Below are 288,358 nucleotides of genomic sequence, written 5' to 3' on the forward strand. Positions count from 1 at the left end.
ACTTGTCTTTGTACTTACCAACCCGCCAGGGCAGCACAAAAACCAGGTAACGATTGGCAACTTTTGGCCCAGGGGGCAAGTATACAACCCAGAGGGACATGATGCAGCGACTTGGCCTCCCCCTCACCTGTTCTCTCTCTTCCTTGGACCTCTCCCAGTACTCTCTGCTCACCGGGTGTGTTGGGCTTGACAGCGCTTGCTGCACCGACTCTGGGTTCCTGAACTGGCAGCCAAGGGGGTCCAGGGTGGCCTGGTCTTGGATGACTGGAGGAGGAGAACCTCCGGTGGTGCACATAGCGGGTCTTTGCTCGGACACCATCCATGCCAGGAGGGAGGCCTGCGCTCTGTCCTCATCCCACACTCGGTAGGACACCAGCAGGGAATTTTTACTTCTCTTCACCTGGAAGCCTTTAGGTGTGTCTGCAGTGGAGGCTGTGCAGCCTTTTTATAGGGCATGAGAGGGGGGAGGGGGGGGGGGGAATGGGGCAAAACACCCTGGCACAACCCAGCACTAGCCCTCACTTCTTTCTGGCTCTAGAGCAGTCACGGCACAGACCTACAGTATTGCAGTGGCCCTTAACCCTTTCATGCCTAAGCCCATTTCTGACATTTGTTGTTTACAAGTTAAAATCCGTATTTATTGCTAGGAAATTACTTAGACCCCCCAAAATTATATATTTTTAGCAGGGACCCTAGAGAATAAAACGCCGAGCGTTGCAATATTTCATGTCACTCGGAATTTGCGCAGCGGTCTTTCAAACGCATTTTTTGGGGACAAAAAAAAAAAAAAAAAAACACACTTTCACGAATTAAAAAAAAACAAAACAAAAAACAGTAAAGTTAGCCCAATTTTTTTTGGATAATGTGAAAGATGATGTTAAGCCGAGTAAATAGATACCCAACATGTTATGCTTTGAAATTGCGCACACTCGTGGAATGGTGAGAAACTACGGTACTTAAAAATCTCCATAGGCGACGCTTTCAATTTTTTTTTTAAACAGTTACCAGGTTAGAGGGTCTTTTGCTAGAATTATTGCTCTCACTCTGACGATACCACATATGTGTGATTTGAACACTTTAAATTTGCGAGCGCAACTTACGTATGTGTTTTCTTTGCTGCGCGAGCACACGGGGTACTTTAAAAAAATAAATAAATAAATATATATAATATAAAATTTTTTTTTTTTTTATATATATTTTTTTTTAACACTGTCCCTTTAAAAAATATATATATAATTGGTGCGCTATTCCTGTGCAGGGTACAGGTATGATACAAAAGTAAATGTTATAAAGTAACTTTGTACATACACAACAATGGTACTGAATACAAAGTGTTGTGCCTCAATATAATGAGCCAGTGTATACACAACAATGATTAGGTGCTTATAAGAAAAACATCAAATTAATATGTGTACACATCCAATAAATCTTTCAAAACTTGAATAGGTGTCTGTGTGACTATTGATACAAAAACACAAAGTTCGTGCCCATGAATGTGATACAATGGAATCTGTTCAGACAATCTCCTGTCCTGATATATAATCGTTGAATGTTGTAAGGTGTCTAATACATTCCATTTCGGAATAGTCTTCTGTGTTTTGAGATATGAAGTTCCATATAATAAAATTGGCCTCTTACCGAATATGGTGGATCCCTATGACAGAGATCAGACTCGCTGTGTGAACATAATCACTGGTGTAGATATTACTCTCTCATATCCATATACTTAAAAAAAAGACGTGGATTCAAAGACCGCAGTGTGTCTCTCCTGAAGTATATGGATACGAGAGAGAGTAACATCTACACCAGTGATTATGTTCACACAGCGAGTCTGATCTCTGTCATAGGGATCCACCATATTCGGTAAGAGGCCAATTTCATTATATGGAACTTCATATCCTCAAACTCAGAAGACTATTCTGAAGTGGAATGTATTAGACACCTTACAACATTCAGCGATATATATCAGCACAGGAGATTGTCTGAACAGATTCCATTGTATACATTGTATCACATTCATGGGCACGAACTTCGCGTTTTTGTATCAATAGTCACACAGACACCTATTCAAGTTTTGAAAGATTTATTGGACGTGTACACACATTAATTTGATATTTTTCTTATAAGCACCTTAATCATCATCATTGTTATGTATGCACTGGTCACTTTATTACAAAATCACTGGTTCACTATAAAGGAGGCACAACACTTTGTATTCAGTACCATTGTTGTGTATGTATTAAGTCACGTTATAACATTTACTTTTGTATCGTATCAAGTCACATTGCTTTGCACAGGAATAGAGCACCATTTATATGAACTCTTTATGGAGGGATCGGGGGTCTAAAAGACCTCAAATGTCACCTTTGCACTTAAAAGTATTTGGATCGCCAAAATCTGCGTTTCTGAATACAGAGTGCAGAGTTGAGGCATGCACTATGTACAGAGTCCAGGAGGATTTTTGGGGGGTTGGCACACAAGGGTGGGCGTGTCCCAGGAGGATTTTCTTGGTGGTTGGCACACAAGGGGTGGGTGTGTCCCAAGAGGATTTTTTTGGAGGTTGGCACATAAGGGTGTTTCCCAGGAGGATTTTTTGGTGGTTGGCACACAAGGGTGGGCGTGTCCCAGGAGGGTTTTTTTGGAGGTTGGCACACAAGGATGGGTGTGTCCCAGGAGGATTTTTCGGTGGTTGGCACACAAGGGTGGGCGTGTCCCAGGAGGATTTGATTTGGTGGTTGGCACACAAGGGTGGGCATGTCCCAGTAGAATATTTTTGGTGGTTGGCACACAAGGGTGGGCATTTCCCAGGAGGATTTTTTGATGGTTGGCACACAAGGATGGGCGTGTCCCAGGAGGATTTTTCGGTGGTTGGCACACAAGGGTGGGCGTGTCCAGGAGGATTTGATTTGGTGGTTGGCACACAAGGGTGGGCATGTCCCCAGTAGAATATTTTGGTGGTTGGCACACAAGGGTGGGCATTTCCCAGGAGGATTTTTTGATGGTTGGCACACAAGGGTGGGCGTGTCCAGTAGAATATTTTTGGGGGGTTGGCACACAAGGGTGGGCGTGTCCCAGTAGAATATTTCTGGTGGCTGGCACACAAGGGTGGGCATTTCCCAGGAGGATTTTTTGATGGTTGGCACACAAGGGTGGGCATTTCCCAGGATTTTTTTTTGTGGTTGGCACACAAGGGTGGGCGTGTCCCAGTAGAATATTTTTGAGGGGTTGGCACACAAGGGTGGGCGTGTCCCAGGAGGATTTTTTTTCACATTTACTTGGTGGACTTTCATATTGATTTGTGGAATTCTAGATTTATATATTTTTATGGCACATATTACACATTTTGGTGGACTTTTGTCTACTATGGATTGTTCATTTAAGAGAACCTGTCACTTTGCCCCATTAGAGTCTCTTCACCCTGAGTGCTAATTTTGGCTGGTGGTGAAAATAAAAAAGGCGGCTCAAATTATAATTATTTTACTGTAAAAGTAAACATTTCATTATGAAAATTTATACAGCGTCAAAACATAAAAAGAAATATGAAACTGTAGACATGATATGAAGGGGAGGGGGGGGGGGGTCAAACCAGAAAAATTGATTGAACTGTCAAGGACAGCGAACTTCGTCTGAGTCGCTCGTTAGGACCGAAAATATTCCAACTCCATATTGTAAACATAACAAAGGTGTCAGGCTTTCCGCTTTAAGGCTCTCTTCCCAGTAATATGACTCCAAAGCTGTGCAATTTCAAGTGCGACTTTGATGTGACTTTACCACTCTCTGGCACTCGAGTCGCATCAAAGTAGAGCAGGAACCTTTTGAAAGCCGCTGCAACTTTGTTGCATAGATTGGAACAGGTGCCATTAAAATGAATATGCTGCAACTTGTCATGCGACTTTGTGTGTCCAAAAATCGCATGACAAGTCACACTAGCGTGAACGGAGCCTAAAGGGTTAGTCCACCTTTACAGAAAAAATGTGAAGGTGAATACCGGACATCACCCTCTCCCTGCCGTACCTTTGTGGTTGCTGAGCTGTCAGCTTCCCTGCAGCGGTCCGGGCATTTGAAATCCCGGCTCTTCTTCCAGGACGGACCAGATGGATTCTGATTGGTCAGCTCTGTCACAGAGATGGCACTGACCAGCCTGAACCCATCTGGTCCATCCTGGAAGAGGAGCCGGGATTTCAAATCCACAGACCGCCGCAGGGAAGCCGACAGCTCAGCAACCCTGGAGGTAAGTACAGCAGGGAGCAGGAGGGGGAGGGGGGAGTCCGGTGTTCATCTTCACATTTTTTCTGTAAAGAAAACACACACTTTAAGGAAAAAAAAAAAAAAAAGTTAATTGAACCCAAATGTATCTTTGCTCGGCATATATGGAAATATATAAACATATATGATAAAAAAAATACTTCAACATTTAACCCCTTCATCACCAACACCCAGAAAATTAATGTGGGAGGTGCTTCCATCTTTCAGGGGCTAAATGCATCTTTAGAGGAAAAAAAAAAAAAAAGGAGCGGCAATGGGGTCTTCCTTTACCCCTACACAGCAAAGTCAGACAAAGTACATCACAGGGGAAAAAAAAATAAAAAAAATGGATGACTGAACTGCGCAGGAGGCGGAGAACAAATTGTGCCCCATAACAAACAGCACTAACCATTACTGAAAACATATAAAATAGTGCCAAAAAAAAAAAAGTATTAAAAGCTTCTAAAGAAAAACATTTCCACCGTAGAAGGAAACAGAACTCTCTGGGCTGAGGGTGGCGGTAACACTCGGAGGTGTGCGATCGGGTAAACGTTGGCATGTGGGCCGCTTTGGCAAGTAGAATTTCGCCTGTAATACTGGGGAGGCGGACAGAAGTGATTGTTCCTTATTATAAAGTCTTTTGTGATAATCCTTCGTAATTTGTGACTCCAGCTGCGCGGGTCAAAGTCCCATGGAAGCGGATCAGTCGTCGATGGTCGGGAGCCAGAAGGCCTTACAAATGGAAGAAAAATACTGTAATCAATATTTATCAAAAAGAAGAATAAAGAAGTAACAAAGTTAAATAAACAAACAGGAAATTGCAACAAAGTATCAAAGCTGGCCCAAATAACTGATTTCTATGCAAGAACCGCATGGCTGCTGAGGCTGCAGTAACAGACCGTAGTTGCATTGGCTGCATACAGTAGGTGGCGCGGTGCTCCGCTGGGAGCTATAAGGAGAGTCAGCCTTTCAGGAGAAGCCCTGCATTTTTACAAATAAAAGCCTTCCTTTGATTGGTCAAGGCCGAGAGAGATGGGCAGGTGATGTCATGATCTCCACCCTTGGCCAATCAGAAGAAGCCTTGTAACTTTGGGAGCGTATGCTTACCATGTTCGAACAAGCGCTTGCAAAGGTCATGAACTTGGGGTTGAACTGCAGACAGGTGATTGGTCGGTGTGTTTACCGTCTAGAACGGCCACTTTCATGCCGCCCTCTGCATTCCACACGTGGATCTTTCCGTCCTCCGAACCTGAGAGGATAGACGCAAGACGTGAGAACAATCCACACCAGAAACTAAAGTATTCAGGACCTGACTCTTTCTCCCCCCCCAGGGAAAATTTCCCCCCCAGGTCCCCTCTTCTAGGGCACCCCCCCCCCCCCCAGTCCCATTTCCCAGTACAGGTTGCCCCAGGTCCCCTTTCCCAGGACAAATCCCCCCCTCCCCCAGGTCCCCTTTCCCAGGAAAAAATCCCCCCCCCAGGTCCCCTTTCCCAGGACAAATCCCCCCCCTCCCCCCAGGTCCCCTTTCCGAGCACAAATCCCCCCCCCCCCCCCCAGGTCCCCTTTCCGAGGACAAATCCCCACCTCCAGGTCCCCTTTCCGAGGACAAATCCCCCCCCTCCAGGTCCCCTTTCCGAGGACAAATGCCCCCCCCCCTCCAGGTCCCCTTTTCCGAGGACAAATGCCCCCCCCTCCAGGTCCCCTTTTCCGAGGACAAATCCCCCCCCTCCTCCAGGTCCCCTTTTCCGAGGACAAATCCCCCCCCCTCCTCCAGGTCCCCTTTTCCGAGGACAATCCCCCCCCCCCCCCAGGTCCCCTTTCCGAGGACAAATCCCCCCCCCCCCCCCCCAGGTCCCCTTTCCGAGGACAAATCCCCCCCCCCTCCAGGTCCCCTTTCCGAGGACAAATCCCCCCCCCTCCAGGTCCCCTTTTCCGAGGACAAATCCCCCCCCTCCTCCAGGTCCCCTTTTCCGAGGACAAATCCCCCCCCTCCTCCAGGTCCCCTTTTCCGAGGACAAATCCCCCCCCTCCTCCAGGTCCCCTTTTCCGAGGACAAATCCCCCCCCCCCCCAGGTCCCCTTTCCCGAGGACAAATCCCCCCCCCCCCCCCAGGTCCCCTTTCCGAGGACAAATCCCCCCCCCCTCCAGGTCCCCTTTCCGAGGACAAATCCCCCCCCCTCCAGGTCCCCTTTCGGGGACAAATCCCCCCCCCCAGGTCCCCCTTTCCGGGACAAATCCCCCCCCCCTCCAGGTCCCCTTTCCCGGGACAAATCCCCCCCCCCCCAGGTCCCCTCTCCGGGACAAATCCCCCCCCAGGTCCCCTCTCCCGGGACAAACTCTCCCCCCAGGTCCCCTCTCCCGGGACAAACTCTCCCCCCAGGTCCCCTCTCCCGGGACAAACTCTCCCCCCAGGTCCCCTCTCCCGGGGACAAACTCTCCCCCCAGGTCCCCTCTCCCGGGACAAACTCTCCCCCCCAGGTCCCCTCTCCCGGGACAAACTCTCCCCCCAGGTCCCCTCTCCCGGGACAAACTCTCCCCCCAGGTCCCCTCTCCCGGGACAAATTCCCCCGTCATTTGCATCTGGGTGGTTCACCCTGCAACTATATAGTCTTTTGATTCCGGTGTCTACTTTGGTTATGCTTGTATCTGTTGCCCCCATATACAATATGGTATAAAAGTAACCAAAGTTCTTGGTGAAGAGACATGAAACAAACAAAAAAAATAATACACTTTATTTTTACCGATCATAATGAACTGAGAATCTGGTGTGAATGAGGCCTCCAGCGTGACGGCTTTGGTGTTGTTATATCCCTGCCGGAGAAAAACAACAAAGTTATCCGAATATGTATTCAGTTCACTTTTTAAAAATTTTTTTTAATCCACTTATAACAAAAGCAGCCAGAACTCACCACGAACGTGTGCAGGACCGCCCCTTTAAACGCGTCGATCAGTCGCAGGAAGCCGCCATTGGTGCAGATGAGAATTAATTTGCCGTCGTTGCTGAATTTGAGGGACGTCCACTCACAGGTGCGATCGTAGCTCATTTTGAAGGTGGCAAAAGGGCCCTGCGATACAGATCACAGCATGAAGCATCAACGGAATGTAGAGTTTTGTAAATAATAATAATAAAAAAAAAAAAAAAAAAAAAATCAGAAAATACATTTTTTTTTTTAATAAAAAGTGGTTTTAGCCAGAAAGTAGAATTTTTACAGAAGTGGAGCTGAACAGGCAGGAAGTGAGAGATGAAACAGAAGACAATCAAGCCAGACTCAGAGGGTTTTACCCCCCCCCCCTTTGTGACCAGGTCATTTTTTGTGATCCGGCACTGCGGTACTTTAAGTGACAATTGCGCGGTCGTGCGACTTGTACCAAAATAAAAGTTTGTCCTTTTTTCCCCACAAATAGAGCTTTCTTTGGTGGTATTTGATCACCTCTGCGGTTTTTATTTTTTGTGATATAAAACAAAAAAAAAAAAAAAAAAAAAAAAAAAAAAAAAAAAAAAAAAAAAAAAAAAAAAAAAAAAAAAAAAAAAAAAGAGGCCTACAATTTTGAAAAAAAAAAAACACAAACACAATTTTTTTACTTTCTGCTATAAAAAATTTCCAATAATTTTTTTTTTTTTTTTTTTTAAATCTAATTTTAGACCAATATGTATTCTGCTACGTTTTTGGTAAAAAAAAAAAAAAATCCCAATAAGCGTATATTGATTGGTTTGCACAAATGTTATAGCGTCTAAAAACGATGGGATATTTTTATAGAATTTGTTTATTTTTTACTAGGAATGGCGGCGATCAGCGACTTATAGCGGGACTGCGACATTGCGGTGGACAAATCGGACACTTAAGCCCCATACACTCTATCAGATTTTCTGCTGATTTTGTCTTCAGATTCACCAAAACCATGTAGTGCAAGGGTTCGGCCTGATTGCATACAAATTGAAACTCCTAAGGTTTGACCTCATATTATATGGTTTTGGTAAATCTGAAGAAAAATCAGCAGAAAATGTGATACCAATACAGTGATCAGTGCTAAAAAATATGCACTGTCACTGTACTAATGACACTGGCAAAGGAAGGGGATAAAATCAGGGGCGATCAAAGGGTTAAATGTGTCCCTAGGGAGTGCTTTCTTACTGCGGGGGGGGGGGGGGGGAGGTGCTTGTACTGCAAGATGACAGAGATCCGTGTTCCTGCTTAACAGAAACACAAGACGTCTGTCTTCTCCTGTCAGAACGGAGATCTGCCTTGTTTACATAGGCAGACCGCCATTCTGTCTGCCTTCGGGAATAATCGGCGGGGCCTTGTGGACCAGCTGATTGGACACAGGGGAAGCCAATCACAGAGGGAGCAGGATGCCAGTGGCGTATGGGCGTGCCCCAGAAAAAAAAAGAATCACATACAGGTAAGAGATTTTGCGCTAAAGGGTGGCCCCCGCTGCAGTATATGTACGTGGAGCGGTAGCAGCACAAGAAGCCAATCAGTTGTACTCAAAGTTCATATGCCAACAAGGAGCTCACTGACCAGAGGAGAGCGCATAGACAGATGAGCTCCTTCTATTACAGTCCAATCAGGGGGTGTTGGTGGTGGTGGTGGGGGGGTGACAAGATCTGTATGCGTTACTTAATTTCAGCAGAGTTATTTAATATAATAATAATAATATTATTATACAGGATTTATTTAACGCCAACAGTTTACGCAGCGCTTTACAACTTGAGGGTAGAGTAGACCAGTGTTTCTCAACTCCAGTCCTCAAGGCGCCCCAACAGGTCATGTCTTCAGGATTTCCCTTAGATGAAACAGCTGTGGTAATTACTAAGGTAGTGAAATTGATCAAATCACCTGTGCAAAATAATGGAAAGCCTGAAAACATGACCCGTTGGGGCGCCTTGAGGACTGGAGTTGAGAAACACTGGAGTAGACAGTACAATTACAATACAGGAGGAATCAGATGGTCCTGCTCGTTAGAACTTACAATCTAAGAGGGAAGGTCAAGAGATACAAGAGAACTGTGGGGGGATGTGCTGATGGAAAAAATAAATGTACAGTTGTTAGGTGGGGGCCAGATAGGCTCCTCTGAAGAGAAGGGTTTTCAGGGATCATCTGAAAGTGGACAAAGTAGGAGAAAGTCTGACGGATTGGGGTAGAGCATTCCAGAGGATGGGAGAGGCTCTGGAGAAGTCCTGGAGGTGGATATGGGAGGAGGTGATGAAGGATCTAGAGAGCAGGAGGTCTTGGAGGAGCGAAGAGGACGATTTGGTTGGTATTTTGAGACTAGGCTAGTAATGTAAGCTGGGGGCCAGGTGTGGACGGCTTTGTAAGTTATAGTTAGTATCTTGAATTTAAGTGGTTGGTTGAGTGTCTGCCAATGGAGGGATTGGCAGAGGGATACAGCAGACGCTGAGTGTATTCTGAGGTGGATGAGCTGGAAGCAGCGTTCATGATGGACTGAAGTGGGGATAGTCTATTTAGAGGTAATCCAGTGAGGAAGGAGTTGCAGAAGTCGAGGCGGGAGATGACCAGGGAGTGGATTTGAAGATTTGTGGTTTGGTCTTGGAGATGTTGCAGAGGTTTGAGGCAGCAAGCTTTGGACAGCGATTGGATGTGGGGCTGAAATAATAGTTCAGAGTCCAGGATTACACCTAGGAACTTGGCATGGGGGGGGGGGGGGATGATAGTTGAGCTGATTTTGACAGAGAAATCGGGGGAAGGGGCACCTGAGGGAGGAAATATCATGACCTCGGTTTTGGATAGGTTGAGTTTGAGGAAGTGATGTGACATCCAGGCTGATATGTCCGTTAGTAAATTGGTGATGCGTGAGGGGACAGATGGTGTGAGCTGGGGGGTGGAGAGATAGATTTGGGTGTTGTCCACGTAGAGATGATATTGAAAGCCATGTGAGGCAATCAACTGACCCAGGGAGGAGGTGTAGATTGAGAAAGGAGAGGTCCAAGAACAGAACCTTGGGGGACCCCGATGGAGAAAGGAAGAAGAGAGGAAGAAGTAGAGTTGTGACACTGAAGGAGCGGTGGGATAGGTAGGATGAGAACCAGCGAAGAGTACAGTCATGGAGACCAAAGCAGTGGAGTTTATTGAGGAGGAGGGGGTGGTCCACTGTGTATCAAAGGCAGCAGAGAGGTCCAGGAGAAGTAGTACAGATTAGTGTCCACTGGTTTTAGCCATTAGTAGGTCGTTGGTGAGTTTAAGGAGAGCAGTTTCCGTGGGGTGTTGAAGGCGAAATCCGGGCTGAAGGGGATCAAGAAGTTGGTTCATGGTCAGATGGTCGCTCAGTCGGTTGTAGACCATTTTTTCAAGGAGTTTGGAGGAGAAGGAGCGTAAGGAGTTGGGGCGTAGGTTAAGATTCGTCGGGTCCAGTGAGGGCTTTTTTTTAAGGATAGGGGTGACTAGCGCATGTTTTAGAGAGTTTGGGAAGATCCCAGTAGAGAGGGAGAGATTGAAAATGCGAGTTAGAGGGTGTAGCATAGAGTCAGAGGGTGAGCGGAGCATTTTGCGAAGGAGAAGGATCCAGGGGAGCAGGTGGTCAGATGGGTGTTAGAAAAAAGTTTAGCAACCTCGGTAATACTAGCTGGGTTGAATGAGGGAAGCAATGATCGTATCTGTGGACATAAGATGTTGAGTGGGGGAGGTTTCTGCACATTGGAGATCTCCTCACGAATTGTATCAATCTTATTTTTAAAGTGACTGGCGATCTCCTGGGAAGAGGAGTGGAGTTAGAGGATAGAGAACAGAGTAGAGTGTTAAAACGTAGAGAAGAGCTGACGTGGACTGGATGATAATGTAATGTTAATGAGTGATAAAATAGGTCTGTTTGGCAGTGTGGAGGCAAGAAGAGTATTTTAGGAGGGCAGATTTATATTGAAGTCTTCCTGGGACTTAGTCTTCCTCAACAGACGCTCAAGAGCGCGGCCACGTTTTCTGGAGACTTCTGGTGTTGTCTGTTTGCCAGGGTTGTAGCGGTAGCAGAGAATCCCATCTCTTATCTCCTGTCCTGCCAGACAGGCCTGTGCTGTGCAAATCTCAAGACAGGATGGACTGAATTACAAAATTAACCACTTGCAGCCCGCGTTATAGCTGAAAGATGGCTAAAGCGCGCTTCCTTTTGCCGGGACGTCATACATGGACATCCTCACATCCTCGCGCTGCCTATGATTGCCGAGTCCTTGGGACTCGACAGATCCGGGGTAAAAGGCCAATCACAGTGTGCCCTTTGTTACATGATCAGCTGTCAGCCAATGACAGCTGATCACAGAAGTAAACAGAAGCCGGTAATTGGCTTCTTTTTTTATCCCTCAAGCTGTCAGCATGAAGAAAAGAAGAAAGCCATTCACCGGCTTCTGTTAGGGACATCGATCCCACCAGTGCCGCCAATCAGTGCCACATACCAGTGCATCCTCATCAGTGCCACATACCAGTGCATCCTCATCAGTGCATCCTCATCAGTGCCACATACCAGTGCATCCTCATTAATGCATCCTCACCAGTGCCACATACCAGTGCATCCTCACCAGTGCCACATACCAGTGCATCCTCACCAGTGCCACATACCAGTGCATCCTCACCAGTGCCACATACCAGTGCATCCTCATCAGTGCCACATACCAGCGATTCCTCATCAGTGCCACATACCAGTGCATCCTCATTAGTGCACCCTCATCAGTGCCACATACCAGTGCATCCTCATTAGTGCATCCTCTTCAGTGCCACATACCAGTGCATCCTCTTCAGTGCCACATACCAGTGCATCCTCATTAGTGCATCCTCATCAGTGCCACATACCAGTGCATCCTCTTCAGTGCACATACCAGTGCATCCTCTTCAGTGCCACATACCAGTGCATCCTCATTAGTGCATCCTCATCAGTGCCACATACCAGTGCATCCTCATTAGTGCATCCTCATCAGTGCCACATACCAGTGCATCCTCATCAGTGCATCCTCATTGGCGCCACATACCAGTGCATCCTCATTAATGCATCCTCATCAGTGCCACATACCAGTGCATCCTCATTAGTGCATCCTCATCAGTTGCACATACCAGTGCATCCTCAGTGCGTCCTCATCAGTGCCACATACCAGTGCATCCTCATCAGTGCCACATACCAGTGCATCCTCACCAGTGCCCACTAGTGACACCCATTAGTGCCGCCTCATCAGTGAAGGAAAAAAAAATTACCTGTCTGCAAAATTTTATAAACAAAAGATGAAAAATGTTTTGTTCAAAATTTTCGGTCTTTGTTTAGCAAAAAATAAAAAACCCCAGTAGTGAGTAAATACCACTCAAAAGAAAGCTCTATTTGTGTGAAAAAAAAAACAAAAAAAGATAAATGTCATTTGGTTACAGTATTACATGACCGTAAAATTGTCAAAGTGTGACAGCGCTGAAAGCTGAAAATTGGCCCGGGCAGGAAGGGGGTAAAAGTGCCCGGTATTGAAGTGGTTAAGATAGAAGGTATTATTATTATTATTTTGCTTCTACAGACATTACCTTATCGAAGGATCGGAGATCGTACAATTTCACCATCTCTGAATTCACTCCGGCCGCAAAGATGAGACCCTCGGGGTCAAAGGAGCAGACGGGTTTCCCCTGGAGGTGCATCAGACCCTGTGCGGGGAAAAGACGAAAAATCGATAAATATCCCCACCCAGACATCAGGAGGGAAATCAAGACATGGGGGGGGGGGGGTTTCACCTACCTGGCAGTTAGGAGAACGAAGGTCCCATAATCGGATTGTCTTGTCCAGTGAGCCGGAGATAAAAGCATCGTCCACCGGGGACATGGACAACGCCACCACCCTGCAAATCCAACAACAAGACAATCAGGAATACAAAGAAAAGAAAAACCAGGAAACTTTTAGCCACTGGATTTCTTTTAGAAGCAGCAGGAAGGGGCCCCTCCCATCACTCGCCGCCGTTTCTCGGACTTACCGTTCTTACCGGCGAGCCTGGGAGGAGACGATCTGATGGTTTGCGGGGCTGGCCATAGAGGTGAACAGAGGCCAGACCGTCTCTATGATCTAGGACGACCAGAGCGACGTCATGATGTCACTTCCTGTCTAGGGCGTTATAGCCGGTTGTCTTTGTACAGATCGTTGTGGTCCCTGGGACCTGCTGAGCCTGGATATGCCCAATAGGCTCTTTGTTGTATGTTATACCATTGTAAAATCAGTAAAAAGAATTTTCCAAAAAAAAATAAGTATTGGGACGCCTGTCTTTACACGCACATGAACTTTAATGACATCCCAGTCTTAGTCCGGAGGGTTCAATCTTGAGTTGGCTCCGCCCTTTGCAGCTATAACAGCTTCAACTCTTCTGGGAAGGCCGTCCACAAGGTTTAGGAGGGTGTCTATGGGAATGTTTGACCATTCTTCCAGAAGAGCATTTGTGAGGTCAGGCACTGATGTTGGACGAGAAGGCCTGCCTCGCAGTCTCCACTCTAATTCATCCCAAAGGTGTTCTATCAGGTTGAGGTCAGGATTTTGTGCAGGTCAGTCAAGTCCCTCCACCCCAAACTCGCTCATCCATGTCTTTATGGACCTTGCTGTGTGCACTGGTCCAAATCATTTGGGGGGGGGGGGGGGGGGGGGTTGGTTTCGATTATGGTGGGGGCAGCAGCCCCCCAGAGCCCCCCCTTTTTCTTACCTGAACCTGGTCTTTCCAGCGACGGGGACCAGCACACCAGCCGGTGCCTCAGGTCCTGATTGGATAGATTGATAGCAGCGCAGCCATTGGCTCCCGCTGCTTTCACTCAAATCCGGGGCCGAGTCCTGCTGTCTGTGTCAATAGACGTAGCAGCAGGACATGGGAGCGCGCCTGCACAAGTCCCCCGAGGGAAAGCGGCTCTCCAACGGGGCACTTAAGAAGAGGAGGAGCCAGGATCGGGTCTCAGATATGGTAACCCAAAAGCGGCATCACTTGTAGTTTACTCGGGAACCAACGGCGCCAGTTTAAAAAAAAAAAAAAAAAATGCAGATCTCGGAGTTTTGAATACTTCAACCACTTCCGGACCGACGCCCGCACATATACCGCGGCAGAGCGGCCCGGCTGCAGGAAACGACATACCTGTACGTCGTTTTGTGCATGAAATACTGTGGGTGCGTGTCTGCCACTGGGGGGAGCATGCACGCGGGGATCCGGCGGACTCGATGTCCGCCAGCAACACACGATCACTCCACAGGAGGGGCAGAACAGGGATCTATGTAAACAAGGCAGATTCCCATTCTGACAGGGAAGTCCATCCCGCAGGGGTCTCAAACTGGCCGCCCTCCAGCTGTTACAGAACTACAAGTCCCATCATGCCTCTGCCCGTGGGAGTCATGCTTATAACTGTCAGCCTTGCAATGCCTTATGGGACTTGTAGCTTTGCAACAGCTGGAGGGCCACCAGTTTGAGACTCCTGCCCCACACAGTTAGAAAACACCAGCAGGGAACATATCTGACCCTTTCATCGCCCCCCCTAACCCCTTCCCTGCCAGTGTCATTTATACATTGATCAGTGCATTATTGAAAAAAAAAAAAAAATTATTATTATTATTATTATTAATTGCAGATTGCCGCCATTACCAGTTAAAACAATAAATAAAATTAAAAAAAAAAAAAAAAAAACACACAAAAAAAAAAAAAAAAAAAAAAAACTTCCCTAAATCTTTCCCCTATTTTGTGGACGTGATAACTTTTGGCCAAACCAATCAATATACACTTATTGGAATTTTTTTTTCACCAAAAATATGTAGAAGAATATATATTGGCCTAAACTGATGAAGACATTTGTTCTTTTACATTTTTTTCTTTGGATATTTATTATAGCAGAAAGTAAAACATTTTTTTTTTTCAAAATTGTTGCTTTGTTTATAGCGCAAAAAAAAAAAAAAAAAAAAAAAAAAAAAAAAAAAAACAACAAAACAAAAAAAAAAAAAAAACAAAAAACCGCAGAGGTGAACAAATACCACCAAAAGAAAAGAAAGCTCCATTTGTGGGGAAAAAAAGGACATAAATTTTGATTGGGTACAGCGCCGCAGGGCCGCGCAATTGTCAGTAAAAGCGACGCAGTGCCGTATCGCAAAAAATGCTCTGATCATTAAGGGGGGGTAAATCCTTCCGGTCCTTAAGTGGTTAAGCAGTTACCAGGCCATGCCGGTGTCAGAGTGGATGGAACATTATAATACACAAGTGATAAAAGTCTGTAATCTTTTTTTTTTTTCTCCCCTTTACTCACCTCTTGCTGTGACCCGGAAAATAACGGATATATTTATTATCGTGTAGAGAGAGATACCGGATTGTATCTGGAGGGAGATAATCAGATATCAGGAACACAGAATTATTACACATGGAACATATTAAAGGGGTTGTAAAGGCAGAAGGTCCATTCTATGCATTAAGATAAAAATTCCTTCTTTGTATAGCCCCCCCCCCCCTAATACTTACCTGAGCCCCCTCTCTGTCCTGCAATGTCCACGAGTGTCTCAGCCATTCCGAGACTCTCCCTTCTGATTGGTTGAGACAACATTGGCTGTCAATGTCAGTCAGCCGGGCCAATCAGGAAAGAGAGGGGGTGGGACCACAGCTCCGTGTCTGAATGAACACAGGGAGCTGTGACTCAGCTCGGGAGCTCCCATAGGGGCGGGGGGGCGTCACTACCAAAAGGGGAGGGGCCACTGAAGAGGGACCCGAGAAGAGGAGGATCCAGGCTGCTCTGTGCAAATCCACTACAAAAGAGGAGGGAAGTATAACAAGTTTATTAGAAAAAAAAAAAAAAAAAAAACACTTTACAATCAATTTAAAGCTCATCACAGAAAGGTCACAAGAGAAAAACGGATGTGGATTCCACCCCTGTATTTATACTCAAAAATTATATTCAAAACACTTTCTAGTATATACCAACAAACAAAGATGTCCTAATGAAGCGGCCGGTCACCTGACGAAACCCGTCAGGCTTGTTTTCAGTACACCGCTCACCCGCTCCCATTATTCGTGGCCTTACCCAGCATGGGTGAATCTGCATGACTTTTAACCACTTTAACCGGCCCCTGGATGGGGACCACAGATGATCGCCGGAGTCTCTACGATCTTTCGGAGGCCGGGCGCGATGTTATGACGTCACGCCCGGCCTCTGCATTCAAACAAATGGCGCCGCCTTGGCTGGAAAGCTGGAGATATTTATTTATTTTTTATTTCAGGCTTCCCAGCCTAGAGGTGAGATGTTGGGTCTTACTGACTGTAAAGAGGACCTGTCACGCCATATTCCTATGACAAGGGATGTTTACATTCTTTGTAATATAGGAATAAAAGTGATCACATTTTTTTTTTCCCAAAAAAAGTGTTAAACTAAAAAAAAAAAACAAAACAAAAAACAAATTTAAAGCACTCCTGTCCCTGTGTGCTCGCACGCAGCAGCGAACGCATACGTAAGTCCCGCCCACGTATGAAAACGGTGTTACAAACCACACATGTGAGGTATCGCCGCAAAACGTTATGCCACGTACACACGGTCGGAATTTCGGCCCGCAAAAGACCGATGAGTTTTTCGTCGGAAAATGCGACCGTGTGTACGCTCCATAGGTCTTTTGCTGGCGGAATTCCAACCAGCAAAAGATTGGGAGCAGGTTCTTAATCTTTCAGTTCAGAAAAGTTCCTATTCGAAAATGCAAACGTCTGTATGCAATTCCGACACGCAAAATCCCTACGCATGCTCGGAAGCATTGAACGCCATTTTCTCGGCTCGTCGTAGTGTTGTACATCACCGCGTTCTTGACGGTCGTAATTTCAGCAAACTTTTGCACGACTGTGTGTATGCAAGCCAAGCTTGAGCGGAATTTCGTTGGAAAAGCCGTCATATCTTTTTCCGTCGATCAACAAAAAAAAACGATCGTGGGTACGCGGTATAAGAGCGAGAGCAATAATTCTAGCTCTAGGCCTCCGCTGCAACTCAAAACATGTAACCAGTAAAAAAAAAAAAAATTTAAAGCGTCGCCTATGGAGATTTTTTAAGTACCGCCGTTTGGCGCCATTCCACGAGCGTATGCAATTTTTGAGGCGTGACATGTTAGGTATCTATGTACTCATGTAACTTCATCTTTCACATTATGCAAAAAAAAAAAAAAAAATTGGGCTAACTTTACTGGTTTTGATTTTTTTTTTTTAAAAGCACAAAAAAACTTCTTTTTTTTTTTTTTTCCCTGCGTTTGAAAAATTGCTGCGCGAATACCGTGCGAGATAAAAAGTTGCAACGACCGCCATTGTATTCTCTCAGGTCTTTGCTTAAAAAAACAAAACAAAAAAAAAAAACAAAAAAAAAAAAAACACCACATATAATGTTTGGGGGTTTTGTGTAATTTTCTAGCAAAAAAAAAAAAAATATATATATATGATGATTTTTACACGTAGGAGAGAAATATCAGAATTGGCCTGGGTGGCAAGGGGTTAAAAGGCTCTGATAAGTATTTCTTGTCACGTCTAAAAAAGGACTTTTGTTGTTTGGAAACACATGAGACGTACGCTGTGCTGCCACCATTCACTTGGTTGTTATGAGATCGACATTGAAGACGATCCACATATTGATTCCATCGGGTGCATGAGGCCTCACATGAGGGGATAAGCTGAGCTTCTAGTACTCATTTATACAAAGCAGTGTTTATATAAAAGGACAATAATACACTTCCACAGGACCTACAGTGCCTTGAAAAAGTATTCACACCCCTTGACATTTTCCACATTTTGTCATCTTACAACCAAAAACATAAATGTATTTTATTGGGATTTTATGTGATAGACCAACACAAAGTGTCACATAATTGTAAAGTGGAAGGAAAATGATAAATGATACAAAATAAAAGTGAAAAGTGTGGGAGGTACATTTGTATGGCGCCCCCCGGAGTCAATACTTTGTAGAACCTCCTTTCTCTACAAGTCTTTTTGGGGATGTCTCTACCAGCTTTGCACATCTAGAGAGGGACATTTCTGCCCATTATTCTTCTTTGTAAAATATCTCAAGCTCTGTCAGATGGAGAGCGTCTGTGAACAGCAATTTCCAAGTCTTGCCACAGATTCTCAATGTGATTTAGGTCTGGACTGTGACTGGTCCATTCTAACACATGAATATGCTTTGATCTAAACCATTCCATTGTAGCTCTGGCTGGATGTTTCAGGTCGTTGTCCTGCTGGAAGGTGAACCTCCGCCCCAGTCTCAAGTCTTTTGCAGACTGCTAAGCCTCGTACACATAATCAGATTTTCGGCAGGGGATTGTGTGATGAGACTTTTTGCCTAAAATCCAACCGTTAGTACAATCCATCAGACAATTGTTGTCCAACTTTCAGCAAACAAATGTTGGATGGCAGGATAGTACATTTTCGGCAAACAATGGTCTTTTGTCAGATTTTCGTATCGTCTGTAAACAAGTCCGTCACAAAAGTCCAGAGTACAAACACGCATGCTCGGAATCAATGCTCACCAAACACGACATTAGCAGAAGGTGCCCAAAGGGTGACGCTCAAGAGCTGAAATTCCACATAGTACGTCACTACGTTCGTGTTTGTTGGCCGACAATTGTGTACCATTTGTATGCAAGACAAGTTCCTGGCACATGCCCTTCGGACAAAAGTCTGACACTCCGTTGGCCAACAATCAGATCATGTGTATGAAGTTCAACAGGTTTTCTTCTAAGATTGTCCTGTATTTGTCTCCATCCATCTTCCCATCAACTCTGACCAGCTTCCCTGTCCCCGCTGAAGAAAATCATCCCCACCACATGATGCTGCCACCACCATGTTTCACGGTGGGGATGGTGTGTTCAGGGTGATGTGCAGTGTTAGTTTTCCCCACACATAGCATTTTGCTTTTAGGCCAAAGAGTTCAATTTTGATCTCATGTGACCAGAGCACCTTCTTCCACATGTTTGCTGTGTCCTCCACATGGCTTCTCACAAACTACAAACAGGACTTCTTATGACTTTCTTTCACCAATGTCTTTCTTCTTGTCACTCTTCCATAAAGGGCAGATTTGTGGAGAACACGACTAATAGTTGTCCTGTGGACAGATTCTCCCACCTGAGCTGTGGATCTCTGCAGCTCCTCCAGAGTTACCATGGACCTCTTGGCTCTTCTCTGATGAATGTTCTCCTTGCCCGGCCGGTCAGTTTAGGTGGACGGCCATGTCTTGGTAGGTTTGCAGTTGTGCCATACTCTTTCCATTTTCCGATGATGGATTGAACAGAGCTCCGTGAGATGTTCAAAGCTTGGGAGATTTTTTTATAACCTAACCCTGCTTTATACTTCTCCACAACTTTATCCCTGACCTGTCTGGTGTGTTCCTTGGCCTTCATGATGCTGTTTGTTCACTAAGGTTCTTTAACAAACCTCTGAGGGCTTCACAGAACAGCTGTATTTATACTGAGATGAAATTACACACACAGGTGGACTCTATTTACTAATTAGGTGACTTCTGAAGGCAATTGGCTCTACTAGATTTTAGTTAGCAGAATAAATGGGGCTCAATACAAAATACCCCCCACACTTTTCACATATTTATTTGTATCATTTTCCTTCCACTTCACAATTATGCGCCACTTTGTGACAAAGTTATTGGTCCTTGTCACCAAACAACAAGTTTAATCCTCGGAGTACAGCACACGGTGAATTGCATCCTTGAGCAAATTAACCCCATGGATGTCCCAATAGACTTTATTTAACAACCTCTTCCTGAGACTGAGGAAATGCTTCCTCCTCCTTCCACAAACTTACAATGTACAGTCTGATCACTGGGGGAGGGGAGACTGAGGAAATGACTCCTCCTCCTTCTACAAAGTTACAATGTACAGTCTGATCACTGGGGAGAGGGGACACAGTTGAACACACAGATGTCTGGATACATTACCGACCCCAGTGTGGAGGGGGATGGGAGCAGTCGCCGATCGCTGTCAGTGCCGTGTCCTAGGCAAGGCAGTGATCTGTACAGTTATCTCCAGCTGCGGGCGATGTCACGGACCCTCAAACTGTACAAACAACTACCTCAGCCCAGATCCAGGCCTTCCGTCCGGACCCCTCTTCCAGGATAACCCCCGAGGACCGCCAGCGGGTGATATCACTTCAAACAAAAATCACCGAATGAAGATCAGAGCGAGACGCACCGGGGTCACCGGCTCACCCCGACTTACCATCTATTTTGTTGGAGCTGTACACCACCGTGTTGGCCGCATGCGTGTATCTGATGAGGTCCACTCCGTACTTCTTACTGTACAACGTCCTCTTCGGTCTGCCGGGAGAGTAGAGAATGGGAGGAGTCAGAAAATTCTACTCCTCCTACTGACATCAATGACGGGGCACTATTCCTCCCACTGACACCAATGACAGGGCACTATTCCTCCCACTGACACCAATGACAGGGCACTATTCCTCCCACTGACACCAATGACAGGGCACTATTCCTCCCACTGACACCAATGACAGGGCACTATTCCTCCCACTGACACCAATGACGGGACACTATTCCTCCCACTGACACCAATGACGGGACACTATTCCTCCCACTGACACCAATGACGGGACACTATTCCTCCCACTGACACCAATGACGGGACACTATTCCTCCCACTGACACCAATGACGGGACACTATTCCTCCCACTGACACCAATGACGGGACACTATTCCTCCCACTGACACCAATGACGGGGCACTATTCCTCCCACTGACACCAATGATGGGACACTATTCCTCCCACTGACACCAATGATGGGACACTATTCCTCCCACTGACACCAATGACGGGGCACTATTCCTCCCACTGACACCAATGATGGGACACTATTCCTCTCACTGACACCAATGATGGGACACTATTCCTCTCACTGACACCAATGATGGAACACTATTCCTCCCACTGACACCAATGATGGGACACTATACCTCCCACTGACACCAATGATGGGACACTATTCCTCCCACTGACACCAATGATGGGACACTATTCCTCCCACTGACACCAATGATGGGACACTATTCCTCCCACTGACACCAATGATGGGGCACTATTCCTCCCACTGACACCAATGATGGGACACTATTCCTCCCACTGACACCAATGATGGGACACTATTCCTCCCACTGACACCAATGATGGGACACTATTCCTCCCACTGACACCAATGATGGGACACTATTCCTCCCACTGACACCAATGATGGGACACTATTCCTCCCACTGACACCAATGATGGGACACTATTCCTCCCACTGACACCAATGATGGGACACTATTCCTCTCACTGACACCAATGATGGGACACTATTCCTCTCACTGACACCAATGATGGAACACTATTCCTCCCACTGACACCAATGATGGGACACTATACCTCCCACTGACACCAATGATGGGACACTATTCCTCCCACTGACACCAATGATGGGACACTATTCCTCCCACTGACACCAATGATGGGACACTATTCCTCCCACTGACACCAATGATGGGGCACTATTCCTCCCACTGACACCAATGATGGGACACTATTCCTCCCACTGACACCAATGATGGGACACTATTCCTCCCACTGACACCAATGATGGGACACTATTCCTCCCACTGACACCAATGATGGGACACTATTCCTCCCACTGACACCAATGATGGGACACTGTTCCTCTCACTTCCACTGACACGACTTTACACTCTCTGGACCAAAGTCGCATCAAAAGTCATGTCAGTAGTGGAGGAACCTTTTCTGAAGTCGCAGTGACTCCTGTAGTGCCAGGAGGAACGGCTCCGATACAAATACATTGAATTTCACATGCCCTGCGACTTGGGGGGTCTCACAATCCAGATCCCAAGTCGCACAAGTATGAAAAAGGAGCCTATTCACACTAGTGTGACTCCAAAGTCGTGCGAATTTGAGCGTGACTTTTATGCAACTTTATACACTCTGGCATTCAAGTCGCAAGAAAGTAGTGCAGGAACCTTTTCTAAGTCGCATAACTTGGAACGGGAGGCATTGACATCAAAGGGCTAATGACTGAGTGTCCAAAGTCACATGGGAAGTCGCACTAATGTGAACAGAGCCTTGGAGTATCTTCAACAATGTGGCGCGCGCACACACAGGCCCTGAAAGTGCGTGTTGCAGCGCTTTTCCTGACTTGTTCATTCCCCGACTTAGTTGGGGTAGGCGGAACACTTTGGCGGGGGTGGGTCAGCCATGGCTTTTGACCTCTGGGGACCCGCCTGCTGACCTTTGGAGGAGATCCCTATTCAATCCCTGAGTCCTAACCTTGTTCTTTAAGGGGGAACCCTAACCCCAACTGACCTTTGACCTATGAACTTTATCCCTAACTCTGCAACACCCCCTCCCCCCGGTGATACTTACTTGCCCTCCTGACAATCGTAGAGTACGATGGAGTCGTCGTCGCTGCTGGAGATCACCGTCTCCCCGCTGGGACTGAAGTCGAAGCAGTTGATCTTGTCGGAGTTTTCCCGGAAGACCTTTGCCACGCGAAAACTGCGCAGCACATTATCGGTGAGCTTCATGGCGGCCGTGGTGGAAGAGGGGGTGCAGGCCTGAGAGGGGGGAGGGAAGGAAGAGAGTCATTGAGGGGGTGGGGTCTGATATCCAGGTAAATGAAAACAGAGGTGGCCGTTTATACTAGCTGCATAGTGTGGGCTGCCTGGACAGGTGAAGGAAGCGAGCGCTCATATAACGGAGTCAGTATTTGGGGCACATTCACAATTATAAAAACCAACACAACGTTTTCAGTAGTTTTGTAGAAGAGGGCATTAGAATTGGTCAAGAAACTTTCCCTTCACTTCCTGTTTTGTTGACACCGCAGGAAATGAGAATCAGCTGTCCCCAAAACAAGTGTGTGGGGGAGGGGGGTGAGAAGGTTGTCAGTGAGGAAGGTGCTCAGATGGTTGTAGATGAGGCTTTCTAAGGCTATAGGGGATTAAGGAGATGGGTCTTGGGTTGGGAGCACTGGTGGAGTCCAGCGAGTGATTTTAGGGGGTGATCATAATATGTTTTAGCGAAGAGGGGAAGATGTTGGAGGAGAAGGAAAGATTGGAGATGTGAGTTAGAGAATGTAGAATGGAGCTGGAGGATGAGAGGAATAGAAGTGAGGGAACCCTGGGTGGAGGTGAAGAGTTGGACAGCATAAGGGGCAGGAGATTCTGTGAGTGTGAAGTAAAGCATTGAAGGTGAAGGAGTTGGTGAGGATTGGATGATAGAGGGGTGATGGAGTAGTGTTGATGGTGGAGAAGAGTTGGATTGGATGAAAGGTGGGGTGATGAGAGTGATGGAGTAGAGTGTTGATGGTGAAGAGTTGGATTGGATGACCGGAGGGCGATGAGAGTGATGGAGTAGAGTGTTGATGGTGGAGAAGAGTTGGTGAGGATTGGATGATGAGAGTGATGGAGTAGAGTGTTGATTGTGGAGAAGAGTTGGTGAGGATTGGATGAGAGGCGGGATGATGAGAGTGATGGAGTAGGGTGTTGATGGTGGAGAAGAGTTGGTGAGGATTGGATGAAAGGAGGGTGATAAGAATGATTGAGTAGAGTGTTGATGGTGGAGAAGAGTTGGATTGGATTAGAGAGGGGTGATGAGAGTGATGGAGTAGAGTGTTGATTGGGGAAAGAAGGGATGGTGATGACTGGATGAGAGACGGGGTGATAAGAATGATGGAGTAAAGTGGTGTTGATGGTGGAGAAGAGTTGGACTGGATGAAAGGCAGGGTGATGAGCGTGATGGAGTAGAGGGTTGATGGTGGAGAAGGGTTGGTGAGGATTGGATGAGAGGCGGGGTGATGAGGATGATGGAGTAGAGTGTTGATGGTGGAGAAGAGTTTGATTGGATGAAAGGCAGGGTGACGAGAGTGATGGAGTAGAGTGTTGATGGTGGAGAAGAGTTGGACTGGATGAGAGGTGGGGTGATGAGAGTGATGGAGTAGAGTGTTGATGGTGGAGAAGAGTTGGATTGGATGAAAGGAAAGGTGATGAGAGTGATGGAGTAGAGTGTTGATGGTGAAGAGAATAGGACTGGATAAAAGGCGGGGTGATGAGAGTGATGGAATAGAGTGTTGATGGTGGAGGAGAGTTGGATTGGATGAGAGGAGGGTGATGAGAGCGATGGAGTAGGGTGTTGATGGTGGAGAAGAGTTGGATTGGATGAAAGGCGGGGTGATGAGAGTGATGGAGTAGGGTGTTGATGGTGGAGAAGAGTTGGATTGGATGAAAGGCGGGGTGATGAGAGTGATGGAGTAGAGTGTTGATGATGGAGAAGAGTTGGATTGGATGAAAGGTGGGGTGATGAGAGTGATGTAGTAGAGTGTGTTTGGAAGGTGGATTTACACCGGGTGAAGTCTTGCCAGGATTTAGTTTGATGCCACAACTGATTAGGAGTGCAGCTTTGCCCTTGGAGACTTCTGCTGTTCTCAGCTTGACCCGGTTATAGCGGCTGGGACAAAATCCAGTCAATAAAGAAGGGAACGAGCGGCGCGTGGTTGCGGTACAGTCACATTTACTTTAATGGGCAAGTTGGAAAGGAAGCGCCTTGGCAATCTGAACTCAACTCTTTGGCCGCTATGTAAATTTGAAGGTGGGTAGTCAGTAAAAACACAGATCCACCGCCTGGTTTATACCACTCCTCTGCCACCAGTATGAAGTAAGCCTGAGGGTAACTAGCACGGAATGTTTCATGGTCATCCTGTACCAAGCATGTTTATGGTCGGTGACCCAGAACTCTCCTGCTTCCTGAATGACCACAATGGAATGTTGTAGACAGATGAGGTTGGGGCACATTCTGTCACACGGGAGGTCAGATGTAGAGAAGGGTGGAGGAGGTCAGAAGTGGGATGGAGAAGGGTGGAGGAGGTCAGAAGTGGGATGGAGAAGGGTGAAGGAGGTCAGTAGTGGGATGGAGAAGGGTGAAGGAGGTTAGAAGTGGGATGGAGAAGGGTGAAGGAGGTTAGAAGTGGGATGGAGAAGGGTGGAGGAGGTCAGAAGTGGGACGGAGAAGGGTGGAGGAGGTCAGAAGTGGGATGGAGAAGGGTGGAGGAGGTCAGTAGTGGATGGAGAAGGGAAGGGTGAAGGAGGTCAGTAGTGGGATGGAGAAGGGAAGGGTGAAGGAGGTCAGTAGTGGGATGGAGAAGGGAAGGGTGAAGGAGGTCAATAGTGGGATGGAGAAGGGTGAAGGAGGTCAATAGTGGGATGGAGAAGGGAAGGGTGGAGGAGGTCCGTAGTGGATGGAGAAGGGAAGGGTGAAGGAGGTCAGTAGTGGGTTGGAGAAGGGAAGGGTGAAGGAGGTCAGTAGTGGGGTGGAGAAGGGTGAAGGAGGTCAGTAGTGGGATGGAGAGGGGAAGGGTGGAGGAGGTCAGCGTTGGGATGGAGAAGGGAAGGGTGGAGGAGGTCAGCAATGGGATGGAGAAGGGAAGGGTGGAGGAGGTCAGCAATGGGATGGAGAAGGGAAGGGTGGAGGAGGTCAGCAGTGGGATGGAGAAGGGTGAAGGAGGTCAGTAGTGGGATGGAGAAGGGTGAAGGAGGTCAGTAGTGGGATGGAGAAGGGTGAAGGAGGTCAGTAGTGGGATGGAGAAGGGTGAAGGAGGTCAGTAGTGGGATGGAGAAGGGTGAAGGAGGTCAGCAGTGGGATGGAGAAGTGTGAAGGAGGTCAGCAGTGGGATGGAGAAGGGTGAAGGAGGTCAGTAGTGGGATGGAGAAGGGTGAAGGAGGTCAGTAGTGGGATGGAGAAGGGTGAAGGAGGTCAGTAGTGGGATGGTGAAGGAGGTCAGTAGTGGGATGGAGAAGGGTGAAGGAGGTCAGGAGTGGGATGGAGAAGGGTGAAGGAGGTCAGTAGTGGGATGGAGAAGGGTGAAGGAGGTCAGTAGTGGGATGGAGAAGGGTGAAGGAGGTCAGTAGTGGGATGGTGAAGGAGGTCAGTAGTAGGATGGAGAAGGGAAGGGTGGAGGAGGTCAGTAGTGAGATGGAGAAGGGAAGGGTGGAGGAGGTCAGTAGTGGGATGGAGAAGGGAAGGGTGAAGGAGGTCAGTAGTGGGATGGAGAAGGGAAGGGTGAAGGAGGTCAGTAGTGGGATGGAGAAGGGAAGGGTGAAGGAGGTCAGTAGTGGGATGGAGAAGGGTGAAGGAGGTCAGTAGTGGGATGGAGAGGGGAAGGGTGGAGGAGGTCAGTAGTGGGATGGAGAGGGGAAGGGTGGAGGAGGTCAGCGTTGGGATGGAGAAGGGAAGGGTGGAGGAGGTCAGCGGTGGGATGGAGAAGGGAAGGGTGGAGGAGGTCAGCGGTGGGATGGAGAAGGGAAGGGTGGAGGAGGTCAGCAGTGGGATGGAGAAGGGTGAAGGAGGTCAGCAGTGGGATGGAGAAGGGTGAAGGAGGTCAGCAGTGGGATGGAGAAGGGTGAAGGAGGTCAGTAGTAGGATGGAGAAGGGAAGGGTGGAGGAGGTCAGTAGTGAGATGGAGAAGGGAAGGGTGAAGGAGGTCAGTAGTGGGATGGAGAAGGGAAGGGTGGAGGAGGTCAGTAGTGGGATGGAGAAGGGAAGGGTGAAGGAGGTCAGTAGTGGGATGGAGAAGGGAAGGGTGAAGGAGGTCAATAGTGGGATGGAGAAGGGTGAAGGAGGTCAATAGTGGGATGGAGAAGGGAAGGGTGGAGGAGGTCAGTAGTGGATGGAGAAGGGAAGGGTGAAGGAGGTCAGTAGTGGGATGGAGAAGGGTGAAGGAGGTCAGTAGTGGGATGGAGAAGGGAAGGGTGGAGGAGGTCAGCGTTGGGATGGAGAAGGGAAGGGTGGAGGAGGTCAGCGTTGGGATGGAGAAGGGAAGGGTGGAGGAGGTCAGCGGTGGGATGGAGAAGGGAAGGGTGGAGGAAGTCAGCGGTGGGATGGAGAAGGGTGAAGGAGGTCAGCAGTGGGATGGAGAAGGGTGAAGGAGGTCAGCAGTGGGATGGAGAAGGGTGAAGGAGGTCAGTAGTAGGATGGAGAAGGGAAGGGTGGAGGAGGTCAGTAGTGAGATGGAGAAGGGAAGGGTGAAGGAGGTCAGTAGTGGGATGGAGAAGGGAAGGGTGGAGGAGGTCAGTAGTGGGATGGAGAAGGGAAGGGTGAAGGAGGTCAGTAGTGGGATGGAGAAGGGAAGGGTGAAGGAGGTCAATAGTGGGATGGAGAAGGGTGAAGGAGGTCAATAGTGGGATGGAGAAGGGAAGGGTGGAGGAGGTCAGTAGTGGATGGAGAAGGGAAGGGTGAAGGAGGTCAGTAGTGGGATGGAGAAGGGTGAAGGAGGTCAGTAGTGGGATGGAGAAGGGAAGGGTGGAGGAGGTCAGCGTTGGGATGGAGAAGGGAAGGGTGGAGGAGGTCAGCGTTGGGATGGAGAAGGGAAGGGTGGAGGAGGTCAGCGGTGGGATGGAGAAGGGAAGGGTGGAGGAGGTCAGCGGTGGGATGGAGAAGGGAAGGGTGGAGGAGGTCAGCAGTGGGATGGAGAAGGGAAGGGTGGAGGAGGTCAGCAGTGGGATGGAGAAGGGAAGGGTGGAGGAGGTCAGCAGTGGGATGGAGAAGGGAAGGGTGGAGGAGGTCAGCAGTGGGATGGAGAAGGGAAGGGTGGAGGAGGTCAGCAGTGGGATGGAGAAGGGAAGGGTGGAGGAGGTCAGCAGTGGGATGGAGAAGGGAAGGGTGGAGGAGGTCAGCAGTGGGATGGAGAAGGGAAGGGTGGAGGAGGTCAGCAGTGGGATGGAGAAGGGAAGGGTGGAGGAGGTCAGCAGTGGGATGGAGAAGGGAAGGGTGGAGGAGGTCAGCAGTGGGATGGAGAAGGGAAGGGTGGAGGAGGTCAGCAGTGGGATGGAGAAGGGAAGGGTGGAGGAGGTCAGCAGTGGGATGGAGAAGGGAAGGGTGGAGGAGGTCAGCAGTGGGATGGAGAAGGGAAGGGTGGAGGAGGTCAGCAGTGGGATGGAGAAGGGAAGGGTGGAGGAGGTCAGCAGTGGGATGGAGAAGGGAAGGGTGGAGGAGGTCAGTAGTGGGATGGAGAAGGGTGAAGGAGGTCAGTAGTGGGATGGAGAAGGGTGAAGGAGGTCAGTAGTGGGATGGAGAAGGGTGAAGGAGGTCAGTAGTGGGATGGAGAAGGGTGAAGGAGGTCAGTAGTGGGATGGAGAAGGGTGAAGGAGGTCAGTAGTGGGATGGAGAAGGGAAGGGTGGAGGAGGTCAGTAGTGGGATGGAGAAGGGAAGGGTGAAGGAGGTCAGTAGTGGGATGGAGAAGGGAAGGGTGAAGGAGGTCAGTAGTGGGATGGAGAAGGGTGAAGGAGGTCAGTAGTGGGATAGAGAGGGGAAGGGTGGAGGAGGTCAGTGGTGGGATGGAGAAGGGAAGGGTGAAGGAGGTCAGTAGTGGGACGGAGAAGGGAAGGGTGAAGGAGGTCAGCGGTGGGATGGAGAGGGGAAGGGTGGAGGAGGTCAGCGGTGGGAGGAGAAGGGAAGGGTGGAGGAGGTCGGCGGTGGGACGGAGAAGGGAAGGGTGGAGGAGGTCGGCGGTGGGACGGAGAAGGGAAGGGTGGAGGAGGTCGGCGGTGGGACGGAGAAGGGAAGGGTGGAGGAGGTCGGCGGTGGGACGGAGAAGGGAAGGGTGGAGGAGGTCGGCGGTGGGACGGAGAAGGGAAGGGTGGAGGAGGTCGGCGGTGGGACGGAGAAGGGAAGGGTGGAGGAGGTCGGCGGTGGGACGGAGAAGGGAAGGGTGGAGGAGGTCGGCGGTGGGACGGAGAAGGGAAGGGTGGAGGAGGTCGGCGGTGGGACGGAGAAGGGAAGGGTGGAGGAGGTCGGCGGTGGGACGGAGAAGGGAAGGGTGGAGGAGGTCGGCGGTGGGACGGAGAAGGGAAGGGTGGAGGAGGTCGGCGGTGGGACGGAGAAGGGAAGGGTGGAGGAGGTCGGCGGTGGGACGGAGAAGGGAAGGGTGGAGGAGGTCGGCGGTGGGACGGAGAAGGGAAGGGTGGAGGAGGTCGGCGGTGGGACGGAGAAGGGAAGGGTGGAGGAGGTCGGCGGTGGGACGGAGAAGGGAAGGGTGGAGGAGGTCGGCGGTGGGACGGAGAAGGGAAGGGTGGAGGAGGTCGGCGGTGGGACGGAGAAGGGAAGGGTGGAGGAGGTCGGCGGTGGGACGGAGAAGGGAAGGGTGGAGGAGGTCGGCGGTGGGACGGAGAAGGGAAGGGTGGAGGAGGTCGGCGGTGGGACGGAGAAGGGAAGGGTGGAGGAGGTCGGCGGTGGGACGGAGAAGGGAAGGGTGGAGGAGGTCGGCGGTGGGACGGAGAAGGGAAGGGTGGAGGAGGTCGGCGGTGGGACGGAGAAGGGAAGGGTGGAGGAGGTCGGCGGTGGGACGGAGAAGGGAAGGGTGGAGGAGGTCGGCGGTGGGACGGAGAAGGGAAGGGTGGAGGAGGTCGGGGGTGGGACGGAGAAGGGAAGGGTGGAGGAGGTCGGTGGTGGGACGGAGAAGGGAAGGGTGGAGGAGGTCGGTGGTGGGATGGAGAAGATCGGTGGTGGGATGGAGAAGGGAAGGGTGGAGGAGGTCGGTGGTGGGATGGAGAAGGGAAGGGTGGAGGAGGTCGGTGGTGGGATGGAGAAGGGAAGGGTGGAGGAGGTCGGTGGTGGGATGGAGAAGGGAAGGGTGGAGGAGGTCGGTGGTGGGATGGAGAAGGGTGGAGGAGGTCGGTGGTGGGACGGAGAAGGGAAGGGTGGAGGAGGTCGGTGGTGGAGGTCGGTGGTGGGACAGGGAAGGGTGGAGGAGGTCGGTGGTGGGACGGAGAAGGGAAGGGTGGAGGAGGTCGGTGGTGGGACGGAGAAGGGAAGGGTGGAGGAGGTCGGTGGTGGGACGGAGAAGGGAAGGGTGGAGGAGGTCGGTGGTGGGACGGAGAAGGGAAGGGTGGAGGAGGTCGGTGGTGGGACGGAGAAGGGAAGGGTGGAGGAGGTCGGTGGTGGGACGGAGAAGGGAAGGGTGGAGGAGGTCGGTGGTGGGACGGAGAAGGGAAGGGTGGAGGAGGTCGGTGGTGGGACGGAGAAGGGAAGGGTGGAGGAGGTCGGTGGTGGGACGGAGAAGGGAAGGGTGGAGGAGGTCGGTGGTGGGACGGAGAAGGGAAGGGTGGAGGAGGTCGGTGGTGGGACGGAGAAGGGAAGGGTGGAGGAGGTCGGTGGTGGGACGGAGAAGGGAAGGGTGGAGGAGGTCGGTGGTGGGACGGAGAAGGGAAGGGTGGAGGAGGTCGGTGGTGGGACGGAGAAGGGAAGGGTGGAGGAGGTCGGTGGTGGGACGGAGAAGGGAAGGGTGGAGGAGGTCGGTGGTGGGACGGAGAAGGGAAGGGTGGAGGAGGTCGGTGGTGGGACGGAGAAGGGAAGGGTGGAGGAGGTCGGTGGTGGGACGGAGAAGGGAAGGGTGGAGGAGGTCGGTGGTGGGACGGAGAAGGGAAGGGTGGAGGAGGTCGGTGGTGGAGGTCGGTGGTGGGACAGGGAAGGGTGGAGGAGGTCGGTGGTGGGACGGAGAAGGGAAGGGTGGAGGAGGTCGGTGGTGGGACGGAGAAGGGAAGGGTGGAGGAGGTCGGTGGTGGGACGGAGAAGGGAAGGGTGGAGGAGGTCGGTGGTGGGACGGAGAAGGGAAGGGTGGAGGAGGTCGGTGGTGGGACGGAGAAGGGAAGGGTGGAGGAGGTCGGTGGTGGGACGGAGAAGGGAAGGGTGGAGGAGGTCGGTGGTGGGACGGAGAAGGGAAGGGTGGAGGAGGTCGGTGGTGGGACGGAGAAGGGAAGGGTGGAGGAGGTCGGTGGTGGGACGGAGAAGGGAAGGGTGGAGGAGGTCGGTGGTGGGACGGAGAAGGGAAGGGTGGAGGAGGTCGGTGGTGGGACGGAGAAGGGAAGGGTGGAGGAGGTCGGTGGTGGGACGGAGAAGGGAAGGGTGGAGGAGGTCGGTGGTGGGACGGAGAAGGGAAGGGTGGAGGAGGTCGGTGGTGGGACGGAGAAGGGAAGGGTGGAGGAGGTCGGTGGTGGAGGTCGGTGGTGGGACAGGGAAGGGTGGAGGAGGTCGGTGGTGGGACGGAGAAGGGAAGGGTGGAGGAGGTCGGTGGTGGGACGGAGAAGGGAAGGGTGGAGGAGGTCGGTGGTGGGACGGAGAAGGGAAGGGTGGAGGAGGTCGGTGGTGGGACGGAGAAGGGAAGGGTGGAGGAGGTCGGTGGTGGGACGGAGAAGGGAAGGGTGGAGGAGGTCGGTGGTGGGACGGAGAAGGGAAGGGTGGAGGAGGTCGGTGGTGGGACGGAGAAGGGAAGGGTGGAGGAGGTCGGTGGTGGAGGTCGGTGGTGGGACAGGGAAGGGTGGAGGAGGTCGGTGGTGGGACGGAGAAGGGAAGGGTGGAGGAGGTCGGTGGTGGGACGGAGAAGGGAAGGGTGGAGGAGGTCGGTGGTGGGACGGAGAAGGGAAGGGTGGAGGAGGTCGGTGGTGGGACGGAGAAGGGAAGGGTGGAGGAGGTCGGTGGTGGGACGGAGAAGGGAAGGGTGGAGGAGGTCGGTGGTGGGACGGAGAAGGGAAGGGTGGAGGAGGTCGGTGGTGGGACGGAGAAGGGAAGGGTGGAGGAGGTCGGTGGTGGGACGGAGAAGGGAAGGGTGGAGGAGGTCGGTGGTGGGACGGAGAAGGGAAGGGTGGAGGAGGTCGGTGGTGGGACGGAGAAGGGAAGGGTGGAGGAGGTCGGTGGTGGGACGGAGAAGGGAAGGGTGGAGGAGGTCGGTGGTGGGACGGAGAAGGGAAGGGTGGAGGAGGTCGGTGGTGGGACGGAGAAGGGAAGGGTGGAGGAGGTCGGTGGTGGGACGGAGAAGGGAAGGGTGGAGGAGGTCGGTGGTGGGATGGAGAAGGGAAGGGTGGAGGAGGTCGGTGGTGGGACGGAGAAGGGAAGGGTGGAGGAGGTCGGTGGTGGGACGGAGAAGGGAAGGGTGGAGGAGGTCGGTGGTGGAGGTCGGTGGTGGGACAGGGAAGGGTGGAGGAGGTCGGTGGTGGGACGGAGAAGGGAAGGGTGGAGGAGGTCGGTGGTGGGACGGAGAAGGGAAGGGTGGAGGAGGTCGGTGGTGGGACGGAGAAGGGAAGGGTGGAGGAGGTCGGTGGTGGGACGGAGAAGGGAAGGGTGGAGGAGGTCGGTGGTGGGACGGAGAAGGGAAGGGTGGAGGAGGTCGGTGGTGGGACGGAGAAGGGAAGGGTGGAGGAGGTCGGTGGTGGGACGGAGAAGGGAAGGGTGGAGGAGGTCGGTGGTGGGACGGAGAAGGGAAGGGTGGAGGAGGTCGGTGGTGGGACGGAGAAGGGAAGGGTGGAGGAGGTCGGTGGTGGGACGGAGAAGGGAAGGGTGGAGGAGGTCGGTGGTGGACGGAGAAGGGAAGGGTGGAGGAGGTCGGTGGTGGACGGAGAAGGGAAGGGTGTATTATGGGGTCTCAGGGTGGTTGCCAGGTAACAGTGACCTGAGTATTAGGAGGAGGGATCTCTGGGGGGTTTAAGAGGTATGATGGGGGTCAGATTATAAGGGTAACCATGACAGTAGTGGGGGGGGGGGGGTATTTAAGGAATAATCACTATGGGGGGGCAATTAATATGGGGTGGCCAGGTGACAGCAGTGGGGGGGGGGGGGGAAGTAATTTTTTGGGGGGAGTATTATGGGGGAGGGGTCTCCTGGGGTTATGTAGGGGGGTGGTCAGGTGACAGCAGTGGGGGGGGGGGGGGGAAGTAATTTTTTGGGGGGAGTATTATGGGGGAGGGGTCTCCTGGGGTTATGTAGGGGGGTGGTCAGGTGACAGCAGTGGGGGGGGGGGGGGAAGTAATTTTTTGGGGGGAGTATTATGGGGGAGGGGTCTCCTGGGGTTATGTAGGGGGGTGGTCAGGTGACAGTAGTGGGGGAGGGGTCTCTATTAGAATTGTCTGGATGGGGGGGCTGTTCTGTGAGGGATGGGGGCAGATATGGGGGGAGGGGTGGTTTTGTGGGGGTTCACTATAGGTGGGGTGTTACCTGGGGCCTGCGGGTAATACTAGGACGGGGTGCGGTAGGTATCCCGGTGGGTGGGCCCGGTCGGCTCTCTCCTGCGGTCGGGGCGGCTCAGGCTCGGCGCAGTATTGGCGCTCTCATTGTGTCCGCCATGTTGCCGGAGGGGGGAGGAGCCATCAGACAGTAGGAGGAAGACCTTTGCGTCTATTGGCCGCCCACCCCGTGACGTCAGGAGCTCTGCGCCATGTTGCGAATGGCGCGCCGTGGACTCGGGGAGGGGCTACGGCCGCCGATAAGACTGAAGGCCCAGGGGAGGAGTTCCTGCAGGCGCCATGCTATGACTGTACTGTAGGGGGCGGAGCCATTCTATGACTGTACTATAGGGGGCGGAGCCATGCTATGACTGGAGGGGGCGGAGTCACATCGGATACTCGGGGCGCTGGGAGGAGTTACAGTTGGCGCCATGCTGTGAATGGCACAACAGGGGGCGGAGCAGTAGCCATGTTCTGATTGGTACGCCGGATACTCAGGGCTCTCCACTCAGTTACTTCAGGCGCAAGTCGTGATTGGTTACTCGAGGCGCCATGTTGTGAATGGCACACGGCTGAAACTCGTACAACGGGGAGGAGCCACAGCTGCAGCCATGTTATGATTGGCACGGTTGTCAGCTTACACCGGAAGTACTATTATCTACAGAAAGGTGAGGGGGATTTCAGCCTCTGGTGTCACTGTGATGGAGGATTTCCCCCTCTAGGTGACGCCAATGTGTCTTTTTATTCTGTATTTTACATTTTTGGGGGCTTTTTTTTTTTTTTTTATTCCTCCTTTAATTCTGTTGTCATCTTATCTGCAGGTCGGGTTATGGGGGCTTCTGAAGTTCTTCTTGGGGGGGGGGGGACATTAAAGCGGAAGGACGCTGCAAGGTGACAGATGGGGGAGGGGCGATACATTGCGTTGGGTCCCTACAGATTGAAGGCAGAGATGACTCCACCCACAATTCTAATATCACCTCTAGGTGGAGTCACCCTTTAATCCACGTCTACCGGGGACATTTTTTTAAAAATTTTTTATTTTGTTTTTGTGTTTGTTTTTAAATGAGCAATTTTTGCTAGAAATTACTTTAAATCCCCCCCCCCCCAAAATACATATAGTCTGAAAGCAGAGACCCCTGGAGAATAAAATAGTGGGTGTTGCAATTTTTTTATGTTGCGCGGTATTTGCGCAGTTATTTATCAAATGCAAATTTTCCAGGAAAAAAATACACTAAAATGCATTTTAGTGAAAATAAAGGCAATAAAAATATTTTTTGGGTAAAATATAAAAGTTGATGTTACGCCGAGCAATTAGATACCAAACATGTCACGCTTTAAAAATTGTGCGCGCTCGTGAAATTGTGATAGACTGCAGTACCTAAAACGCTCCACGGGTGGCGCTTTAACATCTTCCCTACCCGGCCAATTCTGACATCTCCCTCCTACAAGTAAAAATCTGGTTTTTTTTGCTAGAAAATTACTTAGAACACCCAAAAATGATATATATAGATGTGTGTGTGTGTATATATACATTTTTTTTTTGGGGGGGGGGGGGTTAGCAGAGACCCTAAAAAAAATTGGGGTATATTTTGTGTTTTGTTTTTTTTTGTTTTTAATTCATTAAAATGTATTTTTTACAAAAAAAAAAAAAAAAAAAAAATACTTTTGGAAAATGGTGGGTGTTGCAATTTTTTATGTCACATGATATTTGCGCAACGGTTTTCCAACCGCATTTTTTTTTTGGTAAAAAATACATTTTAATGAATTAAAAAAAAAAAAAAAAACACAAAATATACCCAATTTTTTTTTTTTTTTTGTACCATAAAAAGGTGATGTTAAGCCGAGTAAATAAACACCAAACATGCCACGCTTTAAAATTGCACCCGCTAGTGGAATGGCGCCAAAAGATGGTTCTTAAAAATCTCCATAAAAATTCCAACAGGTTACCAGTTTAGAGTTTATCAGAGGAGGTCTAGCGCTAGAATTATGATGTTACGCCAAGTAAATAGATACCAAACATGTCACACTTTAAAATTGCGCACGCTCGTGAAATGGCAACAGACCGCAGTACCTAAAAGTCTCCACAGGTGGCGTGTTAAACCTTCCCTACCCGGCCAATTATGACATCTCTCTCCAAAATTACTTAGAACCTCCAAACATTATTTATATATATATATATATATATATATATATATATATATATATATATATATATATATAATATAATATAATAATAATAATTGCAGATTGCCGCCATTACCAGTAAAAACAATAAATAAAATTAAAAAAAAAATTCCCTAAATCTTTCCCCTATTTTGTAGACGTGATAACTATATATATATAATTTTTTTTTTTTATTGCAGAGACCCTAGAAAATAAATTGGTGGGTGTTCTAGTTTTTTCATGTCACATGATATTTGCACAGCGGTTTTCCAAACGCAAATTTTTTTGGGGGAAAAAATACACTTTATTGAATTAAAAAAAAAAAAAAAGCAAAACACTATATATACCCCAATTTTTTTGTAAAATGAAAAAGATGATGTTATGCCGAGTAGATAGATACCTAACATGTCACTCTTTAAAATTGCGCTTACTCGTGGAATGGCGCCAAATTTAAAAATCTTAATAGGCAACGTTTTTATTTATTTATTTTATTTATTTATTTTTTACAGGTTATTTGTTTAGAGTTACAGAGGAGGTCTAGTGCTAGAATTATTGCTCTCGCTCACATGTGTGGTGTAATCGTTGTTTGCGCAGGCGCGTCAGCGACTTGCGTATGCGTTTTCCTTTGCGCGGGAGCACAGAGGGGAGGGTATGCTTTAGTTTTATTATTTTTTTAATCTTATTTATTTTATTTTTTGCAGCGTCTTTTACATTTTTTTTTTGTCGGTTTTGGTTTTATTCTATTACAAGCAACATTTTTAAAACTCTATTATTTATTTTATTTAACTGTATTTATTTTTACACTGTCCTTTTTCTATTTCTTTCTTTTTTTTTTTGTCAACTTTATTGCTATCACAGGGAATGAACAACATCCCTTGTGATAGCACGGGGAAGTGACAGGTCCTCTTTATGGAGACATTAGGGGCAGGCGAGGGGTTAAATTGTTGTTGTTGAAGTTCCAGAACCTTCTAATGATTAACAGCGACGCTTTCTGACCAGCGGGAGAGCGACCGCCGCCGTGGACTTTAACCGCCTCTAAATATACCGAGAGACCCATCCCCCGCTATTCTCCGAAAGGGACCCATGCCGGACCCCCCAGCAGCACCCCGGGACCTGTGACAGGTATGGAAGACGTTGCTGATTCATTTACAGAGGATCTGTCATTGACTTTGCAATGAGAGTCGTCATCCCAGGACTACAGAACACCCCCCCAATGTTATTGAGATGAGATGGGGGGGGGGGGGAGGTGCTCTGCATTTCAGTCCTGGGCTGACAACACAGCTTCCAATACAGTGCAGAACAAACAAAAAATAGTTTTTTTTCGATTCGTTATTTATATATCTTCATTTAATTTGTTTTTGGAATTTGTTTCATTTATTCAAATTTGAATCAATTCTAATTTTCCGAATTCAGTCTAATTAAATTCAATTTGAACTAATTCAGAAAACTTGTATCGATTCAAATTCCATTCAGAATCAATTTTTTTCTATTCAAAATTCAGATTTTATTTATATTCCATTCTGTTTTATTGTTTTTTTCTATTCTATTCGAATATATTTTATTTGAAATTAGAATTTGTAAGATGGTTATATTCTATTCTATTGTTTTTTAATCGTGTTCTTTTATTTTCTATTCTGTTCAAATTCTAATTTATTCTATTGGAAATTCAAATTTTATTATTTCTAATCCATTTTATTTTATTGGTTTTTTTTTTCAATTTTTTCTATTCTTTTTAAATGTTATTTTATTTGAAATTTGAATTTTGTAAGATGGTTATATTTCTTCTATTTTATTCTAGTCTATTGTGTTTTTTTTTATTCTATTCAAATTTTCAGAAATGATTATATTCTTTCTATTCGATTCTATTGTTTTTTAATTTTATTCTTTTATTCACTATTCTATTCAAATTCGAATTTACTCTAGTGGAAATTCAAATTTTATTCTTTCTAATCCATTTTATTTTATTGGTTTTTTTTCTATTTTTTTTTCTATTCTATTCAAATTTATTTTATTTGAAATTTGAATTTGTAAGATGGTTATATTCTTTCTATTTTATTCTATTCTAATCTATTGTTTTTTTTTTATTCTTTTCCAATTTTCTATTCAAATTTATTTTATTTGAAATTTGAATTTGTAAGTTGATTATATTCATTCTATTTTATTCTATTCTAGTCTTTAGTTTTTTTTATTTAAAAAAAATGGGAAATGGTTCTATTCTTTCTATTCTATTCTATTTTTTTCTATTCTTTTATTTTCTATTCTATTCAAATTCATTTTTTTTCTATTGGAAATTCTAATTTTGTAAGAAGGTTATATTGTTTCTTTTTTATTCTATTCTAGTCTTTTTTTTTTTTTTTTTTTATTAAAATTTTGGGAAATGGTTTTATTCTTTCTATTCTATAGTATTTTTAATTCTATTCTTTTGTTTTCTATTCTATTCAAATTGAAATTTTTTCTATTGGAAATTCACATTTCGTAAGAAGGTTATATTGTTTCTATTTTATTCTATTCTATTTCTTTTCTTTTTTTTTCCATTGTATTCTTTTTGAAATTCGAATTTCAGACGATGGTTATATTCTTTCTCTTTTTTCTATTCCATAATTTTTTTTTTATTATTATTATTATTCTATTTTATTCATTTATTTTCTATTTTGTTCTGTTCTTTTATTTTCTATTCTATTTTGTTCTGTTCTTTTCTGATCTTTTCCTTTAATTTCTATTCTTTTCTCTGTGGAAATTTGATTCGAAAAGTATTCAAATTTAGTTTTCATTATTTCGGATTCGTTTAAATTCATTACTATTGTAATTCGGAAATTCTGATACATCCGAATTCCCAAATAGTGGAAAATTTGTCCGAGTTTCGATTTCAACATGTCTACAGTACAGTGAATGACCACCCCAGGACAGGAAGTGTGTTGGTACTACAGAACACCTCCACCTGTGTTATGAAGTTGAGGAAAGGGGGAGGGCTACTGTAGTCCTGTCCTAGGGTGACAACACTGCTTTAGATGCAATGCAGTCAGTACGTTTTGTCACCCCAGGACAGGTGGTGTGTTGGTACTACAGAACACCTCCCCCCGTGTTACGAAGTTGAGGAATGGGGTGGTGTTTTCCGTAGCCCTGTCCTAGGGTGATCACACTGCTCCTCTATGGGGAAATCTGTCGTTTGTGTTCTTGGGGGGGAGGGAATAATATTTTTGTTGCTGTCTCTGCAGGGGTGCGCCGGCTCCTCATGGGGCGGATCCTACGTCTCCTGACCACGCCCCGCCTCCTCTGCCGATACTACAGAACGGTGGGGAAGATGGCCACCCTGCAGGACGACGCACACACGATATTCCGGAGCGCGGTGTCAGCCGTCCTCCCCCCGCGCATGCTGCAGAGGGTGCTGGCAGTGAAGGAAGGGGCGGGCTCGGCCACCCTTGAGTGCGGGGGGAGGGAGTTCCGGCTGGACGGTAACCTGTACCTGGTGGGGTCCGGGAAAGCGGTCCTGGGAATGGCGGCAGCGGCAGAGCGGATAGTCGGGAGGTACCTGGTGAGGGGAGTGATCAGCATTCCGCTGGGGATGGAGGAGAGTCTGAGGAGAGCCGGGAAGAGGTGAGAATACATCCCCCTGGGGGTGGGCCGGGGGAGGGGCAGAGAAGGTGGGTGCCTCATTGGGAGGGGGGGGATAAAAGGCCTGCAAGATATCAGGGTGCCATGTTTGGGAGGGGGGCCATGATACCCTACACTCACAGCCTTGCTATAGGCGGGGGCAGGGCCATGACACCCTACACTCTTAGCCTTGCTATAGGCGGGGGCAGGGTCATGACACCCTACACTCACAGCCTTGCTATAGGCGGGGGCAGGGTCATGACACCCTGCACTCACAGCCTTGCTATAGGTGGGGGCAGGGTCATGATACCCTACACTCACAGCCTTGTTATAGGCGGGGGCAGGGTCATAACACCCTACACTCACAGCCTTGCTATAGGCGGGGGCAGGGCCATGACACCCTACACTCTTAGCCTTGCTATAGGCGGGGGCAGGGTCATGACACCCTGCACTCACAGCCTTGCTATAGGCGGGGGCAGGGTCATGACACCCTACACTCACAGCCTTGCTATAGGCGGGGGCAGGGCAATGACACCCTTCACTCACAGCCTTGTTATAGGCGTGGGCAGGGCAATGACACCCTACACTCACAGCCTTGCTACAGGCGGGGGCAGGGCAATGACACCCTACACTCACAGCCTTGCTACAGGCGTGGGCAGGGCAATGACACCCTACACTCACAGCCTTGCTATAGGCGGGGGGCAGGGCAATGACACCCTACACTCACAGCCTTGCTATAGGCGGGGGGCAGGGCAATGACACCCTACACTCACAGCCTTGCTATGGGGGGGCAGGGCAATGACACCCTACACTCACAGCCTTGCTATAGGCGGGGGCAGGGCAATGACACCCTACACTCACAGCCTTGCTATAGGCGGGGGCAGGGCAATGACACCCTACACTCACAGCTTTGTTATAGGCGTGGGCAGGGCAATGACACCCTACACTCACAGCCTTGCTATAGGCGGGGGCAGGGCAATGACACCCTACACTCACAGCCTTGCTATAGGGGGGGGCAGGGCAATGACACCCTACACTCACATCCTTGCTATAGGCGGGGGCAGGGCAATGACACCCTACACTCACAGCCTTGCTATAGGCGGGGGCAGGGCAATGACACCCTACACTCACAGCCTTGCTCTAGGCGGGGGCAGGGCAATGACACCCTACACTCACAGCCTTGCTATAGGCGGGGGCAGGGTCATGACACCCTACACTCACAGCCTTGCTATAGGCAGGGGCAGGGTCATGACACCCTGCACTCACAGCCTTGCTATAGGTGGGGGCAGGGTCATGACACCCTACACTCACAGCCTTGTTATAGGCGGGGGCAGGGTCATAACACCCTACACTCACAGCCTTGCTATAGGCGGGGGGCAGGGCAATGACACCCTACACTCACAGCCTTGCTATAGGCGGGGGGGCAGGGCAATGACACGCTACACTCACAGCCTTGTTATAGACGGGGCAGGCAATGACACCCTACACTCACAGCCTTGTTATAAGCGGGGGCAGGGCAATGACACCCTACACTCACAGCCTTGCTATAGGCAGGGGCAGGGCAATGACACCCTACACTCACAGCTTTGTTATAGGCGTGGGCAGGGCAATGACACCCTACACTCACAGCCTTACTATAGGCGTGGGCAGGGCAATGACACCCTACACTTACAGCCTTACTATAGGCGGGGGCAGGGCAATGACACCCTACACTCACAGCCTTGCTATAGGCGGGGGCAGGGCAATGGCACCCTACACTCACAGCCTTACTATAGGCGGGGGCAGGGCAATGACATCCTACACTCACAGCTTTGTTATAGGCGGGGGCAGGGCAATGACACCCTACACTCACAGCCTTGCTATAGGTGGGGGCAGGGCAATGACACCCTACACTCACAGCCTTGCTATAGGCGGGGGCAGGGAAATTACACCCTACACTCACAGCCTTACTATAGGCAGGGGCAGGGCAATGACACCCTACACTCACAGCTTTGTTATAGGCGGTGGGCAGGGCAATGACACCCTACACTCACAGCCTTACTATAGGCGGGGGCAGAGCAATGACACCCTACACTCACAGCCTTGTTATAGACGGGGCAGGGTCATGACACCCCTACACTCACAGCCTTGTTATAAGCCGGGGCAGGGCAATGACACCCTACACTCACAGCCTTGCTATAGGCGGGGGGCAGGGCAATGACACCCTACACTCACAGCCTTGTTATAGACGGGCAGGGTCATGACACCCTACACTCACAGCCTTGTTATAAGCGGGGGCAGGGCAATGACACCCTACACTCACAGCCTTGCTATAGGCGGGGGGGCAGGGCAATTACACCCTACACTCACAGCCTTACTATAGGCAGGGGCAGGGCAATGACACCCTACACTCACATCCTTGCTATAGGCGGGGGCAGGGCAATTACACCCTACACTCACAGCCTTGTTATAGACGGGGCAGGGCAATGACACCCTACACTCGCAGCCTTGCTATAGGCGGGGGCAGGGCAATGACACCCTACACTCACAGCCTTGTTATAGACGGGCAGGGTCATGACACCCTACACTCACAGCCTTGTTATAAGCGGGGGCAGGGCAATGACACCCTACACTCACAGCCTTGCTATAGGCAGGGGCAGGGCAATGACACCCTACACTCACAGCTTTGTTATAGGCGTGGGCAGGGCAATGACACCCTACACTCACAGCCTTACTATAGGCGGGGGCAGGGCAATGACACGCTACACTCACAGCCTTGTTATAGACGGGGGCAGGGCAATGACACCCTACACTCACAGCTTTGTTATAGGCGGGGGCAGGGCAATGACACCCTACACTCACAGCCTTGTTATAGGCGGGGGCAGGGCAATGACACCCTACACTCACAGCCTTGCTATAGGCGGGGGCAGGGCAATGACACCCTACACTCACAGCCTTGCTATAGGCGGGGCAGGGTCATGACACCCTACACTCACAGCCTTGTTATAGACGGGGGCAGGGCAATGACACCCTACACTCACAGCCTTGCTATAGGCGGGGGGCAGGGAAATTACACCCTACACTCACAGCCTTACTATAGACGGGGGCAGGGCAATGACACGCTACACTCACAGCCTTGTTATAGACGGGGCAGGGCAATGACACCCTACACTCACAGGCCTTGCTATAGGCGGGGGCAGGGCAATGACACCCTACACTCACAGCCTTGCTATAGGCGGGGGGCAGGGCAATGACACCCTACACTCACAGCCTTGTTATAGACGGGGCAGGGCAATGACACCCTACACTCACAGCCTTGTTATAGACGGGGGGCAGGGTCATGACACCCTACACTCACAGCCTTGCTATAGGCGGGGGCAGGGCAATGACACCCTACACTCACAGCCTTGTTATAGACGGGGCAGGGTCATGACACCCTACACTCACAGCCTTGCTATAGGCGGGGGCAGGGAAATTACACCCTACACTCACAGCCTTACTATAGGCAGGGGCAGGGCAATGACACCCTACACTCACAGCCTTGTTATAGACGGGGCAGGGCAATGACACCCTACACTCACAGCCTTGCTATAGGCGGGGGCAGGGCAATGACACCCTACACTCACAGCCTTGTTATAGACGGGCAGGGTCATGACACCCTACACTCACAGCCTTGTTATAAGCGGGGGCAGGGCAATGACACCCCTACACTCACAGCCTTGCTATAGGCAGGGGCAGGGCAATGACACCCTACACTCACAGCCTTGGTATAGACAGGGCAGGGTCATGACACCCTACACTCACAGCCTTACTATAGGCGGGGGCAGGGCAATGACACGCTACACTCACAGCCTTGTTAGACGGGGGCAGGGCAATGACACCCTACACTCACAGCCTAGCTATAGGCGGGGGCAGGGTCTAGAGTTTCTAGCAGAGATCCAGAGGTTTGCGGGGAGCCCACAGATTTTAGGGGGGGCCCAGGGGGCATTTTTAAAACAAAATTCATCCTGGAGTTGGACTTTACAACCTGTTTGTCTGCTCTGTGCAGGGACATGCTTCTGCCTCCGGGGGGCCGGGTGTTGGTCATGGAGGGAGCCGCAAACAACATGGTGGACGAGGCGGCAGTGAGAGCCGCCGGGAAGATCCGGGAATTGGCAGAGAAGCTGCAAGAGAGCGACATCCTTCTGGTGCTGATCTCCGGTATGAGGAGGGAGATCCTATCTACAGTATATAGAACCATCAGTCTGCTGCAGGCAAGAGAAGGCATTTCCTCAGTCTCCCCTCCCCCAGTGATCATACTGTACATTGTAACTTTGTAGAAGGAGGAGGAGGCATTTCCTCAGTCTCCCCTCCCCCAGTGATCAGACTGTACATTGTAACTTTGTAGAAGGAGGAGGAGGCATTTCCTCAGTCTCCCCTCCCCAGTGATCAGACTGTACATTGTAACTTTGTAGAAGGAGGAGGAGGCATTTCCTCAGTCTCCCTCCCCCAGTGATCAGACTGTACATTGTAACTTTGTAGAAGGAGGAGGAGGCATTTCCTCAGTCTCCCCTCTGCTACAGACAGATGAGGGTTTTGTCTTCTTTCCTCAGGTGGAGGCTCAGCACTGCTGCCGGCTCCGGTCCCTCCACTCACCCTGCAGGACAAGCAGAACATCACCCAGCAGATGGCGCTGAGAGGGGCGACCATCCAGGAACTAGAACACCATCCGCAGAGCCCTGTCCCAGCTGAAGGGAGGAGGACTGGCGAGGGCGGCGTATCCGGCACAGGTCAGTGGAGGGGTGACCAGGATATGGGAGGGGGAGGGGGGGGGGGGCACCAACCATTAGGTCATACATAGACCTTTAATGGATTTGGGGTTTTGGACAAGGGACCCCCCCCCAAGCTAAAATAATCGCAGGGACTAATTGTGTTGCCTAAATCGCAATTGGATGACATTTATCTTGCTGTGTGTATCATAAGCCATTTTATGTTTTTAATTATATATTTTCTTTAATATTATTATTATCTTATTTTATGTTTTATTTTTTTTATTAATATTATTTTTTATTTATTTATATTTATTTATTTTACTAATGAGGCGGCACTGATGAGTACTAATGAGGCTGCACTGATGAGGCTGCACCGATGGGTACTAATGAGGCGGCACTGATGGGTACTAATGAGGCTGCACTAATGAGGCGGCACTGATGGGTACTAATGAGGCGGCACTGATGGGTACTAATGAGGCTGCACTGATGACACTGCACTAATAATCTGTGTAAACAATGTACTCCCTGTGCCCTGTCAGCCTTGCCGGTTATCGTCTTTCCTTTCCTCCCTCAGAGACAACATGGGAGGTCAGGAATGCTGATAATCGGGAAGTCTCTTTACATGTGATCAGCTGTGATTGGCACGTTATTGCGATCTGTGATTGGCTGTGTCCAAAGGACGCCCGGTCGGCGTGCACGTGGCAGGACGTCCTCCCAGAATCGGAGAGCTGTGCTGTATCCATCTTTCGGTTATAGCACAGGCAGGAACTGGTTAAAGTTGGATAACGCCCCTTGATATAGGTTTGGGTCAGCTCCTCGAAGCCTGGCCGGAGAACTCCCAGAGATGGCATCATCCAGCCCCTGCCTTCCTGATAGGAGGTTGCTAAGATACTCCCAGCCATTACTGCTTACCACCCCACTTTCACAGGAGAGAGCAATCAAACCCACCCACATGTGTGGTCCAGCTGTTATTGATCACTTCCACCATTGCGGGAGCGATCCCTCAATCTCCATCGGTTCTGTCGTAGTAGTTCTGAGCTCAGCATCGATGTGACAGAGGAGATAGTGAACTGCTCATGTGCAGGGGTGTGATGGTGTGATGGTGGGTATGAGCGGTAACAGCTGGAAGTGTCCTAGCAACATCCTAGCAACAAGGCAGGATGGAGGGGATGCCATCCCTGGGAGTTTTTCAGCCAGGCTTTGGGGGGGGGGGGGACATACTGTAGATGGCCTACACCTATAGCAAGGACGTTATTCAACTTTTATCCACCTGGTGAAGGTGAATCAACCCTTTAAAGCTATGTACAGTACGTCTTATTTTGGTTCCAGCCAGTGGCGTTGCCAGGGGATGGCTTTTGGGGCTATAGCCCCGAGTCTCTACAGGGGTCCCCAAGGGGAGGGGAGGCTCTCTGGAGACCCTGATGTAAGTGGAGGGATCTCTGGGGACCCTGGTGCAAGAGGGAGGCTCTCTGGGGACCCTGATTTTAAGGGGGAGGCTCTCAGGGGACCCTAATGTAAGATGGGCTCTCTGGGGTCCCTGATGTAAGTGGGGGGCTCTCTGGGGACCCTGTTGCAAGGGGGAGGCTCTCAGGGGACCCTGATGTAAGGGGGGGCTCTCAGGGGACCCTGATGTAAGGGGGGGCTCTCAGGGGACCCTGATGTAAGGGGGGGCTCTCTGGGGACCCTGATGTAAGGAGGAGGCCCTCTGGGGACCCTGATGTAAGGGGGGGCTCTCTGGGGACCCTGATGTAAGGGGGGGCTCTCTGGGGACCCTGATGTGAGGAGGCTCTCTGGGGACCCTGATGTAAGGGGGGAGGCTCTCTGGGGACCCTGATTTAAGTGGAGGGCTCTCTGGGGACCCTGATGTAAGGGGGGGCTCTCTGGAGACCCTGATGTGAGGAGGCTCTCTGGGGACCCTGATGTAAGGAGGGCTCTCTGGGGACCCTGATTTAAGTGGAGGGCTCTCTGGGGACCCTGATGTAAGGGGGGGGGGCCTCTGGAGACCCTGATCTGAGGAGGCTCTCTGGGGACCCTGATGCAAGAGGGAGGCTCTCTGGGGACCCTGATTTTAAGGGGGAGGCTCTCAGGGGACCCTAATGTAAGGTGGGCTCTCTGGAAACCCTGATGTAAGTGGGGGGCTCTCTGGAGACCCTGTTGCAAGGGGGGGCTCTCTGGGGACCCTGATGTAAGGAGGAGGCTCTCTGGGGACCCTGGTGTAAGGAGGAGGCCCTCTGGGGACCCTGATGTAAGGGGGGCTCTCTGGGGACCCTGATGTGAGGAGGCTCTCTGGGGACCCTGATGTAAGGGGGGGGCTCTCTGGGGACCCTGATGTAAGGGGGGGGGCTCTCTGGGTACCCTGATGTAAGGGGGGGGCTCTCTGGGGACCCTGATGTAAGGGGGGGCTCTTTGGGGACCCTGATGTAAGGAGGAGGCCCTCTGGGGACCCTGATGTAAGGGGGGCTCTCTGGGGACCCTGATGTAAGGGGGGCTCTCTGGGGACCCTGATGTAAGGGGGGGCTCTCTGGGGACCCTGATGTAAGGGGGGGCTCTCTGGGGACCCTGATGTAAGGGGGGGCTCTCTGGGGACCCTGATGTAATTGGGGGCTCTCTGGGGACCCTGATGTAATTGGGGGGGCTCTCTGGGGACCCTGATGTAAGGGGGGGCTCTCTGGGGACCCTGATGTAATTGGGGCTCTCTGGGGACCCTGATGTAATTGGGGGCTCTCTGGGGACCCTGATGTAATTGGGGGGGCTCTCTGGGGACCCTGATGTAAGGGGGGGCTCTCTGGGGACCCTGATGTAAGGGGGGGGCTCTCTGGGGACCCTGATGTAATTGGGGGCTCTCTGGGGACCCTGATGTAATTGGGGGCTCTCTGGGGACCCTGATGTAAGGGGGGGGCTCTCTGGGGACCCTGATGTAAGGGGGGGCTCTCTGGGGACCCTGATGTAATTGGGGGCTCTCTGGGGACCCTGATGTAATTGGGGGCTCTCTGGGGACCCTGATGTAAGGGGGGGGGCTCTCTGGGGACCCTGATGTAAGGAGGAGGCCCTCTGGGGACCCTGATGTAAGGGGGGGCTCTCTGGGGACCCTGATGTGAGGAGGCTCTCTGGGGACCCTGATGTAAGGGGGGACTTTCTGGAGATATATATACACACACGTATATTACTGTATATACATGTGTGCCCACCCAAGCATATGACTTTCTTTACTACGCTGCTATGGGCTCTAGCCCCAGTTCTTTTGTAGACCTAGCAATGCCCCTGGTTCCAGCACTCCACCGATACATCTGTCCTTTCCCTTTTCAGGTTGTCAGTCTGATCCTGTCTGATGTCATCGGGGACGACCTTGAGGTCATCGCCAGCGGTCCGACGGTTCCCAGCACTCACAGCGCAGAGGATTGCCTGCGGATCCTTGAGAGATACGACCTGAGGGGCGCGGTGCCGGAGGCTGTGGAGGACGCCATAACCTCCAGACCAGGAGAGGAGGGAGCAGAAGACTTCCCGCACGTCCACAACATCCTCATTGGCTCCAACCTGATTGCCCTGCGTGAGGCCGAGCGGGAGTCTCAGACGTTGGGTTACCTCCCTCTCCTGCTCTCTGCCGCCATCAGCGGAGACGTGGCGCCCGTCTCGCGGTTCTTCGCCCTCCTGGCTCGGGTCATCTGCTCTATCCTGACCTCCAGCCCCGAGCAGGCGCAGCTGGAACGAGAGATCCTCCACCTGGCCGCCACTATGGCCGTCCCCGGCCTCCATCTTGCAAAACGGCTGCAGGAGGTGAAGGAGAACGCCGGGAACGCGGACGCCGTCTGCGCCCTTTTCGGGGGGGAGATCACAGTGCAGGTTCGGGGGAAGGGCAAGGGTGGGCGGAACCAGGAGCTGGCGCTACGAGTGGCTGCGGAGTGGCATCGGTCTTCGGCGGCCATGGCGGGATGCGAGGTGCTGTTCCTGAGCGGGGGCACCGATGGGCAGGACGGCCCTACCGATGCCGCCGGGGCTTCCTCCTATCCGGGGCTCGTAGCGCAGGCAGTGGAGAGCGGGCTGGACGTGGAGAGATCCCTTAATGCCAGCGATTCCAACGGCTTCTTCAGGCAGTTCCAAAATGGCCGACATCTCCTGGTGACGGGACTGACGGGGACCAACGTCATGGATGTTCAGGTGCTTCTCGTACGGAGACACGCAGAGAGGCCCTGACCACCGTCCTGGCTGTCCAATAATAAACAGAATCATCCATAGGGGGCGCTCTAATACAGGAGAGTCCAGGCTATATCTTTGTTCAAAAATAAAACACATTTTATTAATAAATGATTTATTGGTGATGCCTGTCTGTATGATCTGTGTGTGGTGTGATGTGTGTGATCTGTGTAATGTATGGGTTGATCTGTGTGTGTGTGATCTGTGAGGTGTGTGTGTGATCTGTGTGTGTGTGTGTGATCTGTGTGTGAGAGATCTGTGTGTGTGTGTGTGTGTGATCTGTGTAATATATGGGTTGATGTGTGTGTGATCTGTGTGTGTGTGTGTGAGAGATCTGTGTGTGTGATCTGTGTGTGATGTGTGTGATCTGTGTGTGATCTGTGTGTGTGTGTGATCTGTGTGTGTGTGATATCTGTGTGTGTGTGATCTGTGTGTGTGTGTGTGATCTGTGTGTGGTGTGATGTGTTGTGATCTGTGTAATGTATGGGTTGAATCTGTGTGTGTGTGTGATCTGTGTAATGTATGGGTTGATCTGTGTGTGGAGAGATCTGTGTGTGTGTGTGTGTGTGTGTGATCTGTGTAATATATGGGTTGATGTGTGTGTGTGTGTGAGATGTGTGTGAGAGATCTGTGTGTGTGTGTGTGTGTGTGGTGTGTGTGTGTGTGTGTGTGTGTGTGTGATCTGTGTAATATATGGGTTATGTGTGTGTGAATCTGTGTGTGTGTGTGTGACTGTGTGTGTGTGTGTGTGATCTGTGTGTGTGTGTGTGAACTGTGTGTGTGTGAACTGTGTGTGATGTGTGTGTGAGAGATCTGTTGTGTGTGAACTGTCTGTCTGTGTGAGATGTGTGTGTGTGTGATATCTGTGTGTGTGTGATCTGTGTGTGTGTGTGTGTGAACTGTGTGTGTGTGAACTGTGTGTGATGTGTGTGTGAGAGATCTGTGTGTGTGAACTGTCTGTCTGTGTGAGATGTGTGTGTGTGATCTGTGTAATATATGGGTTGATGTGTGTGTGATCTGTGTGTGTGTGTGTGAACTGTGTGTGTGTGTGTGTGTGTGTGTGTGTGTGTGTGTGTGTGATATCTGTGTGTGTGTGATCTGTGTGTGTGTGATCTGTGTGTGTGTGTGTGTGAACTGTGTGTGATCTGTGTGTGAGAGATCTGTGTGTGTGAACTGTCTGTCTGTGTGAGATGTGTGTGTGTGATCTGTGAGATGTGTGTGTGATCTGTCTGTCTGTGTGTGTGAGATGTCTGTGTGTGTGAATGGATTAGGGCGTCTGCACAGTGGAGTGTAATAGCCGTGGTTCCCCTCCTGTGGCCCTCTGTGTGCAGCCCGGGGCTTATTGTGTAAGGTCCCGGCCTGGGGAGCGGGGGAAAGCGGCTCGACACTGCTAATGATAGGTAAGTAGATCACCAATGGAGGGGATGGTGGTTAAATGTCATTGCCATGACCACCAAAACAGCAAAAAGAGGGGAGGGTCAAAGCTCACTGACATGGCCACCAATGCAGGAAAGGGGGGGGGGGGGAGTTAAATTTTACTAGCAGTAACCACCAATGTGAGGGGGTAGGATAAGAGGTTAGTTTTCCCCACCACTGACCACCAATGCAGATGGAGGGTTAGGATTCACTGCCTGTGACACTGCTGAGAGTTATTGTTGCTACATTGACATCAATACTGGGGGTTATTATTTCATCCACTGACACCAAAGCTGGGGGTTTATTCTTGCACTTACTGACACCAAATGCGGGGGGGGGGGGGGGTATTACTGCATTCAATGACACCAGTGCTGGGGGTTATTATTGCATTCACTGACACCAATGCTGGGGGTTATTATTGCATCACTGACACCAATGTTGGGGGTTATTATTGCATTCACTGACACCAAAGCTGGGGGTTATTCTTGCACTTACTGACACCAAATGCGGGGGGGGGGGGGTATTACTGCATTCAATGACACCAGTGTTGGGGGTTATTATTGCATTCACTGACACCAATGTTGGGGGTTATTATTGCATTCACTGACACCAATGTTGGGGGTTATTATACTCCAGCTTCTCTAGTGCAGTGTTTTTCAACCTTTTTTCAATCAAGGCATCCTTTAAAATTATGGACAGTCTTGAGGCACCCCATTCTAAAATTTAAAAAAATCTATTCTATTAGTTTTACATAATGCATCAACATCCACATGTAGGACACTCAGTGTTAGAGGTGATTTATTATTCCAAAGCAAAGCAAACTTTTGCACACTGGTACTTTCTAGTATTCCGATGTTTCTCCTCTCCCTCAATTTCTATCCATCAGTCAGTTGATGTGACCCCAGTGGTGAGTGAGAGGGGCACAGGAGGGTCAAACAAGGATGCCGTGGAGGCAGCAGACATTCTTATTAACTGATGAGATCATTGGTTGTTAGGATGCCAGCGTCCAGAAAGTCATAATGGTGCATAATGAAAACCCGTGGCTTTGTGTAACTAAAAGGCAGGCTTCCTCCACCTGCTGGCTTGTATACAATTTCTGAACAATTTTTAGGCATTTTGCCAAGGCACCCCTGAAGAAACCTCGTGGCGCCCCAGGGTGTCTGGGCACCCTGGTTGAAAAAGGCTGCGCTAGTGTACGATTCCCTGCAAAAAGAGGCAGCAAGGCCGTCATTTTGGGGTGTTGCGGTGAATGTTGCTATGATGTGACCCTCTGGATAAGTTGGGGGGACACTTTAGTCCCTCCATCATTTTGACCATCACCGCCCCCTAGTGTGAGCGCCCACAAGAAACTCCATATAATTCATATATAATCATATAGACTCTTCTACTACATGACTGACCATTAATCCCAAACAGATTCTACATTTTGGATTGCAATGTGTGTAACCATCATAAATGTATCAATAATAATCAATACCCCCCCCCCCCCCCCCCCAAATAAAAATCTTCGATATAAATGGTATTATATAACAATAAGGTCCCCTTCACATCAGCTGCCCCTGTCTTCTCTCTAATAGCCGCTAGATGGCAGCAGAGAAGCAGTAATTGCCCATGCTGGAATGCTCTGCACCGCACTGGCCATTAGGGGGCGCTATACACACTGCGCGGCCGTGATTGCGGGGGCGTGTCCGACTCTTCCCCATGGCAACATTCAGCGTCCTGTTGCCTGGCAACGTTGAAGTCAGCGGCGTGAGGCAGGTAATGTGATTTGTATCTGTGCGAAGAGAAAATGTATCAAATCTTCATCATTGTATCCGAGCAGAAGATACATTGTATACTGTGTGTGGGGGGGAGGGGCGTGCTGGGACTTCTGGTTCCTCCAGGGGCCACAGCCTGTATTAGGAGGTCATGCTGGGCTCTATAGTTCTCCCAGGGCCACAGGCTGCATTAGGAGGTCATGCTGGGCTCTATAGTTCCTCCATTCCACAGGCTGCATTCGGAGGTCATGCTGGGCTCTATAGTTCCCCCAGGGGCCACAGCCTGCATTCGGAGGTCATGCTGGGCTCTATAGTTCTCCCAGGGGCCACAGGCTGTTTTAGGAGGTCATGCTGGGCCCTATAGTTCCTCCAGGGGCCACAGGCTGTATTAGGAGGTCATGCTGGGCTCTATAGTTCTCCCAGGGGCCACAGGCTGCATTCGGAGGTCATGCTGGGCCCTATCGTTCTCCCAAGGGCCACAGGCTGTTTTAGGAGGTCATGCTGGGCCCTATAGTTCCTCCAGGGGCCACAGGCTGTATTAGGAGGTCATGCTGGGCTCTATAGTTCTCCCAGGGGCCACAGGCTGCATTCGGAGGTCATGCTGGGCCCTATCGTTCTCCCAAGGGCCACAGGCTGTTTTAGGAGGTCATGCTGGGCCCTATAGTTCCTCCAGGGGCCACAGGCTGTATTAGGAGGTCATGCTGGGCCCTATAGTTCTCCCAGGGGCCACAGGCTGCATTCGGAGGTCATGCTGGGCTCTATAATTCTCCCAGGGCCACAGGCTGTATTAGGAGGTCATGCTGGGCCCTATGTTTCCTCCAGGGGCCACAGGCTGTATTAGGAGGTCATGCTGGGCTCTATAGTTCCTCCAGGGGCCACAGGCTGTATTAGGAGGTCATGCTGGGCTCTATAGTTCCTCCAGGGGCCACATGCTGTATTAGGAGGTAATGCTTGGCTCTATAGTTCCTCCAGGGGCCACAGGCTGTATTAGGAGGTCATGCTGGGCCCTATAGTTCTCCCAGGAGCCACAGGCTGCATTCGGAGGTCATGCTGGGATCTATAGTTCCTCCAGGGGCCACAGGCTGCATTAGGATGTCATGCTGGGCCCTATGTTTCCTCCAGGGGCCACAGGCTGCATTAGGAGGTCATGCTGGGCCCTATGTTTCCTCCAGGGGCCACAGGCTGCATTAGGAGGTCATGCTGGGCCCTATGTTTCCTCCAGGGGCCACAGGCTGCATTAGGAGGTCATGCTGGGCCCTATGTTTCCTCCAGGGGCCACAGGCTGCATTAGGAGGTCATGCTGGGCCCTATGTTTCCTCCAGGGGCCACAGGCTGCATTAGGAGGTCATGCTGGGCTCTATGTTTCCTCCAGGGGCCACAGGCTGCATTAGGAGGTCATGCTGGGCCCTATAGTTCTCCCAGGGGCCACAGGCTGCATTCAGAGATCATGCTGGGCTCTATAGTTCCCCCAGGGGCCACAGCCTGCATTAGGAGGTCATGCTGGGCCCTATCGTTCTCCCAAGGGCCACAGGCTGTTTTAGGAGATCATACTGGGCCCTATAGTTTTCCCAGGGGCCACAGGCTACATTAGGAGGTCATGCTGGGCTCCTACAGTTCCTCCAGGGGCCACAGCCTGCATTAGGAGGTCATGCTGGGCCCTATACTTCCTCCAGGGGCCACAGGCTATATTAGGAGGTCATGCTGGGCTCTATAGTTCCCCCAGGGGCCACAGCCTGCATTAGGAGGTCATGCTGGGCCCTATCGTTCTCCCAAGGGCCACAGGCTGTTTTAGGAGGTCATACTGGGCCCTATAGTTTTCCCAGGGGCCACAGGCTGTATTAGGAGGTCATGCTGGGCTCCTACAGTTCCTTCAGGGGACATTGGAGGAGTCTCCGATGTCCTTACACTGGAGCTGGGTGACAGCAACTTTGGATGACCTCTGACCCTCCAACTGCACCGGATAAAGCAAAGAGGAAAAATAATGATTTAGATTGTAAGCTCCATGGGCGAGGCCCTCCTATTCCTTCTGTATTGTAATTGTACTGTCCCCCTTTATATTGTAAAGCGCTGTGCGATTTGTTGGCGCCATATAAATCCCGTATAATAGTAATAATAATGAAATGGAATGAATAAATTACATGAACATGTTAAAGCTTCTATGAGATTTTAGTGATTGGGTTTACATAACCACATGACCGCCGGAAGATTTACCCCCCTTCATGACCAGGACATTTTTACGATACGGCACTGCGTTAATTAAACTGATAATTGTGCGGTCATGCGACTCTTTACCCAAATAAAATTTATGTCCTTTTTTTCCTACAAATAGTGGTATCTGATCGACTTTTTATTTTTTTTTTTTTGCGCTATAAACATAGGATGTTCTGGAGATGCTGGGAACATAGGATGTTCTGGAGATACTGGGAACCTAGGATGCTCTGGAGATACTGGGAACATAGGATGTTCTGGAGATACTGGGAACATAAGATGTTCTGGAGATACTGGGAACATAGGATGTTCTGGAGATACTGGGAACATAAGATGTTCTGGAGATACTGGGAACATAGGATGTTCTGGAGATACTGGGAACATAGGATGCTCTGGAGATCCTGGGAACATAGGATGCTCTGGAGATGCTGGGAACATAGGATGCTCTGGAGATACTGGGAACATAGGATGCTCTGGAGATACTGGGAACATAGAATGTTTTGGAGATACTGAAAACGTAGGATGCTCTGGAGATGCTGAGAACGTAGGATGCTCTGGAGATACTGGGAACATAGGATGCTCTGGAGATGCTGGAAACATAGGATGTTCTGGAGATGCTGAGAAAATAGGATGCTCTGGAGATCCTTGGAACATAGAATGTTCTGGAGATCCTGGGAACCTAGGATGCTTAGGGGTTACTGGGAACATAGGATGTTCTGGATATACTGGGAACATAGGATGCTCTGGAGATACTGGGAACATAGGATGTTCTGGAGATACTGGGAACATAGGATGCTCTGGAGATGCTGGGAACATAGGATGCTCTGGAGATGCTGGGAACATAGGATGCTCTGGAGATGCTAGGAACATAGGATGCTCTGGAGATGCTGGGAACATAGGATGTTCTGGAGATACTGGGAACATAGAATGTTCTGGAGATACTGGGAACATGGGATGCTCTGGAGATGCTGAGAACATAGGATGTTCTGGAGATCCTGGGAACATAGGATGTTCTGGAGATCCTGGGAACCTAGGATGCTTAGGGGTCACTGGGAACATAGGATGTTCTGGAGATACTGGGAACATAGAATGTTCTGGGGATACTGGGAACATAGGATGCTCTGGAGATCCTGGGAACATAGGATGCTCTGGAGATGCTGGGAACATAGGATGCTCTGGAGATACTGGGAACATAGGATGCTCTGGAGATACTGGGAACATAGAATGTTCTGGAGATACTGGAAACATAGGATGCTCTGGAGATGCTGAGAACGTAGGATGCTCTGGAGATACTGGGAACATAGGATGTTCTGGAGATACTGGGAACATAAGATGTTCTGGAGATACTGGGAACATAGGATGTTCTGGAAATACTGGGAACATAAGATGTTCTGGAGATACTGGGAACATAGGATGTTCTGGAGATACTGGGAACATAGGATGCTCTGGAGATCCTGGGAACATAGGATGCTCTGGAGATGCTGGGAACATAGGATGCTCTGGAGATACTGGGAACATAGGATGCTCTGGAGATACTGGGAACATAGAATGTTTTGGAGATACTGAAAACGTAGGATGCTCTGGAGATGCTGAGAACGTAGGATGCTCTGGAGATACTGGGAACATAGGATGCTCTGGAGATGCTGGAAACATAGGATGTTCTGGAGATGCTGAGAAAATAGGATGCTCTGGAGATCCTGGGAACATAGAATGTTCTGGAGATCCTGGGAACCTAGGATGCTTAGGGGTTACTGGGAACATAGGATGTTCTGGATATACTGGGAACATAGGATGCTCTGGAGATACTGGGAACATAGGATGTTCTGGAGATACTGGGAACATAGGATGCTCTGGAGATGCTGGGAACATAGGATGCTCTGGAGATGCTGGGAACATAGGATGCTCTGGAGATGCTAGGAACATAGGATGCTCTGGAGATGCTGGGAACATAGGATGTTCTGGAGATACTGGGAACATAGAATGTTCTGGAGATACTGGGAACATGGGATGCTCTGGAGATGCTGAGAACATAGGATGTTCTGGAGATCCTGGGAACATAGGATGTTCTGGAGATCCTGGGAACCTAGGATGCTTAGGGGTCACTGGGAACATAGGATGTTCTGGAGATACTGGGAACATAGAATGTTCTGGGGATACTGGGAACATAGGATGCTCTGGAGATCCTGGGAACATAGGATGCTCTGGAGATGCTGGGAACATAGGATGCTCTGGAGATACTGGGAACATAGGATGCTCTGGAGATACTGGGAACATAGAATGTTCTGGAGATACTGGAAACATAGGATGCTCTGGAGATGCTGAGAACGTAGGATGCTCTGGAGATACTGGGAACATAGGATGCTCTGGAGATGCTGGGAACATAGGATGTTCTGGAGATGCTGAGAAAATAGGATGCTCTGGAGATCCTGGGAACATAGAATGTTCTGGAGATCCTGGGAACCTAGGATGCTTAGGGGTCACTGGGAACATAGGATGTTCTGGAGATACTGGGAACATAGGATGCTCTGGAGATACTGGGAACATAGGATGCTCTGGAGATGCTGGGAACATAGGATGCTCTGGTGATGCTGGGAACATAGGATGCTCTGGAGATGCTAGGAACATAGGATGCTCTGGAGATGCTGGGAACATAGGATGTTCTGGAGATACTGGGAACATAGAATGTTCTGGAGATACTGGGAACATAGGATGCTCTGGAGATGCTGAGAACATAGGATGTTCTGGAGATCCTGGGAACCTAGGATGCTTAGGGGTCACTGGGAACATAGGATGCTCTGGAGATACTGGGAACCTAGGATGCTCTGGAGATGCTGGGAACATAGGATGCTCTTGAGATACTGGGAACATAGGATGCTCTGGAGATACTGGGAACATAGGATGCTCTGGAGATCCTGGGAACCTAGGATGCTCTGGAGATGCTGGGAACATAGGATGCTCTTGAGATACTGGTAATATAGGATCCTTGGGGTCATAGGAACATAGGATGCCCCCTTATTGGCAGTCTTGCCAGTATTTTCATTACATTAACATTTTCAGAAGAGGGTTGGTAATGGCAGCCTATTATTTCTCGCACACATGGTGATGTGTATGGTGAGCTAAGGGAGGAGTGTTCAGAGATTATACAATCAGATTATAACTTGTATGGATCCACTATAATCTGTTGGAAAGGGTCTGCCTGTTCCTGATCCCCATTGTACCCAATGTGTTCAATCTCTCCCTCCAGGCTCTGTTTGAGGTGGGAAATACTGCATGTCTGACATTCCATAAAGGTCATGAAGGCGCCCTTATAAGTAAGTGCTGAATGCCTGGCCTGAACGCCTGTGTGTACCTGGCCTCATACTATCCAGATTTCAATCATTGTCTCCCTTCTCCTCTCCTCTCTATAGAATGATGATGGAACACAGTAAGAGAGAAATCTTAACTCATCCTGGACGATCCCCCAACCGCACACCTCCCAGAGTGTCACCCCGTCTACCGTCACTTGTTCTGGATGGAAGGGATACAAGAAGAATGGGGTCTCCCTCCGGAAAATACCCCGTTATGAAACAGAGGGGCTTCTATTCCGATATCCTGACCTACAGCGCTTCAACGCTGGTCAAAGTGAGTCCCTGTTGTATTTTGTGTCTGTAGCCATCACACCAACATTGAACCATCCTCATGTATATAGAGAGTGATGTTCGCTTCAGTGTTCTCCAAGACAAGAGACCAATCAGAAGGGGCATCCCCTTTCTTTTTCTTTCAGGATATTAATGCTGGACCCAACATCCAACCTAACCTCCTAAGACTGGCTGATCAGGACCCTAACACCCCAAAAGGTAAAGGCACCCCCCCCCCCACCATGCAGGCAGGTTTGATGTATCTGGCTCAGTGTTCTCTTACAGCGCTGTGGTATATGTCAGAGCTACAGTATATGAATGTATAATAATAATAGTGTGTTACTATGAGGGGACATTAGAGTGTAAGCTCCTCTGGTACAGAGACTGATGTGACTGGATCAGTGTTCTGTGTACAGCACTGCGGTATATGTTAGAGCTACAGTGCCTTGAAAAAGTATTCATACCCCTTGAAATTTCCCACATTTTGTCATGTTACAACCAAAAATGTAAATGTATTATATTGGGATTTTATGTGATAGACCAACACAAAGTGGCACATAATTGTGAAGTGGAAGGAAAATGATAGTTTTCATTTTTCTTTACAAATAAATATGTGAAAAGTGTGGGGGGTACATTTGTATGGCGCCCCCCGGAGTCAATACTTTGTAGAACCCCCTTTCTCTACAAGTCTTTTTGGGGATGTCTCTACCAGCTTTGCACATCTAGAGAGGGATATTTCTGCCCATTCATCTTCTTTGTAAAATATCTCAAGCTCTGTCAGATTGGATGGAGAGCGTCTGTGAACAGCAATTTTCAAGTCTTGCCACAGATTCTCAATGTGATTTAGGTCTGGACTATGACTGGGCCATTCTAACACATGAATATGTTTTGATCTAAACCATTCCATTGTAGCTCTGGCTGGATGTTTCGGGTCGTTGTCCTGCTGGAAGGTGAACCTCCGCCCCAGTCTCAAGTCTTTTGTAGACTCTAACAGGTTTCCTTCTAAGATTGTCCTGTATTTGGCTCCATCCATCTTCCCATCAACTCTGACCAGCTTCCCTGTCGAAGAAAATCATCCCCACCACATGATGCTGCCACCACCATGTTTCACAGTGGGGATGGTGTGTTCAGGGTGATGTGTAGTGTTAGTTTTCCGCCACACATATCATTTTTACTTTTAGACCAAAAAGTTGAATTTTGGTCTCCTCTGACCAGAGCACCTTCTTCCACATGTTTGCTGTGTCCTCCACATGGCTTCTCACAAACTACAAACAGGACTTCTTATGACTTTCTTTCACCAATGTCTTTCTTCTTGTCACTCTTCCATAAAGGGCAGATTTGTGGAGAACACGACTAATAGTTGTCCTGTGGACAGATTCTCCCACCTGAGCTGTGGATCTCTGCAGCTCCTCCAGAGTTACCATGGACCTCTTGGCTCTTCTCTGATTAATGTTCTCCTTGCCCGGCCGGTCAGTTTAGGTGGACGGCCATGTCTTGGTAGGTTTGCAGTTGTGCCATACTCTTTCCATTTTCCGATGATGGATTGAACAGAGCTCCGTGAGATGTTCAAAGCTTGGGAGATTTTTTTATAACCTAACCCTGCTTTATACTTCTCCACAACTTTATCCCTGACCTGTCTGGTGTGTTCCTTGGCCTTCATGATGCTGTTTGTTCACTTAGGTTCTCTAACAAACCTCTGAGGGCTTCACAGAACAGCTGTATTTATACTGAGATTACATTATACACAGGTGGACTCTATTTACTAATTAGGTGACTTCAGAAGGCAATTGGTTCCACTAGATTTTAGTTAGGGGTATCAGAGTAAAGGGGGCTGAATACAAATGCCCCCCCCCCCACACTTTTCACATCTTTATTTCTAAAAAAATGTTGAAAACCATTTATAATTTTCCTTCCACTTCACAATTATGTGCCACTTTGTGTTGGTCTATCACATAAAATCCCAATAAAGTAAATTGACATTTTTGGTTGTAACATGAAAAAATGTGGAAAATTTCAAGGGGTATGAATACTTTTTCAAGGCACTGTATATAAATGTATACTAATAATAGTGTGTGGCTGTGGGGGAGCCTGATGAAAGGGTCCTGCGTGGCTCCGAAACGTCGCTTCTATTTATTTTTTTGATGCTGTGTGATTAAAATTTTGGACCCAATTTTGGAGATCCTGGTGTGCAGGTGACACTCCCTTCTCATGACTGTGGGGGAGGGGACATTAGAGTGTAAGCTCCTCTGGTACAGAGACTGATATGACTGGCTCGGGGTTCTCTGTACAGCACTGCGGTATATGTCAGAGCTATATAAATGTATAATAATAGTGTGTGACTGTGGGGGGATATTAGAGTGTAAGCTCCTCTGGTACAGAGACTGATGTGACTGGCTCAGTGTTCTCTGTACAGCACTGCGGTATATGTCAGAGCTATATAACCATATAGTAACCTGTATCTCTTTCAGTGAACAGTTTTGAGACTCCAGCAAACCTCCAGTCCCTCCTCGATAAGCAGGTCTGCGGTCCCACCACAGAAGTGCTGATAAAATCTGACTTCTCAAAGAGGGGTTATGAGCCCAAAGTGCAGGTCCCGTACGAGGTGCCCCCCGGGCTGTGCCCCCGCAAGATTGAACTGGAGAGGTGAGACCTTTTGGCTGCGTTCAGCGAATGGCGCACAGAAAAAAAAGTGAAGTAACGCAGAGCAACCAATCTGTACTGAGGCCAGAAATGTGCAGGGTGGACTTTGATTGGTCGCTGTGTGTTCGGTTCTTTACACTTGGGGGTTGATTTATAAAGAGTTTGCATAGCCATTCACCCAGTGAAAGTGCATGTACATTCATTCTGTGTGAATGGGGTACAAGAAAACAAATTAAATAGGATATATCCTGTGCTGAGTGTAAAAATCGTTGATTTAAAATGGAAAATAGTGCATTTGGCCACTAGATTGAGCATTAAAGGGATTTCCTGTGATACTTGGCTCCATCCAATGGCCAAATCATTGATTTTCACATTCAAACCCCACAGGATAAAGCCTATTTACATTTGTTTTTTTTGCCCCATTCGCACTTTTACTGGGAGAATGGCTATGCAAAGTTTTTATAACTCCACCCCTTAGGGCTGTACTTCACTTGCTGCTTTTTTTGAGATTCTTTAATCAGTGTTTGCCCTTAAAGGAACACGACAGCGACTTGAAAGTTTTAGATGAAGTTCGGCTTTACAGCTAAATGCATTGAAGGTGTGTCAAAACAAAAGGGGTGCAAAGCCTTATGTCCTGTACAGACGGTCGGACATTGATCGGACATTCCGACAACAACTTCCAACAACGACTTTTTCTGACGGATGTTGGCTCAAACTTGTCTTGCATACACACGGTCACACAAAGTTGTCGTAAAATCCAATCGTTCTGAACGCGGTGACGTAAAACACGTACGTCGCGACTATAAACGGGGCAGTAGCCAATAGCTTTCATCTCTTTATTTATTCTGAGCATGCGTGGCACTTTGTGCGTTGGATTTGTGTACACACGATCGGAATTTCCGACAACGGATTTTGTTGTTGGAAAATTTTATAGCAAGCTCTCAAACTTTGTGTGTCGGAAAATCCGATGGAAAATGTGTGATGGAGCCCACACACGGTCGGAATTTCTGACAACAAAGTCCTATCACACATTTTCCATCGGAAAAACCGACCGTGTGTACGGGCATTAGAAAGAAGCCACAGCCTGAGTAGAAAAGCCTGTCTCCAGTCAGCATTCCGCATAGATGGACGCTGACTGTGTTGAAGCAGTGGTCTGTCTGCAGTAGTCCAATGCTCCCCCTGCTGGACCTATACTGTAGCTTTCCAGTTCCTGCTGATTGGAGTGCTCTAGCTCTGACACAGCAGGGAGCATGTAATGCCCCATACACACGGTCGGATTTTCCGATGGAAAATGTCCGATCGGAACGTGTTGTCAGAAATTCCGCCATGTGTGGGCTCCATCGCACATTTTCCATCGGATTTTCCGACACACAAAGTTGGAGAGCAGGAGATAAAATTTTCCGACAACAAAATCCGTTGTCGGAAATTCCGATCGTGTGTACACAAATCCGACGGACAAAGTGCCACGCATGCTCAGAATAAATAAAGAGATGAAAACTATTGGCCACTGCCCCGTTTATAGTCCCGACGTACGTGTTTTACGTCACCGCGTTCAGAATGATCGGATTTTCCGACAACTTTGTGTGACCGTGTGTATGCAAGACAAGTTTGAGCCAACATCCGTCGGAAAAAATCCTAGGATTTTGTTGTCGGAATGTCCGAACAAAGTCCGACCGTGTGTACGGGGCATTAGACCTCTGCAGGGAGACCCCTGCTTCCATACACAGACAGAGGATCCTTTGTCCCTTGATCCTCTGCAGCATGCTGGCAGGAACAGACTTTTCTGCTCAGGCTGTGGCTGCTTTACCAAGCAAATGAACTGTAATGCCCCGTACACACAGTCGGATTTTCCGACGGAAAATGTGTGATAGGACCCTGTTGTCGGAAATTCGGACCGTGTGTGAGCTCCATCACACATTTTCCATCGGATTTTCCGACACACAAAGTTTGAGAGCAGGCTATAAAATTTTCCGACAACAAAATCCGTTGTCGGAAATTCCGATCGTGTGTACACAAATCCGACGGACAAAGTGCCACGCATGCTCAGAATAAATAAAGAGATGAAAGCTATTGGCCACTGCCCCGTTTATAGTCCCGACGTACGTGTTTTACGTCATCGCGTTTAGAACGATCGGATTTTCCGACAACTTTGTGTGACCGTGTGTATGCAAGACAAGTTTGAGCCAATATCCTTCGAAAAAAATCCTAGGATTTTGTTGTCGGAATGTCCGAACAATGTCCGACCGTGTGTACGGGGCATTAGACTTTGCACACTTGTTGTTTATATGCACCTGGAATGTACATACCTGATTTAAAGTTCGGTTGGACTTTAAAGGCCGGAAATGATTCTGTAGAAATTCTGCAGTTTAATTAATAAGCAATAAAGGTGAACTTACAAAAAAAAGTGGAATCTCTCTACTAAAGTAAGAATTTTCTCCCCACCAGGAGGAGACGGGAATTCCTGAAGCTGGATATAACACAGCTGCTCACTGATGAGGGAATTGACTCCAATCTGCTAATGCCAAGACACACAGACCCCGGATACCAACCCTCCTTGGGACAGAACTCCGGACATCTTCTTCCCTCTTACCTACCCCTGGAGGTAACAATGAGCAGAGCTTTCGCAGAATCCAGGTGTTATTGTAGTAGAAAAGCAGCATGCATTATGAGGGGCTCCCATTACCCCTTAAGTTCTCAGCTATGCTTACTTGCTGGAGCCATTGAGGGGTTCTCACCATCCCTGTGCTGAGTTCCCAGGTCTGTACACCCGCTGTGCCCATTATGAGGGGTTCCCACCATCCCTGTGCTGAGTTCCCAGGTCTGAACACCTCCTGTGCCCATTATGAGGGGTTCCCACCATCCCTGTGCTGAGTTCCCAGGTCTGAACACCTGCTGTGCCCATTATGAGGGGTTCCCACCATCCCTGTGCTGAGTTCCCGGGTCTGTACACCCGCTGTGCCCATTATGAGGGGTTCCCACCATCCCTGTGCTGAGTTCCCGGGTCTGTACACCCGCTGTGCCCATTATGAGAGGTTCTCCCCATCCCTGTGCTGAGTTCCCGGGTCTGTACACCCGCTGTGCCCATTATGAGGGGTTAATTTTGTTTATTGAAAAATCTTACAAACAACAATTTATATACAATAAAACCATAATAAATAAATAAAACATATTTACAAAATAATTGAATATGATTATACAAAACAAGAACATTATAAATGGTACAAACCAAATTGCGCACAACACAATCCCTACGGGAGAGCCAGACTGAGGAACATCACCGTCACCATGCATGGAGCCTTTTATCAAAAATAGATTTCATCTTGAAAATCTAGGGGAGTGAATCAAGAATACAAAGAAAAGCCACACACCCCGAGATCAACAGGCAGCAGCTACAGAGTCCTGATATTCTTCCACGTCCTTATCCAGGCCTCCTGCTGCCACCTGCCTTTCTCAAGACACCGAATCTTCCCAACCTCACCCAGAATGTCCATTATGAGGGGTTCCCACCATCCCTGTGCTAAGGTCTCAGATCTGTACATCTGCTGTGCCCTTTATGGATTCCCATCATCCCTGAGATCTCACTATTGGAGCATCCAACACATGTAAGGCTCCAGGGCTGACACACCAGGTTCCACCTATATAAAATTATATTTTTGGGCGGACTGGCCAATAAAATAATAATAATAATTTGAAAGTTGGTTTAAAAATGTCCCCCAGTTCTCCATTTCTGCTGAAATGATGTTTCTTCTGAAAGGTCTTTGATGATGAAGAGTTTGACATTCGGATGTGCTCTGATTGGCTAAGCCTGGGATATGAGGACGGATCTGGTGTACGTAAACCTGTTGCGGGCTGGGCGCTGCTTCCTACAGATGACATTCTGGGACACGGTGAGCCGATCTGAGTCCGCCGTGTGCGGTCCGCTCCTCATGCTCTCAGTTTGGGTTTTGTTGTTCCTCGCTGAAAAAGTGATTTCTCTACATTGTACCAACCTTTCTTTCTCCTTAGAGGACCCGAGGAGCCCCCAGCTGGTGTACAAATGGTGCAACATTGGAGTTTTGGACTACGATGAAGAGAAGAAACTCTTCCTGGTTCAGAAGTCCAGAGACACCCAACTCCAGACACCAAACAAGATGACCGGTCCCTCCTGCCAGTACTGGGTACCAAGGCTCCGGCTGCTGTTCTGTGCGGAGAACCCAAGGGTGTTTGCGCAGAGGATTGTTGCCGCTAATCGGCTGCGGAAGAAGACGGAGGCCCTGCTCTTATATAACCTCTATATAGACTGCATGCCGGGAAATGGACAGAAGATCACTGCAGAGAGCCTGGGCAGGATGAAGCAAAGACTGCTAAGCACTGCACGCCTGAAACAAGAGGATGGGTATGACACCCAACTGTGTTTGTTTCTCCATGTTTGGTGTCCTATATGAAGGAAGTCAAAATAATTGTGTTGTCCTTCATTTGCACAGCCTTTAGGTGGGGAGCATTTGTACTAATTAAGCCATTCCTGCCTGGCCCTGGCTGGTCCTCTAGACTCCCTGATGTGCAATGGGAAAAGGTTCCTCATCTGGGTGCCATAATTGTGGTTCAGACTGGCCTAACCAGCACCACCAGTAGTCTATTCCATATCTTCCGCAGGCTGGGAGGACCCCAGCCTGGTCTAACCAGCACCACCTGTAGTCTATCCTATACCTTCCTTGGGTTGGGAGACCCCCAGCCTGGCCTGACCTGCACCACCACTAGTAAATCCCATACCTTTCACATGATAGGAGGCGCCCAGCCTGGCCTAACCAGCACCACCAGTAGTCTATCATATACCTTCCTCTGAATGGGAGGCCCCCAGCCTGGCTTACCTAGCACCACAAGTAGTCTATCCTATACCTTCCTCTGAATGGGAGGCACCCAGCCTGGCTTAACTAGCACCACAAGTAGTCAATCGTATACCTTATTGAAAATGGGAGGCCCCCAGCTTAGTCTAACCAGCACCACCAGTAGTCTATCCCATACCTTCCTTAGGATGGGAGGCCCACAGTCTGGCCTAACCAGCACCACCTGTTGTCTATCACATACCTTCCTTAGGATGGGAGGGCCCCCAGCCTGGCCTAATAAGCACCACCATTAGTCTGTTCTATACCATTATTAGGATGGGAGGCCCCCAGCCTGACCTAACCAGCACCACCGCTAGTCTATCCCATACCTTCCTCAGGATGGGAGGCCCCCAGCCTAGACTAACCAGCACCACCAGTAGTCTATCCCATACCTTCCTCAGGATGGGAGGCCCCCAGCCTGGCCTAACCAGCACCACCTGTTATCTATCTCATACTTTCCTTAGGATGGGAGGCCCCCAGCCTGGCCTAATCAGCACCACCATTAGTCTGTCCTATACCTTCCTTAGGATGGGAGGCGCCCCAGCCTAGCCTAACCAGCACCACCTGTAGTCTATCCCATACCTTTCTCAGGCCTTCCAGCAGCCCTTCCAGCACAGGTTTGGTTTCTAGAAGATGTTCCCTTTAGAGGTTAGGAAAAAGAAGGGTCCAAACAACAAAATTTTACTGGAACACGGCTGATCACATATTTACATGCTTCAGTCGTCCCGAATGGCGATGGGACAATCCTTCAGTACATACTGATATAGAATAGAGATTAGGAGCCCATACCTCATAGGGGTTTGTCAGAGTCCTACATCTCAAATGAGTCCTACATCCCATACCCAATAGATGTCAGTAGCTCCAGAGCTCTGCATTCTCTGAGGACCTAAATTCTAGAACTTCCCCTTGGGCCGGAAGCAAGGAAAGAGGTGCAGGACTATGGGACTCATAGTCCTGCACTTCCCCCACCCCCAGATACAACTTTTATTAAAGTAAGAGTTGAGGGGACAATCCAAAGAGTATCCAACATGTTTCAGGGGACGGAGAATGCAGCTTTTGCCAGGGCTTGAGATTAACAACAATGTATATGAACTAGAAGTTAATTGAACCTTTAATGGTGTTTCTTTCTTTCTTGTCAGCAGCTGGTTTGGCAGCCAATGACCAAGAGACCAATGGTAGTCTACCGCTAGGCTATTTATACAGAGCCCTCTACCCAAGATACCTCACACTGGCAGGACTGACACTTCATTTCAATCTATGGTACACTCACCACTTTGGGGACATCTAGTGGCTACTTAGGCATTTACACTGCCTACTTTTACTATATGGTTCCCAAATCTAACTAAGGAGACATATTTAGGGAACTACACCAAACTGCCTACATTGACTACATGGATCCTAACCCTAACTATGAAGACATCTATGGTCCAACTTAGGGAACTACACCAAACTGCCTACTTTGACTAAATGGTTCCTAACCCTAACTATGGATACATCAAGTGTCCAATTTAGGGAACTAAACCAAACGGCCTACTTTGACTACATGGATCCCAATCATAACTATGGATACATCTAGTGACAATTTAGGGAACTACACCAAAACTGCTTACTTTGTCTACATGTTTCCTAACCCTAACTATGAAGACATCTAATGTCCAATTTAGAGAACTACACCAAACTGTCCACTTTGTCTACATGATTCCTAAGTATGGAGACATCTAGTGTCCAAATTAGGGAACTACACTAAACTGCCTACTTTGTCTACATGGTTCCTAACCCTAACCATGACGACATCTAGTGATCAATTTGGGGAACTACACCAGGAACCTCCCTGCCCATATTTATCACCCTTAACTTGTACTGCTGAGGTGAAATTGCTGGTTGCCTGCCTGTCTTTGGCTTCAGTACTTTCTAGTAGCTGACCCAGAACAATCATGTAACCAAAGTCACAACCCCGATATCTTTACCTGTAGCAAGTCAAGTACTCTAGGCAGATATATAAATAGTATCCTTAAACTGGCATGTCATTAGGAGCAGATACAGTTGGGAGCAGTCTCTGGCCTCTCCTATGAAGTTGTCTGTTTGTGAGATCTCCCAGCCAGTGTCCTTCCCCAACATGGCGTCCATGACATCCATATGAAACCTAAATATCAGGTTTGGATGGTCCTGTAATAGGGAGCAGTGTACAAAAAATAATAGCTGGTAGGAAACCAATCTATCTTCTCCTCTCACTGAAAAGAAAGATGTAGCCACACACCACCATGAATCCAATGCCAATTTATCGCATACATAAACAGAGACTGCCACCAGGACACAGCCAGGAGGTGACGCGTTTCACACTTAACTCGTGCTTCTTCTTCTTCTAGTTTTAAAGAAGCACGAGTTAAGTGTGAAACGCGTCACCTCCTGGCTGTGTCCTGATGGCAGTCTCTGTTCATGTATGCAATAAATTGGCATTGGATTGGTGGTGTGCGGCTACATCTTTCTTTTCTCTGCATCTATGGTGGCAAGCCGGAGCTAGAACCCAGCCCAATCAATCCAACTTTATTTTTATCACCTTGAGCAGCGTTACTCTTCTTGGATTTTTTCCTCTCACTGTTTTAAGTTTGTTGTTTTGTTTGATTAGAGTTCGGCATCAGCTGAAACTCCTGGAAGCGGAGGTCGGATTGGACTACGAACGCACAATGAACAAACTCATCTTCGACCGACTCGTCTCTTCAAAGCCTCAGAAATTTTCCTATGTTAGCGTCCCGGAGAAGGTGGAGGAGAAGGTTCCTGAGAAAGGTACAGGTGTCAGATCTTCCCTCTTCTGTTAGTGAGTGGAATCTATCTGCATGGAGTGTGTATGCTGTCCCTGAGTTTGTGTTGGGTTCCCCCAGTAGGTTTGATTTTCTTCCGCAAAATTAGGCATGTGCACTGCTGAAATATTTGTTCGTTTTTCGTTTCATTTGTTTGTTTTTTTTCCCTTTTTTCGGGTCATTGGTTATGATCGAAATTTGTAAATTCGTAAATTAGAAAATTCATAAATTAGAAAGTTCGTAAATTAGAAAATTCGTAAATTCGAAAATCCGTAAATTTGTAAATTTGAAAATTCATAAATTTGAAAATCCGAAATTCGGAAATTCAAAATTTCGAGAAATTCCAAAATCCAGAAATTCGAAAATTTGAAAATGTGAAAATCCGAAAATTCGGAAATTTGAAAATCCGAAATACGGAAATTCGAAATATTAACTAACTAACTAATAATAACTAACTATTAAATTATAGGTATTTCCTTTCAAATTTGTCTGATAGTAAACGTAACGAATACAAATTTATCGAAGTTCCGAATTATCCGAAATAACGAATGTAAACAAATGGAATGGAACAAATTAATAAATAATAATGATACATTATTATTTATTCATTACGTTCCATTCATTTAGATGCGGCATTCGTTTTTTCAGAAAATTCGTAACTTTGGATAAATTCGTATTTGTTACATTCACTAACAGCCAAATTTGAAAGGAAATTCCAATACCTATAATTTAATAGTTAGTAATAATTAAGTTATTATTAGTTAGTTATTAGTTCAGATTTTCGGATTTTCATTCTTCTTTTGAATTTTCGTTTATTTTCGGAATTTTCGAATTTCCAAATTTTCGAATTTTTGAATTCTCGAATTTCGAATTTCCGGATTTTCGAATTTTCCAATTTTGAATTTCCGGATTTTCGAATTTTCAAATTTTGGAGATTCGGAAATTGGAAGATTCGAAATCCAGAAATTCGAAAATTCACAAATTCTTAAATTCTGAATTTTCGAATTTACGAATACTCGGAAAAATTCATAAAATGGGTTTTAGTTAATTTGGATATTTCCGAATTTTTATGAATTTTTCGAAATTAGTTAAAAAACGAATTCGGAACAAAACAAATTGCACATGTCTACCAAAAACATTCCATTTCAGCAGCACAACCCTGCGTGGCTTTTGTAATTTTGTTCATCTAGTTCTTTGATCCCAACACCCCTGCCAGACAGCACAGCTAAGCCAGTGGCTGCACTTTCCTAGCTCCTTCATTGGTAGAGATGCCAGGGGTTTGAACTTCAGAATATTTTATCGCTATTATCAATGTCCGTAAAAGAGATCTGAACTCTGACTTCTTTGGCACTTCTCTCCTCTCCTCATCTCTGCAGGTCTCATCTACGTCCCAGATTACGCTTACACCAAGAACCGCAAAGCTTTCACCTTCACCACCCTCCTGACCAGGTCTGAGGTCATCACTTCTCTCTGCAAAGTTCGGGGCGAATGTAACAGAGTCTCCACCTTGTCCCTCTTCCACTTCACCCTGACCAAGTGCGTGCGGCTGGAGGAGTTCGAGCAGACGCAGTCACAGACCTTCTCCCAGGTAAGTTCTGGAATCTTTGAAGGCAAACTAGGCAGCTGACCGGGGCAAAATGTTACATCTGTATTTTTTTTTTAATAGTTTATGTCATTATTTTCTTTTTACAATCTAAAACAATAATACGTGGGAGGAATTGCACATCCTTGTGTACGTTTTTTCCTGCTGAGAAAGTGGAAACTTATGTTGGAATCTGGTCTAAATACCTTTAGAGATCTGCTTATAAAAAAATGTCCCGTGTGAATGCTCAGCGTTTGCAAATAATCGCCATTATTCGACTAATTATGTGTATTTTCTATAAATGTCAGCTCCATCTAATGGCCATAATGCTGCATTTTCTTGCAATACCTGAATCTGGAAAATACTGGATTATGGCCACTAGATGGAGCTGATAATTAAAGGAAATAGGCATATTAGATACATTATGGGAATTATTTGCCACAGCTGTGTGAATGCTCAGGCATTTACACAGCAATTTTTTAAATACCAGTAAATATCTGTCTGTCTTTTATATATATGCTGTTTTACCATCTCTACACCAACAATTTGACAATTCACTCCTTCAGCCATATGATTCGAATGATTAACACCTGTGCAGACTGTCACTGGGGATGGGATGATGTAACTAGAACATGGCAGTTCCACAACTTTTGCACCTCCCATCCTGTTCTTGAACAATCAGCATCTGCCTTGACACATTCCCTGGTGTTTGGATTAGGGTGTCAGTGCTGCTTGTGTGAATATAAATACTGGGGGATCTTACTGACACCCATTAAAACTCAACAAGCAGCTTGGAGAAGGTTTAAATCATCTTCACAATTACAGAATAAGTCCAGTGACCGATTACTTCTATACCATATCTACCATACCATGACCTGGAGAAATGAGAAGCTTCACAGGTTGTAGGGCACACGTTTTCTGGAGTTTCCAGAGTTCTCTGGAGTCTGGTAAGTTCTCCAGGGTCTCCAAGGTTCTCCAGGGTCTCCAAGGTTCTCCAGGGTGTCCAAATTTCTCCAGGGTCTCAAAGGTTCTTCAGGGTCTGCAAGGTTCTCCAGGGTCTGCAAGGTTCTCCAGGGTCTCCAAAGTTCTTCAGGGTCTCCAAAGTTCTCCATAGTTTCCAAAGTTCTCCATAGTTTCCAAAGTTCTCCAGGGTTCTCAAAATTCTCCAGAGTCTCTCTTGTCCTCCCAACAATTTCTTGTCTGTCTTTTGCCCTACAGGTCCAGTTGTTCCTGAAGGACAGCTGGATCAGCACACTGAAGAATGCGGTGCGTGGCAGCCTTCGGGAGGTGGGGAAAGGCTGGTATGACCTTACTGAACGCAACTGGGAAGTCTACTGCATGTCCAAACTGAGACAACTGATGGAGCTCATCAAGTTCAACCTGCAGGACTCCCTTCGCTTCCTAGTACAGGACTCCCTGGTCAGCTTTACCCAGTTTATCCTAGATGCCTGCTACAGTGTTCTGACCTGCACCGAGGGCATGGACTGGGGGGGAGACCTCGTCAACAGTCCCTACAAGTGAGATACCTACGTGTCTATAGTTATTGTGCCATTGAGGTACATAGAATTCATATTATGGTTTATTGGTGAATTTATCCCAACTTCCCCTTTCACAGGCCACGCAGAAACCCAATTTTTCTTCTGGATCTGGTCCTAGATGCCTCTGGGGTACATTTCAGCACCCCACTGGGGAACTTTGAGGTTACTCTGATGACATTGTTTGATAAAGGGATTCTGGCAACTCACAGCGTGCCACAACTGGAGAAGGTGAGAATCAGACCTTCTTCTCTGTAGCTTCCCCTTCTACAAGATCCAACATTTCAATGTTAGTATCTATGGGAGCGAAGCTTTCATTTCCGTTCTGTATGTACCTGTGCAGTTTGTCCTGGAGAACCTGTTCATTAGCGGAACCCCACTGCTGGAGTCTGTGGGCCTCCACGAGTCTCCGGTGGAAGAACTGCGCAGCAACATCCGCAACGCCATTTGCAAAGCTCTGATACCGTTGATGGCGTATGCAAAGCAGTACGAGAAATTTCTGGAGCTCAACAACACCGACATCGACATGTACATGAGGTGAGTCCGTATCTTGGGAGCTGCTGTAACACCAATAAAGTACCAAAAAAAATATCCACAGACATTGGATGATGTCGCTCAATCTTGTTGATCTCAGACCCGGCTGACTAATCCTATGCAAATGTAATATGACACTGAGCCTCTATGATTGAAATAACTGAGATCCAATGAATGAAAGGGGTAGGGTGGTCAGGCTGAGGATGAAAGTCATGCAATGTCAATAAATGTTTATAATCACATCCTGGTATTTCCTGCAGGGTGTTCCGGGAGAAGAACCCCTCAGCATCAGAGGTAAAGCTAGCAGTTGAGGAACATCTTCTGGAGAAGGAGCGTCTGGACAATGCTCTGCCTAACTCCATCATAGTTGGCCCCTTCCAGATCAGCATCGAAGGAGTCAAACAAAACTTGTCTCGTAAACGCAAAGCTCTTTCCAGTGCCCTGCTGGAGCTGCTCGCTAAGAGCGTTCACAAAGAGGTGGATGGGGTAAGTCAAACATGGACAGTTTTTTGGTCCTTGTAGTAGAATCCAGTACCTGGTTCCATCCTCTGATTTACTCTCGTTGGTTGGACCCCTTCTCTCCAGATTTCAGACCAGTTCCGAACCATCAGTCGCAGCTTGTATGAAAAGCCGAACAGCGTGGAGGAGCTGACGGAGCTCAGAGAATGGATGAAAGGAGTTCCAGAACAGATAAAAACTCTGGAGGTAAAACCTAAGACCCTCGCTTGTACATCTTGCACGTGATTAATGTCCTCCCCCGAGGTTCTATCTTTCTTACTAATAGTTAAAAACAAAAAATGCTCCCAATTGTATCACCGATAACAGCAGCCTTGGATTACAGAGTGCTTGAAGCACCAACCTATGGTATGCATGACAGATCCATTTACAAAGGAAAACCTACAACTCTGTCTCCACCAGAGGTGCATGTGACAGGGCGGCAATACTCAAGCACAGCTGTTACCTGGTAAAAGAAGAGCCTGAACCTTCATGGCGGGATCACCTTTTATTTATTTTACATATTTATATAGCAATGCCAATTTTTGCAGTGCTGTACATATCGTACATCTGTCCCTACCCTCATGGAGCTTCTAAGGAAAATCTAAGGTACCTACCTCACGCACAAAACTCAGCCTCTCCTCCTTGTCCAGTTAGGGAATGGTACCCATGTTGAGTGGCCAATCTCATGTGTTCAGAAGTGCAGTTGCTCAGCCTGGGACCCGGAAGCAAGTGGAGATCACTGTAAGTATTGGTGTAGCAGCAATGTAGCAGTGCTGTCTACTTCGGTGATTTCCACCTTCCAGGCGCATCAGTCAGATATGGTATATACATAGTTGCATTGGTCCAAGCTGATGTCCAATTAAGCTAACCCTTAATTGTGTAAATATTTGGCCAGTAATATTTTGGAATATATTAAGTTATATTGGTCCATAAAATATCCATACCTAGAATTATTTTTTAGCCACCACCCGCCCACCGTATTGACAAATGAAGAGCAGGCAGCGGCACTCTCCGGAACTGCACGGGGGCTTGCAGTGCGGCGATCGGTGATGCGCTCTATCTCTTGGACATGGCGCATCACCGGTCTTGGTAAAGAGCCGATGACGAGGCTCTTTACCCATGTGTCCAATCACAGCTGATCACATGTAAACAAGGAAATGCCAGTTATCGGCATTCCTTTCCTCACACTGACAGCGTGTGAGGAGAAGAGAGTCGATCAGCGGCACTTCCTCACAGTGGAGATCTGCACAGATTATCAATGCAGCCCCATCAGCGATGCCAGTCGGTGCCCATCAGTAAGGCCAGTCAGTGCTGCATTTAGTGCTCATCAGTGGCTGCTCATCCGTGCCACCAATCAGTCCCCATCAGTGCCGCCCATAAGTCCCCATCAGTGCTGCCCATCAGTGCCCATCAGTGCAGCCTGTCCGTACTGCCCATCAGTGCCCATCAGTGCTGCATATCAGTGCTTCCTCATCAGTGCCCATCAGTGTAGCCACATCAGTGCCTCCTTATCAGTGCCCATCAGTGCAGCCAGATCAGTGCCGCCTCATCAGTGCCTATCAGTGCAGCCCCATCAGCGCACATCAGTGAAGGAGAAAAATTACTTATATACAAAATTTTATAACAGAAACTAAGAAAAGCTTTTTTTTATCTTCAAAATTTTCAGTCTTTTTTCATTTTTTTTTATCAAAAAAAAAAAAAACCCAGTGGTGAATAAATACCACCAAATAAAGCTCTATCTGTCTCAATAAAATTGTAAAAATGTTGTTTGGGTACAGTGTTCTATGACCACGCCATTGTCATTCAAAATGCTACAGCTCTAAAAGCTGAAAATTGGCCTGGGCAGGAAGGGCGTAAAAGTGCCCGGTACGCAAGTATTTAAAGTACGTAACATCTTGGCCTACAGAAAGGGGACAGCGATTGCAGCCTCCCTTTGTTTCAATAAACGTTTCCAATCGTAGTGCTAGCCCCTAGAGGGCCACTGGATTTTTGGGTTCCTCTATTCCTGCACAGCCAGGCAACATTTTACAACGTTCACTTGTACACAGTAAACAGTACATGGGCTTGTTTTTGTTGTTTTATTGGGGGAAAAATAGCCTTCTGCTGTCCAGGCCCTCCAATGCGAGCCAATGTGTCCCTTAAAAGAGACTGAAGGGTTGTGGAGATTCCCTCTGTCCTTCCTCCTCTCTTCTTTAGCTCCAACCTAGAGGCAGAGCCCCCTCAGTCCTGGGGGTCCTCTACTAGGCTCCACAATGCAGCCTCAGCACTCCATCTTTCATCTGACAACAATCACCCCTACTGGCAAGGTTTCACCATATTTGGGGCTGACCCAACCACCCTGTCAGGCTTCCTGCCTGGGGATTGGCCAGATTTCCATGAATATGCAGATCCCAGCCCCTTCGTCTCCACCCACTAGCTTCCAGAAACTTCTAGCAGCTTCTAGAACCAGGGGGAGGTAGCAGAGGCTTGACCTGTAGAGCCCTCCAGCCTGACCTACATTAACCACCAACCAGTTCCCAGACTCACACACCTAGTGTGAGTCAAAATACATTTTCCTCACACTAGACTGTACACTAGGGGGTGCTACACAATGTAGTGAGTTTCCTTTGTTTCCTTTCTGCGAGTCTGGGCCTGAATTTACATTCTTAGATGGATTTTGTTACCACGACCAATAGAAATGTTGTGATATGAAGTAAGGTTGTTAATGGGGAATCTGTTCTATTCTCAACAGGAGCAAATTGGGAAAGTCATAGCTGATTATGAGGTTATCGATGAATTCCTGTTTAGCCTGTCCCAGGAAGATTTCAGCACAAAGTGAGTTTATAGATGAAGAAACATCAGCAGCTCTAACCACAATGAAACTACAAGTTCCAGCAAGCAGTAAAAGGCACATGTGGCTCCACCATGGTTGTGGCTCAGTCATTCAGGGTGTACAGATATATAATACGACCCAATGGTTGTAGACATCTGACAATCCAACCTATCTATATGGCCAAAAGTCTGACGCTTCCAAAAAATGACATTATTCAGGGGGTTTCCAGTGAAGGGTCCTGTTAATACTACAGGATACAAAGACATTGTGGACAATTGTGCTCCTCCAACCTTGCGGTAACAGTTTAGTGAAGACCCTTTTTTGTTCAACCATGACTGTGCTCCTGTGTACAAAGCCACCTCCATGAAGACATGGTTTGACCAGTTTTGTGTGTAGTAACTCAAGTGTCCTGTACAGAGCCTTGACCTCAACCCTACTGACCATCTTTGGGATGAATTGGGAATGCTAATTGCAAGCTCTTATCAAAAGAGTGGAGGCTGTTATAGCTGCAAAGGGGGGCAATCAATTTTTAATGACCATGGGAGGGGAGCAACTGCATATTAATAGTCAAGGTTTTGTAATGGGATGATGTATAGGCTTATAAAGGTCAGGTGCACAAAGCCACCTCCATAAAGACATGGTTTGACCAGTTTGGTGTGGAGGAACTTGAGTGTCCTGCACAGAGCCCTGACCTCAACCCTACTGAAAACCTTTGAGATGAATTGAAATGCTAATTGCGAGCCAGGTCTTTTTTTTTTTTTTTGATGCCCAACGTGAGGCCTGATGTGTGAGCCAGGTCTTTTTTTGTTGCCCAATGTGAGATCTGATGTGTGAGCCAGGACTTTTTTTTTGTTGCCCAAAGTGAGATCTGATGTGTGAGCCAGGACTTTTTTTTTTTGGTGCCCAATGTGAGGCATGATGTGTAAGCCAGATCTTTTTTTTGGTGCCCAATGTGAGGTCTGATGTGTGAGCCAGGTCTTTTTTTGATGTCCAATGTGAGGTCTGATGTGTGAGCCAGGTCTTTTTTTTTGGTGCCCGATGTGAGGCCTGATGTGCGAGCCAGGTCTTCTTATTCAACATCAGTACCTGACCTGACAAATAGGCACAATTTCCCACAGACACCCTCCAAAATCTTGTGGAAATCCTTCCAAAAGAGTGGAGTATGTTATAGCAGCAAAGGGTGAAAAACTCCATACTAATTGCCATGGTTTTGGAATGGGATGTCCAACAAGCTTATATAGGAGTGATGGTCAGGTGTCTACATTCTTATGGCCATATAATGTATTTATCAGTCATTTCTGACACACTGGGACTTCTCTGAGTCTTTTGCCATGTTCCATTGTTAGGTGGGCCATCATTGCTTGGCCACACAAGATTATGACCACCATGGAAACCGTCCGAGAGCAGCACTTGGAGGATGAGGAGCGCTTCCGAAAAATCCAGGTCATGGACCAGAACAATTTCTTGGAGCGTCAGGACTCCCTACAGGTCGGTTACAGATCTGCTACCAATCTGTTGGTGATATAATCCAAATGTCCCATCTATCCGCTTCCCCTGACAGTGCCAGCTCTCCTTATTTCTAGATGGTAGTGGCCGGATTCTCCACTCACACCGATATAACTCGCGCTCATGAGATCGCCAATGAAGTTCGACGAGTCCACAAGCAACTGAAGGATTCCCAGCAGTTGGCGCAAATGTACAACAACCGAGAGAGACTGTTTGGCCAGCCTGTGACCAATGTGAGTATGCCCCGTATAATACAAATGACTGCCTATAACATTCCCAGATATGTATCTGAAGGCTCCAAAATCAGAAATTAGAACTCCAGTTACATATAATGTTTTGATATAACCTCTCTTCTTTATGATTATTGTCACCTAATGCACTTTTTTCACCAATCCTTGCTGTTTACTAACCAGTATGACAAGCTTCTGAAACTGGTGAAAGACTTCCAGCCCTTCCGGGATCTCTGGACCACCGTGTCGGACTGGATACGTTGGTACGATAGCTGGATGAATGACCCTCTCACCGCCATTGATGCCGAACAGCTGGAGAAGAACGTGATGGAGTCTTATAAAAACATGCACAAATGCGTCAAACACTTCCGTGATATACCAGGTAAGTTCACGGCGTGTGAGAAAAATGGCTGCCACTCCCCAGCCTTGTGAACAAATATGTGGATGTGACTGGGGATGAGCAAAATTTAAGGAAAACTTTGGTGGTGTTTGGTGGTTTGTAAGGGTGCAATTAGCTTTAAATTGCTGCTGAGAGTTAAGGAAGCTCCTTCAAACTATCCTGGACCTGTTTCTTTTGCCAAAAAACATTAACCCTAAAGGTAATTCTAATCCTAGCCTTAACCCTAAAATAACCTTTGCGTAATCTGTCAGTCTCTAAAATTATCCTACTTGAAGATCAATGCAAGGAAGGAGCCATTATACTCACCTTTTCAAATGCCATACCTGATACCATCCTTGCATTCCAGCACTGCAGTCCAGAAGACATTTTTTTATTTGGCAGTGTTGGGTGCCTTCGTCCCCTGCCTGTGGTTCACTCCACTGACCCCTACCATACTACAGGACACAGCAGTGATGTAGAAGATGGAAGATGGAACCACATTGCATGGGGGGCACATGCATCTGACAATTTCGGATGTGTTGAATGAAAAGGAGAGTAGGAGACACAGGCCGCCAAATAGAAGACTATAATGGCTTTTCCCTTGCAGGGAACTTCAAGTCGTTTTTTTTTTTTCTTTTCTGGAGGCCAACAGGGTCTCTTTAACTGAAATTACCCGACCCATCTCTAGATATGAGAACACAGTTTTCTAAACTTCTATCTTAGCGATTCATCTGCCTGTTGTTTCTTTACCCCCAGCCTGTCAGGAAGTAGCACAGGACATCAAAGGCCGCATCGAAGAGTTTAGACCATACATCCCATTAATCCAAGGCTTGCGCAACCCCGGCATGAGGAACCGTCACTGGGAGATGCTGTCAGAGCAGATACAGATTAATGTCAAACCCAAAGCCAACCTGACCTTCACCCGCTGCCTGGAGATGAAGCTTCAAGACCATATTGAGGCCATCGCTAAAGTGGCAGAAATTGCCGGGAAGGAATTCTCTATTGAGCAGGTAAAGTACCTTATCTACCAGCTTTGTTAACTTACTTAGGCTTCGTTCCTCCTGGTCAATTTGGTACATTGGGCAGTAAGTGCTTTCCATTAAATTCTGTTAGACAATTTTGCCTCGTCCTATGGGACCAGGATGGCTTTCAGATCCATTTTAAAGGTTGTCAGCGGTCTGCCTTGTTTCTGCTTTCTTCTAACAGGTGGCACCTAGCACATTTTAATTTTGGGTATGCAGTGGTTGGGTAGACACAGGATAGGTCAGCCAACCATCGTCCCCGACTGGTGACAATACATTCTAGCTTCTGCAAACCAATGCATTTGTAGATTTCTTCATTTTTGGTAGGCTTGTCTGGCTGCATGAGTTCAGTCTTTGAGACATTTTTTTTTGTAATCTTCCAAGTTTGGCTGGCATATATGGCAGTGGAAATAACAATCATAAGGTATAGGTGCACCTTCACAGTTGTAGTGAGAGAAGGTGTAGACTAAATTCAGTGTAAACGCTGGAACATTACTGAAACAAGCTGCCTTGCCAGTACCGCACTGGACATCTTTCTTCTTCTCGATCAAGCACTAGCTTTGTTAAAGAACACCTGTATGCCTAAGCACACTGGTGGCAGTTATCATCAAGACATATAGTACAATCTACTTACTCATATCTTGTTCCTGGTGAACCGGTGACATCAGTATGATGAGGTTTGCCAACAGTGAGGAGATTGTTCAAGCTGGTCTTGTATCCATGACAATATGGGTCGTCAAAATCATCACATTTCCAGGTTATCTAATGCTATATAAAACTGTGGACCTGCTAGAGTAGATAGTAGAAGACTTCAGATGTTTTATAGGTTTCTGTGATGATCAAGGACATGCCATTGACTTTAGGCTGCTGGGGCCCAAGGGTCATACAATAGGCACCAAACGGTCAAAGTTTGGACATTGGGGATGTAATGGGACATAGATCTTTCCAGGGACGTGTCATTGACTACTGGCTGCTGGAGCTCAAGGACCATACAATAGGCATCAAGGGTTACATGTTAGGTATTAGGAATGCAATGTGGCTTAGATCTTCCCAACATAGCTTCCTAAGAAATCAACTACAGCAAGTTTTCCAGCATGGTTGCCTCTGCTATCTATAGATGACAGGTACACTTTTTGGAATGATCCACTCATCGGTTTCTTTTTCCTGTCCCACAGGCTCTGGATAAGATGGAGGGCGAGTGGGCCTCGGTATTGTTCACTGTCTTACCATATAAAGAGACGGGAACCTTCATACTGAAGAGCCCTGAGGAGGCCAGCCAGCTCCTGGATGACCATATTGTGATGACACAGAGCATGTCCTTCTCACCATACAAAAAGCCTTTTGAGGAACGGATCAGCACATGGGAGAGCAAACTTCGTTTGACACAGGTACTGAAAGAAGAATCCTAGTAAATGCTAATTGCAGTTGAGTCCATAGCATAACATAATCTTAACAATTTAGTAATTCCACAAAAACAAAAGCTGTTTCTGTAAAAGTTGGGTCATTTTGGCTTTAACAATGCTCACAGGCATATGGAAGAATTCAAACAAAAGCTTTATTATTTATGTAATTTTTAGACCAAACACAGACCCATATGTCCAGTGCTTGACTAAAGGAATGTACAGGAATAAATATCTTGATCCAAATTCCTCTATTTTTCTATCACCAGGACGTACTGGAAGAGTGGCTGACCTGCCAGCGCTCCTGGCTCTACCTGGAACCCATATTCAGCTCCGAGGACATCAACCGTCAACTGCCGGTGGAGAGCAAACGTTACCAGACCATGGAGAGGACCTGGAGGAAGATCATGCGGAACGCCGAGGAGAACAAACAGGTCAGATGATACTTAGTAACTTGGCTGCCCACCCTTGTGGCAATTGTGCCCTTCCTTATGTATAAACTGTGAGTGTTTAAAGGGAAACTATAATGTATTTGCAGTAACTTTCCATTTTGAGTAACTTTTACCTGTTTGTGTTTATGCTGACTCCATTGAACTAGCAGGGGCCCTTGACTAAAAGCAACCCAGGGCCCAAGGTACAATTAATCCACCACACCTTAAGCCTCTAACCCTAGCCCCTAACCCTTTCTTTATTCCTAATCTCCAACCCCAAGCCTTCAGAAATGCTTAAAGAACCCATGTCAGAAATAAAAAATTGTTTTGGGTATATGCTGACTCTTACACATAATTCCATTCAGCTGGCAGGGGCCCTTGACTGAAAGCAACCCGAGGCCAAGGTACAATTAATCCAGAACATCCTAACCCATCTAACCTTAACCTCCAACCCTAACCCTTCAGAAATGCTTCAAGAACCCATATCAGAAGTAAAATTTAGATACAAATATATGCTGGCTCTTATGCATGATCCCTTTGAACTGTCAGGGGCCCTTGACTGAAAGAAACCTGGGGCCCAAGGTGCAACTAATGCACGGCACCCTAACCATCTAACCCAAACCCCTAACCCGTTCTCTAACTTCAACTCCCAACCCTAACCCTTAAGAAGTGCTTTAAGAACTAATTTCAGAAGTAAAACATTGCTGTGTGTGTATGGTGACTCCTACGAATTATTCTATTAAACTGGTGGGGGCCCTTGACTGAAAGCAACTTAGGGCCCAAGGTTCAATTAATTCACCGCACCCTAACCCTGTAATCCTTTCTTTATCCTTAACCCTTAACCCCCAAACCTAACTCTTCAGAAATGCTTCAAGAACCCACATTAGAAAGAAACCCTTGACTGAAAAGCAACTCAGGGCCCATGGTACAATTAACCAACACACCCTAACTCTTCTAACCATAACCCCCAAACCTAACCCTTCACAAATTCTTCAGAAACCCATATCAGAAGTAAAACATAGATGCAAATGTGTGCCAAGTCTTATGCATGATTCCACTCAACTGCCAAAGGACCTTTGACTAAGAGCAACCTGAAGCCAAAGAACAATTGATACACCACCCTGTTCAGAAATTCTTTAAGAACCCATATCAGAAGTAAAACATAGATGTGTGTGTATTCTGACTATTAAGTAGGGGTTGGCAAACTGTGGCCCTCCAGCAGTTGCAGAATTTCAAGTCTCATCATGCTTCTGGGAGTCATGCTTGTGGCTGTCAGTCTTGCAATGCCTCATGGGACATGTAGTTCCACAACAGCTGGAGTGTTCAAATTTGCCCACCCCTTTGTTAAGCATGATTCCATTAAACCAGCAGGGGCTCTTGACTGAAAATGAATCTATTGCCATTCTGCTGATATTATGGGCGGTGTGTGATGGGTGTCTATGCTTAGTTTGTGATCTGGCAAAAAAGCTTTGGCTGAGTTTCTGAGTAGTAATCTAAGTTTTGTTGTGCAGGTGATCTCCCTCTGCCCAGACCCACGTCTCCTGGAGAGCCTGCGGGAATGTAACAAGCTGCTAGAACTGGTACAGAAAGGGCTCAGCGAATATCTGGAAACCAAGCGAGGTGCCTTCCCCAGGTACCCACCACCGAGCGGCACATACCACAAACTTCCATTTTTTACTAATCTATCTAAAGATAACAGTGATACCTTCACCCTTACAGGTTTTATTTCCTGTCTGATGATGAACTTCTGGAAATACTCTCACAGACAAAGGACCCCACCGCTGTGCAGCCGCACTTACGCAAGTGTTTTGAAAACGTAGCGCGGGTGAGACTTTGGCATCAATTTAAGATAGTATATGTGGTGTAATAAAGTGCAAAGCACCCACAGCTACCATTTAGAAAATGCCATTATTTTTTCTGATTCCTCTAAAACGATGAATGGTGAAATCTTATTGGCCACTATTGATTGCTGTACTTCACACATAAACCACTTTCCCCCATTGGGGTCATTTGTTACCAGACGTAATTATGGTGGTCACAATCTTGTGTGGCCAAGCAATGATGGCCCACCTTACAATGGAAGATGGCAAAAGACTCAGCGAGATATTAGTGTTTCAGATGGGACTGATAAATATACTATATGGAGTTGGCCCCACTTTGTGGCTTTAACATCCTCCACTATTTTAGGAAGATTTCCATAAGATTTTGGAGCATGTTTGTGGGAATTTGTGCCCATTTGTGAGGTCAGGTACTGATGTTGGATGAGAACTGGTTTAGAATCGGCGTTCCAATTAATCCCAAAGATGTTTAGTAGAGTTGGGGTTAGGACTCTGTGCAGGACACTCAAGTTCCTCCACACCAAAATAATGTCTTTTTGGAGCTGACTCTGTTCACTTGACCATCCCAGCTCTACGAGCTTGTACGTAAACCCATTCCAAAACTATGGCCATTAATATGGAGTTGCTCCCCCCCTCCCATATGGTCATTAACAATGGAGCTGCCCTTTGCAGCTATACCATCCTGGAAAAAACATACAATCAGCACTCCAATTCATCCCAAAGGTGTTAAGTAGGGTTGAGGTCAGGGCTCTGTGCAGGACACTGATGTTACTCCACACCAAATTTGTCAAAGCATGTCTTTATGGAGCTGGCTTTGTACACAGGGGCATGATCATAGGAACCTTCCCTAAACTGTTACCACAAAGTTGGAAGCGAACAGTGGTCTTCATGGTACTCTTAACTGGAAACACCTGAACCCCATGATTCGAAGGGGATTCCACATACATTTGGCCATATAGTGTAGAAAAGCACACTCTAGATCAGGGGTCTCCAAACTTTCTAAACTAAGGGCCAGTTTACTGTTCTACAGATTTTAGGGGGCCCAATTGTGGCCAGTGGCTGTAGAAAATGTCCTGGTATCAGTGGTAAGTAAACAATGTCTCAAGGTTGGTAGTCAGTGGGAGTAAAACAATTACATAGCTCTTGCGGTCAAAAGGAGGAATATTGCCCCATTTTTGCTTGTAGTTGGAGGAATACTTGGTATCAATGGGGTGGATAGTGCCGCATTATTACCGCAGTTTAAATAGCAGGAATTTTGGCCCACTGTTAGTGCCTAGTCAAAAGAATTGTGCCTTGTAATAGTGGGAGGAATAGTGCCTCAAGGGCCAGAAAAATGCAAGCATCCGGTCCTGTTATAAACACAATATGTTTTCTTGTCCTTCCAGCTTCAATTCCAGCCAGATCTTCAGATCACCCACATGTACTCTGCGGAGGGTGAGGAGGTCCAGATGTCAACTCCCATTTATCCCACCGGAAATGTGGAGGACTGGTTACTGGAGGTGGAGAAGGTCATGAAGGGCAGTGTGCGGGAACACATTCAAAGAGCCATAAAGGCCTATCCAGAGGTAAGTTGGCGTTACCTTCCCCTGACACCTAATTGTTGTCACTTCTTCATCAGTTTATTCTCATCCTTTTCTTCTCAGACGCTGCGAACAGAATGGGTGAAGAACTGGCCAGGCCAGGTTGTCATAGCTGGATGTCAAACATTTTGGACAAAAGATGTGTCTGAGGCTCTGGAGGCTGGAGACCTAAGCACCCGCCTCTTCCCGCAGCTAGAGGCTCAGGTAGGTGACTTCCCACAGGATAGAGGGGGGCAGTTAGAACATCTGACAGTTTTTATTGCATGTGGAAAGATTCCCTTTAAGATCCTGTGAATGCATCAGGACACGAAGGGAGGACAAACCTTCCCAACAGACACAATGAGGCTTCAGCCCTTCTCCACTCCATACAATGGAGATCTTCTCCAATATAAAACTTTTAAAAAAAGTGAAGGGACCCCTAAATTCACCTACTGTAACTTTATGACTTCCTCTTAGTTTTGCATATTTTGACACACTTTAATATTGGACATCTTCTGTACGTATTTCTCAACCCGTAGCTCAGTGACCTGGTCGCTTTGGTGCGTGGAAAGTTATCTCGCATGCAGCGCAACATTCTTTCTGCTCTGATCGTAATTGAAGTCCATGCTAAAGATGTCTCTGCCCGTCTGATTGAAGAGAACGTCAGCGGTGTTAACGATTTTGAGTGGATATCTCAGCTAAGGTATATAGCTGTTACTAACATGGTCACCACTCACCAGAAGACAATTGCTATCTGTCCAGTTCCTCTGATCTTAAATAAATAAAATGAACCATATATTTCTCAGGTATTACTGGAACCGAGAAGATCTATATGTGAGAGCTGTCAATGCCGAATTCTTGTACGGCTACGAATACCTGGGGAACACGGGCCGATTGGTCATAACGCCTCTGACGGACAGGTGGGCACATGGTCTACTGTAAAATGAATACTAAGGTCATTAGTATGGTCTGAAATTATGGTGATGGAGCGCTGAGCTCCAAGCTTGGTGGAGTTTCTAAAAAAATCAAACGTTTGATGTAGTGTGGCAGCTCTTTATGACCTGGTGGAGCCCCAATGGGGTCCCTGGGAGAATCATCTTGTAGAGATTAAAAAGATATAAGCAACAAGCTGTAGTGATTGGTCCATATATACATTTTTATTTGTCTTAACAAAAAAAAAAAAAGAGTCCACCAAGGCATCCCAGACAATTGAGCAAGCTCCTAATCAAAGCTTATGAAGGTTTAACATCCAAGATTACTTACCCATCTGCTCACGCAATGAATCTAAGCCCTGATAAAAGGGGAGTCTTTGCATAACCATCCCCAACGAAACATGTCAACTTTTGATAGACCCTTTTATTGTGACAAAGCAAAATCCATATCTGGAACGATTCATATGGCTTAATATGCTCATTTTTTCACTCCATACCAATGGTCTCCAATCTGTGGCCTGCGGGCCAGGTGCGGCCATTAACTTGCCTTTATCTGGCTCTTGGCACTATTTCTCACACTGAAACGAGGCACTGTTCCTCCTTCTGACACCAACAATGCTGTACTATTCCTCCCACTGACACCAATGATGGAGCATACATTTTTCCTATGACACCATTGGTGGGGCACTATTCTATCCACTAACACCAACGATGGGGCACTCCCACTGACACCAATGGTGGGCGAACTATTCAACTAATACCAATGATGGGGCACTATTCCCTCTACTCCTAACCACAGGGGTGCTGTGTAATTGTTTCACTCCCACTCACCACCAAGCCTGAGGCATTATTTACTCCCACTGGCCACAGACCAGCCCAACTAAAGTCTGAAGGACATAAAACTGGCCCTTTGTTTGGAAAGTTTGGAGACCCCTGCTCTATACAATCTGTATAATGTAAATTTGTTCTATTCTTTGTACTGGGAACTTAGGTGTTACCTTACCCTGACGGGGGCTCTACATCTAAAGTTTGGAGGTGCCCCTGCTGGGCCTGCTGGCACAGGGAAAACGGAGACCACAAAGGACCTGGGTAAAGCTCTGGCAATTCAGACTGTTGTCTTCAACTGCTCTGACCAGCTAGACTTCATGGCTATGGGCAAATTCTTCAAAGGTCTGGCCAGGTGAGTGAACAATGTCTGCATTTTATAGACGTTTTCTAGATGGACCGTATTTGAGTGGTCAATTTGTTTTTCTGATGGCTCTGTACAGCTCTGGCGCCTGGGCATGCTTTGATGAATTTAACCGTATTGACATCGAGGTCTTGTCTGTGGTGGCCCAACAAATCACCACCATCCAGAAGGCTCAGCAGCAGAGAGTGAGTTACTGGGCCTTCATTTCCAGCCTTTCTTCGTTTTTCTGTTTTCCTTCTTCTGATTCCTCCTGGTTTCTATTCATTATATTTTCATCCTTCACAAACTTTTAACAATTGTCTTACTGCTTTAATTTTTGCTCTTTCACTCCACGCATCGCCTTCTCCAATACTCATTAAGGACAGAGGCTGGAGACCCTCAAATCATCCTTTATTTTCCAGAAGTCAACTTGCTACCAACTGTCCACCCAGAGCCATTGGTTTGTAATCAAGACAAAACCTAAATATAGAGCCATTTATCTAATTGTCCATCCAGAGCCTCTGGTTTATAGACTGGATACATCCTAAATATAGAGCCATTTATCCAACTGTCCATCCAGAGCCTCTGGTTTATAGACCGGATACATCCTAAATATAGAGCCATTTATCTAACTGTCCATCCAGAACCTCTGGTTTATAGACCAGATACTTCCTAAATATAAAACCATTTATCCAACTGTCCATCGAGAGCCTTTGTTTTTTTTAGAATGGATACATCCAAAATATAGAGCCATTTATCCAACTGCCCATCCAGAGCCCCTGGTTTATGGACCAGATACTTCCTAAATATAGAACCATTTATCCAACTGCCCATCCAGAGCATCTAGTTTATAGACCAGATATATCCTAAATATAGAGCCATTTATCCAACTGTCCATCCAGAGCAGGGTTGTTTTTAACACAGGGCAAAAGGGGCAGCTGCCCCAGGCCCGGTCATTATTGTGGGGCCCAAAGCAGCTGCACCTTGCGCCTGCACTGCCTCAAATAGTTGATAAGTGGATTCAGGAGGGCCCAAGAAAATGTTTGCCCAGGGTCCAATTAATATTAAAGACGGTCCTGATCCAGAGCCTCTGGTTTATAGACCAGATACATCCTAAATATAGGACCATTTATCCAACTGTCCATCCAGAGCCTCTGGTTTATAGACAAGATACATCCTAAAAATAGAGCCATGTTTTCAACTGTCCATCCAGAGCCTCTGGTTTATAGACAAGATACATCCTAAACCATGTATCCAACTGTCCATCCAGAACAAGGCTGTTTGTAACATAGGGCAAAAGGGGCAGCTGTCCCAGGCCCGGTCATTATTGCGGGGCCCAAAGCTGCTGCACCTTGAGCACGCACTGCCTCAAATAGTTGATAAGTATATTCAAGAGGGCCCAAGAAAATGTTTGCCCAGGGGCCAATCAATATTAAAGACGGTCCTGATCCAGAGCCTCTGGTTTATAGACCATTTAGCCAACTGTCCAGCTACATTTCTTTCATTTCCCATATCATATACACTCCTCTCTATTCCCCTACATTGTCTTCCTCCTTATACTTCTTGGTCTCTATTGTCACATTAGGTTGATCGTTTCATGTTTGAAGGAACCGAGATCCCGTTGGTGTCTACTTGTGCCGTTTTTATCACCATGAACCCTGGTTATGCGGGCCGTACAGAACTACCTGATAACCTTAAGGTGAGGTTGGTTTACAGCCAATGGTTCTGGTCTGGGACCCAATAAGAGGGGAAATCTTCCAATGGTGACACCTGTTATGGTGACAATTAAGAGAGGAACTCCCCCTCACTTTGAAGAGACTTGAGATGAAAAAGCCAACATGTTTTGGGGGCACAAAGCTCCCCTTTATCAGGGCTAAAAAAACGTGATGAAGAGTAAGTTTTAGACCCTTGAAATGCATTGGCTATTTCTTCTTTCTGACCTTTCCTCTTTAAAGGACTCAGTCTAGATTTGTAGCGCTCTCATCCCTTGCATAGTCATTATACTACTCTATGGACCCTCAGAGAGACCCCGGTTGACAGAGCGTTTTCTCTAATGCCGCGTACACACGGTCGGACTTTTCGTCTACAAAAGTCCAACGGACGCCGACGGACTAAAGCTGGCTGGTAATCCGATCATGTGTGGGCTTCTCCGGACTTTCAGCAGACTTTTTCAGCCTCAAATCTGACGGACTTTAGATTTGAAACATGCTTCAAATCTTTACGTCGTAACTACGACGGACCCCGAAATCCGCTCGTCTGTGTGCTAGTCCGACGGACAAAAACCCATGCTAGGGCAGCTATTGGCTACTGGCTATGAACTTCCTTATTTTAGTCCGGTGTACGTCATCACGTACGAATCCGTCGGACTTTTGTGTGGTCATGTGTAGGCAAGTCCGTTCGTTAGAAAGTCTGCTGCAAGTCCGTCGAAAGTCCGCCGGAAGTCTGTCGGACAGGCTGTCGGACTTTTGTAGACGAAAAGTCCGACCGTGTGTACGCGGCATAAGAGTTGAATTTCTCCTATTCTTGGGTCCACCAACACGTCTTTTGTTGAATCATAATCTGATGAAATTTTTTTGCTCTTCTGCTCAGGACCAGCTTGCATCTCACAATCTCCTCCCCTCTTTAGGCTCTCTTCCGTCCCGTTGCAATGATGGTGCCGGATTACGCCATGATCGCGGAGATCTCTCTTTATTCCTTCGGCTTCGATAATGCCAAAATTCTGGCCAAAAAAATCACCACGACTTTTAAACTGTCCTCTGAACAACTCAGTTCCCAGGTAAGACACAGCTCTGCCATTACCATTTCATGATCACTGGGGGGAGGGGAGACTGAGGAAATGCTTTCTCCTCCTTGTTACAATGTACAGTCTGATCACTGGGGGGAGGGGAGACAGAGGAAACGCCTCCTCCCCCTTCTACAAAGATACAATCTATAGTCTGATCACTGGGAGAGGGGAGACTAAGGAAATGCTTCCTCCTGCCTGATACAAAGTTACAATGTACAGCCTGATCACTGGGGGGGGGGGGGGGAGACTGAGGAAATTCTTCCTCCTTCCTGATACAAAGTTACAATGTACAGTCTGATCACTGGGGGAGGGGAGACTGGGGAAATGCTTCCTCCTGCCTGCAGCAGACTGATGGCATCATCTCAGCCTAGGTAATGTCATTGACTGGAGCTCAAGGATAGTTTTTAATGATAAAAGGTGGAGCTTTTGTGAATAATGATACTGTTGCTATATATTGCCATGTGTCAGGGATTTATTCATGCAGATTTAAAAGGTTACTGAGAGGTCCACTTTAATTTGCCCAGCCCGGCTCATGCCTCTATTTTGTCTCCTAGGATCACTATGATTTCGGAATGAGAGCCGTTAAGACCGTCATATCTGCTGCTGGAAACCTAAAGAGAGAAAACCCATCTATGAATGAGGTGAGCAATTAAAAACTTCCTTGGTAGCTGAGGCTTCAAGTGTTGGGGTACCCAAGTCCTTCTCAGTCAACCAAGACTGACCTCTCGCTCCCATGCCACATGTTTTTGAGAGGCACAAAGCCGGTTCTCCATGTAGTTGCCTCTACACAGAGAATACAGTGCAATGTGTCCTGAAGACTTTGAAGACTGGAAATCTTCAGTCTCATCATGCCTTGCCAGCTGCTGTGCAACAATAAGGGGTCTATGTATTAAACAATTTAATTGGAGACTGTCAAAAGCATTTAATGCCTGGACATAACAAATTCTGGCTGTATTTTGCTTAATACAATGGTTTCCTATGTTCATGAGCTCCATCTAGTGGCCATAATATACATATTTTCCTGAAATTTCTCAATCAGGCAAATAACGCATTATGGCCACTAGATGGAGCAGCTGCTCATAAGGTAATCAACATATTAAGCAAAATTCAAAATGCATCCAGTCTAGGCAAATGCTTGTGACATTTGTACAATTATTTTTTTATACATGGACCGCCAAGAGTTTCTTCTTTTACCTTCCCACAGGAGCTGATCTGTCTCAGAGCGATCCGAGATGTTAATGTCCCCAAATTCCTTCAGGATGACCTGAAGCTCTTCAGCGGGATCGTGTCAGACCTTTTCCCCCGGATTGAAGAGGTACCCATTGATTATGGAAGCCTGGAAGAGGCGATTCGTAAAACGTGCGTCCAGGAAAACCTTAAGGATGTGGATGGTGAGGAGACTCATTAACAAACCGTTATTGTTCAACACTGAAAGTGAAACTTCTGAATCAGGGACGTCATCGATGAAAGATTGATTTTTTACTGATGGGTTTTGTTACAAATAATTCAATGAGGGACCACATTGCAAATTTGTTTTTCTTGGTGTTTTAGGCTTTGTGACAAAGTGTATCCAGCTGTATGAGACCACCATAGTACGACACGGACTGATGCTCGTAGGGCCAACCGGTTCTGGGAAGTCACAGGTATCCCACCATTTATATTTCTGTAAAGTCCAGTTCAAGTCACAGGAATAAATTTGCAGTCAAATAGACTTTGTAATAATAGGCTCCATTTTTATAGTCTTACATCCCTTTTACAGCAGTTATAAATATGGCTGTGCATTCCAGACCCAATACATGCAGCAGAGTTAGACCCAATGCATGCAGCAGTAACATAACTGGTCAGACATACCCCCTGTCCAGCTAAAAACCTCTCTTTCTGGTCAGACATGCTCTCTCCTCTTTTCTTCATTATAAGATTGTGTGAAAACACTTGTGATTAGGGGTGTGACTGTTACTAAGATCTGCTAGTACAGAGCACTGGGGTGGAAGAGTTGTGATAGTTGTGATGAGGGATGTGACTGTTACGAAGCTTTGCTAGCATAGAGCAGTGGAGTGGAAGAGCTCTGATGAGGGGTGTGACTGTTACGAAGCTTTGCTAGCATAGAGCAGTGGAGTGGAAGAGCTGTGATGAGGGGTGTGACTGTTACTAAGCTCTGCCAGCATAGAGCACTGAGGGGCTGTGATAAAGGATGTGGCCGTTATTACTAAGCTCTGCCAGCACAGAGCACTGGAGTGGAAGGGCTGTGATAAGGGATGTGGCTATTACTAAGCTCTGCCAGCATAGAGCACTGGAGTAGAAGAGCTGTGGTAAGGGATGTGACTATTACTAAGCTCTGCCAGCATAGAGCACTGGAGTAGAAGGGCTGTGGTAAGGGATGTGACTATTACTAAGCTCTACTAGCACAGAGCACTGGAGTGAACGGGCTGTGATAAGGGATGTGGCTGTTACTAAGCTCTGCCAGCATAGAGCATGGGAGTGGAAGGGCTGTGATAAGGGATGTGTCTATTATTTAGCTCTGCCAGCACAGAGCACTGGAGTGGAAGGGCTATGATAAGGTATATGGCTGTTACTATGCTTTGCCAGCATAGAGCTGTGGAGTGGAAGGGCTGGGATAAGGGATGTGGCTACTATTAAGCTCTGTTAGCACAGAGCACTGGAGTGGAAGAGCCGTGATAAGGGATGTGGCTATTATTATGCTCTGCCAGCACAGAGCACTGGAGTGGAAGGGCAGGAAGCAGAGAAGAAAAGGTATTTTAAGGCCCGCCCATGCAAAAATCAATCACAAATCATACCATGGGTGTTCCGGAGTATTAAGAGATAGAAAGGACTGCAAATTCAGTTAATTTAGACTCCTTGTTGCTATAAGTCTCAGCCAGCCTCTGTCTGGGGGGACGTGGAAGGAGTCATAGTTCCTCAACAGCTAAAAACTTAAAGGACATGTCTGCTATATTGGTTCGGGGAATGGATACAATTGGTGTTTTCTTCCTATAGAATTTTGCTCTTCCTTTGCACTGTAGTGATTTTTCATGAATCTGTTCTGTATTATTCATGGGGTTTTTTTTGTTCTGTTCCTTTTAGTGCTATAAGGTCCTTGCTGCAGCCATGTCATCTCTCAAGGGTCTCCCATCGGTCAGCGGTGGGACTTATGAGACCGTTCACTACTACGTCTTGAACCCCAAGTCCATCACAATGGGTCAGCTTTATGGGGAGTTCGATCTGCTGACACATGAATGGTGAGAGATGCATCTTTCCCAGAATTGCAATCTTTCTATGTGGCGTGTGTGTGTGTGTGGAAGTGTTGGGACTAATAAAAGTGAGATATTGGTGCTTTTGGGTTTGCCCCAGAGAGAGTCCTCCTTCACAAAGGCAAACAGTGGAGACCTTGTTCCGGTCCTGGGCCTCTGCTTCTCTAAAAGAGGATTTATGGTAGAGATCAAACCATTGGGGTGGGCGTTGAGGAACATCCAATATAAAAGTTCATGAGACTTAAAGAGTTTCAGTCCAAATTATTTATTTGACTAAGAATATCAAGAGAAGCCAACGGCTTTTCGGGATAAAAGCCCCCCCACTCCTTAATCAGGACTAGTGTATAGAAAAATAAAACATGATATAAATAACTGTCAGGAACATCAAAGCTATTTGTAGCATGTACCTCAAGTGGGACACAAAAAGTGATAAAAATAATAATAAAAATCTTGGTGCCTTGGTAGGTTTAAGGATTGACCACCAGATACACCATCATTACTATTATTATTTTTATTACTTTTTGTGCTACAAAATATCTTTGATGTTCCTGACAGTTATTTATATCATGTTTTATCCTTCTATACAATAGCCCTGATGGAGGGGGAGGCATTTTCCCCGAAACGCTTTAGTTTATGCTAATCCTCTTTGTTAAACAAATATTTAGGACCGAAACAATTTTTTATATTGGGTGCTCCTCAACACTCCTTGAGGCTGCATTCACACCTGAGCATATCGTCTTTGAGCGTTTTTCCGGACAGTTTTCGCTCCTTTTTTTTTTTTTGCTCGATTTTGGCACGTTTTTATGCGTGACTTTTTTTGAGCTTTGTAATTTTTTTATTGGCCAATAGAGAAAACTATCATCTGTTGCATCATTTGTTGCTAGGTTTTTTTTAGCTTTTCCCTTAGCTTTTATTTTTTTTAAATTATTATTATTCATTTATTATTATTTTTTCGTTAGGGTGAGGGGTTAGGGTTAAGGTTAGGTTAGGGTTAGGATTAGGCGTTAGGGTTAGGATTAGGAGTTGGGATTAGGGTTAGAACTAGGAGTTGGGGTTAAGATTAGGAGTTGAGGTTAGGGTAAGGATTAGGAGGTGGGGTTAGGGTTAGGATTATTGGGTTGGGGTTAGGATTAGGAGTTGGGGTTAGAGTTAAGGTTAGGTTAGGGTTAGAAGTAGGAGTTAGGGTATGGATTAGGAGTGGAGGTTAGGGTTAGAATTAGGAGTTGGGGTTAGGATTAAGATTTGGGGTTAGGGTTAGGATTAGGAGTTGGGGTTAGGGTTAGGATTAGGAGGTGGGGGTAGGATTAAGCATTGTGGTTAGGGTTAAAATTAGGAGGTGGGGTTAGGATTAGGAGTTGGGGTTAGGATTAGGAGTTAGGGTTAGGATTAGGAGTTGGGATTAGGGTTAGAATTAGGAGTTGGGGTTAGGATTAGGAGGAGGGGGTAGGATTAGGCGTTGGGGTTACGGTTAAAATTAGGAGTTGGGGTTAGGATTAGGAGTTGGGGTTAGGGTTAGGATTAGGAGTTGGGGTTTGGATTAGGAGGTGGGGTTAGGATTAGGAGTTGGGATTAGGGTTAGGATTAGGAGTTGGGGTTAGGATTAGGAGGTGGGGTTAGGATTAGGAGGTGGGGTTAGGATTAAGAGTTGGGGTTAGGATTAGGAGTTGGGATTAGGGTTAGGATTAGGAGTTGGGGTTCGGATTAGGAGTTGGGATTAGGGTTAGGATTAGGAGTTGGGGTTCGGATTAGGAGTTGGGATTAGGGTTAGGATTAGGAGTTGGGGGTTAGAGCTAGAATTAGGGGTTAGGGTGTCATGTACCTTGGTTGGAGGCCGAGTTGACGAGAAGGCTTCCCTTGCAGCTCTGCTCCGAGCACCCCTGAATGTGGTGACAGAGGTACAAAGATCAAAGAAGCACGGGTGCCAGTAGCTTCATAGCAAGTGACTGCCACAGTCAGGGACGAGGTTAAGGTGAGGCGGGGTCATACACGGTAAGACACCAGGGTGGGGTGGTCAGGAGGCGCCTATGTGTCTGTGCACTTTGGATATTAGCCTGAGCTCATCTGTGGGATGGTACACGTGCACATTTATTAGGTGTATGGGAATGAGCAGCAACTGCATTAGCTGCAAAAGAGTTTGCATTAGCTGTATGAGAATTAGTATTAGCTGAACTAGCTTCCTGACATAGGGTTATTTATTTATTTATTTTTTGTTAGGGTGTTAATACTACTACTACTACTACTAATAATAATAATAATATTAAATGAATAAATAAATGTAATATAAATACACAAATAAATAAAAACAATCATAAATAAATTCAATAAATGAATATTAATATTTAATACATAATTTAATATTAATTAGTATTCATTTATTGAATTTATTTATTATTTATAAATAATTTTATTTATGTGTGTATTTATTTTACATTTATTTATTCATTTATTATTATTAGTAGTAGTAGTAGTAGAAATAGTAATTAACCCCCTAACCTTAAAAAATAAAATATTAATAAATAACTAAACACCCTAACACAAAATAAATACATAAATTACTATTATTATTATTATTATTATTATTATTAATATCAAATTTTTTTTGTTTGGGTGTTTATTATTATTATTATCAATAATAATAATTTATTTAATTTTTTATGGTTAGGGGTTAATTATCATTTATTTATGTATTATTACATATTCCTAATTTATTTTATTTATTTATGTTGATTTTTTTGTTATTTGTGAATTTAGTTTACATTCATTTATTCATATATTATTGCTAGTTTATGCTTTACAATTTTTAATTTCAGCAGACAATTGCGCTCAAACGTGCGACAAAACGAGCGAGCAAAAACTCGAAGATGGTGCATTTCCATTTCTATTTTTCTATTTCTATTTTCTATGGGAATAAAAATGCCCTAAAAACGCTCAAATCTGCCGGATTCAAGTTCCAAAAAAAGCTCCAGAACTTTTTTGAGCTTCAGGCATTTGGCTTCAGGCGACTTGTAGTGGAGAGGTGAACCATCCTCATAAAGAATAATTTAATTTTTTTTTTCTCCTCCAGTGTTTTGGAGCTTCAAGCTAGAAAATGCTGAGGTGTGATTGGGGCTTCCCTGTGTAGATGTTCACAGCTGAGATGGTTGTGACCAACTCATTAGATTGTCTTAAAGTCCTGGATTCTTCCCTAAATGCACAAAATATATCTGGATACTAAAATGTATAGGTAAAGTTGATCCGAGGAATATCCGATTGTCTCTCGGAGGATCAGGAAGACATTTTTTCCCCTGCTGGAGCAAATTCCTCTGAATCCACTTTTGGGCATTCCACTTGTTTAATAAATTAATGTTTTGCAAAATCTCTTTAATTTTGCAACAGTTTTAAAAATAATATACTGTATGTCTTTATGAAAGCCGGGTGTGCCAAGAACTCCCTATGTGGCCACCTCACTGTCTACCCATTGACATGAGTATTCTGGTGTACCAGCACCCGCCAGCGGCGGCCCGTCCATTAGGGGCGCACGGGCACCACCCCCCCATCCAGGCATCCGGCCCCCTGATCTACATACAGGGTGCCGGACACATGTATTCCAATGGCGGGGGAGTGTCTTTTTGAAGCACGTGATTTAGAGCCAGAGGCTCCAATAGGCTTCAAAAAAAGGGTGGGCTTGGGGCGCAGTAAATTAATGTTGTGTGACAATAGCGAACGAATATTCGCTATCACCACACTGATCCTCCTCCCAGCCAATCAGGAAGTGGGTCTTGAGAACCGTCACCTGATTCGCTGAAAGGACAGGCGATCCTATTGGACACCTAGGAGAAGGAGGAGGGAGGAGCCACATGGCAGAAACTACCGAAGCCGAGGAGGAGAGGACACAGGAGTTGCCGCCCGCTTTCCGACGCTGGGGAGGAGAGGACACAGGAGCCGCTGCCCGAAGCCGAGGAGGAGAGAGGACACAGGAGCCGCTGCCTGATGCCGAAGCCGAGGAGGAGAGGACACAGGAGCCGCCACTCGCTATCCACCACTGAGGAGGAGAGGACAAGGGAGCCGCCGCCCGCTGCCTGCTGCAGAGGAGGAGAGGACACAGGAGCCGCCACTCGCTATCCGCCACTGAGGAGGAGAGGACACAGGAGCCGCCGCCCGCTGCCTGCCGCAGAGGAGGAGAGGACACAGGAGCCGCCACCTCCCGCTCCACGCCGCAGAGGAGGAGAGGACACAGGAGCTGCTGCCCGTCGCCGAAGCCGAGGAAGAGAGGACACAGGAGCCGCTGCCCGTCGCAGAAGCCGAGGAGGAGAGGACACAGGAGCCGCTGCCCGTCGCAGAAGCCGAGGAGGAGAGGACACAGGAGCCGCTGCCCATCGCCGAAGCCAAGGAGGAGAGGACACAGGAGTTGCTGCCCATCGTAGAGGAGGAGGGGACACAGGAGCTGCTGCCCGCTGCCAAAGCCAAGAAAGAGAGGACACAGGAGCCGCCGCCCGCTGCCCACGAGGAGAGGACACAGGAGCTGCTGCCTGCAACCTGCCTTCTGCCCGCAGCCGAAGATGAGGAGGAGAAGACACAGGAGCCGCTGTCCGCCGCCGAGGAGGAGAGGACACAGGAGCTGCCTCCGGCAACCTGCCTGCTGCCCGCCGCCGAAGCCAAGGAGGTGAGGACACAGGAGCTGCTGCCCGCAACCCGCCCAATGCCCGCCACCCTTAGGAGCCCGCAACCTGGCCGCCGCCTAGATGGGGTAGATGCCGGGGAGGGGGGGTGTCGCCGACTGACCGACCAACAGGGGGGGAGGGGTGGTTGTTTGCCACTCCCCCCCCCCCCAAAAAAACCCACCATCCGCCACTGGTACCCGCTAAGTGTTCTTTATAGATGATTCCAAACTATTCCAATTGGTGTTATTCAGAACTGGTTACAGAGATGTCTTTCACTGATGAGACCTTTTTATTCTCAACCTCTCAGTATTTTTCTTTTTTTGCTATACTTACATTCCCTAAATAATCCAAATTTGATTTGTATCCTCCATATAATTTGTTATCGTCCTGATATGATTTGAATTTTTGATAACCCTCAAAACTGTTATGATGAGTGCAATATAACAAGCAAAGCACCCTTCAGGAACACCCCATGGGATACAGGAACCGCTGACTGAGAGTCCTAGATCTCACCTTACTTTGGAACGATTGTCTAACACTTTTCTCTGTTGGTTCCCAATACAGGACGGACGGGATTTTGTCCTCTCTGATCAGAGGAGGTGCCTCTTCCACAGACCCCGATAAGAAGTGGTACATGTTCGATGGGCCGGTAGATGCCGTGTGGATTGAGAACATGAACACAGTACTGGATGATAACAAGAAGCTTTGTCTGAGCTCCGGGGAGATAATCAAACTGACCGAGGTGACCCTCAGACCTGCCATCACCCCTTTCATGTTCTGTTCCTCAGCTAATGTCATAGTAGATATGATTATCACCTCCAATGTGGCTACTATGGGGCCTAGAGGACACTGGAGATACATCCATCCCCGAGACCTGAAAATTATTGTAGGGTTTCCTCTGGGGTAATTGGGTTAAGAAAGGCTGATTTAGAGAATATTTATAAATATGTACAGAAAGTCTTCCACTGGGGTGCCCGTCTATAGATGTATTATGTAGAACAAGAGGGTAACAATCTGATTTTTTACTGCTGCATATTCTAACCTTTTTGTCTTCACCCCTCAGGCCATGACCATGATGTTTGAGGTTCAGGATTTGGCTGTTGCTTCTCCAGCCACGGTCTCGCGTTGCGGGATGGTGTATTTGGAGCCCAGTATTCTGGGGCTGACACCCTTCACCGAATGTTGGCTGCGCCGTATTCCCGCCGTCATGGAGCCACACAAAGAGCAGCTGGAGTCTCTGTTCTCCCGATTCCTGCAGGTAAAGGTTTGGCTTCATAGGAGTAATAATGTGCAATAAATCGCAATACATCGCAACATTCTACTTCATTAGAATGAGCAGAACCCTACAGGATTGAGCCTCGGAGGTATCAGCATTCATAGATAGTTGGCACTTCTGGACGTGTCCTTGTATGTTGGTTTCTTCCTTCAGTCTTTATGTCACTGATGAGTCCTGTTCATATTAATAAATCGTAGTTCAGGGGCGGCCCATCCATTAAGGGCGCATGGGCGCCGCCCCCCCCCATCCATTGCCGCCTCTCCGTATCCATGCGTCCGACCCCTTTCAGGACACCGGATGCATGAATTTCATCGAGGAGGGGGGTGTTTTTTTTGAAGCACCTTATTAGAGCCAAAAGCTCTAATAGGCTTCAAAATAGGGTGGGCTCTGGGCGCAGAGAATGCGAACAGAGCTCATCCAGGTGTGTTACAACAGCAAATGAATACTTGCTATTGTAACACTGATCCTCCTCCCGGTCAATCAGGAAGCAGGCTTTGAGACCCATCACCCGATTGGCTGAAAGGACAGGCAATCCTATTGGATGCCTAGGAGGAGGGGAGGAGCCGCACGCTGGAAGCTGCCGATGGAGGCGAGGACACGGAGCCGCTGCACACTGCCCACTACCCGCCAAGATGGGCACTGTCGCATAGCTCCGAACTGTCCCTGATTTGGAGCAATGTCCCTCTGTCCCTCATTCCTCCTCATTTGGCCCTCATTTTGGTCTGATCCATATAGTTGTATATAAAATTCACTTTTTATCTATCAAAAAGTGTTTCCCAGAGCTAAACCTTTCATCTGATTTCTAAATCGCTGCATTTGTAAATCCCAAAAGCCAATATAAAGGAATTTTAGTGGTAAAAAAAAGCACTTGTGGGTTTAACCAATCTTGTTTTTTTGTACAATTCTCCTTTAAGGGGGCGTGACAGGGGGTGTGTCCTATGCCTGCATACTTTTGCTGATAGGTGTCCCTCATTCCCATCTCAAAAAGTTGTGAGCTATGACTGTCGTAATTCATACAATAATCTTTTCGTTTTCAGGATTCCATCCAGTTTGTGCGCCAGTCAGTGCGGGAGGTGATTGCTTCCACCGATAGTAACCTGGTGATAAGTCTTCTTAAACTTCTTGAGTGTTTCTTCCAGCCCTTCCTACCCCAAGAGGTAATACACTTCGTACTTAATGAAAGGAACTTAGCAATGTGTAACCTAAATAAATAGTGTGAGAAGGTTTACATTCTCTGTAGACCTCCAACTTTATAATAGCAACTTTATCTTCATGGAGTTTTTTTTTTCATTAGAAGACCAACATGGCTTATGATTTCCACACACAGGGTCCTAATACCTTAGTACCGCATGGAATGTAATATATTTATCACTAACTTGAAACAAATTAGGAACATAAGTAAGAATGCAGATGTTTAGTATTGGACCAAAGGTTTGTGAACAGCTGGCTATCACACCTATATGAGCTTCTTCAACATCCCATTCCAAAAACCATGGTCATTAATATGGACTTGTCCCCTTTGTGGCTATAGTTACATAGTAGGTGAGGTTGAAAAAAGACTACAAGTCCATCAAGTCCAACCTATGTGTGTGATTATATGTCAGTTTTACATTGTATATCCCTGTATGTTGTCGTTCGGGTGCTTACAAGTGCGCTTGTAAGACAGCTGCGCAAACGACCGTCATTTTATTCTCTAGGGTGTTATAAAAAATATATATATAATGTTTGGGGGTTCTAAGTAATTTTCTATTAAAAAAAAATGATTTTAACTTGTAAACAACAAGTTTGTTTACAAGTTCTTTTTTCCCAAGATTTTATCCCAATTATTTCTTCTACCAAGGATCATAGTTTAGGGAAGTTGGCTCTTTTGAAACTCAGTGTCTTTGTATTCCCCTTATGCTTCCTGTTTATGTGATTTATACTAAAACTAATTGACCATTCATCGCTGTTTCCTAAATTGTTCGTATTGCCACATCCGTGATCAGGTCTGTATTATTGGTAATCAGTAGGTCTAGTAACGTTTTGTTTCTAGTTGGTGCATTTACCAACTGACTCATGAAATTGTCCTGGAAGACATTTAGGAACTGGCGAGCCTTAGATGAATGCGTGGTTCCTTCCACCCAGTCTATGTCTGGATAATTAAAATCCCCCATTATAATGACACTTCCCATTCTAGCCACTAATCCAAATTGTGATAGGAGGTCCGCCTCCGCCTCCTCCCTCTGGTTAGGGGGCCTATAGCATACTCCCAGTTTTCTCCCTTTGTAGCTCTACCCATAAGGATTCCACCTCCTCCCTAGCTCCCTTAGTGATGTCATCTCTCATATTCACTTGTACATCATTTTTGATATATAGGCATACCCCTCCCCCTTTTTTACCCTCTCTATCCCTGCGATATAGGGAATACCCTTGAATGGTTGCCAGTCAATCATGAGAGCTGTCGAACCAAGTTTCTGTAATTCCCACAAAATCTAAATCCTCCTCGTACAACAGTATCTCTAGTTCACCCATCTTGTCCGCCAGGCTCCTGGCATTGGTGAACATGCCGCGTAGTTTAGACCGGTCGCATACTATCTCCTTATTGGGTGCTCTGGGGTTGCAAATAGGACTTGTTACTATACTTACCTCGGGTTTAGGTGCTTTAGTCAACCTATCACAATGCCCCCAATACTACCCTCTGGAATATGTTCCGCGCTGACTATCTATACTCTATACCTCTGGACCCCCCCCCCCCCCCCGTCGCCTAGTTTAAAAGCCCCTCTAACCTTTCGGCCATCTTCACTCCCAGCAGATCTGCACCTTCCCCATTTAGGTGCAGTCCATCCCTTCTATAGAGCTGGTAACCGGCTGAGAATTCACCACAGTTCTTCAGGAACCCAAACCACTCCTTTCTACACCAGCTCCTCAGCCACTTGTTTACTTCCCTAATCTTCTTCTGCCTTTCTGGTGTGGTTCGAGGTTCCGGTAGTATTTCTGAGAATACTACCTTGGAGGTCCTTTTCCTCAATTTAGCTCCACAGTCCCTAAAATCATTTTTTAGGACACTCCATCTTTTTCTGACTTCGTCATTGGTGCCAATGTGCACCATGACAGCCGGGGTCTTCTCCAACCCCTCCCAGTAATCTGTCCACCAGATCGGTGAACCCGAGCACCCCGTAAACAACATACAGTTCAGCGCTTCAGGTCTTTGTGACAGATTGCCCTCTCCGTCCTTCTAAGAATTGAGTCCCCTTAAGAATGCTATAGCATCCTTTATTATTCTGGGTAGGCTGTCCATAAGACTTTGGAGGGTGTCTGCTTGAATTTGTGCCCATTTGTGGGGTCAGGTACTGATGTTGGATGAGAAGACCTGGCTCACACATCAGGCCTCACCAAAAAAAAGACCTGGCTCACCATCGGCATTACAACTAATCTCAAAGGTGTTCAATAAAGTTCAGGTCAGGGCTCTGTACAGGAAACTCAAGTTCCTTTACACCAAACTGGTCACACCATGTCTTTATGGAGCTGACTTTGTACACAGGGGACAATCATGGTGGAACAGAAAAGGGTTTTCATCAAACTGTTACCACAAGGTTGGAAGAGCACAATTGTCTACAGTGTCTTTGTATGATGTAATCTTACCAGGACCCTTCATTGGAACTACTGAACTTAAACATTTGGAGTGGTTCTCATACTCTTGGCCATACAGTAGGTGTGATTGTGAGGTGTTTACAAACTTTTGGCAATATAGTGTAGGTAAACATTACAGCTCTGTATATCAGACCTAACAGATATCTAACAAGAAAAAAACTGGAGGTGGAGGGGGGGGGGGGTGGATATGGAAAATGTTTGTCAGCTTCACATCTATACATTTTATGAATTCATTCCTTGTTTGCTTCTCAGGGACAGAAGACGATCCCACAGGAGAAGTTGAACCGTGTTGGAGAGCTGATGGAATCCTGGTTCTTCTTCTCACTGGTATGGAGCGTTGGGATCACCGGAGACTCTGACGGCCGAGAACTGTTTAGTAAATTCCTGAGAGACAAAATGGTGTCTGAAAAGGTAAGATTAGATAAAGTAAATAAATGGAGAAACACAAGTGATGTTCATTGAGTCTCTGTCATAGAAAACGGAGATCCATTATATTGTCCATAGCAGTTAAGCAGAATCCTTAATTGAATGCTCCATACTACATTGAATATATGAAGGAAGAAGTTATCTACAAATACTCCTTTCTCTTCCAACCAGCACTCAGAGGGACATAGGAGAAACAATATACCACATAGCAAAAAAACATTTTAAAACCATTTATTAATGGTTAAAAATACATTCACAAGAAAAGAAAAACAATTACGCAATGAAAAAAGGCTCCCAGTTGGCATGTATAGCATTTTTACCGTCATTTCCGGTTTACGTGGTGACGTCAGCACGTCGCTCTGTCCGACGTGATACGTCACAAATGACTTTTTCCGGGGCCATAGAGGATATAAAGATTCATTATATTGTCCATAGCAGTGAAGCTGAATCCATCCTTTAATCTTTCAAGTTCAGTGGTTGAAGTTGTCTACAAATACTCCTTTTCTCTTTATTCACGAGTTCCAGTGTCAGAGCGGGTTGAAATCCCTCTACGGATCCTCCACCTAATAATAAAAGACATATGGTTTGTTGGCAGGTGGCATTGTTGTTTCCAGAAGAAGGCTTGGTCTATGACTATGTGTTGGACGATGCTGGAATAAGCAGCAATGCTGAGGATGAGGATGATGATACCCAACGGAAGGTGAGACATGGCGGTCCCCAATCAATCATCTTTAATATCATACTTGTGTTCTGCTGTGTATAAATCTGCTTCTTCCCCACTTAAGGTGCGCTGGGTGAACTGGATGGAATCTTCCGCCCCCTTCTCCATTGACCCTGAAACCAGCTACTCCGATATCATTGTACCCACATTGGACACCGTGAGAATGTCCCACCTCCTGGGGATGCTACTGACCAACAAGAAGCCGGTAGGTTTTATTATTATTATTAGGTTTTATTAGGTTTTCGTTGTTTCTACAAGTGTCTGAGAACAGCAAGAGGCAGGATTGAGTTTTGTGGTGCCGAGTATCCAAATGTTCGGTCTACTCCCGAAAAGTCTGCAGGTTCCACATATCACAGCCACATTAGAGCAATTCCTTCCATTAGGGTCCCCATCAGAGACCTTCTTACATCAGAGTCCCCCCTGACCTCAGCTTCCTCATCAGAGCCCACCTTACATCAGGATCCCCATCAGAGTCCTCCCTTACACCAAGGTCTCCATCAGAGTCCCACTTTCCATCAGGGTCCCCATCAGAGCCGACCCTTACATTAGTATTCTCATCAGAGTTCTCCCTTACATCAAAGTTCCTCTTAGATCAGAGTTCCCATCAGAATCCCCTCATACATCAGGGTCCCCATCAGAGTTTCCCCTTACATTGGTGTCCCCATCATAGTCCTCCTTACCTCTGTAATTAGGTTACAGAGTGTTGCAGCAGCAGGATGGGAGCTAAGAGGCGGGGCAAGTCCACACAGAGGAAGTTCCATTCTTCTGTGAATGGTGGGGCAAGCACATTATTGGTTGCTAGGATGCTATCAGTCCTAGCAACCAATGAAACAGGACAGCAAGGAAGAGCCTGGAGACTGCACAGGGGGTGCTGTTGGGGAAGAGGGAAGTTGAAACTGTGCCCATCAGTTGCAAGCCAGATAAAGACTTATAACGGGCCGCATATGGCATGCCAGATGGTCAGTTAGCATGAAATATCAGCTTCTGCGTCTAGAAAGGCTTACCATGAGATATCATTGGAGAAAAGATGGAGTTAATTTGTGTAATATTTTTTTATTTCCATTGGTCCTATATTTAGTTTATGTTTTCTGGCTGATCACAGGTTCTTTGCATTGGTCCCACCGGCACGGGGAAGACTCTGACTGTCTCAGACAAACTTCTGAAGAACATGCCGCTGGAATATATCAGTAACTTCCTCATGTTCTCAGCACGGACATCAGCCAATCAGACGCAAGATCTCATAGACAGCAAACTGGACAAAAGGCAAGAGGCCCGACTCTGCTGAGTCATGGTGAAGCTTGGGGGAGGGTCCTCACTAACACTGCGTCTTTGACCATTTTACAGCCCTTTTTTTGAGGCTTGAGTGTTTTTCTAATTATTTTTAGTCAAAGGAAAGCTAGTTACACCCATTGAAGTATACTGGGGCCAAAAACCTTTGAAACATGAAACTTGTAGCTCAAAAGAAGCTCATGTACTTTTTTAAGCTACAAGCTTCAAGTTACAGTATAGGGGTCTATTTGTAAAACATTCTGTTGCGTACCCCTTAAAGAGCTGGTGAATTTAGTCCTATTTCCCCTTTTAGAGTACACACAGCCAGGCACACAACATTTCCTCCATTCTTCCACTGGCTCAAAAAACAGTCTAGGGGTTCTTTTTTAGGGTTATTATTGGGAACAATGAATTTGGATAGGGGTAGGGAGAATGGGATACTCCAAGGAACTGCAAATTAAACTTGAGGACCCCAAAATTCCTGGCTGCACTGTACAAATCCACTGGCTGCACTGCATAACTTAATGTCCCACAGGACCCCTAATGCTGCAGATGACCTGTACTCCCTCCCGAGTTAAAAGCTTCACACTGTCACTTTCCTTCAGGATTTGGGGTCATCTGCTCACATAGCCACAGAATCATTGGTTGCCTCCTGCCGATATCCACCAGGTTTTTCCTAGTAAGGGAGATGTAGACTCACACCACCATAGGACAGCTGGACTCTCTCTCCAGTCAGCTTCCTCCAGACCTAACTTGATCCTTGGACATGGATCTGCGAATAGGCCCCCCCAGCTAACCCTTGCTGGGACCTTGGTGGCTTCCTCTAGGATCTTGCACCAGGGGGCAAAGCCCTTGCACAGGGGTCTCCAGAAATGAACCCAGGAATACTGCACTGACTGCCCAGGCCTTAGACTATTTATGGGCTATCTCTCCACCTTCTCTGCACACCTTCCCAGGGATTGGCTGGAGTTCATAAATATTCAGGCTTCCTGTTCTGCCCACCCTCCCGCTATACTTTTGGAATCCTGTAGGAGACAGGGGGAAGCAACAGAATAGCAGCCTGTGAAACACTGAGCAGCCGCAGGTAATTGACCCCTGCTCCATTGATTGCAGAGGAGCTAAACAAAATTTGCCTAGCAGCCTACTCTATATTAGATTCTATGGACGAATGATCATAGCTCATGTTCGCAATCCTCTATGATTAAGTCCAGTCAGGGTGAACCGTATCAGAGGGGTGTGCCCGGTGGGTGGGGACTGTAGTTGAAGCCCATACTTTCACTTAGTGATGTGGTTGACCCATACAGTGTGAGGCCCGAGATTAGTTTGTCTGTTGATGAATGAAGCGAGACGAGCTCCTTGAGCTCGGACCGGCACCTAGAGCGCAGTGAGAGCCGACGAGATAACACGCAGGAGTCTTCTTCACACACATTAATGCATGCTCAACAAATTTTGGCTGTAATTTCTCTAATAGAGTAATCCCTATGATCATGGATGAAGCTTCTGCTCACCTTGGGCCGGTTTGCATGGTGACACCTGTTCCTGATCTCTTATTCCGAGACCTTGTTCACACCTGAGTGCTTTGAAGCTTGAAGCTCTAAAATGCTCAACATCCTAAATCCCATGGCTTTCAATTCTACACACCTGAGCATAGAGGCCCTATCTATAAAACATTTGTTGGACGAATGTTACACACACGGATGCATGAGCAACTAATTTTGGCTGTAATTTCTCTAATAGATGGATTTGTATATCGTCAGGTCTATCTAGTGGCCAAAATGTGGTATATTTTTATAGTGAGATATTTCAGAAAACCATACATGAATGTGTGTGACATTTATCCAACACATTATAATACAGAGCCACTCATAGAATTAAAAGACAGTGAGGATCTCATCATGCCATTGAGCATCTCTCAGATCAGAGCAATCTACTGAAAAGATGCCAGGGACCAATCTGATCTCTCATCTGGTGCCAAGAAAGTTTCCAAAGTGAAAGATGGCACCTAAAAGGCAATTTTAGAGTAAATCAATACAGATTATGAATCAACAGATTTTTTAATTCAGTCTTCTTCTGCAATTGTTAAGCTCATATTCTGTTTCAATGATTTTATTGGGAATTTCAAGTATAGAAATCATAAAAGCTGTTAAGCCCACGCAGGGGCAATGAAATCGAATGTCAACTACCTATAAGCAAGGAAATCAGAACAACAAATTAGTGAAAATCATCAAGAGGTAAGCAGGTCAGATCAACACCAAAGGTTGTAAGCAGACAGCATGACCCTTGAGAGGGTTGAATAGTCAGAATTGGTTAGGGTGGGAAGGTATATGGGAGATAGATGGGAGGGTAGAAAAGGGGTAAAAAGGTAGGTTGAGGGCATAGGGCGGGAGGTCCCCACGAACTTGGGACCCAATCCAGATATAAGGTTAAAGAAATGCTAGGCTTGACGGGTTCAAAGAAGGAAGGGCATAATTAGGCCACGGTTCCCAAGTCTGTTAGAATTTAGGTTGGGAGTCCTTAAGGATACTAGAAGATTTCTTGCTGAGTAGCATTTGAGTCATACAGTTCTTGTCTTCCTATAAAGAAGATGAAGGATTATTCGATACCTTAGCTATTGTTTGTGTGGGCGATAGGAAAAGGTACATGGCCTGTCTTTGTTGGCGTACAAAGAGGCCTGGGATTAGGTAAAGAAGCAGAGCATACTTAGCATCTCTGGGGAAAATTAGATGAAGCAAGGTTTGAAGGAGTACAAAAATCCTGGACCAAAAGGCATGGGTTTTGGGCATGACCACCAGGTATGCAGTACATTGCCCCGTTGACCACAACCTTAAAACAATGTGAGTAGTTGGGAACAGCTAAGGCGATGCGAGCTGGGACCCAGTACCACCGAATGAGAACTTTATAAGCCGATTCCAGGGTTTTCATATTGAATAAAACACTTTGCCACGCTGTGACGTTCCTATTCAAGCAGTCTATTTGGTTCTTTTTTGCCTTTCAGAAATACATTTTGTTATTTACAAAGACAGATGTACTGTTGATTAGCTTAGAATCTGTTTTTGATGTAAGACACTCAATGCTAATGGTCTAAACATATTATATATGTATTTTAATATTTCGCAGCCCTTGATTAAGGAAGGTCTTTTTCAACCCCCAAAATGCATTGGCATTTACAGTTTTACACACTTTGAGTTTGGGCTGTTACATTGGCTTGGTACTCTTCTATTTCATACAGTATATTTGACGGGCAGCTCATACATATCTATCATTTCAGGAGGAAAGGGGTGTTTGGTCCACCCCTCGGACGTTATTTCATCTTCTTTATTGATGATATGAACATGCCAGCCCTGGAGACCTACGGTGCCCAGCCACCCATCGAGCTGCTGAGACAGTGGATGGACCATGGCGGGTGGTACGACCGCAAGCAGATAGGTATAGAGTATACATTTACATAATTATCATTTATTGATTTTAATAGCCACAGTATCTTCTCCAAAATTCTACAAATGAAGGGCATACATTAGAAAATAGAAATGAGAGATCAGAACAATACAGCTTATAATAGAAGGAATAGATACAGGACAGATAGTAGTCATATTGTAGATAACGGAGTGATGATTAGGGATGAGCTTCAAGTCACCCGTCACCCGTTACGTAACCCTGCCCCCTCTGACGTCACAGGGAATGCCACAGGGAAGTCCCCGTCAGGGCCCTGGCGGGATCACCGCCCTTCGTTATTTAAGAACCGTCAGAAGAGGAGAAGCGTCACACCGCGGGAGCCTCTCATCATGGTGGATGTGGAGCGGCCTGAAAAGAAGAAGGGAAGAAGACGCTGGAGGGAGGGAGAACCAGAAGAACCAGAATAAGAAGAAGATGGGGGAAGAAACCGAAGGAAGATAGAAGATAGAAGAAAGAAGAAGCATTTAAAAAAAGGAATTGTCAAAAACTGTCTCTTGCCATTTTTAACATTTTTGACACTTTTTTTGTGAAATGGTAGGGGTACTTTTTTACCCCCTTACCATTTTCAAGGGGGGAGGGCTGGGATCTGGGGGTCCCCTTGTTAAAGCCCCCCGCCCGCAGACCCCCACAACCACCGGGCAAGGGTTGTGGGGATGAGGCCCTTGTCCCCATCAACATGGGGACAAGGTGTTTTGGGGGGCTACCCCAAAGCACCCTCCCAATGTTGAGGGCATGTGGCCGCTCTCTCGTCCCCCCCTCTTTTCCTGCGGCCTGCCAGGTTGCATGCTCGAATAAGAGTCTGGTATGGATTTTTGGGGGGACCCGGGATAGCCGGGCGTTCCTGGTCCAGTGATTTGGAGATTTCAAGCGTCCATCTACCTTTGTTGTCCATACAACACAAGCCCGTTTGACTCATAGAACGTATGTTCTCTTGGGTTCAAATGCTTTGGTAAGCCTTCTGTTTATCGGTGGTGGTTCCCCTCACTTTAGCCATATATCCACGCTCACCGTTTGGATACCAACATGAAGTTTTTGAACTTTTTTTGAACAGTGTTATTTTGTCTTTAAACCCTTTATGGACATTTAATCACTTATATGCACGGATCATCACATAGGCTTATGTTATTTTATTCACATTTTAATATTGAGAGCATTTGGGCTTACTGCCCACATTCACTTGTATCACGTTAAGTTCATTCTTTTCACAGAGAGCTACACTGTTTGTTTTCCAGGTGTATACGCAAGGACTAAAGGTGTATACGCAAGGACCAGAATAAACATTATCATTTAAATATGTATTATTTTTTAACACAAGTTTATTTTTTTACGTTTATTTTAAACAGCCTTTAAAACATAATTTGTTATTTTATGAAAACATTTTTCCATATTTCCAAAATTAAAAAAAAACATCTTTTTTATTGCTTTGTATATACTGTATAAATCTTGCCCCGGGTGTTATTTTTATGTTCCAGGTGCAGTTGTATTTGGTTTGATTGGAGGCCTCTGCATTGCTGCTATGTGGCCTTTTTCACTTGAAATACTGAGACCCAATTCTGTCTCCTTTCCTTCTGCCAGGGGTCTTTAAGAAGTTGGTAGACATTAATTTCCTTTGTGCAATGGGGCCTCCGGGTGGAGGCAGGAATCCCGTTTCCCCCCGACTCACTCGTCACTTCAACTACTTGTCCTTCACCGAGATGGCTGACAGCAGCAAGAGCCGAATCTTCTCCAGTATCCTGGGCAGCTGGATGGGTGAGTGTTACTATGGGGCTCCAGTAGAAACCACTAACCAAGGCTTGCCAAAGGGGAGGTGAGATTGGACCAGTAGCTATAGCTGTAGAGAAGCTGACATAAAGAGTACACGGGCAGGTCACCCTAGTGGATGACGCAGGCTCACCCAAGGCATGGGGTCTAAGCACTAACCAGTTTTCATCAGAGGTCCTGTTGGTGGAGATGGGTTTTTGCTGCGTATTGGTACCAGGTCATTGTCCTCTGAAATGCCCAACAAGGAGGCAAGTAAGCTGGAGTCCAGTAGCAGATATAGCAGATTGAGATCCCACAGAAGCATAGTTAATAAACATGAGTTATGACTAAGGCCTTATAGGCTGAATCGCTACAACTGACTTAATCTGTGTTTGTTCACTGTGGCCATTCAATAAAATGAAGACATTTTAAGTCAACAACTGGATCATTTTTTCTACATTAGTCAGTAAACAGGCCAAAGGTCGCTAAAAAGTTGTTGCAGGTTGAGATCAAGCAGAAGTGTAGTCGAGGAACAAGCCAAAGGTCAGTAAAACATGGTAGTGAAGATATGGACAGCAGAAGGAGAGACAAGAGCAAGATATTAGTTGGAGAAGAGCACAATAATCTGGCAAACAGGAAGTGCAAAGGCATGGCTTTAATAGGAAGTTCATGGGAGGAGCAAAGGGTTCAAGAGAAGCAAGACCGAAGGCAAGATTGTCTAAGGAATCTGGCAGGGAGCTGTCAGCATCTCAGGTGGCTCAGCAAGAATAGACATTGCCAGACACAGGAGAGGTCGCAGGTTCAGACCCAGGTCCTGACAATCTATGACCAGCTTTACTGAATAAGACAAAAGACAGAACTCGTAACGCACAGCGACCATTTGGAATTAATCCTTTTCTGATATAGGCTGTATACTAAATGCTTAATAACTGCCATGGGTTACTGCACTTTGCTTTCTTTGAATTTACTAAATAAACCCAATCTCAGTCTTTGACACATCTCTTATGGACCTGCAAGGTATGTTCTCAGCCCAGAGTGACAATATTTTTGGTTGGCTGTATTGTTGTCACTCTCAGTAAAAATGGAGAAACGGGGGAGAAAGGTGGAACAGATAGTGTTGTTTCTTTGTTTTTTCACAAGTAGGAAAAGATAGTGGAATTATATTAAGTACATTTGGGTGGGTTGCAGTAAATCATCAAAACAGTACCCAACCTGTCATCAAGCATATGGAGATAACTTCATCTATACTCAGATCTTTCTTTTTGGCGGAAGGTCACACTCAATGGGAGAATCTTAGTCCCTCAGGGTGGACTGTGTCAGCAGTGGTTGGTAGGATTAGAGATGTGCTATTTTTGATTGGCTGTATGTTTTTAACCATTGGTTGCTTTTCTAGTCGTCCATTGTCTTCATTTCCTTTTAGCTGGCGCACCGACCATCCAACACCTTACCAAGCAGTTGGTTGATGCAACCATAAAAGTCTACAATACGATCACATCACAGCTACTCCCCACCCCAGCAAAATCCCACTACACCTTCAATCTGAGAGATCTGTCCAAGGTGTTCCAGGGTATGCTGATGGCAGATGCAGCCAAAATGGAGGTGAGAGCTTGGTGAAGAGAACTGTGTTCCGTCTTCTGTCATATACTGGATACATAGAGGTCTATTTATACAATGTTGCATTGGATATTTCCACAATTTTTAATCCATTAACCCAGTGGTCTTCAAACTGCAGGCCAGGGGCTGTATGTGGCCCTTTGGTTGTCTTTATAATGCCCTTGGAACACAATTTCTCCCACTGATGCAAGGCACTATTTCTTCTACACCAACAATAGGCCATTATTCCTGTCACTGATACCAACAAATAGGGTACTATTCCTCCCACTGACACCAATGATGGGGCAATATTTATTCCCCTAATGGCAACAATAGGGCATTATTCCTTACAATCTAGCTTACAATCTAAGGTCCCTAATTCACATTCATACATACATACGTGTGCCGATCCTTTCAAAATGGAGGTGAGACAGCTTTGTAGGTAGATTTTTCCAATGTATGAAGACTTTGGCCAAAAATATCGCTGAAAACTTTCACCTGCCTTAACCCTAGCTTACTGAATTATTCTCATTGGTGAAAACTGGGAGGTCCCCATTTCCGCCACTATGAAGTTTCATTTTTGAACCTAAAATGGTGACTAACCCAGAATTGGGTTTATCAACCAAGTAAACCTATCACAGACTTCCTGATCCCCTTATATAGATCTTTGGAGTTGATAGACAGCTTCATTGACCAATAGGAAGAACCAAGAGGACATGTGGGGCAGGACTAGCTCTACATTTGCAGAACAATTAGAGATTCACATATAATTTGTGCTAATTATATATCTAGATGTTATGATTGTTATGACATGCGGTTTACACTGAATGCCGATGTGGTTGTGGTTGCATATAGAAGTGAACTAGGATATTTTTTATACATAATGTAGATTCTTTTACATAGTCGGATGAATGGGGTGTTTGTCCATCTCAGCACTAGCAGTAATAACTTTATTGTATGACCGTTATCTTCGCTTTGCGGTTCCTTTTGTGTTTTGTAGGACAAGTTCAGCCTCTTGAAGTTGTGGTACCACGAATCCTGCCGGGTCTTCCAGGATCGCCTGGTGAACGAAGAAGACCGCAGCTGGTTTGATGAACTGATGAAGGGCCGGATGGAGGAGTTTGGGGCCACTTTCCAGGAAGTGGTGCCACAACAGCCGGTGCTTTATGGAGATTTTATGACTTCTGGATCAGATTCTAAAGCCTACCAGCTCATTGAGGATCGAGCAAAGGTAAGGAGGAAATATCAGGCCATGACTGTGATGTGGTTATAGTTCTTTCAAGTAGAACATCAGATTTGTTGAGATAAAAATAATCTTTACAATGGATGACATGTATACTGGGTGAACTTTCAGTAATTCTTACCTTTTTTTTCTTTTCTAATGAATTTCTGAAACATGAGAGCCAAAGGGGAAGTCCTGCACCAAGAATGTGGACATCAATTGGAAATAATACTAAACATCCCATCAGCCTTTATTCCTTTATTAGGCTGTTGGGGACAGGTCGCTGAGTACATGATAATGCTGCATGATGGGGAGTTTAGTATTATGCTATGTGGACTTCTTTAGTAAATAGAAAGGAATTTATAGTACCTTCTCTTTATTCTTATCTTATTGATCTTACTCATCTCCCTGCCCTTAAAACATGCTGTGCAGTGCTTATCAGTTAGGATAATTAAGCACCCACATTGCTCTTTCAATTACTGAGAACCCATATGCCTATAACAGAAATGATGATTTAAAGCCTAAATTTAACCTAAAAATCAAGCATAATAACCAGCACAAGGGACATAACTTACATTTAGTATGATGTGTCCCTTGAGCTGATTCTTCTTAGTTTAGGGAAGTTTTCATCTTTTCTAACCCCCCCTCATCCCTTTGTGGCCATATTCTTCTGGTGGTTAATACAACTAAGGGGCTGTCAAAAGCTCTCATCAAGAGAGTCTGACTATGCCCGCCCTCTCCTGCCTGATCCGCCATACACAGAAGCCATACTTCAGCTTTTTTGAATGACAGGGGATCTCTAAAAGGAAGGGGCAGAGTTATGAATCGTCCACCCATCTCCTATTTAGAGATCCTGTGTTATTCAAAGAAGATTATTCCTAAACTGAGAAGAATTACACCATAGGATATGTCCCTTGTGCTAATTTTTAAGTTTCTAATTTAGGCTACACTTAGACTTTAAAAGTAGAACAGGAACTGTTACAAACCTGGGTAGGGAGCCTGAGATGATGAGGGTGGCCTCTCTTACTAGTCTGATCCATATACCAATGGATAGAGAGACAGGGAGTGTAGGGATAATGGACTGGCATGAGTGGTGGTTGGTGATGTTGGTGTCAAAAGAACAATGATAGCATGATCATCAATGTGTCTAAGTTGATGAGAAGATGTAGTATATTGGTGAGCTGAGGGGTGGTAACTGGACCGTTTGGTGCCACTGTGAGATGGGCTTGACTGTGCACAATTCTATGTACAGAACCATGTGCAGGTGCTTGAGCTTGATTTCAGATATACATTGTAAAGAAGGTATAACAATTTGTATGGGGGTTTCTTGACCTCACAAGTGTTACCCTAAGTAGGTTGTTTTTTAACCACATGGTGGAAACCAAACTTAAGTGTTGTCATTTGTGTCTTTCTCAGCTTATTCGAGTGATGGAAGAATACATGGAGGATTTTAATCAAATAAACACCGCCAAGATGAGGCTGGTCCTCTTCCTTGATGCCATCCAACACATTTGTCGCATCAGTCGCGTCCTGCGCCAACCGCTGGGGAACGCTTTGCTCCTGGGCGTGGGAGGAAGCGGGAGACAGAGTCTCACAAGACTGGCGAGTTACATGTAAGAACAAGAAAGAACCTGGAAGCTAGTGGAGATCGCTGTAGTAGCGGTGTAGTAGCAGTACTGACAGCAGCAGAGATGGCCAGATCTGCGTGGCTACACTCAGAAAACTGAGACAGACTATATATGCTTTAAGTGAGATATATCTACAGAGAAACAAAAACTTGGTGGCAGAATACCTAAAAACTAACAAACAGAAGCCTAACAACTAACTATATATAATATATACAAAATGGGGAACACCAAAAAGCAGGTGAAAACTGGAGGTGCAGGAAGCAGATGGTAAGGGGAAACAAAAGCTGGGATCAGGAACAAGGGAGAAGAGATACAAGGCAGCAGAAGACAAGGTACAGCATACAGGGCAGAAGCAGGAACAGGATAATGGCTATCAGTATCTGGCAGCAAGCAAACACTGGAGCGAGAGGCATTTAGTAGGGGAGGACCTTAATACCTTCTCAGCAACCAGCATCAGGTGGAACTGATTACTGGGGTCTGCTGGCTGCTGGAAGACACCCGCTGGTGGACACTGTAATTACAACCCTCCGCCCAGGGAACCACAGTGCCAAGAGCAAGTGATCCAGGTCCTAACAGGTACCTACTGCAGTGATTTCCAAATTCCTTGGGATTTCCACAGGTGTGGTATATACATACTTACACTGGTCCAAGCTGGACTACCATAACTATGTACAAATTGACATACCTTGAATTCATCTTTAATCATTGCAGTCCATGAAAGAGATTGTTTCTTGTTGTATCAGCCATGAACCATCTGTTATCTGTTACATTTCCAGGGCAGAGTATGAGTGCTTCCAGATTGAGCTGTCTAAAAACTATGGGATGGCGGAGTGGAGAGAGGATATCAAAGGAATCTTGCTTAAAGCTGGACTGCAGAATACGCCTATCACTTTCCTCTTCACAGACACCCAGGTAAAGCCCAGACGATTCACCCAGCAAGACCCGCATGGCAAACAATGGTAGAATCTGATTTTACGAGTTCTTTATTCTATGAGTAGTCAGAATTTGGAATTTCGTGCCAAAACAAGCTGTTGCTGGCCAACTGTATGCACTGAATATTAAAGTTGATTGGATGGCAAAATGAATGGAGTCGTCAGCAGAAGAACTGATCCAAGATATTTATCATCCTAATGATCAATACCGATGGGGTCAAGAAGGAAATGTTTGGTCGACCCTCTGGGTGAGATTTACTAAAACTGGGGCACTCAGAATCTGGTGCAGCTGTGCATGGTAGCCAATCAGCTTCTAACTTCAGCTTGTTCAGTTAAGCTTTGACAATAAAACCTGGAAGTTGATTGGTTTCTGTGCAGAGCTACACCAGATTTTGCATGTACCAGTTTAAGTAAATCCTCCCCCTCTGTGTCACCGGGTGTGACGGTTGACTAACAGGCAGGATAGATGCTTGAGCAGTTTAAATCCTCAGACAGATGGTCAGAGCAGACAGTAACAGTCAGGAGATTAATGTTCAGACCAGATTCAAGCAAACCAATTCTAAACAGACTGGTACAAACAGGTAGGAAAACGTAGCAATAACAGGCAGTAGCAGAGGTAAGAGGTTGATAATCAGGATAAGCGCAGACAAGCTGCGTACAAACACGGTCCACAATTTTCACAGGAATAATCTCGATCAGGGGTCTCCAAACTTTTTAAACAAGGGGCCAGTTTACCATCATTGGTATCATTGGGAGAAATAGTGCCCCATTGTTGGTGTCAGTGGGAAAAATGGTACCCCATTGTTGCTATCAGTTGTTGAATAGTGTCAGTGGGAGAAATAGTGCCTGAAGGGCCAGATACAGGCAAGCAAAGGGCCACATCTGGCCCTTGGCCGCAGTTTGGAGACCACTGATCTAGAGCATAAACAGACATAAGTCAAACAGACTTGAATTCGGGACATCAGCATAAAGTTTAACCTGTTGATCAAGCACAAGCTGAATGTCCACCAGTCTCCTTAAGCACACATGATTTGGACAGGTGTACACTACAACATGACTTGAGCTGCAATGGCAAACAGGTGTTGCAGGCTCAATGCTGATTGTTAGAATGTGCTTACAGCATATATGTCATGGTCAAGGGACAGAGACCAGTAGCTATATCAATAGAGAGGCTCTCATTGACCAGCTGGATAAGTACACAAGAAAGTCACCCTGGTGGATTACACAGGCTCTGGTATTTACCAGAGCTCCTGATGGTGGAGATGGGTTTTGTTGCGTGTTAGTACCAGGTCACAGTCCTCAGGATAACCCCACAAGAGGTGAGCAAGGTGGGGTCTAGTAGCAGATATAGCCAGTTGGGATCAAATAAAAGCAAAGTCAGTAAACAAGCCAAAGGTCAGTAGCAAGTGGTTGCAGTTTGGGATCAACCGGAAACGTAGTCGAGGAACAAGCCAAAGGTTGGTAACGAGTGGTAGTGGAGATAAGGACAGCTGCAGGTATGCAAAGATGCGCGTTATCGGCTGGAGAGAGTGCAATAATCTGGCAAACAGGAAGTGCAGGGACATGGCTTAATTAGGAAGTTTATGGGAGCAGCAAAGAGTTCAGGGTTCACCAGAAACAAGAGACAAGGCAAGATTGTTCTAAGAAATCAGACAGGGAGCTGTCCAGCATCTCAAGTGACTCATCAAGAAAAGCTACTGCCGGACAATATAAGAGTTTACTATAGCCTAACCCATGTTGGACATAAGAGAACAGATGATGATTTCAACTATTTTTTTGAGTCGGCACAGAGTTTAAACCCATCCAAAAATGTTGTTGCTTGATTTTTACCCAAAGGGCCTGTGAAAAAGCCCTCTGTAACCTTCACTTACTTACATACCAGCTTATCAAATAGTTGTCTACTTTTTATATGTCCCAAATTGGTCAAGCTCTAGAAAATTTTTACTATTCACTGCTTTGGGATGATACATAAATGCTTTATTGGGCTTTTGGTTTGCCTTCTGGATCACCAGTGTTAGAAGAGATTCAGAATTACAGCAGACTGAACTGGATGTAGAGGTGTTCTGGGAGATCTGATGTTTTCCGGGACTTAACCAGGCCTTTTCCATGCTGGAAGTTCTGATCAGGGCTCCAGCTGAACCCCCCTCCCATGGGACATCCACAGAAGATGCCAAAACCACCAGCATCTCATAAATCTATGTTCAAAGTCTGTTCAGTAATAGCCATGGATCCTTGCACCATTTTCTTTCATAGTTGCTATACATTTCTATCTTATAGATTAAGAATGAATCATTCCTTGAGGACATCAACAATATCCTGAACTCCGGAGATGTTCCCAACCTGTACGGACCAGAGGAGCAAGATCAGATTGTCACTGTTATGAAGCCAGTTGTACAAGACATGGGGCAACAGCCAACAAAGGCCAACCTGATGGCGGCCTATACCCGCCGAGTCCAGGGAAACATCCATACCGTGCTGTGCATGAGGTACCATCCATAACGAATGACGAGTCTCCTTTCTGTATGACTATAAAAACCTTTAATCCAATTTTCTATAATACATCTTATATTTGTTTATACCATTTACATTTTATATTTTGGCCAATTGGGAAAAAACCTCTAATTTGTCCTCATACACTGTCCTAAGTGCTTTCTAAAACTATTGCAACATCAGGTCCCACGATGCATTGCTTTGGCAATAGTTAGAAGCTTTCATTAGTGACACTTTAAGACGGGATATATGTGAGTCTGAAGATCAAAGTGGCACACTAAGGTTTTAAGGGTCCAAAAGAAGTTTTTATTCCAAACATAAAATAGGTGCTACAGCCAAAGCGTTTCAAGGACCACACGTTTCCCTTCACCAGGGCTTTAAAATGTATGAAATCCGCTGGTAGGGGCTCAAAACTGTTAAATAGACTCTACTGTACAATGGGAGAACTCAGTAATGTTCAGCAACTGGTATAAACAATAATCCCTGAAACGTGCTGGCTGTAGCACCTATCATACGTTTGAAATAAAACCTTATTTTGGACTGCCGCATACACACGACCGGTTTTGCCGTTGGAATAAACTCTGAAGGTTTCTCCGACGGAACTCCGACGAAATTCTGCTCCAGTGGTCTTACATACACACGGTCACACCAAAGTCCGAGCGTCCAGAACGAGGTGATGTACAACACATAGGACGGGACTAGAAAAAGGAAGTTCAATAGCCAGTAGCCAATAGCTTCCGTCTTGTACTTGCTTCAGACCATGCATTGTTTTTGGTCCATCGGAACAGCATACAGATGAGCGGGTTTCCAGATAGGAATTGGTTCCTTTGGAAATATTTAGAACATGTTCCATTTCTAGGTCCGTCAGAATTTTCAAAAAAAAAAGTCCAATGAGGCCTACACACGATGAAAAGCTTCCGTCTGACTTTTTCTGTCGGACATTCCGCTCGTGTGTACGCGGCTTTAGACTTTAAATGCGGTGCTTCAATTTTCCAAATCCAGGGCTTTTTTTCAGCGGGAACGCAGGGGAACGCAGTTCCGGCACCTCCAGCACTGAATGTATGTAATAGCATGGGGTGTGCTGGAGGGTCTATTGATATTGGCTGCTGGGGGATCTATTGTCACTGGTGGGGATCTGATTTTGTATGAGGGTCTATTGTGGCTGATTGGGAATCTATTGTTGCTGGGAGGGGCCTTATGTTCCTGGAAGGGATCTACTGTTGAGGGAGAGGTCTATTTTTACTGGCTGCTGGAGGATCTATTGATGCTGGCTGCTGGGAGATCTGTTGTTGCTGCTGGGGGGATCTAATGTTGCTTGGGTGGATATTTTGTTACTGGCTGTGATATTTTGTTGTGGGTGGTTCCCTGTTGCTGCAAGGAATCTATTGTTGTTGGGATGGAGTCCATTGTTGCTGGGGGAGTCTATTGTTGTGTGGGGATCTATTGCTGGGATTTTATTCCTGGTTGCAGGGGATCTATTTTACTGCTTTTCTTTTTATCATTAACATGTTCCATACAAATGATTTAGCACCACAAAACGATACTTGGTTCTGCATCCTCTAAAAGGGGCATTACTGGTAGGTGGGTAGAGGGTGGAATCAAGGGACGGTGGTCAGAGGTGGGTAGGGGCAGAGACAAGGGGTGACTCAGATGGGGGAGTTCCTGCACCTATTCTCCAAGAAAAAAAGCCCTGTCCAAAACAAATTTTGGGGTTGCTGTGGCCATTTCGAGGTTCACAGGAGCTGCCCACACATCACAGAGTCTGTCAGGAATCGGCAGCAGGGGTGGCCAAATCTATGAAGCTACACTAAAAAACTGAGACCACACTATATATGCTTTAAGCAAGTTTATTAACAGTGAAACAAAACACATCCAACCAGAAAAAAGAAAACACAGCAAAAGTGAATATACAAGTGAAGCATAACCAACTGACAAAATACCTAAAAAACATCCTAAGTAACAGAAAGCCTAACAACTAACTATATACAATGTATACAAAATGGGGAACACAAAAAAAACAGAGCAATACCAGAGATGCAAGAAAGAGGGGAACCAGGATTGCAATCAGGAACAAGGGGAGCAGGTACAAGGCAGCAGGGTACAGGATATAGGTACAAGGCAGCAGGGTACAGGATATAGGTACAAGGCAGCAGGGTACAAGAAATTGGTACAAGGCAGGATCAGGAAATAAGGCTCAGGATGAATTGGCAATCAATACTCTGGCTAGCAGGCAAAACATTAACATGAGAGGCACAGGTAGAGGATGGACTAAATACCCTCCCAGCAGCCAGCATCAGGAGGCTGACTATTGGGATCTGCTGGCTGCTGGGAGACATCTGCTGGTGGATACTGGAACTACAATCCTTACCCAGGGGACCACAGTGCCACCAGCAGGTGATCCAGGTCCTGACATAGACACTCTAATAGGATACCACCAGTACAGTTTTGCCAAACACGCCAATAGCACAAAGTTATCATCTACCTAAGGTTTCCGCGCTATGAATCTACCATTGGAAACGTTAAGACAAGATGGCAATCTATTTCAAGGGAAAGAATTATTGTAACAAAGTTTAAAAACAACTGAAAAAAAATTGACAAAAATTGTTACGAAATTTAGGCAAAGCCCCAGCTGATGATGAGAAAACTTTTGCAGACAGAAGAAAAACTCTAAACCGTAAACCATATTTTGATGATCGTATATTATTTTTATGCTTCAACTGGGCATTGTTTCCTGAAATCTTACCCAAAGGTTACATTGCAGTTTAAGATTCTCTGCCCATTGAACCTCCAATTCTCATCCAATTTCGGGTTTGTAGTCCTATAGGTGAGGTGTTTCGGGCTCGTCTCCGGCAGTTCCCCTCCTTGGTGACCTGCTGTACCATTGATTGGTTTGATGAATGGCCAGCGGAAGCTTTACAATCTGTAGCGTCATCGTTCCTGATGGAGATCCCGGAGCTGGAGTCCAGAGATTCTGTTATCCAGGGCATGGTATGTTCTTTATTGGTTCTGGACGGCGGTCATGGCGTACTGATCCCAGTGTAAAGGAGGAGCTGTATGAGCTTGATCAGGGCTGGGAAAAGGGGTGGGCAGGTGGGGCGGCTGCCCTGAGTGCAATGGTTTATTGGAGGGATGGAGGTGCCCTGACCCTAACCTTATAGGAAGGGGGGGTGCAGTTTGGCATCTTTGCCCTGGGCGCTGGACACTGTGAGCTTCTCACAATGACAACTTACAAAGAAATGAAGGGTCCATAATTTTTTATCATAGGTCTATTTTATATGATAGAGACAGAATATCAACCAAAAATCCGGAAAAACACACAATACAAATGTTATAAATTGGATGGGTCTTCCAGCATGACAATGACCCAAAACATACCGCCAAGGCAACAAAGGAGTGGCTCAAGAAGAAGCACATTAAGGTCATGGAGTGGCTCCAGACCTTAATCCTGAAGATGGGTCATTGATGGGTCTTCCAGCATGACAATGACCCAAAACATACCGCCAAGACAACAAAGGAGTGGCTCAAGAAGAAGCACATTAAGGTCATGGAATGGCCTAGCCAGTCTCCAGATCTTTTTCCTGTAGAAAAATCATGGAAGGAGCTGAAACTTTGAGTTGCCAAGTGACAGCCAAGAAACCTTAAAGATTTGGAGAAGATCTATAAAGAAGAGTGGACCAAAATCCCTCATGAGATATGTGAAAACCTGGTCACCAACTACAAGAAACGTCTGACCTCTGTGATCACCAACAAGGGTTTCTCCACCAACTACTAAGTCATGTTTTGCTTGGGAATCAAATACTTATTTTACTCACTGAACTGCAACTCCATTTATAACATTTGTATCGTGTGTTTTTTCTGGATTTTTGGTTGATATTCTGTCTCTATCATATAAAATACACCTATGATAAAAATTATAGACCCTTCATTTCTTTGTAAGTGGGCAAACATACACAGGAGATGAAAATCAAATTGCCTTGATGGACAAGGATGTGCCATGTAGCAGAGCTGTGTAAATCACAGAACTGGATGGACAGCGATACAAAGCATGCTCTCCTATATGTATTTCATCATTTTATCGATTTGCCTGGAATTGAGTTTGAGAACGCTTGCTTGCCCCATTACAGATACAGATGTGTGTGGAGATGCACCAGTCAGTCGCTGTGAAGTCCAAACAATATTTAGCAGAACTTTCCCGACACAATTATATCACCCCGAAGAGTTACCTGGAGCTGCTGGGGATCTACTCCTCTCTGATCGGAAAAAAACTGATGGAGATCAAAACCGCCAAAGATCGGATGAAGAGCGGCCTGGACAAGGTGAGGGGACATTAGAGTGTAAGCTCCTCTGGTACAGAGACTAATGTGACTGGCTCAGTGTTCTCTGTACAGCGCTGCGGTATATGTCAGAGCCATATAAATGTATAATATTAATAATACTGTGTGACTGTGGGGGGGGGGACATTAGAGTGTAAGCTCCTCTGGTACAGAGACTGATGTGATTGGCTCAGTGTTCTCTGTACAGCGCTGCGGTATATGTCAGAGCCATATAAATGTATAATATTAATAATATTGTGTGACTGGGGGGGGGGGGGGCATTAGAGTGTAAGCTCCTCTGGTACAGAGACTGTTCTGACTGGCTCAGTGTTCTCTGTACAGCACTGTGGTATATGTCAGCGATTTACACAAATTTAATAAAATATACTGTGATAACATTTCATATTTGCTGTATTTTCTTTTAGCTGCTTCACACGACTGAGGATGTGGCTAAGATGCAGGAAGAATTGGAGATAATGCGCCCCCAACTGGAGGATGCAGCACAGGAGACTGTGATAACAATGCAAAAAATCGAGGTATCTGATGTCCACATTATATTTTACTTTGTTTCCGAGAATTTTTGTGTCTTCATTCCTAAAGTAATTTCTCTCTCCACCCTTCACTACTATGTGTCTGAAACGATTCGCCTTATCTCCACTAGAAAGATACGGTGGTGGCGGAGGCCACTCGAGCCTCAGTGCAGGCAGAGGAGGCCAAAGCCACGGAGAAGGCACGAAAAGCTCAGGAAATTGCAGATGATGCCCAAAAGGACCTGGATGAAGCCCTTCCTGCTCTGGACGCTGCTCTCGCTAGCCTGAAATCTCTTAATAAGAATGATGTCACAGAGGTGAGCAAATTAGGGAATTAGAAGGTGGACCATGAGTGGGGTTAGCAGGAGGAGGAGAACATTGAGAAAAATATATTTGCTTTGTTTGACTCAATATATTAGAAACCCAACCAGAATTATCTAGACACCAATCAGTCCAACTTTTGGCTAACAATGTCTGTTCTTATCAGTTTGCGGGATGAAGACGGCTGGTCCTCTTTGACCAGGAGGAGCCGGTTAGCATTCCTCTTGATGTAGTTAGCTGGGAATGGTGGGAGTGGTTGGAGGGTCTTTTCCTCCCGGGTTGATTCTGGCCTGTTGCACCAGGCTGCCCACCGGTAGAAAGGAAGGCTCTCCCTAATCTTCCTAAGTTCTAATTCCTTCCTGGTAGGAATGATGCTGCACTGGTTTGGCCAGGGTTTGGGCTGAGAGAAGCCCACTGTCTATGTGCCCCTGGAGTGACAGTCACGGGGTGCCAGAAATTTCACTCGGGGAAGCTCTTTATTATATTGGCTCCACAGTCACTGCACCATTGCGTGTGCTTTTCTCACCTGGCTTCAGGGACAGGCTTTTTGGCTAGGACTGGAGGATTTTTTTCATTCTGGACGAAAGGCCCACCATTGTCTAGCAATTTACACTTTTGAAGCATTTATCCACTTCCCCCTTCCTTTTCTCATTTGTTGTGTATCACTTGCACTTTTTTGTACAACACTTTGCTCACACCTGATTAGTAAGGTGTAGATCCTCGGAGTTGCCCTGAACGTCGGGGGGGGGGGGGGGCACCTGGCCTTTTGGTCAGGTTCTCCCCCTCCCATGGGGTTTCCCTTCCGGGGAGCCCCATCTAGTATTTGGGTTGGCTTCGGCAGGCCTCTCAAAGAAGGTGGTCCGCCTGATTTCGGCCGGGTGGACAACGAGTACCCCAGTCCCTGTTAGGAGCCTTGCACCCAGGGGACATCAGGGCCAGAGTCCTTTCTCTTCTGAGGAGGACCATGTTTACACCCTGGGTACTTTTTTTTGTGTGCTGAACCCAGTGTTAAGTTTTTTGTGAGTGAGATTCACTGCACCGCAGAGGTTCAAAAACCAGTCCAACATGCCATCCAGAACTCAAGTATATTACTATGTGCCAGATTCTTTCTTGATACCAAGGCCACTGTTAAGGCAGTATAGGCGGTCCTCCTGTACCAGGCCCGGGCCTGGGTCCCATCAGTTCAAAAGAGGAGGAGCTGGAGGGCTGGGTGTACTGTCTTATTGCTGACGCCAACCCTCTTGTGCCTCCCTGTGCAGCGCTGCCGGCTTCTACTCTTTCTTCCTCCGACAGCACTGCAGGGGGATCTGCTCTAGTATTTTAGACGCCCCCTGCTGTCTGGACCCCCCACCCCCCTGTGTGCCCCCTCCCTCCAAAGCGCTTCCAGCTTCCCTCCTCTCCAACCGGCAGCTACTGCAGGCACACAAGGAGATGTTTCAGGATAGAGTGGGGGAAGGGGCTGATAAATATGTACTTTACCGGCCCCTTCCTTTTCTGACTGAACACGGTGAGCGATTGGTTCCCATCACTTTTGTGTCCATTCATCACAGAAGCATAGTAAACTGTGTTTACTATGCTACAGTTTGTGAATAAACAGGAAGCCTCAGAGTGCTTCCTGTTCATTCATCTGCGCAGCTGAGGCTGCAGAGAAAGGGACTAATGAATCTGTGTTCTCAGTCCTTTTCTCGGTCACAAATGCAGTGGCAGCTTGTGCTGTATATTTGGGGGGGGGGGGCATTAAACAAGACACCTGCCACCACCCCCCGGTCGTTCGGTTGCCATACATTGTGGTACACTGAATTATGTGTGATGGAGCTGTGTTACCTTAATGTGTTGGGGAGCTTTTCAAACAGAATTATGTTAATGCACCTAAAAGTCATGGATGGGCCCTAAAGCCATGATTAAGGCCTGATGGCCGAAACGCGTTGACTTTCTTTTTGACTGTTGTTTACATGCAATAATAAAACAATGTTTTAGCTGACTTCCATGGCACCAGCCTTTCTCCTTTTTTGAATTGATGGCCCCTAAGTTTGTTTTTCCTCCATACATATCAGTATGAATGTAAGTAAATCACATGATAAAAGTATCTTGAATGCATTTCAGACACGTAGAATAACCCTTCCAATGAAAATCTTTCTTGCCCCATGTATATCTGTATATCTTCCATCATTAGGTGAGAGCCCTGCAGCGCCCCCCGTTGGGTGTGAAGCTTGTCATTGAAGCCGTCTGTATAATGAAAGGAATCAAACCGAAGAAAGTGGCCGGGGAGAAGCCGGGAACTAGAATTGATGACTATTGGGAGCCGGGGAGAGGACTTCTGCAGGACCCGGGCAAGTTTCTGGAGGGACTTTTCAAGTTTGATAAGGTGCGTGATGTTCTGTTTTAACCACTTTAAGACCAGGCCTATTTCTGACATTTGTTGCTTAGAAAATTAAAGTCAGTAATCTTTGCTAGAAAATTACTTAGAACCCCCAAACGTTTTATATATATATATATATTTATTTTAGCAGAGGCCCTAGAGAATAAACTGGCAATCGTTGCAATATTTTATGTCACACAGTGTTTGCGCAGTGGTCTTTCCAACTACTCGTGGAATGGCGACTAACTACGGTACTGAAAAATCTCCATAGGCGACAGCTTAAAAAAATTGAACGGTTACCAGTTTAGAGTTACAGATCTAGTGCTAGAATTATTGCTCTCGCTCTAAGGATCGCGGTGATACCTCACATGTGTGGTTTGAACACTGTTTACTATTGCGGGCGTGACTTACGTATGCGTTTGCTTTGGCGCGCAAGCACAGAGGGATATTTCTTATTTATTTTTTTACACTGCCCTTTTAAAAAAAAAAATCTGATCTCTTTTATTGCTGTCACAAGGGATGTAAACGTCCCTTGTGACAGTAATAGGCAGTGACAGGTCCTCTTTATGGAGGGATCAGGGGTCTAAAAGACCCCAAATCTCTCCATTGCACTTGAAAGTATTCAAAACGCCAAGATTTTTTTACACTACTTTGGATTTACAATACTTTGTACTTTTTAAAACTGGCGCCATTGGTTGCCGGAAGTGACGTAGTGATGTTGCTCCCGGGTCACTACATCGGAGACCCGATCAAAGGCGATTCCAGCTTTGTTCGGGTCTCCGGCCAGCCAGTGGACAATAGTCAGCTTACTTACAATAGTAAGCTGATGCAGTTCAATACAATGTGCAATCAGTGGCGTCACTATGGGGGTGTATGTGCGGGGTACCATAAAGTAGGAAGTGATATCTGACCACCATGGTGTCACTCCTATCCATGACAGGCACAGAGATCATCACGCCGACACCAACCACTTAATTTACCAGAGCCGGTTTGGGGTGCGCACCGTGACTGTGCGCTGTCGGCCCCTGCAGGGCACTGTGGCTGGCTAGACAGGAGAAAGTTTGCAAGGGGGGGTGGGGTGTAACACCATGTTTTACCGCAACAGGTGACACCAACCCTAGTGATGCCACTGCAGGCAATGGAGGAACCATGATCTTAATTGTTCAGCATGTGTCAGACAGGAAGTGAGAATTGTCAATGGATGGCATGATCTTCTCTCTCTGCTGTCAGGACAATATTCCCGATGCCGTAATCAAAGCCATCCAGCCGCACATCGACAACGAGGAGTTCCAGCCGGCCGCCATCGCCCGCGTCTCCAAGGCGTGCACTTCCATCTGCCAGTGGGTGCGGGCCATGCACAAATACCACTTTGTGGCACGAGGCGTGGAACCGAAACGAGTAAGTACTGAAGATACAACATGATGGCATATTATTATTGATTCCACCCTTGGGGGCTTATTCATAAAGGTTGGTGAGATAAAAACCGTGACTCCCACTTTACCCCACCCCAGCACCCTTAAGTGTCCACCTTCCCCCACCTCAGCACCCTTAACATTCCACCTTGCCCCAACCCGCAGTACCCTTAAGACCCCAGCTTACTCCAACCCAGCACCCTTAAGACCCCACTATACTCCACCCCAGCACACTTAAAACCCCACCTTGCCCCACCCCAGTACCCTTAAGACCACCAATAAACCTTACCCATTGACCCAATGCATTTTGCTGAAAGGTCTAATTTCACAGATTCCCCAAAGAAGGGGGCTCAGATGTTCCCGATTTCACCCTTGGGGCTTATTCATAAAGGTTGGTGAGATAAAAACAGTGACCCCCACCTTACCCCACCCCATTACCCTTAAGACCTCACCTTAATCCAACCTCATTACCCTGAAGACCCCACCTTACCCCACTCTAGTACCCTTAAGACCCCACTTTATCCCACCTTACCCCACCCCAGCACCCTTAAGACCCCACCTTACCCCAATCTCAGTACCCTTAAGACCCCACCCTTCCCCACCCAAGTACCCTTAAGACCCCACCTTACCCCACCCCAGTACCCTTAAGACCTCACCTTACCCCACCCCAATACCCTTAAGACCTCACCTTACCCCACCCCAGAACCCTAAAGACCCCATCCTACCTCACCCTAGCACCCTTAAGACACCATCATACCCCAACCCAGCACCCTGAAGACCCCATCATTCCCCTCCCCAGCACCCTTAAGACCCCATCCTACCCAACCCCAGCACCCTTAAGACCACTAGTAAACCTTCCCCATTCACCCAATGCATTTTGCCAAATTATCTAATTTCACAGATTTCCCAAAGAAGGGGGCACAGATGTTCCTGATTTCACCAAAATGTTACTAAAGAGCTCCTTAGATGACTTCTCCTTGGTCAATGGACTGGTTGATGGTCTTCCTGGTATCAGAACATTGCATTATATGGCTGCCTCAGCAGATTTTGTTGTATTTTCTGCAGCAAGCACTACAAGAAGCTCAGGAGGATTTGGCGGAGACGCAGAAGATTCTGGACGAGGCAAAAGCCCGTCTGAGCGAAGTAGAAGAGGGAATCGCAACCCTGCAAGCCAAATACCGTGACTGCGTGTCCAAGAAAGAAGAGCTGGAGCAGAAGTGTGATCAGTGCGAACAAAGGCTGAGCCGCGCCGACAAGGTGAACAGAGACAAATCTCAAACCTTCACCCCATCCTTGGTTTCCATATTCACTTGATTATCCACATCTTTTGTTGTATAACCCCCATTCCATCTATTACCACCTCCCCCCCAACCAACATACTTATCACTCACTATTACTCTGTGCCCCAGCTGATCACCGGACTCTCTGACGAGAAGCAGCGCTGGCAGGACACAGTGCTGAACCTGGAGAACCTCCTAGTTAACGTCACTGGAGACCTCCTGCTCTGTGCTGGCTTCTTGGCCTATCTTGGCCCTTTCACGGTAAGGGAGTGTTACAAATACATTGTATTCGATTGCTTTAGTGGAGCAGATATTGATTATATGGCTCCTGGTTCTTTATAGGGCCAATATCGAACGGCTCTGTTTGAACAGTGGACTAAGAAGCTGAGGGAACTGAAGGTACCTTGCACCCAGGAGCCTTCCCTATTAGGGACTCTGGGAGACCCTGTGAAGATCCGTTCCTGGCAGGTAAGTTATTGGAGAGATTAAATGATGATATTGAGCAGATATTATTCATATTATTTGTAGCCATGCCCCTGTAGGAGTTGCTGAAAGTAGTGGTTCACCTGTCACCCTGCCCAGCCAGACATCCATTCCTCAGTCACTCAGAGACATAGACCAGTCCATTGCTTTGTTTTTTTTTTTTTATTTTGAGGGTATTTAACTTGGATATGAATTTGGGAATTATGGGATGCCCAGAAAATTCAGTGCAAATTTGCTTAGGACTTCTGTATACACTTTAGTATATACACCCTGCTCTTCTCTCCAGCACAACACTTGCTGCACACCGTTGCTCCTCCAGCATTTCACTTGCGGTAGACTGTCACTGCTCCAGATTAGCTAGCACTGCATGGGTAGGTCTGACTTTGTGGGCAGGGACCTCGGGCCCCTGTGGTGTAGAAATAGTTCAGGTGCTAGCTATCCTCTATTCAACTACCACTCCCAGATAGCTCTCTGCAGGCCCTGCCAGCCAGCCTGGCTGCATGGTCCCCTTTCCACTGCCCTTCTCACAGTCCTCTCCTCCGGTTCTGCACCCATCTCTCAAACTGCAATCTCCCAGTTCTCTCAAGCGTGCCTCCCCAGCCCTCCCGGCTGTGAACAGATGTCCTCCCTGGAGACTCTTAGAAGTGTCCTCTCCGGCTGCTCTCTACTTGCTCTCTCATGTGCCTCTCCTTCCAGGACCTCGTCACTCCTCCTGGATGCACCCGAGCCCCGGCCCAGGATCACCCCCCCCCCCCCCCCAGACTGGGGAGCTCCCCATGGGCCCCGACAGCCTCCACGCCTCTCTCAGCTCTTGGACCCGACAACTCCCCTCCCCCTGTGCTGACCCCGTGTATTTTAAGGAGGCCTGCCCCCTGCCAATCCAAGTTGGGGATTGGTCACGGCTCCTCAAGATACCCCAGGCAGTCCCACCTCTCCTCCTCTCTTGCAAGAAAGGTCTAGAAGGAAGAAGGAGGTGACAGTGAAATGACGCTGCCTGTGAGTCACCAGTTGCTACTCTGAGTCACTCCCAGCCCAGAATGAAAACAAACAGGCCTAGCAACCAGCTAGACCTGCCTAAATGTTCCTACTCTGCCAGAAAATCCTCACTCTAGCACCTACCTAACTGCTATATATTTATTAACCAGTTCTGCAGTTCACAGCACTGTCTGTGTGTGTGGTGAATAGGTCTTCTGAGGAGCTCCAGCCAATCTAGGCCTTCCTTACTGAGCACTTCAGCATTGTATCTGCATAAAAAGTTACACAGCAACATAGTCATTCAGTTTGACACAAAAGACCTAAAAGTCCCTTGAGTTCAACCAAAAAACAAAAATAAATAAAATAAAAACACCTTGCTCCTTTCATAATCCATAGATGAATTGAATTCCTCCAACTAACACCAATGATGGGGCACTATTCCTCCCACTGACAAACCTCCTCCCAATGACACCTACGATAGGGCTTAATTCCTCCCAATGACACTATTCAAGGGGCACAACTCCTCCCTGTGACACCAAACATGGGGTGCAAGTCCTCCTAATGATACCAATGATGGGGTACAAGTCCTGCCACTGACACCAACAAAGGGGTACAATTCTACCCAATGACACTAACAAAAGGATACACCTTCTCCCAATGACACAAATGATGGGGTTAATTCCTTCCAATGACATCAATGAAGGGGCACAACTCCCCCCAGTGACACCAACAATGGGGTGCAATTCCCCTAATGCTACCAATGATGGGGTGCAAGTCCTCCCACTGACACCAACAAAGGGGTACAATTCCTCACAATGACACTAACAAAGGGACACTCCTTCCCCCAATGACACCAATGATGGAGCACGATTTCTCCGAACGACACCAACGAAGGGGCTTTTTTTACTCCCACTAACACCAGGACACTTTCTACTCCCACTGGCCACAGTCCAACCCCCAAAAGTCTGAAGAACAGTAAACTGGCTCTTTGTTTAAAAAGTATTGAGACCCCTGATGTAATTCATCAGTCATGATTTTAACCTAATTTTGCAACTCAACGTGTTTGAAATTTGAGCTTGACTCCCTTCCGGATCTTACTGTTGTCAAATAGAAATGCATCAGCGGTCAAATTATTTTTATGATATCTGAAGGTGTGTATGACCAGTAATAAATTCAGGCAATGTACCATTTGTAGGAAAATGATGTGTGAACTCTATGTATAACAATAAAGATGGTTCTGTGGTGTTGAGAGGATAAGATAGTTCCACCTTGTGTCTTTACACATCATACTAATCCTGTTCTTTCTTAGATCGCAGGTCTTCCGAATGACACACTGTCAGTGGAGAACGGTGTGATATCCCAGTATTCACAGCGCTGGTCTCATTTCATCGACCCTCAAGGACAGGCCAACCGCTGGATCAAAAACCTGGTGAGCAGATGAAAACATCTGATGTTCAGAGCAATGTGAAGGCAGTTCATGAGCCACCAAAGGACTGAAACTTTGCCATCTGGTTCTCCATTTTGATTCTACATTTCTGTTTTATTTACACTGTTGAAGTGTAAACCACAAAACTGGCTAGACAAAATTACAAATTCTTTGGCGGGTATAACGACTCACAACTGTTCCAAGTTGTTTTACTAATAATGTCTGTATGTCCAGAGGAACAGAGAGTGTGGTCTCCTCTGGTGTGATCTCCTCTGGTCCTTTTGGGAGAACCTCAGATGTTGGGTCATAGAGATCCTCACATCCAATGTTGTAGCGTTTGAGTGTTGTGAGAGAGAGATGAGGAAAATGAACAATTTTTGCTGATAAATCTGGTCAGTTCAGTGAAATTTGACCATTTTGGATAAATGCACTGGTGTCATGGTGGATGGGGATAATAAAGCGTTTTTGGTGGTTTTCAAATGTACAGTGGATTTTCAATAGATCCTCAGAGTTAGGGAAGCTTCTTTCAACTTTTCTTTTCTTTTCTTTTTTTTTTACATTTTTAACAATTTTTAATTTTTTTTTACCTGGTACTATCATATCTAAGAAACGTATTTTATTCTAGAAGTACATCAAATCTACCTAGAAAGAAATTCAGTGGCAGCTATCACTGGTTTGACTTTATTTATCAATGAAACCATGTAATCTCCATGTTAGTGCTAGTATGGAAACCACAGGTCAGAAAACAAGTCAAAGTGAGCAAAACAAATATCAGCACATGATGAAATTTGAGGCAAATTTTGACAAAATTTCAGAAAATTGGTTGCAAATCAATGTAAGAGACATCACTCTGCTTAGTTCTAGTTTTGAATGCGCGGTATATACATGTGGTTATGCCGTTCTGATAAAGTTTATATGGTATAGCTTTAACACTTTGCCATCTTTGTCTCTTCCAGGAGAAAGATAACGGCCTGGATGTGGTAAAGCTCAGTGACCGCGACTTCTTGCGCAGTTTAGAAAACGCAATTCGTTTTGGAAAGCCATTTATGCTGGAAAATGTTGGGGAAGAGCTGGACCCAGCACTGGAGCCCATATTGCTCAAACAGGTATGAGAAAAACGTGTTCTGTTCAGGGTGGTGCATTCTCCAGAACTTCTCTCTCTTCCACTGATTCTTGCGTGTCTCCTTACCATGCTACAGACTTACAAGCAGCAGGGGAGCACCGTCCTACGTCTGGGTGATGCCGTCATTCCGTATCACGATGACTTCAGGATGTATATCACCACCAAACTGCCGAATCCCCATTATCCACCCGAGATCTGCACCAAAGTTACCCTCATCAACTTCACACTATCCCCCAGGTAAGAGAGTATTAACTGATCACAGCAAACATTTCCTCTCCTACTAATGTTGTCAGCTCAGCCTGAGTTCTCCTGTGCTGGACTAAGTGTTTGCTGAGGCCCCCAGTCCAAAATGTAAAAAAAGGTTAATGTTACTTATCAATGGGAAATCTGAGTCAGGGACAATACACGCAACCACCTGGATGAAATTAACTTCACATCTGACGTTGCCCTATCAAATCAGGGCATGCCCTTCACATGGCCACCATCACATCAGAGGTTCTTCCATCACATTGGAGATCCAACATCATATCAGAGCTCCCCCCAATATATCAGAGTTATCCCTTCACATCAGAGGCCCCCAATCACATTATAGCCCCCCATCACATCAGATTTAACCCTCCCTTATACATCAATGGCCCCCTATACCTGGGCCACCCCAGTCATGAAGGGCCCCTATCATAGAGCCCCCAAATCATGCACTCCCATTTTCACATCAGCAACCCTACTTTTGGCTCCAGCAGCATTGTAGAGGTCGGGAGGTGGACTTTCATCTTATCCCAGCCACCATTACCATAGCAACAAATGACAGTGTGCAATCTGGCCCTACAGCATCATTGGTTGTTATAGTGTTGGAGGCCGGCCAGCAACTCATGATATTGATCTAGAGCAAACTATGATGACAGCACACTGGGGAAACCCAGACAGCACCTCAGTGTGCCATGGCACCCTAGTTTAAAAACACTGGGCTATAGAATTCCTCCTATATCCCCTCCCCCATTTCTGTTCCTCTCCACATTGAATACATTAATTGTCTTTACCAGAAAAACAGTCCTGCTGCCTTGACTTCCAAGATCCTGTCCAGACACTGTGCATAGGGATTGGGAGATGTTTAATGGGGAAGGAAAGTGCTATGGGTTCCACTGAGAAACTTTCTTTTACATAAGCATTATTGACAGCCACACTAATGTACAGCTTTGACATTCAATGAGAGTGATTTTAATAGTCACATATGGAGTAGATCCATAGAAAATACAAATGTATATAAAACATTATCTGGTTTTATGAATGCAAAGGAGACATCGAGAAAGTTTTCATGTTTTAGGCTGAGTGAATTTCTGACTTGCCATGGGTAATCACATACAGATTAGCAGTCATCCTGTATGTCTGACATCTCTTGATCCCCTCCTGTTATTTCTCCTCAAGTGGTCTGGAGGATCAGCTCCTTGGACAGGTAGTGGCGGAGGAGCGACCTGACTTAGAAGAAGCGAAGAACCAGCTAATCTTGTCCAACGCAAAAATGCGCCAAGAGCTGAAGGAGATTGAGGATCAGATCCTGACCCGTCTCAGCTCCTCTCAAGGTAATCCTGTGGATGATGTGGACCTTATCAAAGTATTGGAGGCCTCCAAGGTGAAAGCGGCTGAGATCAAGGTGAGCTGTAGACTGACAATTCTTTACTTTGGCTTCTGACCTGTTCTGGGGCCAGCTGTGACCTAACGTTCCCTTTCTACAGGCAAAAGTGCAAGTGGCTGAGCAGACAGAGAAGGACATAGACAGCACACGGCACCAGTATGTCCCAGTGGCCGTCAGGACTCAGATCTTGTTCTTTTGTGTCTCGGATTTGTCCAACGTGGATCCGATGTACCAGTATTCACTGGAGTGGTTCCTTGGCATCTTTACTGCCGCAATCGCCAATTCCGAGAGAGCAGGTAGAGCAAAAGTTTTACAACATGCCTAATTATGTCACACCTGACCATCCAATTCATTCTGGCTCTGCAAATTTCTATGTGGTAATCTCTCCAGTTTCTATTATACAATCCACATGAATTTTCTTTATCTGTTGAAAACCCCTGATGAAATGGCCTCCTATTGACAATACATGGGGGAACCCTCATGAACCTTCTTTCCTTTGCAACTGGTCCTGGGTCAGCAAGCAGTGAAAAAGCACAGTTATACTCAATAATTAGGGCCAGACTCCAGGTAGACTCAATCCTCCGGTTCACACCACTTGCTCCACTTTCTTTCTTTTTTCGCCAGAAAAACAGTAGTTTAAATCCCAAAACACGCAGGTCATAGAGAAAGCAGAACTCTCATAGTGTAGTAAACAGCAAGTCCAACCTATGTGTGTGAATTATTGTCAGTATTACATTCTATATCCCTGTATGTTGTGGTCGGTCAGGTGCTTATCTAATAGTTTTTTGAAACTATCAATGCCGACCACTGCCTATGGAAGGGAAATCCACATCCTTGCCGCTCTTACAGTAAAGAACCCTCTACGTAGTTTAAGGTTAAAAAAAACACAGGGAACCTAGCATATTAATACATTGTTGTTTCAAACTAACAAGATGGCTGCAGTCCGTTCTGGTACGTAATGACGTCACACAGCGTGGCTCCACCCAATGCATTTCATCATCATAAGACGTCATCAGGGGCGTCTTCTACATTTTTACTGCCTGTGAAGGTCCTCAGGTCATAGTATAGATAGTTGTAGTACTTAGCCACATTTACCGGGACTTGTTCTGTAGTATCGAAGACGTTTCATAGCTTCTCCAAGCAGCTTCTTCAACAGGATATGTGTTGGTGGAGCGCTGGACCTCAGGACAGGTAAATCTTTGTATAAAGATCCAACTTTTAGAGGAAACTGTGTGAGATTGGAGGGCAGAATGTAGGACAGGAGGCTGGAGGCTCTGCAACAAGCTAGGGGGCACTGTGGGTGACTGGAGGGCACAATGTGGGACAGGAGGCTGGAGGCTCTACAACAAGCTAGGGGGTACTGTGGGAGTTTGGAGGGCACAATGTAAGACATGAGGCTGGAGGCTCTGCAACAAGCTAGGGGGCACTGTGGGAGGCTGGAGGGCACAATGTGGGACAGGAGGCTGGAGGCTCTACAACAAGCTAGGGGATACTGTGGGAGACTGATGGACACTGTAAGGACTGAGAGATTTTAGGGGGCCTGGGGGCACTGTGAGAGGTTGAGGGCCACTGAGGGCCACTATGGGAGCAGGGTGGCAATGTGAGAGGTTAGGTGATCTGCAGCTGGCTGGAGGCCTGGGAGGAGGGAGGCTGAGAGCTACTGTTCTAAGCAATATAGTAAAAACGTGAACCTGCACAGCCCTGAATTGCCTTTTTCTAATGCTGGGAACCTCTGCAATTACTTGAAGAGTGCTAAGCTCTCATTATTGTATATCATAAAACGGGGATTGTATGAAAGGATGTGCGGTGCTCTAACCTTGTCCTGTGATTGGCTGTTTCAGAAACGGTGGAGAAGCGTATCGAGAACATAAACACGTATTTCACCTTCAGCCTGTACAGCAATGTGTGTCGCAGTCTGTTTGAGAAGCACAAACTCATGTTCTCTTTCCTGCTGTGTGTGCGAATCCTCATGGACAAGGGGCTCATTCACATGGTGAGATGCCATATTCCTGTTCCACCTTTATCCACTGTCTATTTACATTAGGAGCAGATCGAAGGAAACTTCCAATTTGTATGGTATTGGTTCTCCTTAGAAAACTCCACTCCCTTGGTCTTTGAAACTTATTTTTTTTTTATTGTTTTCCTTCTGTCTCAGTGCTCCTTCATTATCACCTACAACTCTCTTTTCTACTCTCTTCTTCATCTTTCTCCTATTCTCTATCTGCACCTCCTCCCTTGGTCAGTTGATAAGTTCTCATGGCTTCCAATACCATCTCTGTGTTGATGACACCAACATCTGTCTCTTCACTCCTCTCACCTCACCACTTCAGTACCAAAGCCACACCACGTCATATAACTAAATGTTTCTAAAAACAAGCTTATAAAACACCTCTTCCATTGTCTCTGATGTCTCTCTCCATCAAGATCTATAATGTTCTATTAGTTCCTCCAGTCACACCAGGGTGTAATCCTGCACTTTGACCTCTGCTTTCGACACTGAATCCAATCGCTGTCCAAATCTTTCCGCCTTCACCTCCAGAGCATTTTCAAAATATGACCCTTCTTAACCGAGGTCACAACCAAGCTAGTAATTCATTGCCTTCTTGCCTTGACTACCACCCGTCTCTGCCAATCCTTCCATTGGCCTCCGCTCAGAGTCCTCCACCCCTCTCTGCCAATCCTTCCATTGGCCTCCGCTCAGAGTCCTCCACCCCTCTCTGCCAATCCTTCTATTGGCCTCTGGTTAGTGTCCACGACCCATCTCTGCCAGTCCTTCCATTGGCATTTGCTTAGTGTGCACCACCTCTTTCTGCCAATCCCTCCATTGGCACCCAGTATCACCTCTCCACTCCTCCCAAGACCTCCTGCTCCTTACCTCACTCATTACCTCTACGCCATCTCTCTCTGCCAATCCCTCCACTGGCCTTCGTTCAGTGTCCTCCACCCCTCTCCAACAATCCCTCCGTTGGCCTATGCTCAGTGTCCCCCCCGACCTCTGCCCAGTGTGCTCAACCCCTTTATACCACTCCTTCTACTGGCCTCCACTCAATGTCCACTATGCCTCTCTGCCAATCCCTCCACTCCGCTTTCAATCCGCTAACAAAAAAATACAAAGCCACCTACAACTCTTCTCTAAGCTATAGTATATCACCAGTCTCATCTCAAAGTATCACCCAAACTGTCCTCTCCACTCCTCCTAAGACATCCTGCTCTCTAATCAACTCCGCCCACGCTTGTATCCGGGACTTTTCCAGAGCCTCTCCCATCCTATGGAATTCCCTACCTCAATCTGTCCAGCTATCTCCTACTCTGTCCACCTTTAGGCGATCCCTAAAAACCCTTCTTCTCTTCGGAGAAGCCTATCCCTCCTCCACCCAACAACTGAACTTGTATCTCATCCATCAACTCATCCTCCACAGTTTTTACCTTTCGTGTATCACTTACCCCTTCCTTTTAGATAGTAAGCTCTTATGATCAGGACCCTACTAACTCTCTTGTATTAAATTGAATTGCATTGTAATCTGTACTGTCTCCTTTTGTAATGTAACTTGCTTAATTCTTTACTTCACTGACCCCGTTATGCTCTGCAGGATGAATGGCGTTTCTTGCTCTCGGGGGGTACAGCGCCCACTCTGGCTAACAATCCATGTTCGGAGTGGCTGACCGAGCGAGCCTGGAGGGACATCCAAGCCCTGAATTCACTAAGCAACTTCTGCAAGATCAAAGAGCAAATCACCCAATACAGTGAGGCGTACAGGAAGATCATCGACAGCCCTGAGCCACACCGGTGAGTCCTAGGAGGGGGAGGAGTTATACAAATATCAAAATACCTCGATGGGAGGATGTCAGGCTGAAGGAGTGGAAGTTCTTATGGAAAGAGTAGGAGGTTCCCAGGCTTTACTATTCTGCTTAGCATCAGTAAGGACATATTTCACCTTCAACCTGTACAGCAATGGAGATGAGAAGGCAACATGATGCTGGATGTCCTCAGGCCAGGAAATGAGGCGGGGCTCCATCTGACTTGCTGCAGCTTCTAATGCACTTTGTGAAAAGTTCTCGGTGTGCAACGAAATGTGAGGAAGCTGCTACAACTGTGCAAGACTGAAGGGAAGGCCGGAGAGAGGATTTACTGTAAATGGTGCCATTTACAGCAAGAAAGAGACTAAGGCCTCAGTCACACCTAAGCGTTTTGGAGTTGGAATCAATTATTCTTTATGGAGATGGTTCACATCTCCACTGCACGTCGCACAAAGCTAAACACCTGAAGCTCAAAAAAGTTCTCAAGCTGTTTTTTTTCTGCTCAAATGCAAAAATTGAGTAAAAAAAAATAACATTCATAAATTACATAAATAAAAACACATACAGTATCTCACAAAAGTGAGTACACCCCTCAGTCACATTTTCGTAAATATTTTCTTCTATCTTTTCATGTGACAACACTGAAGAAATGACACTTTGCTACAATGTAAAGTAGTGAGTGTACAGCTTGTATAACAGTGTAAATTTGCTGTCCCCTCAAAATAACTCAACACACAGCCATTAATGTCTAAACCACTGCCAACAAAAGTGAGTACACCCCTAAGTGAAAATGTCCAAATTGGGCCCAAAGCGTCAATATTTTGTGTGGCCACCATTATTTTCCAGCCCTGCCTCTTGGGAATGGAGTTGACCAGAGCTTCACAGGTTGCCACTGGAGTCCTCTATATATATGTATATATATATATATATATATATATACATATATATACATACATATACATACAGCTGTGCTCATAAAATTACATACACTGGCAGAATTTATGATTTCTTGGCCATTTTTCAGAGAATATGAATGATAACACAAAAACTTTTCTTTCACTCATGGTTAGTGTTTGGCTGAAGCCATTTATTATCAATCAACTGTGTTTACTCTTTTTAAATCATAATCACAACAGAAACTATCCAAATGACCCTGATCAAAAGTTTACATACCCCAGTTCTTAATAACATGTATTGCTCCCTTTAACATCAATGACAGCTTGAAGTCTTTTGTGGTATTTGTGGATGATGCTCTTTATCTTTTCAGATGGTAAAGCTGCCCATTCCTCTTGGCAAAAAGCCTCCAGTTCCTGTAAATTCTTGGGCTGTCTTGCATGAACGGCACGTTTGAGATCTCCCCAGAGCGGCTCAATGATATTGAGGTCAGGAGACTGAGATGGCCACTCCAGAACCTTCACTTTATTCTGCTTTAGCCAATGGCAGGTCAACTTGGCCTTGTGTTTTGGATCATTGTCATGTAGGAATGTCCAAGTACGTCCCATGTGCAGCTTCCTGGCTGATGAATGCAAATGTTCCTCCAGTATTTTTTGATAACATACTGCATTCATCTTGCCATCAGTTTTGACCAAGTTTCCTGTGCCTTTGTAGCTCACACATCCCCAAAACACCAGCGATCCACCTCCGTGTTTCACAGTAGGAATGGTGGACCTTTCATCATAGGCCTTGTTGACTCCTCTCCAAATGTAGCGTTTATAGTTGCGGCCAAAAAGCTAAATTTTGGTCTCATAACTCCAAATGACTTTGTGCCAGAAGGTTTGAGGCTTGTCTCTATGCTGTTTGGCGTATTGTAAGCGGGATACTTTGTGGCATTTGCGTAGTAATGGCTTTCTTCTCGACCATGCAGCCCATCTTTCTTCAAGTGCCTCCTTATTGTACATCTTGAAACAGCCACACCACATGTTTTCAGAGAGTCCTGTATTTCACTTGAAGTTATTTGTGGGTTTTTCTTTGCATCCCGAACAATTTTCCTGGCAGTTGTGGCTGAAATTTTAGTTGGTCTACCTGACCGTGGTTTGGTTTAAACAGAACCCCTCATTTTCCACTTTTTGATTAGAGTTTGAACATCGCTGATTGGCATTCTTAATTCTTTGGATATCTTTTTATATCCCTTTCCTGTTTTATACAGTTCAACTACCTTTTCCCGCAGATCCTTTGACAAATCTTTTACTTTCCCCATGACTCAGAATCCAGAAAAGATGCAAGGGTCTGTCAGGAGTCCAGAAACTCATTGACCTTTTATACACACACACTAATTACAAGCCAACAGATCACAGGTGAGGATGGTTACCTTTAATAGCCATTCAAACCCTTTTGTGTCAACTTGTGTATATGTTATCAGGCCAAAATCACCAGGGTATGTAAACTTTTGATCGGGGTCATTTGGGTAGTTTGTGTTGTCATTATGATTTAAAAAGAGTAAACACAGTTGATTGATAATAAATGGCTTCAGTCAATCACTAACCATGAGTGAAAGAAAAGGTTTTGTGTTATCATTCATATTCTCTGAAAAAAGACCAAGAAATCATAAATTATGCCAGGGTATGTAAACTTATGAGCACAACTGTGTGTGTATGTGTGTGTGTATATATATATACAAATAATAAATTAATTAAAAACCCCTAACATTAACCTCTATCCTTAATCCTAACACCCTAACATTAACCCCTATTAACCCCTAACCTAACAAAATAAATACACACAATTAAGTAAATAAAATAGATAAATGAACCCCTAACCATAACCTTTAACCCCTAACCCTTAAAAAATGTAAAAAAGAAAAAAATTATAATAGAAAAATAAAACAAAAGCAGATGAAAAAGTTGAAAAACATAGCAATAAATGATTATATTGTTCTCTATTAGCTAATAAAAAACCACCAAAGCTCAAAAATGTTTTAAAAATGCTGTACAAAAATGCTCGAAAAAGGCAATGCTCAGGTGTGAATGCAGCCTTAATCCCAGATTTGTGTATTATACCCGGTCACTTTCCCATCAAATAAAATCAGTCAGTGGATCAATTCATAAAGAGTTTAGACTCTCTATAACTTGTGCCATTTGAGATATTGCACACAGTCCACATTTATACCCAGCATGGTAAGAAATACTGAAATTAGCCATTTCTTTATTAACAAAAAGCTGATAATTACACACAACCAATCTATGATCGAACAACAACTGTGTAATGAGGGCTTACCTGACTGCTGTACATTGATCGTTACCCCTGATTAAACCAATTTACCAGTGGTCTATGGGAAATATGCCCCTTACATTGGTGATCAGTGGGAAGAATGTTCCTTACATTGGTGATCAGTGGGAAGAATGTTCCTTACATTGGTGATCAGTGAGAAGAATGTTCCTTACATTGGTGATCAGTGGGAAGAATGTCCCTTACATTGGTGATCAGTGAGAAGAATGTTCCTTACATTGGTGATCAGTGAGAAGAATGTTCCTTACATTGGTGATCAGTGAGAAGAATGTTCCTTACATTGGTGATCAGTGAGAAGAATGTTCCTTACATTGGTGATCAGTGGGAAGAATGTTCCTTATATTGGTGGTCAATGGGAAGAATGCCCCCATTACAGATAGCTAATAAGATCATTGGTGTTGTGGTCCTGTAGCTATGCAGGCACCATCAAATTGGATGTGATTCAGCTACAGCCCAAAGAGCCCCTAGCAAACTCTGGAGGAACCCTTGAGTTCCACAGAACCCAGTTGAGAATGGCTGGTCTGGAGAGCCTCTTACTCTTCACATTTGTTGGTGAATCTACAGGAAGATTGTGCATATGTTGTACCATCAGCCTGTAGTGTATGTAGCCAGCTTTAGACTCCAGATATAGATTGGACCAACCATTCATCCAAGGTGTGTGTTGGGTCGTATAACGTGTTGTGTTGCTTTTTTCCAGAGAGGGCCTCCCGGGTGGTTTGGAGCAGTCTCTGGACGCCTTCCAGAAGATTCTGATTTTGCGCTGTCTGCGAGGAGACAAAGTGACCAATGCCATGCAGGACTACGTGTGTCATCAGCTAGGACAGAGGTTCATAGAGCCGCAGGTACTGGAGACTGATCACCTTCCAGAGGTCAGATATTGATTGTTGTGCAGAGGTGGAATATTTAGGTTCACGTTCATCCTTCTTCTCAATTAGACGGCAGACCTGAGCGCTGTATTCCGTGAATCCTCTCCTGTCACTCCACTCATCTTCATCCTTTCTCCTGGTACCGACCCGGCTGCTGATCTCTACAAGTTTGCAGAAGAAATGAGGTTCTCCAAGAAACTTAGTGCCATATCTCTGGGCCAAGGACAGGTATGTGCCTCTTTCACTGCTCAGCGAGCTTCACCCAGTGAACTGTTTAATATCGCCCCCAGATCATTCATATAGTCATCTATCTCCAGACATATTGTACTTTTTGAAGTAAAAGAGTCTCCAGGATTGTCTTCCTTCCTGCAGGGTCCTCGGGCAGAGGCCATGATGAGGAACGCTATGGAGAGAGGGAAGTGGGTATTCTTCCAGAACTGCCACCTCGCCCCCAGCTGGATGCCCTCCCTAGAGAGGCTGATAGAGAATATTGACCCCGATAAAGTAAGTTCCTGTTTCTGCATCCCAATTTTACTTCAACCATTGTGCAGGCTCATGAGTGATAATACAAGCTTCTCTATTCTGTAGGTCCATCGGGATTTCCGAGTCTGGCTGACCAGTATGCCCAGTAACCAGTTCCCAGTGTCCATATTACAGAACGGCTCTAAGCTGACCATTGAGCCTCCACGTGGGGTGAAAGCCAATCTCCTACGCACTTACCTAAGCTTGACTGATGCAGAACTAAATGACTGCAAGAAGGTAAGTGCTTGGCATGCTACAAGGTCATCAGCCCGATCGTTCCAGCGACGGGGACGAGCATAGCAGCTCCAGCTGCTGTCTCGGGTCCTCATTGGATAGATTGATAGCAGCAAGAGCCATTGGCTCCCACTGCTGTCAATCAAATCCAGTGACACGGAAGCCAGGGGGCGGAGTCTGTGTCAATGGACGCAGCAGCAGGACTTGGGAGCGTGCCCGGACAAGTGCCCCCATGGAAAGCGGCTCGAGAACTCGAGAAGAGGAGGAGCCAGGAGCGCCGCGGGGGGATCCCAGAAAAGGAGGATCGGGGCCATTTTGTGCAAAACCCTTGGAGGTAAGTATAACATGTTTGTTATTTTAAAAATAACAAAAAAACAAAGCTTTACAAATCACTTTAACAACAGATGACTCCTCAGCTGTCAGCGGATTTCACTGCTCCCCGCTGACAGCTGAATGTAAACAGAATTGGCGGCAAATTAAAATGCTGAAAAAAGAATGAAGTGGGGTCCTCCCAAAATCCATAGCAGACCCGGCAGGCCAGTAAGGGGGGGGACGGACGAGCAAGCCTGGTATTGTTTGAGGGGGCACTCGCTCCCCCCCCCCTTTCCTGTGTACTCGAAAAAAGGTTCTGGTATAGATTTTTGGGGGGGGACCACACCCTTTTTTTTTTTACTTTTTGGCATGGGGTTTCACTTAAAATTTATACCAGATGCACATGGGGGGGCCGGGATCTGGGGGCCTCCTTGTTAAAGTCACGGTTGTGGGGATGAGGCCTTTGTCCCCATCAACATGGGTACAAGGTGCTTTGGTACCCCAAAGCACCCCCCTACCCATTTTGCCTGGTATGGTTCAGGAGGGATGGGGGGGCACTCGCTCAGAATGCTCGGATAAGGATCTGGTATGGATTTCGGGGGGTAACCACCCCCCCGCAGTGACAGCAGATGAGTCATCGGTTGTTAAGGACCCGGACGCTCTCATTAGCAACCAGTTATTCTTCAAAAAGAATTCGGACTGTCAATCAATTTTCGACCGATTCAAATTGTTCTTAAAATGTAGATTTTGTTTGAAAATGGACATATGAAAGAAAGCTAAACAAATTTCAACAAAATTCATTACTATTTCATTTGGAGAATCGGATACATCCGAATCTCCGAATAACCAAAAACTAGTCCGGACCGAAACGAATTGCACATGTCTACTCACCAATAGATTCACTGAGAGATAGAAGAAGCTGTTGAGTGTGTGAGGAGCCTAACATTCCAGCACCGCCACACCCTAAAGTCGGAGTATTGGGTGGTGTGGCCCCTTAAGGTTAGCTTCCCTAGAATCAAGAACAACTCAAAACACAATCAAGATCTTCCCCTGGTAGATCCATAGCAAATTATATAAAAGTCTAAATCCCGAGAACTTTCTTAATCTAAATTTCCAAGTCTTATAACGTCTGTAATATTTTAATTCTGTACTACAATCACCAACCTCCTTGTGTATCACCCCCTGCCGTGTCCTGACCATGCTCCTACTCCCTACAGGCTCTGGAGCACAAGGCCTTGCTGCTATCTCTTTGTCTGTTCCACGGCAGCACTATAGAAAGACGGAAGTTTGGTCCGCTGGGATTCAATATCCCTTACGAATTCACGGATGGAGATCTGAGGATCTGCATCTCCCAGCTGCGGATGTTTCTGGAGGAATACACCGACATCCCATACAAGGTGAGGAGGAAAGGGATGGCCTTTCTATGTGGCATCATCATGCCTGTCCAGACATCTCAGATCAGTCTTGTGCAGCAATGTGAGGAGGTAATTGTATTTTGTGCGGCAGGTTCTGCGTTACACAGCTGGTGAGATTAATTATGGAGGTCGCGTTACCGACGACTGGGACAGAAGATGCCTCCTTAGTATCCTGCAGGACTTTTACCAGCCGCCGGTGTTAGAAGATAATTACAAGTTCTCGGAGTCAGGAGTTTACCATCAGATCAACCCGACCTACGACCTGAATGTGAGCAAGAATTTCTTGTACCTTATCCTCTATACATGGATTATATTAGTGGTGTTCACCTTTGTGTCATGTTAATCAGATAACCAAACAGGTTATGGTTAGAAGGGAATAAAGGGTTTAAAAATACCTCCAACCAAATCAGTGCATAACAGTAAACTCTTCTTACAACAGAAGGTATTTACGTCTCATTCTATCACATATACCAAAAACAAGAGGATTATTCCTCATTTTGAAATAGTGATCAGAGTCATGCAAGTCATTCCTTCATGCCCCAGCAGCCAACACTGTGGACTCTAATGTAAAGGAGAACTCTGATGTAAGGGAGAATGCTGCAGACTCTGGTGTAAGGGGAAACTCTGACATAAGGGGGTCTCTGGTCACCAGAGCCTCCCCCCACCCATACACAAAAGTCCACAGAGATCCTCTTTACATCTCAGTGCACAAAGTTCTTCCCTACATCAGAGTCCACAAAGTTCTCCCTTACATCAGAGTCCACAGAGTTCTCCTTTACATCAGAGTCCACAGAGTTCTCCCTTACATCAGAGTCCACAGAGTTCTCCCTTACATCAGAGTCCACAGAGTTCTCCCTTACATCAGAGTCCACAGAGTTCCCCTTTACATCAGAGTCCACAGAGTTCTCCCTTACATCAGAGTCCACAGAGTTCTCCCTTACATCAGAGTCCACAGAGTTCTCCCTTACATCAGAGTCCACAGAGTTCTCCCTTACATCAGAGTCCACAGAGTTCCCCTTTACATAAAAGTCCACAAAGTTCTCCCTTACATCAGAGTCCACAGAAATCCCCTTTATATCAAAGTCCACAGGGTTACCCCTTACCATGTAGGGGATACTCTGCAGGTAAAGGGGAATGCTATAGAGCAGTCATGGCGAACCCTGGCACCCCTGATATTTTGGAACTACATTTCCCATGATACTCATGCACTCTGCAGTGTAGTTGAGCATCGTGGGAAATGTAGTTCCAAAACATCTGGAGTGCCAAGGTTCACCATCACTGATATAGACAGTACACTGGGAGCTCCAGGGCCACTATAGACCGTATACAGGTGGCTCCAGGGCCCCTATAGACAGTACACAGGTGGCTCTGGTACCCCTATAGACAGTACACTGGGATACTGTACAAAGAAAGGCTGCGCTGCTGTTGATTAAGTGAGTGTGATCATGGACCATTTATATGACCATAACATGTGCACCCATGTGTGATAAAAAACAATTCACGATATTAAAAAGGGAATAATAATTGCTGGGACAAACATTAAACTTAATTACCACCAATTTGGAACAAATATGATTAATCTATATCAATGAACAGTCAGCTATCCAGTATGTTATGCAGATTGTGATGATAGGGAAATTCCTCCACCAAAAAAACGATCTGCCCCTTACCAGAATTTTTGATCTCTTGTTAAGGAGATCGTAAGGGGCAGATCGTTTTTTTGGTGGAGGAATTTCCCTATCATCACAATCTGCAGGGTGACAACATTGCATGCTTCACATCATCAGAAGAGTGGTGTTTCATTTTATAATCTTTCTTTTTTACTGGTGAAAGACATTTACAGCAAAGGAACGTTTATGTATGGACGTTGCATAACATACTGGATATCTGACTGTTCATTGATATAGATTAATCATATTTGTTCCAAATTGGTGGTAATTAAGTTTAATGTTTGTCCCAGCAATTATTATTCCCTCTTTAATATCGTGAATTGTTTTTTATCACACATGGGTGCACATGTTATGGTCATATAAATGGTCCATGATCACACTCACTTAATCAACAGCAGCGCAGCCTTTCTTTGTACAGTATTTTGAAGTGGAGGTTGTCTCACATTTATGGTTGCAGCAGCATTAATTATTTCTTGTCTTCACAGACACAGGTTTTTTTTTTTTTCTTTTGCTTATTGAATACTTTATAGGATAGCGCAGTATATACCTTTTTGGTTTTGAAATTAGTACACTGGGATCTCTAGGGCTCCTTTAGACAGTACACAGGGATCTCCGTGGCCCCTATAGGCGGTTCACGGGGATCTGCGGGACCCATATAGACAGTACACGGGGATCTCCAGGACCCCATAGACAGTACACAGGTATCTCTGGAGCCTCTATAGACAGTACACAGGGACCTCTGGGGCTCCTATAGACAGTATACAGAGAGATGCCAGGCCCCGGACCCCATATAGCTGGCACACAGGTTGGGGGAGATCGGTAGGTGGTTGAGGGGAGATCAGGCCAGCTATAAACAAGGGGAAGTCTCAGTGATATCCTCCAGATGCATCTCTCCAGGGCCACTCTCCCTCCTCCACACATGGTCAACCAGAGGCAGCGTTGCCAGGACAGATAAATGGACCACGAGTAGCGGGTCCCGGATCTCAGTCACTTACTGAGCGTCCGGCTCTGATGTCAAGGTCGTATGCAGAATTGTTCCTCCTATGTTGGTCCATTGGTTTGTTGAGTGGTTAGTGCTTAGCTCCCCCAATTTAACAACTCTACCTCAAGGATTTGACAACAATTCACATCTTCAGCCATGTAAGTTGAATGAATAACACCTATGTAGACCTTCTGACAGCAAAGATAGGATTATGTAATTAGAACAGGGGGAGTTCAACAACTTTCACACTTCCCATCTTGTTATTGGGTAATCAACATCTGTCTTAACACATGCCATGGTGATTGGATGAATGTGTCTGTGTTATCTGTGTGAATATAAATGTTGGGGGACGCTCCTGACACTCATTAGAACTTAAGAAGTGGAAGTGGAGAAGCTACAAAACTTTTTCACCTTTAAAGAACAAATCCAGTTCAATGTGACTACTACTAGATATACCTCCATCTGGATGAACGAGAACCTTCACAGGCATATCAAATTAAAAATTTTGACATACACAACTGGCATAAACATCTCCCAGCATACTTAAATTTCCAGCATAAAATCTAAAGTTACAGTGCCTGGAAAAAGTATTCATACCCCTGGACATTTTCCAAATTTTGTCATGTTACAACCAAAAACTTAAATGTATTATATTGGGATTTTATGTGATAGACCAACACAAAGTGGCACATAATTGTGAAGTGGAAGGAAAATGATATATGATACAAATAAATATATGAAAAGTGTGGGGGGTACATTTGTATGGCGCCCCCCGGAGTCAATACTTTGTAGAACCCCCTTTCTCTACAATTACAGCTGCAAGTCTTTTTGGGGATGTCTCTACCAGCTTTGCACATCTAGAGAGGGACATTTCTGCCCATTCTTCTTCTCAGCAAAATATCTCAAGCTCTGTCAGATTGGATGGAGAGCGTCTGTGATCAGCAATTTTCAAGTTTTGCCACAGATTCTCAATGTGATTTAGGTCTTGACTGTGACTGGGCCATTCTAACACATGAATATGCTTTGATCTAAACCATTCCATTGTAGCTCTGGCTGGATGTTTAGGGTCGTTGTCCTGCTGGAAGGTGAACCTCCCCCCCAGTCTCAAGTCTTTTGGAGACTCTAACAGGTTTTCTTCTAAGATTGTCCTGTATTTGGCTCCATCCATCTTCCCATCAACTCTGACCAGCTTCCCTGTCCCTGCTGAAGAAAAGCATCCCCATCACATGATGCTGCCACCACCATGTTTCACGGTGGGGATGGTGTGTTCAGGGTGATATGTAGGGTTAGCGTTCCGCCACACAAAGTGCTTTGCTTTTAGGCTGAAAAGCTCAATTTTGATCTCATCTAACCAGAGCACCTTCTTCCACATGTTTGCTGTGTCCCCCACATGGCTTCTCGCAAACTGCAAACAGGACTTCTTATGACTTTCTTTCACCAATGTCTTTGTTCTTTTCACTCTTCCATAAACACCAGATTTGTGGAGAACACGTCTAATAATTCTCCCACCTGAGCTGTGGATCTCTGCAGCTCCTCCAGAGTTACCATGGACCTCTTGGCTCTTCTCTGATGAATGCTCTCCTTGCCCGTCCGGTCAGTTTAGGTGGACGGCCATGTCTTGGTAGGTTTGCAGTTGTGCCATACTCTTCCACTTTCCGACGATGGATTGAACAGAGCTCCGTGAGATGTTCAAAGCTTGGGAGATTTTTTTTATAACCTAACCCTGCTTTATACTTCTCCACAACTTTATCCCTGACCTGTCTGGGATAAATGGATGAGCAAGTTTAGGGTGGAGGAACTTGATTGGCCTGCACAGTCCTGACCTCAACCCCTGACCTAAAACATCTCTGGGATGAATTAGAGTGGAGAATGCGGGCCAGGCCTTCTCATCCAACATCCGTGCCTGACCTGACAAATGCGCTTCTGGAAGAATGGTCAAACATTCCCATAGACACACTCCTAACTCCTGTGGACAGCCTTCCCAGAAGAGTTGAAGCTGTTATAGCTGCAAAGGGTAGGCCAACTCAATATTGAACCCTACGGACGAAGACTGGGATGCCATTAAAGTTCATGTGTGTGTAAAGGCAGGCGTCCCAATACTTTTGGTAATATAGCGTATATCTCAAGATTCAGGAATTATATTATATTTTTTATTTTAAAAGGGGATTTCTCTTTTGGAAGGTTATCCTCTCTCTTCTGTTGTGTCCCTGGTACAGGAGGTGAAGGAAAATCTCAGTGGGACACAGTAAAGAGAAAGTTTTAGGTTTACATACATTTTCTTAAGCGGGGTTTCTCAACCAGGGCTCCTCCAAAGGTTGCTTGGGGCTTCTTGAGCAATTTCTGCCACTCAGATAAGTTCCCACTGAAACCAATGATCTTTTTAGCTATCTGTAAGGGGGAATTCCTCACAAAGACTACCAATATAAGGAGCATTCTACCCACTGACCACCAATGTAAGGAACATTCTTCTCACTGATCACCAATATAAGGAGCATTCTACCCACTAATTAAAGAAAATACAGTCAGTGCAAAAATACAACTGTCACAAAGTAAACAAGCTGCTGAAAACTAAAGGCAAACATATAAAACCTCAAAAGACATATGGAAAACAAAGCAGTGCAGCGCTATACTTAAAAGTCCAAATAAAGTCCTAAAAATTAGAAATCACATGTAGATGGAAAAAGGATTCTCCTCTGGAATGATGGAGGTGCTCAAGAAAATTCCATGCAGTGCTACAAATCCTTGAACCCACCACCGGCCAGCCAAACCGCTCACCTTAGCATATGGACCCCTGAACTAACAGATGGGTCATAACAGCTTTTACCACACTCAGTGGATAAGGATGAAGACTTGTCTAAATAGATGGTCCCACGGTAATGAAAATGGCACTCGAAATTGCAGATCATATCACATGAAATAAAAATGGAAAAACATAGTGCACACTGCGTGGCTAAAACACAATAACATTTATTAAAATTCGGTACTCACAAACACGGCACTATGCCCTAGTGCTGGGATACAGGTAAAAATATCATCAAAAGAGTATCGTGAGTTGAATGATGGCTGCAGTGATGTCCAAAAGCTCCCGCACGCGTATCGTCCTCAGGACTTCCTCAGCGGTAATGGAGATAAAAGACATCACATCTTTATATATAGAGCCCAAATATCTACTTCCTATAGGGTAACCCATCCCCCCGGGGGTGCCGTCCAATCGGCTGCAGCCACCAAGGGGTCAAAGGTATTACTTCCTACCCTAACAAATACGTCCCCATAGTAACTAAGAATTATGCATCATGACACCCGGTCATGTGACACAGTACCCAGGAAGCAGGAAACTCATATTAGTAAAATAAATTTTAAAAGTCGTCATGACAGCAAATGACGCTGGGAAGGTCGATCAAGTGACCCTACGTTATTAGAGGAGCTAGATCACACCCAGAAGACCAGGGGTGGCGCTCTTCTTCTGGGTGTGATCTAGCTCCTCTAATAACGTAGGGTCACTTGATCGACCTTCCCAGCGTCATTTGCTGTCATGACGACTTTTAAAATTTATTTTACTAATATGAGTTTCCTGCTTCCTGGGTATTGTGTCACATGACCGGGTGTCATGATGCATAATTCTTAGTTACTATGGGGACGTATTTGTTAGGGTAGGAAGTAATACCTTTGACCCCTTGGTGGCTGCAGCCGATTGGACGGCACCCCCGGGGGGATGGGTTACCCTATAGGAAGTAGATATTTGGGCTCTATATATATATAGATGTGATGTCTTTTATCTCCATTACCGCTGAGGAAGTCCAGAGGACGATACGCGTGCGGGAGCTTTTGGACATCACTGCAGCCATCATTCAACTCACGATACTCTTTTGATTATATTTTTACCTGTATCCCAGCACTAGGGCATAGTGCCGTGTTTGTGAGTACCGAATTTTAATAAATGTTATCGTGTTTTAGCCACGCAGTGTGCACTATGTTTTTCCATTTTTATTTCATGTGATATGATCTGCAATTTCGAGTGCCATTTTCATTACCGTGGGACCATCTATTTAGACAAGTCTTCATCCTTATCCACTGAGTGTGGTAAAAGCTGTTATGACCTGTTAGTTCAGGGGTCCATATGCTAAGGTGAGCGGTTTGGCTGGCCGGTGGTGGGTTCACGGATTTGTAGCACTGCATGGAATTTTCTTGAGCACCTCCATCATTCCAGAGGAGAATCCTTTTTCCATCTACATGTGATTTCTAATTTTTAGGACTTTATTTGGACTTTTAAGTATAGCGCTGCACTGCTTTGTTTTCCGCATTCTACCCACTGACCACCAATGTAAGGAACATTCTTCTCACTGACCACCAATGTAAGAAACATTCTTCTCACTGACCACCAATGTAAGGAACATTCTTCTCACTGATCACCAATGTAAGGAACATTCTTCTCACTGATCACCAATGTAAGGAACATTCTTCTCACTGATCACCAATGTAAGGAACATTCTTCCCACTGATCACCAATGTAAGGGACATTCTTCTCACTGACCACCAATGTAAGGGACATTCATCTCACTGACCACCAATGTAAGGAACATTCTTCTCACTGATCACCAATGTAAGGAACATTCTTCTCACTGATCACCAATGTAAGGAACATTCTTCTCACTGATCACCAATGTAAGGAACATTCTTCTCACTGATCACCAATGTAAGGAACATTCTTCTCACTGATCACCAATGTAAGGGACATTCTTCTCACTGATCACCAATGTAAGGAACATTCTTCTCACTGACCACCAATGTAAGGAACATTCTTCTCACTGATCACCAATGTAAGGGACATTCTTCCCATCAATGTAAGGAACATTCTTCTCACTGATCACCAATGTAAGGAACATTCTTCTCACTGATCACCAATGTAAGGAACATTCTTCTCACTGATCACCAATGTAAGGGACATTCTTCTCACTGATCACCAATGTAAGGAACATTCTTCTCACTGATCACCAATGTAAGGAACATTCTTCTCACTGATCACCAATGTAAGGAACATTCTTCTCACTGATCACCAATGTAAGGAACATTCTTCTCACTGATCACCAATGTAAGGAACATTCTTCCCACTGATCACCAATGTAAGGGACACTCTTCCCACTGATCACCAATGTAAGGAACATTCTTCTCACTGATCACCAATATAAGGAACATTCTTCTCACTGATCACCAATGTAAGGGACATTCTTCTCACTGATCACCAATGTAAGGGACACTCTTCCCACTGATCACCAATGTAAGGAACATTCTTCTCACTGATCACCAATGTAAGGGACATTCTTCTCACTGATCACCAATGTAAGGGACACTCTTCCCACTGATCACCAATGTAAGGAACATTCTTCTCACTGATCACCAATATAAGGAACATTCTTCTCACTGATCACCAATATAAGGAACATTCTTCCCACTGAGCATCACACTAATGTATCATGAGTTTGGTATATTAATTTTTTACACTTTAGCACATCTATCAGGTTCTGGTACAGAGAGTATATATAGTAATTTTTAAGAAAAAGTCGGGCGAATGGCGCTACCCTAAGATCGAGAGGGCTAGGGCACTCTCTTTACCAGAACCTGATAGATATGCTAAAGTGTAAAAAATTAATATACCAAAAAAGTAGGAAAGTGCAATACCACACACACACCATACCTCTACTAGAGACCTCAAATGCAAAAATAAATCCACAGTGTGTGAAAAAATTCCTATCTGTGACAGACACTATATAGTGTGTAATTAAACAGCTCCTGTAGTGATAAATATCCAACTTATAATATATAAAACGTATACGATAAGTATAAACACAATAATCCAATTATCCCAAAAAAACAAGAAAAATATGTGCATCAAAGAAGGAAATCTTAATAAATTATAGTCCCACACAGAAATGTGCTAAGTATCTGTCATGCCACGTACACAACAGCGGACTTTACAGCATACTTGGTTCGGTGGACCGGAGTCCGTCGGACAATTCGATCGTGTTTGGGCTCCAGCGGACCGATGGACCTAGAAATGAAACATGTTTCAAATCTTTCTGACGGACTCGAGTCCGGTCAAAAAGTCCGCTCGTCTGTATGCTAGTCCGACAGACAAAAACCGACGCTAGGGCAGCTATTGGCTACTGGCTATCAACTTCCTTGTTTTAGTCCGGTCGTACGTCATCACGTACAAATCCGTCGGACTTTGGTGTGATCATGTGTAGGCAAGTCCGTTCATTTGGAAAGCCCGTCGAAAAGTCCGCAGGACAAAGTCTGCCGTAAAGTCCGGTCGTGTGTACGTGGCATTAGAGTTGCTAGAAGTTTCCAGGTGACAAAAGTGCTCAGCAGGTCAGGTGACTTTTGTGCTCCCCCCTCACCGACTCCTATTACCCCTACAGGGGTAGATGGCATATACAGTAACCAGAGGTAAGGTGTCCCTTGATGGATCCTCCAGGAGATTCGCAGGGGGTCTGGCGTATTATCCCTTTAAGACCCCCCGCAAATCACCTGGAGGATCCCATCAAGGGATCCTCCAGGTAGCCCCCTCGATCTTAGGGTAGCGCCATTCACCCCACTTTTTCTTTCTAACTATAATTAGCCCCCTAGGGGAGCCTAATAAGGAAGGCTGCACACCCTTCATTGATCCTAAGCGCGGAGTTTTTTATATTTTTATAGTAAATTTTAACAGGGGTCCCCGGACGTTGGAAAGTTATTTCAAGGGTTCCTCTGTATTGAGACGGCTGCTTTTAAGCTATAATTTCGGGTGTTTGGCCTGTGATAGGTGGATCATCTCCAGCTCACGTAGGACAAACTGTATAAAAATGTTCACCTTGCATCTGTTTTAGGGCTACCTGCAGTACATCCGTTCTCTTCCGCTCAACGATCTGACAGAATTGTTCGGACTCCATGAAAACGCTAACATCACATTCGCACAGAACGAAAGCTTCGCCCTTCTAGGGTCTCTTGTTACGCTGCAGCCACGGACAAAGAGCGCAGGAGGGAGCCGCGATGAGGTGAGTGTATTATCTGTATCCAGATGCAGCTGTCTTGTTTGAACTGTCACTGATAAGCCATTTGCTTCAGATGGTGGAAGAAATCGCTGAGGGGATCCTGAAGAAGGTTCCATCGCTCATCCCTGTGCAGGAAGTGATGGCAAAATACCCCGTGATGTACCAGGAGTCCATGAACACTGTGCTGCTGCAGGAGGTCATACGGTACGGAGCATGGGAGATGTGTTGAGGCGCACAAGTTATAACCATAAGTTATGGTGTAGCATGTTGGCCCTATAGCAGTGGTCCCAAAACTGACACGGGGCCGGATGTGGCCCATTGCTTACTTTTATCTGGCCCTTAGGGCATCATTCCCCCCACTATCAGCAACAGTGGGGCATAGTTCCTGCCACTGACACCAACGATGGGGCACTATTCCTCCCACTGACACCAACGATGGTGTCAGTGGGAGGAATAGTGCCCCATCATTGGTGTCAGTGGGAGGAATAGTGCCCCAATGATGGGAAGATATTTCTCCCATTGACACCAACGATGGGACAATATTTCTCCCACTAATACCATCGATGGGGCACTATTCCTGCCACTGACACCAATAATGGGACAATATTTCTCCCACTGACACCAATGATGGGACAATATTTCTCCCACTGACACCAACGATGGGGCACTATTTCTCCCACTGACACCAACGATGGGGCACTATTCCTCCCACTAATGATGGGGCACTATTTCTCCCACTGATACCAACGATGGGACACTATTCCTCCCACTGACACCAACGATGGGGCACTATTTCTCCCACTGACACCAACGATGGGGCACTATTTCTCCCACTGACACCAACGATGGGACAATATTTCTCCCACTAATACCAACAATGGGGCACTATTCCTGCCAGTGACATCAACGATGGGACACTATTCTTCCCACTGACACCAACGATGGGACACTATTCTTCCCACTGACACCAACGATGGGGACACTATTCCTCCCACTAACACCAATGACAGGGCACTTTTACCCCTCCTAGTACAAATAATGGGACATTGTTTACTCCCACTGGCCATAGTTCGCACCCCTAAAGTTTGATGGATGGTAAAGTGGCCCTTTGTTTAGAAAGATTAGAGACCCCACCCTATAGCACTGGTGTCCTGGGTTCAACCCCTTCAATTAAACCAGAACGCTATATGCAGGGGTGTTTTTGTGTGGGATTTCTATTTTTCCTACTGATCGCGGTGGAGTCGGACATTAGAGTGTAAGCTCCTCTGGTGCAGAGACTCAGTGTTCTCTGTACAGCACTGTGGTAGGTTAGAGCTGAATAAAGGAAATAAATATACTAATATATATTATTCCTCCAGGTATAACCGTCTCCTTGGTGTCCTCTCCCAGACTTTGAGCGACCTGCTGAAGGCCATGAAAGGTCAGGTCGTCATGTCATCCCAGCTGGAGCTCATGGCCAACAGTCTTTATAACAATTCAGTGCCAGAACTCTGGCGGGCAAAGGTCAGAATCCAGACATGGTTCCATCACCCTCCTACAGCATTCTGTCATCCTCTGTTGCTCGATCGTTTGATCATGTGTTGCTTTCATCCAGGCATATCCATCACTGAAGCCGTTGTCCTCCTGGGTGATTGACCTTCTCGAGAGAATCAAGTTCCTTCAGAAATGGATCTCAGATGGAATCCCGGCTGTCTTCTGGATCAGTGGCTTTTTCTTCCCTCAGGCTTTCCTGACCGGAACCTTACAGAATTTTGCCAGGAAACACGTCATCTCCATCGATACCATTTCCTTCGATTTTAAGGTAATTCATTTACATCAGAACTGTGGTCTGCACAAAAAGTCAACTCCTGCCAAAATCTTTTTGAAGGTGATGGAACTCACTTAGGTATTAATGGGTTGAAATAAATTGCCTCTCACATCCTCTGTGGTCAATGGAACAGGAAGTGAGGGTTAATCTCTATAAAGAGGGGGTAAAAGCAGCAATAAAAACCTCTCGGAGCTCCTAATTCTTCCCACCTCTGTTCAGAAATAAAGCTAAACTTCGGGCAGCTACATCCAGACTAAAATACATATATATGAGATGTCTTACCTATCCAAGAGTATTTGTGTCCACCCAGTGCTGAGATTTACACATCTTTGCATGACAGGATAGCTTGGTGACCTGACATTTCTCTACTGATGACCAGTAATAGTTAGATCACCTCCCTACCCCGTGATAGCAAAGAAGTCTTGCATAGCGCACCCCTCAACTCTGCACTCTGTAAACAGCACACCCCTGACCCCTACACTCGGAAGTAAACCCTGCACTTTGTACATACTGCACCCCTAACCCCTGCACTTTATATGTAGCACACCTCTAAACCCTGCACTCTATACACAGTGCACCCCTGAACTCTGCACTCAGCGCACTCCTGACCTCTTCACGCGGCGCACTCTGTACGTAGATCGCTCCTGAACTCTGCACTCTGTACACAGCACACTCCTGAACTCTGCACTCTGTACGTACAGCGCACCTGAACTCTGCACTTTGTACGTACAGCGCTCCTGAACTCTGCACTTTGTACTTAGAGCACTTCTGAACTTTGTATGTAGCGCACCCCTGAACCCTGCACTCTATACGTAGCGCACCCTCCCCTCTGTACGTAGCGCACCCCTGAACCCTGCCCTCTGTACATAGCAAACCCCTGAACCCTGCCCTCTGTACGTAGCAAACCCTTGAACCCTGCATTCTGTGCGTAGCGCACCCTCGAACACTGCACTCTGTACGGAGAGCACTCCTGAACTCTGCCCTCTGTACATGGGGCACCCCTGAACCCTGTACGGAGAGAACCCCTAAACCCTGCACTCTGTACGGAGAGCACTCCTGAACCCTGCCCTCTGTACATAGCGCACCCCTGAACCCTGTACGGAGAGAACCCCCGTACCTTGCCCTCTGTACATAGCGCATCCCTGAACCCTGTTCTGTGCGTAGCACATCCCTGGACTCTGCACACAGCGCACTCTTGAACTCTACATTTAAGGCACTCCTGAACCCCGCACTCTGTACATAACACAAACCAAATACAACCGTCCGTCTGAGGGTAACCATACTGCTGATGCAGCCTGTGATGAAATTGAGTTTGACACCCATCCTAATGTCTGCCCATGTTTTAAACCATATATAAACACCATTGTGCAGATTCATTGCTGTTATCCGTTTGCCTGTTGCAGGTTCTGCAGGAGACAGTGTCAGAGCTGCAGCAGCGCCCCCCAGAGGGGTGTTACATACATGGCCTGTTCCTGGAAGGAGCGTGTTGGGACAAGACGACAATGCAGCTGGCAGAATCAAGGCCTAAAGAACTTTACACAGAGATGGCGGTCATCTGGCTAGTACCAGTGGCTGAACGCAAACCTTCCACCTCCGGGACCTACCTGTGTCCCATCTACAAGACCCTGACCCGAGCAGGTAAAGTGGGACTTAGAATAGGAGGGTTCAGTAATAGCAGATGACCAATCTCCCATTCACTACAGAACAGGGATATTCAGGCAGACAGATCAGATTTTGTGCAGGTGGATGGACCACGTACTTTACAATCTGATCACAAGATATCTCATTTTGATCAACATTTCAATCAGTTATTGGTGGGTGGTGGAGTTTTCCATTGGTTACAACATGTATTCTTAATTTCATTAAACACAATATTATTTTTTACCGCTGGCAGAGACAGGACAGAAAAGTGAGGAACCCCGATGAGGATAAAGCCGGCCATAGATGGATTGAAATTTGGCCAGCTCAACTGGAGACCACCAAATTTCAATCCAAACTATGAGCAGCCTGTTAGCCTTAGCTGGTGGCACTAAGCACTGTATTCTGACAGCAGAGAAACCTCCCACTGTCAGTATACAATAGCACACTGGGAGGGATTCCCCCCTCAATACCGACTGTGTTGATTGGGAATCGAGCGTTTTTCTTCAGAATAATGCATAACATATGATCAGGCTAAGTTTCCCCTATGAGGATAGACAGAAGGTTCCAGTAAAGGTAAAGGCCAGCTGGTCGAAGTAGGAAGGATCCAAGTCTCTACTCGCCTGACCCCATATGGGTCAAGAAACCAAAACCCCATACCGAAAGAGATTGTGAAAACCGGCAATCACCATGCCAAGGCAAGCTTCATCAAGGAGAATGCTGGAATAATATAAAACCACAACCTGTGAAACAGAAAAGAAAGCCGCACACCAAGCAGCCCTGTGCATCAAAGAGTTGTTAGCAGCTTCATTCTATCTCCGTCCTGGCCACACCCTATGACCTGTTTCACCCCACCCACGAGGATTAGTCATGGAGGCCTTGATGTAAGTGGGACACAGATGTGACTGCTGGTGCGGGGGTCTCTGATGGGGATAAAAATATGGGGGGGGTCTCTGATGCGGAAACAAATATGCCAGGCTTTCTGATGGGGATAGTCATATACGGGGGGGGGAGAGGTCTTTGATGGGGATACAAATATGGGAGGTCTCTGAAGGGGGCACAAATATATACAGGGGGGATCTCTGATTAGGACACATATGTGGGGGGTTGTTGATGGGGACACAAATATGGGGGGGTCTCAGTCTCTGGTGGGGACAAAAATATGGGGGGGTCTCTGATGGGCACACAAATATGTGGGGGGGGGGTCTCTGATGGGGACACAAATATGGGGGGGGGGGGGAAGAGGGTCTCACAAATATGGGGGGGTCTCTGATGGTGATACAAATATGCAGGGGGTCTCTGATGGGGACACAAATATGGGGGGGGTCTCTGATGGACAAGCAAATATGGGGGGGGCTCTTATATGGACAAAAATATGCAGGGGGTCCCTGATGGACACACAACTATTGGGGGGGTGTCTGATGGGGACACAAATATGCGGGGGGGGGGGGGGTGTCTCTGCTGGGCACACAAATATGCGGGGGGTGTCTCTGATGGGCACACAAATATGGGGGGGTCTGATGGGCACACAAATATGCAGGCGGTTTCTGATGGGCACACAAATATTGGGGGGGTCTCTGATGAGGACACAAATATGAGGGGGGTCTCTGATGGGGACACAAATATGAGGGGGGGGGGTCTCTGATGGGGACACAAATATGAGGGGGGGTCTCTGATGGGGACACAAATATGAGGGGGGGTCTCTGATGGGGACACAAATATGAGGGGGGGTCTCTGATGGGGACACAAATATGAGGGGGGGTCTCTGATGGGGACACAAATATGAGGGGGGGTCTCTGATGGGGACACAAATATGAGGGGGGGGTCACTGGTGGGCACACAAATATGGGTGGCTCTGATGGGGATACAAATATGCAGGGGGTCTCTGATGGAGACACAAATATGCGGGGGGGTCTCTGATGGAGACACAAATATGGGGGGGGTCTCTGATGGGGACACAAATATGCAGGGGGTCTCTGATGGACAAGCAAATATGGGGGGCGCTGATGGGGACAAAAATATGCAGGGGGTCGCTGATGGACACACAACTATTGGGGGGGTGTCTGATGGGGACACAAATATGAGGGGGGTCTCTGATGGGGACACAAATATGAGGGGGGTCTCTGATGGGGACACAAATATGAGGGGGTCTCTCTGATGGGGACACAAATATGAGGGGGGTCTCTGATGGGGACACAAATATGAGGGGGGTCTCTGATGGGGACACAAATATGAGGGGGTCTCTCTGATGGGGACACAAATATGAGGGGGGGTCTCTGATGGGGACACAAATATGAGGGGGGGTCTCTGATGGGGACACAAATGTGGGGGGGGGGTCTCTGATGGGGACACAAATATGAGGGGGGGTCTCTGATGGGGACACAAATATGAGGGGGGGGGGTCTCTGATGGGGACACAAATATGAGGGGGGGTCTCTGATGGGGACACAAATATGAGGGGGGGGGGTCTCTGATGGGGACACAAATATGAGGGGGGGTCACTGGTGGGCACACAAATATGGGTGGCTCTGATGGGGATACAAATATGCGGGGGGTCTCTGATGGGGACACAAATATGCGGGGGGTCTCTGATGGGGACACAAATATGAGGGGGTCTCTCTGATGGGGACACAAATATGAGGGGGGGGGTCTCTGATGGGGACACAAATATGAGGGGGGGGTCTCTGATGGGGACACAAATATGAGGGGGGGGGGTCTCTGATGGGGACACAAATATGAGGGGGGGTCTCTGATGGGGACACAAATATGAGGGGGGGTCTCTGATGGGGACACAAATATGAGGGGGGGTCTCTGATGGGGACACAAATATGAGGGGGGGTCTCTGATGGGGACACAAATATGAGGGGGGGTCACTGGTGGGCACACAAATATGGGTGGCTCTGATGGGGATACAAATATGAGGGGGGGGGGTCTCTGATGGGGACACAAATATGCGGGGAGTCTCTGATGGGGACACAAATATGAGGGGGGGGGGTCTCTGATGGGGACACAAATATGAGGGGGGTCTCTGATGGGGACACAAATATGGGGGGGTCTCTGATGGGGACACAAATATGGGGGGGTCTCTGATGGGGACACAAATATGAGGGGGGTCTCTGATGGGGACACAAATATGGGGGGGTCTCTGATGGGGACACAAATATGCAGGGGGTCTCTGATGGGGACACAAATATGCAGGGGGGTCTCTGATGGACAAGCAAATATGGGGGGGCTCTGATGGGGACAAAAATATGCAGGGGGTCTCTGATGGACACACAACTATTGGGGGGGTGTCTGATGGGGACACAAATATGAGGGGGGGTCTCTGATGGGCACACAAATATGCGGGGGGTCTCTGATGGGGACACAAATATGGGGGGTCTCTGGTGGGGACACATATGTGGGGGGGGGTCTCTGATGGGGACACAAATATGCGGAGGGGGTCTCTGCTGGGAACACAAATATGAGGGGGGTCTCTGATGGGGACACAAATATGCGGGGGGGTCTCTGATGGGCACACAAATATGGGGGGGGTCTGATGGGCACACAAATATGCAGGCGGTTTCTGATGGGCACACAAATATTGGGGGGGTCTCTGATGGGCACATAAATATGCAGGGGGTCTCTGATGGGCACACAAATATGAGGGGGGGGGGTCTCTGATGGGGACACAAATATGCGGGGGGGCTCTGATGGGCACACAAATATGAGGGAGGTCTCTGATGGGGACACAAATATGAGGGGGGGTCTCTGATGGGGACACAAATATGCGGGGGGGCTCTGATGGGGACACAAATATGCGGGGGGGTCTCTGATGGGCACACAAATATGGGGGGGGTCTCTGATGGGGACACAAATATGCAGGGGGTCTCTGATGGGCACACAAATATGCGGGGGGGGGGGTCTCTGATGGGGACACAAATATGAGGGGGGGGTCACTGGTGGGCACACAAATATGGGTGGCTCTGATGGGGATACAAATATGCAGGGGGTCTCTGATGGGCACACAAATATGGGGGGGGGGTCTCTGATGGGCACACAAATATGCAGGCGGTTTCTGATGGGCACACAAATATGGGGGGGTCTCTGATGGGCACACAAATATGGGGGGGGGTCTCTGATGGGCACACAAATATGCAGGCGGTTTCTGATGGGCACACAAATATGGGGGGGGGGGTGTCTCTGATGGGCACACAAATATGCAGGGGATCTCTGATGGGCACACAAATTGGGGGGGTCTCTGATGGGTACACAAATATGCAGGCGGTTTCTGATGGGCACACAAATATGGGGGGGGGGTCTCTGATGGGCACACAAATATGCAGGGGGTCTCTGATGGGCACACAAATATGGGGGGGGGTCTCTGATGGGCACACAAATATGGGGGGGGGGTCTCTGATGGGCACACAAATATGCAGGGGGTCTCTGATGGGCACACGAATATGGGGGGGGGTCTCTGATGGGCACACAAATATGCGGGGGCTTACAGATGTAAAGCCCTGTGCACACTGGAAGTTTAGCCCCAGTGCTATTAAAGGTGCAGAAATGGCTCCTAAGCGTACCTAGAAGCCAGGATTCAAGCCCACAAGTCCACATGACTGAAAGGCCAAGGTGAACGAGAACACTCAACAGGGGTAGGCAGGAATGAAGGTTAGGAACCTAAGCAAAAACTGTCGAGATTGGTTACAACCTTTGCAAATAATAAGGCAGCTCCCGGCTCTCAGTCTACTCTCAGAGAGTCCTCGGAGACGGGGCAAAAGTTGTGGCAATGCTGACGGCTCTGTGGCCAACTTGTTACCAGAACGGGTCTAGAAATCACCCAAAGTGGAGCACAGTTCCCGAAGGTTACATCCAGGCAAGCTCTGCAATGTCCAACCCTGTAGGGTTTGGGTATGACACTCCAAAGCTAGGCTGAGAAAAAGGCGAACTCGATGGCTGCCATATACAGACCAGCGATGTAAGGAAGAATCTCGATTTAAAAAGAAACCCCGAAGAAGGAAAAAAAAAAAAAAAGCTTAGCAAAAACCTTTAGACTTTTCTTAGCAGAGCTGAAGAAGAGATGACCATCCGCTCCTAGGACATGAACAAGAACCCCGAGACATGCTGGATAGAGAAGGGTTTCTCCTGGACTTACACACTTTTTTGTTTGCCAGTGTCCAGTAATCCTCCTGTAGGCAGCAGTATAACCTGGCAGTGTATGACTTCCTGTGTCCCTCAATGGATAAGAAAGTTTTTTTTTTCCCCTAACAGGTAGAAGAACCCCTTTAGCCTGTCACCATCACCCCTATAGATACACCTTCCAGCCTCTGTATAACATATCATTGATTGACCAGAATTCTTTTCTCCCCCCCAGGAACGCTCTCCACCACGGGACATTCCACCAATTACGTCATCGCAGTGGAGCTCCGCAGCAACCAACCGCAAACCCACTGGATAAAAAGGGGCGTGGCCCTGATCTGCGCTCTGGACTATTGATTGGACGCTGTGCCAAATAACTTTCTGTAAACTTCAGGGATATTTTCAGAAAATTTATATTTAAAAAGTAGTATCAGTTTCAATGATCTCAGCCATTTGTAAAGCCATGTTGTTTATTTTCTTCACTGTTTTCCTATATTTCAAACTAAAATAGCACAAATTAACAAATTCCATTTATACTGTATTTTTTGCAGATAATTTTGTCCAATCTAAATCTACCAAAAGGAAGACAAGATGGGGTCACTTTTTGTGCTAGAGTTTCATTATTTTTTTAATTACATTTTGTCAGAAAACCCCCAAAAACTTTAGATATATTAGAGGGTAGAAATATTGCAATACAAACAGCAATTCTGCCCCTGTGAGTACCTGTCACCTACCATTCAACTTCCATTATCACTGCAGTGGGAGGCACTTTGTACCTTCACCTGGTGACAGAGAGGCGGCAACCTCTGTACTGATCGGCCATGAAAATATCGGCACATTGTAGTGGTGGCCATGCCACCCCCTAAGAGGTTTCCCTATAAGCCAAACAAAACTCTGCCCCCCTCCAGTGCTCGGCTCACTCTGCTATTCTGCAGTGCAATGAATGGCTGACACTGTCCTCTTCTAATGCAGTGATTGGCCGACTCTGAATTCCCCCGACTCTGCCCGCCCCCCTGTGCAGGGCTTGGCCCGACTCTGCCCGCCCCCCTGTGCAGGGCTTGGCCCGACTCTGCCCGCCCCCCTGTGCAGGGCTTGGCCCGACTCTGCCCGCCCCCCTGTGCAGGGCTTGGCCCGACTCTGCCCGCCCCCCTGTGCAGGGCTTGGCCCGACTCTGCCCGCCCCCCTGTGCAGGGCTTGGCCCGACTCTGCCCGCCCCCCTGTGCAGGGCTTGGCTCGACTCTGCCCGCCCCCTGTGCAGGGGTTGGCCCGACTCTGCCCGCCTCCTGTGCAGGGGTTGGCCTGACTCCAGTGCAGCAATTGGTTGAATGATTAATATTTCAACTGTACAGTTATTAGCCCACTTTAACAGCAATTAAAGGCCATTTAATAAAAGCATTGTTGTACTCCAGGCCCTCTGTCAGGTTTTAGCTATACAGTTAAACAGAATGTAAAATGTTTTTGCACTTAATGATTATTCTTTGTATATATATATATATATATATATATATATATATATATTTTTTTTTTTTTTAATCAGATAAATATAAAGTATAATATCTGATTACTACATATTTATCAGGTGCAGCCTGGCAGATTTCTAGAGCTCTTTACTTCAATGCTGTAAATAGGAATGTAATTGGATCTCCTGCTGTGCAGTTCTATGTATAACATACCATCTAAAGCAGGGGGCGTCCTACCTTTTGACCCTCCTGGGCCACATTGGAAGAAGAGAAATTACACTAAAAATACAAACATACAATATGCACATTAGATACACTAACAATAAGGATAGCCGATGATCAGTTTTTCCTGCGGCTCTCGGAGGGTAGGTGTGGCCACTCTAGACGCCGCCGGCTGCACCTGTTCACGGCTCTCTACACAGCCAGAGATTACCTGCGGTGAGGACTGCTGGATGCAAAGGGCGTTCAACGGTGATCACTGTAGGTAATCGCTTGCTGTGTAGAGAGCGTGAATAGGTGTGGCTGCCGGCAAACTGTCATAGTGAACGGGGGCGGCAGCCACACCTACCTGCTGGGAGCCACAGGAGGAACTGCCGCTACAATTTGCAAGGGGGGCGGGGGGGTGTTGTGGGCGGTGGACCTGCAATCAATTGAAATATGGGGGGGCACAGCCTAGCCCAGTACCCCTCTAGATTAGACCATGCAGCATTTACTTACCCCTGCTACCGGTGTTATTGCAAACATGGCAGCCCCGGCATTCCTCCACCTGTTCATTTGCCTGGCTTGTCTGTATTGGCAGCCCTGGTTGCTGTGCTTGCACGGCATCCCCGGGGTCCCTCTAGCACTACTACAACCAACACTTCTGGGGTCACACAAACCTGAAGAGCCGCTGCATCAGAAATTAGCCGGCATTACCTAAAACACCGCAGCAGGGGCCATGCTTTTACGATTTATAACATAGAAGCCAATACCACCAGGCAAGTATCTGTATATCACACAATCTATTCCAAACATGCCGTGGATTATCTCAAAAATCATCACATCCTGATAAATTGGATAACATTTATTATTCCACAATAAGTACTGTGATCGGAAGAAGAGTTGTGACATGATCGTGAGGAGGTTATGGATCCAGCCAGTGGGGTGATTGTACAGTTTGTAAAAATGGGTCCGGCCCGCAGCGTGACAACAGTGATTGTAATATGGAGCTAGTGACACAGAGGAACCATCTTCTGACAACTGTCATGGAGGGATCCCAGCCTGGAAAATCCCTGATAAGGATTATGAGGTGACTACACTGGGAGGGGGGAGAGTAAGGTGTAGGCAGATCACATGATGCGGGTATGAAAAGATCATTGAGCACGTGCCATACATTACCTGTGAGGGGGGGGGACGAGTATATATGGGGAATTATAAAAACGGTTTATATACATCATATACAGGAGTGTCAGGACAGTCTGTCTGGGTGATACCTCTAAAAAGGGGTTTTGGGGGGTTACTGGCGCTTAGCTTTGTACGGGCGCGAGCGTTTGCGGCGGTCGGGCTTCCTCTGTTTGTGCAGACGGCCGATGCTGACCCCTTGCCGCCTCCTGACCGAAATGTTCTGCTCCACCAGACTCGCCAGCATGCCTGAAGAGACGGAATGGAGAAGGTTAATAAGGTGAACCCCTTTAGATGCAAAAGCGAGACCCCCCCATCCCACTGTGAACCCTGAAATCAGTCCCGGCAAGGTGAGAGATACAAAATCTAAGCCCCCCCCCCCCCCCCAAAACACCCCACCCCGCCCCAAAACACCCCACCCCCCTTGAGCATGTGGCCTAGTATGGATCAGGAGGGAGCGGAGGGGAGGTCGGTCGTCTCCCCCCCCCCTCCCCTTTCCTGACCTGCTGGGCTGCATGCTCGGATAAGAGTCTGGTATGGATATTAGGGGGGACCCTATGTCTTTTTTTTTTTGGCATGGGGTTCCCCCGTAAGATCAATACCAGACACAGAGGGACTGTTAAGGATTTGGGGGGGGGGGAGGCAGTGAGGATCAGGTACACTGACTGCTCACAGTACAGGGGGGTGGGGGGGAAATCAAAATTTTTTTTATTACTTTTTTTTAAAAATGTTTTATCTTATTTTAACACACTGTGGTCAGAGCATTATACTGTTACCATAGTAACACTGTACTACTCTAGAGAAGTGATTTTTTTTTTATTTATTTCTTTTTTTTTACACTTGAAAATGAATTTTCATTGCTATATGCAAGCATTTTACTGGATTAAATCGATTCATTAAGTTTGTTTTGTTGTGATTGGCCACAGCTAATCACCTGGTACAGGTGGGGCTGTAATGGGCCCTGTCTGTACCATGTGATCACTGTGACCAATCACAGCTAGCAACACAATTGTACACAATGGATAGCATGAAAAGAAGCTATCAATTGTTTACAATTGTTATGTGATCTGCTGTGATTGGTCACAGAGATCACATGGTACCGGTAGCGGGCCGGTACACTGATCAGTCAGTGGCTGTGTCCGATGGGCACAGCCGGTGACAGATCGTGACGCAGTGAGGTGTGATCCAGGAGGACGTCATATGACGCCCGGCTTATAGCAAAATGATTGGTTAAAGAGAACCTGTCTCCAAAAAATCATCACATTGGGGACTTCTTGTCCCCTGGGATGAAAAATAAAGTAAAAAAAGAAAAACGGGTGAAGGGCACAGCAAAATGCACCTTCACCCGTGTAGACAAAAATCCTTGCACCGGCTCTGCCCCCATCCACCCCCTGCACCGACGGTCATAGCAGTAAGTGTTGATACCCAATTCCAACAGATTCCCTTTAAGACACAAAGTGAACCCTCAGAGGCCTGAACTCACCTTCCTGGGCCAGCATGGAGATGAAGGCGCAGATGAACTCGTCATAGTTGTGGGTTCTTCTCTGATCATCGATCTGAAGACAAAACAAGAAGGTCTGGTCACATCTCAGTCCAGAGATTGCACAGAGAAGAGCAGAGCGACTACAGGACACCGAGCGCCCTACCTTGAATTTTTTGCGTTTCTCCAGCTCCTCCCTCAGGGAGGCCTCCGAGGCGGCTATTTCAGCTTCTACACATTTTAACAAAGCCAAGAGCTCCTAGAAAAAAAAAAAAAGAAAAAAAAAAGAGGCAAGTTAACTAAAAGGACTTAAAAAGTGGACCTGTCAGTAATTTCAGACTGACAAATCCCAATGTACAGCAACAGCATTTTTCTTCCTCCAAACACGGCGAGTCCCCCTCCTCGAGAAGGGACATGTACAGTCAAGCCAATGAACATCTAAATGATTCAGAGAAGGATTGGGGGAAAGTGCTGTGGTCAGATGAGACCAAAATTGAGCTCTTCGGCATTAACTCAATTTGCCGCGTTTGGAAGAAGAAAAATGCTGACTATGACCCTAAGAACACCGTCCCTACAGGAGGTGGAAACATTATGCTTTGGGGCTGTTTCTCTGCTAAAGGTCCAGGCAGACTTTGCTGCATTGAGGGTCCAATGGACGGGGGCCATGTATTGTAAAATCTTGGATGAGAACCTTCTTCCCTCAGCCAGAACACTGAAGATGGGTCATGGATGGGTCTTCCAGCATGACAATGACCCAAAACATATCGCCAAGGCAACAAAGGAGTGGCTCAAGAAGAAGGACATTAAGGTCATGGAGTGGCCTAGCCAGTCTCCAGACCTTCATCCTATAGAAGATGTATGGAGGGAGCTGAAACTTTGAGTTGCCAAGAGACAGCCGAGAAACCTTAAGGATTTAGAGAAGATCTGTAAAGAAGAGTGGACCAAAATCCCTCCTGAGATGTGTGGAAACCTGATCACCAACTACAAGAAACGTCTGACCTCTGTGATCGCCAACAAGGGTTTCTCTACCAACTACTAAGTCATGTTTTACTTGGGGATCAAATACTTATTTTACTCACTGAACTGCAACTCCATTTATAACATTTGTATTGTGGTTTTTCTGGATTTTTGGTTGATATTCTGTTTCTATCATATAAAATACTGCTATGATAAAAAATTATAGACCCTTCATTTCTTTGTAAGTGGGCAAACTTACACAATCTGCAGGGGATCAAATCATTATCCCCCCCCCCCTGTATATAAAGGATATGAACATGAATAAGGCACTCTGGGTAATATTAGATGTTTGCCCCCCCTGTGTGCCTCTCCTTACCTTCGGTGAGAACCGCTCCCCCCTTGGGGGATCAGAACTCTCGCTGCCATCCTCAGCTTTGATTTTTGGGGAAACCTTCCCGGAATCTGATTGATATGAACAGAGATGATTAACAATCCCCCCCCCATTGGAGAACACATTCCTCCTCACACAATGTATACACAATCCTCCCCTTCCCCCCCCCTTACCAGTCCGGCTCAGTGTGTAGAGCTGTCCATCCCGGGTGAGGTGAAGAACTCCAGTGCCGACCAGGGGCCCGAGTTCCCGCACTGCGCGGTTATACCGTACGCTATCCAACCGCGAGAGAGGCTCATCCTCCCCGAACAGAACCTTGGAGAGGTGCAAGGTGACGGGGCTGGAGGGCCTGGTGGGGTTGGCGGACCTCAGAGGCGAACGCAGCGGGGAGTTGAAGGCGCTCCCAATCTCAGAGGCGGTGTCTGTGCTCTCGTTGCTGGGGGTGGGAGACGGCTGGGAATGGGGGGCCGTGGGGGCTCCTGTCTTTATAGAGAGCGGGGAGCACATTTCTCGCTGAGTTTCTTTTAATTTTTCTACCAGAACGCTGGCGGGAAGCTCCGGCCCGGGAGGTGGGGGAAGAGCCCCCGAACTTCTCCTCTTGAACCTGCTGGAGACATTAAACATTAACCATGTCAATTCTGAGCCAATTCTGGCACTTCCCTCATACAAGAAAATATCTGCATTTTTTTTTTGCTAGAAAATTACTTAGAACCCCTAAACATTATATATGCACAGCATCTCACAAAAGTAAGTACACCCCTCACATTTGTGTAAATATTTTCTTCTATCTTTTCATGTGACAACACTGAAGAAATGACACTTGTCTACAATGTAAAGTAGTGAGTGTACAGCTTGTATAACAGTGTAAATTTGCTGTCCCCTCAAAATAACTAAACACACAGCCATTAATGTCTAAACCGCTGGCAACAAAAGTCAGTACACCCCTAAGTGAAAATGTCCAAATTGGGCCCAATTAGCCATTTTCCCTCCCCGGTGTCATGTGACTCGTTAGTGTTTACAAGGTCTCAGGTGTGAATGGGGAACAGGTGTGTTAAATTTGGTGTTATCGCTCTCACTCTCTCATACTGGTCACTGGAAGTTCAACATGGCACCTCATGGCAAAGAAGTGTATTTTTTTTTTGAAGAGCCTGCAGAGCATTGCACCCGTGTTCAGCAGATTACAGGTGTAATGTCAGGCTCCTGCAGGCACTGACGACAGCTTTCTGCCCCTACCTGTGAACTACAAGCTCTCTGCGGTGGTGGCAGACAGGACCTGTAGTTCATTCATTCACAGATTACGGTGAATAAATGATGTGGCTGTGTGGGTGGAGTCTCGCACAGCTGTGTCATTTTTAAACTGTGACAGCGGGTGCGGGGAGAGGAACCCCAACATGCTGTCATGGGGAGGGGGGGGGGGGACGGACATGACAGCATGTTACCAAGGGTGAATGTATTCAGCCTTTAAAGGTACAATCCTCAGTGATATAGGAGTAAGGGAGGCCCCGCCCTCACCTAGGAAGAGTTGCCGGTCTGGTGGAGGTCTCTGCCTCCTCTTCTTCATCTTCATCGGAGTCCGGAGAGGGAGGTGGGAGTCCTCGAGATCGGCCGACGCCTGCAGCCAAATCTTCTTCCTCCTGAGACAATATTCATATAAAATATACGGGAATAGTAAACAACACAACCATTTGTAATAAAGGTCTTTATCCTTCTAGTAAAGCTTTGTGAATTCTGCCCATAGACTAGTGAGGAGATGAACATTCCTGGGCTGTTTGCATTGTGTTCTGGAATAAAGAAAGCTGCATTCATCTACTGCCAATATACTGTATACAGATCATGTTTTCTTTTAGGAAACTGATATTCATTTATCCTCCGAGAGGATATTAACAACTTCAGCACCGGGAAGGTTTTACCCCCCTTCATGACCAGGCAATTTTTTGCAATATGGCACTGCGTTACTTTAAGGGCTCATTTACAATTGCTTCGGCTTCAACATACATGAACGGCTAGTTTACACTTTGCTTCAAAACAAGGCTTTGGACAGGCTTTGTTAAAGCTCTCTGAATGCCAGTCTAAGCCCCTGTCAGAAAATAAAATGGTTAGCTTACAGTCCTGTTTACGCCTTGCCTTTGCTTGATGCTTCAGTGGGGCTTCGGTGGGGCGTCGATGAGGCTTCGGTGGGGCGTCGATGAGGCTTCGGTGGGGCGTCGATGAGGCTTCGGTGGGGCGTCGATGAGGCTTCGGTGGGGCGTCGATGAGGCTTCGGTGGGGCGTCGATGGGGCTTCGGTGGGGCGTCGATGAGGCTTCGGTGGGGCGTCGATGAGGCTTCGGTGGGGCGTCGATGGGGCTTCGGTGGGGCGTCGATGGGGCTTCGGTGGGGCTTCGATGGGGCTTCGGTGGGGCGTCGATGGGGCTTCGGTGGGGCGTCGGTGGGGCTTCGGTGAGGCTTCGGTGGGGCGTCGATGAGGCTTCGGTGGGGCGTCGATGAGGCTTCGGTGGGGCGTCGATGAGGCTTCGGTGGGGCGTCGATGAGGCTTCGGTGGGGCGTCGGTGAGGCTTCGGTGGGGCGTCGGTGAGGCTTCGGTGGGGCGTCGATGGGGCTTCGGTGGGGCGTCGATGGGGCTTCGGTGGGGCTTCGATGGGGCTTCGGTGGGGCGTCGATGGGGCTTCGGTGGGGCGTCGGTGGGGCTTCGGTGAGGCTTCGGTGGGGCGTCGATGAGGCTTCGGTGGGGCGTCGATGAGGCTTCGGTGGGGCGTCGATGAGGCTTCGGTGGGGCGTCGATGAGGCTTCGGTGGGGCGTCGGTGAGGCTTCGGTGGGGCGTCGGTGAGGCTTCGGTGGGGCGTCGGTGAGGCTTCGGTGGGGCGTCGGTGAGGCTTCGGTGGGGCGTCGATGAGGCTTCGGTGGGGCGTCGATGAGGCTTCGGTGGGGCGTCGATGAGGCTTCGGTGGGGCGTCGATGAGGCTTCGGTGGGGCGTCGATGAGGCTTCGGTGGGGCGTCGATGAGGCTTCGGTGGGGCGTCGATGAGGCTTCGGTGGGGCGTCGGTGGGGCTTCGATGAGGCTTCGGTGGGGCGTCGATGAGGCTTCGGTGGGGCGTCGATGAGGCTTCGGTGGGGCGTCGGTGGGGCGTCGATGAGGCTTCGGTGGGGCGTCGGTGGGGCGTCGGTGAGGCTTCGGTGGGGCGTCGATGAGGCTTCGGTGGGGCGTCGATGAGGCTTCGGTGGGGCGTCGATGAGGCTTCGGTGGGGCGTCGATGAGGCGTCGGTGGGGCGTCGATGAGGCGTCGGTGGGGCGTCGATGAGGCTTCGGTGGGGCGTCGATGAGGCTTCGGTGCGGCGTCGATGAGGCTTCGGTGCGGCGTCGATGAGGCTTCGGTGCGGCGTCGATGAGGCTTCGGTGCGGCGTCGATGAGGCTTCGGTGCGGCGTCGATGAGGCTTCGGTGCGGCGTCGATGAGGCTTCGGTGGGGCTTCGGTGCGGCGTCAATGAAGCTTCGGTGGGGCTTCAATGAAGCGTCGGTGGGGCTTCGAAGAGGCTTCGGTGGGGCTTCAAGCGAGCTTTACCATAGACTTCTATGGAGGCTTAGAAGATGCTTTGAAGCCCCACAAAGGGCTAGTTTACACTTGCTTCAAAACAAGGCTTCAGACAGGCTTTGTTAAAGCTCTCTGAACGCCGGTCAAAGCTCCTGTCACTAAATAAAATGGTTAGCTTACAGTTCTGTTTACACTTTACTTTTGCTTCGCTTCAAAATTTATACCCCATGTAGCTTCAGTGGTGCTTCAAAGCGTCTTCAAAGCCTCCATAGAAGTCTATGGCTAAGCTCACTTGAAGCCCCATCGAAGCCTCATCGAAGCACCAAGCAAAAGCAATGTGTAAACAGAACTGTAAGCTAACCATTTTATTTAGTGACAGGAGCTTTGACCGGCGTTCAGAGAGCTTTAACAAAGCCTGTCCGAAGCCTTGTTTTGAAGCAAAGTGTAAAACTAGTTGTTAATGTATGTTGAAGCCGAAGCAAGTGTAAATATGCCCTTAGTGGGGCTTCAAAGCGTCTTCAAAGGCTCTATAGAAGTCTATGGCTAAGCTCGCTTGAAGCCCCACCAAAGCCTCATCGAAGCCCCACCAAAGCCTCATCGAAGCACCAAGCAAAAGCAAGGTGTAAACAGGACTGTAAGCTAACCATTTTATTTAGTGACAGGAACTTTGACTGGCGTTCAGAGAGCTTTAACAAAGCCCGTCCGAAGCCTTGTTTTGAAGCAAGTGTAAACTATCCCTAACTGACAATTGCATGGACCCAAATAAAATTGATGTCCTCCCCCCCCCCCCACACACATATAGAGCTTTCTTTTGGTGGTATTTGATCACCTCTGCGGTTTTTATTTATTGCGCCATAAACAAAAAAAGAGCGACAATTTTGAAAAAAAAAATATATATATATTTTCTACTTTCTGCTATAAAACACATCCAACAGAAAAAAAATGTAAAAAAAATAAATAAAATAGAATTTCTTCATCGATTTAGGCCAATATGTATTCTTCTACATATTTTTGGTACAAAAAATCCCAGTAAGTGTATATTGATTGGTTTGCGCATAAGTTCTCACGTCTACAAACTATGGGATATATTTATGGGCTTTTTTTTGTTTTTACTAGTAATGGCGGTAATCAGCGATTTTTAGCGGGCCTGCGACATTGTGGCCGACAAATCTGACACCAAGACCCCTTTCACACTGGAGCGCGGGCCGAGTTAGCGGTAAAGCTTCGCTAGTTTTAGCGGTGCTTTACCGGCGCTGCGCGGGCAGGAACAGGGAGCTTTTAGCCCCAAAGAAGGGGTTAACAAGGGGCTAAAAGCTCCCAAAAATCAGCGCTTCGGCGGCGCTGCCCATTGATTTCAATGGCAGAGGAGGTTTAGGAGTGCTGTATACACCGCTCCGGCACCGCCCCAAAGACGCTGCTTGCAGGACTTTTTTTTTCCGTCCTGCAAAACGCACCGCCCCCAGTGTGAAACCACTCGGGCCTTTCACACTGGAGAGGCTTGAGAGGCGCTTTACAGGCGCTATTTTTAGCGCTAAAATGCCTGAAAAGCGCCTTCAGTGTGAAAGAGGTCTAAGTGACACTTTTTGGGGACCAGTAGCACCAATACAGTGATCAGCGCTAAAAAAAAAAAAAAAAAAAGCACTGTCACTGTATAAATGACACTGGCAGGGAAGGGGGTAAAACCAGGGGAGATCAAAGGGTTAAATGTGCTACTAGGGAATGCTTTCTAACTGTGCGGGGGATGGACTGACTGGAGGAAGAGAGAGATCTGTGTTCCTGATTAGCAGGAACATAAGATCTCTCTCTTCCTTTCTGACAGAACGACGCTCTGCCTTGTTTATATAGGAAGACCGCAGTTCTGTCTCTCCTGTCAATGATCGCGGGGTGACTCGCTGGTTGGCGCCCTCTGTGTACGTGATTTTGCGCTTAAGGGCTGCCCTGCCGCAGTATATGTACGTGGGGCGGTCCTAAAGTGGTTAAAGCCCAAGTCCAGGTTTTTATTTCACTTTAATAACTAATAAGTTAACCATTTCCTTTACTAAAACGGTAATGATCGGCCTTTTTGATAAGATCACGTGAAGTATTGTTTTGCTTGTACCTTTTAGGTTACTTTGCGGTAAAACAAGGAAGCAGGAACCCATGTTGTATATTAACTGGTTGCCGACCGATGCACGCCGATATACGTCAGCACAATGGCAGCGGTGGGCAAATGGGCGTACCTGTATGTCCCCTATAAGAGCTGGGGATAGCAGGCACGCGCCCGCCGCTTACAGCGTGACAGTTCCCACAGGACTGGCAGACTCCATGTCCGCCGGTCGTGTTATGGAGCCTCAGAACGGGGAAGTACCTATGTGAACAAGGCACTTCCCCGTTCTGGCTTGTGTCATGACAGAGATCACTGCTCTCTGTCATAGAGAGCAGCGATCACTGTCATGTGACTAGTAGCCCCTCCCCCCCACAGTTAGAATCACTCCCTAGGACACACTTAACCCCTTCATCGCCCCCTAGTGTTTAACCCCTTCCCTGCCAGTGTCATTTACACAGTTATCAGTGCATTTTTATAGCACTGATCACTGTATAAATGTCAATGGTCCCAAAATAGTGTAAAAAATGTCCGATGTGTCCGCCATAATGTTGCAGTCACGATAAAAATCGCAGATCGCTGCCATTACTAATTAAAAAAAAATTAATAATAAAAATGTCATAAAACTATCCCCTATTTTGTAGACGCTATACGTTTTGCGCAAACCAATCAATATACGCTTATTGCGAATTTTTTTTTTTTTTTACCAAAAGTATGTAGAAGAATACATATCGGCCTAAACTGAGGGAAAAAAAGGTTTTTTTATATATATTTTTGGGGGATATTTATTATAGCAAAAAAGTAAAAAATAATGTGTTTTTTTTTTTTTAAATCGTCGATCTTTTTGTTTATAACGCAAAAAATAAAAAAAACGCAGAGGTGATCAAATACCACCAAAAGAAAGCTCTATTTGTGGGGGGGAAAAAAGGACGTCAATTTTGTTTGGGCGCCGCGTCCCACAACCGCACAATTGTCAGTTAAAGCGACGCAGTGCCAAATCGCAAAAAGTGCTCTGGTCAGGAAGGGGGTAAAATCTTCCGGGGCTGAAGCGGTTAAATGTGCTTTTGCTAAACAAGAATGCTGCACATACAAAACTACTTACAATTTTAGGAAAACGATACAAGACTTGTATGGATAGGACAAATAATTCAGCAAAATCCACAGGAAACGGATCTGTTTCAATTGAACTGAATCATAAATCCTGGACGAGCCCCTAAAAGTAGCTTGGGTTATAGTTTGCGATTTCAACAACAAATAGGGCTCCAAATCAAGCAGAACTAAGGAAGGCGGACTCCAAAAAACCAACATGGGGGGTCTGTGCCAGGGGAAACTTTACAAGATCAAAGAAGAGACTTAAAGTGGAGTTCCACCCACTTTTACAACTCTTCAGCATCCCTCACTAAACTGTGCACTGTAAACAAATTGGATATTTTTTTTCTCAGCACCTACTGTATATCTGCTGTATTCATTTTTCACTTCCTCCTCGCTGGCCGTGGCCCATCGCATCATTTCCTGTTTGCAATGCCTTCTGGGAAGGGGCGGCAACTTCCTCTGAAACTGCCGTTGCTATGGAAACCTGACCTGAAACCTATTACACTGCTTGTGCTGCACTGAGCATGTGCGAGATCTGCAAGGATGAGATCCAGGAAGAAATACAGTCTGGCTTCAGATGCCCACACTTAAGATGGCCACGGCCTGCTGTAAGTTTATATAATAACAAACTACTGCTATAAACTAACAAAACAGACCTTAGTTTACAGACTAAACTTACTAGAATATTATAAAACAGTTGACCTGATTGGGCCCCACAGTTACCATAACCATGTCTCCATCCCTGTATGAACATAAAAAAGCAAAAGAGAAGGGCAGTGGGACTTTAAATGAGGCATGGGTATGTCTTTTACGCTGGCATCCGTTTTGTTATTTCCCCTTCATTTGGTCCATTCAGTAACCTACTTGTTTTTTGGATCACTGGTTATTTCATTTTAGTCTCTACCCTCTGTTAGTTCAGAGATACAGTCCATTCTTTATCTCTTCCCTTTGTTTGTTTCCATTGCCTGTTTGGTACGCCCCACCCACAGGGTGGGTGGTCCGCTTTGATTGATCTCTCTTCCCCCGGGGTTGCGATGCGCCCAGCTCCTTCTCCCTCACCCATCCCCATTAGCGATGGAGGCGGGGCTGGATCTTGGCGCATCGGCGTCATGCCCAGCATGCCGCAGGTGCGGTGTCCTTCCGACGCCGACCTGCGTGACTATGCTCCCTCCATTCTCACCTAGGCTTGATGGGCGGGGATGAACCACCGCTGAGATCTCTGTGCCTCAGTTGGTTGTCTGCCCCGTCTATTTCATTGGCCAAATGTGATAGCATGACGCTGGCTGGGACACGCCCTCAGGCTGAGGATACAAAGGTCGGGATGAGCCGGCAGTTCATTCCACACATGTTCTCAGGAGGAGAGGATATATGGGTCTTCATCCACACCTCAGGTAATCAGGCTGTTTCTCTCTCCATTATTACCATCACACACCTATCTACATCACGCTTGATTTCTCTCTATACAGGTGTGCATTATTTATTTTATTTATATTTGTTTACGCCTTTCATTCAAATACCAATACATTGGCAACATGCTAGTATATATTATTTATATATATTTTTTGTTTGTTGGTTTTCACCACCCAGCTAGCTTTGGGGAAGGCGTCAGACATACACTCTAGTGCCAGTTTGGTTTTATACTCTACCTCCCTTCATCTATAACATTTGTTTATTTTTCCTTTTCTGACACATTCATCCCCACCTCTTTGTCATATATTTTTTTCATTATCTTTATTTTATTTTATTTTTATTTATTATTATTTTTTCCTTTTTTTTTTATTTATTACAGAACTTTATTTGTGGCCCATACCTGTATGCCTCCTACCTTGGAAGTGTGTTTTAGCTGTCTGGCTCTCTCCTTGGCTGCTGTTCCTCTCCACCCCCTCTTCGATTCTCCAGCTCCCATGGAGTTCTTCGTTTTGGGGGTCAGCCTTGTGTGTCCTTGGCCTCAACCCCGGGGGAGACAGCTCTCTCAGGGCCACCTTCACTATTCCATAATTGGACTGTTGGGTTATGTATTGGGCTGTTGCCAAAAGGTAATGTGCATTTATATATATTCTAAAATACCTGCTTTGCCCTTTGAAAGCATGATTTAAATCTAGACTCCAATGATCTATTTATCTTTTTATTCATTTTTCTAGTCATCTCTTGATGCATCCCACTCCTGATGATTGGCTTTAAACGCCATGAAACGCGTAGAGTCTACACTCAGGGTTGCCATTTCAAGTTTGTTTCATCTATGAATTCTATCGCATACCATTTTTACTAACATTGTTATCCGGAATACCTTGTTCACCTTTTGTATATCCATTCTATTGTCTGTATCAATTATGTCAATATCTTATAAACAGCGTTTATAAACAACGTTTCTATCAACATGACTACTATTATTATTACTATTTTTATTATGCCTTAATGTGCATGATTTATGTATTGTATATTATGATGCATTATATTATTATTATTACTCATGAACTGATGTCTATGCATTTTCTTGATCAGCAATTCTTTATGGCTATACAGCTAAAAAGCCCCTTATGGGGTGGTGATAGTTAATATAATATAAGGTATCCTAGACCATCTCAAAGACATACCCATGCCTCATTTAAAGTCCCACTGCCCTTCTCTTTTGCTTTTTTATAAACTTACTAGAATACATTAAGCTTGTGTATTATAGGGATATTTTTTTTTAAAAAGTATAATTTCGGCCGGAACACCACTTTAACCTGGCGGATGAGTTCTGCACAATGATTGAACCTGGTTTTCTTCTACAAGCGATTGAGTAGCGTTTGTTACAAAAGTCACAGACTTTACCCCAAGCTAATTAACAGTTTAGTGCATCCCTGTCCTATAAGAGACCATTGTCAATGCTCATTGGCTAGGAAGGTTGTATAGAAAGAACGCCAAAAGAAACCAGAGCTACCTGTAAGATGGAATGCTGTGTAGACACCGGAGCTTCTTGTAAGACACTGGCCTAGAGAAAAAACGGAGACAGGAAAACCACTGACCTGCATCGGGGACTTGGCGTAGTTGTGGTTGTCCAAGAAAGCCGGCAGCCGGGGAGGTTGGCTAGTGGTTGTGCTCCCGTTATGAGGGACGGCATTTAGCTTGCTGTACGTATTAGGGAGGGGTCCTTTCTGGGTGGATCCTGCCGTGTCACCACTCACATCTATAGGAGGAGAGACCAGAACAGGTAGGTAGGTATAGGTGACCATTGCACAACTGAAGACCAAATAAATGATTCAAGCCAATACCTGAGGCATTACTCTGAGAACTACGACGGGACATCTCCTGGTTAGAGGCAGACTTGGCGTTCGGCTTCGTGTCCTCGTTGTTCTGACCGTCGGTCGCCTTCTGGGGCTGAATCAGCTCTGGTTGGGTCACCCGGATCAACTGCAATAAGAGAAAAAGGTAAAACCTGAAGAGTCTTATGTATGCAACGAAGTTAACAAAAAAACTGGGGACTTTATATACACTCACCGGCCACTTCATTAGACACACCTGTTCAGTTGCTTGGTAACACAAATTGCTAAATCAGCCAATCACATGGCAGCAACTCCATGCGTTTAGGCATCTAGACGTGGTGAAGAGGACTTGCTGAAGTTCAAACCGAGCATCGGAATGCGGGGAAGAAAGGGGATTTAAAGTGTTACTAAACCCAGGAGCCTGAAGTCACTATAGCTGGTCTCCCACAGTACACGGAAAAATGCAATCATTTAATAAATATAAACTGCTAAATACCTTTTCTCATCAGCGGTATATAGCAGTCTTGTGACTTCTATCAGTGTCTGGGTTAAAGCTTGTAGGAGGAGTTTTCACTGGCTGTCCTATCAGGATGCAGGACCCCTGACCCTCTGTCGCTGATTGGCCCTGTACTGATCACATGCACCCTCCCAAGAAAAAAAGAAAAGAAAAAAAGAAAAAGAAAAAAAGAAAACTCTCTAGCAAAACACACCAAACTGAGCATGTGCAGAGTGACTCCAGTGACTCTGTCTTATCCGGACATGTTATGGGGACAATGCAAGGAGAGTAGGATCTCGGCATAGAAGATCAAACTGCCTTTTCACATAATGCGGAGGATTAACCCCTTACGTTCCACAGGGAGTATAACAAGCATGCTTTACTGTATATACTGATTTTACCATTGTGGGTTTAGTAACACTTTAAAGTGACTGTAAGGGTTTTTTTTTTTTTTTTAAATAACAAACATATCATACTTACCTCCACTATGCAGCTCGTTTTGCCCAGAGTGGCCCCGAACATCTTCTGGGGTCCCCCGGCGGCTCTTGTGGCTCCTCCCCACATCGGATAACCCCCTAGGAGAAGCGCTCTCTCCCGGGGGGTTACCTCCAGAGTCCAGCATTTGCATCCACAGACACGAAACCCAGACTCGGCCCCGCCCGCCAAGTAATTGGATTTGATTGACAGCAGCGGGAGCCAATGGCTGCACTGCTATCAATCTATCCAATCAAGAGCCGAGAACCCTTTGGAGAGAGGGAGAGCGTGTCTCCGCCGATAGAAATACGGGGCTCAGGTAAGTTAAACGGGGGGGGGCTGAGGGGGGGCGGTCACTACCAGGTGTTGTTTTTTTCAAGCGGGGTTCCGGCCAGTTAAAAAATATTTTTAAAGTCAGCAGCTGCAAACACTGTAGCTGCTGATTTTAAATAAGTAAACTTACCTGTCCTGGGTGCCCGAGGACGACCCGTCCCTCAGCTCTTGGGTCCCGGCACCGCCGTCCTAAGTAAGGCAAACAGGATTTTTGGTGACTTTTTTCCCAGGGTGGCCCTCCACCTTAATGCATAGGAAGCACAAAGGGTTTACAACCCCTTTAAGTGACTTTGAACGTGGCATGGTTGTTGGTGGCAGACGGGCCGGTCTGAGTATTTCTGGGATTTTCACACACAACCATCTCTCGGGATTACAGGGAATGGTGGGAAAAAGAGAAAATATCCAGTGAGCGGCAGTTGTGTGGAGGAAAATGCCTTGTTGATGTCAGAGGTCAGAGGAGAATGGGTTCCAGATGATAGAAAGGCAACAGTAACTCAAATAACCACTCGTTACATCCAAGGTATGCAGAATACCATCTCTGAACCCACAACACATCCAACCTTGATGCAGATGGGCTACAGCAGCAGAAGACCACACCGGGTGCCACTTCTGCCAGCTAAGAACAGGAAACTGAGGCTACAATTGGCACAGGATCACCAACATTGGACAATAGAAGATTGGAAAAACGTTGCCTGGTCTGATGAGTCTGGATTTCAGCTGCAACATTCAGATGGTGGGGTCAGAATTTGGCGCATGGATCCATCCTGCCTTGTATCACCGGTTCAGGCTGGTGGTGGGGGTGTAATGGTGTGGGGGGGGGGGGGTATCACCGGTTCAGGCTGGTGGTGGGGGTGTAATGGTGTGGGGGGATATTTTCTTGGCACACTTTAGGCCCTTTAGAACCAATTGATCATCGATTAATCACCACGACCTACCTGAGTATTGTTGCTGACCATGTCCATCCCTTTATGACTACAGTGTCCCCATCTTCTGATGGCTCCTTCCAGCAGGATAATGCTCCATGTCACAAAGCTCCAAATCATATCACCACTGGACAATGAGGTCCCTGTACTCCAATGGCCTCCACACTCACCACATCTCATCCAATAGAGCACCTTTGGGATGTGGTAGAACGTGACAGTAACTGCGTGATGCTATCATGTCACTATGGAGCAAAATCTCTGAGGAACGTTTCCAACACCTTGTTGTATCTATGCCACCAAGAATGAAGGCCAAAGGGGGTCCAAGCCGGCTACAAGCAAGGTGTACCTAATAAAGTGGCCAGGGAGTGTGTACCTCCAACAGTAAATACACACTAGTTAAAGTATCACCAATTTTTATTGTATACAAAAAAAAGTCATAAAATCAATTTGTTACCTATGTATCATAAAAAAACCATTTCATTTAATGTATATGAGGTCAAAAGATAAAACCAACACCACATCTCAAGAACATCCCATTTGGAATGTCAACAGAGTTGGCTGAAATTTGATCGACGCGTTTCGCTCGACATCCAGCTTCCTCAGGACCTCTCAGAACTTTCTATATCCACATACGACAAAACGATTGGCTGCTTAATGAAGATACATTTTCCAGTGTGTCCCTCTGACAGATGTCAAACAAATAAACCTTCGTGGAAGCCTTGCGGCTTCACAGCCGGCTTCCCACTGCACATGCAATGCTGTGTGAATGGTCCCACTATCTCCTAGGACCTGTGATGCGTCCCAGAAGGCTGCGGGGGAGGAGGAGGGGGCTGAACTTCTCGACCGTGGGAAGTGGGGGCAGGTACCTGTCAAAACCAGGTGCTCGCTCCCCCCCCCCAAAAAATGCCAAATGTGGCAGTGGAGGAGGGGGCGCAAAAGAGGCGGAACTTCCATGCACTACTTTTAAAAACGCACCGCTCCGGGTTACCATGCGATCTGGTGCAGGCAAACACTTCGCGTTTGGGGTGTCGTTAGGATTATACAGACACCCGTCTCAGATCGCACACCAGGTGCTTTTGGATGGGGGTGTGGGAAATGCGCAAAGAATGCAGGTTTCCCGCACCATTTTCTGGTGTGAACCAGCCCTCAGCACAAAATAGTGATGCATATGCGACAGTATAGAATAAAGCCTACCTCCGTATATGAACCTCTCGTCTATAGGAGGGTCATTTACAAGAGATATTAATTTCTCTTACACCTTATCAGCTCGTCAGATGAACCCAACCCCCTTCACTGCTCACAGTCCAGCCTGTGTCCTCCTCAATTCCCTGCACTCGGTGCCTAGTCCCTGGAGTCCACTCTCTCACCACTGCTGTCCACCGTTCAAATAACGGGCCGCACACTGTAGACATTCAACTCCAGTCAAGGTTTACCGCAATGACAGGACACCGCCCACTCCCACCCAAAGCCACGCCCCCCCAACATGTTTCACCAAAAGCAGGGCTTAATCAGGGGGCTCACCTTATCAACATGACCATGCCCCATGCTCTCAAATATTTCACTGCAGAACAAGGAGACTGTGTCCCCCCCCTCGTCCCCACCCCCACATTGCACAATAAAATAATACATAAAAATTCCCAAAAATATGGAGCAACAAATTCTTCCAAAAGCACCTTTCTGCCAACTCATTCCAGAAAGCCAACTTCTCCTTAGATAAGGAACCTAACGTTGGCACATAAGGCACTTTCACCCCCTTCCTGCCCAGGCCAATTTTCAGCGCTGTCACACTTTGAATGACAATTGCGCGGTCATGCAACACTGTACCCATATGAAATTTTTATCATTTTTTTCACACAAATAGAGCTTTCTTTTGGGGGTATTTAATAACTACTGGGGTTTGTTTTTTTTGTTAAATAAAACGAAAAAAAAAAAGACTGAAAATTTTGAACAAACAAAAAAACTTTCATAGTTTGTAATAAACCTTTGGAAACAGGTAATTTTTCTCCTTCACTGATAGGTGACACAGATTGGCAGCACTGGTGGGCACAGACGGGCAGCACTGGCGGGCACAGACGGGCAGCACTGGCGGGCACAGACGGGCAGCACTGGTGGGCACAGACGGGCAGCACTGGTGGGCACAGACGGGCAGCACTGGTGGGCACAGACGGGCAGCACTGGTGGGCACAGACTGGCAGCACTGATGGGCACAGACTGGCAGCACTGGTGGGCACAGACGGGCAGCACTGGTGGGCACAGACGGGCAGCACTGGTGGGCACAGACGGGCAGCACTGGTGGGCACAGACGGGCAGCACTGGTGGGCACAGACGGGCAGCACTGATTATCAGTGTAGATGTCCCTTTTAGAGAAGCTGGTTATCGGCTCTCTTCTCCTCGTGATAACCGGCTTGTTTACATCCGTGATCAGCTGTGATTGGACACAACTGATCACATGGTAAAAATTCACCGATTGGCTCTTTACCTCAATTTGTGATCAGCAGTGTCCTTCGAAGACACTGCATACCATGGAGCTGGCTGTGGACCAGATGGTCCCCGGCTGACTCTATGACCATCGGAGGCCGGAAGCGACGTCATGGAGTCACTTCCGGCGTTGGCAGATGTAAACACTGACGTTTTTTTTTCTTTCTGGAAAGCCTGAGATCAATTTTTTTTTATGTCAGGCCTTTCAGTATTAGAAGAGAGATGGAGAGATGTGGAGACTTATCGACCCCCCCCCCCCCCCCCCCAAGATCTCTCCATAAAGAGGACCTGTCATGCTCTATTCCTATTACAAGAGATGTTTACATTCCTTGTAATAGGAATAAAAGTGATCAAAAAATGTAAAGTTAAAAGGGGCAGTGTAAAAAATAAATAAATTTTAAAGCGCCCCCATCCCCCAGTGCATGCATATACGTAGGCCACGCCCGCATATGTAAAGGCGTTCAAACCACATGTGAGGTATCGCCACGATCGTTAGAGCGAGAACAATAATTCTAGAAAAAGACCTCCTCTGTAACTCTAAACTGGTAACCGTAAATTTTTTTTAAAGCGCCGCCTATGGAGATTTTTAAGTACTGAAGTTTGGCGCCATTCCACGAGTGTGTGCAATTTAAAAGCATGGCATGTTAGGTATCGTTTTACTCGATGTAGCATCATCTTTCACATACAAAAAAAAATGGGGTAAATCTTGTGTTTTTTTTTTTTTTTTAATTGATGAAAGATTTTTTTCCCCAAAATATCGTGTTTGAAAAATTGCTGTGTAAATACCGTGTGACATAAGAAAAAAAGGAAACGACCACCATTTTATTCCCTAGAGTCTCTGCTAAAAAATAAATAAATATATTAAATTATATATATATAATTTGGGGGTTCTGAGTAATTTTCTAGCAAAATAAATGATTTTTACATGTAGGAGAGGAATATCAGAATCGGCCCGGTATGTAATTGTTCCTCTTTATGGCCTCTCTATCAGTCCTGAGCGGAAAGTCCTTCCCTCTTCTTCCCATTTCTGCTACATTTAAGTAACTATTAGGAATAGATCAGATAAATGATCCCTGTAGAAATGTGACAGTTCATCTGCCTGAGCAGCCCCCCCTTTAAAAACCCCACAGGGTGACATTATTTTCAGGGAGGGTATTCGGTGCCGCGGATCGATCGGTTTTACCTGCTGTAAAGCCTCCAGCACGGTCTGTCTGTTCATCTTCAGGACATTCAGCCGACTCTCGTATTTCAGCCTCCGGTCCGGCACCACGGCCATCAGGTTAAATCGAATGTCATGATACGGTTCCCTGCGGGGGAACAAACAATGATTATTATACTGGAGACAACTGTGCTGGATAACTGTCACCTGACCTGTGACCTCCAGGGTCCGTACCCCGCCGTGGCCAGGCCGATCCGCTCCATTATCACCCGACGCGCTTTGTCCGTCCACTCCTCCTCCTCCGCCCAGGGGCCTGGAGAGAGAGATAAGAAAAGCCATCAGCAAACATGAGGAATCGGGCAACACAAGATTTCTGATTGGATAATGAATATTGTATAAATCATCCAATCAGAAGTGATTTTTTTTTTACAGACCCGGGAACTCAGCACAGGGATGGTGGGAACCCCTCATCATGGGCACAGCGGGTGTACAGACCCGGGAACTCAGCACAGGGATGGTGGGAACCCCTCATAATGGGCACAGCGGGTGTACAGACCTGGGAACTCAGCACAGGGATGGTGAGAACCCCTCATAATGGGCACAGCGGGTGTACAGACCCGGGAACTCAGCACAGGGATGGTGGGAACCCCTCATAATGGGCACAGCGGGTGTACAGACCCAGGAACTCAGCACAGGGATGGTGGGAACCCCTCATAATGGGCACAGCGGGTGTACAGACCCGGGAACTCAGCACAGGGATCTCACCAATGAAGTCCCCAAGTGATAGCAGACAATGTTAAGGGTTTATCCCCCCGGCTTCCACTAAACACTGGGCCCTCCATGCTCGGAGTGTATTACCATGATCGATGGGGTAGACCTTCAGGCCGTCCAGCTCAAACAGCCTCCCTTTGATGGGAACGTAACTGACGAAATGAAAGGCCTCCATGGTGCGGACGGCGCTGATCCCATTCTGCTTCTCAGGTAGGTGACGCGGCTCCGGCCTGCAGGAGACAAAACAGCAAAGAATCAACCAGGAGCTTTTTATCGGCACAGAAAATACGTAGTAGTTGGGGCTTTGTTCACGCTACAGATTTTATCAAGGAATACAAAGCCTCCCCTGATTGGCTGAGGTGAAGATTATGACATCACCCCACCTGCATCTCCACCTCAGCCAATCAGAAGACTCACATTTCTTCCAAGGAGTCCCCGTACTGCTGCCGGAACACAGCGGAGCACAATGTATGGAGCTGATGATAGATACAGCTGGATACGGTTTATACAGCGCTGATCTCTGCCCCGGCGATTGGTAAAGAAAAATAGTTTGTTTTGGCTAAAAGAACGATTTCAAGTGATCGCAAAGCTGGAGTTGAGCTTTAAACGCCTCAGTAAACGATGAGGTGAGCTGCGCTGTGTAACAATGTAGCAATGTCTGCAGTTTTGTGCAACAAATCTCACTGCAGCATTGCAATTAGAGTTGCACCGATACAAGTATCGGTACTCATGCAAATGCACCGATACCTTAAAACCGATACTCTCTGATCTGTCAGCGGGTTTCCCCTGTTAAAGAAGTCCGGTAATTGGAGCTGTAAAAAAATAAATAAAAAAAGGAGCTCGCGATGTTTATTACCAACATTGCTCAGCCCTGAAACACTAAAATAAAACAACATTGTTTCTTTTTGTATCTTTCTGTTTCTTCATCTGCAGATCAAAGGGATGAACAAATCTTACTCTGTTTAACCCCTTATTAACCCTTAATTTACTCTAATCAGCCTTAATTAACTCCCCTATTCTCCTCCATTTAATTATTATTTTCCTGCTTTTTTTTTCTTTTGTTCATGTCTATTTTATAAACGATAAATAATTAAACTTTTTTTTTTTGCTTGCTTTGTTAGTGAATATTTTTACACACACACACACACACACACACACACACACACACACACACACACACACACACACACACACACACACACACACATATATTTATTAACATAAATTTACACATTTCACATTGAAAAAGCGCAAAATTTTAAAAAAAGAATCGATTTAATTTGTAAATAACTTTACAATACTTTGTACCATTGCTGAAAGCTGAAGTTAAAACAAAACAGTTGCGGTCGGTATCGGTAATTGGTATCGGCGAGTACTAAAGAAAAAAAAGTATCAGTACTCCTACTCATTGTAAAAAAAAAAAAACGGTATCGCTGCATCCCTAATTGCAATTGTTTTCTATGTGTCGGCTTCCATCTGTGCAGATGATGTGATTGAGCCCTAAATCCATGTGACAGCGCCGGAGCTTCGGGTGTCACTACCCATGGGTGTCACTCACCTTGCGTGACTGTTGTGAGCTTTGGCCAGCTCAGGAGCGTTTCCGATGGCATAACCTTTACTCTAAGGAGCAAAAAAAAAAAACAGATTCAGAATCTCCATAGGTGACAATTAACTGCTTGCTGACCAGCCGCCGCAGTTTTACTGCAGGTAGAATGGCGCGGCTGGGCGAAACGACGTTACCTTACGTCGCTTCGCCTGTTGGCCACTAGGGTGCGAGCGCGCGCCCGCAGTGTGTGCCCAGAGCCGAAGCACGTGCCCAGAGCAAGAGCAGGGATCTGTGTGTGTAAACGCACAGATCCCGGTTCTCTCAGGGGAGTAGAGACAGATCGTGTGTTCACCGATCTCTATCTCCTCCTAGACAATCCCCTCCCCCCTACAGTTAGAACACACACAGGGAACACAGTTAACCCCTTGATCGCCCCCCTAGCGTTAACCCCTTCCCTGCCAGTGACATTTATACAGTAATGAGTGCATTTTTACAGCCCCAAAAATGTGTCAAAAGTGTCCAATTTGTCCGCCGCAATATCGCAGTCCCGATAAAAAAACAAAAACAAAAACAAACAAAAAAAAAAAAAAACGCAGATCGCCGCCATTACTAGTAAAAAAAAAAAAAAAAAATTATAATAAAAATCCCATAAATCTATCCCCTATTTTGTAGACACTATAACATTTGCGCAAACCAATCAATATACGCTTATTGCAATTTTCATTACCAAAAATATGTAGAAGAATACATATCGGGCCGAAACTAAAATTTGCTTTTTTAAAAAAAAAAAAACAGGGATATTTATTATAGCAAAAAGTACAAAATAAAGTATAAAAGTGCAAAATACCACCAAAAGAAAGCTCTATTTGTGGGGGAAAAACAAGGACGTCAAATTTGTTTTTGGGTACAGTGTCGCACGACCGTGCAATTGTCAGTTGAAGCGACGCAGTGCCGTATCGCAAAAAAAAAAAATGGCCTGGTCATTGAGCAGCCAAATCTTCTGGGCCTGAAGCGGTTACATTTCTTTTTGCAGGTTAAAAGTTTACAGAGGAAGTCTAGCGATAGAATTATTGCTCTCGCTCTAACGTTTGTGGCGATACCTCCCCATGTGTGGTGTGAACACCGTTTACATATCTGGGCGTGACCTACATATGCATTCGCCTTTATGCGCGAGCACGAGGGGACAGGAGCTTTACTTTTTTTTTTTTTTTTTACACTGACTCTTTAATTATTTTTTTTTTTTTTATTAATCACTTTTATTCTTATTATTATAAAAATGTAAACATCCCTAGACGTAATAGAAATAAGGGATGACAAGTCCCCTTTACGAAGAAATCTGGGGTCATGACGTCGCCTTGGTCCCCCACCTCTATGATCTAGAACAGTGATGGCGAGCCTCGGCACCCCAGATGTTGTGGAACTACATTTCCCATAATGCTCCACTACACTGCAGAGTGCAAGAGGATCATGGGAAATGTAGTTCCAAAACATCCATCTGGGGTGTAGAGGTTCGCCATTGTTTTCCTAGATCATAGAGATGATCAGAGACTATCTGGTCTCTCCTCTCCTCTATGGCCAGCCGCACGAACATTTCCCGGGCTTGACTGTAAGCCCAAAAAAAAACGGCGAGCGTAGATAGTGGGGGGGGGGTTTCCTTTAGTAGTTTGCGTTTCTGAAAGCAATTCAGCTGCCCCGGTAAACGGCTTCAACGCCACAACGTGTACATATATGTATTACAGTCTTGGCGCTCTCTTTATGGTTACCTCCGGGCTGAAGCCTTTGGTGAAGTCCTTGATGCGGCTCAGAGTCGGCCCCAGGTGAACGCCGCTGCAGTTCAATAATACGCTCAGGAGGGCGTGAGTGGCGCAGGAATTCGGGATCAGCTGTGAATGAAAGGAAGATATTAAAGGGCGCACCCCCCAGACACAAAAAAAGTGAAATTAATTGGATGCTAAATGTATCTGTGTAAAAAACCATGACTTTCCCTTGATGACACCTCAATACCAACATGTTACACCCCCACCCCCAGAGAAGAGAACCGTGATCCCGTTCTTCTGGGTATCGGGCACGGCTGGGCGCCAGCAGCGGCTTGCTCCTGCTGTGATTCTACATTTCCACGGGACCTGCTGATCTTTCTGTACACAGGTAGATGACAGTCTGCTATGTAAACAAGGCAGATTGCTGTTCTGTAAGTAAGGAAGGCACGGAACCGGTGTTCCTGCAGAGCACACATGCCTGCCCCTAGTAAAAGCACCTCCCCCCGCAGTTCGAAAAACACATTTTAGACACACAATTAACCCTTTGATCGACCCTGATGTTAACCCCCTTTTCCAGCCAGTGTCATTAGTACAGTGACAGTGCATATTTTTAGCACTGATCACTGTATTAGTGTCACTGCTCTCCAAAAAAGTGTCAGGTAGGGGTTCGATTTGTCCGCCTCAATATCGCAGTCCCGCTATAAGTCGCTAATCGCTGCCATTACTAGTAAAAAAAAATAAAAAAATTCCATAAAGCTATCCCATAGTTTGTACAGTGGAACCTTGGTTAATGAGTAACGCGGTTAACGTGCGTTTTGAAAGAAGAGCAACTTTTTAAAAAAAGATCCTGACTCAGTTTGCGAGTGTTGTCTCGCAAAACGAGCAGAATTCAAGCTAATGTGGTGTGCAGTACCGCATTTGGCCAGAGGTGCGGGGGGCGCAGGGCGACACTCGGAACGGTTCAGAGCCGTTCGGAAATACTCTGTTCCCGAGTTCAGCCAAGCTGTCCCCGAGTATTTCTGAAGGCTCTCTGGCGCCCCCCCCCACCTCTGGCCACATGCGGTATTGCATGCAATAGAAGTCAATGCAGAACAAATTATCTTCATTTCCATTGATGTCTATGGGGAAACTCGCTTTGATATGCGAGTGCTTTGGATTACAAGCATTCTCCTGGAACGGATTTATGCTCGTAATCCAAGGTTCCACCGTAGACCGTATAACTTTTGCACAAACCAATCTATATACGCTTATTGGGATTTTTTTTTACCAAAAACCATGGACCAGAATACATATTGGCCTAAATTTATGAAGAAAAATGACCAGTTACATTTACCAGTAACGGTGTTTCTGGGAAGTCTTCCAGGACGGCACCCAGAGAGATGACTGGTCCACCTGACGGGAAGCACAATCAAAGAGGTTAAAACCCTCGCCCCTCCCTTTGCTCCTCAGTTGTGAAAAGTATTGACCCACACCAGTGCACGAGAGTGAAAACAAACACCACCAAACTCTATACATTATGAATGAACCTAAAAAGAGCGGGTGGGAAGTAGGCCTGCCGTCCTGGAAGACTTCCTAGAAACACCATTACCGGTAAGTGTAACTGGTCATTTTCTCAAGTCGTCTTCCAGGGCGGCACCCTGAGAGAAGAGCAAGTAGCTCAGGCCTACATTAGGGTGGGACAACAGCTTGTAGGACCTTCCTACCAAAACGGCCAGAACCTGAGGAGACAGCAACTCCACTCTATAATGCCTCAGGAAGGTGTTCTGGCTTGTCCATGTAGCGGCTTTACATATTTGCTCCACCGATGCTCAGGCCCTTTCTGCCCAAAAGGTCACCAGAGATCGGGTGGAATGTGCCTTAAGGTCCCTCGAGACTGCTGTACCAGAGTGCTCATAGGCTAAGGAAATAGTATGCTTAATCCACCTTGCTATGGATGCTCTACATGCTTGGTGGCCCTTCTTCTGCCCCAAAAAAATAAGTAATAAATGGCTGGACCTTCTAAACGCTTTAACTTTTTTCTAAATAAATTAACAGAAAACGTCTGGCATCTAGACAATGGAAAGAAATTTCCCTCTCATTCTGGGGATTGTTGCAAAAGGAAGGAAACACAATCTCTTGAGTTCTATGGAACTTCGAGGCTACCTTCGGGAGGTACAGGGGGTCCTGCCTAAATACCACCCTATCATCAGGTAAACGAAAAAATTGTTCTTTTATTGAAAAATCCTGAATGTCGCTAATCCTCCTGACTGTTGTAAATGCCAGTAGGAAAGCCAACTTAAAAGTGAGGAATTTGAGGGGAATCTGATCTAACGGTTCAAATGGAGCCTTGGTTAGTCCCTCTAAAACCAAAGTAAGGTCCCATGGCAGAAATCTAGACATCTGGACTGGGGACAACCTGTCTCTGACCGACAGGAACCCTCTTGATCAGGGGGTCTACAGGCAATCTCCTGTCCAAAAAACAGGACAGGACTGCAACCTGAACCCTAAGCATCTTGGTTGCCAGACCCTGATCCGCACCATCCTGGAGAAAATCCAGCATAGCAGGGATCTCTTGTTGGGAAGTCCCTCTCGCCTGACACCAGCGTGAGAACACCCCCAGGTCTTAGCGTAAATACGTCTTGTAACTGGCTTCCTACTTAGTAGAAGAGTATCCATTACTCTGTCAGAAAGGCCCTTCTCCCGCAGGTTCTGCCTTTCAAGAGCCAGGCTGTCACCCTGAAGAAGCTGTTATCTGGGTGGCAGATTGAACCCTGAACGAGAAGGTCCTGCCGAACAGGAAGATGCTGAGGTGGGGCTATGGACCATCTCCACAAGGTTGGAAACCAAACTCTCCTGGGCCACCATGGAGCGATTAGAATCAGACTGCCCTCCGAGAGATACGTCTGTAGTACTCTTGGAATTAGACCCAAGGGGGGAAAGGCATAGGCCAATCGGAAGTTCCAAACTTGGGCCAACGCATCTATCCCCTTCGAGCCCCCTTTGTGGGAGAGAGAGAAGAATCTCTTTACCCTTCTGTTCTTCCTGCGAACAAAGAGATCAATCTCTGGTTCGCCGAAATGCCGGCACACCAGGGAGAACACTTCGGGATTCAACTCCCATTCCCCCTTGAGAATCGGCTGTCGACTGAGATAGTCTGCTTCGATGTTTAATGTTCCCTTTATATGCACTGCAGAAATAGAGAGGATCCGATGCTCTGCCCATCCCAGGATCTCTAGTGCCAAGGTCAGAGGAGCGCGAGATCTGGTGCCTCCCTGATGATTTAGGAATGCCACAGTTGTAGCATTGTCTGAAAGAATCTGGACCTCTCGGCCTCTGATCCTTACCTCGAAAGCCCTTAGAGCCTCCCTGACGGCCAAGAGCTCCTGAAAATTAGAGGAGGCGCTTCTCTGACCCGGGCCCCAAGAACCCTGGGCACGCAGTTCCTCTAGGTGGGCCCCCCAACCCCAGGAACTCGCATCTGTCGTTATCCTGAGAGGCTGAAGTTGGCCCCAAAGGAGACCCCCTCGAAGCCTCTGAGGACAAAGCCACCTCCGTAGGCATCGGAATGGGATTATTGTTGTCCAGCGTTCCTCTCTCTATGTCCCAGAAGGAAGTGCTGGAGAGTCCTGGAATGTAGTTGAGCCCACGGTACTCCTGGGATACAGAATGTATCACACCCACCTGACAACTGTCCCCGAGCCACCCCCATCAAATCATTCTCTGCAGCTATTACCTTTTGTGCCACCACCCCCTCCCTTTAGAATGTAAGCTCTATGAGCCGAACCCTCCTGTACCTTTTGTATTGAACTGCAATTGTGTTGTCCCCCCTATACATTGTAAAGCGCTGTGTAAGCTGTTGGCGCTATATAAATCGTGAATAATAATAATAATAATAATAACTAGAAAAGCTACAATTTCTGGGGAAATTGTGTGAAGTGTTCTTCCCTCCACCTACAGTAGTCTACAACTGGAGTGGGCGGAGTAACTGTTGTGTGGTTGGAGTAACTGAAAAGTGTTAAAAAGCTTAATATTTTAAAAAGTATAAATAGTAGTAAAAAAAGTTTAAGAAGTCCCATCATTAGCTGAAAGAGCTGAACATTTTTTTCAAAAATGATTTTTTTTATTTTTCAAAAATGATTTTTTATTTCAAAAGATTTTTTTTTCTCAAAAATTATTTTTTTTTCAAAAATGATTTTTTGTTTTTTTCAAACGATTTTTTTTCTCAAAATTTTTTTTTTTTTTCAAAAATTTTGTTTTGTTTTTTTCAAAAATGATTATTTTTTTTTAATTACTATTTTTTTTTTTAAATTATAATTTTTTTTTTTCATGGGGTGGTCATAATGTTTTGGCTGATAATGGGGGGGTCATAATGTTTCGGCTGTTTATGTTTCGATATTTCGTGAACCATTCGGCAAAACGTTCCACAAAGTAATAGCACACCAATCGGCAACAATCCACACGTTTCGGTATATTACTTTCTATGCAGTGTAAAAGCTGTGGGAGGAGTTAGGGTGGTAAATTTGGCTATAATAAGAATAATAATATATATGTGAGATAACAGTAAGTGGTCTTGCTATGCAAGAACACTTAATAATGTCATTAGATCCAGAACCCTCATGATCCCTCTGTGAGAGATCCTTTCTGCCTCTAGCAGGGATGAAACTGCTGCAATGAGGCCCTCTACCTTGTCCTGGGGTAGGATTATTTTCTGTTCTGAGGAATCCACCAGGAATCCCAGATAGACCTTTGTCTGGGAAGGTATCAGCGAGGATTTCTCCTTGCTGATAATCCACCCCAGAGATTCCAAGGCGCTCACTACTCTGGCTAGGTCTGAAAGCAGGTGATCTCGACTCTGATTGTAAGGGATCAATGCCACTCCCTGGAGATGCAGGAAGGCAACCACCTTGGCCAGAACCTTCGTAAACACCCTTGGGCTGGATGCCAGCCCCGAAAAGGCAGGGCCGCAAACTGCCAGTGCTGTATTCCTTGCGCTGAGGCAGTTGCGAACCTGAGGAAAACCTGATGTTCTGGAAAGATCAGGACGTGGAGATAGGCATCTTTCAAAACTATTGTTACCATAAACACGTCCTTCAGAAGGTGTTTTCTGAGAGTATAGATGCTCTCCATGCAGAACTTCTTGTACCGCAAGAAAACATTCAGACGCCTCAGATTTATAACAAGGCGATACTTCCCTGAGGGCTTTGGAACAACGAAAATGTGAGAGTAGAAACCCTGTCCCCGCTGACCCTCTGGGACTGGCACTATAACACCCTGTTCTGCTAGTTCTTTGACATTCTGCAGAATACCGGCTGTTTTGAGGGGGTCTCTGGGCAAGTGAGTTAGGAGAAACTTGTGGGGAGGAGGTGAGAGAAACTTCAGCCTGTAGCCCTCTCTTATAATCTGGAGAATATGGGGGCTCTGAGTAATCCCTCCCCACTGACAGAGAAAGTGGGAAAGCCTTCCTCCTACTCTTATGTCCCTTAGGGACTTTTTCGGCCGACTTTTGGCTGGAAAAGAGAATACGTCCCTTCTGTTTTTCTCTACCAACCCCCCAATGTCTGTTAACAGAGCCCTTCTTATCTGGGAAACGTTTTTTCGCCTGGGGGCCTCAAAAAAATTTCCTTTTGTCCTTCTTAGGCTTAGTAGGAAACTTTTTTCCTTTTTCGATAGATCTAGCAAGAGCCTGATCTAAGCTAGTACCGAAAAGGAGGGAACCCTCAAATGGGAGACCACACAAACGGGCTTTAGATGAATTATCTCCATCTCAAGTCTTGACCCACAGGGCTCTCCTTGCTGAGTTTAATAGAGCACCACATTTGGTGCTTGTCTCAACTGCTGCATCTGCTAAGTAGGCAACCGCACTACATATCACTTCTAACAAATCCAGGACCTCCTTAGATTTGGAGGTCCGGGATACGTGATGCATTAACTTGGAGATCCACATATCTGCGTTTCTCGCTACGCAAGCCGAAGCTAATGCGGGGCTCATAGCCACAGCATTAGCTTCCCAAACTCTGCGCAAAATAGTCTCAGCTCGCCGATCCATCTGATCTTTGATGTTGCCAGCATCTTCAAAAGAAAGATCGGACTTGCTTGGATACTTGTGCCAAGGAAGCGTCTAATCTAGGAGTTTTGGAAAACTTTTCCTCATCTTCCTCTTTAAAGGGGCACCTACGCTTCCAAGTCTTATGTTTTAAGAGCTTCCTTTCAGGTTCCTTCCATTCCCTTAGGATAATATCTTTAAGGGCAGAATGCACTGGAAGAACTCTTCTTGAGCAGATACTTGAGCTGTAGGCTCCTGTATCTCTTAAGACACGTAAATAGCTCTAAGAAGGCCCTCCATGTCGTTGGCTGAAAAAATATGTCTGCCAGACCTGGAGTCCTCTCCCTCTTCCTCCTCTTAGCTGTCTACTAGACCCTCATTAGAAAATCCCTGATCCGGGACCTCAGATTCTTCCTCCTCCTCAGAATCCTGATAAAAGAGAGATCCTGGAGGTTCTGGCCTCCTCTTAGACTCCCTGGATGAGGCAGAGCCCCCTTGGGAGGAGGAACCTTCCTTACTAGTCTGAGGTTCTGGGTCCCTAGACTTGAGTGTAGACAGCATCTCAGTTTGGACCGCAAGAAAGTCTCTCATAACCTGGAATGTTTCTTTCCCTGTTAGCTTCTGAATACATTTAATGCAAAAGGGTTTTGAATGATCCAACGGTCATTTATCATTGCAATTCCCGCATCTAGAACGGGTAGAGGATTTAAAGTGGTGTTCCGGCCTGAAATTATACTTTTTAAATAAAAATACCCCTATAATACACAAGCTTAATGTATTCTAGTAAAGTTAGTCTGTAAACTAAGGTCTGTTTAGTTAGTTTATAGCAGTAGTTTGTTATTTTATAAACTTACAGCAGGCTGTGGCCATCTTAAGTGTGGGCATCTGAAGCCAGACTGTATTTCTTCCTGGATCTCATCCTTGCAGATCTCGCACATGCTCAGTGCAGCACAAGCAGTGTAATAGGTTTCAGGTCAGGTTTCCATAGCAACGGCAGTGTCAGAGGAAGTTGCCGCCCCTTCCCAGAAGGCATTGCAAACAGGAAATGATGCGATGGGCCGCGGCCAGGGAGGAGGAAGTGAAAAATGAATACAGTAGAATTACAGTAGGTGCTGAGAAAAAAAATTAAAAAATATCCAATTCGTTTTTAAGTGCACAGTTTAGTGAGGGATGCTGAAGAGTTGTAAAAGTGGGTGGAACTCCACTTTAACAGGATGGCTGGCAACCCCCAGGGCAGTGGCGTCCTCCCCTGAAATAAAAGGATACACAGGCACAAGATTAAACAGCACTGTGTCACACAAAGGAAAGAGTCTGGGTACCCTCCCCCCCCTCCAAATCCTCTGGCGGCCGGTCTGACTCACCCCCTGTGGTCTCCTCCGTGGCCGTGGACCCTGTGGGACTCTCCTCGCGCTCCATGCTGCTGGTGTCAATATACAGCTTCCTCCTCGGTAGATAACCTCTGGCAGTCACACACGTGCACAAGGGAAGTGGGCGCCTGCTCCTCCTGGTCCGTGCGTTTTATTTGTATGAGGACAGCGTCCTCCTTGTCCTTCGCAAACGCCGCCGCCATTTTGCCAGAGACCGGAACCGGAAATTGGGCGGGGGGCGCTAAGATCACTTCCGGCACTGGGGAGGAAACTATGTCATTCCTCCCCCAGACACAGAGGAGACGGCGCTGAGCGCCCTCAGCTTAAACAAACAGCGCCATCCTAAGCTGACAGCCCGCGAGAGCGACTGGGAGAGTGGCCAGGCGATCTGAATGCTCACAGCCCCACGCCTAGAGGCACTAGCCACCTGCCCCCTCCCTAGCCACCGCTGCAAGACTGAAGACGGAGGGGAAAGCACCGATACTTCCCTGAGGGCTTAGCACACTGCCCTGATAAGCTGCACAGAAAAAAAAAAATGAAACACAAGGCCTCCTTTTTTGCACGGCACCTGCACAGGTAAGGAGGGGAGGCAGGAAAAACGGCCCCCTGAAGTTCTGGGTACACCACTGTACCCAGGGTCCTTCAGTCCTTAGGGGGGCTTATCCCAATGCTGCCCCAAGGAATTTTAGATTGGGAAAGCCCCCCCCAGGAAGGATATAAAAAATCCTACCAGACCCAGAGGCTTCCTCAGCTTGTGGTCCGGCACCCAGGGGAGACCACCAGCCCCAGGCTTCGGGTCCTAAAGAATAAAAAAACGAAAACGTTTGGCTGTGGGGAAACACAATCAAAAACTGAGGCGCACAGGGAGGGGCGGGGTTTAACCTCTTTGATTGATCGTGTTTCCTGTCAGGTGGACCAGTCATCTCTCAGGGTGCCGTCCTGGAAGACGACTTGAGAAAATTATTTTTTACATTTTTTTTATTGGATGTTTTATAGCAGAATGTAAAAAAAAAAAAAAAAAAAAAAAATTGAATTTTTTTTTTTCTTCAAAACTGTCGGCTTTTTTTTGTTAATAGCGTAAAAAATAAAAACCACAGAGGTGATCAAATACCAGAAAAAGAAAACTATTTGAGGGGTAAAAAAAAAAAAAAAAAAAAAGGACTTCAATTTTATCTGGGTACAGCGTCGCACGACAATTGTCATTTAAAGTAACGCAGTGCCGTATTGCAAAAAGTGGCCTGGTCGGGGGGGGGGGGGGGGGGTAAATCTTCCAGAGGGTTAATGCGGCGTTCCGCTTAAAAAAAAAAAAAAATTAAAAGTCAGCAGCTACAAATTCTGCAGCTGCTGCCTTTTAATAATCGGACACTTAAATGTCACGGGGTCCAGCGATGCGGGGGAACGAAGCCCCGCTTGTCTCCCCCTCCGCTCGGCGGCGCCGGCATTGTAACTGTGGGGGCCCGGCTGAGGCTTCACAGCCGGGCACCCACTGCACATGCGCGAGCAGCACAGCACGCCGCGATTGGCCACGCAATCATCTGGGACCTGTGACATGTCCCAGATGATTGACAAGAAGGCGGGGGCAGAGCTGAGACATTCCTGCGCCGAGGGAAGTGATGTCAAGAGCCCAGGCGCTGAAGGAGGCAGATTACTAGGGACCCCCTAGCAACAGGCATTTAGAGGTGAGTAAAAAAAAAAAATTTCTCCAAATGTTTTTTTTTATTTTTTTATGCACACAAATTACATTTTTTTTTTTTTTTTGGGGTGAAACTCCACTTTAACTTCAGTTTTAGAGTTTCAGTGATGACATAGAGAGAAAAAAAAATGTAGGTGAAAAAATACATAAAAATGGCAAAACTTAAAAAATAAATCAGTTTATCTCACCTGGTGAGCGAAGAACATGTTGTTGACCACATCCTCCTCCATGACAGAGGTGTCGTCCAGCAGGGTGGAGACTTTCCTGCGGGAACGTCGCTCCTCGATCCATTTGAAAAGGAAGATGAAGCCATAGACCGGCCTGGAGGGGGCAAGAAATGGTCAGAGAGTGCTGGTGGGGGTGGGGGGTTTTGAGCGGCTTGAAACACAGAATATTGTGTATATCTTACCCCGGACACTTGCTCTGCAGATCATAAATTTCTTCTACCTGAACCCCTTTAACACCTGTGAGAGACAGAGAGAGTCAGACACACAATATGTGTTGTGGGAGTTTTCATTTAAGATACAAAATAACAAAAATGTAAATATTTAATATAAACCAAAACAAATCTATACCATAATATTCCCATGCAGAAACCCTGATACCACTCACTAGCTTCTTATAGCTCTTGGTGGACTCCAATGGTGAGATTTCCTGCAGTAGTTTGTGTCTCTGCCCCTCCCACAATGGTGAGATTTCCTGCAGTAGTTTGTGTCTCTGCCCCTCCCACAATGAGGAGATTTCCTGCAGTAGTTTGTGTCTCTGCCCCTCCCACAATGGTGAGATTTCCTGCAGTAGTTTGTCTCTCTGCCCCTCCCACAATGGTGAGATTTCCTGCAGCAGTTTGTGTCTCGGCTATCATTATTGGTTCTATAATGGACACAGTGACTGGATACAGGAATCTCTATGGGGAGATGTCACTACTGGGGCCCCTCAATAGACATAAAAAAACAGCACCGGATCCAATGACTGAAACGACATGGAAGGGAAAATCCTACTCACCGAAATCCTCCACCAGCAGCGTGAAGAGCCCTGCAGAAACGTAAAATACGTGGATAGTGATTATTGCTTCCTCCATTATCTGTGATTATTGTAACATTGTATCCATTGATCAGTGTTCCTTATATACACACAGCTCGACTCCTGAACACCCCCCCCCGCCCCCTCCCAATCACAGTGTGACTCTTGAACACGCCCCCTCCCAATCACAGCCCGACTCCTTAACACACCCCCTCCCAATCACAGCCCGACGCCTGAACACGCCCCTCCCAATCACAGCCCGATGCCTGAACACGCCCCTCCCAATCACAGCCCGACTCTTGAACACACCCCCTCCCAATCACAGCGTGACTCTTGAACACACCCCCTCCCAATCGCAGCCTGACTCTTGAACACACCCCCTCCCAATCACAGCCTGACTCTTGAACACACCCCCTCCCAATCTGTCTCTTGAACACACCCCCTCCCAATCGCAGCCTGTCTCTTGAACACACCCCCTTCCAATCACAGCCTGACTCTTGAACACGCCCCCTCCCAATCACAGCGCCACTCTTGAACACACCCCCTCCCAATCACACTCTGCCTCTTGAACACACCCCCTCCCAATCACAGCCTGACTCTTGAACACGCCCCCGCCCAATCACAGCGCCACTCTTGAACACACCCCCTCCCAATCACACCCTGCCTCTTGAACACACCCCCTCCCAATCACACCCTGCCTCTTGAACACACCCCCTCCCAATCACAGCCCGACTCTTGAACACACCCCCTCCCAATCACAGCCTGACTCTTGAACACACCCCCTCCCAATCGCAGCCTGACTCTTGAACACACCCCCTCCCAATCTGTCTCTTGAACACACTCCCTCCCAATCGCAGCCTGTCTCTTGAACACACCCCCTTCCAATCACAGCCTGTCTCTTGAACACACCCCCTTCCAATCACAGCCTGACTCTTGAACACGCCCCCTCCCAATCACAGCGCCACTCTTGAACACACCCCCTCCCAATCACACCCTGCCTTTTGAACACACCCCCTCCCAATCACAGCCTGACTCTTGAACACGCCCCCTCCCAATCGCAGCCTGCCTCTTGAACACGCCCCCTCCCAATCGCAGCCTGCCTCTTGAACACACCCCCTCCCAATCACAGCCTGACTCTTGAACACACCCCCTCCCAATCACAGCCTGACTCTTGAACACGCCCCCTCCCAATCGCAGCCTGCCTCTTGAACACACCCCCTCCCAATCGCAGCCTGCCTCTTGAACACACCCCCTCCCAATCACAGCGCCACTCTTGAACACACCCCTTCCCAATCACACCCTGCCTCTTGAACACACCCCCTCCCAATCACAGCCTGACTCTTGAACACACCCCCTCCCAATCACACCCTGCCTCTTGAACACACCCCCTCCCAATCACAGCCTGACTCTTGAACACACCCCCTCCCAATCACAGCCTGACTCTTGAACACACCCCCTCCCAATCACAGCCTGACTCTTGAACACACCCCCTCCCAATCACAGCCTGACTCTTGAACACACCCCCTCCCAATCACAGCCTGACTCTTGAACACACCCCCTCCCAATCACACCCTGCCTCTTGAACACACCCCCTCCCAATCACAGCCTGCCTCTTGAACACACCCCCTCCCAATCACAGCCTGCCTCTTGAACACACCCCCTCCCAATCACAGCCTGACTCTTGAACACACCCCCTGCTCCTCAGGCTGAACAGACTCTGGAATACAGGCACACGATGTGTCTGCACAGAGCCCTGTAACCCCGCCCCCCACTATCAGGGAGAAGAGATGATTGGTCACGACACAACTTAAAAATCTTGTAAAAAAAGATAAGAAAGATAATTCCTGAAACAAAAGAAAACCAGTTATACCTGTATCTGCATTCTCACTGGGATTTTGGTTATGTGGTGAGCACTGGAGGGAGCCTGGAGCTGCATTTTCCCCAGAAGAGGTGATTAGCTCAGGAGCCTCTGCCAGCCACAGACATACCGTGTCTGCCAGTACAGGGGACAATGGAAGACGTTAATTACCCTCTAGATTTGCCTCTGGGTGGGGTAAATTCTCTAATCGTCATCAATAAACAACCCCCCCCCCCCAGATCTGCCCCAAGAAGGGGGGGGGGGTGTCAGGGTATTTACATTGACTGCTGAGTTACACATAAACCAATCCTCTATGTAAATAATAGTGGGGGAGAGGTGCCTTATGTGACAGAGAAGAGACAGAATCCGCCGCCTCAATCAGGGTTTCTTCCACAAGCCATCAGCAATGCACCCCTCCCCCTCCCACCCCCCCCAGACCTGGGGCATTTACATGCAATGTTCAGATACACACAACATAATCTCCTATTGGGGGGGTACCTTCCACCCATCACCCCAATATCTGCCCATGGTGGGGTATTTGGGGTCAGTGTTGGGGGAGGGGGTACAATGCAGCCCCTGGGTGGGGTATTTGGGGGTTAGTGTGGGGGAGGGGGTACAATGCAGCCCATGGGTGGGGTATTTCGGGTCAGTGTTGGGGGAGGGGGTACAATGCAGCCCATGGGTGGGGTATTTGGGGTCAGTGTTGGGGGAGGGGTACAATGCAGCCCCTGGGTGGGGTATTTGGGGTCAGTGTTAGGGGAGGGAGTACAATGCAGCCCCTGGGTGGGGTATTTGGAGGTTAGTGTGGGGGAGGGGTACAATGCAGCCCCTGGGTGGGGTATTTGGGGGTCAGTGTTGGGGGAGGGGGTACAATGCAGCCCATGGGTGGGGTATTTGGGGTCAGTGTTGGGGGAGGGGGTACAATGCAGCCCATGGGTGGGGTATTTGGGGTCAGTGTTGGGGGAGGGGTACAATGCAGCCCCTGGGTGGGGTATTTGGGGTCAGTGTTAGGGGAGGGAGTACAATGCAGCCCCTGGGTGGGGTATTTGGAGGTTAGTGTGGGGGAGGGGTACAATGCAGCCCCTGGGTGGGGTATTTGGGGGTCAGTGTTGGGGGAGGGGGTACAATGCAGCCCATGGGTGGGGTATTTGGGGTCAGTGTTGGGGGAGGGGGTACAATGCAGCCCATGGGTGGGGTATTTGGGGTCAGTGTTGGGGGAGGGGGTACAATGCAGCCCATGGGTGGGGTATTTGGGGTCAGTGTTGGGGGAGGGGGTACAATGCAGCCCATGGGTGGGGTATTTGGGGTCAGTGTTGGGGGAGGGGTACAATGCAGCCCCTGGGTGGGGTATTTGGGGTCAGTGTTAGGGGAGGGGGTACAATGCAGCCCCTGGGTGGGGTATTTGGAGGTTAGTGTGGGGGAGGGGTACAATGCAGCCCCTGGGTGGGGTATTTGGGGGTCAGTGTTGGGGGAGGGGGTACAATGCAGCCCATGGGTGGGGTATTTGGGGTCAGTGTTGGGGGAGGGGGTACAATGCAGCCCCTGGGTGGGGTATTTGGGGGTTAGTGTGGGGGAGGGGGTACAATGCAGCCCATGGGTGGGGTATTTGGGGTCAGTGTTGGGGGAGGGGTACAATGCAGCCCCGGGGTGGGGTATTTGGGGTCAGTGTTAGGGGAGGGGGTACAATGCAGCCCCTGGGTGGGGTATTTGGGGGTTAGTGTGGGGGAGGGGGTACAATGCAGCCCATGGGTGGGGTATTTGGGGTCAGTGTTGGGGGAGGGGGTACAATGCAGCCCATGGGTGGGGTATTTGGGGTCAGTGTTGGGGGAGGGGGTACAATGCAGCCCATGGGTGGGGTATTTGGGGTCAGTGTTGGGGGAGGGGGTACAATGCAGCCCATGGGTGGGGCATTTGGGGTCAGTGTTGGGGGAGGGGTACAATGCAGCCCCTGGGTGGGGTATGTTCGTACAGAGGTCTCCCCTGTATTGGGGGGTCAGTAGGAGGGGGTACAATGCAGCCCATGGGTGGGGTATTTGGGGTCAGTGTTGGGGGAGGGGGTACAATGCAGCCCATGGGTGGGGTATTTGGGGTCAGTGTTGGGGGAGGGGTACAATGCAGCCCCTGGGTGGGGTATTTGGGGTCAGTGTTAGGGGAGGGGGTACAATGCAGCCCCTGGGTGGGGTATTTGGAGGTTAGTGTGGGGGAGGGGTACAATGCAGCCCCTGGGTGGGGTATTTGGGGGTCAGTGTTGGGGGAGGGGGTACAATGCAGCCCATGGGTGGGGTATTTGGGGTCAGTGTTGGGGGAGGGGGTACAATGCAGCCCCTGGGTGGGGTATTTGGGGGTTAGTGTGGGGGAGGGGGTACAATGCAGCCCATGGGTGGGGTATTTGGGGTCAGTGTTGGGGGAGGGGTACAATGCAGCCCCGGGGTGGGGTATTTGGGGTCAGTGTTAGGGGAGGGGGTACAATGCAGCCCCTGGGTGGGGTATTTGGGGGTTAGTGTGGGGGAGGGGGTACAATGCAGCCCATGGGTGGGGTATTTGGGGTCAGTGTTGGGGGAGGGGGTACAATGCAGCCCATGGGTGGGGTATTTGGGGTCAGTGTTGGGGGAGGGGGTACAATGCAGCCCATGGGTGGGGTATTTGGGGTCAGTGTTGGGGGAGGGGGTACAATGCAGCCCATGGGTGGGGTATTTGGGGTCAGTGTTGGGGGAGGGGGTACAATGCAGCCCATGGGTGGGGTATTTGGGGTCAGTGTTGGGGGAGGGGTACAATGCAGCCCCTGGGTGGGGTATGTTCGTACAGAGGTCTCCCCTGTATTGGGGGGTCAGTAGGAGGGGGTACACTCATTGTACCTGGGTCGCTCTCCAGCTCTAGCCAGCCTTTATTCATGTTGTCTCATCCATAGCTCCGAGCCTCTGACGTCATCACAGCGCGCCGGAAACAACCACAACCTCCGATACATCGGGACTGTCCAGTCGGAGAATACACACCGCCCCTCCTTGTCTCCTCTTGGCAGACATTTTACCTAAGACCATTCCCTTCATATCAATGTAAATTGGGCTTCCGAAAAATGGCCACCTTATGGCTGTACTGCGGAGCTATCAGGGAAAGAACAATAAAATGTCATTTTCCATTGGGATCACGTGATAGGAATAACACCGAAAGCGCCATCTTTAGTGTGGGAAAACTATTATGATGATGATGATTAGTAGTAATAATATTGTATTATTGTAATTATGATGGTGGCAATTATTATTATTATTATTATTATTATTATTATTAATAATCATTTTGTCCTCTTCATCATCATGTTTATTAGTTTTATTATTATAATTTTATTTATTATTATTGTTCTTTTTCCTGTTGATATTAAAATGTATTTTTTTATTATTATTATCATTAGTAATTGTAGTAGTATTAGTAGTATTTTATTGTCATTATTATAATTATTTTTTATTATTACCATTATTATTACTACCACTAATAATAATTGTTATTATTTTCTTAGTAGTAGTAGTATTTTTTTACTATTATTATTGTTGTTTTTGCTAGTATTATTTATTATTTTTACATTATTATTTTACTTTCATTTAAACTTTATTATTATTATTATTATTATTATTATTGTTATTATTATAGAAGTAGTAATATAATTTTGATTTATTATTATTATTGTTACTACCACTAGTACTAGCAGTAGTAATAGTATTTTTATTATTATTAATATTATTATTATCACCATTATTATTGTTACCAATAGTAATTATTAGTAGTTGTAGTAGTAATAAAAGTCATAATAGTATATTATTATTATTATTATTGCTTCTTCTTGTTATTTTTATTATTATTATTTTTAATTTCATTATTATTATTAGTAGTAGTAATAGTATTTTTCCTCTTTTTCTTTTTACTATTATTTTTATTGTTTTTTTAATTATTATTATTATTATTATTAGTAGTAGTAGTAGTAGTAGTAGTAGTAGTCATTTGTATTTTTTCTCTTCTTCTTTTTATTTTTATTGTTATTATTATTAGTAGTAGTAATAGTATTTTTCCTCTTCTTCTTCTTTATCTTTTTAATATTATTTTTATTGTTTTATTATTATTATTATTAGTAATAGTGATAGTAATAGTGATAGTATGTATCCTCTTCTTATTTTTATTATTATTTTTATTGTTTTATTATTATTATTAGAAGTAGTGGTAATAGTAGTAGTGTATTTTTCCTCTTCTTCTTCTTTTTCTTATTATTTTTATTGTTATTATTAGTAGTAGTAGTAGTAATAGTATTTTTCCCCTTCTTCTTTTTATTATTATTTGTATTGTTTTATTATTATTAGTAGTAGTAATAGCAGTAATGATGATGCTTTTGATGAAGGCCTAGGGCCGAAACGCGTCAGCATTTTTGGATTATGTTATTGCTGTAATGCTCAAATAAATATTTTCTATGGAGAAGCTGTCGAGTTGCCGGCCTGTACTTTCTATGAATCTTTTGTGAGATTAATTAGCCAGAGCACTGACTACTCTACACACCAACTATACTATAAAGCGGTAGAGCTTGGGTGAGTTTTTCTTTTCCATCTCCGAGTGATCTCCGAGCGTCTCCGAGTGTTCCCGAGTGTCTCCGGCGCCCCTCGCACCTCTGGCCACATGCAGTACTGCCTAGACAAGCAGTGGCTGTGGAACGGAGTAGCTCAGTTTCTATTATTTCCTATGGGGAAACTCGCTTTGATATACGAGTGCTTTGGATTACAAGCATTCTTCTGGAGCGAATTATGCTCGTAATCCAAAGTATTACTGTACTGGGATTTTTTTTTTCTAACCAAAGACATGTAACAGAACCCTAGGCAACCTCTGGGGGAACCCTAGAGTTCCACAGAACCCTGGTTGAGAAAGTCTTTTATATGCCCCAATGAAGGGGGGGGGTTTCGAGTCCATGAAACATATTAGCTTTTTCTTATGACCTCTTGTCATGGGCAAAATGCCTACAGAAACGTACATTAGATCTCTGACACTCTCATCCTTTTTACACTCTTTAGACTCCCCTGGGAACCCCCCAAGGTTGTCCCCGTTGACAGAGAGTTGACTTTAAAACTTTCATTTCCAGCCCTGTCTTTCCTGCCTTGTGGGTTCAGAGCTCTACCAAAAACACCTATCTGGTATCATTGTATTTTGTTTTTGTACACACGATTCCTGACACAGGAGAAAGGTGCGTGCAGTATGGAAATAATCGTTTTAGGACTCCTAACAGCAAAAACATTGAACAAGGTATGATGAGAAACAACCTTACATTTATTTATTTTTTTTGTACCTACAAAGACATGCTTATCCTTTAAATGCAGTGGATTGCTTTTCAATAAAAGCACACTCTGTATCTGTAGAACATTATTTTAGGCTTGGGTGGTTACTGTTTTTTCAGAAGGGTTGGCCCTTCATCTAAATGTAACCTACTCCACCTCAGGTTGTCATCTTGCACTGATGTCTTTAAGTTTGTCACCTTTCCGCGAGGAGAGAAGACTGGTGAACTGGTCATGAACACTCCAGGACACATTCCCTGTGAAGATATGCTGTTTTAGCGCTTTATAAAATATTTGGCCAAGTGCTAATGATGGATGAGAAGACCTGGCTCACCATCAGTGTTCCAATCCATCCCAAAGGTGTTTAGTAGGGTTGGGGTCGGGGCTCTGTGCAGGAGACTCAGATTCCCCTACACCAAACTGGTCAAGCTGGACAAACCTTGACAAGATTTTGGAGGGTGTCTGTGGGAAACTGTGCCCATTTGTATGGTCAGGTACTGATGATGGATGAAAAGATCTGACTCACGAGTGGTATGCCAATTTTTCCCAATGGTGTTCAGTAGGGCTGAGGTTAGGGCTCTGTGCAGGATATTTAAGTTTCTCCACACCAAGCTGGTCAAACCATGTCTTTATGGAGTTGGCCAAACCGTGTCTTTATGGAGTTGGCCAAACCATGTCTTTATGGAGTTGGCCAAACCCTGTCTTTATGGAGTTGGCCAAACCGCGTCTTTATGGAGTTGGCCAAACCGCATCTTTATGGAGTTGGCCAAACCGCATCTTTATGGATTTGGCCAAACCGCGTCTTTATGGAGTTGGCCAAACTGTGTCTTTATGGAGTTGGGCAAACCATGCCTTAATGGAGTTGGCCAGACAGTGTCTTTATGGAGTTGGCCAAACCATGTCTTTATGGAGTTGGCTAAACCGTGTCTTTATGGAGTTAGCCAAACGGTGTCTTTTATGGAGTTGGCTAAACCGTGTCTTTATGGAGTCGGCCAAAACGTGTCTTTATGGAGTTGGCCAAATGGCATTTGGATGTCTTTATGGAGTTGGCCAAACCGCGTCTTTATGGAGTTGGCCAAACCGCATCTTTATGGAGTTGGCCAAACTGTGTCTTTATGGAGTTGGCCAAACCGCGTCTTTATGGAGTTGGCCAAACCGCGTCTTTATGGAGTTGGCCAAACTGCGTCTTTATGGAGTTGGGTGTGTCTTTATGGAGTTGGCTAAACCGTGTCTTTATGGAGTCGGGCAAACCGCGTCTTTCTGGAGTTGGCCAAACTGCGTCTTTATGGAGATGGGCGTGTCTTTATGGAGTTGGCTAAACCGTGTCTTTATTAAATACAAAATTAAAGTAAAATACCACGCTGGCACCCTGATTAATAAGCAGCAGCCAGCCCAGTGAAAGACAAATTCAAACAAACAGTAATGGGAATATGTGCAGCGCTAATGTGAAATGATCACTGTATAAACACAGGAACTATAAACAAATAAATTATTAATTTCCAATAACTTGTGCGTGACTGAATATCACGCATGAATATAGTGCAATAATGATATATAAGAATCATGACCAAACTTAATGTGTCCATAATTGTGAAAAACAAGTTCAAAGTCCACAGGGTGAAAAATAAGTGTCGTGATAGATCCAAAAAATCCTTATGGCATCGATACAAATGGAAAAACAGGTGAGTATAGAAGGTAACCGCCACCAACTTTTGAGAAGGCTTGCCGGAACTATCGGGCTCAAAAGAGCGTATGCCCTGTGATTCCTCAAGGCTTGTGGTGTAAACACACCAATAGATTGGAACATCCATGTCTCTAACTTCTGGCCAAAATGGGAGATGATCCCTCCGTCCCACGGGTGGCTTGAAGTGACAGCACTCAGATGCGGCAGATATTCTCAAACTGAGGTGGCCCAAATCTTCCCCATACACTTACACGTTACAACCAGAAAGGAAACAAATACTCCACATAGTGTAAAATCATAGGTGTAAAAAGGGGGGGGGGGGGGTAATGAAATTGAATGCACTCACATTTGGATGGATAAAAAGCGCTTGTAGAAATAGCAGTAACAGTGTAGATAACACAATGGCATCAACCAGGGATGTTCTGATGCGTTTCGTCTAAAGAGACATCCTCTGGGGTGTATGCCCGCTGTCGTCATTGCGCTTATATAGATAAATGTGACCCCAAAATGGAACACCAACCTGTGATAGGATTTCCGCAGCGTGTGTGTATTGCTGCAATCACTTCCTGCTTGGCAAGATGGCGCTGGTGGTTTGAGGACTGAATCATACAGTGCGTCAGCCGTGCCATCCTCATACACTCTTTGGATCAATTTTTCACTTCTCTGAATGGGAACAATCTAGGTATCTCTTTGACTTATGAATCCAGTCAAAGTAAAATCCACTTCTAAAGCCGCGTACACACGGGCGGACTTTTCAACCGGACTGGTCCGACGGACTTTCCGACGGACTTCCGACGGACTTTTTAACGAACGGACTTGCCTACACACGATCACACCAAAGTCCGATCGTTTCAAACGTGATGACGTACGACGTACTAAAATAAGGAAGTTCATATCCAGTAGCCAATAGCTGCCCTAGTGTCGTTTTTTGTCCGTCGGACTAGCATACAGACGAGCAGATTTTTGGGTCCGGCGGAGATATGACGTAAAGATTTGAAGCATGTTCCAAATCTAAAGTCCGTCAGATTTTCGACTGTAAAAGTCCGCTGAAGGTCCGGTGAAGCCCACACGCGATCGGATTGTCCGCCGGACTCGGTCCGTCAGACCAGTCCGGTCGAAAAGTCCGACCGTGTGTACTCTGCATTAAACTTGAAAATTGAAACGTGTGAATGTCAGTTTAAGTTTAAAGCCTGTTTCAAACCTACTGATCGCCATGGGTTCATTCCCATTGACAGCTGTCATCACAGTTCCTGGTTATGTTTTGGTTCCGTGGAGCCAGTTTCTGCGGTTATGCAGAAATTGTACCGACACCGAGACTTTCAAGGAACTAGCTTGCATTCTAAGACAGAGGTTCAGTGATAAAGGATATGACCAGGTGGAAGTGGATTTAGGAGTTACAAAGAAATTTGGAAGTGGAGAGGAGCTCTATGTTGACAGAGAGACCTCGTCAGGATTCTAACGAATCCTTGAAGTGGTCAATGATAACTTCATTTTCCATACAACATAGACAAATTAAATCTGTTATCAACAAGCACTGGAGTGTATTGAAAAGCGATCGCATTCTAGGCTCCCTGTTGCCTGATCAAGCTAAGGTGGTATACAGGGGTGCTCCATCTCTACAGAGCAAGATCACTCCTAATATTATCAATGCGCCCGTCAGAGCCTCCTTTTTTTCACAATCCAGTTGGCTATTATCCATGCAAAAAATGCAATGTATGTAAATACAACACACAAGGCAGATGTAAAACTCAACAATTCAAATCTACAGTTACTGATCGTTGGTACTGTATGAAACATTTTGGTACATGTGCTACCAAGAACGTCGCTTATTTGCTCACCTGCCCTTGTGGCAAAACATATGTGGGAAGAATTATTCGTCCTTTTTCGGTGAGAGTCACTGAGCCAAACTTAAAAGTGGAGATACCAAACGCACTGTACCCAAACACTATCGGCAGCACCATCAATGCCATAAGGATTTTTTGGATCTACCACAACACTTATTTTTCACCCTGTGGACTATGTACTTGTTTTTCACAATTATAGACACATTAAGTTTGATCATGATTCTTATATGATTATTGCACTATATTCAGGCGTGATATTCAGTCACGCACAAGTTATTGGAAATAATAATTTATTTGTTTATAGTTCCTGTGTTTATACAGTGACCGTTTCACATTAGCGCTGCACATATTCCCAAAACCATGTCTTTGTGGAGTTGGTCAAGCCATGTCTTTATGGAGCTGGTCAAACCATGTCTTTAGACAGTTTGTCAAACCAGGGGCGGATCCAGGGGGGGGCAACAAGTCAGTTGCCCCCCCCCGAGAATTCGGGTGAGTGAGTGGGCAGGCAGGCTGCTCTGCGGGTGAGAGAGCAGGCAGCTTGCGGGCGGCTCCGCGGGCTGGCCGGGCTGTCGGCCAGCTTGGTGGGCGGGTGAGAGTGCGGGCGAGCAGCTGGGTGGCTTTATTGGGTGAGCGGACAGCTGGCCAATCAGGGAGCCAGCAGCGGGGCAGCAGAGAGGTGACATCATCTCTCACCGCCCGGCGCCTGCCCTGCATCCCTGCAGTGCAGTTCCGCCCTCACTGTGCAGGCAGCCACGGGAAGCAGAGAGATGACATCATCTCTCTGCTGCCTGACTGGTAATCAGCTGCCTGACTCTGGGACACCTTAGCAGGAAAGAGACACAGCAAGAGACAATCCGCAACGTGTGGAAGGTGACGTGGCAAGTGACAATCTGCATCTGGTGACAGGTGTCGTGGCAAGTGACAATCCGCATCTGGTGACAGGCGACATGGCAAGTGACAATCTGCATCTGGTGACCGGTGACGTGGCAAGTGACAATCCACAACGTGTGGCACATGACGTGGCAAGTGACAATCTGCATCTGGTGACAGGTGACGTGGCAAGTGACAATCCGCATCTGGTGACAGGCGACATGGCAAGTGACAATCTGCATCTGGTGACCGGTGACGTGGCAAGTGACAATCCACAACGTGTGGCACATGACGTGGCAAGTGACAATCTGCATCTGGTGACAGGTGACGTGGCAAGTGACAATCCGCATCTGGTGACAGGCGACATGGCAAGTGACAATCTGCATCTGGTGGCAGGTGACATGGCAAGTGACAATCTGGAACATGTGGCATGTGACGTGGCAACTGACAATCTGCATCTGGTGACAGGTGACGTGGCAAGTGACAATCCGCATCTGGTGACAGGTGTCGTGGCAAGTGACCATCTGCATCTGGTGACAGGCGAAGTGGCAAGTGACAAGCTGCATCAGGTGGCAGGCGACGGTGGCAGGTAACACGCTCAGGGCTCCCACTGATTCTGCATTATGGTGAGTTGAACTATTTCATTTTATATAACAATGTAATAATAGAAATAGTGAGCTTTAATCATCCTGACACCATATCAACCATTGTGCAGTGATGATTGAAGCGCCAACACCAGCTATTTCCCCGATAAACTGCCTCCCAAAAAACTTATTTTCTGGCAGTGCCCCTCCCGAGACTAGACTCTGGATCCGCCCCTGGGTCAAACCATGTCTTTATAGAACTGGTCTAACCATGTCTTTTATGGAGCTGGTCAAACCATTTCTTCATGGAGCTGGCTTTGTACACAGGGACACAGTCATGCTGGAACAGAAAAGGGTCTTCACCAAACTGTTACCACAAGGTTGGAAGAGCACAAATTGTCTAAATGCCTGTGCTGTAGCCTGAACTGTACCCTTCACTGGACAACTTGAATTCCATCATTCGGGAAGGGAAGGGGGATTCTTGGCCATTTAGAAGGTGTGATGGTCAAGTTTCCATATTCTTCTGGCCATAAAATGTATTATAACCCCAAGTTTTACTCTGATTTTCAGTAAGGTCCTCAAACTGTTCTGTCACATCTAGTGTCTTGTATTCTACTAGGCTTCTGTTCATGACTCCCTGGTCGAAACCGCTCTTGAAACTCAATGCTGGCATCTCTGGCTACCTGACTTGACTCTTCACCTTAGTCATCTGTCCTGTGTTAACTTAAGTGTAATCATACTCTTTACATCGGCATCTACAGGGTACCTGCCAGTAGAAGCGTACACTTCCAGTAGCTTTGAATAATAAATAGTGACAAATTACAGAGAGAACCTCTTGTAGCTCTGCCCTTGTGTGTTTTGTTACTCCACCCCTTTTAACAAAGGTACATATTTAAGTCTTATATCTGATCCCATCTACAGAAAGACAGTAGCTTATGGGTGAAAGCCACAGAATGAAGTGGAATATATAGCTAGCTGGAGGCAAATTATTACAGGTGAGATCTGCTACTTACTTTTTTTTAACTTGCATGCCATTTGGATGGTTTATGTACAGTTTAGGCTTACCCAGGATATGAGGCACTGGATGGATATGCAGAATATGAACTGTACTGTTTAATTCACGTAGGTTGATGTAAGCGTTTGCTTTATTCATAATTAGCAACGTAGCAGGTTGACTTTATAGGAAGGACTTAACGCAGGCCATAGTCACCATACTGACCATCCATGAGCTCTCCTGCTGCTCCAGAGACTTGCTGAGCAAATCAAAATTTCCTTAGGATCATACATGTTTGCCCCCTGCAATTAAGCATGGTGGTTGGGCGCATTGAAGTGCTACATTTGTACATCTCTACAGGACCTAAAAGTGACATTGCAGCCAGCCAGAGAATCCACAGAGCACAGTGGGGCACATGCCACCCATTTCCCCAGATTTGTTGGATAGCAGTAGTGCACAGAGCTCCTTAGGCAAGCAAAGATTTAATATGCCATCTGCCAGAAACGTGGGTATAAACCTTCTTCTTTTACAGGTTGGTCCCTATTCATTTTTATTATAGTGACATGTTCACTTTAATGTCCCCGCCTTTTAAATTACTTAATGTGGGAAAAGTACAGGTCCACTTTAAAGAGGCACATTTTACGGAAAACAAATAATTCATGGCCAATGGACAGTTGATTTTATATATACAGTATACATATATATTTTTGGGTGAATATTGAATAGTGAAATATTTCAGAGCCTGTGGGGCTGTATACTTGTATTTACTGGAATGGGATAAGCTGATTGAAGATCGGGGTTCTTATGTTGAGACTAAAAAAAAAGTTACATAAATGTCTGGATTTTTTGCTTATTTTGCATTATGAGAAGTAGGGAAGGAGAACCAGTAAAAATAAAAAAAATAATAATTTCAGCCCACTCGACTGCTATGGTGCCTGAAGGTGGAAGGGGCCCCTTTAGGGAGGCTGCTCAGGCAATTGAAACATAGAAAATCTGTGTCTGTCTGTGGAGATAACGCAAATTTATCATGGTCTTATTAAGGAGTGAATAGATTTCTGTTGACAAAGAACCTGTACCCCCTGTGACCTTGGCCCTGTACCACCTGTGATGCTGATTCTGCTCCCCCTGAGATGCTGACCCTGTACCCCCTGTGACCCCGACCTTGTACCCATTGTAACCTTGGCCCTTTAAACCCTGACCTTGTAACCCCTGTGACACTGACCCTGTACCCCCTGTGACCCTGACCCTGTACCCCCTGCGACCCTGACCCTGTATGCCCCTGTGACCCTGACCCTGTACCCCCTGTGACCCTGACCCTGTACCCCCTGTGACCCTGACCCTGTACCCCCTGCGACCCTGACCCTGTATGCCCCTGTGACCCTGACCCTGTACCCCCTGTGATCCTGACCCTGTATGCCCCTGTGACCCTGACCCTGTACCCCCTGTGACACTGACCCTCTACGCCCCAGTGACCTTGACCCTGTACCCCCTGTGACCCTGTACCCCCTGTGACACTGACCCTGTACCCCCTGTGACCCTGTACCCCCTGTGACACTGACCCTTTACGCTCTGTGACACTGACCCTCTACCCCCCCATGACACTGACCCTGTACCCCCTGTGACACTGATCCTCTACGCCCCCGTGACACTGACCCTGTACCCCCTGTGACACTGATCCTGTACCCCCCCTTGTGACACTAACCCTGTACCCCCTGTGACACTGACCCTGTACCCCCTGTGACATTGACCCTCAAAGCCCCTGTGACCCTGACCCTGTACCCCCTGTGACACTGACCCTGTACCCCCTGTGACCCTGTACCCCCTGTGACACTGACCCTGTACCCCCTGTGACCCTGTACCCCCTATGACACTGACCCTGTATGCTCTGTGACACTGACCCTCTACGCCCCTGTGACCCTGACCCTGTACCCCCTGTGACCCTGACCCTCTACGCCCCTGTGACCCTGACCCTGTACCCCCTGTGACACTGGCCCTGTACCTCCTGTGACCCTGTACCCCCTGGGACACTGACCCTGTACCCCCTGGGACACTGACTCTCCATGCCCCTGTGATTCTGACCCTGTACCCCCTGTGACACTGACCCTCTACGCCCCTGTGACCCTGACACTGTACCCCCTGTGACCCTGAACCTGTACCCCCTGTGACACTGACCCTCTACGCCCCTGTGACCCTGACATTGTACCCCCTGTGACACTGACCCTGTACCCCCTGTGACCCTGACCCTGTCCTCCCGATGAGACTGACCCTGTACGCCCTGTGACATTTCCAATTAAGAAGAGCTGACATTGGACATACAGGAGGAGACTTCAGAATGGTGGTCACCAATCACAGATCCGCTTTTCAGCCTGCACAGTAAGAAGAATTTGCTTAGCTGTCTTAGTAGTGTGGATGTTTTGCGCTCAGAGCTTCTGAACATCCCGGCCAGCACTGAAAATAACCCTGTATGGCTTGCTCAGATTGTAAAAATCCCGGAGTGTCTCTTCAGCTGTTTGGAGTTCTGCCCAAATTTTAAAGAAGTTTTTATTGGGGTTGTAAAGTAGTAGTGATCAGGTGTTACGAAACAATGGTGTCATCATATAAAAAATTGTCATTATCATTGATACTACAACTCTTATGCCCCGTACATACGGTCGGCCTTTGTTCGGACATTCCGACAACAAAATCCTAGGATTTTTTCCGACCGATGTTGGCTCAAACTTGTTTTGCATACACACGGTCACACAAAGTTGTCAGAAAATCTGATCGTTCTGAACGCGTTGGCGTAAAACACGTACGTCGGGACTATAAACGGGGCAGTGGCCAATAGTTTTCATCTCTTTATTTATTCTGAGCATGCGTGGCACTTTGTCCGTCGGATTTGTGTACACATGATCGGAATTTCCGACAACGGATTTTGTTGTCGGAAAATTTTATATCCTGCTCTCAAACTTTGTGTGTCGGAAAATCCGATGGAAAATGTGTGATGGAGCCCACACACGGTCGGAATTTCCGACAACAAGGTCCTATCACACATTTTCCGTCGGAAAATCCGACCGTGTGTACAGGGCATTATTGTTTTTTTTTTTTCTTTTTTTTCATAACTATTACACCAGCTCCTTCAGGACTTGCTTGCTGTGGCAGTGGAAGGGGTATGAGGACTTAGAACTTACACTGAGCTCCGGGGATTCGGGATGGTGAAAAGTTGGAGAGATTCTGAGGACAGAGGGGTTCAAATGTTATGTTAGAAGTTAGTTCCCTGCACTGCTTCTCTTCCCTGACACCTTCTGTCCCCAACTGTCCTCCCTAGTAATGTATTCACTATGCTGACAGCTCTCCTGCTACCTGTCCTTGGTAGGGATGAGCTGAACACCCCTGGGTTGATTTGCAGAGATTCGACTGAACGCATCAAAAGTTCAAGCCCCATTGAAGCCAACGAGAGACAAATCTGTTAAATCAATTTTCTCAACTTTTAAGGCTAATAGCCAAGGGATTGGCAAAATAACTTAACCTTTCCCTGTAGGTTTACTTTAATTTGTACATAATTCAATGGGGAACCCCCGAAATACATACCAGACTCTCGCCAAGAAGGATAAGGGTCTGGTACAAGTTTTGAGGGTTACCCATTACATTATTTACAAAACTAAAGGAGCTTGCAGGGAAAAGTGAATTAATGTTTTTTTTTTTTTTTTTTTCTATATGTAGCTTGTGCTATACATGTGAAGAAAAAAAAATGACATGCCTCCCCCCCCCCCCCAAATTAATACCAGACCATTCAGATCTGTTGTACATTTTAAAGCGGAGTTCCAGTCATAAATTTTCTTTTTTACATTATTCAGCTTCATTAAATATAAATAACAACCTTTGGAAAATTTTTTTTTTTTAACTCACATTTTAACCACTTCAGCCCCGGAAGGATTTACCCCCTTCCTGACCAGAGCACTTTTTACAATTTGGCACTGCGTCGCTTTAACTGCTAATTGCGCGATCATGCAATGCTGTACCCAAACGAAATTTGCGTCCTTTTCTTCCCACAAATAGAGCTTTCTTTTGATGTTATTTGATCACCTCTGCGGTTTTTATTTTTTGCGCTATAAATGGAAAAAGACCGAAAATTTTGAAAAAAAATGACATTTTCTACTTTTTGTTATAAAAAAAATCCAATAAACTCAATTTTAGTCATACATTTAGGCCAAAATGTATTCGGCCACATGTCTTTGGTAAAAAAAATGTCAATAAGCGTATATTTATTGGTTTGCGCAAAAGTTATAGCGTCTACAAACTAGGGTACATTTTCTGGAATTTACACAGCTTTTAATTTATGACTGCCTATGTCATTTCTTGAGGTGCTAAAATGGCAGGGCAGTACAAACCCCCCCAAATGACCCCATTTTGGAAAGTAGACACCCCAAGGAAATTACTAAGAGGCATGTTGAGCCCATTAAATATTATTTTTTTTTGTCCCAAGTGATTGAATAATGACAAAAAAAAAAATTACAAAAAGTTGTCACTAAATGATATATTGCTCACACAGGCCATGGGCATATGTGGAATTGCACCCCAAAATACATTCGGCTGCTTCTCCTGAGTACGGGGATACCACATGTGTGGGACTTTTTGGGAGCCTAGCCGCATACAGGGCCCCGAAAACCAATCACCGCCTTCAGGATTTATAAGGGCGTAAATTTTTGATTTCACTCCCCACTACCTATCACAGTTTTGAAGGCCATAAAATGCCCAGATGGCACAAAACCCCCCCCAATGACCCCATTTTGGAAAGTAGACACCCCAAGCTATTTGCTGAGAGGCATGTTGAGTCCATGGAATATTTTATATTTTGACACAAGTTGCGGGAAAGTGACACATTTTTTTTTTTTGCACAAAGTTGTCACTAAATGATATATTGCTCACACAGGCCATGGGCATATGTGGAATTGCACCCCAAAATACATTTAGCTGCTTCTCCTGAGTATGGGGATACCACATGTGTGGGACTTTTTGGGAGCCTAGCCGTGCACGGGACCCCGAAAACCAATCACCGCCTTCAGGATTTCTAAGGGTGTAAATTTTTGATTTCACTCTTCACTGCCTATTACAGTTTCGGAGGCCATGAAATGCCCAGGTGGCATGAAACCCTCCCAAATGACCCCATTTTGGAAATTAGACACCCCAAGCTATTTGCTGAGAGGCATGGTGAGTATTTTGCAGCTCTCATTTGTTTTTGAAAATGAAGACAGACAAGAAAAAAAACATTTTTTTTTCTTTTTTCAATTTTCAAAACTTTGTGACAAAAAGTGAGGTCTGAAAAATACTCACTATACCTCTCAGCAAATAGCTTGGGGTGTCTACTTTCCAAAATAGGGTAATTTGGGGGGGGTTGTGCCACCTGGGCATTCCATGGCCTCCGAAACTGTGATAGGCAGTGAAGAGTGAAATCAAAAATTTACACCCTTAGAAAGCCTGAAGGCGGTGCTTGGTTTTCAGGGTCCCGTACTCGGCTAGGCTCCCAAAAAGTCTTACACATGTGGTATCCCCGTACTCAGGAGAAGCAACAGAATGTATTTTGGGGTGTAATTTCACATATTCCCATGGCATGTTTGAGCAATATATCATTTAGTGACAACTTTGTGCAAAAAAAAAAAAAAATTTTCTTTTTCCCGCAACTTGTGTCACAATATAAAATATTCCATGGACTCGACATGACTCTCAGCAAATAGCTTGGGGTGTCTACTTTCCAAAATGGGGTCATTTGGGGCGGTTTTGAACTGTCCTGGCATTTTATGCACAACATTTAGAAGCTTATATCACACATCTCCCACTCTTCTAACCACTTGAAGACAAAGCCCTTTCTGACACTTTTTGTTTACATGAAAAAATTATTTTTCTTTGCAAGAAAATTACTTTGAACCCCCAAACATTATATATTTTTTTAAAGCAAATGCCCTACAGATTAAAATGGTGGGTGTTTCATTTTTTTTTCACACAGTATTTGCGCAGCGATTTTTCAAACGCATTTTTTGGGAAAAAAACACACTTTTTTAAATTTTAATGCACTAAAACACACTATATTGCCCAAATGTTTGATGAAATAAAAAAAGATGATCTTAGGCCGAGTATATGGATACCAAACATGACATGCTTTAAAATTGCGCACAAACGTGCAGTGGCAACAAAATAAATACATTTTTAAAAGCCTTTAAAAGCCTTTACAAGGTTACCACTTTAGATTTACAGAGGAAGTCTACTGCTAAAATTACTGCCCTCGAGCTGACCTTTGCGGTGATACCTCACATGCATGGTGCAATTGATGTTTACAATTGACGCCAGACCGACGCTTGCGTTGCTTTTATTTATTTATTTATGTTCCTTTATTATTCTTTTGCTTTTTTATCTTATTTTTAAACTGTTCCTTTAATTTTTTTTTTTTTTTTGATCATTTTTATTGTTATCCTAGGGAATGTAAATATCCCCTATGATAGCAAAAGGTAGTGACAGGTACTCTTTTTTGAAAAAAATTGGGGTCTATTAGACTCTAGATCTCTCATCTGCCCTCAAAGCATCTGACCACACCAAGATCGGTGTGATAAAATGCTTTCCCAATTTCCCAATGGCGCTGTTTACATTCGGCGAAATCTAAGTCATGAAATGCTTGTAGCTTCCGGTTTCTTAGGCCATAGAGATGTTTGGAGCCACTCTGGTCTCTGATCAACTCTATGGTTAGCTGGCTGAATCACCGGCTGCATTCTCAGGTTTCCTGTTGAGACAGGAGAGCCAGAGAAAAACACGGAAGACGGTGGGGGGGGGCATTCCCTCCCACTGCTTGTAAAAGCAGTCTAGAGGCTAATTAGCCGCTAGGATTGCTTTTACATGAAAACCGACCGCTGGCTGAAAAGAATGATACCAAGATCATACCTAAACCTGCAGGCATCATTCTGGTATAACCACTCAAAGTCGTGAATGGCGTACCTGAAGACAAAAAAATGGTTAACAATAAAGCACCGTAAACGGTAAAGTATAAAAAATTGCATACCTGAAAAAGCAAACATGATAAAACATAATAACAATAAAACATTGCAGAATAGAATACAGTAAAAAAGAGCAGAACAATAGAGAGAGAATAGAGAAAGAAAGAACAATAAAACGACAACTATTTTTTTTTTATTTTATATATTTTTTTGTGTTTTTATTTTTTTTTTACACTTTTTTTTGTAACTGTAACTTTTATAACTATAACCGGTTCCAGGTTCGGGTCTCTCAAAATGCGATGGTATCTTGGAAGACCCTGTGAAAGTGTGCCTAGTCTGTGCAATGCTGTACCCTACGCTAATACTCAACTAGTGAATGGTAGCGTTCAAAACATTCACCAATGCAAAGACCAGGATTGTCAGGACAGGAGGGACAATAATAGCGGGTGTCACGCCTATATCCGCGCTTGCTGCAGACACGACATCTTTTTTGGGGGGGTTCGTTGGGTAGGGGTACTCGGGAGGACATAAAGAAAATGCCTCTCATGCAGCCGACTGCATTTGGTTGGGGATGTGAATGGGGGAAGTACGGGCGCTGCAGAAGTGGTGGGTTCCCAATTAGGATTGGCGAATGCAGCAGGAAGGGCACTATGGGTACGACGGGCCTGTGTTTGTCTTTTTCTTGGTGGCAGCGGGACACTACTTGTGCTTGCCACCTCACCAGCTTGAACTGCACTTATGGGACTCGCCACGTCACCAAGTGTTACTGCAGTGCTGGTTTGACTACGACCGGGGTGTACTAGGCCACTGGTGCTTGCCAGTTCACCAAAACGCTACCAAAAAAACTGTTAGCGATCGCAGGGATCAGGCCTGACTCTGCGAACGCTGCAGTTATGTGTTTAGTGTTTTGTAAGTGTCAGTGATCGATCGATACTGCACTTGGGTGGGCTGGGCAGGGCAGAGGGGCAAAACGCAGATGCTAGCAGGTATCTGGGCTGATCCCGCTAACACTGCGTTTTTGGGAATCCTAAACTGCTGGGGACACTAGTATAGATCTGATCGGATCAGATATTGATACGTTCAGATACTATACCACTAAGGGAGGTGTACGGTGCATGCGTGGGTGTTAGCGCTACTGGCGCTAACCTGACGCTGCCTGGGGCTGGTGCTTGCCAGTTCACCAAAATGCTACCAAAAAACCTGTTAGCGATCGCAGGGATCAGGCCTGACTCTGTGAACGCTGCAGTTCTGCATTTAGTGTTTTGTAAGTGACAGTGATCGATCGATACTGCACTTGAGTGAGCTGGGCTGGGCTGGGCGGAGGGGAAAAACGCAGGTGCTAGCAGGTATCTGGGCTGATTCTGCTAACACTGTGTTTTTGGGAACCCTAAACTGCTGGGGACGCTAGTATAGATCTGATCAGATCAGATATTGATCAGTTCAGATACTATACCACTAAGGGAGGTGTATGGTGCGTGCGTGGGTGTTTAGCGGTACTGGTGCTAATCTGACGCTGCCTGGGGCGATGCATATCACCGCTGGGCGATCAGGGGGCTAAACCTTTATTCGGTAATAAACAGCGGGTGCCCTGACACTATGAAAAATAAACAAACTAACCAACATCACCCGTAACAGTTATACGGTGATCAGTGATGAAAGGGTTAACTAGGGGGCAATCAAGGGATTAAAACCTTTATTAGGTAGTATATGGGGGTCCCTGACGCTATAAAATGCTGATGGCGAACCTAAATATTTACCTCCCTAACTAGCGTCACCAGCGACACTAATACAGCGATCAGAAAAATGATCGCTTAGCGACACTGGTGACGGGGGGTGATCAAGGGGTTAAAACTTTATTAGGGGGGGTTAGGGGGGTATCCTAGACCTACAGGGGGCTAATACTAACTGCCCCACCACACTAACTGTCACAAACTGACACCAATGCAGTAATCAGAAAAAAAAAAGAAAAACTGCTTGGTGTCAGTGTGACGGGGGGGGGGGAGGGGTGATCGGGGGGTGATCGGGGGGGGGATCGGGGGGTGATGGGGGGTGTAAAGTGTGCCTGGCATGTTCTACTGTGTGTGTGTAGTGTTGTGCACTCACATTGATGTCTTCTCTCCTCGGCGCCGGAACGGAAAATACCGAGCCGAGGAGAGATGACATAATTTCCTTTGCTGCTGTTTAGCATACAGCAGCAGAGGAATGATTCTGATTGGCTGGGAGCGATCGCGAGAGGGGGGCCACGAATGGATGGTCTCCCCCTCACCTCTCATCGCTCCCAGACCAAAGCTGACCGCCTCGGGCACCGGGGGGGCGTCCGATCGGACCCCCCGCCCGCGGGAAGGCAATCACGTACCAGGTACGTGATTTTGCCTGCCCGTGCCATTCTGCCGCAGTATATCTGCGTGAGGCGGTAGGCAAGTGGTTAAGGTCTGTTGCTAGGGGGTCCCTCATAATCTCCCTCTTCCTCTCCGAGGCGCTTGACATCATTTCCCGAGGGCTTTGTTGCCATCACAGTGGGTGCAGGCACTTCCGACGGCGACGCCAACGCCTGTTGTGATGGCAACGTTAGAAGTGTACTGCGCTGCACATACGGCACATGCGCAAGAATGGGCGGTGCATGCTGGTTGCTCAGCTGCACCAGAGCCCGGAAAGATAGTGCTTGTGGGCTTCACATGCCCACAAGCACTATTAAAACTGACACAAAACAGGGATATAAGATATATTCCTCTATAAAATCGGCAATCGAGCTCCGATTAATAACAGACGTGAGTGCTCTAAATAAGCATTCTAAACAAAAGATATGGATATTAAAAAAAAAAAAAATTAACAGTGGGAGAACCCTGGGCAGAAAAAGCAAAAAAATAAATAAATAACGATATGAGGGTCCTCCTCGAAATCCATACCAGACCCATTGGATCTGGTTTAGATTTTAAGTGAAAAACAGGCATAGGGTCCCATCCCCCAATATCCATAGTAGACTCATCCGAGCATGCTGCCTGACAGGCCAGAAACTATACAAGGCCACATTCCCTCAACATGGGAGAAGGGGTGGTCATGTGGATGAGGACATGGGTCTCTTCCCTACAGCCCTGGCCTAGTGGTTGTGGGGATGCAGGGGGAGACTTGTCGGAATCTGGAAGCCCCCTTTAAGATATGATGGCCGGAAGATAGCTGGATTCCCCTGTGTAAATGAGTATGGGGTACATGGTATTACTACTCACTCACAAGAATCCAGTATTGTAACTCCAACATCAATCACAGAAAATGTTGCCCACACATGACAGCTCTATGGAGTTGTCATTAGGTTTATATGCAGGGGGGAGGGGATGTACTGACATCACTGACCAAATATGGTCATAGCCACATTTGGTCTAGGGCCATGCTTGGTCAGTGAATTCACTACCATCTCACGCCTTTGGTTACATGGCTAAATCACATATGTTTTAAATTTTGATATTTTCAGTCTGAGAGCATTACTGGTGCTATTTTATGATATTTTTGGGATCATATTGTCAGTTCTTTTATTACCAGGGCTGGTACTGATATTACATTTTCATTATTTTATGTTGGGATTATAGCCGAACCTGAGGTCTATGGTTACATTCAACAGTTGAGTTGAGAATAAGAGGTTTGGGTCAAGTTATGGGCTATTTTTTGATGAAGGATGAAGGTCAGGGATTAGGCTGAGCTTTAAGCAGAACTCTTATGACATCACGTATAAGGCTGCCATTACTGATCCCCCATTCTGCCCTTGGACAAGCAACATCTGCCATGACACATTCCCTGGTGATTTGATGAAGGTGGCTGAGTTACTCATGTGGCTATACTATAGATGCTGAGGAAGGTTCCTGACACTCATTGAAACTAAACAAGTGCCTTTGGATAAGGTGTGAAACATCTTCAACATTACAGAACAAGTCTAGTTAAATGTGGCCAACTTCTGTATTATGAGCTATACCAGGGTTTCTCAACCAGGGTTCCATGGAACCGTAGGGTTGTTAGGGGTTCCTTGAGCAATGAGCAGTTTCTGCCCTTCAGATAAGTTCCCACTGACACCATTTTTTTTTCGGGCTTTTTTGGGATATTTTTCCCAATGACCACAAGTGTAAGAAGCCTTCTTCCCACTGATCATCACACTAATGTATCATGAGTTGTAGTTATAGTTGTCAGAAACCATGAACCAGACTGAGAGAGAAGTACAGTAAAATCACACTTGTTTATTAATAAAAATAAAAAGGTAAATCGAGTAAGTGTAGTCAAAGCATAGCCAGAGTTCAGTAACCGGATCCGGTAATCAGCCAAGCCAGAGTCCAGTAACCGGATCGAGTAGTCAGCCAAGCCAGAAGTCAGGAATCCAAGTAGAGGGACAGCAAGCAGGATAAGGAACCAGAAGTGATGTCAGCAAAGCCAGTCTTTAAACAGGAACACAGGAGATGGTTTCTTGTAATGTGACCAAGGCGAAGGCAGGAATTAAGTGAGCTGGAGATCTTTAAGTAGGCGGGACTGACAAGCAGATCCACAACAGCTGAGTAACTGTGGAGAGAGATGAGAGCTGGCAATTAGCCGACAGCTGAGCGGCCAGCTCAGAGAAAGAAGGCAGCCCTGACAATAGTATTTTTTAGCAGGGGTTACCTGAGACCGGAAGGTTAGTTCAACATTTCCTCTGTGTTGAATAGGCTGAGAAAGGCAGAGCTGTACCATGACCTGTATAAATGAGAACCTTCATAGACACATTTCTAAACTTTTTATGACAATACAAATTCCCTGTCTCTCTTTGGCTCTGATATTCCATATTGAGACATTGAACCAAAGCAAGGCTGTAGCAACTTAAAAGAGCTCCAAACTTGTTACAAAATATATTGACTAAGGATCAATATGAGAGGTTTTTTTTTTAGTTTTTTTGTAGACTAATTTTGGGACGAAATATTAGTTGTTTAAAACCTAGGACTACCTCAAAGTCGCAAAAGAACTCAGCTGCAACCTAATTCTGTTTTTCTTAGATTTTTTAGGTTTCTTTGCATTGAAGCAAGGAAGCAGAAACCTCTGTAGTGTATTAATGTGCTTTTACTGAATAAGAATACTCTACATACTACCTACGTACTTACAATTGTAGGAAAACAATACAAGACATAGAGAGTATTACAAATATGCATACAGCGCACATGCACACGCTATCTAATCTTCCTAGCAGATGAGCATTGACAATTAATGCGATAGGACTACACTAACAAGTTATTTAGCTTTAGCTTTAGTTTACAATTACTGTAACAAACAGAACTCCAGGATACTCAAGCGATTGTAGGAAACCAGGTTCTGTCGTAGTGTAGATCTAGTGTCATTGCCAAGTTAGGTCCCTTCTTTGGTCTTGTGAAGTCTCCTCTGGCACAGACCTTTCATAGTGTTATGGAGCCTGCTTTCCTTATTTCTTCTTGATATGAGGCCCTGTTTGTTATGGAAATCGCAAACTATAACCCAAGCTAAGTAACATTGGGGGCTCGTCCGGGATTAAACAAGTTACATGGCATTTGAATAGAGGAAGCCCAGCTTCCGATTTCTAGACGACCACTAACATTCAATATTCCATATACAGGCACAGCCCACTTTTAAGTACACAATGGGGGTTTATTTACTAAAGCTGGGAAGTGCAAAATCAGGCTCACTTCTGCATAGAAACCAATGAGCTTCTAACCCCAGCTTGTTCAATTAAGCTTTGGTAATAAAACCTGTAAACTCATTGGATTCTGTGCAGAAGTGAGCCTGATTTTGCACTTTCCAGCTTTAGTAAATAAACCCCATTGTGTACTTAAAAGTGGGCTATGCCTGTATCTATACTATAAGAAAAATCACTAAAATGGCCTTGGAATCATGTAGGTTTTACTATGCTAAAATAGGATAAAGGTAATGCTATGCCAAATTGCAAAAGAAAATTAGTTTCACAACTTAGAACTTATAGTCGTACTGTGAAAAAACAATCCCCTGCGCTAAAGATACTAATCAGTGATTAGGCCTGCCGCTGATGTACATAAGTCAAAACATGGAAAAAGGGGTACCACAGCGCTGAGAGCCTGAATAAATACAATAAAGTGCAACTGTAGTGCTTACAAATATAAGTGCAAAATATATTCATATATATATATATATATATATATATATATCAAGCATGTAGCCAGTGAAAACTTAAAAAACATGTGCAAATATGTATAAACTTCTAGTTGGAAGGTTCCTTTCACAGGTGCCTTCCACAGGCGCTGCTGTGCTAGAAATAGTGCAAATCAATATTAAGCATGTGACCAGTGAAAGTCCAAAAAAGACGTGCACATAAACATATAGCAGTTCTCAGTTGATAAGTTCCTTTGAAAAATGCTGCTGTGCTAAAAAAAACATATGCTACTGTAAACAGGTGCATACGGGATCCACCCCCCCCTTATGGTTGAACTCACCAGATCCAATGGACCCCCAAGCAGTACTGTATTGCGGGTCAGGTAGGCTTAGTATGGTGAGCGGGGTGATGAAAACGCCAACTCCTGGGTGCGATCCTTCCTGGGGTGTTTTCAGGCACAAACATATGAAGGAAGAGCCCGCATAGTAAAGTACGTCTTGTTTAATTAATTGATTAATTAATTAAAATCAATCTTTACAAAGTTGCAATCATAAAATCAATCTTTACAAGGTTCCAAGGTGGAGGGCAAAACGGATGAACATCAATTACCAGTCCATTAATCAATAGGTTCTCTGCAATTGAACGGGCATCGGATGTGATGTCACAGGGGGTGTTATCAAAGTTGTATTAGTAATGAAAAAATGTATTTGGTAAATCATGTATCATTTGTTGTATTTAACGCAGGTGGAAGAAGAAGACAACACAACATTTGATGAGGTCACCCATAATAGGAATAAACATGATTATCACCAGCTTAAAAGCCAGCAATCCAAATCAAACCTCGGAACAAGACTCTTTAAGACAAGAGAAAAATCGAATAATGATATTATATGCAGTTTTTCTGTTTTTTTCTGTTATTGGCTTGGTGGGAAACCTTATCGTGTTTTCGTACCTTGGTTTCAAGATCCAGAGGAACAAATATACAGTCTACATTATGAATCTGTCATTGGCTGACGCCATCTTGGAAACAGTCGCTATCATAACTTTGATAGCCAATATCATTTTGGCCACTGGTTCAAATACTAGTACTAATGGGACAATATTGTTTATTTTATCCTTGACTGTATTGTATTACGCCATGATCTATACTGGGATGTATCTCCTCACAGCCATCAGCGCGGAAAGATGTATTTCGGCCCTGTTCCCCATTTGGAATACTGTTCGCCGCCCTCGAAATCTGTCCACCATTATGTGCTGCTTTGCGTGGGCCCTTGGAGGTCTGGAAAGTCTTCTTGATAACTTTGTTTGCGGACCTAATCCTCCATATGGTAGGACATTAAAGTGTGTGGCTATTGGTGTGATGGATTTCACTTTAGCTGTTGGGATCTGCCTACCACTTATGGTTATTTCCACTTCCATCCTGCTCATTAAAATAAAGAAGACCTTCCGGCAACGGTACCCACCGAAACTCTACATCATTATCATTGTGGCTGCTATTATGTTCACGTTATCTGTTTTGCCGTTAAATACTATACGTCTTTTGTCATTCTGCAGGCTGGTGCCACCAAATTTACTACCAGTCAAAATATTTACTCCTAGCGAATACTGGATGATAGTTAACAGTGCGATTAATCCTTACATTTATTTCCTTGTCGGAAAAAACTGGAACCAGGGGACTTGCTGCTCCATAAGAGATACTCTACATAGAGCCTTTACTGTTGACATTGATGATTGATAAAAAAAACAGAGCAGACCAATAAGTAATGCAGATTTATCCAGTCCAACCTTTAAACCAGAGGACCTGTATTCTCCTTCACTTTGGACACTGCTGAATGATCAAAAAAATGGATAAAGAAAACCCAAACCTAATTATTACTCAAAACACGCATGTAACTCCAATTACAACCCAACAATAACCCAACCAACTCTAAACAAAACCCTAATCTAACCCTTGGCCCTAATCCCTCAATCAATCCTAACCCTACCCAACCCTGAACCTCAGTCCCAATTCTCAACCCAACTCAACTTTTCAGCCCTCATTTTTCACCCATATCCTAACCCAGTCTCAAACCTAATCCTTAGCCAAAATTCTTCACCTCGTTTTAATCCAAACTTTTTCTTATGTTACCTTAACACTTGACCATAATCCCTCACCCAATCATTACCCGATAATCTTTTTTTCCTCAGAATAGGTGCAGGAACTTACTTGCCCTGGCTAATTCCCTGCCCCACAGAGAAGCATCGTTTGTGCTGTTGGCTGCTATTTAGGTTGAAATGTGGCCCCCCTGACTGGTCTCTTGGCTCTAACTGCCAAAGCACTGGTAGATCGCAGCTATGGTGGGTGGGGGCTATGTAATGTAAAACCCATTGTATACAGAGTGCACTGCAGCATTCAGAAGTACTGTCCCCAACAAATCTGCCTTGTCCTCCCTAAGCAAAAATCCTACCTACCTCATTATTACATATTAACCTAACCACTAACCCTAATTAACTCTAGGGGGTCGTTTGGGGGGGTTGGGCCTCACGAAGATAACTGAGGGAGCATTCAGATAAGGTTTTTTCTGGTTATCTCAGCTTTACTGAATTGCCCTTAGGACACTTATCATTTAAGGAGCACCTATTAAGCTGCCATTGAGCGCCAATGAAAGGGGAGGTAGAGGGTTATGTATTACCACCACTGACTACCAAATAAAGGGGAGATGGGGGTTAATTATCTCTGTCACTGACCCCCATGGAATAGAGTGGGGTAGTGGGGGGTAGGGAAAATTATTACTGCCACTGGCCACCCAACGAAATGGAGAGTGGTTGGTTAATTATCACTGCCACTGATCACCAATACAAAAAAAAAAAAAAAAAGCAGGATTCATTTTTTACTGCTACAGACCCTCAAAAAAAGAGTGGGGTTTAGTTATTACTCCCACTGACCATCATCGAAAGGGCAATCATTACTATTGCCACTGACCACCAATGAAAGTGGGAGTTAATACCACTGCCCCTAGGGGGATCTTTTATATTGTTGCCACTGACCACCAATGCTGTGGTTTAATAATGCTCCCATGACACTGTTGGGGGGTTGCTATTACTGCCATTGACCACCAGTGAAAGGGTGGGTGGTGGGTTAATTATCACTACCACTGACTACCAATGAAAAAAAGGGGATTCATTATCACTGCCACATGTCACCAATGAAGGGGTGGGGCGGGTAGTTATTATCTTCACTGACCGCCAATAAAAGAGGGTTGTTATTACTGCCACCGACCACCAATGAAAGTAAGGGTTAATAACACTGCCACTGACCACTATTGAAAGGTGGGTCTCTAATATCGTTGCCCTTGACCACCAATGATTAAATAATGCTCCCACTGACACCAGTGTTGGGGATTGCTATTACTGCCACTGACACCAATGTTGGGGATTACTATAACTGCCACTGACACCAATATTGGGGTTTACTTTTACTGCCAGTGACACCAATGTTGGGAGTGACACCAGTGATGGGTCTTATTTTACTCACAGTTTCTGTTCAATGTACCCCAGGCCCTATTTTATCTAAAATATAGCAACGCAAAGGGTGTAATTGCCACCCTACAAGCCAGAGACATCCATTTTATTCACCAGGCCCAATTTTTGGCCACAAGTGGTCATTTTTCTTCTTATTCTGTTCAAGAAGATCCTCCTGATTATTTTCGCATGTTGGCTACTATGTATATGTTATGTTCAGAGATGCTAAATAAGAGTTGAGCGTAGCACCGAACTCTTCCACAGCTCACAATGTTACTTTGTAAATACATATTTTTTTATCATTTTCACCACGTTTGTTCCTTTTACTCCATAGAATACCTCTATAGTTCTGTACTTGGAACATAACACTATTTTTACCTCTAATAGGTCTACAAAAACACATTCACACAGTCAAAGGGACTTACTACACCAAGTCGCAGGCACTCTGGTGTAAAAAAAAACAAAAAACATGAGTGTTAGTTGTTTCAAAATTTCTATAGCTGCAACTTATTGGAGGAAGAGTAAAAGTGGAGATGAGTACCCACAGGTTACATAGTTACATAGTCAGGTTGAAAAAAGACACATGTACATATAGTTCAACCAATAGAAAGCAACAAAGTAACACTTAACTTGTGGTTCCACTCTTTAAATGCCTGAAGTCACCTCCTGCCCCAGACACCTCCTGGCTGAACTACAAGTACCTCCGTAGGTGGTCTGGTCTTCATTTACTTCAACATCCCAAGGAAAGGGATTAGATTACCATTGGAGCTTCAGGTTGTAACTCATTTCATGACCCTGCAAGCAACATGGCCATGTGGGCGGCTGGATGTGGACCAAGCTGGAACCAGTTGTTTTCTGTGTTGTCTCTGCATTGGAACTCCATTAAAACTGTGTTGTGTCTCCATTGGAACTCCATTGGAACCGTGCTGTCTCTCCATTGGAACTCCATTGGAACTGTGTTGTCTCTCCATTGGAATTCCATTGGAACTGTGTTATCTCTCCATTCAAACTCCATTACTGCCATTGATACCAATGTAGAGAGGTACTATTACTGCCAGTGACACCAGTGAAGGGTCCTATTTTCTGTTCAGTGTCCCCCAGGTCCTATTTTGTCTAAAATATAGCAACACTAAGGGGGTAATTGCCACACTACAAACCAAAATTGGGCCCGATTTTCGGCTGGATGTGGACCAAGCTTGAATCAGTTGTTTTCTGTGTTGCCTCTCCATTGGAACTCCATTGGAACTGTGTTGTCTCTCCATTGGAACTTAATTGGAACTGTGTTGTCTCTCTATTGGAACTGCATTGGAACTGTGTTGTCTCTCCATTGGAACTGCATTGGAACTGTGTTGTCTCTCCATTGAAACTCTTGTGAATTCTCCAGATGCTTAAGCAGTTGTACATCATTGTAGACTCCACATCTTTGCTAAGATAGTGACAATGGGGAACCATGCTTGCACAATCTGTACTGGTATGGCCACCTGTAGACTCAATCAATGGCACATGTGTCAATGTAGACTAGCCACTGGGAGATAGTTGCCACCCAATAACAGGAGGTGCCTGAACAAGGACCTTCATGGCAGGATCATCAGGGGTTATTTTAATGGGAACTGCAGATTTAAAAAGCATTTTTTAAATTCCATTACAATGTTAAAGCTTTGAGATTTTGGTGGTTGAGTTCATACCCACTTTAAGCATTCTGTGGATGTCTTCCTCAAAATGGTTTTGTGCACCCAGCTCGGGGCTTGCCACGTGTCTTTAGGTGGCCATCATGGTAAACAGCAGGGATAAATAAGACCCCCTCGATGATCCCAGTTAACAGCAGGAAGAGAAACCATAATGGGAAAAGGATACATCACACAACAATGTTAATAATAAAGGAGACAGTATCCTTTTTATATATGGAAGAACTAGACCATAGAAATATGTTTATAGCCACCCCATGACAACCTATGGCTTGGAAGAGCCGTCCAGCCTTCATGTACTTCACCATTTTCTCCTCCACCAGACACCAAACCTTCCTTTCTAGAGAACTGGATGCCCATCACGGTAACCAGGCATAAATGTGTCTGTGCCAACTTCACCTCACACATAACTTGTGAAGTATTGTGTAGAAAAATATTTTACCTCTAATTCTTTTCAAGTTATATATTTTATAATAGTAATTTATTGTATTGTATCGTATCTTTTATAATAATATTTTATAATAAAACTGATTATAGTAAAATAATTGCTGTTCTTTGAACTCTTTCTTTCTGGTTTCCAAAAACAAAATTGTTGCACCAAAGATTACCGCTGGCCCTATTGTGAGGTCTCTATGTGCCGAAGTTTTTGCATTTCACAAACAATGCAGCAGAGATTACTCCTTTTTCAGCATAAGGAATAAGACTCCTCATGTTTTAGCACAGGAGACAGAGGAACAACATTTATAAACAATGTTACTTTGTATCTCTCTGTCTCCCGTCTGATTGATGTTTATAAACAATATTACTTTGCTTCTCTCTCTCTCCCATATGATCAATGTTTATAAACAATGTTACTTTGCTTTTCTCTATCTCCCGTTTGATCAATGTTTATAAACAATATTACTTTGTATCTCTCTAGCTCCTGTCTGATCAATGTTTATAAACATTGTTACTTTGTATCTCTTTAACTCCTGTCTGATCAATGTTAATAAACAATGTTACTTATGTAGCGCTGGTAGATTTGCAATCTACCGCATGTTAGGTAAATTTAGTGAATTGGGTGTTAGGAAGGTTACGTTTGCCTCTGTTTCAGCTTGGCTGATGTTGTGTGTGCTTCCGTGCTGACCGGTGGGTGTCGCTGTTGCCACTGGTCAGTGTTGGAAAGGCAACGTGTTGAAGCGTATGGATGCTCTTCTGTCCCGGAGACAAGCTCGGTGGAGGTGGTCCTCCGAGTTGCATTCTGGGCGAGGGTATTTATGGGACAGACGCCATATTTTGGGGTTCGTTTTTCAGTCACCTGCTGGCCCTCCTGGCCGACAGGTATGCGTTAAGGAGCTACCTCGTGGTCCTCCGATCGGGAAGCCCACGATACTGCGGCGCAGGGGTAGGTCCAGAGGCTTGTCTGGGGCCTACCACCGTGGCCGAGGAATGGTCCTAAGCTGTCGGTCCTGTGTGATGAAGCTGGACAACCGAGGAGATCCCAGGGGAGGACCCGTCTTGGAGGGATCACGCAGAGTGCTGGTCTATAGAGGGGCCTGGTGACTCGCTTGGAGGACGTATCCGAAAGTAACTATACAGCATAGTGTTGCCGGGCAGTGGCGTCTCCAGCTTTCAAATTTAGGGGGGGCACATGGGGGGACAGGGACAAAAGTAGGGGGGCAACTATAAAATGCATATATATATATATATATATATCCTGGGGCCCTTTACTACGACCCCACAACGGGCCCTTTCACATGTTCTGCAGTGAGCTCCCTTCCTACTGTATTGGGGTCCCCCAGGGTGGCAGAAAACAAGAGATATATGTCACCAGCATATCAAGAAAATAAAAGGATCCAAAGCAGTGGGAGAACTATCAGGGTTGCAAAGGTTGTCTTGCCTCCGGGCCCTGGTGTTCTGCCACTGTGGGGTTCCCCAGCCTCCTCTTGCTGTCCTGCCCCTGCTATTGACAGCGCTGGTCTGGCATCTCTTGGAATTTACAGGCTGGTCCTCCTGTCCTAAGGACGGGAGAAATCAGTCTGTTTTTTCAGTAACTGAGAGTCCTGGTGGAGTCCTCGCTCTTCTCCCTGCCAATGAGGATGCAGGTGAAGGAGCAGATCGGGCGGCCGTGGTTGTGTGAACGCTCGCATTATGCAGTGTCAGCGAGCAGGGGAGGGGGGAGGAATCACCCGCAGGAGCTGACGGGGGACTCTCTCCCTCTTAGACATTGATTTTTTGTAAAAAAAAAAAAAAAATTTTTTTTTGGGGGGGGGCACATGGTGGGGCACAGCATAATGTTGGGGGGGTCAGGGCCCCCTCTGGCCCCCCCCCTAGGGTCGCCATTGTTGCCGGGTTGGCTTAAAGGTTCAGGCACTGTGACTGACGTTCATTACAGAAAATCTGATACATCCTGTGGCAGAGGATTGTACGGATTTTGTTCCCAAACAAGTCTGTGGCAGAGACTTTGATTCGTGCTGCGAACTGGTTGCTAGACTGGTGAGAGAGGCCTATCCAGACGAGCAAGGAGTGTGTCCCACGAGGGGAGCGCATTCCATATAGTATCTGAATTTTACCAGGACATTTGTCAAAAGAACCCTACAAGAGGATATTTGAGTTTCTTCTGCAAGTTTCCTTTCCACCTCTTTCCTGCTATTTCCTAAGGATTGAAAACGTACTCCAGTGTTGGTGCGTGTGTCGTCCAGAAGTAAACTCAACTGAACCCTAGACCCGGTGCCGGTGAAACAGAGGGATGCAGAGTGAAGGTAACAGACCCGCTTAAACCAGCAGCTCCACGGAGAGTTGATACACTATGTATCGCTCTATCTCCTGTCTGTTCAATTTTTTTTTAAATAATGTTACTTTGTATCTCTCTATCTCCTGTATGTTCAATTGAGTAGAAAGATTGGTAGCCTAGTCCCCAACTAGGCTGCCACGGGAAAGGGGGGGGGGGGGCAATTGGACTATTAAGGGAAAATAAAAATGGCCCCTTTTCCGTGGCAGCCTAGTTGGGGACTAGGCTACCAATCTTTCTACTCAATTATCTCTGGATGATGGTACAAGTCCCTATCAGTCCCTATTTTGATTACCCACCTTAGAGGCCTATCTACTTCCTCCTGTCTGTTCAATGTTTATAACAATGTTACTTGTATCTCTCTATCTCCCCTCTGATCAATGTTTATAAACAATGTTACTTTGTATCTCTTTCTTCTGTTTGATCAATGTTTATAATAATAATGTTGCTTTGTACCTTTCCAGTTTGCATTTGAACAGTGTTGATGAACACCGAGTCAGACAGCTTTTTTCTTGTTTACAGTAGCAGCTGCTAGAACTGCTGTATTTACACAGCAACACCTGATTTGATTTATTAGAGCTGAGAATGGCCTGGGGGTGTGAGGGGGGTGTGAGGGGTGTGTGAGGGGTGTGTGAGGGGTGTGTGAGGGGGGTGTGAGGGGTGTGTGAGGGGGGGTGTAAGGGGGGTGTGAGGGGTGTGTGAGGGGTGTGTGAGGGGGGTGTGAGGGGGGTGTGAAGGGTTTGTGAGGGGGGTGTGAGGGGGATGGGAGGTGGGTGTGAGGGGGGTGTGAGGGGGGGTGTGAGGGGGGTGTGAGGGGTGTGTGAAGGGTTTGTGAGGGGTGTGTGAGGGGTGTGTGAGGGGGGTGTGAGGGGGATGGGAGGTGGGTGTGAGGGGGGTGTGAGGGGGATGGGAGGTGGGTGTGAGGGGGGTGTGAGGGGGGGTGTGAGGGGGTGTGAGGGGGGTGTGAGGGGGATGGGAGATGGGTGTGAGGGGGTGGGAGGGGTGTGGGAGGGGGGTGTGAGGGGGGTGTGAAGGGTTTGTGAGGGGTGTGTGAGGGGGGTGTGAGGGGGGTGTGAAGGGTTTGTGAGGGGGGTGTGAGGGGGATGGGAGGTGGGTGTAAGGGGGGTGTGAGGGGGGTGTGAGGGGTGTGTGAAGGGTTTGTGAGGGGTGTGTGAGGGGTGTGTGAGGGGGGTGTGAGGGGGATGGGAGGTGGGTGTGAGGGGGGTGTGAGGGGGGGTGTGAGGGGGTGTGAGGGGGGTGTGAGGGGGATGGGAGATGGGTGTGAGGGGGGTGTGAGGGGGTGGGAGGGGTGTGGGAGGGGTGTGTGAGGGGGGTGGGAGGGGGGTGTGAGGGGGGTGTTGAGGCAGAGGACAGAAAGACTGAATGTAGACGTGTCCCAAAGTTTTTTTGGCTTGTGTAGCACATTCTGTGCCCTAAACTAGTGGTTTTTTTATGAATGCCTGAAGTTCAGCGAATGATTTAGGACCCATGATACACACAATGCGCTGTGTTAATAATACACATGTATTGAGCCTTGTGCACAGGGCTGTATTAGGTCATACAACGAGAAAGTCGTTTTTTTTCCTTCCCAGGAAGCCCAGGGGTGTGTGTGTGCCGCTGCCCATAGACACGAATAGCTGTCAGTATAGCGTATGGACACATTCCCTGAACATAGAAAATCTCCATTCAGGGGATATTTCTGTATGCTATATGTACTGAGGTATAAATGTGCACAGCCATTCATGTCTACCGATGGATATACAGTACATACATGTATATAGGCTTCCTGGGCACAAAAAAAGATAGAATTTTATCTTGTGCACCTCTAATGCATTTGTGTGCATGAAGCCTTAAAGCGGGGATCTCCAAACTTTCTAAGAGGCATTTTTACTGTCCTGCAAACTTTAGGGGGGCTGGACTGTGGCCAATGGGAGAAGAAAGTGTCCTGGAGTAAATAATGTCCCATCATTGGTATTAGTGGGAGGAATAGTGCCCCTTCATTGGTATCAATAGGGGGAATAGTGCCCCATCATTGGTATCAGTGGGAGTATTAGTGCCCCATCATTGGTATCAATAGAGGGAATAGTGCCCCAACATTGGTATCAGTGGAAGGAATAGTGCCCCATCATTAGGATCAGTAGGAGGAATAGTGTCCCCTCATTGGTGTCAGTGGAAGTACTAGTGCCCCATCATTGGTATCAGTGGGAGGAATAGTGCCCCATCATTAGGATCAGTAGGAGGAATAGTGTCCCCTCATTGGTGTCAGTGGAAGTACTAGTGCCCCGTCATTGGTATCAGTGGGAGGAATAGTGCCCCATCATTGGTATTAATAGGGGGAATAGTGCCCCATCATTGTTGTCAGTGGGAGGAATAGTGCACCATCATTGGTATCAAAGGGAGGAATAGTGCCCCATCATTGGTGTCAGTGAGAGGAATAGTGCCCCATCATCAGTGTCAGTGGGAGGAATAGTGCCCCATCATCAGTGTCAGTGGGAGGAATAGTGCCCCATCATTGGTATCAGTGGGAGGAATAGTGCCCCATCATTGGTATCAGTGGGAGGAATAGTGCCCCATCTTTGGTATCAGTGGGAGGAATAGTGCCCCATCATCGGTGTCAGTGAGAGGAATAGTGCCCCATCATTGATGTCAGTGAGAGGAATAGTGCCCCATCATTGGTGTCAGTGAGAGGAATAGTGCTCCATCATTGGTGTCAGTGAGAGGAATAGTGCCCCATCATTGGTGTCAGTGAGAGGAATAGTGCCCCATTATTGGTGTCAGTGGGAGGAATAGTGTCCCATCATTAGTATCAGTGGGAGGAATAGTGCCCCATCATTAGTATCAGTGGGAGGAATAGTGCCCCATCATTGGTGTCAGTGGGAGGAATAGTGCCCCATCATTAGTATCAGTAGGAGGAATAGTGCCCCATCATTAGTATCAGTGGGAGGAATAGTGCCCCATCATCTGTGTCAGTGGGAGGAATAGTGCCCCATCATTGGTGTCAGTGGGAGGAATAGTGCCCCATCATTAGTATCAGTAGGAGGAATAGTGCCCCATCATTAGTATCAGTGGGAGGAATAGGGTTTCAGCAGCAAGAACTATGCCATACTGTTGCTCACAGTGGGGGTAATAATGCCCCAAGGGCGAGATAGAAGCAAGCAAAGGGCCGCAGTTTGGGGACCACTGCCTTAAAGCATGGCTAGTAGAAAGTTAACTGTTATTACTGAGCCAATCAGCTGCGGCTGGGACAATTCCATCAGCTGTCTGTACTGTACACACAAGGATGGGGATACTCCTGACATCATTGACCTAATAGGGAGTGCAGCTGCAGGGCAGGGAATCCCCCACTTCACAGCTCATTGTCCCAGCACTGACGGCTAACTTCTTGGTTTGGCCAAACACGTATCCGGACTAAACCCGGAGTCAGACCCAAGGTCACATCTAGTGATGAGGGATGATGAGCTTTAGGTTTGGGTTGAACAAGAATTTGACCTTCAACCAGCCTGACCACAGCAGGAGGTTGGTCATTGGGTGCTACCATCGCCAACCTCTGAAGACCTGACTTGTTGACTCTTCTTGGTTTATGCTGATGTCTTCTCTGCCACTTCTCCAAGAAAGATCTGCTTCCCTTTCTGAATACACACTCTTCTGTTTTCCCAATTGTTTTATAAACATACTGTATGTTTGTGCTTCACATAACCAGTTCCCTCTCTGGCCTCGCATGACCCTAATGACAGCTGATATGCGTAGAGACGTCAGCTGGAAGTAGACCTCGCTACCCAGAAACGAGGGACCAAACCTTCTGAAGAAACAGGAACCGCCCAAACCTGACTGCGTTCATTAATAACAGAGTGCAGATGCACAATAGGTTACTATAAGCACAAAATAATAAAAAAATAAAATAAAAACATTCTTAAAGGATATATATATCTTTGTTCTCCAATAAATAAATAAAAGTTGGTCTTCACACCTGGCTGAGTCAGAGCCTCCAACTCCAAGAGTCATATAATGATTATTTGTGTACAGCATGTGGTAGGAAATAGACATCTTCGATTCGTTCAAATTTCTGAATCACAATAGTAACAAATTTCAAGGAATCTGAAATAAATGATAATATAACGAATCATCCGAATTCGAAAGTGAGTTCAAATTCAAAACGGAAACATATTGCAATCAATACAGTGAGGTATAAAAGTGGAATAAGATAATATATAGATAGGAAAAAAGGTTTGGGACTTTAACCATTCCCGGACCGCCCGCCGTCGTTATACGTCGGTACTTTGGCGCTGAATACCGTTGTTATGGCAGCAGATAGCTGAGATAACCACCGGTATTTTTAAAAACAGTGGGTGGTCCGCTTTCAGATAAAAGTGGTCTCTGCGGCGGATTCGATGCAAGATCACTTTTATCGGTGGCGGGAGAGGTGCCCCTCTACAGCTGTGTCCTGGTCATCTCCGCTGCTTCCTCGGGCCGTCGGTAGCGGCAGAGACGATCCTTCCCCTCAGAAGCTGGAAGTTCAACCTCACCTACTCTGTAATTATGTAACTATGACATCAAACGTCACTTATAGGTGAAAAAAAAAAAATTATTGAAAAAAAAATGTTTTTTTTTTTTTTTTTAAATTGCATTTAAGTGTAAATGTGAGATCCGAGGTCTTTTTGACCCCCCAGATCTCACATTAAAGAGGACCTGTCATGCTTTTTTCCTATTACAAGGGATGTTTATAACGGTGCATATTTTTACCACTTATCACTGTAATAATGTCACTGCTTCCCCATAAAGTGTCAAAAGTGTCAGTTAGGTGTCCGATCTGTCCGCCGCAATGCCGCAGTCCCACTAAAAATCGCTGATCGTCGGAGGGGTTCAGACTTGGAAGAGGCTCAAGGCAGGGGTGTCCCCTGTCACCTTTGATCTTTGCCCTGGCAATGGAACCAGTTGCCATTGCAGTAAGGCAGGATAGAACTATGGAAGGGTTTAGGAGAAGGGACAGAGAAGAGCGGATTGCGCTGTATGCGGATGATGTTCTTATATTTTTAGGAGATACGGAGAGATCACTTAGACAGGTGATAGACATCTTCTCAAGATTCGGAGCACTCTCTGGTCTCACTATAAATTGGGAGAAATCAGCATTGTTGCCATAAGACCCAATTAGGAAGAGCTCCTGTTTGGAAAAGATCCAAATAGAAATAGTAGAGATAACAAAATACTTAGGCATATATATAACTAAAGACCCCAATGACTTTATTAAAAACAACTTAACCCCTCTGTTATCCAAATTTAAGAATAAGATCGATATATGGAGAGGACTCCCTCTATCAGTTGCTGGAAGATGTAACTTGATTAAAATGCTGTGGTTACCTCAGCTATTATATATAATGCACAACTCGCCAATATGGATTCATAGGAAATGGTTTAAAAAAATAGATACATTTCTAATGGCTCTAATATGGAAAGGTAGACAATCTAGGATAAGCTTATAAACCTTACAATTATCAACTTTAGAGGGGGGCCTGGCAGTACCACACCCGCGGGGTTACTTCTTAGCAGCCCAATTACAACATTTGATATCAGTAACTGACCCTGAAGGAGAAAATAATGGGGGACTGATGACTATAGGGGCACCACATAAGACACTAGTGAAGGTTTTGGAGGCAAACTCATTCGTCTACAGACCCCCTACGGTTAAGCTAATAATAAAAGTTTGGAAGACCATAAAGGATCTGAGGGGAATGGGGGGTATGGTTAAAGGTGTCCCGTTATGGGACAATAAGAACTTACAAGAGTTAAGGCCAATGGGGAAAATTAAGATATGGGAAACAAAGGGCATAGTTAGCTTGGACCAACTATATAATGGCAGTTTCTCTTAAAACGTTTGCCTCATTAAAAGAAGAGTTTGAGATACCTAACTACTCATATTATAATTATTTACAAATTAGACATGCTTTAAAAGCTCAGTTTGGGGAACAAGGTCCGCGGTGGAATAGCTCTCCCATTTTTGAAAGAATAAATAGTTCTGGTGGTTCCAGCGGATCCATAGCGGAACTTTATCCATATATATGTAGCAACATCATTATGGGTTCAGGGAAGCTCAAGTGTAGAAGTAAGTGGGAAAGGGACCTGGGTAGAATTTCGGATGGACAATGGAAGAAGATACTGGCAGCAGGGAACCAAGCTACGGTTTCGCCGGCCCAGAAGATGTCATGTCTTAATGCTCTTACATAGAACCTACTATACCCCTAAAAAACTGTTTGAATGGGGGCGGAGAGGGGACGCCAAATGCCCTAGGTGCCAGAATATAGGGGACCTGATGCATATGATCTGGAAATGTCCAAAATTATTCCGTTATTGGACGGAAATATTAGATACCATAAATAAGATCTTTAAGCTGACTCTCAGAATGGACCCCAAACTATGTATCTTGGGAGTAGGGGAGAGTCTGGGGAATATTAAAACTAAAACGGTGCTAAGGTGCCTTTTCCAGGCGAGAAAATTAATAGCACAGAGATGGCAGGCAGAGAAACCCCCTTCAAAAGATGACTGGTTTAAAACAGTAACTGAAACAGTATGGAAAGAAAAGGTAGTATATGCAAGGAGAGGAAACTTAAAGGAATTAAAAAAAATCTGGAAGCCTTGGTTAGAGGAACTGGGTTATCCTACGTAAGATGTGTGTAGGAAATAGATAAGGTAATGAAGGTACGGTATTAAGTGTATTTATGAAGGTATATTGTAAATAGCGATTAAGGGGAGGGTGAATATGGGATATAGGGGTGGGTGGGAAGGGTTAAAGGGGGAAAATTAGACAGTAACATTTTTCTTTTTTGTTAATATATATATAAAATGTTTTGTATATGATGTATTTAAGAATTTTTGTAATGAGAATCTATTTTATATGTTCTGAAGAATTGAATAAAGATTATTTAAATTAAAAAAAAAAAAAAAAATCGCTGATCGCTGCCATTACTATTAAAAATAAATAAATAAAAATGCCATAAATCTATCCCCTATTTTTTAGATGCAATAACTTTTGCGCAAACCAATCAATATACGCTTATTGCTATTTTTTTTTTTTTTTTTTTACCAAAAATATGTAGCAAAATACATATTGGTCTAAACTGATGAATAAATTTGTTTTTTTTTACATTTTTTTTTTTTTTGGAAATGTTTTATAGCAGAAAGTAAAAAAAAGTTTTGGGGTTTTTTTTCAAATTTGTCGTTTTTTTTTTGTTTGTTTGTTTATAGCGCAAAAAAAAATCAGACACCCTCTAGCAGAACACCTTGTCCCTATGTTGATGTTGACTCTTCCCCACAACCTTGGCCTGGCCAATGGGAGTATTCTGCTGGCGGGGGGGGGGGGGGGTTGTTATCAGAATCTGGATGACCGCTTCAGCCCCGGAAGATTTTACCCCCTTCCTGACCAGAGCACTTTTTTGCGATTCGGCACTGCGTCGCTTTAACTGACAATTGCGCGGCCATGAGACGTCGCACCCAAACAAAATTGACGTCCTTTTTTTTCCCCACAAATAGAGCTTTCTTTTGGCGGTATTTGATCACCTCGGCGGTTTTGCTCTATAAACAAATAAAGAGCGACAATTAAAAAAAAAAAACGCACTATTTTTTTTCTTTTTGCTATAATAAATATCCCCCCCAAGAATATATAACAAAAACTTTTTTTTCCCTCAGTTTAGGCCGATATGTATTCTTCTACATATTTTTGGTAAAGAAAATCTCAATAAACGTTTATTGATTTGCTACAAAATAGGGGATAGATTTATGGCATTTTAATTATATTTTTTTACTAGCAATGGCGGCGATCTGTGATTTTTATCGGGACTGCGACATTATGGCGGACACGTCGGACAATTATGACACATTTTTGGGACCATTGGCATTTTTACAGCGATCAGTGCTATAAAAATGCATTGATTACTGTAAAAATGTCACTGGCAGGGAAGGGGTTAACACTAGGGGGCGATCAAGGGATTAATTGTCACTAAGGGCTCTATGCATAAAGTGTTTGTAGGAATGTGATGAATATTCGCGCTGTCAGAATGAAAAATCCCTGTATTTTCTGTAACACATGTAATTCCTATATTGTTAGCACCATCTAATGGCCACTGTGTGTGTTTTTTTTTTCCCTGATTGAGGTATTCCTAGGGAAAAAACACATTGTGGCCACTAGATGGTGCTGATGATTTAGGAACCACATGTATTACTGAAAAAATTTCTGTGAGTTGTGTTGGCACAGACATATTTGAGTCTATCTAACGTGATGGGCATACAGAAGAGTTCAGTTTTAGGGGCAGGGGGTTAAGCCCATGGATGGAAGTCTGGGTGAAGCTCTAGGGCTGCAGGTTGCCAAGGGGGTGGAACAGACAGTTTGCCATTATCTAGCTTTTCCAGCTGTTTGTTAGGATCGGGATTTGAACCCATGACCTTGTACTGTCTCCAGCAGTGGCTCTTTTGGCTGAGCCACACAAGATGCTAGATGGTGTCATCTCTGATCCTTTTCTTGCCTCGTCTCTTGTTTCTGGTGAACCTCGAACTCTTTGCTTCTCCCACGATTTAAGCCATGTCCTTGCACTCCATCTTTGCCGAATCATTCTGTTACGGTCAGGGGTCAGGCTCACTAACCAGCAGCTATTGCAACAGCTCTCAGGCTCGGTTCACACTGGAACCGGCTGCGGATCGCACAGGAACGCTGTGTGCCCCCATTCTCCAGTTCAGGGACGAATCTGTGCCTGAACTCGGCCCTGAAACGAAGCCAAAGATGCACGGTGCAGTGCGCTCCGCAGCCGCTCCGGAGATATGTGAACCGACGCCATAGAGAGCCGGACACATTCTCCTGCTATGCTAATTGGATGCGGGGAAACCTGCATTCAATTCGCATAGGTGTGAACCCAGCCTCAAAGGGCAAGAAGAAAAAAAAGGAAAGAGATTTATTGCAACCAAATCTGGAGATCAGGGATGGGCCGAACACCCCCCCCCCCCCCCCCAGAACATGCAAACAGGCAAAAAGTTCTAGCGAACATGCGAACCGTATTAAAGTCCATGGGACACGAACATAAAAAAACAAAAGTGCTCATTTTAAAGGCTTATATGAAAGTTATTGCCATATCCGAGCATGCAGCTTGGAGGACAGGATGGGGGGGTGCAAGCAAGCCCCCCCCCGAAACATACAAGGCCACATGCCCTCAACATGTTGATAGGTACAAGAGTCTCTTCCTGACAACCCTGGCCATTGGTTGTCGGGGTCTGCGGATGGGGGGCTTATCGGATTCTGGAAGCCCCCTTCAACAAGGCCCCCAGATCCCGCCCCCCCCCATGTAATGGGTATCGGATACATTGTACCCCTACCCATTCACCAAAAAGAGTGTCAAAAAGTAAAAATCACAACAAATAGTTTTTGACAATTCCTTCATTAAAAACAATAAAGTGTCCTGCGATGTCCATCCATCTTCAATCAATATGGGGTGGTGGTGCGATGTTGGTCTATTGAGTGAGGTGGACCCACATCCCAAAATTCAGGGAGAAATGAAATTTGATCCTCTTACGGGACTTTAAAGGGGACACCTACTCATGAGTAATAGAGTATAATAAGGAGTGTAATAGATGTAGGTTTGATTGCAAAAGTTTAGGTGTTTATTGGGGTAAGGATTTGGGTAAGTAGGGGGTACAACAGATGAGGCATGAGGTACAGGATACAGGTTACAAACATGGAAACATGGCAATACAACATGCAGAAGATCGACAATCTTGGGACTCCAGGTGTGTATGGAGCACACACCCAGAGAGTACCCGACGCGTTTCGAGATAAACTCTTCCTCAGGGGTGTCTGATAGGGATCAGCAAGCACAGAGGTATGTCATATTATGTTGCTTGGAAGGCATGTATTACTGCATTGTATCCAAAGAAGCACTCAAAAGAAAGGGGGGTTTGGTTTGTTGGGGGATAAAAAGACACACCACTGGACTTCCACGGACCGCTCGCTCCCAGTCCACGTCAGGCCCGTGACACCCAAAACCCGGCGGGGCGGCCTGAGAGAGAGAGCTCCCCAGCAAAGGGCGCCACAGAGCCACCGTAGAGAAGAGTAATTCTAGGTATGCTCCAATCAGGAGAGGGCCGAGAGAAGGCCAATGCAGGCAGGAGACTACAGGTCTCCAGAGGGAGGTTTTTTTTTCTTATTTCTTAAGGTCCGGCCTGGTGAGCAGGTGCAATGGTCCTGTATGCTGTCCCAGACTGTGTGCATCCAATTCCCTATGAGGGTAGCGGTGCCCCAGGGGGGTGATGGCAGTATGGGAGCAGTGGAGATGAGTGCTCCAACAGGGGGTCCAGGCCAGGAGGTCCAACCTGGTGGTTGTAGCAGCGGCGTGCAGCGATGTATGGCAGAGGGCCGTACGGCCAGTACGGCCCTCTGCCATACATCACTGCACGCCGCTGCTACAACCACCAGGTTGGACCTCCTGGCCTGGACCCCCTGTTGGAGCACTCATCTCCACTGCTCCCATACTGCCATCACCCCCCTGGGGCACCGCTGAATGTGGCAGTGGCTTTTCTTGCTCCCTGTCTGATCCTTTGGACTTTCTTGCCTTGTCTCTTCTTTCTGGTGAACCTTGAACTCTTTGCTTCTCCCATGAACATCCTGATTTAAGCCACCATGTCTCTGTACTTCCTGTTTGCCAGATTATTCTGTCATGGCCAGGGGTTAGGATTGGTGACCAGTAGCTATAGCAGTAGAGAGGCTCACCAGCTAGCAAGATAAGTAAACAAGCAGTTCACCCTGATGGATGAGGTGGGCTCACCTGAGGTGCGGGGGTCTAAGTACTAACCGGTGTTCACCAGAGCTCCTGATGGTGGAGGTGAGTTTTGCTGTGTGTTAGTACCAGGTTGCGGTCCTCCGGATCTCCTCAACGGGAGGTGAGCAAGCCAGGGTCCAGTAGCAGATATAGCAGGTTGGGAAAAAGCAGAAGAGTAGTCAAGTAACAAGCCAAAGGTTAGTAAAAAGTGGTAGTGGAGATAACACTAGAGTTGCCACCTCATCCCTTTAAACCCGAACACATATGAATTACACAGGTTCTGTGGCTAATTGAATGTAGGTAAGGCACTAAGTGAGTTTAATTACCACCTTAATCAGCCACAGAACCTGTGTTATTAATATGTGTTCGGGTTTAAAGGGATGAGGTGGCAAACCTAGATAACACAGCTGCGGGTACGCACAGGAGCAAGATATTGGCTGGAGAGAGCACAATAATCTGTCAAACAGGAAGTGCAAAGGTATGGTCTAGATCAGGAAGTTGATGGGAGGAGCAAAGAGTTTAAGGTGCACCAGAAACAGAGACAAGGCAAGAAAGTCCAAATGATCAGAGAAGGAGCTATCCAGCATCTCAGGTAGCTCAGCAAGGGGAGCCACTGCTGGATGCTGCAGAGGTTGTGGGCTCAGATCCCAGTCCTGACACTGATATAAGAACTGAGTCTCCTTTAATGTCTCCAGATTGGTCTGTAATAAATCTCTGTCTTTTTTTTCTTCTAGCCCATTGAGAGCTAAACTGGGATCATCAAGGGGTTTTCCATTCCAGATCTTCTGCTGTATACCACTAAGGTCACCTACAGAAACACGTGGAAAACCCTGAGCTCTATGCTCAAAGACTTTCCATGTGCATGTGTCTGAGGCTTGTGGTGGGGGCTAAACACCCGAGTGGGCAACCCTTGCAAACATGCTTGCTAATGCCCGGGACGCAGGCACAGGGGCCGTGGTCATGTGAAAGTCAGCATTAAGGTGGAACCCAATTTGGAAGCGAGCCGTTTGACTTGCACAGTTCTACTTTGTACACTGGGAATTTTTCTATTAAGCACTCATCCCATGGAACCATACACCTTCTCCTTCTTACGAATGCAGAGTTTCTAAGGGGGCACCGCAGAGCCTGTGTCCTGCTCCACCAGCACAGCCATGATTGCCACCTAACTTTCAGTGAATATGTAAGGATCCCGCCATTCACACAACACAGGCTTCTGTTGCTAACGAGCCTTAACACTTTGTTTGGATCCACTTGTCTCACTCTCTCCCGCACCTCCAGGATAGGTCCATAGGTTCCCTGTGCTGCGATGTCGGTCCAGAGTATGGGGTACTGAATGCTAGGGAGGAAGTCAGGCTCGCCTTTTTTTTTACATTTTGGTGTGGAGTTCCCCTTAAAATCCAGACCAGACCCGAAGGAACCCACGCCGTTTTTTTTCTTAATTCTGTCCTAGGGTTCCTCTTAACCACTTCAATACACTGTATTATATACTGTACACTGACTGCACTGTATATATATATATACTAGACTGCCTGCACTGTATATATAGTCTACACTGAATGCACTGTATTTATATATATATATATATATACATACATACAGTGATCTCACAAAAGTGAGTACACCCCTCACATTTTTGTAAATCTTTTCTTCTACCTTTTCATGTAACAACACTGAAGAAATTATACTTTGCTACAATGTAAAGTAGTGAGTATACAGCTTGTATAACAGTGTAAATTTGCTGTCCCCTCAAAATAACTCAACACATAACCATTAATGTCTAAACCGCTGGCAACAAAAGTGAGTACACCCCTAAGTGAAAAAGTCCAAATTGGGCCCAAAGTGTCAATATTTTGTGTGGCCACCATTATTTTCCAGCACTGCCTTAACCCTCTTGGGCATGGAGTTCACCAGAGCTTTACAGGTTGCCACTGGAGTCCTCTTCCCCTCCTCCATGATGACATCACGAAGCTGGTGGATGTTAGAGACCTTGTGCTCCTCCACCTTCCGTTTGAGGATGCCCCGCAGATGCTCAATAGGGTTTAGATCTGGAGACATGCTTTGCCAGTCCATCACCTTTACCCTCAGCTTCTTTAGCAAGGCAGTGGTCATCTTGGAGGTGTGTTTGGGGTGGTTATCATGTTGGAATACTTAAATATATATGGGGCAATCAGCGCAAACAAAACCTAATAATAAAAAAATTGCAAGCTGGACACTAAAGGATACACCAACCTTAATAGAAATTATTAAACAGTTAAGTGCAGCGCAAGAAAAGATACAAAATAGCTATTTGGAAGAAATGTTTCAAACTAGTTGAATAAATAAATAAATCATATGAAGTCCATAGAAAATACAGCATAAGTAATCCTCTGGTAATATCCAGGCTGGTTACCTGTCTGCAGGTCTAATAAGTAAAAGCATGTAAGTGCCCTTACCAGATCAGATGGACCCCTTAATTACAGGGGGTCTTTCAGGCATCAAAAGACTATTATCAGGCTGCTCTGTAGGATGTCATCAGCAGGAACAAAACGTCAGATATCCCGGGATCCGAGTCAGCTGTGAGGTCCATGCTCACACTGCTTAGCTGGATGTCTTCTGGGAGAGACAAGTGTCAGATGTCCCTGCATCCGAGCGGGCTGTGAGGTCCGTACTGGATTTCAATGAAATGTCCCGACATGTCCTTGTCCCGAAAAACAGACCCACTTTGAAAAAAGTGCACCCAGCTGCGGCAGCGATGCTGAAATGGGCGATGTCTGTGCAGAGTTGTAGCCGGCAATAACGCAAAAAAGGCAGGTGTCCAGGAGTGGGTTTGTTTTTCGGGACAAGGACATGTCGGGACATTTCATTGAAATCCAGTACGGACCTCACAGCCCGCTCGGATCCAGGGACATCTGACACTTGTCTCTCCCAGAAGGCATCCAGCTAAGCAGTGTGAGCATGGACCTCACAGCTGACTTGGATCCCGGGGTATCTGACGTTTTGTTCCTGCTGATGACATCCTACAGAGCAGCCTGATAATAGCCTTTTGATGCCTGAAAGACCCCCTGTAATTAAGGGGTCCATCTGATCTGGTAAGGGCACTTACAAGCTTTTACTTATTAGACCTGCAGACAAGTAACCAGCCTGGATATTACCAGAGGATTACTTATGCTGTATTTTCTATGGACTCCATGTTGGAATACTGCCCTGCAGCCCAGTCTCTGAAGGGAGGGGATCATGGTCTGCTTCAGTATGTCACAGTACATGTTGGCATTCATGGTTCCCTCAATGATCTGTAGCTCCCCAGTGCCGGCAGCACTCATGCAGCCCCAGACCATGACGCTCCCACCACCATGCTTGATTGTAGGCAAGACACACTTGTCTTTGTCCTCCTCACCTGGTTGCCGCCACACACGCTTGTCACCATCTGAACCAAATACGTTTATCTTGGTCTCATCAGACCACAGGACATGGTTCCAGTAATCCATGTCCTTAGTCTGCTTGTCTTCAGCAAACTGTTTGCCGGCTTTCTTGTGCATCATCTTTAGAAGAGGCTTCCTTCTGGGATGACAGCCATGCAGACCAATTTGATGCAGTGTGCGGCGTATGGTCTGAACACTGACAGGCTGACCCCCCACTCCTACAACCTCTGCAGCAATGCTGGCAGCACTCATACGTCTATTTCCCAAAGACAACCTCTGGATATGACGCTGAGCACGTGACCTCAACTTCTTTGGTGGACCATGGCGAGGCCTGTTCTGAGTGGAACCTGTCCTGTTATACCGCTGTATGGTCTTGGCCACCGTGCTGCAGCACGTGTTTCAGGGTCTTGGCAATCTTCTTATAGCCTAGGCCATCTTTATGTAGAGCAACAATTCTTTTTTTCAGATCCTCAGAGAGTTCTTTGCCATGAGGTGCCATGTTGACCTTCCAGTGACCAGTATGAGAGAGTGAGAGCGATAACACCAAATTTAACACACCTGCTCCCCAATTACACCCGAGACCTTGTAACACTAACGAGTCACATGACACCGGGGGGAGGGGGGTGGCTAATTGGTCCCAATTTGGACATTTTCACTTAGGGGTGTACTCACTTTTGTTGCCAGTGGTTTAGACATTAATGGCTGTGTGTTGAGTTATTTTGAGGGGACAGCAAATTTACACTGTTATACAAGCTGTACACTCACTACTTTACATTGTAGCAAAGTGTCATATCTTCAGTGCTGTCACATGAAAAGATAGAAGAAAATATTAACAAAAATGTGAGGGGTGTACTTACTTTTGTGAGATACTATATATATATATATATATATATATATATATATATAAATAAACTGCCTGCACTGTATATATAGTCTACACTGAATGCACTGTACATATATATATATATATATATATATATATATATATATATATATATATATACATTAAACTGCCTGCACGCCACTAACTAACCTGCCTCTAGCTAACGTTCTCTCAATCATAACACTATATACGACCGCCGTGTAAGCAGCCTTATATAGTGTGGGGAGTGGACTTAGCCCCCTGAGCCATGATTGGCTAAAAGCACCCTGCCTTTGGTCAATCATGGGTCTCACAGCAGAGCGCGCTGTGATTGGCCAAAGCTTTCAGGTCAGGTGCATGCTTTAGCCAATCATCAGATGTCAATGCACCGCAATCTCGCAGTGCAGTATGTGGCAATCCGCGGCGCTCGAATTTGCCGCGAACGCCCCATAATGTTCGCTATTCGGCGAACACCCGATGTTCGAGTTGAACTTACATTTGACTCGATCATCGGGCCCATCTCTTGTGCCTTGACTGAAAAAAAAAGGTTGAGAAACAAAGTTATCGGGAACCTTACTCTTTACATTGGTGCTTCCCAGCTACATGACAGAATGGCAGCGCACCTCCCAGAACTTCATCATATTATATACAAAAAGGGAATGTGTTTCCAATTTCCAAGTTCTGTGTCAGCCCTGCCCGTGTGTCATGTCACTCCACCCCTCACATAAATAAATCTATATATATAAGTCCTGTAATTGAACTCATTACCAGAAAGAAAGCATTGCAGGTCTGAGAGCGACACGATGAACTGATAGAGATCATTACCCGGAGTCATCAAATCAGCACATTACAGGTGAGATCTGTCTTGTCTTTGACTTGTAGACCATTTGGGTAGTTTATTGTATACTATTAGTTCTTAGAACCCAGGGGGTGAAGCTGGTTATCCAGAATTATATGTGATCTGTGCTCTGCATGTTATTAAAGTTGGAGATATCCAAGAATATAAATACCAAATGAAAACATTTTTAGAAAATTGTGCATTTGTTTTAGAAAAAAAGACATTTGAGGTTGGCATTACCATTGGACGATGAAACGGAAACCTTATATACTGAGGAAATCAGGGGGTTCCTTCCTATTGCAGACTGAAGTAGACCCACAAATGTCCTAATTACACATTATTATTGTAGCGCTCCTTCTCTCTGGGTGGTGGGGGACATGGTGTGGCAAGCTGGCAATGAATTTCTCGGGTTGGGATCCTTGGCTTATTGAGGGGTAGAAAGAAAGTTGGGCACCGACTGAATGCATTTGCTTATCTTCTTCTAGCAGTTATTGGTATAATTGATGGCCCTTTAAGAGCAGCCAAGCGGATTTCAGTAGATCTTTGAGAGCAATCGCCGTCTTCTTTTATAAAATTTCAATATTGATAATAAATTCTGCCCATTTTCACGGCTAATAGATAAGGTATTGCCAAAAAGGGCATGGAGAGCTCATAGTGTCATAGCGGATATATAACAAAGGAAATATATATATATATATATCATAGAGAGGGGATAAGTAATTCTATGTGCTGTTTGCACACAGCAGAAGTCAGGCATGTCTGCAATTCCACTTTGCCAGCATAATCTTTCTCCTCTCCAAGGCACTTATCTGTCAGTTGTAATTTATTTTAAATGCATGATAATATTATAGGCAAGGCATGCAACTCATTTTTTAAAAACAAATCTTGATTATGATATCCATCAATCCATCTTTAAGATGTACCAGGCACTTCCAGCCTCAGATCCACAATACCCATTAATAAAGAATATAGAGAAAGTGTAACAATCCAAACATGATGTATATCACAAATATAGTGGGGTTGAAAGGCTGCAAGCAGTGCCCCCCCCCCCCAAAAAAAATGGGTCTCGTATTGCTAATTGAGAATTATTAGCCCTGAGTCCCAAGACCTGGGGTTGGCCATAGTGACCAGACTGGCCTACCGGGATATCAGGAGATTTCCAGGCCGCCTACCCTGGGGCCGCTTTGCAGGGCCGATCCGGGGCGGGTGCACGGGCTGCCTGTGAGGGGAACGGGCGCCACCAGACTACAAAGAGCGGGGGTTTCCTGCTTACCCGGCGAGGCCGCTATCACACTAAGTCCCGCCTCCTGGACTGGCTCCTATGATAGACAGCACACTGGTCCAAAGCCGGGACGTGTGAAGTCCATCATAGGAGCTGGTCCAGGAGGCAGGACTTAGTGTGACAGCAGCTGTGCTGGGTAAGCGGGAGATACCAGCTTTCTGTAATCCAGCGGCTTTCCTCTCCCTATGCCCTGGAAAGGCTGCACTGATGGGCACTGGCAAGGCTGAGATAATGAGCACTGATCAGGCTGCATTGATGGACACTGGTGAGGCTGCATCAATGGGCACTGGTGAGGTTGCATTGATGGGCACTGATTGGCTGCATTGATGGGCACTGATCAGGCTGAATTAATGGACACTGGTGAGGCTGGATTGATGGGCACTGGTGAGGCTGACGGACTTCCGGTGGACTTCCGACGGACTTTCTGAACGAACGGACTTGCTTACACACGACCGGTCTTCTTGACGGACTTTCGATGGAGTTACGGTGGACTCCTGAATGAACGGACTTGCCCACACACGGACTAAAGTCCGTTCATTTTGAACGTGATGAGGTACAACGGGACTAGAAAAGGAAGTCAATCTCGCTGCTTTTATTGGCAAGATTGACACCTTGCGAGCCCCGTCGCAGAGCACACCGGGCTCTTAGATCTGCTATGGATTTTAAGGGGAACCCCCTATACTGAAAAAATGGCGTGGGGGTCCCCCCAAAATCCATACCAGACCCTTATCCGAGCACTTAGCCCAGCCAGTCAGGAAAGGGGGTGGGGACGAGCGAGCACCCCCCCTCCTGAACCGTACCAGGCCGCATGCCCTCAACATGGGGGGGGTATGTGCTTTGGGGGAGGGGGGGCACTCTGCGGCCCCCCCCACCCCAAAGCACCTTGTCCCCATGTTGATGAGGATAAGGGCCTCTTCCCGACAACCCTGGATTAAAGGGGGGCTCCCGGATTCCGATAAGCCTCCCGCCCCAGACCGCGACAACCAACAGTCAGGGTTGTCGGGAAGAGGCCCTTGTCCTCATCAACATAGGGACAAGGTGCTTTGGGGTGGGGGGGCTGCAGGGCGCCCCTCTCCCCCAAAGCACCCACCCCCCCATGTCGAGGACATGTGGCCTGGTACGGTTCGGGGGGCACTCGCTCGTCCCCACCCTCTTTCCTGACCGGCCGGACTGCGTGCTCAGATAAGGGTCTGGTATGGATTTGGGGGGGACCCCCACGCCGTTTTTTCGGCGTAGGGGGTTCCCCTTAAAATGTATACCAGACCTAAGGGCCTGGTATGCTCTGTGATGGGGCTCACTGCAATAGGAAAATGTGTTTTTCCTATTGCAGCGAGTGCGAAATGTATAGCACCCTGTCGTCAAGAACCAGCGCGATAGGATCACGCTGGAAACATTCTCGCAGGCAGGTGCTGTAGCTGCCACGTTGTATTTGGTTCATCGGACCAGCATACAGACGAACGGGCTTCCTGATAGGAACTGGGTCCGGCGGAGTTCCGTCGGGAAGATTTGAAACATTTTTATTATTTAAAGTCCGTCGGATTTTCGACCGAAAAGGTCCGTCTGAAGTCTGATGAAGCCCACACACGGTTGGATTGTCCGCCGGACTTGGTCCGCCGGACCAGTCCGGTCGAAAAGTCCGCTCGTGTGTACGTGGCATTAGCCACTGGTGGTGGTGCCCAGAACCAAAAACGTTCTTAGACACTATCAACATGAAACATTGAGGAGGAATAGGATAGTCACTCAGCATAACAGGATTGTCACTCAGCATCAGCATAGGCAGTCTTCAAGGGATCTCACATTTATAAAAAAATTATTCGGTTACTTCAGCATCAGGTGCTTGGTAGCTGGTGATCCAAGACTGAATCATTTTTATGAAGGTGAGCCGATCAACCGAGTCTGTGGACAGGTGCACTCTGTGATCGGTTACAAAGCCTCCAGCGGCACTGAATGTGCGTTCCGAGAGACTGCTGGATGCAGGACAGGCCAGTAGCTCAATTGCATACTGTGCAAGCTCTGGCCAGTGATCCATCCTCAAGACCCAGTAACCCAGTGGATTTTCGGTTGGAAAGGTGATGGTTGCTGGAACCGATCAGGCCTTGGGGCTGCGGACTAAAAAATTGTCTGAACGCAACGGTCATATGGCCACCTTCTCCACCGCTCCTTCTGTGACTGACCGAAGCCTCAGCAACATGTTGTCCAGGAGGACCAGGAAATTGTAACCTCCCAGGCTCTGGAAATGCATTGCACAAACCTTTCTGCAAGGCCTCCCGAAGATGTTTCATCCTCTGCTCCCTCTGCGACGGCTGGATAAGTTCCTGCCACCTTACCCTTATAACGTGGATCAAGAAGGGTTGTCAGTACTGATCCCACTCCTTGATACCACGAAAATGAGGGTCCTTTCACAGGCTTTGCAGGATCAGGGAGGCCATGCATCGTAGGTTTACTGAGGCATTCGGTCTGAAGTTCTCTGGGTCACTAAGGACGACCTGGTCCGTAGCCACCTCCTGCCAGCCACGTACAAGTCCATGAGTTTCTGGGGCCTGAAAACAATCCCTTGAAGACTGCTGCTGATGCTGAGCGCCAGGCTTCACTTCCATGCTGACACAATCCTCCTCCTCTTCCTGTGAGATAGGCGGGCCTGCAAGAATACTGTCTGGATAAAGGGGGCCTTGAGACGTAAGGAAGTCCTCCTCTTCCTCCCTCTGTTCTGCCTCAAGTACCCTGTCCATTATTCCACGCAGCATGTTCTCCAACAGGTAGACAAGAGGGACAGTATCACTGATGCATGAACTGTCACTGCTCACCATCCTCGTGGCCTCCTCAAATGGTGACAGGACAGTGCATGCATCCTTGATCATGAGCCACTGGCGTGGCGAAAAAAAGCCAAGCTCCCCTGACCCTGTCCTGGTGCCATACTCGCACAGGTACTCATTGATCGCCCTCTGCTGCTCGTGCAGTTGCTGCAGCATTGCCAACGTTGAGTTCCACCTGGTGGGCATGTCACAGATGAGGAGGTCAGCAAGCCGAGTACTGGCATTATATGACCTGCGGAAATGCCCACAGACTTTCCGGGCCTGCCTCAGGAGATCCTGTAAGCCCGGGTACCTGCACAAGAATTGCTGCAACACCAAATAAGGACCTGAGCCAAACAGGGAACATGGGTCAAGTGTCCCTGTTGGAAGGGGGGAGAGGAGGTGCCATTGTCGCAAACCACCATTCCTTGCTGAAGCTGGCATGGTGTCAACTACCTCTGAGCCTGCCCCCGCAGGGCTGCCAGAATCTCTGCCCCAGTGTGGCTCCTGTCCCCTAAGCAGACCAACTCAAGCACCACGTGGCATCTTTTTGCCTGAGTGCTTGCGTAGCCCCTAGAACGCCTACGGAACACCGCTGGTTCCAAGGACAAATCTGCACAGGAAGAGGCCATAGAGGAAGAAGAAGAGGATGGGGTGGAGGAGAGAGGTGTGGCAGAATCACCACTACCAGCATTTTGGAGGCGTGGTGGCGGAACAAGCTCCAACAATACTGCACCCTGTCCTGCATCCTTCCCAGCTGCCAGCAGGGTTACCCAGTGCGCCGTGAAAGAAAGGTAACGTCCCTGTCCATGCCTGCTGGACCATAAGTCAGCGGTAATATGCACCTTACCGCTGACCGCCCTGTCCAACGAGGCCAAGACATTGCCTTCCACATGTCGGTAGAGAGCCGGAATGGCCTTCTGAGAAAAAAATTGGCGTTTGGGAACCTGCCACTGAGGTACCGCACATTCCACAAATTCTCGAAAGGGGGCAGAGTCTACCAGCTGAAAAGGCAGCAGTTGGAGTGCTAGCAATTTAGCCAAACTAGCATTCAGCCGCTGAGCATGTGGATGGCTGGGACCGAATTTCTTTCGCCGGTTTAGTAACTGGGGTAGGGAAATTTGCCTGCTACAATCGGCAGATACCACTAGCAGATTGCCCGCAAGTGCTTGGGACACCTAATTCTACACCTTCATTCCTCTCAGTGCAGGTCTCTGAGAGGACTGAAGTTAGAGTGGGGTTGGAGATCCCAGCTGATGAGGAGCAAGGAGAGGTCCGCCTTGTTCTTTGCTGTGGGTCTTTTAAGTACTGTTGCCAACAAACTGCATGGGAGCTCGACATATGTCTGGTCAAGCATGTGGTGCCCAAGTGGCTGCTTGAGTCAGAAGCGCCCTGCACATGCAGAGCTCTGCGATGTGATGCAGTCGGTTGCCTGCCCTTAAGCTGGCCCCTGGAGGGCATCCTGCCTCGTTGGAGATGTGCCTCCTCCTCCTCTGTCCTATCTGGCACCCACGTAGAATCAGTGACCTCATCATCCCCTCCCTCCTCGCCACTGGAGCAAACCTGGCAGTATGCTGCAGCTGGGGGAACGTGACTGCCAGTTTCTTGTCCTTCTTGGGCACCCCCTCTCTCTAGGCTCACGTTACTGCCTTCATCCTCAACCTGGGTAGATCATTGGAGCCTTCAAAACTCTGCGCATCCTCCTGAAGCATGTACCCTACACTGTGGTCGAACAGTTCGGGGGACTCCTAAGGGCATGATGGTGGGGCTAGGAAAGGAGTGACTGATGACATTGAGCTGATGGAAGAGGCCACTTTGGCAGCTGCATTGGCAGACAAACTACTCTGAGTCTGAGTGACAGAGGATGAAGAGGATGAGGACGGCTTGGTCATCCACTCTACCAATTTTTCTGCATGTTGTGGCTGCCGAAAAAAAGGACAAGCGTGCCCCACGGCCACATGGTAAGGATGCACCGTGTCCACGACCAGCACTGTTGGCTGTAGACACCGAGTCTGCTTGCCCTCTTTTAGTGGCCTGGGAGCATCTGCCTCTTCTTGCTGGCCTTCCAGACATACTGTACAATTAGATTAGCAAAACAACGCCTGAAGTTTACTAAAAACAGTACACCAGGAATGGCCTACAGTCAGGTATAGGCTTGGCTAGACTATATATATACAAGCCTGTGTATATATATATATATATATATATATATATATATATATATATATATATATATATATATATATATATATATATATATATTAAATGAACTGCAGCTTACTGAGTCACCTGCCTAAAAGTGTCTTTGAACACGTACTCCAGGAATGGCCTATAGTTAGGTATATATATATATAGATATATATATATAATCTATATATATATCTATATATATATACATATAAAATACACTGCAGCTAACTGAATCCACTGACTGCCTGAAGTATATTAGAAACAGTACAGCAGGAATGGTCTGCAGTGAGATCTAGATAAACTGGATACAGTGGATATATATATATAGCAGTCTGACTATATATATATATATATATATATATATATATATATATATATATATATATATATGAAATACACTGCAGCTAACTAAATCAACTGACTGCCTGAAGTATATTAGAAAAAGTGCAGCAGGAACGGTCTGCAGTGAGATCTAGCTAACTGAATAAACTGCCTGCTCAAAGTAAATGAAATGACACACTTTCTCTCTCTATATCTATCTCTCTATAACGCCAACAACACACTACACAGGGCTGACATGCAGGCAGCCTTATATAATGTGGGGCATGTACTTAACCCCCTGAGCCATAATTGGCCAAAGGCACCTTGCTGGAGCACTATTCCTTCCAAAGAAACCAATGATGGGGCACTATTCCTCCCACTGACACCAATGATGAGGGCACTATTCCTCCCACTGACACCAATGATGGGGCACTATTCCTCCAACTGACACCAATGATGGGGCACTATTACTTCCAAAGAAACCAATGATGGCGCACTATTCCTACCACTGACACCAATGATGAGGGCACTATTCCTACCACAGACACCAATGATGAGGGCACTATTCCTCCCACTGACACCAATGATGGGGCACTATTCCTCCCACTGACACCAATGATGGGGCACTATTCCTTCCAAAGAAACCGATGATGGGGAACTATTCCTTCCACTGACACCAAGGAATAGGGCACTATTCCTTCCACTGATACCAAGGATTGGGCACTATTCCTTCCACTGACACCAACAATGGGCTCTAGTCCTCCCACTGATCACTGACACCCTGGCATTTTGTGGTCCTGCTGACACTGGGGCATTTTTTTTAGTCCCGTTTACCACTAGCCACAGTCCGGCCTATCAACAATCTGAATCTTGGCATTGGAGGCTCTGACTCAGCCAGGTGTGAAGACCAACTTATATTTATTTATTTGAGCAAAAAGATATATATATCCTTTAAGAATGTTTTATTTTCTTATAGTGACCTTTTATGCATCTACACTCTGTTATTAATGATGCAGTCAGGGTTGGGCGGTTCCTGTTTCTCTGGAAGGGTTGGTCCTTCATCTCAGTAGCGAGTTCTACTTCTGACTGATATACGGTATGTGCGTCACCTGTCCTTAGGATCAGGTCTATAAGAGGCTAGAGAGGGAGAGTAAGCATCCATTGATGTGAAACGCGTTAGCTACTGTACTCTGTATTGTCCCTGTGAAGGGTTCTATGTTGGATTTTAACGATTTACAATAAAGATGCCTTTCTTCAGAGTGCAGCTGTCCAGGATTTCCTCATTGCTCTAAGAACGCTAGGGAAAGGTTCCTGATGAGGAGGGTAAGCGTAAGGCCTCATCTCTTCTGGACCAACTTCCTATTGGGGCCTAGGCCATATTCAGTCCCCATTTAGAAGACGCTGTCATTCCGGATGGAGTTTACTACTGTCACGCCACTGAACTGTGTGTGAGCCTAGCTGGGTGATTGTCCCACCAGGCTTGTTGTGAACTGTTGTTGCGTTCCTTCAATACAATTCCATTTCACCTGCCCGTGTGAATTATTGTCACCTCGCCACGCTGCACCCCACTTTCATGCTTGATGGATGGAGGTTGCACCAGAAGCCAGGTGTGAAATAGCCATACAGATGTGGCTACACTGAGACAGGGCAGGACTCCCAGCAGAGGAGCAGATAGGCTTAAAGTGAAGAGTTGTGAGGCCAATGGGTCTGCAGAGAAGGAGGTTCATTCTCAAACACCGTGCTCATAGAACCTACTAGATATTGCAGGATGTAACCTGGGGCTATTGGCTAGCTGTGCATTCTGGAAGCTCCCGGTGGTGTCTCAGAAGATATCTTTGTAATAATTTCTTTAATCACTATGGGAGGACTGGGACCAAAAAAAAAACAGCTAGCCTTTTCATGGGATGGCCAGATATCTGTGGGGGAAAATAAGTGTACCACCTAAAGTGTGCCATTATGCTTCAGTCATTGATGGTGGGCATGGTGAAAGAAGGGTTTTCCTAAAGGAAATGGTTTATAACGACACACCTTTTCAAATCCTCCACCATCAGTTTTATTGGCAGCTCTTGGCACTCAACTTCATAACATCTCAGAGCTGGAAGTTGGTGCAGGAAGACTTCCCTCCACCAGGAGCTGGGTTCACAGGTTTGAATGGGGGGCAGTTAGTTAAGTAGTTTGTAATGTCAATCACGTGTCACTGACTGTGGGTCCTGCTCTGATCAGTATCTGAATGGTAACATACCTCCACTTAGGGCAACATATCTCATTAGTAATGGTCCAGAGAGAAAATCCCCCTCCCCCTCCAACTCAGTCCTTCCTTGTCATTGACTATATAAGGACACTACATTTTTCTCAACTGTTTTCATACATCTCACTCCTTGTGCAATGTTCTACTCCACTTCTTTTAATGACTTCATAGCTTGACCTTGCTCTGTTTTGTCTATCTATGAGACCTCATTCTGGTAATTCCAACATGGCCAAGAAAGCATGTAGCCCTAGATGGGAGTGCGCATGGTAGGATGTAGGGATGAGTTCAAGCATGTTCGGATGCTAGTGCAAACCCACCTGAGTGAGTCCACCAAGAAGCTGTCACTGTACTGGGCCAATCCTAAGTGGCCAAGGAATGCCACTGCAGATGATTGGCCCGGTATAATGATAGCTTACTGCTGGGCTCACTCAGGTGGGTTTAGTAGGGTGATAACATTTGGCCTATGGGGAGACCATTCATTCTACCATGTTAATTTTTTGGTTAAAAGTGGTTTTATGATCACAAAAGAAAAGAAGGGTTCAGATACAATTCACACATGAAACGGAAAACATCAAATGGATACCGTAGCATTATTTTTTATTGTTTGATACACTTTACACAAACTGTTAGAAAATAGCCCAAAATGAAAGTGTATCTAAACCCAAAAACCAAAATGTCATATATTGCAAGCTTAGCAGTTCCTATATGTGGTGGCTGCATTCGTTTTCTTTTTCAGCTTTTTTTTTCTTTTTTCCCCCATTTATTTTCTCTTGATGATCCAGTTATGCCCTTCCTGTCCGAGGGTGACAATGCCCAAGTTGTCACCCTAGAACGGGAAGGTGTTTTATGGCTAGAGAGCACCTCTCCCTCTCCTCATCTTCAGAACATGGATGGGGGCCTTCTTCAGCTCACAGAAGATAAATGGGGAAGCTGATAGCATTGTTTGAGATATCAGCACAGCAAGTGACAAGGACATTGGATTTCTGGCAGGATCAACGGGTATTGCTCTGTACTTGCAGAAAATGAAACGAGTTCACATTTCACATGCTTTGTGCTTCTCTGCCAGTCTTCTAATGATGACTTCATGGTTTGACCTTGGCCTTTTCTTGGCTTTATATGTGAGATTTCCAAGATAATTTTGCTTTACTTGTCATTATGATATCTTATTGGGAATCGTACTCTATACATTGGTATCCTCTAGCTATGTGATAGAATGCTAGTATATCACCCAGAACTCCGTCATATTGTATTCAAAGGAATGTGATTCTTATTTCCACTGAAGTCCTGAGTCAGCCCGGCTCGTGTGTCATGTCACTCCACCCCATGCAGATATATATTTAAGTCCTGTATTTCATCTCATTGCCAGAAAGAAAGCATTGTATGCCTAAGAGCAACAGGATGAACTGATATAGATCATTACCTGGAGTCAACAAGCAACCCTTTACAGGTGAGATCCACTATCTTATTTAATTTTTATGAATTTACAAAATACATAGTTACATAGTAGGTAAGGCTGAAAAAAGACAATAGTCTATCCAGTTCAACCTGTGTAGGTGTATGTGTGTCAGTGTCTATAATAATTTCCCTTATCCCTGTATGTTGTGTTTTTTTAAATATACATCCAAGAGTTTTTTAAAAATATCCATACTTCTCGCAGGCACCACCAATTGTGGGAGAGAGTTCCACGTCCTTATTGCCCTGACAGTAAAGAACCCCCTGCGCAGTTTAAGGTTAAACCGCTTCTCCTCCAGTCTCAAGGTGTGGCCCCATGTCCTCATACACTCCCTGGGACGAAATAGTTTTTTTCCCTATGCTGGGATCCCCATTCAGGTATTTGTAGATTGCTATCATGTCCCCCCCTCAAGCATTGCATCTCCAGCGAGAATAAATGGAATGTTTGCAGCCGGTCCTCGTAATTGAGGCCCTCCAGTCCTCAGGGGATGACAAACCCCAGGGCCTTGGGAGCCATCGGATACATGTCCATAACAAAGTACATCAACACTGAGGATCCAATAGGTCTACCCAACAACCAACTTGCTGGCTTCTGGTATACTGTTACGGTAAGGCTCAACCTCTGAGTTGAAGTGGAGTGGGTAGATATCATTTAAGGGACGAGGGCTAAGTGACTTACACCAATGGCTACCAGGGTGGCCAGAGGTATGAAAGGGCACTCCCTCACATATAGTGTATTTGCAGATGAAAAAGAAATGGAAAATTATATTAGAAGGCACATGCGAGTGCCCGGGACTCATCCGTCATTGAAAATAATCCAATGGGTCCATTTGTTTTTGAAGGAGTCATGTGCATCATGTTGACGAGCTCTCATTTCTTCATTCTCATCATCTGGCAGACTTTGGCAATTCACTCTAGGATGGTCAGGGTTGTGGTGGACTTCCAGCGCTTGGAGATAAGGGCTCTGGCTGGAGATGAAAAAATGTGGGTTAGCCACTGAGATAGAGCATGGAAATACAGAGAGGATGACAAGCCGTGGAGGAGGGGACTCAAACATGGATCTGAGCAATTTGTCACAGAAAGGTTTACGTGTACCAGCCTGTCAGAAATGTAAAGTTCCTCTTCTGGACAAAGATGGCTATACATTGTTTATGGGTATAGACAGAAGCACATCACCCTCTCCTCTTCTGAGATCATGATGTTTAGTTATTTTTCTTATTCTTTGAGGAAGTATAAGTTATCTGAGTGAGAATATGAGAATAGCACACAATAAACAAAGGGTTTCTCCTCTGCCCTTAAAAGCATCCAGATCACCAAGATCTGTGTTTTTGAATGTTTTACATTTTTTTTAAATGGTGCCGTTGACATCCGGATAAACCAGAAGTGATGTCAGGTCATCGCCTCTGGGTTACTATAGCGGAGAGCCGATCAATGCCGATCTCGGCTTTGTTAAGCTTCCCGACCAGCCGGTGAACGTGCCCGCTGGTCGCTCGGGTCTCTCGGTGGGACAGGAGAGCCAGAGCAAGCCACGGAAGGTGGTGGGATATAACCACCAAAAGTCCAGCGACGTACCATTACAGTGCACCCGGAAAGTATTCACAGTGCTTCACTTTTTCCACATTTTGTTAGGTTACAGCCTTATGCCAAAATGGATTAAATTCATTATTTTCCTCAAAATTGTACAATCAATCCCCCATAATGACGTGAAAGAAGTTTGTTTGAAATCTTTGCAATTATTAAAAATGAAAAAAATCCCATGTACATAAGTATCACAGATTCCTCCCATGTACCTAAGTATCACAGGCTCCTCCCATGTACATAAGTATCACAGACTCCTCCCATGTACCTAAGTATCACAGGCTCCTCCCAAGTACATAAGTATCACAGGCTCCTCCCATGTACATAAGTATCACAGGCTCCTTCCATGTACATAAGTATCACAGACTCCTCCCATGTAGATAAGTATCACAGGCTCCTCCCATGTACATAAGTATCACAGGCTCCTCCCATGTACATAAGTATCACAGGCTCCTCCCATGTACATAAGTATCACAGCCTTTGTTCAATACTTTGGTGAGGCTCCTTTGGCACCAATTACAGCCTCAAGTCTTTTTGCGTATGATGCTACAAGCTTGGCACACTTATTTTTGGTCAGTTTCTCACATTCTTATTTGCAGGACCTCTCAAGCTCCATCAGGTTGGATGGGGAGTGTCGGTGCACAGCCATTTTCCGATCTCTCCAGAGATGTTCAATCGGGTTCAAGTCTGGGCTCTGGCTGGACCACTCAAGGACATTCCCGTAGCCACTCCTTTGTTATCTTGGCTGTGTGCTTAGGGTCGTTGTCCACTGAAAAACATCCCCACAGCATGATGCTGCCACCACCATGCTTCACTGTAGGGATGGTATTGGCCAGGTGATGAGCGGTGCCTGGTTTCCTCCAGACATGACGCTTGCTATTCAGGCCAAAGAGTTCAATCTTTGTTTTGTCAGACCATTTGTTTGTCATGGTCTGAGAGTCCTTCAGGAGCTCTTTGGCAAACTCCAGGCGGGCTGTCACGTGCCTTTTACTGTGGCGTGGCTTCTGTCTGGCCACTCTACCATACAGGCCTGATTAGTGCAGAGATGGTTATTCTTCTGGAAGATTCTGATCTGTGCCTTGATACAATGCTTGGACTTCATGGGCCCAAAAAAAGATGGCCCTGACTATGGCGCCCCCGAGATGTGGTTCCTTCCCTTTTTATGTGTGCCCCAGTAGAGCGCGGTGCTTCCCCGAAAAGCCCGGGAAACCCTGACCAGCAGAGTTAAAGTGTTACTAAAGCCTTGTTTTTTTTTAACTTAAAAAAGCAAACATGTCTATTCTTACTCACTCTGTGTAATGGTTTTGCACAGAGCAGCCCAGGTCCTCTTCTTCTGGGGTCCCCCTCTGACGCTCCAGGCCCCTCATCGGGTACTCCATGGAAAGCCACTTGGAACTCTCCCTTGGACGCCATTTTTGCCCAGTCTCTTTCTTATTGTTGAATGATGAATGCTGACCTTACCTGAGGCAAGTGAGGCCTGCAGTTCTTTAGATGTTGTTCTGGGTTCTTTTATGACCTACTGGATGAGTCGCCGTTGTGCACACGGAGTAATTTTGGTAGGTCGGTCACTCCTGGGAAGGTTCACCGCTCTTCCAAGTTTTCTCCATTTGCGGATAATGGCTCTCACTGTGGTTCTCCGGAGTCCTAAAGCCTTAGAAATGACTTTATAACCCTTTCCCGACTGATAATTTTAAATTACGTTGTTTCTCACCCTTTTAGCGTGCTTCACTTTGTCGCACAACTTCTTTTTAAGTGATTTCTTGAATCAACAGGTTTGGCAGTAATCAGGCTTGGTTGTGGCAAGTGAAAGTTAACTCAGCTTTCCAAAGAATTTGGTTAATCACAGTTCATTCATGATTTAGCAAAGGGGGCAATTACTTTTTCACATAGGGCCAGGCAGGTTTGGGCAGTTTTGTTCCCTTAATAAATGAAATCTTCATTTGAAACTGCATTTTTTATTTACTCGGGTTATCCTTGTTTAATACTAAAATTTGTTAGATGATTTGAATCATTTAAGTGTGAAAAATATGCAAAAAAAAAAAAAAATAGAAAATTAGGAAAAAATCAGGGGGCAAATACTTTTTTCACAGCACTGTACATTTTAAGCCTTAGATACATTGTGACAAATCTAAAAAAGAAACCAGAAGAAATTGAATTAACTTTTTAGCTTATATATAGATGTATTGTTAATGAAAGGAAGTAATTCTTCTTCATTGATAGCTATGTCATATGTTTAATACAGGTGGAAGAAGAAGATACTCTCCACTAAAAAAGGACAACATGAATTTCACCAGTGGAAATGAGACAGACAAAAAGGACCTCTGGACGTGCATAGGTGCTCCTGAACTCTTGCTCCCTATCGTAGATGGTGTTTTCATCGGGATTTGTGTCTTAGGCTTGGTGGGAAACATTATCGTGTTTTGGAACCTTTGCTTCAGGATCCAGAGGAACAAATATACAGTTTACATCGCCAACCTGTGTGTGGCTGACACCCTCTTGCTATCAGTGGTGATGTTGACGTTGATGGTCGAGATCAGCAATTTCTTTGGTTTACATCCTGGATCTAAAGTGACGTGTCCCTTCTATGTATTTGTGGATACATTATATTACCCCCTGGTCTATTCTGGGAAAAACATCCTGACAGCCATCAGCGTGGAGAGGTGTATCTCCATCCTGTTCCCCATTTGGTATCGCACTTGTCGCCCCAAGAAGTTCTCCACTATGGCGTGCGCTGTTCTCTGGCTCCTTGGCATCTTGGAGGGCCTCCTTGAAGTCATTTTGTGTGATCCAGAAGCTTACACCAGTCAGCAGGCGCAATGTGTAACGATTGAAGTGATGATTTTTGTGTCTGCGATCGGGATATGTCTACCGCTCATGGTTATTTCCAGCGTCGCCTTGCTCTACAAAATAAGGAGGACCGTCGGTCAGGAGTACTCTCCTAAGCTGTATATCATCATCATTGTAGCAGTCATTGTCTTTATCTTATCGGTCTTGCCGTTAAATATTGTTCGTTTTTTAGTGTTCTGTAATGTGCTGAAAACAGTCAAGCTGGTTTTTATTAGTCAGTATTGGCTGGTCACTAATTGCGTCATCAACCCTTATATCTACTTCCTTGTTGGGAAAATATGTAATCAGACCACATGTTGTTCCATCAAGGATTCCCTTCAACGAGCCTTCGTGGTGGAAACAGACACGAGTCCTTTTTCTTCAGAAGGGCAACAAGCACAATAACACATGAAGATAAGCCAATCTTACCAATGCCTTCTGGATCACATTATGAAAGGAAAAGCCACCAGTTTTCCAGCTGCATTCGAAATATGAATTTAAAGCCATGAACTGATTTTGGCTAATGCAAGACAAGCCAACAGGAAATGGCAAAGAAAAGATCCCGAACAATAATTTTATGGAGGACAATGACTAAAGAGGCATTTACGGTGTTTAAAAAGATTGATTTCTTGTACTTCCTTGGTTTTTGTTAGCTTTAACTCTGAAAGTTGTGTTGGCTTTTCAACGCTTCTAAATGGGCTTGACGTAAAATAGTATCTCATTAAGTGAGTCTGAACTTCAGCCTATGGTCAAGAGAATGGCCAAGCTTCATTGGAATACTGCAATGCAATGTGCTGACCAATATTCAACTGTGCTAAGTAGTCAAAAGCAGACACTGAGAGGGGCTTCCTGAGGCTCCCCCCAAGAGCCCTTGAACTCAAGGTGTTCCAACAGGAATTGGCGGCTTCCACCTCCAAAGTATAATGCACAGCCCAGGACACTAGGTCAGAAATGATAGATGGCGGGTGTTTCTTTTGCTTATAGCAGCTGCATTTAATGAAAACAAGGCTACTTGTACTTGGTTGCCCTCAGGTCCCAGAACATGATGCTATAGTTCCTGGGCACATGGCACTGGGACTGAGTGGCTGAAACAAGGAAGGGGAACTGTAGTCCCGAGGCTGGTCAAGCAGTAGACAGCAGCGATTGCGTCCTGGCTCCATGCTCCAGGGGGCACCTGGATAGGAGGGGCGGTGGCATGTGGAGGAACCAATCTCTTCATGCAGCCGCTGAATGCTTCTCATTCTCTCCCTTATGCAGGCATTCAGCTGCGACAGGTGATAAATAAATGAATCAGTTCCTCTATATGCCACCCCTTTCCTCTCTCCTGGTCTGTTTTGGGGCCCTTGTGTGCTCTCTTCAAACCTCCCCTCCGCATCGCTGCCAGGTTCCCCCCTCTCCCGCTGTATAATTTACGGACACCTTCCTTGACTTAATGAATAGAGCCAGTGATCAATTTTTTTTTTTTTTAACTAGCTGAGCTAAACTGTGTTTCTGGTCTGTTTAGACCCCTGATATTCCACCAACGGGGGTCCTAATATTGTTTTTTTTTCTTTTATTTAATAATGAAAAATACAATTCTTAAAAATAAATAGGTAAATAAATAAAATTAAATTGTAAAAAAAATAAATAAAAATATATAAATAAACAAAAATAAAAAACTACTGACACCAGTGGTGGAACTACCAGGGTCGCAAAGGTCGCGCTTACGATCGGGCCCTGGGGTCCCATACTGTGGAGGGAACCTCAAAATGGTAGGAAGAGGGCTGTAATAAAGGGTCCCACAATGGGAGTAAAGGACCCTGGGATCAGTGGGAAGGGCCCTGGCCGGGGGGGGGCCCTTCATGGTTTCCTACTCTCGGGCCCCGAATGTTCTAGCTACGTCTCTGCAGGGAGTTATCCCTTAACCATAGACAGAAGGACACTGGGACGGGCAGCCTCTTGATTATCCCAAAACAACTGAAACAGGACAGGAGCAGGAAGGGAAGAGTTGAATGGATAGATTTAGAAATATATTTAACTGTCCTGGAGATATATTTTAAAGTGCTCATATCTGTTAGATTTGGAAAACTTGGCTGCCATGACTATTAGGTTGGTCCTAAATAACTTGTCTAAACAAAACTACCGAGTATCATTGGAAATAAATATTGATACTATGTATCTGTAGTGTAAATTATATCATAATAATGTTCTATATTTTTTATATAATGATATATTTTTAGTAAAAACTTTTTTTATATACAATTGATTATGTTTCATGTCTGATCTGTTTTTTTCTTCTTTTTCAATCACTCGCTAACGTCTTATGTCTCTTTGGGGTTTCCATCAACAAAATCTTCAGATCAGTGTTCCTAGTTCCCCCACCAACCATGCCAGCATACAGACGAGCGGATTTCTGGGTCCGGCGGAGTTATGACATAAAGATTTGAAGCATGTTCCAAATCTAAAGTCCGTCAGATTTTCGACTGGAAAAGTCCGCTGAAGGTCCGATGAAGCCCACACATGATCGGATTGTCCGCCGGACTCGGTCCGTCGGACCAGTCCGGTCGAAAAGTCCGACCGCGTGTACGCTGCATTAGACTTGGAAATTGAAATGTGTGAACGTCAGTTTAAGTTTAAAGCCTGTTTCAAACCTACTGATCGCAATGGGTTCATTCCCATTGACAGCTGTCATCACAGTTCCTGGTTATGTTTTGATTCCGTGGAGCCAGTTTCTGCGGTTATGCAGAAATTGTACCGACACAGAGACTTTCAAGGAACAAGCTTGCATTCTAAGACAGAGGTTCAGTGATAAAGGATATGACCAGGTCGAAGTGGATTTAGGAGTTACAAAGAACTTTGGAAGTGGAGAGGAGCTCTATGTTGACAGAGAGACCTCGCCAGGATTCTAAGGAATCCTTGAAGTGGTCAATGATAACTTCATTTTCCATACAACATAGACAAATTAAATCTATTATCAACAAGCACTGGAGTGTATTGAAAAGCGATCGCATGGGGGGCGTGGCCAAGACCGGCATGTGAGAGGACGCACTTCTCACAGCTCCTGCCTGATCCGTGTATTGATCCTTCCCCGGCATCGCTGATCCTGCTTTCTTCGGCCCCCCAGCTGGCTACCGAGCCCCAGCACCCCCCGGACCCACCGCCGGCCCTCTGTACGAGGGGGAAAACCCGCCGAGGCCTGTTGGAGATGGCGGGACCGGACTTCCAAGATGGCTTCGCCGCGCCTGCAGCCCTGACTCAGCGCGTTCCCCGGACGGTGGATAAGCTGAAAGACAGTAGCAGCAAGAAAACTATGAAGCCTCTGGGTAAGGAACAGTACAGGGATATCCTTTATTATGCCCAGAAAATACAGGGCCCCGGGACAGCAGACGAGGGGGGGTCAGCTTACAAAGGGGGAGAGACTGACAAGACCTTACAAGCAGACTGGGATATGGACACAGTGAGCACACCTAACCTTTTCATGGAGGAAGTCACTCGCCCTCCCTCCTCCCCCCCTTCAGAAGACACCCCAGAGACTTTGGAGCAACCTACATTAGCTGAAATCCTGAAAGCAGTTCATATGTGTACAGCTGCAGTTAATGATATGAAAGACCAGTTGGGGGGTGTCAGAGAGGAGATGTCATTTCTCAGACAGGACCTGCAAAAGGTCAGGGAACGTGCTACAGCAGTAGAAAGCAGAGTGAGTGACATAGAGGACAAAATCCCTCCACTTGCACAAGAAGCCAGAGCTGCACACCGCATGGCTCAAGACACATACAACAGAGCTGAGGACACAGAAAACCGTTTACGTAGGAACAACGTCCGCATAGTGGGGCTCCCCAAAAAATCCGAGGGTAAGGACTCCACTACCTTTGTGGAGAACTGGTTTATTGAGATCTTTGGCCGGGATGCATTTTCCCCTTTCTTCACAGTCGAGAGAGCCCATCGAGTCCCAGGCAGACCCCCCCCACAGGGAGCCCCTCCCAGATCCATGCTGGCAAAGTTACTGCACTATCGTGACAGGGAAGCCATACTACGATGTGCACGTGAGAAGGCAAATATAAAATTTAATGGTGTCAGAGTGTCCTTTAACCCGGATTTCTCGGCTGAGGTGCAGAGAAGCAGAGCGAAATTTGGGGAAGTAAAGAAACGTCTGAGAGCCCTGCAACTACCATACGCTATGCTCTACCCGGCCAAATTATGGGTGACGGCGGATAGGCATGCACAGTTCTTCGAATCACCCAGAGATGCAATGATGTGGCTAGATCACAACGAACAAGCCCTGCGACATCATCGGGCAGAAGCGGAAGGTGACTGACCCTGACACCCAACCAAGGATCCTTGTTAACACAGAGTATGCTTATGCTGAGGTTTTTCTTATGGCCAGGTAGATGTCCATACCTACACCCCTTATGGTCACCCCTCAGCCTATTCAGCTGTTCTTCTCCTTGTCCAGATGCCGGGAACACATTTCATGTATAGAAATGCTGGAGATAAAAAAACTGTGACTTTTCTAATTTTTCTTTGTTCACGCGAACCAGTTCTGATCTGTTGGCAATGCGAGTTTTTACAGTCGACCAGTTTTTAGGCTGTACAGCCAGGCTATGTTTGGCCTGGCCGACGAAGTTGTTTTGGCTGATCCTACTATCCTGCCCCGCACTGGCGGGCATTGACGTCAGTGGGGGATGTTGGTCATTGATCCGCCATACTACAGCAGAAACAAAATTTGTTGGCACTGTTATGCCTGGTTGTGGTTTACAATATGCACTATCTTACAATCCAGAGACTTACCTGAATTTGCGTACTAGCCTCTTTGACAACTCGCCACCCATATGCAAATATGCTTATCAATGCCTCCATAGACTCACTGTACAGATGTACACTGATAGCTCAAGCCAGTTGATGTCTACGTTTCTAATATGGCGGGATCTTCATCGTTGATCTCTTGGAATGTTAGGGGCATGAACTCCCCCCTTAAGCGTACTATGATATTTACCTGTCTAAAAAAGTTTTTTCCTGCTATTATATGCCTACAGGAAACGCATTTGACTGTGGAGACCAGGAGTTGTTTAAAACACACATGGATAGGATGGGCTTATCACTCCACTCACACCTCTTTTTCTCGGGGTGTGATTGTAGTGATACACAGATCCCTAGATTACCAGGAGTTTGCCTCTAAAACAGATGCAGAGGGGAGATTTGTATTTTTGCATTGTCGCATTGGTATCTTGCACTGTGTTTTAGCCTGTGTGTATATACCCCCCCCCCATTTGATGCACGGGTGCTTCGACTTCTTCTGGAATTTTTGACAGATAAGCCGAACCTCCCTATGCTCATTGTAGGGGACTTTAATAGCTGGTTAAACCCGGCTTTGGACAAGCACCCACCCCCGGGAACACAAGGCCCATGTAGGGCAACACCACTAGCTAGGCTGTTACAGGAACTGGGATGGTTAGATATATGGAGACATAGAAACCCGGTAACTAAGCAATTCTCTTGTTTTTCAAAAACCCATGGGTCGCTATCCAGGATAGATCTGGCTGTGGGAAACTCGGCTATGCTCCCCTCGGTCTCTGACGTTTCATACAAACCCAGGTGTGTATCAGATCATTCCTATATGGTACTAAACCTTGTTACAACACAGGGGTCCATGCTCCCTAAAGCACCCTGGAAATTTAATGCCTTTTGGCTTCAGCTGTTTACATCTCCTGAGGAACTAGAGGGGAGCATCCGTAAGTTCTTCCAGATCCAGCCCACTCCAGCCGCTGTTATGGCAGAGTGGAAGGAATTTAAACAGTATTTACGCAGACTGCTAAGTAGCGAGGTTACCAAGGTTAAACAGCGCTCTGAAACTCTCAGGGAGACACTGGAGGTGCAGGTTCATTCCCTGGAGGAGAAATATGTGCAGGATCCCACTGATTCCGCAAGGGAGGCCTGGCAGGCAGCTCAATCTGCTTATGAGCACCTCCTGGCCTCCTCGGCGGAAAAGAAAAGATTTTTTTCTAAGACTGCCTTTTTTGAGGAGGGGGAGACAACGGGCCGCCTTCTGGCTAGAATTGCTAACTCAGAACAGAAATCTCCAGTAATCTGAACCATAAAGACCAAGGGGGGACAGTTGGTACAATCTCCCGATTTAGTATTAAAAACACTAGCTGAGTTTTATGAAACACTATATTGCCCGACCTCGATACATGATCCGGGGAAGTTGGGTAATTATTTAGATGACATTGTTTTCCCGCAGCTTTCGGCGTCACAATGCCGGGAGTTGGATTCCCCACTGTCCCTGGAGGAGCTGCAGGTGGCTGTGGCCGCGTTTCCCAATTGTAAGGCCCCCGGGGGAGATGGTATCCCTATGGAAATATACAAAAGTTACTCTGAAGTACTGTTACCAAAGCTATTGGCAATGTTTAACGCGGCCAGAGACCAGTCTGCCCTTCCACCATCTATGTCTCAAGCCCATATTGTGTTGATTTTAAAACAGGGAAAGGATCGAGTAGATCCAGCATCCTACGGGCCGATATCGTTACTCCAGTCAGACATAAAAATCCTGGCCAAAGTACTAGCCCTTAGACTAAACAAGGTGATCACCTCAGTTATACACCCAGATCAGGCGGGATTTATGCCAAATAAATCCACGGCGATAAACCTGAGAAGGCTATTCCTTAACATGCAGACACAGACTGATAACATGGGATCCAGGGCTCTTCTGTCACTGGATACCATGAAAGCCTTTCATAGTGTGGAATGGCCCTATCTCTGGGAGGTGCTGAAGCGATTTGGCTTCGGGGTTACATACATTACTTGGGTACGCTTGCTATATCACTGCCATCGGGCCGCTATAAGGGAGGCAGGTAGATTGCCACCTTCATTTACTTTAGGCCGGGGCACACAGCAGGGGTGCCCTTTGTCCCCCCTGTTGTTTGCCCTGGCAATAGAACCCCTGGCAATTAAGATTAGAAATCTTGGGGGTATCACAGGCTTCTGCTATGGAGATAGACAGGAGAAAGTGATGCTCTATGCGGATGACACAATGATACTGCTGGGGGATATGGAGCAATCCCTGAGAAACACGATGGACACAGTGATTCGGTTTGGGGAATTTTCAGGTCTGAAAATAAATTGGGCCAAATCTGCTTTGATGCCCCTAGATGGCAACACAGTACAAGAGGGTGAGAGGGTAGGAGAAATTCCCGTTGCCACTTCCTTTAAATACCTGGGGATATGGGTAACACCCCGAATTAGGGAATATGGCCATCTAAACATTTCCCCACTTTTGGCCAGGTTTAGACAACGGGTCAAGACATGGAACACCCTGTGTATGTCAGTTGCGGGCAGAGTGAATCTAATTAAAATGATTCTGATACCCCAACTGTTATACATGCTACACAATTCCCCAGTAGTGATCCCATTGAAGACTTTTAGGATAGTTAATACCATATTCCGTGAACTAATTTGGAAAAATAAGCCCCCTAGGATAAAATTAGAGCACCTGGAGCACCCTAAAGACGACGGTGGCCTTGCTCTCCCGAATCCATGGTTATACTACTTGGCGTCCCAGATGCAACATCTGATAGGTACTATGATCATGGAGGGAGACTTGGGCGACAGATCCCCTGGTGCCTCCGAAGGTATTATGCTTCATGCAGTGGGTGGGCGATCAGTCCCGACTGCTCTTGAGGCATCGGCCTTTGGTAAACCCCAAAAAAGCTTTCCCACATACAGTTTAATACAGAAAGTATGGAATAAAGTCAGTTATCTGCAAGGGGCCACAGGTTTCAATGAGTTCAGCCCTATTTGGGCTAACGAGGCCTACCCTGAGCTGGCCAAATTGCAGCATTCGGACAGGTGAAAGAGGTATGGCATTTTCTACTTGGCTCAAGTTATTAGCAATGGGAAACTGTTGTCCTTTGAAACCTTGAGAGAGAAATACGGGCTACCACAACACATGCAGTTCTACTATATGCAACTTAGACATGCATTTATAGTCCAGTCTAGGACCACTGAGTGGCATATGGACCCTAATCCCATTCTTTCCCAACTTAAAACTGCAGAGGTTTCCAAGGGATTTATCTCCCAGTGTTACAGCACATTATCTAGCCAATATCTCTCAAAACACCCCCTTACAGTTAAAAGAAAATGGGAAGCAGATATAGGGCCCCTGGATGATGATCAGTGGGAGGAAGCCCTATAATCAGTGGCTATTTGTTCCCTGAATGTGACGCAAAGATTGACTCAACTATATACACTTCTGAGAGTATATTACACGCCCCACAGACTGCATGCCATGGGACTGGCGCCCACCCCGCTGTGTACTAGATGCAAAAGGGATCATGGCGAGTTGTTGCATATGCTTTGGCGCTGCCCCAAACTGCATGTCTATTGGAAGGGGGTGATAGAGGTTCTGTCTGCCGTGTTTGGGGTGCAGATTCCTCTGGACCCTAGACAGTGTATTCTGAACTTGCTAGACGAATTAGAGTGGGAGCCACATATTAGAGAAGCCCTTACTAGGACCCTTTTCATGGCCCGTAAGTTGATTATGATGCATTGGAAATCTGAATCGCCCCCTTCGGTTAAGGATTGGATTACAGCAGTAGGCACCACGCTAAGGATGGAGAAAATCATATACCAGCATAGAGGCTGTGCCGCCAAGTTTGAAAAATTGTGGGAGCCGTGGCTGGGTACTCCGGGATTGGCCCCAAAGGACCTAGTCATGGATAGACTCATGAGACTAAACTCAGGCTGAGAGATCCCGCAACAATATAATCTGTTAGAGTGAGTATTTAAATGCAGAAGTATTGGAGTCAATGTGGGGTATTTTATATGTAAGGGGTTAAAAGGTGAATTGAATGTCATATTATCTTGCATATCTGAGGCATGGCTCTCAGGGAACTGGGGGTGGTATACCTTGATGTAACTACATGGTATGTGGATCTCTGGATTGTATGCTTTTAATTTTCAATAAAAAATTTTTTTCTGGATTAAAAAAAGAAAAGCGATCGCATTCTAGGCTCCCCGTTGCCTGATCAAGCTAAGGTGGTATACAGGGGTGTTCCATCTCTACAGAGCAAGATCGCTCCTAATATTATCAATCCGCCCGTCAGAGCCTCCTTTTTTTCACAATCCAGTCGGCTATTATCCATGCAAAAAATGCAATGTATGTAATACAACACACGAGGCAGATGTAAAACTCAACAATTCAAATCTACAGTTACTGATCGTTGGTACTGTATGAAACATTTTGGTACATGTGCTACCAAGAACCTTGTTTATTTGCTCACCTGCCCTTGCGGCAAAACATATGTGGGAAGAATTATTCGTCCTTTTTCGGTGAGAGTCATTAAGCCAAACTTAAAAGTGGAGATACCAAACACACTGTACCCAAACACTATCGGCAGCACCATCGATGCAATAAGGATTTTTTGGATCTACCACAACACTTATTTTTCACCCTGTGGACTATGTACTTATTTTTCACAATTATGGACACATTAAGTTTGGTCATGATTCTTATATGATTATTGCACTATAGTCAGGCGTGATATTCAGTCACGCACAAGTTATTGGAAATAATAATTTATTTGTTTATAGTTCCTGTGTTTATACAGTGACCGTTTCACATTAGCGCTGCACATATTCCCAAAACCATGTCTTTATGGAGCTGGTCAAACCATGTCTTTATAGAAGTGGTCAAACCATGTCTTTATGGAGCTGGTCAAACCATGTCTTTAGACAGTTTGTCAAACCAGGGGTGGATCCAGGGGGGGGCAACAAGGCAGTTGCCCCCCCCCTCCCGAGAATTCGGGTGAGTGAGTGGGCAGGCAGGCTGCTCCATGGGTGAGAGAGAGGGCAGCTCCGCAGGCGGCTCCGCAGACGGCTCGGTTGGTGAGCGGGCGGGAGGCTCGGTGGGCGGGTGAGAGTGCAGGCGAGCAGCTGGGCGGCTTTATTGGGTGAGCGGACAGCTGGCCAATCAGGGAGCCAGCGGCGGAGGAGCAGAGAGATGACATAATCTCTCACTGCCCGGGGCCTGCCCTGCATCCCTGCAGTGCAGTTCCGTCCTCACTGTGCAGGCAGCCACGGGAAGCAGAGAGATGTCATCATCTCTCTGGTGCCTGACTGGTAATCTGCTGCCTGAGTCTGGGACACAGCAAGAGACCACCTTAGCAGGAAAGAGACACAGCAAGAGACAATCCGCAACGTGTAGAAGGTGATGTGGAAAGTGACAATCTGCATCTGGTAACCGCTGAAGCGGCAAGTGAGAATCCGCAACGTGTGGCACATGACGTGGCAAGTGACAATCTGCATCTAGTGACAGGTGACGTGGCAAGTGACCCTATTCATTTTTATTATAGTGACATGTTCACTTTAATGTCCCCGCCTTTTAAATTACTTAATGTGGGAAAAGTACAGGTCCACTTTAAAGAGGCACATTTTAAGGAAAACAAATAATTCATGGCCAATGGACAGTTGATTTCATATATACAGTATACATATATATTTTTGGGTGAATATTGAATAGTGAAATCAGGGCTTATTTTCTTAGAGAATAGGTGCAGGTACTCCCCCCTTTACATCACCCCTTTTCTCCACCCCTACCCACCTCTGAGCATTGTCCCTTGGTTTCACCCCCTACCCACCTCCGAGCATTGTCCCTTGGTTCCACCCCCTACCCACCTCCCAGTATCACCCCTTTAGGAAAATACAGAACCAAGTATCATTTTGTGGTGCTATGTAATTTGTATGGACTTTGTTAATGATAACAAGGAAAGCAGTAAAATAGATTCCCTGCAGCCAGCAGCACTAGACCCCTCCACAAAAAATAGATCCCCCCAGCAACAATAGACCTCCCGCCAAAAACAATACCTACTCCCCGCATAATAGATCCACCCCAGCAACAAAAGGTCTCCCAGCAGCCAGCATCAATAGACTCCTCACTCAATAGTAGGTCCTTCCCAGCAACAATAGATCCCTCTGCAACAATAGATCCCCTCCAGCAGCCAGGAAAAGACCCTCCGGCACCCCCCCAGCCATTACATACATTCAGTGCCAGAGGTGCCGGAACTGCGTTCCCCCGCGTTCCTGCTGAAAAAAAACCCTGAGTGAAATATTGGGGCTGTGGGGCTGTATACTTGTATTTACTGGTATGGGATAAGCTGATTGAAGATCGGGGTTCTTATGCTGAGACTAAAAAAAAAGTTACATAAATATCTGTATTTTTTGCTTATTTTGCATTATGAAAAGTAGGGAAGGAGAATCAGTAAAAAAAAAAAAAAAAAAAAATTTCAGTCCACTCGACTGCTATGGGGCCTGAAGGTGGAAGGGGCCCCTTTAGGGAGGCTGCTCAGGCAATTTAAACATAGAAAATCTGTGTGCCTGTGGAGATAACACAAATCTATCATGGTATTATTAAGGAATGAATAGATTTCTGTTGACAATGAACCTGTACCCCCTGTGACCTTGGCCCTGTACCACCTGTGATGCTGATTCTGTACCCCCTGTGACCCCAAACTTGTACCCATTGTGACCTTGGTCCTTTAAACCCTGACCTTGTAACCCCTGTGACACTGACCCTGTACCCCCTGTGACCCTGACCCTGTACCCCCTGTGACCCTGACCCTGTACCCCCTGTGACCCTGACCCTGTATGCCCCAATGACCCTGACCCTGTACGCCCCTGTGACCCTGACCCTGTACACCCCTGTGACCCTGACCCTCTACGCCCCTGTGTCCCTGACCCTGTACCCCCTGTGACGCTGACCCTGTACCCCCCGTGACCCTGTACCCCCTGTGACACTGACCCTATACGCTCTGTGACACTGACCCTCTATGCCCCCGTGACAATGACCCTGTACCCCTATGACACTGGTCCTGTACCCCCCTTGTGACACTAACCCTGTACCCCCTGTGACCCTGACCCTGTATGCCCCTGTGACTCTGACCCTGTACCCCCTGTGACACTGACCCTCTACGCCCCTGTGTCCCTGACCCTGTACCCCCTGTGACGCTGACCCTTTACCCCCTGCGACGCTGACCCTGTACCCCCTGTGACCCTGTACCCCCTGTGACCCTGTACCCCCTTTGACACTGACCCTATACGCTCTGTGACACTGACCCTCTAAGCCCCCTTGACAATGACCCTGTACCCCCTGTGACACTGACCCTTTACACTCTGTGACACTGACCCTCTACGCCCCTGTGACCCTGACCCTGACCCTGTACCCCCTGTGGCACTGACCCTCCATGCCCCTGTGATTCTGACCCTGTACACCCTGTGACCCTGTACCCCCTGTGACACTGACCCTGTACCCCCTGTGACCCTGACCCTCTACGCCCCTGTGACCCTGACCCTGTACCCCCTGTGACCCTGACCCTGTACCCCCTGTGACACTGACCCTGTACCCCCTGTGACACTGACCCTTTACTCCCAATGAGACTGACCCTGTACGCCCCTGTGACATTTCCAATTAAGAAGAGCTGACATTGGACATACAGGAGGAGACTTCAGAATGGTGGTCACCAATCACAGATCCCCTTTTCAGCCTGAACAGTAAGAAGAATTTGCTTAGCTGTCTTAGTAGTGTCGATGTTTTGCGCAAGACGCTTCTGAACATCCCGGCCAGCACTGAAAATAACCCTGTATATCTAACACTGGCTTCCTCAGGATGTAAAAATCCCGGAGTGTCTCCTCAGCTGTTTGGAGTTCTGTCCACATGTTAAAGAAGTTTTTATTGGGGTTGTAAAGTAGTAGTGAGATGGTATTACGAAACAATGGTGTCAGCATATAAAATATTGTGATGTCATTATCATTGATACTGTGATGGCAACGGTAGAAGTGTACGGCGCTGCGCCCTACATACGGCGCATGCGGGAGAGCGGGAGGTGCATGCTGTTCACTCAGTTGCACCAGAACCCGGAAGATAGTGCTTGTGGGCTACACATGCCCACAAGCACTATGGAAACTGACACAAAACAGGAATATACGATATATTCCTCTATAAAATCGGCAATCGAGCTCCGATTAATAACACAGACGTGAGTGCTCTAAATAAACATTCTAAACAAAAGATATGGATATTAAAAAAAAAAAAATTAACAGTGGGAGAACCCTGGGCAGAAAAAGCAAAAAAATAAATAAATAACGATATGAGGGTACTCCTCCAAATCCATACTAGACCCTTTGGATCTGGTTTAGATTTTAAGTCTGAAAAACAGGCATAGGGTCCCATCCCCCAATATCCATAGTAGACTCATCCGAGCATGCTGCCTGACAGGCCAGAAACTATACAAGGCCACATTCCCTCAACATGGGAGAAGGGGTGGTCATGTGGATGAGGACATGGGTCTCTTCCCTACAGCCCTGGCCTAGTGGTTGTGGGGATGCAGGGGGGGACTTGTCGGAATCTGGAAGCCCCCTTTAAGATATGAGGGCCGGAAGATAGCTGGATTCCCCTCTGTAAATGAGTAAGGGGTACATGGTATTACTACTCACTCACAAGAATCCAGTATTGTAACTCCAACATCAATCACAGAAAATGTTGCCCACACATGACAACTCTATGGAGTTGTCATTAGGTTTATATGCAGGGGGGAGGGGATGTGCTGACATCACTGACCAAATATGGTCATAGCCACATTTGGTCTAGGGCCATGCTTGGTCAGTGAATTCACTACCATCCCACTCCTTTGGTTACATGGCTAATTCACATATGTTTTACATTTTGATATTTTCAGTCTGAGAGCATTACTGGTGCTATTTTATGATATTTTGGGGATCATATTGTCAGTTCTTTTATTACCAGGGCTGGTACTGATATAAAATTTTCATTATTTTATGTTGGGATTATAGCCGAACCTGAGGTCTATGGTTACATTCAACAGTTGAGTTGAGAATAAGAGGTTTGGGTCAAGTTATGGGCTATTTTTTGATGAAGGATGAAGGTCAGGGATTAGGCTGAGCTTTAAGCAGAACTCTTATGACATCACGTATAAGGCTGCCATTGCTGATCCCCCATTCTGCCCTTGGACAAGCAACATCTGCCATGGCACATTCCATGGTGATTTGATGAAGGTGGCTGAGTTACTCATGTGGCTATACTATAGATGCTGAGGAAGGTTCCTGACACTCATTGGAACAAAAACAAGTGCCTTTGGATAAGGTGTGAAACATCTTCAACATTACAGAACAAGTCTAGTTAAATGTGGCCAACTTCTGTATTATGAGCTATACCAGGGTTTCTCAACCAGGGTTCAATGGAACCGTAGGGTTCCTCCAGAGGTTGTTAGGGGTTCCTTGAGCAATGAGCAGTTTCTGCCTTTCAGATAAGTTCCAACTGACACCATTTTTTTCCAGCTATCTCTAAGGGGGAAATTCTTCACAATGACCACAAGTGTAAGCAGCATTCTTCCCACTGATCATCACACTAATGTATCATGAGTTGTAGTTATAGTTGTCAGAAACCATGAACCAGACTGAGAGAGAAGTACAGTAAAATCACACTTGTTTATTAATAAAAATAAAAAGGTAAATATAGTAAGCATAGTCAAAGCATAGCCAGAGTTCAGTAACCGGATCGGGTAATCAGCCAAGCCAGATTTCGGTAACCGGATTGGGTAATCAGCCAGGCCAGAAGTCAGGGATCCAAGTAGAGGGACAGCAAGCAGGATAAGGAAACAGAAGGGATGTCAGCAAAGCCAGTCTTTAAACAGGAACGCAGGAGATGGTTTCTTGTAATGTGACGAAGGCGAAGGCAGGAATGAAGTGAGCTGGAGATCTTTAAGTAGGCGGGACTGACGAGCAGATCCACAACAGCTGGTTAACTGTGGAGAGAGATGAGAGGTGGCAATTAGCCGACAGCTGAGCGGCCAGCTCAGAGAAGGAAGGGCTGAGCCCAGCCCTGACAATAGTATTTTTTAGCAGGGGTTACCTGAGACCGGAAGGTTAGTTCAACATTTCCTCTGTGTTGAATAGGCTGAGAAAGGCAGAGCTGTACCATAACCTGTATAAATGAGAACCTTCATAGACACATTTCTAAACTTTTTATAGACACATTTCTAAACTTTTTATGACAATACAAATTTCCTGTCTCTCTTTGGCTCTGATATTCCATATTGAGACATTGAACCAAAGCAAGGCTGTAGCAACTTAAAAGAGCTCCAAACTTGTTACAAAATATATTGACTAAGGATCAATATGAGAGGTTTTATTTTTAGTTTTTTTTGTAGACCAATTTTGGGATGAAATATTAGTTGTTTAAAACCTAGGACTACCTGAAAGTCGCAAAAGAAATCAGCTGCAACCTAATTCTGTTTTTCTTAGATCTTTTAGGTTTCTTTGCATTGAAGCAAGGAAGCAGAAACCTCTGTAGTGTATTAATGTGCTTTTACTGAATAAGAAATCCTCTACATACAACCTACGTACTTACAATTGTGGGAAAACAATACAAGACATAGAAAGTATTACAAATATGCATACAACGCACATGCACACGCTATCTAATCTTCCTAGCAAGTGAGCATTGACAATTAACGCGATAGGGCTACACTAAAAAGTTATTTAGCTTTAGTTTTAGTTTGAAATTATTGTAACAAACAGAACTCCAGGCTACTCAAGCAATTGTAGGAAACCAGGTTCTGTCGTAGTGTAGATCTAGTGTCATTCCCAAGTTAGGTCCCTTCTTTGGTCTTGTGAAGTCTCCTCTGGCACAGACCTTTCTTATGCCCCGTACACACGGTCGGACATTGATCGGACATTTCGACAACAAAATCCATGGATTTTTTCCGACGGATGTTGGCTCAAACTTGTCTTGCATACACACAGTCGCACAAAGTTGTCGAAAAATCCAATCGTTCCGAACGCGTTGACGTAAAACACGTACGACGGGACTATAAACGGGGCAATAGCCAATTGCTTTCATCTCTTAATTTATTCTGAGCATGCGTGGCACTTTGTCCGTCGGATTTGTCTACACACAATCAGAATTTAAAGGATCGGATTTTGTTTCCGAAAAATTTTATAGCCTGCTCTCAAACTTTGTGTGTCGGAAATTCCGATGGAAAAAGTCCGATGGAGCCCACACACGGTCGGAATTTCCGACAACAAGCTCCTATCGCACATATTCCATCGGAAAGTCCGACCGTGTGTACAGGGCAATAGTGTTATGGAGCCTGCTTTCCTTATTTCTTCTTGATATGGAGCCCTGTTTGTTATGGAAATCGCAAACTATAACCCAAGCTAAGTAACTTTGGGGGCTCGTCCGGGATTAAACAAGTTACTTGGCATTTGAATAGAGGAAGCCCAGCTTCCGAATTCTAGACGACCACTAATATTCAATATTCCATATATCTATACTATAAGAAAAATCACTAAAATAGCCATGGAAACATGTAGGTTTTACTATGCTAAAATAGGATAAAGGTAATGCTATGCCAGATGTTTGTAAGTTTAATTGTAACAAAATTGCAAAAGAAAATTAGTTTTACAACTTGAGAAAAAACAATCCCCTGCGCTAAAGATACTAATCAGTGATTAGGCCTGCCGCCGATGTACATGACATAAGTCAAAACATTGAAAAAAGGGTATAAGTACCACAGCGCTGAGAGCCTGAATAAATACAATAATGTGCAACTGTAGTGTTTACAAATATAAGTGCAAAATATATTTGTTCATAAACGACCTGGAGGATGGGATAAACAGTTCAACCTCTGTATTTGCAGACGATACTAAGCTAAGCAGGGCAATAACTTCTCCGCAGGATGTGGAAATCTTGCAAAAAGACCTGAACAAATTAATGGGGTGGGCGACTACATGGCAAATGAGGTTCAATGTAGAAAAATTTAAAATAATGCATTTGGGTGGCAAAAATATGAATGCAATCTATACACTGGGGGGAGAACCTCTGGGGGAATCTAGGATGGAAAAGGACCTGGGGGTCCTAGTAGATGATAGGCTCAGCAATGGCATGCAATGCCAAGCTGCTGCTAATAAAGCAAACAGAATATTGGCATTAAAAGGGGATCAACTCCAGAGATAAAACGATAATTCTCCCGCTCTACAAGACTCTGGTCCGGCCGCACCTGGAGTATGCTGTCCAGTTCTGGGCACCAGTCCTCAGGAGGGACGTACTGGAAATGGAGCGAGTACAAAGAAGGGCAACAAAGCTAATAAAGGGTCTGGAGGATCTTAGTTATGAGGAAAGGTTGCGAGCACTGAACTTATTCTCTCTGGAGAAGAGACGCTTGAGAGGGGATATGATTTCAATTTACAAATACTGTACTGGTGACCCCACAATAGGGATAAAACTTTTTCGCTGAAGAGAGTTTAATAAGACTCGTGGCCACTCATTACAATTAGAAGAAAAGAGGTTTAAGCTTAAACTACGTAGAGGGTTCTTTACTGTAAGAGCGGCAAGGATGTGGAATTCCCTTCCACAGGCGGTGGTCTCAGCGGGGAGCATTGATAGCTTCAAGAAACTATTAGATAATCACCTGAATGACCGCAACATACAGGGATATGTAATGTAATACTGACACATAATCACACACATAGGTTGGACTTGATGGACTTGTGTCTTTTTTCAACCTCACCTACTATGTAACTATGTAACTATATTCCAAAAAAAAAAAAAATATATATATATATCAAGCATGTAGCCAGCGAAAACTTAAAAAACAAGTGCAAATATGTATAAACTTCTAGTTGGAAGGTTCCTTTCACAGGTGCCTTCCACAGGCGCTGCTGTGCTAGAAATAGTGCAAATCAATATTAAGCATGTGACTAGTGAAAGTCCAAAAAAGACGTGCACATAAACATATATCAGTTCTCAGTTGATAAGTTCCTTTGAAAAGTGCTGCTGTGCTAAAAAAAAAACAGATGCTGCTGTAAACAGGTGCATACGGGATCCACAACCCCCACCCCCCCTTATGGTTGAACTCACCTGATCCAATGGACCCCCAAGCAGTACTGTATTGCGGGTCAGGTAGGCTTAGTATGGTGAGCGGGGTGATGAAAACGCCAACTCCTGGGTGCGATCCTTCCTGGGGTGTTTTCAGGCACAAACATATGAAGGAAGAGCCCGCATGGTAAAGTACGTCTTGTTTAATTAATTAATTAATTAATTAAAATCAATCTTTACAAAGTTGTAATCATAAAATCAATCTTTACAAGATTCCAAGGTGGAGGGCAAAACGGATGAACATCAATTACCAGTCCATTAATCAATACGTTCTCTGCAATTGAACGGGCATCGGACGTGATGTCACAGGGGGTGTTATCAAAGTTGTATTAGTAATGAAAAAAATGTATTTGGTAAATCATGTATCATTTGTTGTATTTAACGCAGGTGGAAGACAAAGACAACACGACATTTGATGAGGTCACCCGTAAAAGGAATAAACATGATCACCACCAGCTTAAAAGCCAGCAACCAAAATCATACCTCGGAACAAGACTCTGTAAGACAAGAGAAAAATGGAATGATGATACTATATGCAGTTTTTCTGGTTTTTTCTGTTATTGGCTTGGTGGGAAACCTTATCGTGTTTTCGTACCTTGGTTTCAAGATCCAGAGGAACAAATATACAGTCTACATTATGAATTTGTCATTGGCTGACGCCATCTTGGAAACAGTCGCTATCATAACTTTGATAGCCAATATCATTTCGAACACTAGTAATAATGAGATAAAATCTTTTACTTTATCCTTGACTGTATTGTATTACGCCATGATCTATACTGGGATGTATCTCCTCACAGCCATCAGCACGGAAAGATGTATTTCGGCCCTGTTCCCCATTTGGAATACTGTTCACCGCCCTCGAAATCTGTCCACCATTATGTGCTGCTTTGCGTGGGCCCTTGCAGGTCTGGAAAGTCTTCTTGATAACTTTGTTTGCGGACCTAATCCTCCAGATGATAAGACATTAAAGTGTGTGGCTATTGGTGTGATGGATTTCACTTTAGCTGTTGGGATCTGCCTACCGCTTACGGTCATTTCCACTTCCATCCTGCTCATTAAAATAAAGACGACCTTCCGGCAACGGTACCCACCGAAACTCTACATCATTATCATTGTGGCTGCTATTATGTTCACGTTATCTGTTTTGCCGTTAAATACTATACGTCTTTTGTCATTCTGCAGGCTGGTGCCAACAAATTTAGTACCAGTCAAAGCATTTATTCCTATCGAATATTGGATGATAGTTAACAGTGCGATTAATCCTTACATTTATTTCCTTGTTGGAAAAATATGGAACCAGGGGACTTGCTGCTCCATAAGAGATACTCTACATAGAGCCTTTACTATTGACATTGATGATTGAAAACAGAGCAGACCAATAAGTAATGCAGAATTATCCAGTCCAACCTTTAAGCCAGAGAACCTGTATTCTCCTTCACTTTGGACACTGCTGAATGATCAAAAAAAAATGGATAAAGAAAACCCAAACCTAATTATAACTCAAAACAAGCATGTAGCTCCAATCACAACCCAACAATAACCCAACCAACTCTAAACAAAACCCTAATCTAACCCTTGACCCTAATCCCTCAATCAGTCCTAACCCTACCCAACCCTGAACCTCAGCCCCAATTCTCAACCCAACTCAACTTTTCAGCCCTCTTTTTTCACCCATATCCTAACCCAGCCTCAAACCTAATCCTTAGCCAAAATTCTTCACCTCGTTTTAACCTTGGTGTTGCTAAGCCCACCGGTGCGTTCTTTCTTTTTAAGGATGTTCCAAACAGTTGATTTGGCCACACCTAATGTTTTTGCTATCTCTCTGATGGATTTGTTTTTTCAACCTACTGATGGCTTGCTTCACTGATAGTGACAGCTCTTTGGATCTCATATTGAGAGTTGACAGCAACAGATTTCAAATGCAAATAGCACACTTGAAATGAACTCTGGACCTTTTATATGCTCCTTATAAATGGGATAATGAGGGAATAACACACACCTGGCGATGTAACAGCTGAGCAGCCAACTGTCCCATTACTTTTGGTCCCTTAAAAAGTGGGAGGCACATATACAAACTGTTGTAATTCCTACATCATTCACCTGATTTGGATGTAAATACCCTCAAATTAAAGCTGAAAGTCTGCAGTTAAAGCACATCTTGTTTGTTTCATTTCAAATCCATTGTAGTGGTGTATAGAACCAAAAAGATTAGAATTGTGTCGATGTCCCAATATTTATGGACCTGACTGTATATGTTATGTTCAGAGATGCTAAATAAGAGTTGAGCGTAGTACCGAACTCTTCCACAGCTCACAATGTTACTTTGTAAATACATATTTTTTTATCAGTTTCACCACGTTTGTTCCTTTTACTCCATAGAATACCTCTATAGTTCTGTACTTTGAACATAACACCATTTTTACCTCTAATAGGTCTACAAAAACACATTCACACAGTCAAAGGGACTTACTACACCAAGTCGCAGGCACTGTGGTGTAAAAAACAAACAAAAAAAAAAAAACCATGAGTGCTAGTTGTTTCAAAATTTCTATAGCTGCAACTTATTGGAGGAAGAGTAAAAGTGGAGATGAGTACCCACAGGTTACATAGTTACATAGTCAGGTTGAAAAAAGACACATGTACATATAGTTCAAGCAATAGAAAGCAACAAAGTAACACTTAACTTGTGGTTCCACTCTTTAAATGCCTGAAGTCACCTCCTGCCCCAGACACCTCCTGGCTGAACTACAAGTACCTCCGTAGGTGGTCTGGTCTTCATTTACTTCAACATCCCAAGGAAAGGGATTAGATGACCATTGGAGCTTCAGGTGGTAACTCATTTCATGACCCTGCAAGCAACATGGCCATGTGGGTGGCTGGATGTGGACCAAGCTGGAACCAGTTGTTTTCTGTGTTGTCTCTGCATTGGAACTCCATTAAAACTGTGTTGTGTCTCCATTGGAACTCCATTGGAACTGTGTTGTCTCTCCATTGGAACTCCATTGGAACTGTGCTGTCTCTCCATTGGAACTCCATTGGAACTGTGTTGTCTCTCCATTGGAACTCTGTTATCTCTCCATTCGAATGCTATTACTGCCACTGACACCAATGTTGAAGAGGTACTATTACTGCCAGTGACACCAGTGATCAGTCCTATTTTACTCCCAGTTTATGTTCAGTATCCCCCAGGTCCATTGGAACTGTGTTGTCTCTCCATTGGAGCTCCATTGGAACTGTGTTGTCTCTCCATTGGAGCTCCATTGGAACTGTGCTGTCTCTCCATTGGAACTCCATTGGAACTGTGTTGTCTCTCCGTTGGAACTGTGTTATCTCTCCATTCGAACTCCATTACTGCCACTGATACCAATGTTGAGAGGTACTATTACTGCCAGTGACACCAGTGATGGGTTCTATTTTACTCCCAGTTTCTGTTCAGTGTCCCCCAGGTCCTATTGTGTCTAAAATATAGCAACACCAAGGGGGTAATTGCCACACTACAAACCAAAATTGGCCAAAAATTGGGCCAGATTTTTGGCTGGATGTGGACCAAGCTGGAATCAGTTGTATTCTGTGTTGTCTCTCCATTGGAACTCCATTGGAACTGTGTTGTCTCTCTATTGGAACTCCATTGGAACTGTGTTGTCTCTCCATTGGAACTCAATTGGAACTGTGTTGTCTCTCTATTGGAACTCCATTGGAACTGTGTTGTCTCTCCATTGGAACTGCATTGGAACTGTGTTGTGTCTCCATTGGAACTCCATTGGAACTGTGTTTTCTCTCCATTGAAATGCATGCATGGCCACTTGTAGACTCAATCAATGGCACATGTGTCAATGTAGACTAGCCACTGGGAGATAGTTGACACCCAATAACAGGAGGTGCCTGAACAAGGACCTTCATGGAAGGATCATCAGGGGCTATTTTAATGGGAACTGCAGATTTAAAAAGCATTTTTTAAATTCCATTACAATGATAAAGCTTCTATGAGATTTTGGTGGTTGAGTTCATACCCACTTTAAGCAGTCTGTGGATGTCTTCCTCAAAATGGTTTTGTGCACCCAGCTCTGGGCTTGCCACGTGTCTTTAGGTGGCCATCATGGTAAACAGCAGGGATAAATAAGTCCCCCTCGATGATCCCAGTTAACAGCAAGAAGAGAAACCATAATGGGAAAAGGATACATCACACAACAATGTTAATAATAAAGGAGACTGTATCATTTTTATATATGGAAGAACTAGACCATAGAAATATGTTTATAGCCACCCCATGACAACCTATGGCTTGGAAGACCCGTCCAGCCTTCATGTACTTCACCATTTTCTCCTCCACCAGACACCAAACCTTCCCTTCTAGAGAACTGGATGCCCATCACGGTAACCAGGCATAAATGTGTCTGTGCCAACTTCACCTCACACATAACTTGTGAAGTATTGTGTAGAAAAATATTTTTATCTCTAATTCTTTTCAAGTTATATATTTTATAATAGTAATTTATTGTATTGTATCGTATCTTTTATAACAATATTTTATAATAAAACTGATTATAGTAAAATAATTGCTGTTCTTTTAACGCTTTCTTTCTGGTTTCCAAAAACAAAATTGTTGCACCAAAGATTACCGCTGGCCCTATTGTGAGGTCTCTATGTGCCGAAATTTTTGCATTTCACAAACAATGCAGCAGAGATTACTCCTTTTTCAGCATAAGGAATAAGACTCCTCATGTTTTAGCACAAGGTGTGAGACTCCTTGATGACGAGAGGAGACAGAGGAACAACGTTTATAAACAACGTTACTTTGTATCTCTCTGTCTCTCGTCTGATGGATGTTTATAAACAATATTACTTTGTATTTATCTATCTCCTGTCTGACCAATGTTTATAAACATTGTTACTGTGTATCTCTTTAACTCCTGTCTGATCAATGTTTATAAACAATCTTACTTTGTATCTCTCTATCCTTGAGGCAGAAGACAGAAAGACTGAATGTAGACGTGTCCCAAAGTTTTTTTGGCAGGTGTAGCACATTCTCTGCCCTAAACTAGTTAGACTTTTTTTTATGAATGCCTGAAGTTCAGCGAATGATTTAGGACCCATGATACACACAATGCGCTGTGTTAATAATACACATGTATTGAGCCTTGTGCACAGGGCTGTATTAGGTCATACAACGAGAAAGTCAGTTTTTTTTCCTTCCCAGGAAGCCCAGGGGTGTGTGTGTGGCGTTGCCCATAGACACGAATAGCTGTCAGTATAGCGTATGGACACATTCCCTGAACATAGAAAATCTCCATTCAGGGGATATTTCTGTATGCTATAAGTGAGTATATACAAGTACTGAGGTATAAATGTGCACAGCCATTCATGTCTACCGATGGATATACAGTACATACATGTATATAGGCTTCCTGGGCACAAAAAAAGATAGAATTTTATCTTGTGCACCTCTAAAGCATTTGTGTGCATGAAGCCTTAAAGCGGGGTCTCCAAACTTTCTAAGAGGCATTTTTACTGTCCTGCGAAAATAAAGTGTCCTGGAGTAAATAATGTCCCATCATTGGTATTAGTAGGAAGAATAGTGCCCCTTCATTGGTATCAATAGGGGGAATAGTGCCCCATCATTGGTATCAGTGGGAGTATTAGTGCCCCATCTTTGGTATCAATAGAGGGAATAGTGCCCCACCATTGGTATCAGTGAAAGGAATAGTGCCCCATCATTGGTGTCCCATCATTGGTGTCAGTGGAAGTACTAGTGCCCCATCATTGGTGTCAGTGGGAGGAATAGTGCCCCATCATTGTTGTCAGTGGGAGGAATAGTGCCCCATCTTTGGTATCAAAGGGAGGAATAGTGCCCCATCATTGGTATCAATAGGAGGAATAGTGTCCCATCATTGGTGTCAGTGAGAGGAATAGTGCCCCATCATTAGTATCAGTGGGAGGAATAGTGCCCCATCATTGGTGTCAGTGAGAGGAATAGTGCCCCATCATTGGTGTCAGTGAGAGGAATAGTGCCCCATCATTGGTGTCAGTGAGAGGAATAGTGCCCCATCATTGGTGTCATTGAGAGGAATAGTGCCCCATCATTGGTATCAATGGGAGGAATAGTGCCCCATCTTTGGTATCAGTGGGAGGAATAGTGCCCCATCATCGGTGTTAGTGAGAGGAATAGTGCCCCATCATTGGTGTCAGTGGAAGGAAAAGTGCCCCATTATTGGTATCAGTGGGAGGAATAGTGCCCCATCTTTGGTATCAGTGGGAGGAATAGTGCCCCATCATCGGTGTCAGTGAGAGGAATAGTGCCCCATCATTGGTGTCAGTGAGAGGAATAATGCCCCATCATTGGTGTCATTGAGAGGAATAGTGCCCCATCATTGGTGTCAGTGGGAGTAATAGTGCTCCTTCATTGGTATCAATGTGAGGAATAGTGCCCCATCATTGGTATCAGTGGGAGGAATAGTGCCCCATCATTGGTATCAATGGGAGGAATAGTGCCCCATCATTGGTATCAGTGGGAGTAATAGTGCTCCTTCATTGGTATCAATGTGAGGAATAGTGCCCCATCATTGGTATCAGTGGAAGTAATAGTGCCCCATCATTGGTATCATTAGGGGGAATAGTGCCCCATCATTGGTATCAGTGGGAGGAATAGTGCCCCATCATTGGTATCAATAGAGAGAATAGTGGCCCAACATTGGTATCAGTGGGAGGAATAGTGCCCCATTGTTGGTGTCAGCAGCAAGAACTATGCCATACTATTGCTCACAGTGGGGGAAATAATGCCCCAAGGGCGTGATAGAAGCAAGCAAAGGGCCACAGTTTGGGGACCACTGCCTTAAAGCACAGCTAAACCCTAAACTGAACAATTGTTTCCTTCATTTCACCTAATGCCTAGTAGGAAGTTAACTGTTATTACTGAGCCAATCAGCTGCGGCTGGGACAATTCCAGCAGCTGCCTGCACTGTACACAAAAGGATGGGGAAACTCCTGACATCATTGACCTAATAGGGAGTGCAGCTGCAGGGCAGTGATATCTCCCCCTTCACAGCTCATTGTCCCGGCACTGATGGCTAACGTCTTGGTTTGGCCAAACACGTATCCAGACTGAACCCGGAGTCAGACCCAAGGTCACATCTAGTGATGAGGGATGATGAGCTTCAGGTTTGGGTTGAACAAGAACTTGACCTTCAACCAGCCTGACCACAGCAGGAGGTTGGTCATTGGGTGCTACCATCGCCAACCTCTGAAGACCTGACTTGTTGACTCTTCTTGGTTTATGCTGATGTCGTCTCTGCCACTTCTCCAAGAAAGATCTGCTTCCCTTTCTAAATACAAACTCTTCTGTTTTCCCAATTGTTTTATGAACATACTGTATGTTTGCTCTTTACATAACCAGTTCCCTCTCTGGCCTTGCATGATCCTAATGACAGCTGATATGCGTAGAGACGTCAGCTGGAAGTAGACCTCGCTACCCAAAAACGAAGGACCAAACCTTCCGAAGAAACAGGAACCGCCCAAACCTGACTGTGTTCATTAATAACAGAGTGCAGATGCACAATAGGTTACTATAAGCATAAAATAATAAAAAAATAAAATAAAAACATTCTTAAAGGATATATATCTTTGTTCTCCAATAAATAAATAAAAGTTGGTCTTCACACCTGGCTGAGTCAGAGCCTCCAACTCCAAGAGTCATATAATGATTATTTGTGTACAGCATGTGGTAGGAAATAGACATCTTCGATTCGTTCAAATTTCTGAATCACAATAGTAACAAATTTCAAGGAATCTCAAATAAATTATAATAAAACGAATCATCCCGAATTCGAAAGTGAGTTTGAATTCAAAAGGGAAACATATTGCAATCAATACAGTGAGGTATAAAAGTGAAATAAGATAATATATAGATAGGAAAAAAGGTTTGGGACTTTAACCACTTCCGGACCGGTACTTTGGCGCTGAATACCATTGTTATGGCAGCAGATAGCTGAGATAACCACCGGTATTTTTAAAAACAGTGGGTGGTCCGCTTTCAGATAAAAGTGGTCTCTGCGGCGGATTCGATGCAAGATCACCTTTATCGGTGGCGGGAGAGGTGACCCCCCTACAGCCGTGTCCTGGTCATCTCCGCTGCTTACTGGAGCCGTCGGTAGCAGCAGAGATGATCCTTCCCCTCAGAAGCTGGAAGTTGAGTGAGGGAATGATGACCCCCCCACTTGACTCCATACCATTGGATGTAATTGCCAGACCATTGTTCCTAATTTTTACTGACTGTCTACTGACTGGAATGGTACCAGCTGATTGGAGAAAAGCCAATGTAGCACCAATATTTAAAAAGGGCCAAAAATACATCCCTGGGAATTACAGACCAGTTAGCCTAACATCAATAGTATGTAAACTCTTGGAGGGGATGATAAGGGACTATATACAAGAGTTTAGTAATGAGAATGGTATCATTAGCAGTAATCAGCATGGATTCATGAAGAATCGTTCTTGCCAAACCAATCTACTAACCTTCTATGCGGAGGTGAGTTGCCATCTAGATAAAGGAAGGCCCGTAGACGTGGTGTATCTGGATTTTGCAAAAGCATTTGACACAGTTCCCCATAAACGTTTACTGTACAAAATAAGGTCCGTTGGCATGGACCATAGGGTGAGTACATGGACTGAAAACTGGCTACAAGGGTGAGTTCAGAGGGTGGTGATAAATGGGGAGTACTCGGAATGGTTAGGGGTGGGTAGTGGGGTCCCCCAGGGTTCTGTGCTGGGACCAATCCTATTTAAATTGTTTATAAACGAGCTGGAGGATGGGATAAACAGTTCAATCCCTGTATTTGCGGACGATACTAAGCTAAGCAGGGCAATAACTTCTCTGCAGGATGTGGAAACCTTGCAAAAAGATCTGAACAAATGAATGGGGTGGACAACTACATGGCAAATGAGGTTCAATGTAGAAAAATGTAAAATAATGCATTTGGGTGGTAAAAATATGAATGCAATCTATACACTGGGGGGAAGAACCTCTGGGTGAATCTAGGATGGAAAAGGACCTGGGGGTCCTAGTAGATGATAGGTGTGATAGACCTAGCCGGGAGAGAGACTTTTGGAGGGGACTGTATGCTAGCCTCTTGCCAATGGATCGTGGGCCCTTGCATTTGGGGTAACGGTGCTCTTTGTGAGCTGTATGCCTGGGGACCCTTGAGGTGGTATTACTGTGGATCCGGGTCCTGGTCCCCCAGGACACACAGACTCTGGGGACCCTGGATTTGCCATATTGGAATAGTGGCTGATTCATAATGCTGGGGCAGATACTGTTAGGAGATGCTGATGTAAATTCCAGCACCTGTCTGTCTGTTGTCTGCTAAAATGTGTATTGTAAATAAGTCTCTAGTATGGGATCTAAGAGTCATTAGATCCCCATTGTTGTTTGTGTTAATTAACTCTGCTATTGTGAGAATGTTGATTGGATGTTCTGAACTACAAGATGGCCAGTCTGGCCTAAAGGCCATGTCTGAGTCATCTAGGTTGTCTAAAGGGATTAGTTAATTAGCTCATGTTAATTAGGTTAATTAGGTTACAGCTGTATTGTTAGAGTAATATGAGCAGGTGTCTGCACCTCCTTTTTTATTGTATAGATAAGACTGTATTCCTGTCAATAAATAGAGATTCCTGGTTGAACTTACATACAGCCTGCCTGGTGTTTGTTCTGAACTACACAACTGGATTAGAACGGCACAGAGCTGTAGTTCTAGTCCCGGAGCATCGAATGACCGAACAATGAGATGTTGCGATCTGCAATCTGATTCTATAGCTGCAGAGGAGTGTCGGGAGAGTGGAACCGAGCGAGAAAGGGGCTCGTTACAATAAGCTCAGCAATGACATGCAATGCCAAGCTGCTGCTAAC

General features: G+C 46.2%; 7 protein-coding genes across 8 annotated transcripts; 5 read left to right on the forward strand and 2 right to left on the reverse strand.

Moving 5' to 3' along the window:
* Window positions 1–3,461: 3,461 nt before the first annotated feature.
* WDR82 (WD repeat domain 82) lies at window positions 3,462–33,398 on the reverse strand. The gene is made up of 10 exons (XM_073591583.1): window positions 33,219–33,398; window positions 22,610–22,800; window positions 20,407–20,504; window positions 15,474–15,540; window positions 12,955–13,054; window positions 12,747–12,863; window positions 7,155–7,310; window positions 6,987–7,056; window positions 5,353–5,494; window positions 3,462–4,977 (listed from the first exon to the last, which is right to left on the reverse strand). The coding sequence occupies exons 2-9, from the start codon at window positions 22,768–22,770 to the stop codon at window positions 5,379–5,381; spliced, it is 885 nt and encodes a 294-aa protein (XP_073447684.1). The 5' UTR covers window positions 22,771–22,800; window positions 33,219–33,398; the 3' UTR covers window positions 3,462–4,977; window positions 5,353–5,378.
* Window positions 33,399–33,733: 335 nt separating this feature from the next.
* GLYCTK (glycerate kinase) lies at window positions 33,734–48,012 on the forward strand. The gene is given in 7 exon segments (XM_073591582.1): window positions 33,734–33,894; window positions 36,389–36,511; window positions 38,605–38,983; window positions 43,008–43,159; window positions 43,552–43,658; window positions 43,660–43,728; window positions 47,017–48,012. Coding segments are annotated over 7 exon segments (1,767 nt in total). The 5' UTR covers window positions 33,734–33,842; the 3' UTR covers window positions 47,902–48,012.
* A 3,006-nt stretch (window positions 48,013–51,018) lies between these two features.
* DNAH1 (dynein axonemal heavy chain 1) lies at window positions 51,019–161,247 on the forward strand. Its single transcript, XM_073591584.1, has 78 exons — window positions 51,019–51,075; window positions 56,527–56,593; window positions 56,690–56,903; window positions 57,046–57,118; window positions 59,368–59,542; window positions 61,985–62,141; window positions 63,294–63,426; window positions 63,545–63,914; window positions 67,028–67,185; window positions 68,576–68,787; window positions 70,000–70,298; window positions 70,397–70,547; window positions 70,660–70,853; window positions 71,111–71,336; window positions 71,436–71,555; window positions 74,080–74,162; window positions 75,507–75,648; window positions 75,744–75,899; window positions 76,080–76,278; window positions 77,032–77,285; window positions 78,473–78,685; window positions 78,967–79,131; window positions 80,640–80,761; window positions 80,848–80,953; window positions 82,352–82,531; window positions 82,610–82,750; window positions 83,065–83,228; window positions 83,332–83,445; window positions 84,449–84,637; window positions 84,726–84,831; window positions 86,211–86,324; window positions 87,252–87,401; window positions 87,965–88,051; window positions 88,615–88,801; window positions 88,962–89,053; window positions 90,492–90,646; window positions 95,863–96,040; window positions 96,362–96,556; window positions 97,612–97,731; window positions 100,457–100,615; window positions 101,226–101,330; window positions 101,416–101,556; window positions 102,454–102,614; window positions 105,889–106,046; window positions 107,649–107,822; window positions 109,234–109,412; window positions 110,407–110,637; window positions 112,045–112,241; window positions 113,033–113,168; window positions 115,466–115,674; window positions 118,495–118,666; window positions 119,803–119,994; window positions 120,417–120,527; window positions 120,653–120,838; window positions 123,016–123,207; window positions 124,432–124,599; window positions 125,679–125,870; window positions 126,023–126,154; window positions 126,236–126,361; window positions 128,661–128,780; window positions 129,734–129,883; window positions 129,977–130,137; window positions 131,323–131,548; window positions 131,631–131,826; window positions 133,372–133,523; window positions 135,121–135,317; window positions 139,251–139,395; window positions 139,489–139,647; window positions 139,792–139,923; window positions 140,008–140,178; window positions 141,705–141,884; window positions 141,994–142,170; window positions 151,418–151,585; window positions 151,656–151,786; window positions 152,941–153,085; window positions 153,177–153,383; window positions 154,793–155,027; window positions 160,380–161,247. The coding sequence occupies exons 3-78, from the start codon at window positions 56,691–56,693 to the stop codon at window positions 160,499–160,501; spliced, it is 12,588 nt and encodes a 4,195-aa protein (XP_073447685.1). The 5' UTR covers window positions 51,019–51,075; window positions 56,527–56,593; window position 56,690; the 3' UTR covers window positions 160,502–161,247.
* Window positions 161,248–162,652: 1,405 nt separating this feature from the next.
* BAP1 (BRCA1 associated deubiquitinase 1) lies at window positions 162,653–200,642 on the reverse strand. Of its 2 annotated transcripts, none has more exons than XM_073591586.1 (17): window positions 200,516–200,642; window positions 195,785–195,814; window positions 195,192–195,246; window positions 194,971–195,103; window positions 185,707–185,826; window positions 183,956–184,017; window positions 182,485–182,627; window positions 181,861–181,939; window positions 181,651–181,774; window positions 175,773–175,911; window positions 175,527–175,687; window positions 167,325–167,446; window positions 165,986–166,419; window positions 165,798–165,883; window positions 164,631–164,723; window positions 164,468–164,540; window positions 162,653–163,233 (listed from the first exon to the last, which is right to left on the reverse strand). In XM_073591586.1, the coding sequence occupies exons 1-17, from the start codon at window positions 200,550–200,552 to the stop codon at window positions 163,100–163,102; spliced, it is 2,025 nt and encodes a 674-aa protein (XP_073447687.1). In that variant the 5' UTR covers window positions 200,553–200,642; the 3' UTR covers window positions 162,653–163,099. The 2 variants fall into 2 exon arrangements, with proteins under 2 accessions (XP_073447687.1, XP_073447686.1); XM_073591585.1 differs by having other exon boundaries at window positions 165,986–166,416; window positions 200,516–200,588.
* Window positions 200,643–222,778: 22,136 nt separating this feature from the next.
* On the forward strand, window positions 222,779–224,279 carry LOC141102371 (proto-oncogene Mas-like). The gene has a single exon (XM_073591324.1). The coding sequence runs from the start codon at window positions 222,801–222,803 to the stop codon at window positions 223,734–223,736; it is 936 nt and encodes a 311-aa protein (XP_073447425.1). The 5' UTR covers window positions 222,779–222,800; the 3' UTR covers window positions 223,737–224,279.
* A 31,757-nt stretch (window positions 224,280–256,036) lies between these two features.
* On the forward strand, window positions 256,037–262,885 carry LOC141102372 (proto-oncogene Mas-like). Its single transcript, XM_073591325.1, has 2 exons — window positions 256,037–256,125; window positions 259,951–262,885. Exon 2 carries the CDS (start codon window positions 259,989–259,991, stop codon window positions 260,937–260,939), a length of 951 nt encoding a protein of 316 aa, XP_073447426.1. The 5' UTR covers window positions 256,037–256,125; window positions 259,951–259,988; the 3' UTR covers window positions 260,940–262,885.
* A 15,962-nt stretch (window positions 262,886–278,847) lies between these two features.
* On the forward strand, window positions 278,848–280,141 carry LOC141102373 (mas-related G-protein coupled receptor member H-like). The gene has a single exon (XM_073591326.1). It carries the CDS (start codon window positions 278,873–278,875, stop codon window positions 279,821–279,823), a length of 951 nt encoding a protein of 316 aa, XP_073447427.1. The 5' UTR covers window positions 278,848–278,872; the 3' UTR covers window positions 279,824–280,141.
* The last annotated feature ends 8,217 nt before the right edge of the window (window positions 280,142–288,358 follow it).

The sequence above is a fragment of the Aquarana catesbeiana genome, linkage group LG07, assembly GCF_042186555.1.
Source record: "Aquarana catesbeiana isolate 2022-GZ linkage group LG07, ASM4218655v1, whole genome shotgun sequence".
NCBI classification, from domain to species: domain Eukaryota; kingdom Metazoa; phylum Chordata; class Amphibia; order Anura; family Ranidae; genus Aquarana; species Aquarana catesbeiana.

Excerpts from the sequence above, each read along its gene's own strand:
- LOC141102373 (XM_073591326.1), top strand. The coding sequence starts at position 278,873 with ATGAGGTCACCCGTAAAAGGAATAAACATGATCACCACCAGCTTAAAA.
- BAP1 (XM_073591586.1), bottom strand. The coding sequence starts at position 200,552 with ATGAATAAAGGCTGGCTAGAGCTGGAGAGCGACCCAG. Across the intron at positions 167,447-175,526 it reads ACGCCAAGTCCCCGATGCAG|GAGGAAGAAGATTTGGCTGC; the intron begins GTCAGTGGTTTT and ends ATATTGTCTCAG. Across the intron at positions 164,541-164,630 it reads AGAAACGCAAAAAATTCAAG|ATCGATGATCAGAGAAGAAC; the intron begins GTAGGGCGCTCG and ends TTTTGTCTTCAG.
- LOC141102371 (XM_073591324.1), top strand. The coding sequence starts at position 222,801 with ATGATTATCACCAGCTTAAAAGCCAGCAATCCAAATCAAACCTCGGAA.
- WDR82 (XM_073591583.1), bottom strand. The coding sequence starts at position 22,770 with ATGAAGCTCACCGATAATGTGCTGCGCAGTTTTCGCGTGGCAAAGGTC. Across the intron at positions 20,505-22,609 it reads TACGATTGTCAGGAGGGCAA|ACCGAAGAGGACGTTGTACA; the intron begins GTAAGTATCACC and ends CTCTCCCGGCAG. Across the intron at positions 13,055-15,473 it reads TTTCCGGGTCACAGCAAGAG|GGTGGTGGCGTTGTCCATGT; the intron begins GTGAGTAAAGGG and ends TTGGATTTGCAG.
- DNAH1 (XM_073591584.1), top strand. The coding sequence starts at position 56,691 with ATGATGATGGAACACAGTAAGAGAGAAATCTTAACTCATCCTGGACGA. Across the intron at positions 106,047-107,648 it reads GTACGACCGCAAGCAGATAG|GGGTCTTTAAGAAGTTGGTA; the intron begins GTATAGAGTATA and ends TCCTTCTGCCAG. Across the intron at positions 133,524-135,120 it reads ACAAGGGGCTCATTCACATG|GATGAATGGCGTTTCTTGCT; the intron begins GTGAGATGCCAT and ends TATGCTCTGCAG.
- LOC141102372 (XM_073591325.1), top strand. The coding sequence starts at position 259,989 with ATGAATTTCACCAGTGGAAATGAGACAGACAAAAAGGACCTCTGGACG.